The sequence below is a fragment of the Pituophis catenifer genome, unplaced genomic scaffold (assembly GCF_029215685.1).
Source record: "Pituophis catenifer annectens isolate HBS135680 unplaced genomic scaffold, rPitCat1.0.hap2 SCAF_5, whole genome shotgun sequence".
Lineage (NCBI taxonomy): Eukaryota > Metazoa > Chordata > Lepidosauria > Squamata > Colubridae > Pituophis > Pituophis catenifer.
Window position 1 is genome coordinate 63,352,770 of NW_027256885.1, and position 288,358 is coordinate 63,641,127.

Consider the following 288,358-nt stretch of genomic DNA (forward strand, 5'->3'; position numbering starts at 1 on the left):
CGATTAGCCTCCCCCCAACAGGCAGTCCATGGGCAGGCAATCCATATCTTTCACGGGCTCTTTGACTCTCTCAAGCCTCTCTCAGTAGTTGTAAAGCCTGGGTCAGCAGGAGGTCTTCTTTTGCTCTTCCTGCCAGGCAGCATCTCCGTGTTGGCGTCTGTTAGTTGTTACTCCTGGGGGGGTTCTCCTCCAGCTCTGGCAACCTCCCCATGCCCAGCGACCATTTGGCTCTCACCGGCTTTTCCTCGAGCTGTAAATCAGCCATCCACTCCGAAGCTTCCCAGCTGGGGCTTGACTGGGACGTAGTGGATCCAGCAGCCCCCATGTCCACCTGGTCGCTGTCTTGGTCAGACATTCTTTGCTCAGGCCCCACAGTAGTTTTCCAGGATGGCTGTTAATTTGAGACCTTGCTTAATGTCAGGTATGCCTCCTTTCAGTACTCAAGAAAGAAAAACCCCGGTGGGGGAGGAGCTGACATCGTGACGGTACGATGGACGATCTTGAAGCTCCAAGATCTCCGTCGATATCTCCGCAGCTGGACGGTTCTTTTTGGACCTAACTGTCCCGTAGAGATGGTGATAGTGGAGGGCACATCCTGTTGATCCCAGGGACATCACAAAGTCCCTGGTTGATCCAGGAGAAGCCCTTTTTTCCGGCGGTGAAGAGGCAGCCATTAAGCTGCTGAAGTTGGGACAGCTCCGGAACGGAAGAGATTATGATAAAGTGTGTCGGCTTGGTGAGACACTCTTTAAATAGATTATTTGAAAGAACGCCCTGAGGTGAAAAGATAATTAAAATTGAAGACATGAGAAGTTAAGCGGTGGAATTAAGCCTGAGTCTAAGGTAGTTTTTCCTATTTTCCAATTTACTTCTACTTGTGGATGTTTATGGACGATTTTATTCTTTAACCTGGACTGGACTGGATTGGACTGGAGATTTCCGTTTTATTTATTTAATTGCTAAATTTTTAGTGCCTTTTTAGCACAAATTCTTATTGGTTTTACTTTTTTATTTTTATTTTCTCTCCATTATTATTTTATCGTGTATTGGATATAGAGGGAAGGGGAAGTGGAGAAAATAAGTAACACTGCCATCTAGTGGATTGGATATATTGTATCTTTTTTTTTTTTTGAAAAAGAAAGTAACATTTGTGCTACATTTCAAGGACTCTGAGCCTATTCATAGATAAGATAGTGGGAAGAGCATCAGAGACTGTTTATAGGTTTGTTTACTCAGGTGCTCTTCTGGGAAACTATTAAAGGCAGGAGTCTGAGATTGAAAGAAACAAGATTGCAGTGACTCTGGAAAAAGAGCTGTAAATATTATTTATTTTATTTATTTATTTATTTTTAAATTTATATACCGCCCTTCTCCCTGAGGACTCAGGGCGATGTACAGCCAGAATTAAAAAACATGAAATACAAATATTAAAAACAATTAAAATATATATAAATTTGGCCCAAAATTAAAAATACAAACCAATTAAAACATTTAAAATTTCTTCTTAAACCAGCCCGGCTTGCTGGAAAAAGTGGGTTTTAAGGGCACGGCGGAAGGCACTAAGGTCTTGGATTCTCCTTATCTCTGGGGGCAACTGATTCCAGAGGGTAGGTGCCCCCACAGAGAAGGCCCTCCCCCTGGGAGTCACCAGCCTACATTGATTGGCTGATGGCACCCTGAGGAGGCCCTCTCTGTGGGAGCGCACAGGACGATGGGAGGTCGTCGGTAGCAGCAGGCGGTCTCGAAGATAGCTAGGCCCTATGCCATGGAGCGCTTTAAAGGTGATAACCAACACCTTGAAGCGCACCCGGAAGACCGCTGGGAGCCAGTGCAGCTCGCGCAGGAGTAGTGTTACATGGGAGCGCCATGCTGTTCCCATCACTACCCGCGCTGCTGCATTCTGGACCAGTTGGAGCCTCCGGGCGCTCTTCAAGGGGAGCCCCATGTAGAGAGCGTTGCAGTAGTCAAGGTGAGAGGTGACGAGGGCATGAGTGACTGTGCACAGGGAATCCCGATCAAGAAAGGGCCGCAACTGGCGAATCAGGCGAACCTGACAAAAGGTCCCCCTAGTTACAGCTGTCAGATGTTCCTCCAAGGACAGCTGCATATCCAGGAGGACTCCCAGATTGCGAGCCTTTTCTGTGGGGGCCAAAGACTCGCCCCCAATAGTCAGTGATGGAGTCAACTGATTATATCGGGATGCCGGGAGCCACAGCCACTCAGTCTTGGAAGGGTTGAGCTTGAGCCTGTTCCTCCCCATCCAGATCCGCACAGCCTCCAGGCACTGGGACATCACTTCAAGGGCATCGTTGGGGTGGCCTGGGGTGGAGATGTACAGCTGGGTGTCATCAGCATACTGGTGGTATCTCACCCCGAAGCCAAGGATGATCTTGCCCAGCGGCTTTACATAAATGTTGAACAGAAGGGGCGAGAGGACCGATCCCTGCGGCACTCCACAGATGAGAGGCCTCGAGGTCGACCTCTGCCCCCCTGCCAACACAAACTGCGACCGGTTGGAGAGAAAGGAGGAGAACCACTGCAACACGGTGCCTCCCACCCCCAACTCTTCCAGCCGGTGCAGCATGATACCATGGTCGATGGTATCAAAAGCCGCTGAGAGATCTAACAGGACTAGAACAGAGGAGCAGCCCCTGTCCCGAGCCCTCCAGAGATCATCAACCAACGCGACCAATGCCGTTTCCGTGCTGTGCCCAGACCTGAAACCCGACTGGAATGGATCTAGATAAGATGTTTCCTCCAGGAATTGTGGGAACTGTCACACGACCACACTCTCAACAACCTTCGCCATGAAGCAAAGGTTGGAGACAGGACGGTAGTTGGCCAATATTGCCGGATCCAGGGAAGGCTTCTTGAGGAGAGGCCTCACCACCACCTCTTTCAAGGCAGCGGGGAAGTGGCCCTCACTCAGCGAAGCGTTGATAACACCCTGGAGCCAGCCTCGTGTAACCTCCTGGGAAGCCAGTAACAACCAGGAGGGACACGGATCCAGTAAACATGTGGCCACACTAAGTCTCCCCAAAATCCTGTCCACATCATCGGGAGTCACAGCGTCAAACTCCTCCCAGATAACATTCTCAAGACTATTCCTCGTCACTCTGCCCTGATCTACCTAGTCAGAGTCCAAATCCCCCCGGATCTGAGCGATTTTTGTCATACAGGTATTGTCCAAAATCCTCCGCCCTGCCTTCCAAGGGATCCTCCCGCACTCCCGGATGGAGCAGGGAGCGGGTCACCCTAAACAGGGCGGCCGGACGATTCCCTGATGACACAATAGAGGCGGAAAAGTAATTAAACTTTGCCGTCTTTATCGCCACTAGGTAGGCCTTAATATGCAACCTTACCAGTGTTCGATCAGGTTCAGCGAGACTGGCCCTCCAACCGTTCTCCAGTCATCTTTTCCGGCGCTTCATTTCCCTCAGCTCCTCAGTGAACCAAGGAGCCGCACGGGATCGGCACTGGGTCAGAGGCCGCAAAGGCACGACTCGGTCCAAGGCCCCACCAGCCACCCGATCCCAGGCGGCTACCAGGTCCTCGGCCGAGTCATGTGCTAGAACCTCAGGAAATGGCCCAAGCTCCATCTGGAACCTCTCAGGATCCATCAGGCGCCTGGGGCGGATCCATCTAATTGGATCCGCCTCCCTGCGGTGGGAGGCAGCGGTTCGAAGATCCAGGCGAAGGAGTGAGTGGTCTGTCCATGACAAGGGTTCCATGTCTATATCCCCAATAACAAGACCACTCAACCACTGGCCAGAGATAAAAATCAGGTCCAGAGTGTGACCTCCCCTGTGAGTAGGGCCATGAACTAACTGGGTCAGGTCCATGGCCGTCATGGAAGCCATGAACTCCCAAGCCACCTCAGACGTTTCACCAGCGGATGGCGTGGTGTGAGACTTAACAAAAGAACTTTTGGGTATTATACTGTCATGGATTTTCTTTTCAGACAGAAAGTTTATTTTTTCTTCTTTCTTTCTTTCTTTTTTTTGGTGTCACTTCTCCACTTTTCCTCTATTTAATTATTTTTAGCTGGACTGTGATTTTTTGAAAGACTTTTAAGTTTTTACATACACATTGATTTTTTATTAGTGTTTATTTTTTCTTCTTTTCTTTTTTGATTTTTCTTTTTCTCATTCCTTGATGGGAGACTGTTAATGTGTTCAATATCCCTTTGTTTAATTAGAATAAGGCATACAAGTGCATGAAGATTTTTTTCTTGCCTTTTTTTTGTGGTTTTTTTTTCTTTTCCTTTTCTTATTGCTACTTGGGATAATATTTGTCCTACATATAAATGGATTAAGGTATAGAAGAACCTGAAGATTTTTTATTTGTTTGGAATTTTTGTAACCATTTCAAATGAGCAGAAAGGCAACAACTATTGGTTCTTCTACATCAACTCCTTCCTCTTCACCATCTGGAGGACAATGATCAATACAGACGATGTTGCAACAGGAAAAGGAGAGGGAACGAGAGAAGGATAAGGAAGCGACGCTGCAGATGATTTGGCAAGGAATTCAAAACATACAATCAAGAGTAGAGAATATTGAGCAGAGAGCAGAAAAAATTGAACAAACAACAGAAAAAAACAGATGAAAAAGTGGAGAACGTCCATCAAATGATGAAGAAATACGAGGATAGACTCCAAAAAATTGAAGAAAAGGAAGAACAAAGGGATAAAAAAATCAGAGATATTGACAGTAGATTGGATGAGGTTGAACGAGATAAGAGTGGAATAGGATGGGAGATGGACAAATCAGAATTTTACCTCAGATTTCAAAATATAGAAGAAGAAAAAGGAGAAAACTTGGCAGAAATAATGATAGAAATCTTAGCAGAAGCATTAGAAATTACCAAAGAAAAGATGATGGATGGTATAGACGAGATATTTTGAGTCTATACAAGATATGCAATGAAGAATAAGCTACCAAGAGAAGTCCATATAAGATTCACTAAGAAATCGATTAAAATGCAAATACTGCAGATTACTAGAGAGAAAACATTGAAATATAAGGATAAGGAGATTGTGGTTCTGAAGCAAATACCAAGAAGAGTGAGGGAGATGAGAAGAGAATATCATTTTTTGACCAAAATATTACTTCAGAAAGGTGTGAACTACAGATGGTTGATACCAGAAGGCCTGGTGTTTACATGGCAACAACAAAAATACAGAATAGATTCAATTGATAAAGCAAAAGCTTTTTACGTAGAATACTTTAGAGAGAAAGAAGGGGAGATAAGAAGAGAAGAATCACTGATCAAATTACAAGAGGAATGCTTAGCAATGATTGAAAAAGAAGAAGGTGCAGTGGGTGGCAAGGTGGAATACAAAGAGCAACATGAACCGAGATCTACTAGAGCAATAAACCCTTCTTATAAAATATAAACATGGAAGAGAAAAAACTGATTACAATAAACATAAATGGACTCAATTTAGCTATTAAAAGAAGAAAGATATTTCATAAATTAGAGAAATTAAAGTTTGATATAATTTGTTTACAAGAAGTGCATATTAAAAAGCAACATGAACAAATATTGGTACAGCCAAAATTAGGGAAAATATTCACTTCATTGCCACAATGTAAGAAAAGAGGAGTTGTTTTATATATTAAAGACACAATCCCAGCGGAGCAAATTTATACAGATGAAGATGGAAGAATTTTGATGGTGGAAATAACAGACAACAATATGAAAATACTTTTAATAGCAATATATGCACCTAATAATAATCAAGATTTTTATAGAAAAAAACTATATATTTTTTTATAGAGGACTTCCGGTGGCTCCGCGAAATGCCAACGGAGCTCCTTTTAGGAGCTCCAGCCCCGTGACTCCGTATAGCCGCTAGAACAGCGAAAATCAGCTGTCTAGCGGCTTTAAAACTCTCCCCCAGGGAAAAGGGGGAGAGAAGAGCAGAAGGGTCTGGGTAGAGCTCCCCTAGACCCCCAGGCTTTTTTTCTTTTAAGCCTGGGGTTTGCAGGGTGAGAGCTCCCTGAAAGCCCTTCAAAGCTCCGGAGCCGGGACGAGTCTGCTTAAAAATAAGCAGACCGAAGCGTCGCGACCACACCAGCAAAGCAACTAGAAAGATTATAAAGAATTTGGATTTTGGATTTTGAATGCTGGCAGAGTTAATCCAGGAGACTAAAAATGCAAGTATTGTATGTTAACTCCATTTAAAAAGGGAAAGATGGCACCTTCACTTATAAGTGAAAGTCCTTGTTAACAACAGTAACATTGTTAAAGCTATCGGGTTACTTAAGAAAAAGATTTAAAGTGGAAGTGGAATGGAAAAGACTGTGGTATTGATTTCAACTAACTTACATCCCTAACTTGCTTGGAAATAATTTGAGTTAATGACCTGATAGCCGAAATAATACAAATATAAAGAGACAATTGAAAAATGGCTGAAATTAAAGATGGATTATATGAGTCAGCAAACTTACAAGTAGTGACTGCGAAGGACTTAAAAGACTTTTTAAAATCTTTTACTGCTGAGATAAGACAGATAATTAAAAGAACTATTCAAGATTTTAAATTGGGGAATAATAATGACTTGCTGGCTGGAAAAGAGGAAGAAATTAATCAGGACAATGTGCCTTTGGAGGACAAAAGAGACATTGTTGGGGCTAAAATGGAGGTTATTATACCGAAATCACAGGTTCTGGAGGAGGCTTCCATTCAATTAACTGAGAAACAGCAAGAAGACTCTACTGCAGGTTGATAAATATTTTTTTTTATTTATTTCTTTACAACAAAATATTTATTCACGCACAGATCACGACGGGAGCTTTACACAATATATTAACTTCAGTCAAGATATACAAATAAAAAATAAAATCTACACTAACCTTATCCTTTTTTTATTCTATTATTCAACCAAGTATACCATTGGTCCCAACATTGAAAATATACGGAGTCCTTTTGATCTCTCAAAATTTTTGTTAACCTGTCAGCTTCCGCATATTCGATAATTTTTCCCAGAATCAAATCTTCAGCCGGTAGGTCTTTCCCCTTCCAATGTTGAGCAAAACATATTCTTGCTGCGGTTGTGTTATATGTAATTAGACACCATATATTCATGCCTATCTTATCTGGCCTAATATTTAATAGATAGTATTCTGGTTTCAATTGTAATTTATATCCCGTGATTTCTAATATCCACCTCTGTATAAATCTCCAAAATTCGATTGCCTTAGGGCAGGTCCACCATACATGATAATAAGTACCTATTTCCCCACACTTCCAACAATTTGGGGACAGTCCTGGAAACATTTTGGCTAATCGAGCAGGAGGGAGATGCCATCTATACACCATCTTATACAAGTTTTCTTTGTAAGTGGTTGCCATCAGAAATTTCAATTGTTTCGTCCAAATTTCTTCCCATTTTATCAATTCAATTGAGTAACCAATATTTCTCCCCCAGGCAATCATTGAGTCTTTAACAATCTCATCCCCTATCCAATAAGTTATTAAGAATTTATAGATCTTAGATAATATTCTTTCCTCCTTTCCCAATATAATACTATCTATTTCTTGCTGGGTCATATCTATACCACTTTTTTCTTTGTCTTTCTTATATTTAGAGCTGATCTGGGCATAGGACCACCAATCCAATTTTATTCCTTGAAGCTCTAACTCAGTTCTTGTTTTTAAGCAGCCTTGGGCATCCAACAATTCCCGATAGGATAGGTGTTTTTCTCTATTATAAAGTGAACTATATGTTGTAGCTTCTAGCGGGACCAACCAAGAAGGAGTCGAAAAGTAGAGTTTACCCTTAACTTTCCTCCATGTATCAATTAGGATATTCCTTACATAATGTCCTGCAAAACTCATATGTTTTTTAACCTTATCTTGCCAAAGAAAATAGTGCCAACCCTGTTGTAACCCCGAACCTCCCAGAATCAACAACCGTCTTCTTCTCAGCAAGATCCATTCCCTTACCCAAACTAAATTTGCAGCCTGATAATAATATTCCCATTTTGGTAAACCAAATCCCCCTCTTTCTTTCACCTCTTGAAGCATTTTAAGTTTAATTCTGGGCTTTTTATTTTGCCAGATAAATTTAAGAACACATTGATTTAACTTTTTGAAAAAAGTATTGTCTAGTCTAGCTGGTGCTGTATAAAATAAATATGTCCATTTTCGGAGGATATAGGATTTTATAATCGCGATCCTACCTAATAAAGGCGTCTGAAGGTTCTTCCATTTCTCTAAATCCTGTTCTGTTCGTTGGAGTAATTTCAAATAATTATCTTAATTGTTGTGCATTTAGCTGATAATATAATACCTAGATATCGTAATTTATTGACAATTTGGAATCTCAAATTCGCTTCTAATTCCTTCCCCTGCTTTGTTGTCAAATTTTTAATAATAACCTTAGTTTTTTCCTTATTTACTTTTAAGCCTGCTACATTTCCATATTTTCCTAATTCATTAATCAAATTCGGACCTGATAAAATTGGGTCTTCCAATATAAATACTAGGTCATCAGCGTATGCTTGTACCTTATATTGTTGGTTTTTAATATGCAATCCTTTTATCCCCGAATTGCGCCTAATTTCCCTCAATAAAGGTTCTAATGTTAAAATAAATAGCAACAGAGAGAGCGGGCACCCCTGTCTAGTTCCTTTCTCAATGCAGATTTGTTCAGAAACATCTCCATTAATTAGAATTTTAGCAGACTGCTTCGAATAAATTGAACAAATTGCCTGAATAAACCTTTCCCCAAATTGCATATGTTGTAATAAACCCACTAAAAAACTCCAACTCACTTGATCAAAGGCCTTTTGCGCATCCACAAAGACCAAAGCCAATTGCTTATCAATATGGGTTTCATAATGTTCCAAGACGTTCATAATTATTCCCACGTTATCTCTAATCTGCCTACAGGGTAGGAAACCGTTTTGATCTTCATGTATAAATTGACTTAGGAAACCTTTTAGCCTTTCTGCTAGCACTGCCGCAAATAATTTGTAATCTGCATTAAGAAGCGAAATAGGTCTATAATTCTGGATCAGGGATAAGTCACTGCTTTCCTTCGGCAAGAGGGTTATTAATGCTTCTGACCAGGAATTCGGAATCTGTCCCTCCTGGATTACCCCATTAAATAGTTCTGTCATATAAGGGCTTAAGACTTCCCAAAGTGCCTTATAATATTCTATCGGGAGGCCATCTGTACCGGGAGTCTTTCCTGTTTTTTGTTTTCCCATAATCCTTTCAATTTCCCCTTCAGTTATCTCCCTGTCCAGTATTTCCCTAGACATGTCCGATATTTTGGGTAGATCAGATTCTTCTAGATATTTCTTTATTTCCTGCTCAGACTTGTCCTCTTTTCTATATAGATCGGAATAAAATTCCTGCGCTATTCTTTTCTTCCCTTCTTCCCCTGTAATCCATTCACCATTCCCATCTCTCAAGTTATAAATTCTGCTCCTTTCCTTTTCTTTTTTTAATCGGTATGTAAGCCATCTTCCCTGTTGATTTGCGTTTTCAAATTGTCGTCGTTTCATCCACCTAATTTTTTTTTCTAAGTCCTCTTGGTCTAATAAGTTAATTTGATGTCGTACTAATTTCAAATTCATATTGAGTTCTCTATTGTTTGGGTCCTGTTGCAACATAGCCTCACTTTTGGTCAAGTCTTCTAATAATTTATCTCATTTAGCCCTCTCTTTCTTCCGTTTCCCCGCTATATAGTTTATCACTAAACCCCAAAACACTGCTTTAGCTGTTTCCCAAACATTTAAAAAGTTCGCATCTTCCTTATTATTTTCCTGAAAGAAAAAACCCATCTCCTTCTTTAAATAACTTAAGAATTGTTCATCTTTGAGGACCCTTACATCCATTCTCCACCTGGGCCTTGTTTTCAAGCCTCCCCATGTTATCCATAATGGATTATGGTCTGCCCACTCATTGATACCTATTTCTACTTTCTGTGTTCCCTGCCTCAGTTCCCCCGACATCCAAACCGCATCTATCCGCGACCAAGATGAGTGCCTGGCAGAGAAGTATGTGTACTGTCTATCTTCTGGATGTTTTTCCCTCCAAATGTCTCTAAGTCGAAATTCCTCTTGTATTTGATGGCAAATAGTAGGCAATCTTTTCTTTGCTGATCTCTTTTTTCCCTCCTGATTCTTATTTCCGGATATATAATCTTTATCCTTATCATCTATGGCATTGAAATCCCCCACTACACAAATATGTGAGTAATCAAATTCTACCAATTTACTATAAAGATTCTGAAAAAAAACTTTTTGATTCCCATTAGGTGCATAAATACAAACCAATATACATTTTTTACCACAAATTTCTACTTCGATCATCAAAAGTCTCCCTTCATCTGCAAAAATTAGTCTCGAGTTTATATGCTTTTGAACATAAATTGCTACTCCTCTTTTTTTAGTTTCCGCTAGAGATGCATATAATTGACCCAATTTAGTATAATTCAGTAAATAAAGATGATCTCTTTTCACATGTACTTCTTGAAGGCATATAATATTCAAACGTGCTTTTATTAATTTATTAAAGATCTTTTTTCTCTTATTCAGGCTATTCAGCCCATTGATGTTAACTGACAATAGTCGAATTTCCTCCCCCATCCCTTCTCCCTTCTGTTGCCCTTACTTGCCTTCTACTTGAAGTTTCTTTTTTGTTTGTCTTGTTTCTCTCTGATTTAGTCCCTCGGCTCCTATTTCTGCCTGTATCTGCGTCTGTCCTCTTCCTTTCTTTCTCCCACCTAGCTGTTCTGGTTCCTCTCTCTCTTCCTCCTCTAATAATTCTTCCCCACCTCTTCCCCTCTGACTCTTCTCCCACATCCGCTTCTAAAGGGTTCAGATGTCTTATAAAAAAGTCTCTGGCATCTCTAAGGTTATCAATTCTCACTTTTTTGTCAGCCCAAGTAAATTGTAACCCTTCCGGTAATAACCACCTGTATAGTACTTTGTGTTTTCTTAATTGAGTGGTTAAGAAATGATGGTTTCGTCGTATTTCCCATACCCGTCTGGGGAGTTGCTTCAGTATTATCAATTGTTTGTCCTTATATGTCACCGTTTTGTCTCTGGACTTCAGAATCACTTCTTCCCTAAGAGCTTTTTTTGATAGTCTAACATGAACCTCTGTTGGAAGTCTCTGCCTCCTAGCATAACTTGTAAATACACGGAAAACATCATCTATATCTCTCAGGACATCTTTCTTAGTTATCTCCAGAATCCCAGCCAAAATATCCGCCACAATATCTCTTAAAGGCTCCCCCCGTTCTTCCACCACATTTTGTATCCTCAAGTAAAAGGCTGACCTTTCCATTTCAAGAAATATAATTTCTTCTTCAAGGGCCCTATTGACCGAGAGCTGCTCTCTTTCATTTCCATCCAGTCTCTCCTCACATCGTTCCACTCTCTTCTCTACGTCTTGAACTTTACTCTCCTGTTGTGTCAACACCCCCTGAACACCTTCCAGCCTCTCGTTCAACATTTTGATATCATTTCTAACAGCTCCCAGCTCCCCTTTAAGGTCTGATGTTAAGTCCTCTAAATTTTTGGAGATATCTTCTTGATTTTTTGTCATCACCTCATACATTGCCTGCAGCATATTTTGTAGACTTAATAACGATGAAGGTTTCCCTGCAGCGGCTAAGTCCTCCAGAGATTTAGATGATGATGAAGATGATGATGTAGGTGTGGCTGGAGTAGCAACCGTTGGGAGTGTCAAAACTTTTTTCCCCGATTTTGTGGTCGTTACAATTGTTGCACTTGACATCTTGTTTGTAGGGGTATTCCTGATCACTTTCAAAATATCTTAATCAGCTTTTAAGTTAGTTAATTCAACAAATATATTATATTCCAAGTCCTTCAGGTCAAGTCTAGTCAATAAAGATAATAATCAATGGGGGTAATTCATTCAAACACGTACAATAAAGTACAAAACAGATTCAAATTTCTTCTCTCCTAAGAGCACAGTATATAGTGTAATTATACAGTTCGCCACTAGAGGGGGGTAAAGTACTGTTCCACACACACATCTTCTAATGATAGAAAAGAAGGAAGAAGAGTATTTCTCTACCAAGGGATATATCTGTCCGTTCGACCACCGTTCTTAATTTAATTCTTAATTTATCAGCGGGGAGGGAGGAAATAAACCATCCAGCAATACTTCCCACCAATCGAATACAAATCCAATATTTCTTTCAGTCAGCACAATTCAATAACGGCTCGAAGTTCATGGTGTAATAAACTAGCAGCCGCTTTCCCCGTCTTAGCTCCAATCGTAAAAGGGCACTCAGAACATTCCTCCACCACCACAGCACTCACAATAGGGAGATCAAAAGGATCAAAGGTCCATCACAATGTAGACTAATTATCATTAGAAGAGGGCTCCTTGCCCATCTGCGATTGGGTTTCCCTTCCAATATAGGTAGTCATCGCTTTGGGGCCGCCATTACTGGCGCCGTCTTCCCAGCCTGTGACAGGAGAGATTCGCCTTCACGCGTCGGATTGCCACTCCACACGCGCTCACTGCTCCTCTCCGTTTACATCTGCCTCTCCGGGGCCGCCGCTGGCAAAGAAAAGCCACCCAGACTGGAAAGTTTACAAGAAAGGGACCGGAGCAATCTCCATACCCGTCTTGCTTGACACGATGACGTAACCGGAAACCCCAGGCTGATAAATATTTTGATAAGTTTTGGCTCTACAGACAGAATCAATATATAAGGAACAAACTGATGGATTACAAATGGAGGAAGAGTCGAAATGGGGGCTTCAAACTAAAGGAAACAACCCCAAGAAGAGAACGAATTCCTAAGACATACCAACTACAATCTCAAACCCAAAAATTTTTGAAAATAAAAGCAGGGGGAGGAGTAATGCTGAAGAAGAAAGTATTATTGAAGAAGGACTGGAAAAAATATAGAAAGAAAGAAAGACTGGTCATATTTTGGAGATTGTCTCATGATGTTAAAAGATTTAATTAAAGTTAGATAACTTCTGAATTTTATGGTAGCTTTAAAGTATTGAAGTCTAAAGGTGGATAACTTAAAATTTAATGGATAATTTTTTGAAAGTTTTGAAACTTATATTTTGGAGAATGTTCTATATTAAGAGATTTTAAAATGTTTAAAATAAGATGGCCCCCACGGATAGGGCTCGCAACTTGGGCGTCCTCCTGGATGCACGGCTGTCTTTAGAAGAGCATATGACGGCCGTGGCCAGGGGGGCTTTTTATCAGGTCCGCCTGATTCGCCAGTTGCGTCCCTTTCTGGATCGGGATTCCTTACGCACAGTCACTCAGGCACTTGTCACTTCCCGCCTGGACTATTGCAATGCTCTCTACATGGGGCTCCCCTTGAGGAGCACCCGGAGGCTCCAACTGGTGCAGAATGCGGCCGCGCGGGGGATTATGGGAGCGAGGGGTCGCTCCCATGTGACACCTCTCCTGCGTGAGCTGCATTGGCTTCCAGTGGTCTTCCGGGTGCGATTCAAGGTGTTGGTTACCAACTTTAAAGCGCTCCATGGCATAGGACCTGGGTATTTGCGGGACCGCCTTCTGCCGATGACAGAGAGGGACTTCTTCTGCCCTCCCACAGAGAGGGACTTCTCAGGGTGCCGTCAGCCAGGCAATGTCGGCTGGCGACCCCCAGGGGGAGGGCCTTCTCTGTGGCAGCTCCCGCCCTCTGGAACGATTTGCCCCCAGAGATAAGAAGGATATCGGATCTCCGGGTCTTTCGCCGTGCCCTGAAAACTTTTCTTTTCCATCAAGCAGGGCTGGCGTGAACCCCCCCCCTTTTTTTAGTTTTTTAGTTGTTTAGCTTTTAATCTGTCAATAGGTTTTAATTCGAATTGTTTTATAATTGGGCCAAAGTATATAATTCTTTTAATAATTTTAAATTTTGTATTGTTATGTGTTTTAGTTTTGGCTGTGCACCGCCCTGAGTCCACTAGGAGAAGGGCGGTATACAAATTGAATAAAATAAATAAATAAATAAATAAATAAATAAAATCATGTTGTTTTTTTTTACAAATGTGAAATGTGATAAGAGAATTTATAAAAGGAAGGTTGAAGTATAATTTTTAAAAGGGGAGTTAACAAGTGTGAGAGAGTTTTGAATTCTGTAATAGCTAGCATATTTTAGCTTATGTTTGTTAAATGCTATATCCTGTTTTTGCTCTGGGAAGTCGGGGGGGAATTGGGGAGGGGGGGGTTGGGGGGATAAAATGATGCATGATAATTGATTGTGTAATGTTTGGTTGTTTGAATATAAAAAAAATAAAAAAAGAAGATTTTTATAGAAAATTACATGAAAATAATTGAATTGGACTATGATAATATTTGCTTGATGGGAGACTTCAATGGTATAGTGGATGAGAAATTAGATTACAACACACAGAAGATGACAAAGCAAAGTAGAAAGACACTCCCGAAATCCATTTTTAAAATGATAGAGGAAATAAACTTAAAAGATGTATGGAGAGAAAGAAATGCAAAAAATAGACAATATACTTTTTATTCAAATAGTCATTCATCATGGTCCAGAATAGACATGATATGGATGACAAGGGAATTGACTTTTAATATAGAAGAAATTGACATAGAAGCAAATACCTGGGCAGACCATAATCCAATGACAATGAAATGGAAAGGACAAAGGAGAAGATCTAGATGGACTTTAAATAACACAGTAGTAAAAGAAAAGGATTTTGCACAGAAAATGGAGAAAGAATTGGCCTTCTTCTTTAAAGAAAATAGAAAAAAAGATACGTCAATTATTATTATTATTATTATTATTATTATTATTATTATTATTATTATTATTATTTATTCAATTTATATACTGCCCTTCTCCTATTGGACTCAGGGCGGTGCACAGCCAAGGATAAAAAACATACCAATACAAAATTTAAAATCAATTAAAAGAATTATACAGCTTTGGCCCACAATTTAAAACAATCCAATTAAAACCCAATTTACACTTAAAAAGCTAAAAAGCTAAAAAGAGCTAAAAAAGGGGGGGGGGTGTTCACGCCAGCCCTGCTTGATGGAAAAGAAAAGTTTTTAGGGCACGGTGAAAGGCCCGGAGATCTGATATCCTTCGTATCTCCGGGGGCAAATCATTCCAGAGGGCAGGTGCTGCCACAGAGAAGGCCCTCCCCCTGGGGGTCGCCAGCCGACATTGCCTGGCTGACGGCACCCTGAGAAGTCCCTCTCTGTGGGAGCGTACTGGTCGGTGGGAGGCTATCGGCGGCAGAAGGCGGTCTCGCAAATACCCAGGTCCGATGCCATGGAGCGCTTTAAAGGTGGTAACCAACACCTTGAAGCGCACCTGGAAGACCACTGGAAGCCAATGCAGCTCGCGCAGGAGAGGCATCACATGGGAGCGCCCTCTTGCTCCCATAATCCCCCGCGCAGCCACATTCTGCACCAGTTGGAGCCTCCGGGTGCTCCTCAAGGGGAGCCCCATGTAGAGAGCATTGCCGTAGTCCAGGCGGGAAGTGACGAGCGCCTGAGTGACTGTGCGTAAGGAGTCCCGATCCAGAAAGGGACGCAACTGGCAAATCAGGCGGACCTGATGAAAAGCCCCCCTGGCCACGGCCGTCATATGCTCTTCCAAAGACAGCCAAAGACGCCCAAGTTGCGAGCCCTCTACGTGGGGGCCAATGATTCGCCTCCAATAGCCAGCGTTGGCACCAGCGGCTATATCGGGATGCCGGAAGCCACAGCCACTCGGTCTTGGAAGGGTTGAGTCAAAGCCTGTTATTCCCCATCCAGATCCGCACGGCCTCCAGGCACTGGGACATCACTTCAAGGGCATCATTGGGATGGCCTGGGGTGGAGATGTACAGCTGCGTATCATCAGCGTACTGATGGAACTCCACCCCAAAGCCACGGATGATCTCACCCAGCGGCTTCACATAAATGTTGAACAGAAGGGGCAAGAGGACCGACCCTTGCGGCACCCCACAAACGAGGCACCTCGCGGTCGACCTCTGCCCCCCTGCCAACACCGACTGCAACCGGTCAGAGAGATAGGAGGAGAACCACCGCAAAACGGTGCCCCCCACTCCCAACCCCTCCAACCGGTGCAGCAAGACACCATGGTCGATGGTATCAAAAGCCGCTGAGAGATCTAACAGGACCAGGATAGAGGAGCAACCCCTATCCCAAGCCCTCCAGAGATCATCCACCAACGCGACTGTCAGATGTAAATGCCTTATTCTCTAATGTGTAAATAGTATATGAATGGGGTATCAGGGGTTAACTTATTCTTCACTTCTTAATGTATTCATAATTCACCACTCCCACTTATAGCTCCACCCATTGTATATATAAGGAGCCACCTACACCCTTTTCCTTGCTTCTATCTGTGAATATTCAGTGAATATAGAATGCCTATTGTAAATAAAAGGAAGTATATTTAAACCTTTAACTCTCACTAATTTTATTGAGTCTGATCCTGAAAATATTGCAACAAGCTGGTAGCAGAGGATGGTTAATTGACTCAATAAAAAACTTAAAAATGTCTAAGAAAGATAGGCCCAACACCAGGGCCTACAGCAAAGAAATGGAAACAGAACAAGAAATAATCAACGAATACACAAACGCAATTTCGAGAGAATCCGAAGAATACACCACTGAAGACGAAGAAATAATAGACGAAAATGATGACCAGGAGGAAATCGAAATAGAGAATAACGAACTCAGGTCAGAGATATTAAAACTATTAAAAAGCCAGAAGAATGATGAAAGCCTCATCGCGAACCTCCAAGAAATGCTGAAGAACAGCGGAGCAGCGAGAGAGAAAAACATCACTAATGAGAAGTCTAAAGACCCAAAAATAGTGAGTGATATGACTGCAGAGAAAGTCATTACGAAGAAGAAAAACAGTGATCCCGCGCGAAATTTTGAATGGCAGCCATCTTGGTTTCAACAGGCCTCCAAGGTGAGCGAAGCAGAGCCAATCAAAATGCTCAATTCAAAATTTCTGGCGCGAAAAACGTTATCAGACAACGAAAATGAAAAAGAAGATTCGAACTCCTCAGAAGAATCAGAATCAGAAAGTGAAGATGACTCAACAAAATCCCAAATAAAATCAGCAATGAAAACACTTTTTGCTGCATTTGGGCCAAAACTAAAAATTACCAAAGAGCCACCGAAGAAGCGAGCGAGCAAGCCAATACCTCAAGACCTGCCCGCTCCCATCCTGACTTCGAAAGCGACGACGCCCGAACCCAGAGAGCCTTGTCGATTCCGCCCTACACCACAGACCGAAGCAAGTGCCAACGCCCCCAAAAGAAAAAGAAGAGCAGCCGCCGTCGTCAGAACTCCCAAGGTCGAACCAGAGACCGACTCGTCTGAAGCAGAGCAGAGCGAGCGAGCCGCAATGGAGAGAACCTTCCACGACGACTCCAAAGAAGAAATGAACAACGCGCATGCGCGAAACTACGCAGACGATCCGGGAAGACATGAACTGGCGAGAGAACCACGCAGACTCGTTGCGAGCATCCCCATGCCGTTTTGCAATTTTCTACACTTGCGAGACCACGGACTACCTCAGGTCGTAAGTAATGGACAAAATAATGTCGGAAATTTACCCAGTGACTTCCCAAAACTAAGGGTTGATGGCATTAATTTGCAAGAATGGTATCAACAGCTCCAGGTTGTCTTTATGAAGGAAAATTTACTATTTTTTATCACTAGTCCCCCAAAAAGACCTTGGACTTTAAAAATAGATTGTTTACACCATAGAGCATTTTTCTTAATAATATCTAGTGTGTCTCCTGCAATGTATCATAGCATCAAACCTAATCTGACTGTTTCAGAAATTATTCAATGCATGTTTAATTTGTTTCACAGCGATAGTGTGGCTACCACCACAAGAATGTCTAAGGATTTCTTTTCATCTAGAGTGAAACCAGGGGTTTCCATAAGTGAGCATTTAATATCTTTAAACAAAATAAGAGCTGAGCTGCATTTGAGGGGGGAGGTGATTTCAGACCAAACAATGAAAAGTGTTATTATCAACTCACTTGATTTGTCATGGGACAGTTTTATGTCACATTTAGACACTATCAATCTAGGATATTTATCCATAGAAAGTCTATCCAATAAATTGATAGCAGAAGACAATTCAAGAAGAAATCGTTCTAGCAATCACACAGAACACAAACCTTATAGGAAAGTAGCTTTCCAAGAAAAATATAATGAAACATTCAAATGTCACAATTGTGAATCCAGGGAACACAATAGAAGAGATTGTCCCAAAATTTCAAAGGAAACACATAGGTCAGAATATAGGAACAAATACAATTATAGACAGTCTTCCATAGATAGACATAGATATAGAAGCCCACCAAATTACAAAGAGAATAGAGGGGGCAGAGATAATTCAAAGGATAGAAAATCTGGTTCACTGAATGGATTAAATAAACAAGACAACACTAAAATACAGCAAAATGAGAACAATAATTGGCTTATTGATTCTGGAGCAACTAATCACACCACTAATAACAAAAATATATTGTCTTCATTTACAGAAGATAAATTTGTAATAAAGGTAGCTAACCAAGAAAAGGTTCAAGTATTAGGCAGAGGAAATGTAACCTTGCCTGGTCTAGGAAAAATAGAGGGGGTATTGTTAATACCTGAAATACCTCATAACATACTAAGTGCCATAAAACTAAGTAGAGATTCTGACATTAATATAGTTTTCTCAAAGGGAAAAGCGACTTTGGAGAAGAATAAAATAAATATAGGCACTGTGATGATTAAAGGAGGCCTACCTTATCTGATAACGAAGGAAAAATGGTTGCATAACATTGATTCAAATATGGAAGATTGTATTGAAGCAGATGATGAAAATATTAGTAACAGTGACAATGATGAATGTAAAATATCTCATGATCACGCAGATGCACACAATGAAAAAAAACCAAAAATAGGTAAACCAATTCATGATGAGTGTGCTCACATCTTACATAGGAAGTTAGGACATGCCAGTTTTCCTGTAGTACAAAAAATGACTGAACACGCAGAAGGTGTCAAAATAAAAAATTGTGAAAACTATTTGGAATGCTCAGTATGTAAATCTACAAAACTAAAAACTAGTCCCAGGCCAAGAAAATCTACTAGATCAACTAACAAAATTTTTGACTTAGTACACATGGACTTAGTTGGCCCATTAACTCCATCAATCACCTATAGAAAACGTTACTTCCTGACAATAGTAGACGATTATAGCCGTTATGGGTTTGTTTATACATTAAAACAGTGGTCCCCAACCCCCGGTCCGCGGACCGGTGCCGGGCCGTGGAGTACCTGGCACCGGTCCGCGGACCGGCCGGGGGACATGAACGCTGCAGCGCAAAGGCTCCTGGGCCGTGCGCAATGGGCCATGCGCAAAAGCTTCTGGGCCGTGCCCCCACCCCTGCGTGCGCTCAGCGGGCCGCGGCGATAAAAAGGTTGGGGACCACTGCATTAAAACACAAAGATGAAACCTTTCAAAAATTTAAGGAATTTTACAAACGCATAGAAACACAACACAATATCAGAATAAAACAAATTATGACAGATAGGGGATGTGAATTCATGTCTAAAGAATTCTCCCAATGGTTAAAGGATAGAGGAATGCTACATTACACGTCTAGTCCATTTTCTGCGTTTCAGAACGGGATTGTAGAGAGAAAGAATTCCACATTACAAACCATGATTAGATGCACATTGGAGGATGCTGGCTTAAGCAAACAATTTTGGTCAGAAGCCTTACATTATTCAAATTACACACAAAATAGAACCTGGTCCAGTATTGTAAATAAGACACCATATGAAGTAATGTATAATAGGAAACCAAAATTAGCACACATGCACATATTTGGAGTCACTGCAGACGTACACATACCTAAGCAGTTGAGAAGAAAGGGAGAAAACGTATCCAGAAGACTCAGATTTATGGGATATGAAACTGGCACCAAAGGGTACAGATTCATTGATAATAATAACAAATTTATAGTTTCCAGAACAGCTGTGTTCCATGAACAGGCCAACTGGTCTAAATTACATCTTAATGAAATATTTCCAAATAAATGTAAAGATACAAAATCTCATGAGAAAGGGACCATAGAAAAACAGGATATCAACAAATATAAAAGCAAAACCAAAACTTGGACAAATAGCCAACACAAAATAAAGACAGACACACTAACAAAAAAAGAAGCAAGATATTTGCATGATAACAATAGCAAACCTGAAAGAGTCATTAGAAACAACAGAAATCAAATGCCAAATAAATACAGAGATTACATAATGCATATGGATGGTGAGCCAATAACACCTAATACTTATGAGGAAGTGTTAAAACTCCCTCGTGAAGAAAAAGAAAAATGGGAATTAGCTATGAAAAAAGAGATGGAAAGTTTACAAGGATTAAATGTATTTACACCTGCAATTGCACCTAAAGATAAAACAATTATTGGTACCAGGTGGATATATAAAATTAAGAACTTAGAAGGAGGCAATACTCTATATAAAGCTAGATTAGTTGCACAAGGTTATGCACAGAAATATCCGGAGGACTATACTGACACGTATTCCCCCATTGTAAGAACAGAGAGTGTCAAAACAGCTCTAGTGGTAGCATCAGCACTCAATCTTGATGTATTTCAATATGACATACAGACTGCGTATCTACACGCAAAACTAGATAAGGAAATATACGTAAGAGCACCTCACAGTCAATACACCAACAAAAATGAAATTTGGCTGTTGAACAAGAGTTTATACGGATTAAAACAATCTGGTAAAAGATGGTATGATTGTTTAGTAAAAGTACTTAAGACCATGGATTTCAACGCTACCACTGCTGATAACTGTTTCTTTGTCAAAAAGGGTGATGATCACATTGAATTTGTGTTGATTTATGTAGATGACATTTTATATATAGGAAAACACAAAGAGAGAAGAGAAACTTTTGTAAATAAGTTAAATGAACATTTCTCGTTGAAATCTCTAGGTAAAGTGAACAAATATCTTGGTGTTCAAATTAATAAGACTAGAAGGGGATTCAAACTTACTCAGAGAGATAAGATTATAGAACTTTTAAATAAATGCAATTTAAACAATGCCAAACCCTGTGATACTCCTATGCAAACTGATTTTCTTAGAAATACTGATGAATCTTCCCCTGAATTCAAGGATAACACGTTTTATAGATCAATCATAGGTTCACTTCTTTATATATCTAATTGGACTAGACCAGATATCGCCTTACCACTCAATTTATTATCCAGACACGTCAGCAAACCAACAATGTATCACTGGGAAGCTGTTAAAAGAATTTTAAGATATCTGAAAAGTACACTAGATTTTTGCTTAGTATTAGAACCTAGTGATAATAAAGAACCAAAGCTTGCATGTTATGCAGATGCGGACTGGGCTGGAGACACATCATGCAGAAAAAGTACATCTGGTTATATTTTTCTCTTAAATGACTGTCCAGTTTACTGGTATACTGGTAAACAAGAACTAGTAGCCACTTCAACGACAGAAGCGGAATATGTTTGTTTATCCAAAGCTGCAAATAACCTTGTATGGTTTAATGATTTAATTTCAGATGTTTGGAAAAAACCTGCTTTGCCTTTTGTTATGCATGAAGACAATAAAGCGGCCATTGAAATATCTAGATCTGATGCCATTGGACAAAGGTCCAGGCATATAGATATAAAATTTAAACATGTGAGGCAATTATCTCAGGATGGATTTATTAAAGCAGTGCATTGTGATACTTCAGAACAATTAGCTGACATATTGACAAAGCCTTTACCTTCTAAGCAACACAAATATTTAACATCTAAATTGTATGTCTTGTATTGTCCTGAATCAGAATGTAATTGGTGTTGTATAACGAATCGGCATTTAGAGGGGGATTTGTCAGATGTAAATGCCTTATTCTCTAATGTGTAAATAGTATATGAATGGGGTATCAGGGGTTAACTTATTCTTCACTTCTTAATGTATTCATAATTCACCACTCCCACTTATAGCTCCACCCATTGTATATATAAGGAGCCACCTACACCCTTTTCCTTGCTTCTATCTGTGAATATTCAGTGAATATAGAATGCCTATTGTAAATAAAAGGAAGTATATTTAAACCTTTAACTCTCACTAATTTTATTGAGTCTGATCCTGAAAATATTGCAACAGCGACCAATGCCGTTTCTGTGCTGTACCCAGGCCGGAAGCCGGACTGGAGCGGATCCAGATAGACAGCTTCATCCAGGTACCCAGGAAGCTGTTGCGCCACCACACTCTCAACAACCTTCGCCAAGAAGGGAAGGTTGGAGACTGGACGATAGTTAGCAAAAACAGCCGGGTCCAGAGCAGGCTTCTTGAAGAGGGGCCTCACCACCGCCTCTTTCAAGGCAGATGGCAAGACACCCTCCCTCAACGAAGCGTTGATAATCCCCTGGAGCCAGCCTCGCGTAACCTCCCGGGAGGCCAGCACCAACCAGGAGGGACACGAGTCCAGTAAACATGTGGTCGCGTTCAGCCGCCCCAGTATCCTGTCCACGTCCTCGGGAGCAACAGGATCGAACTCATCCCAAATGACATTCTCAAGACCGGCACCCATCATCCCGCCTGTACCTACCCAGTCAGAGACCAGGCCTTCCCGAATCTCAGTGATTTTATCATGCAGATACTGAACAAAATCCTCAGCACGACCCTGCAAGGGATCCTCCCACGCTCCCAGGTGGAGGAGGGAGCGGGTCACCCTAAACAGGGCGGCCGGGCGGTTATCTGCCGATGCGATAAGAGTGGCAAAATAATCGCATTTTGCCGCTTTTATCACCACTAGGTAGGTCTTAATATAAGATCTTACCAGTGTTCGGTCGGATTCGGAGCGACTAGATCTCCAACTGCTCTCTAGGCGTCTTTTCTGGCGCTTCATCCCCCTCATCTCCTCGGAGAACCAAGGGGCCAGGTAGACTCAGCGACAGGTCAGAGGCCGCAAAGGCATGACTCGGTCCAAAGCATCAGCGGCTGCCCTATCCCAGGCGGCCACCAGCTCCTCAGCCGAGCCATGAGTCAGCACCTCAGGAAGTGGCCCAAGCTCCATCTGGAACCTATCAGGATCCATCAGGTGCCTGGGGCGGAACCATCTGGTCTGTTCCGCCTCCCTGTGGCGGGGTGTAGCGGTTAGAAAGTCCAGCCTAAGAAGGGAATGATCCGACCATGACAAGGGCTCAATCACTATCTCCCCTATCTCAAGATCATTCGTCCACTGCCCAGAGACAAAAATCAAGTCCAGAGTGTGTCCTCCCGTGTGCGTGGGTCCATGAATTAGTTGGGTCAGGTCTATGGCCGTCATGGAAGCCATGAACTCCCGGGCCACCTCAGACATCACGCCGACGGACGGCAGATTAAAATCCCCCATGACCATAAACCTGGGGGTCTCCACCGCCACCTCGGCAATCACGTTGAGTAGGTCGGGCAGGGCAGCCAATACATGGCAGGGAGCCAGGTACGTAATCAGCAAGCCCATCTGTCCCCCATGTCCCCACTTCACAAGGAGGGACTCACATCCGGCTATCTGAGGTACAGTGGCCTCCCTAGGAACGAGACCTTCCTTTACAAGAACCACCACCACCCCTGGGCCCTCAGCTGATGGAATGCACAGAAACCCGGAGGGCATATCTCAATGAGGGGGACCCCCCCTCCTGGCCCAACCAGGTCTCCGTAATACCTACCAAGTCCGCACCCCCGTCCTGAACCAGATCACAAACGAGGGGGGCTTTATTTACCACAGACCTGGCATTGCACAACATCAACCAAAGGCCCAGGGCCTGAGGATCTGAACAACCCAGGGTGCGAGACAAGCATTGAGGGCCGGAGCACACAAACGCTCGCATATAGCGAGTGCGTCCTCCCCTAACACGATATGGCCCCCTGCTCCCGCCATATCTGCCCCCCCCCACCCACAATGTCGATGGCAATGCCCTCCCCACTATAGGAACTAGCCCCCTAGCCCCCCCGACCCCTGTGGGTTACCCCCCAAACCCACCCTAGTCGCCCGCCCGGGTCCCCTTAAAATTTTCGCTAAAAATTTTGTTAAAAAACCTCTCAATCTATGTCCCTTAAAACCCTTAAAATCCTTGTGCCACCTCTCGGGGTCCCAAGACCCGTCCTTAAGGTAAGTCTTTGCAAGGCCCACTGGCCACACCCAAGAATGGGGGGAATTTCTCAAGGCGACCAAGTCCGCGGTTGTATAAGTTCGTACAGTCATACTCAAACATAGAGATGGGAATGTCCATGGTAGCGGGGGCTATCAAGATCACAGGTCAGTAGTTCAAGGTCTAAAATCCAAAATCCACCCTAGCAATAGGCAATAAAGCCTGCATTTCCAAATGCCCTCTCACGACAATAGGAAAAAGACAGACGATGGTAATCCTCACTGCCCTCTCACTGCAGCGAGGTTCCTAGGCCAGGTGGACAATCATCCGGGTGGGATCCACAGGTCGTTGATGCTCTCCCATTGCAACATGACTTGGTCACGCAATAGGTCCACAGCTGCCCTCTCACGGCGGCGGGCAACCACACCCAGAGAGACGACCATTATAGGGCTGGAAAAGAAGGGGGCAAGGGCTCTAGATGCCATCACCAGCCCAGGTGGTTGCAGCAGAAACAGTCCGGGGGTCAAAGCAGCAGAAATGGAACATCCAGGCAAGGCCTTCAACCACCTGCGACCCCCTGCTCGGCCCAACCCGCTTGGACGGTGCAGACAGGCCTCCAAGACACCTTCCCTCCACAGGGGAGCCAGTAATTCCGGATTCGTGCCTCCACCGGCCCCAAAAACGCTGCGGTCCCATGGCGAGGGGGGGAAGGGGGGGAGAAGGACCCCCCCTAGCTGCAGGCAGGTGGAGCCTGATCTCGGTGCGCAGCCTTCCTCGTCTCCCTCGGCTCGGCCTCTCCTCCACCAAGCCGCGTCTGGGACGGGGTGCTCCGCCGTCGACCAGCCCTCCACGCCACCGACAAGCCCTCCACGCACACCGCCGACAACTCCTTCACCTTCGGCGGGTGCCAGCTGACTCCAGGGAGGCTGTCGCCGAACGGTCTTCCAGCCATCGCTAGACTCCGATGGAATTGGAGTCCATGGGGGGGCTCTACCCCACCGCACCCCACCGCCGCCATGCCACAGCGCCGCCCAGCTGACTCGGGCGAAGACCGCAGCGAGGAAACCGCCGTCTGGGTCCGATGGAATTGGGGTCCATGGGGGGGGCTCTGCCCAGCCGCGCCCCACTGCCGCCACGCCACAGCGCTGCCCAGCTGACTCGGGCGAAGACCGCGGCGAAGAAACCGCCATCTGGGTCACCTCATGGGGAGGCAGCTCCGGCTCGCCTGGCATCCCCTGGGGACCTAGGTAGGTAAAAAGTGGACCTGCCGAGCCCCAAATGTTCCCCTTACCAGTCCATAACGGGGGACATAGTCAAAGTCCACCCTAAAGCCTCCACATCTCACCAAGAAGCCCCATCCCCAGCAGAGCTCAAAAAACCGCGGCGGCCATTTTAGGCACAGGATATGGTAGTCAAAGGTCAATGCAAAACCTTTGGGATACAATGAAAGCCTATGCTAGAGGCCTGATTATAGACTATACAAGGAAAAGAAATATTAAGAGAAGACAAGCTTATAAAACATTAGAGGATGAATATAAGAAACTTGAAAAAGAATTCCAGAAATCTCCACAAAAAAAGGATATTAAAATAAAAATGGACACAACTAAACATAAAATGGGATTAATAGAAAAAGAGGATTTAGCACAAAAAATCAGAAGTGCCAAACAGAACTATTTTGAAGATGCAAATAAACCAGATAGATGGTTAGCATACACACTGAAAAAAGAGAGAGAATCAAGAAAAATAATACAACTAATGGATGACCAAGGACAAATTAGATATGGAAACAAAGAGAAGAAAAAAAATTATACAAGACTATTATAGAAAACTGTATGAGCAAGAGAATATAGAGGAGGAAAGTGTTAAACAATACCTGCAAAAGGCGAAACTACCCCAGATTTCCAAAGACACTGAAGTGATGTTAGAAGGAAATATAACGATGATGGAATTAACTGAAGCACTTAAAAAACAAAAGAATGGGAAGGCACCAGGCCCGGACGGCAGAATATTACAAGACATTACAGGAATTGCTGAATCTTCCATTGTTAGAAGTCATGAAAGAAGTCATGTCAAAGATGAAATTACCCAAGTCATGGTCAGAAGCATATATTACACTTGTTCCAAAGGAGGATACTGATCCACAACAAATTAAGAATTATAGGCCTATTTCCCTGCTAAATGCAGACTATAAAATCTTCGCTTCAATATTGGCAGAAAGACTTAAAAGATATTTAAATAATTTCATACACTCCGATCAAAATGGGTTTCTGCCAAAAAGACAGATTAAAGACAATATGAGAATATTTTATTTATTTATTTATTTATTATTTTTATTTCTATACCACCCTTCTCCCGAAGGACTCAGGGTGGTGTACAGCCTGATTAAAAGCACAAAGACAGACAAAATTTTAAAATAATTAAAATTATTAAATAATTGGCTCAATTATAAAACCCCCAAATTTAAACTCCCATATTTAAAACCAATTAAAATCTTTACATTGATAGCCCGGCCTGGCGGAACAACAAGGTTTTGAGGGCACAGCGAAATACATGGAGGTCGGAGATCTTACGCATTTCTGGGGGTAGTTCATTCCAAAGGGCAGGGGCTCCCACAGAGAAGGCCCTCCCCCTGGGTGTTGCCAGCCGACATAATTTGGCCGATGGCACCCTGAGGAGATCCTCTCTGTGGGAGCGGACTGGCCAGTGGGAGGCTACTGGTGGCAGAAGATGGTAATAATCCTGGATACATTGGAATATTATGAGGCACATCCTGAAAAGCAAATGGCTTTGATATTTTTAGATGCTCAAAGCCTTTGATAATATGAACTGGCGATTTATGTTATTACAGCTGGAACAGATGGGCTTTGGTAGAAAATTTATTCAAGACATAGAAGCCATATACTACAAACAAACAGCAAAAGTAATAATAAATGGAGAATTCACAGTGTCTATTGAAATAAAAAAGATATGAGACAAGCTTGTCCACTGTCACCTTTATTGTTTGTATTAACATTAGAAGTGCTAAATAGAAATATTAGAGAAGATAAAGATATAAAGGGAATGAAGATTCAAAAGGAAGAATACAAAGGGTGAACTTAAATCTTTGCAAGAATTAGAAGTACAAGGTATAAAGATGAATTGGTTTTCTTATTTGCAAATACAGTCTAGACATGATAATGAGCCGAGGTGGCGCAGTGGTTAGGGTGCAGTACTGCAGCTACTTCAGCTGACTGCTAGTTCAGTGGATCAAATCTCACCGGCTCAAGGTTGACTCAGCCTTCCATCCTTCCGAGGTGGGTAAAATGAGGACCCAGATTGTTGGGGGCAATATGCTATTTAGTATACTGTCTTTGATGTAAGCCGCCCAGAGTCCTCGGAGAGTGGGCGGCATAGAAATATGAATAATAAAAAATAAATAATAATAATAAAGATTATAAGACGGAAGGTTTTTATAACAATTTGACTAGTTTAGATAAAATCTTAACAGGTACTGATGAAAACATAATTTAAAAATTGTATGGATATCTATTAGAGGTTAAATTGGAGGATGAACAAGTTAAAGAAACAATGATTGCTTGGGGGAAAAAATTTGGACATGGAATTGACTTAGAGAAATGGCAAAAACTGTGGTCGCAAAATTATAAAATGACAATGTCAAATGCATATAAAGAAAATTTGTATAAAATGTTTTACCGGTGGCACTTACCCCCGACGAGAATTGCTAGAATGTTCAAGAATAAATCGGAAAAATGTTGGAAATGTCATCAGATACCGGGCTCATATTACCATATGTGGTGGACGTGTACAGAAGCTAAAAGATACTGGACTAAAATCCACACATGGGTGGAAAAAATGACACAAAAACACATAGACTTTAAATCAGAGATTTTTTTATTGGGGATTGTACCTGAAATATACAATAGAGAATTGAGATATTTGATTGTGAATGTATTAACAGCGGCTAGAGTTGTGTTTGCTAAAAATTGGAAAAATGAGAAAATGCCAACGCAAGACGAAGTTATTAAGAAAATAATGGAATGTGCAGAAATGAGTAAATTGACATTTGAAATTAGAGAACAAGAAGTTAAACAATATTATAAGATATGGGATCTATTTTACCAATGGTTAGATAAAAAGACATGGAAATGAAATATGGTAGAGATTTTTCCAATGCAAGAAATGTAGAATTATATAAAATACAATATAAAGATGTACTGTTATTGGAATGACTTAGGAGAATGAAGGGCATAATACAAATTAACTTAAATCTTAGATTATTTTGTATGAAATGAGGGAAGAAACAGCCATAGTTAAACATATGATTAATGAGGATAACAATACATGGATATATATGAATAGAGTGAAGATGCACAAAAGACTTGTAACCAGCCGACACACTGTTTGTATTTACATTGAAGATGGTTTTTTATTTGTTTTTTAATATATTTGTTTAAAAATAATTTTTTTGTCAAAAAAAAAAAAAGAAAGAAAAACCCCGACTCCATTTTTGTAGAGAAAGGTACTTTTACTGAGTATGAACTGAATGCAACCAAAGAAAAGCAAGGTCTGAGGCAATAGGCGCGAAAATCACATATAGAAACATCCCTAAAACCCTCCCCCCAAGGGTCCAGTCAGGATTATCCAATCCACATCCCCCCAAGCGGTCATGTGGGGTGCAGCTTCTGATGGTTCCATCCTTCTGGTATGCTAGGACAGTTGACCTTGACTGGTTATCAGCACGCCTCCCAGCTGCAGAGAAAGCGCTGAGGAAAACTTTCTCCAATTCACTCCCTGTTACAAGACATCTCCACCAGCTCACTTCCCCCCTCCCAACTACCCAGACAGCTCCCCCCTCCCCCGTTACAATGGCAGCCATAGCAAGCAAGCAATATAAAAGCGGAGGCTGACAGAGGCAGAGATGGGGCCAGGGCCATTGGGGAGTGATGCACGGACTTTGGAGCCTCCAGAGGCTGACAGTAGAGAGGCAGAGGAACAGGAGGAGCCTGTTCCTAGTGCACATATGAGAAGAGCTGCCAGAAGGCAGGAGCAGCTAAAGCAGAGAGGATGACTCGGGAGTAGGGCCAAGAGATGATTGGCCCATCCCATAAGGCTTAAAAGACCATCAATGGCTCTTGGCCTCTTTGCCGGAAAACAACTGTTGAGAGAATTGCTTCTTGTTTGGCTGTAGTTATTTCTTCTGTTCCTGAACTGTTGCCAAGAAAAGCCTTTGGCAGTTTGCCTAATTATCCCAAGGTCAGAGATAAACTGAAGACTGGTGTTTTAAGGACTTTGCTTTCATTTAATTTCAAATTAACTCATTCTCAGCTGTTTTAATAAAATATGTTTGTTTTTTGGAACTGTTTTGCATTTAATATCAACTACGTGGGCCTGGGTCACAACACCTTGTTGAGAAAACCACAGTTTGACAGCCACCAGTAGGAAGTAGTCCACGCCATCATTCCTCCCGCACAACCAGCAGCGCAACTCACCACCAGAAGCCAGACCAGGCGGCCACCCGACCCCAGACGGGACAAACTGACAGCCACACTGAAAGCCGCGCTACCAGCAGATCCCTGGCTCATGGACAATAAAGATGTCTTAACTATGCGGGATGGACTAGCATGGAAAGGGTCCAAGCTATATGTCCCTGTGACCTTAAGACTGGAAGTATTACAGTGCAGTCACAACTCGAAGCTGGCCGGTCACTTTGGGTTTTTGAAAACCTTGCACCTCGCTAGAAGGCAATTCTGGTGGCCAAAAATAAAAGCAGATGTGGAAGATTACGTAAAGAGCTGTGCCACCTCTGCAGCCATGAAAACGAGGCCAGGAAAGCCCCCTGGACTCCTTCAACAAGTGGCAAGCCCCAGCAAACCTTGGGAGGAAATTGCAATGGATTTTATAGTCAAACTCCCAGAGAGTGGGGGGGAACACCATAATCAGGACAGTTATTGACTTATTTTCCAAGCAAGCGTACTTTACTGCTTTCTCTGGATTGCCTTCCGTGAAAAAACTGGCTAAACTGTTCACCAAACACATCTACCACCTACACGGAATACCCTGCCGAATCATCTCAGATTGAGGAGTCCAGTTTACAACCAAGTTCTGGAGGGAGTTCCTGAGATCCGTTGGGTCCACACAGGGGCTTAGCTCGGCTTTCCATACGAGTACAAACGGCGCAGCGGAACAAGCGAATGCAATGGAGGAACAGTATATTTATTTATTGGTTCGATTTAGATGCCGCCCTTCTCCGGAGACTCAGGGCGGGTTACAATGCATTAAGCAATAGCCTTCATACTTTTGTATATACCTGCTTAGTAGGGCTTCCCCCCCCTCCAAGCAGTGTTCTTTTTTATACAAAGTCAGCTTATTGCCCCCACAAACCGGGTCCTCATTTTACCTACCTCGAAAGGATGGAAGGCTGAGTCAACCTTGAGCCTGGTGAGATTTGAACTTGCAGTAATTGCAGGCAGCTGGTGTTACTTAACAGTACTTTAGTCTGCTGGCCACCAAAGCAGGCTAGGGCTTGGTAACTGCTTGGAGCATAAATCAGTAATGATGATGATGATGATGATGTTATCCATTCAGTTGTGTCCAATTCTTGGTGAGTCTATGGGTCTGGTCTCTCCATGTCTTCCAATCTTGCACTACTTCTTTGAGTTATTCTGTGCTCTGGCTGTTGTCATTTTGATGGTGTCCAGCCACTATGTTCTTTAGTGGCCTGGTTTCCTTTTACTGCTAACTCTTCCAAACATAATTGCAAAATCCATTAGGAAGCACTAAATTGCACTATACTTGTGTGCAACATCATGATACAAGAACAGGTAGTCCTCAACTTGCAATCATCATTGGGACCTACACTTGTCACTAAGCAAAGCAGTAATTGAGTTACACCTGATTTTATGACTTTTATTTTGCTGTGGTCATTAAGCAAATCACCATGGTTGTTAAGTGAATCTGGCTTCCCCCAGTGATTTTGTTTGTTGGAAGCTGACTGGAAAGGCAACAAATGGCAGTCACATGTCCCCTGGGATGCTACAACCATCATAAATACATGCTGCTTGCCAAGCACCCAAATGTGGAACACATGACCATGGAAACACTGTGATGGTCATAAATATGAGAAATGACCGTAAGTCATTTATTCAGTGCTGTCATAACTTTGAACAGTCACTAAATGAATGATCATAAATTGAGGACTACTTGTATGAAAGGATAGAGATTAGACTGTGACATCAAATTGCAGATTTAATCCTTTATCATTGCTGTTAGGGTTAGGATTCCTGTGTAACTGGTGCCTGGAAAACTGCCTGAATATATTCACGTAGTGGACAAGCTCATCTTAAAGGTATCTTTTCCTTTTTAACCAACAGCATCTCAACCTGAATCTCTAACTGTATTTCTTTAAAACTGCAATGCCTCTCTTTATTTTTGTTTTTCCCCCCTAATAGGAAATATACAGAGGTCAGAATTAAGTTTGAAATAGACTTTATTTCCCCCAGACAAATCAGTGACCAGGGATGTCCATAGAAAACTTCATTGATGCTACTTATAGGTATCGTATTTGTTTTGTTTCCTTGTAAACCAGTTTGGCTTATTTTATTTATTTTCTAAAGAAATGGTTGGGTGATTGCCTCACATTCCATAAACAGATTTGGAGAAAAACATCTATGGCAGTAACTTGTTTCTGCTCATCTCTGATCAAAGGAAGAATGATAGATGGTTGGGGTACAACCTTCCTTTATTTTCAGATATCATAGCTTCAACTCACTAGGACCATGATGGCGAACCTATGGCATGCGTGCCAGAGGTGGCACACAGGGCCCTCTCTGTGGGCACGCACGCCATCGCCAGCTGCTCTTCTGGTTTCCGGCACATGCATGCGCACCGGCCAGATGGTCTTTGGTTTCTGGCGCTCAGTCATGCGTGAGCACATGCGCATGCAAACATACTTTCCGGTTTGGGCTCTCAGTGCCAAAAAGGGTTGCCATTACTGCACTAGGATAATAATCAGGCACCCCTGGTTTATTTTTAATTTTAATTATGGCTTTTTGGTGTTAAAATCATGTCTAATTCTATTTTGGCATTCTTTTAAATTCCTTCACATTCTCTCACAACCCTTTCTTTCCCCAGTTATGACAGGTGTTCCTCTGTGTCAGCCTTGGAAGCCATATTAGGCCGGAAGCTTCAATGCTGCCACCTCCTCATGTGTGGGAAAGTAGGAGGGGGGATTTAGGAGAGGGGAATTAGTAGACATAATAGCATTCTTCCTATCGGTCAGGGGCTGGGTCGAGGTGGAACGGACGTTGATTGGAGCATGTGATCGACTGGGGAGAAGGGGGGTGGTTTTGGGAGCTTTGAATTACTGAAGGAAAGCCCGGGCTTTTCAGATTCGGGATTTCCCAGATGTGCCAGTTTACCTATTCTAGTAAAGAGAACTTTGGAAAATGCCTGCTTCCGCGTCTTTACTGGGAGCTGGGGGTTTTCTGGAATGCTGACACTCTGTTTTATTTGCCTCATTCTGCACTGAGCTAAGTCACTTGAGAGCCTCCACTGTAAATGGAAAATAGTTCCAATTAGTATGTACTTAGCCCTATTAGTCAGCTTCTGCAACCTCCAGGCCTGTCATAGATGAAGTCAGGATGTTGTATCTTAAATAGTTTCCTCTTTGCAGGACATAGAATAATTACAGTATAGACAAATTGTTTTACGCATGTATTTTCTAAGTTAATTTTTTGGGATAAGAATCATACAAGCAATGATATTCCCTGTGGCATTCTGTGGAAGTGAAAGTTGGATTTGAACAAGGAAGATGAAAATATGATGAAAATATGACTAACACTTTTGAATGTTGGTGTTGGAGAAAATTCCTGAGAATACCATAAAGAGCCAAGGAAACAAACAAATGGATCATTGATCAAATCAATCCAGAGGTCTCACCTGAGGTACAGATGACCAGACTCCAATTATTCTACTTCAGACACGTGATGCAAAGACCTAGCTCTCCGGATGTGAGAAACTGACTACCATCTGGGCTAATGGTTCCCTGCCTCTTTAAAACCTCTTCCCAGTCAGCTCAACTGCCCAGCAACCAGCAGCTATAAAAGCAGCTGGGTGTGGTGGGTGTTGTTGTGCTGGAGTAATTGTGGGAGGGGTGGGTAGTGGTTTTTGTTACTCTGTGGAAATAGACCCACTGGAAACAACCTAGGGCTAAGCGACAGAAGTACTATTTTTTGGCAGTAGGGCTCACAAATTGCAGTAGTCTAGTATTAGTAATAGGTAATAGAAATGGTAGTAAACCAGTGAGAAGAAACTGGGAGTAGTGTGCTTGCTTGTGGATTGCCTAAAGGGTCTTTAAGCAACTGACTTTGAATACCAATAAAAGAACCTGTGACACTGGAGAAGTCCCCATCATTGGGAAAAGTGGAAAAAAACAAGAGGACAATCGGTAGCAAGGAGGGAGGACTCGGTTATAGTGCTGATGGGTGCCCGCTTGGAAGACTTGAAAGACCAGATTAGGAATAGATTATCCTGGACCAAATCTATGTGGTCAGTGATAGTCAACAAGATGATGGCATATAATCATTATGGTTAGGCAATAAGGTAGTAGAAGGAAATGTGATTTGATTTGCATAAAAAAGTTCTACAACTTTTTAAAATCATTACTATTCACTGTGAATCCCAACCATTGGGTTCAGTTCCATCTTATTAGGCATTGTCCTTTTATTCATCTTATTTTCATTTTATTTATTGTATCCTGCCTCTATTTTACAAATAACTCAAGGTGAGAAACATCTAACACACCTTTTTCCCCCAGAACAGCCCTGTGAGGTGGGTTGGGCTGAGAGAGGGTGACTGGCCAAAAGTCACCCAGCTGACTTTCATGGCTAAGGTGGGACCTTTCTTGCTACACTTGTTAAGTGAGTCACTGTAGTTTTTAAGTTAGTAACACAGTTAACTGAATCTGGCTCCCCCATTGTCTTTGCTTGTCAGAAGGTCACAAAAGGTGATTACATGACCCTGGGACACTGCAATCTTCATAAATACATGCCAGTTGCCAAGCATCCAAATTTTGTTCACATGACCATGGGGAGCTGCAAAAGTCATAAGTATGAAAAATGGTTGGAAGACACTTTTTTCAGTGCTGTTATAACTTTGGTCACTAAATGAATGGTGGTAAGTTGAGGACTAACTGTATAGACAAACAGACCGGACCCTTGATACTTAGCCAAGACATCTTGCAAATGAACCTGTTACTGAAATCAAGGAAGGTGACATGTTTAGCTTAAGCAGTAGTTAGAGGCATCTGGACAAGGCTCCAGAGGTGAGCAAAGTTTATCATTAGCATAGCAAAAATCATACCCAAGATAGTCGATTTATATGATAATGAAGTAAGATTTACTACTAATCAATTATGGGTTTCATGTGATGGCTTTGCTTTGTGGGAATATATGACTGCCATGTAAGTTTGTAACCAATCAGCAATTCTCTCTGTGGTAAATTGTATAAAAATAACTCAGCCTGATTTCTGGTACACTACTTGGGTGTGTAACCCAGAGGGTTTTTTTTTTTTTTGCTTCTGTTCAGAAATAGAAGTTTTGCCTTTCCTTGATCCTGTGAGGAAATAGGCATCTTCACACTGGGTTCCATACTTAGCCAGCCTTCTGGCCTACCCTGCCTGTCTTGATTTCTGACAAGCTGGATGTTTAAGTGGCTTCTGCGGAAAATACAGTGCTGAGGGTGAGAAGATCTACATTCTTAATGGCTGAGAGTCACTTGTGGAGGGACCTGAACCGGGTGCTGGATCTTTGCCTCCGCCGTGGAGATGCCTGGGTTTTTCGCTTAGGTTTTACACACAATTCCCCCCCCCCAACTTTCCCAGCTTAAGGGCGTTTTGCTCCTCCTCGGCTCTGCCTCTTCATGCCGCACTTTACAGGAGCGCCCCAGCGACGCTCGCCTACCCGAAGCTCTGGCTTGGGATGCTCCGCTATGGATGCGGCCACCCGGGTGAGGAAGGTAAAAAGTTCAAGCAGCGGTGGTGGGGCTGCAGGTCGGCCCGTCGCCAAATCGGTTTCCCTCGACATTTTCCCGCATCATCTCCACTTCCAAGAAGCGGTGCGGGCATCCCTCGAGATCATCCCAACCTGTCGCGCTCCGAGCGCCTGGGCGCACCAGCGGGGGCGCGTGGAGGTCCTTTGGCATCTCCAAAGTCCTGGCTCAGCTTCAGCCCCGAGATTTGGAGGAGGGGGGGGTTGAGAAAAGAAGGGAGGGCTTTTTCATCGCAGGGCAACAGCCGGGGCCGTTTTGGAGTAGTGATGATGGTTGTTTTATGTTTTGTTATGTTTAAAATAAAAAATGTTTTCAAAAAAAAAAAAAAGAATAAAGGTGAATCTGGATGCAGCAGCCTTCCCCAACCTAGTGTCCTCCAGATATGCTGAAGGACAACTCCCTGACTTGACATAATAGGCACATATCCAGCACATTTTAAAGGCATCTGGCTAAGGAAGGCTGAAATATAGTGCTGAGACTGACTAAAATAAATCCAAGCCAGGTTTAGATTAGGTGGGACGAGAGGAGGGAGATATAAGAATGGAAGCATAGGTAGTGTTTTTTTAATGACTGATTCATTTAGTGACTGTTCACAATTACACCCGTGATGAAAAATGAACTTTAAGATCCAGTATCTGTATGACAAATTCACTCAGATTCGGGAAGATTTGGACTCCGACTGGGTAGTCTCAGGGGCAGAGACAGGGGCAGGTCTTGAGAATGTTATCTGGGATGAATTTGATCCTGTGACCCCTGAGGACGTGGACAGGATTCTGGGTAGACTGAACGTGACCACTTGTTTATTGGACCCATGTCCTTCCTGGTTAGTACTGGCTTCCCGGGAAGTGACACGAGGCTGGCTCCAGGGGATTATAAATGCTTCGTTGGGTGAGGGTGACTTTCCCGCCGCCTTGAAAGAGGCGGTGGTGAGGCCTCTCCTCAAGAAGCCTTCCCTGGACCCGGCAATGTTGGTAAACTATCGTCCAGTCTCCAACCTTCGCTTCGTGGCGAAGGTTGTTGAGAGTGTGGTTGCGCAACAACTCCCCCAGCACCTGGATGAAACGACGTATCTGGATCCATTCCAGTCGGGCTTCAGGCCTGGGTACAGCACGGAAACGGCATTGGTCGCGTTGGTAGATGATCTCTGGAGAGCTCGGGACAGGGGATGCTCCTCTGTCCTGGTCCTATTAGATCTCTCAGCGGCTTTTGATACCATCGACCATGGTATCATGCTGCACCGGTTGGAAGAGTTAGGGGTGGGAGGCACTGTGATGCAGTGGTTCTCCTCCTTTCTCTCTGACCGGTCGCAGTCTGTGTTGACAGGGGGGCAGAGGTCAACCCCGAGGCCCCTCATATGCGGGGTGCCGCAAGGGTCGGTCCTCTCGCCCCTCCTGTTCAACATTTATGTGAAGCCGCTGGGCGAGATCATCCGTGGTTTTGGGGTGAAGTACCACCAGTACGCTGATGACACGAAGCTGTACATCTCCACCCCGGACCACCCCAACGATGCCCTTGAAGTGATGTCCCGGTGCCTGGAGGCCGTGCGGATCTGGATGGGGAGGAATAGGCTCAGACTCAACCCATCCAAGACCGAGTGGCTGTGGTTTCCGATGTCCCGATATAGTCAGTTGGTGCCGTCACTGACTATTGGGGGTGAATCATTGGCCCCCACGGAGAGGGCGTGCAACTTGGGAGTCCTCCTGGATTCACGGCTGTCTTTAGAAGAGCACTTGACGGCCGTGACCGGGAGGATTTTTCATCAGGTTCGCCTGATCCTCCAGTTGTGTCCCTTTCTGGATCGGGACTCTCTACATACAGTCACTCATGCCCTCGTCACCTCCCGCCTGGACTATTGTAATGCTCTCTACATGGGGCTTCCCTTGAGGAGCACGCGGAGGCTCCAACTGGCGCAGAGTGCGGCCGTGCGGGTGGTTATGGGAGCAACATGGCGCTCCCGTGTAACACCTCTCCTGCGCGAGCTGCACTGGCTCCCGGTGGTCTTCCGTGTGTGCTTCAAGGTTTTGGTTACCACCTTTAAAGTGCTCCATGGCTTAGGACCTGGTTATTTATGGGACCGCCTACTACCACAAATAGCCTCCCACCGGCCGGTACGCTCTCATAGAGAGGGGCTCCTCCGGGTGCCATCAGCCAAGCAGTGTCGACTGGCGGCCCCCAGGGGGAGGGCCTTCTCTGTGGGAGCACCCACTATCTGGAACGAGCTCCCCCCAGAGATACGGACGATCCCAGATCTGCGCACCTTCCGCCGTGCTCTTAAGACCCTCTTATTCCAGCAAGCCGGCCTGGCCTAATTTTTCTCCCCTTTCTTTTAAATTTTAAACTGAAATTTTAATTTGTTTTAAATTTATTGGGATTTTAATTGTCGTGGGCCAAATTATTTAATTTGGTTTTAAATAGTTTTTAACTTTTGTATTTCTGTATTTTATCCTGTGCCTGTTCACCGCCCTGAGTCCTTCGGGAGTAGGGCGGTATACAAATTTAATAAAACCTAAACCTAAACCTAATCACAAACAAAAACAGGATTTAAACACCATAAAACAATCACACACACAAATCAAAGAATTCTCACGCCAAATCAAGAGACTTTGGAGGGTCACATAGAAAATCAAAAGATGTTTTAGGATATAAAAAAAAGGGTTACTCTTACAGTTAAGACAGGCTAGCCTCGGAACGATGTGCTTGTATTTGTTTCTTGCCCGCCTTCCTAGAAACAATAAACTGATTCTACTCTCAAGCAGCTGACCTCCAATCATTTCGAAGTAATCTCCCAGCCGGGAGTTTTGAATTCAGGAAGGGGAAGCTCTGCCTTTCAACAATCCTTAAAGGAAAAGGCTTCTTTTTTTCCTTCCAACAGGAATAGGAAAATCACTCCTGATAGAATAGAAGGGGTGGCGTCTCAGCCTCTATCTATAAACAAGCAAGAATTAAGGTAATTCTATGCAAAATTAATTGAATCTGGACCTTGGAGTTTGAAATGGGAGGGACACGAAAGAGGAAGCCTTGAAAATTTGAAACAAGCTTTAACCAAGGCTCCTGTATTAAGTTTACCAAATTTGGAAAAGCCATTCAATCTCTTTGTAAACACAGAAAATTGAATTGCACAAGGGGTGTTGGCTCAGAAAGTAGGAAATTGACCTTTGGGGGGAGCCCTTATTGTAAGCACCCCACATCAAGTCAGAACCATCCTTCAGTAAAGCGGGGCGGTGATTAACTGATTCCAGAATTCTAAACAAAAATGAAACAATTTTAATGCAGCAGACAGACTTCATTTTAACTACAGATCACAATTTGAATCAAGCACAGTTCTTAGCCAACACCAGATCAATGGATCAGTTTGGATTAGAACATTATTGTGCTGAAGTAATTGATTTACAAACAAAAATAAGACCTGATTTGGAGGAACACCCCTGGAGAAAGGAGAAGCAATTTTTACGGATATGCTACTATAAAAGGAAACACTAAAGAGATCCTGGAAGCAAGGGGTTTGCCTCGAAATTGGTCTGCTCAAACCTTTGAAATGTATTCATTAAATTAAGCTCTATGGATAGGGAGCCTGGATAGCTCAGTAGACAAATGCATTGTAATTTAACTCCAGCTGTCTGTAATTAGTAAGTTCGAATCTCACCAGGCTCAGGGTTGACTCAGCCTTCCATCCTTTCTGGGGTAGGTAAATTGAGGACCCAGTTTGTGGGGGCAATAAGCTGACTTTGTACAATATACAACAGTATGAAGGCTATTGCTTAGCACATTGTAACCCTGAGTCTCTGGAGAAGGGCGGCACATAAATAAAAAAAAAAAGGGGGGTGTGCTAATAGGCAGATTCCACATATGCATTTGGGATAGTGCATTCATTTGGCAAAATATGGGTGGAGTCATTGGGGAATTCAAGCTATTGTAGATGAACTTTTAAAAAGCTATGGTTGTATTGGGATATATCCTTTAGTAACATCAATTATAAACAAATGTTTGATTTGTAAAAAGGTGAATGAACAAGCTGTCAGGAAACAACAGATGGGTGGGAGACCACCAGCTTTAAGACCATTTCAATGTATTCATGTGGATTTTACAGAATTACCAAAAGTGGGGAGAGTAAAATATTTATTGGTCATAGTGGACCACCTCACAGGGTGGGTTGAAGCTTTTCTCTGCAGTAATGCTACAGCAACAGTGGTGTCAAGAGTTTTATTATACCCAACCTAGAAAGATTATCATCATATGAACTGTTGTTTGGAGTAGTTTTCACTACAGGAAGCATATGCATTAATTCCCTGGAAACCAGAGACAAAGTATTGAAACAATATGTGTATAAACTGTCCAGATATTTTAAAGTTTTTAGAAAACAAGGATTATTAGCCCAAACACCACCTTTGAAGTTTCCAGTCCACAAATTCCACCACGATGATTGGATGTTGATCCGGAGCTGGAAGGAAGTTAAACCCCAAGTGAAAGGGCCCGTGCCAGCCCCAAAGGAGTGGAAGGTGGAATCTCACCAATGGACTGGTGGGCAGTAACCAGTGGGAATAGCATTCATCATCATCTGGACTATTTTTGTATTTTTTTCTTTCTTAGGATTGAGTGGTTGCCTATGCTGTTTCCCAACTGAAGAGGACTACAACTGATCAGATTCCTTTGCGCACTCTCCCAGATGTATTGGTTTTGTAATTGTGCTTTTAAGACCTTAGAAGGAAGATCCTGGATCCACTGGACGAGACTGAAGCCTGCAGACCAGAGTGATCCGGTCACATACCAGGTAACAAAAACTGACAGGCCATTGGTGCTGAAGTTCAAGAAGAATACACCCTGCTGAGTCCTACCAGCAACGGACTCTCAACGTACGGTGGTGATCGTCAGCCTTGCTGAACCACCCCGGAAGCTGGTTCCCAGCGCACGGCCGAAGCTTGGAACGGAGGAAGACAATATTCCATGACTGTAGTTTGTAATGTAAAATCCATCAACTGTAATAGAATCCAGTGTGCACTACTTAAAGACACTCATGCTAGAGAAAGATTGGGTGTGGGGACTCTGGGCAACAGCTACTTTAGCCCTTCTGTTGGTATTGTTTTAATACGATTGATATTGCCCTACCCCCAAGTTACACATATCCCTAACCCTCTTCCTGACATGGTGAATTTGTAAACTATGGGTCTTGCATTCTTAAGGCCTTGTGGGTGTTCAAGAAATCCCCCTTGTCTCTGTGGAAGGATTTGAAGATGTCAAGAATCCCAGGGGACCTAGCAGCATCAGGACACTGAATGGGGACACTTTGGGTCAAGTCCACTCCCGCCAACAACGTGGCATCAGAAGGTGGAGTGGGTACCTTATTCCTAAACCAACCCCTAGACCTAAGGTTAAGAGTTTAACAATCCCGGTACAGGGGGGGAATACAAAAGGAGAATGGGCCCCTACAACAATTGAAAAGAGGAGATTGCATATCAGATTGCATATCAGGGATACTGGAATTGGGTCGAAACCTTGTTAAATCATAGGGTCACCTTCCCTGTGTGTAAAGAGACATCAGAAACCTGGTAGACCTATAGGATCCCTGACAAAAGAACAATGTCCATCAGAAGTGTACCTTGGTCCTAGAATGAACCTTAGGGATGTAAAACTAACCAAAGATCTTTTTCCTTCTGCACACCACTCACTTTCTCATCACCACCAACTGCCATCATCACAAGATGGGGAGGATGGAAGAGGTCCTGGAAGGTATCCAAGGAAAGGAGCCCCAGTCTGTTCCAGCCCCCTCGCTTCACTATCTGGCTCTCCATTAGGTCCAACACAGGTTTATGTGTCTTCTTTCCCCCTGGAATACTACCTCCCGGTATCTTTCTGAAGATCCAATCCTCAGAGATAAGCAAAAGGACCCTTCACTAGAAGTCCCATTACAGCCGCTTGCTGGAATGTTTGTGGCGGGGACTTTGAGGGTCTGGACTAATGAAAAGAACCATCGGACCCATGCTTTCTCCATGAACATTGGCATATGTGTAAGGGAAAAAGGAGTTTTCTTCTTCTGAGGGAAGGATGTGTATTTATGTTTGCCAACAAATTGGACCGGAACATGCACACTAGTACACCTTTTTCCTAAAATAGATGTTGTCAGTGGAGAACATACCATCCCTGTTCCTCTCATGGGGCATGTTCAGAAACGGGCACCAATCCTAGTCCCACTATTAGTAATCATGGGGATAGGAACTGCAGTGGAACAGGTGTAGGTAGAGTGACACACTCAGTAATACAATTTCAGCAATTATCAGAGGAACTCCAAGAAAGAGCCTTGGTGGTACAGGGGTTTAAAGCACCCTGTTATTAAGCTTATTAAGACCAGCTGCCTGCAATTACTGCAGGGTTCGAATCTCGCCAAGGCTCAAGGTTGACTCAGCCTTCCATCCTTTCTAAGGTAGGTGAAATGAGGACCCAGTTGTGGGGGCAATAAGCTGACTTTGTATAAATATACAAAAGGATGAAGGCTATTGCTGAGCACATTGTAAGCCGCCCTGAGTCTTCGGAGAAGGGCGGCATATAAATCAAATTAAAAAAAAAAAAAAAAAAAAAAAAGCCTGAGCCAAATTGCTGGAACCCTGGTAGAAGTCCAAGACCAGATAGATTCATTGGCAGCAGTGGTCCTACAAAATCAACGTGCCTTAGACCTCCTAACCGCAGAGAGAGGAGGTATGTGAAGACTGTTGTTTCTATATGAATAAATCAGGTGTGGTCAGAGAAATTGCCAAGGAATTGCAGGATAGGGCATCCAAGATAAGTCAGAGGTTACAAACAACTGACAGGTGGTTTTCTTGGTTGCCTGGATCCGGCTGGATTAAACAAATGTACATAGGGAAATCAGGAATGCCAAAAATCACAGAACAAAGAATAACTCTCAACAGGCCAATAACCAAATTAGAATTAGATGAAGTACTGAAAAAGCAAAAAAACAATAAAACACCGGGACCCAACGGGCTACCGGTAGAAATATACAAAACAATGCAAGAAGTATTGGGAGAGAATATGTTGCGATTATATAATGAAGCTATGGAGAAAGCCAAAATACCAAATTCATGGACAGAAGCCATAATAACAATCATTCCAAAAGAAGATACAGATCTCCAGTTAATACAAAACTATAGACCTATTTCATTATTGAATGCCGATTACAAAATATTTGCAGCAATCTTGGCTGAAAGGATTAAATCAGTATTAAATACATATATACACCCAGACCAAAATGGATTTCTGCCGGGACACCAAATAAAGAACAACATGAGAATAGTACTTAATGCTCTAGAATATTATGAATCACACCCGGAGAAGCAGGCAGCGTTGGTTTTTCTTGACGCCCAAAAGGCCTTCGATAATCAAAATTGGAAATTTATGATTGAACAACTACAAAATATGCAAATTGGGGAAAAATTTGGGAAAATTATAGCAGAAATCTATACCAAGCAATCAGCAAGGATAATAATGAATGATGACATAACAGACAAATTTAATATAACAAAAGGAGTCAGACAAGGCTGTCCACTTTCCCCCTTACTATATATTCTATCATTGGAAATCCTGTTGAAAAAAATTAGAGAAGACCAAGGAATTGAAGGTTTAAGGATCAATAGAGAAGAATACAAAGCTCAAGCCTTTGCTGATGACCTGGTGTTTTTGACAGAAAATCCTATGGAATCTATACCTAATTTGTTCCAAAAAATAGAAGAATTTGAAGAACTGGCCGGACTAAAAGTCAATAAAAGTAAATCGAAGCTAATTGTAAAAAACCTTACGGAAATCCAAACAAAAGAATTGATAGATAATATACAAATCCAAACAACAAAAAAAATAAAATATCTAGGAATCTGGTTATCTACAAGAACATCAGCAATTAAAGAAAACAATTATGATAAATTACTAGAACAAACAAAGAAAGACTTAGAAAAATGGGAAAATTTACACATTTCATTCCTAGGAAGAATTTTGGCCATCAAAATGACTATATTACCTAAATTTTTATATTTGTTTCAGGTCACCCCAATTAAAATAAATAAACCGTTTTTTGAAAAGCTGAATAAAATAACATCTAAATTTATATGGCAAGGGAAAAGGCCACGAATAAAATTTAAGCTGCTTCAGGATACAAAAGATAGAGGAGGAGCTGCACTCCCTGATTGGGAGGTATATTACCAAGCAGCAGTACTATCGTGGGTCAAAGATTGGATAGAATTAAAGGATTCTAGAATTTTAACAATTGAGGGACACGAACTCCAAACTGGCTGGCACTCCTTTATGTGGGATGAGAAATACAAAACACATTCATATTTTAAAAGACACACAATAAGAAACTCATTATTACAAATTTGGCTTAAAATTAAAAAACAACATTATATGAAGATACCAAATTGGCTAGCACCGGCAGAATCAATTAGGCACCCAAATTTAACAGATAAGACAAAAATAATTAGATATAAAGATATAATTGACTATCAAGGCAAATTAAAGACAAAACAACAATTGGAGACAGATTTACACAGAGAAATAGACTGGTGGACTTATACTCAAATACAATCCAAATACAGAGAATATATAAAAACATATGAAATTTATAATCAAAAACAAGAAATAGATAAAATTATATTAGATTCAGAAAATAAATTAATTAGTAGAATTTATAAATTTCTTCTACGCTATAAATTGGAAGAAGAGACAGTCAAAGAAACAATGATTAAGTGGGCTCAAAACATCAAACACACAATACCTTTGGAAAAATGGGAAAAGTTTTGGCAGGTAAACCTAAATTTAACGAAAGCAATGGCGTACAAGGAAAACCAACTGAAAATGTTTTATCGGTGCCATATGTCTCCAACCAGATTGGCAAAAATACAACCTAAAAATAGCCCGATTTGTTGGAAGTGCAAAAAGGCACAAGGGACTTTCTATCATTTATGGTGGACGTGCTCGGCAGCAAAGAAATTTTGGTCTAACATCAAAAAATGGTTGGAACAAATAACAAAAACACAGATTGAAAAAGAACCAGAAACATTTTTATTAGGAATATTTAACAAATCATACCCTAAGGATATCAAATATCTCACAATTCACATATTAACTGCTGCAAGAATAATCTACGCAAAAAATTGGAAGCAAGAAAAAATACCAAGTGAAACAGAAGTAATAGGGAAAATTTTAGAATGCGCTGAAATGGATAGGTTAACCAAAGAATTACAAGAAAGAGAAGAATCAGACTATTATAAAATATGGAATAATTGGTATAATTGGTTAAAAATCAGAAATATACAAAAAATATAGGGGAAATATTACCGATTTAAATATATATATATATATAATAAAAAATGTTATTAGATTAAGGAGAGGTGAAGGAATATATCATAAGTAGAATTGTAGAATGTCACTCTGAAAAAATGCTTAAGAAGAAATTACACTCTTTTTGTGTATATGTTGTATAAATGTTTGTTGTGTATATGTTACGTATGTCTTTTTTAATATTTATATTCAATAAAAACTACTTTTTTAAAAAAAAAAGAAGTCCAAGACCAGATAGATTCATTGGCAGCAGTGGTCCTACAAAATCAACGTGCCTTAGACCTCCTAACTGCAGAGATTGTTGTCAATAGTAGGCAAAGAATCCTTCTTCCAATATTGCGCTACCAACAGCCTGGCTGCTGATATTGTCCTGGAAAAATAAAGAGATGAATTTTCGAAATCAGAAAAAGCTTTATTTTGGCCAAAAGGTTCAGATAGCATAATATAAATCCTAACATCTGAACAAGGATTCTGTTTAAGATACTGTTAGAAGGGAGGAGAGGTTTCCCCCCCCCGAGGATTTGAATTTCCCGGCTGGGAGAGTGTTCCGGCGCCGCGCAAAACCGCGAGAAAAACAGGTTTTACTCTGATCGTAACTGGTGTGGCTCCTTTAAGGAGTCCTACCTCTGTCGCATCCCATCCCCATAAAGAGGAAGGTAGGGTTGCCAAATCTGCATGTAATAGTGTGCTTTGAGTGGCTAGTAGAAAGGTTTTCCTTCCTGGTATGTCTAAGGCAAGGCCCCCTTTCCCACACCTGATGGTTGCTCCTAATTTACATAGGAGGTCCCTTCCAAGGAGAGAGACTGGAGATTGGGGGCATATGGTGAAAGAATGTTTCAATGAAAAGGGACCTACTTCAACTGTTACATCGTTTGTGTATTCTACCGGGATAGCTGTTCCTCCCACTCCCATTATTTTATCATGAGCTCCAGGTTTTACTGAGTTTCTGTGTGGTGGTTTGACAATTAAAGAGGCAGTGGCCCCAGTGTCTACCAAACAGTCATATTCTTTTCCCCCTATGAGGAGGGAAATCATGGGCTCTCCCTCCGGACCATTCCTTAGGGGAATCGCAAGCCCTTGGAGGGTAGCTGAGAATTCACCCTCGTCTGTTCCTAGTCATAAAGCTTGAGGGTTGTTTTCCCTTTCTATCTCCCAATGATTATTGTTTGGATTAGTTCGTTCGTTGTGATAAAATGAGGTGTTTGGAGGTAGGGGTGCCGTTGGTGGTTCCCTGTGGTAATGGTTTCTCTGGCTGTCTTGATTAAATGGGTTGTCCCTATGTCTAAAGTCTCGGAGGGGTCGTGTTTGTCGGCGGGGAGGGGGCTGGTTACAGTCCCGGCTTGAATGTCCTAATTCCCCGCATCGGAAACAGTGGCGGCATTTATACGCTGGGCATCCCGTCTTCTCGCACCTAATACATCGTTGCCAATTACTGGGAAACCGCCCTTGGGTTTGCCTGTTGTTACTGTGTATGGCAGCGAATATCTGCATTTCTTCCTGTCTTTCTGTCCTTTTCCTTCTTTCTTTCTCTAATTCTTTCCTTTCCCTTTCTTCCTCCTTGAGTCTGTCTCTCTGGTCATAAACGAAATTCGCAATTCTGCGCAATTCCGAGATATCTAAGGTGGACCAGTTAGAAACTATTCTGTGAAAGTGTTCTTTAATATCTCGGGCAGATTGGTCAATGAAGGCCGAGGCTAAAATCCTCTGGTCCTTCTGGCAGTTCACATCCAGGTGGGCATAAGTTGTGGCTGCCTCTATAAGCCTGACCCAGAAGGCATCGGGGTTCTCTTGGTCCCTCTGGGTAACTCGCTGGAATTCTGACCAATTCAGGGGTTTTTTCCCGATCTCTTCCAGGGCTTCCAGTAGGTTTTGTTTTGCCCTGGTATAAGTGCCCCAGTGGGTGTCATCGTTATAGTCCCATTCTGGGTTCTCAAGGGGCCAGGCGACCCTGGGGCGGGTAGCCTGACCCGGGACCCTTATGACCGGTTGTTTAGCAATTTGATCCGTTTTTTCAAAAAGTTTTAACAACTCATCTTTTGTCAAAAAAACATGCAGTAGTTGGTTCATGTCTCCCCATGATGGATTGTGGCTATCTATAATGGTTTTTAGGGTCCTGATCACTGTTTGGGGGTCTGCTCTGAAGGTTGGGGCATCTTTCTTCCAGATTACTAAATCTGAGGCCGAAAAGGGTGTGTGTGTTAGAATGTAGTCAGTTTCGCCCCTCTGTCTCCCTGGTACGGGTCTGCTTATTAAGGGGGCCCTTATCTTCACTTCTCTATCTGTTTCTATCTTAGGTGTGTTATTTTCTATGAAGGATTCCTTATTCCTAGCTAGTTCGGCCCAGCAATACCAATAGGGTATGTGGCTGGGCTTTAGTCTGGGTCTAAGTGCTTTTAGGATTTTTATATCGAAGGTACCGCTATCAGGCCAAATTTGTTTCCCGTTTTCGTCTCTAAGCAAAGCCCACTTTTGACACAATTTTTCCGCTCGTTTTCGATCCATGCCATTTAAAATGGGCATCCGCCTGGCGTCCCAGGCCTCGAGCAACTCTCCAATCGGGGTTCCTGCCACCCGCGAACTACCGCTACCCATGACCCTGTCTTTTCACCTGAAGGATCACTTCAACTTAGCCGGGTGGCCCGCCTCAAGTTTGCAGAGAAAAAGCTCTGGGAAGGACTTCGATTCCCTTACGAAGTACGGGCCCCTTCCGTAGGGAACTCGCCACAGTTTTCAGATCCAAAAAGGGGATCTGGGAGGACCTGCTGACCCCAGCAGTGAGTACTGGCCCCTCCTCACACTATCTCCGTGTCTGGGCTTTGCACCTTCTGAGACGTACACTGGGATTCCCTCTCGCAATTTATTTCCTCCTTCCACGCTTCTATTCGCTCGGCTTTCATTCCCTGTTAGGCAGAAAGTCCTACATTTGGCGATCCCCCCTTGCTTTCTCTGTCCTATCGGTCACGGCTCGGTGGAGCTAGCAGTAGGCAGAGGTGCGGCTAGGGATCGTTCAAAGGGGTAGGATCAGGCTGCTGTCCAGGTGAAATCCCACATGCACACACTCACTCACACACTCTCATACGCCCCGTATTCTAGGGATTTTATTGTAATTTAAAGCGGTACTTACCTGCTTTCAAGCAGATGTTGAGGCAAAGGCTCAAAACTCCCTTTACTACCCGACACCTCTGGGCAGGGTCCGTGGATTTTTCCCCGGACAAAGTGGTCCGTGCCGGCTGGGATGAATCTCCAGGCCCCGTCCGGTGGCTGGGTTGGCTGGGAATTCTTCGTGGTCGCCAATTGTTAGAAGGGAGGAGAGGTTCCCCCCCCCTGAGGATTTGAATTTCCCGGCTGGGAGAGCGTTCCGGCACCGCGCAAAACTGCGAGAGAAGCAAGCTGCGTGAAAGCAAGTTTTCTTTATTTTTCAGGAAGTCAGATCGAGCGATGTCGCAGACCAGCGTTCCTGGGTGAGCTGACATCTTTACCAGGTAAGCATACATTCTTATACCCTTTTGATCAAAGGGAATCCTTTGTTTTCTATTGTTACTTTTGTCTATGTTTCCTTTGTGTGTGTGCTCTGTTTTTCTTATTCTGATCGTTTCCTACTTCAGACTAGGTGGTGTTTGTGTTATCTGATTTGGTATTCTTTTGTTTTCTCCTGATTCATTATTTGCTTCCTCCCTTAAGATGATCATGTTATTATTTGGTAAGCCCTTACCCCCCGGTTTGACTCTTATCATATTGCTTTGGGTTATTGATTAAATCTTTTCCTTGGTTAATCCCCTGCCATACCTTTTGTTTTATTCTGCTGTTAATAGTTTCTTTCCTGATCTTGTCTAGAGTCTTTGTGTATCGTTTCCTGGGATTTCCTTTTTAATTCTATCTGACTCTGATATCTATGTGTTCTATTTTGGGAAGGTCATTTCCTTATGTCTGGGTTTTCCCCTTCATGAGTTGATGAGGTTTTGACACTGTCTTGGTGGTGTTCCCTTCCTACAATACGTATCTATATACTAACAAAAAACAGGAAGTATCTTAGATCTGCCTCTTTAGCTAGCCCCCCTCCCCTATTGCTTTAGGCAGGAAGCTCCATGTGGGTTAGTTCTGCATTTTAACATAGTACCTCTGCAGTTTGACTTCTTGAACTCTCCAACTGTAGAAAGTGTGTTAATTCTGTGGTTTAACTTTTTGAACTCTGCAACTTTCTCAAGTCACAGGGGTCCTTCAGAGATCCTCTAGGCTGACCCCCTATTATTTCACTCTTATAACCAAATTTCACTTTACGTCCTACCTTAATATTAAGTTCAAAATCACTTTAGTCTCTAATGCTGTACAATCCATCGTTATGCCCAATAAAAACAATTGAGGAGTAAATTTCAACCTTTTTTTCAAAATGTTCTGCATCACCCACCAAATTTTTATCCAAAATGCCTTAATTTTCTTACAAGTCCACCATATATGATAATAAGTTGCATCATCACATTCACATCTCCAACATTTAGCTTGCAAATTTGGATACATACATGATAATTTTTTAGGATCTAAATGCCATCTATAAAACATTTTATAAAAATTTTCTCTTAAGTTTTGTGCTTGCGTAAATTTAACATTTCTAACCCAAATCTTTTCCCATGTTTCTATCACTGGTTCCTGAAAGTTTTGTGCCCATTTTATCATACAGTCCTTAACCAATTCCGTTTCTGGATCTATTTCCAATAATGCATTATACAACCTTTTAATATGCATTTGACTTTGATCTCTAATCTGTTTTACCAAGTTTTCTTCATTTTGCATAACACCAATTTTTTGGTCTTCCCTCCATCTAGCTTGAAGCTGACCATACTGAAACCAAGTGTAAATTATCCCTTCTTCTTTTAATACATTTAAGGGTTTCAATTGCAGTTTACCCCTTTCCATAAAAAGAAGCTCTTTATAAGTAATCACCTCCTGTTTTTGTTCTATACTTATGTTTTCTATTGCATGTCTAGGATTTGCCCATATAGGTATCTTGTAGTTTAACTTATATTGATACTTTTTCCAAACCCTCAGCAAGACATTTCTAAGTATGTGACCCTTAAACACCTTATCCACTTTTTTTTCGTATAACAAGTAAGCATGCCATCCATATAACAGATCATAACCTTCTATATTCAACATTCTCTCTTCAGTTAAATTAAACCAGTCACTAATTTGTGATAAAACAGCTGCTTCATAGTACAATCTTAAGTTAGGCATTTTAAAACCTCCTCTCTCACGTACATCCTGTATAATTTTCAGTTTCACTCTTGGTTTCTTCCCACCCCAAATAAAAGTATTAATCCCTTTCTGCCACTCCATCAAGTTTCCATCTTTCTTAAGCACTGATATCATTTGAAACAAAAATAGGAACTTAGGTAATACATTCATTTTTATTACTGCTATCCTTCCCAGTAGAGATAGTTGTAACTTTTTCCAATTTTCCATTTCTTTCTGCACTTTTTGCCAGAGAACTTCATAATTGTTTTTAAATAATTTCGTATTTGAGGCTAAGTCCCCGGGGTTTTATGCTCTCCCTGGCTTTGAACTTCCTGGGGCCCCGAAAGAGTATCCTGATTGGTTGTCAGACTCCCAGGGGGTGGGGGTCTTAGCTAGCCTTGCTGGCTGATGTAATCTTCCCAGGTGCCATGTGGTGAGTTTCTGTTGCTATTGTGTTGCAGATGGGTCCTATTGTCAAAGATTGAGTTTCTGCCTCTGGCTCATTAACAAAGGGGGGGAGGCAGGAAGGTGGGAGTTGCTTTGTCTTTAAAACATGTTTCTCCATTTCTCAACCAGGGAAACATAATATTCTGCCTTTTTAATATTTCCTAAAATATTTCATTCTTCTAGGAAAGAGGTGGGTGCTAACTTCCTACACTACCACACATAACAGCATAAACTAACCATATCTTCTTTGGTCAGCCACAACATCTGAATCATCTTACTGTATGGAGGGGCTTCCCAACTTCTAAGTATTTTTACCTAAAGGACTAGTTGGGTCTATTTACAATTTGGGATTCTTCCTAATTGTTTTAGAGAACTTCTCACTCTTACTCGAAGTTACACCCATTGTTCTATCTCCTTAAGCACTGGATTGTTACTAACAGCCCTGGGGATGTTCTGTCTCCTTCTCTTTCTAGCTTGAATCTCCCAGCAGACGCTGGCTTATTTTTAAAGATCCAGACTCTTCTCTATCTGAGGAGCCTGAGTGGCGTAGCAAATTAATGCTACTGTTAAAGGTAGTATTTAGCTTCCAGCTGCCTGCAATTACTGAGAGTTCAATTCTCACCAGCCTCAAGGTTGACTCAGCCTTCCATCCTTTCTAAGGGAGGTAAAATGAGGACTCGGTTTGTGGGGGCAATAAGCTGACTTTGTATAAAATATACAAAAGTATGAAGGCTATTGCTTAATGCCTTGTAAGCCACCCTGAGTCTCCGGAGAAGGGCGGCATATAAATCAAAATAAAAATAAAATAAAATAAATAAATAAATATCTTGCACATCTCCCTTAGCAGCTGTCCTAAAGGACTATCGGAAGGGATTTCTACCTCCCTATTTGTTAGTTTTACAGTTACTTTCTTATTTTTTGCTTTACAACAACAACAACTGCTACAATTATTACCCATCCTCTTGAGAGTTGTCCTGACTATGGTTTCCTGAGGTTCTTGATCTTACGGTCACTCAAAATCCACGACACCAGTCTGCTTCCCTTCAGGCTGGCCTTCCCCCTCGCAGAGGTAAGGAACCGCAGCCTTTCAGGTGCGCACGTGCTTTGGACTCACTAGTGTTCCTGGAACACAGTCCAACACACACACACACTGCCATTATCACAGAACCTCCCACAATCGCTCTCCTGACCACCCAGGTACAATTGCATGTTTCCCTCCTTCGGGGCAAAAGTTTCTTACCTGGGCCAGTGGACTGGGTTACCTGGTCCTGGGCCTTCAGTTGTTGACTCTCTCTCCCTCCTCCTCCTTTGATTTTGTGGACCAGAGTTGTCAATTTAGTTTGGCTCGAAGCCCGCAGTTGGAAGCCAAGTCTCAGATAACTCTAGGCAGTTGAAATCAACAGGCACGGCCCCAGAATCACTGAGAAAAGCCCCCCCCCTTGAGGCCCTCGAGCCCCACGTTGGGCACCAAGATTGTGAGATATAAAACCCCCAAATGGTATACTCACAATGCGAAGACAAGTCTGGTTCACAATTCAAAGGTTTATTTCAAAAAGCATTTGGAAAGGCGGCCTCCAAGTCTCTTCCCAAGTGGATTGAGTACAAGGAGAGCAAAGCACAATGTTCAATCCATACATTTTATACCCTCTCCACAATGCACACCATGCCTAAGAAACTCCCCCCAACCCCCTTATTCTACTAAGTCATTTCTTTAAGTCATTCCATCTTCTGAAGGGTCATCATGACAATTTCTCTGGCGGAACAGATATCTTATCTTGTTTACTAGTAGCTTCGTCCTGGGCGGATGTTCCTATCTAACTGAATTGTGGCTTTGCCTTGGGTGTATGTTCCTGTTTTCCAAGAAACATTTTTAGCAAGTCATCACGTACTGTTTTACTGAGTACTGTCTGTAGTAAGTTTTGCAACAATAAGAACATCATAGTTTTTTATACATTACACGCTTTATAAAAGAGTAACTTATTATTAATTTCCTTCAGAGGTCTCTATCTAGTTTTAGGACATGTGTGGAGAACAGACCACATTTTTGCTCACAATTTATGCGGAAATATTGAACATTCAACAGGGTTCACAAACTTTAAGCACCTGTGATGACCCAGGGCGTGACACAAAGGCAACACAGCCAGAGAACCGATATGAGTCCCTTTATTATCACCAACTGTGCCCCCAATGTCCCTTTCAACTCTCTGGCTTGGAGAGAGCTCTTCCACCAACCTGTAATAGTCTTTGGCTGGCAATACTTCAGTCCCAAACGTTGTAAGCAGAAAACTTCTAACAAAAAATCCAAAGGCAAGACAAGGTAATTAATCCGGCAGGACAAGCAAAATAAGGAATTCCACAAGTAAAGTAGTACAGCAATAAATCAAACCAGTTGGGAGGATGCCAGGATTCCAAGAAACACCAGATAAACTCAGTGTTTGTTCCTGACAAACGCCCCCCCCCCTTTGCCTCTACTTTTAAACTCCATCAGCACCTGTGCCTTGTAAAGAGGATCGGGTCCCTTTCCTCCCTCATAAGTCACGCAACCCATGTTGCTCTCTTCTCCGTTCTTCCCTGCGCTGCCTAGGATGAGGAGGGGGTGGGCCTTGGTCTTCATCTGAACCCCCTCTCCCTTGTTCTACCTCTCCCCTGCTCTGCCCAGCCTGACTTTGCTCTTCCCCAGTTTTTTCCACAGCCAATGGATCCACTCTCTCACTGTCAGCTGTTCCTCTTCCCCTTCGGATTCAGACTCCGACAAGGGCATGACAGCACCCCTGTACTGTACTATATACCCAAACAAATCAGCCACATCATGGCTAAACCTGGTGGCCTGATTCACAGTGCATTCTAAGAGAATGATTGGATATCCCCACAATATGCTGAACTAGGAACTGCCAAACTGTTTCTGCCTAACCTAGAACTTTGCACAAACCCAGTTCAGCATGTTGTATGAATGTGTTATGCCTCTTGTTGTGTCTTGGATGTTTCAGAGAGGCCAATTCCTTCATTGACTCTGGTGCCCAATATGAAGACCCAGTTACATATGTCACTGGAAAGGAACTCTTGGCTGCAGAAGCAAATTGAGGATCTGGAAGAAGAATGAGATTTCTTGCACTGCCAGCTAGACAAATTCATCTCTTCAGCCCGCCTGGATGCTGGTAAATGTTCTGGAGGCTAGTGGAGTGGTTTCACTAGATTTGTGGAAAAGACTTTATTGGAAAGAAGAATAATCTAGAAATAAAGTGAGGGGTGGAGAATGGTGCCAAGACACTTTGGCTCTTAAGAGAAAAGGGGGAACAATTTAGGATAGGGATAGATCATTGAAGTAGACATGAGACTGGCTGGGGAATTCTAGATGTTGAGGTCCACACATCTTCAAGCCACCAAGGTTGAAAAACACTGCTCTAGATAATGGGGATCATGTGCATTGTAGTCCAATCAGGAGCCATTCTGATTGGAGTTGATAGACGTTGAATTTAGCTGCACATGAAGAACCATAGGCTGATTATCCCTATTAAAATAACAGTGGGATATGTGGTATCACACTTTTGTGATTTGGAGGAAATTGAGCCGGGTAACCCAGGTGAGTGCTCTTGAGTTTCCCATCTCCCTTGCTATGTGTGATTCACTTAGCCTTTCTCTCTTCCAACCTAGATGATCACTGCTGCAACAAACAACTGTCCCGAAGATCCGAAGTATTGAAGAACCGAAATGGGGACGTGACAGACGATGACAGCATGGGCTCCTGGATGACCACCAGCCCTGAAGAAGGTGGTTCTGTGGAACACAAGAAACTCAAAGCAGGGTTGAACTGGCGACGCTTTGCCAAGCCTAAAATCCGGGAGAGGCAGAGAGGTAAGTACTGAGGCTTGAAAGGTTTGGCATCAAAAGTTATAGCATTGTCTCAACCGTATCAATTTTAAGATGCATGTATGTGAACTCACAGAATCCCCCAGCCAGCATACAAAGACTGAGCAACACTGAGTTATAGTATTGCTGTTAATGTTATTCTACTGTACAAATAGTCCTCGACTTATGACCATTCAGACATCTTTTGAAGTGATGACATACAACCGGTCCTCAGACTTATAACCATCATAGCATGTAGCACAGGTGTGGTATCAGCTACCTTCACTACTGGTTCACAAATGTGAGCGCTCGTGCACGCCTCCTCCACACATGTGCAGAGCCTTCTGCACATGCACAGAGGGTAAAAAACAGGACGTGATGACATCTGGGCGGGTGGGCGGAGCCTCCCGCCGCTGCCGCTACCAGATCACGCGATCCGGATAGAGACGGCTGAATTACACCACTGATGTAGCATCCACATTGTCACATGATCAAAATTCAGGCACTTGGCGACTGGCATGTATTTATAACAGTTATAACCTGGGGTCATGTCACCACCATTTGCAACCTTCCCAGCCAGCTTCTGACAAGCAAAGTCAATGGGGGAAGCTGGATTTGCTTAACGACTGTGCAAGTCACTTAACAACCACAGTGATTCGCTTAGCAACCATGGCAAAAAAGGTAATAAAATCAGGTGTGACACACTTAACAATCACCTTTCTTAGCAACAGAAACTCTGGTCCCAATTGTGGTGGTAACTTGAGAATTACCCGAATAATAAAATAATAATTTGCAAGCTATGTAGCAGTTCCAATTTAATCTCAAAAAACTACTTGGAACTAGAAGAGCAAGAAAACTCTTTCATTTGCCCATTTGGGTTGGATTTTTTAATTTTTTTAATGTATTTGTTTTAGTATATCCTACAATCAAAATAAATGGATTATTCTCCTCCTTGGTGGAAACGGCAGTCAGGCATGGGTAGACTCTGTCTGTTAGCCAATCAGGACTGAATCTGCAAATGTATTAGACCCCGCCCTTCCTTCTGCTCTCCAGTTTGTCGACTTGGTCTGCTTGGACAGTCGTGTCTCCTTTCTCTTAGCCAGATTAGGCCTTGTTTTGCAAATTTGCCATTCTCAGTTTTGCAGAAGATCGGAACTGAATAATCCAGTGAGAAGGACTTTTGTCCGATTCCGCTGAAGGCCGCGTGGCAGCTTGGAACTGCCGGCTGGCAGTACACCGGGCAGTGCTCACGAGTCCGCTCCGCGGCGCTGACCCACACCGGCCCCGCTTCTCCCTGGTCATCGGAGGTTTGTGATTGTGGGTGTTTCAGCTGCGTTTACAGCTCTTGCTCAGCAGCAATTTGGTGTGAGGAGCGATTTACTGCGCTGGAGTGATCACGTTTTCGCCTGAGGGCGAGTGATCTGGATTATCCCCACGGTTCATCTGCCGGTTTTTCTGGACGGACCAGGGTGCACCTAGACGGTGCAGTAAGTAGCGGTTGGGGCTCCAACCGCGTGGATCTGTAATTTGTGGGTGCGGAGGTATTCAAAATGGTGGATGCCAGATCTGCACGGTCAGGCCGCATGGCGCCTACTCAGGGGAGGAGAAGACGCCATGACAGTGATCCGGGAGAGGGGACCTCTGGGACCCAGCATCAATCTAAACAGGCCAAAGGGGAGGTTTCCCTCGATCTTGCTAAATCCTCCCAAGTCCATAAGGACAAACAGCAGCGTCATAAAGCTCTTGAGCGTGCTATTCAGAAAGCCAAACAGGAGGCATTAAAGCAGGCTAGGTCTCTTGCCATAGCAGAGCCACCTCCTACACAGGATACCATTTCTCTACCCACGGATCGCCAGGCGACGCCTCAGTCCCTTCACAGGGCCTCCTTATCACCCAATCGTTTAAACCAGGGAGCTTCTCCCTCCTCAGCAGAGGTGGCCATTTTGTTTGCCACTTTACCTCCTGAAGGCCTTCCACAGGCTTCTTCCATGCCAGAGGCCAGTCAGATTGATACTCTGCCATCTGCAGTCCCTTTGTCTAATTCTCCTCAGCCATCTGCTCCACAGCCTCCTGTAATCACTCCTGCCTTAGCCTCCTTGATATCAGAGGCCATTCACCAAGGAATAGCCCAAGGTCTGCAACAAAGATCTGGGTCAGATGTTTCTGACTATGTGAGTCAGGTCAGTCGTTCACATCATGTAGATGAATCTGGAGGGCATCAAGAGAGACCTGAGTCCCCTGCTTCAGCAAGTCAGATTTCAGTGTCTGGTGAGGACATGCACTTGGATCAGGAATGGTCTGATGATGAAGGCCTTGAGCCAGACCAACCCTCTTTTATAGGTCTTTTTAGGCCTCAACTGTTTCGATCATTGTTGTTTAAAGCTCTATCTTCAACTAAGATGATGCCTCCTTCTTCCGGACAGGAGTTAGCCTCGGCTGAGGTTGATCCATCTTCTTCTCTTTTCTCAGAACAGACTGTTCGTATTGAAACCTTACCTGCTCCAAAATTGTTTTCAGACGTGGTGCGACGTCAATGGGCATCTCCTGGCTTGGGTCCTCTTCCCAATACCCAGGATAAACGTTTTTATAATTTGGCTGCAGAATTCTCTGACTTGCTACAGGTTCCCACAGTGGATGCTCCCGTAGTCACGCTATCTTCGACCACTCACCTGGCGGGACCTCCAGACGAGTTGTTACGACCTGAGGACAAGAGAGCTGAAAGGACCCTGATCAAAGGTCATCAGGCCGCCGCCTGGTTGGTAAGAGCTGCTTCGGCAGCCTCGTTTTTTAACAGAGCTTCTATATTGTGGTTGAAACAACTGCAGGAGAGGATTCCTGCTTCTGACTCACGGTCTCACCAAGACATTAATAAAATTTTAGCAGCTGTTGAATTTTCAGTGGATGCCACTCTCAATGCCACCAGATTTGCAGCCAAATCTATAGGTTCCTCAGTTACCTCAAGGAGACTCCTTTGGCTTCGGCATTGGCAAGCCGACGCCAGAAATAAGTGGCGTTTGGCTTCCTCTCCTTACTCAGGGGATAAGCTCTTTGGTTCTTCTCTCAACCCCATTCTAGTTGAAACCAGGAATCGCAGGAAAGTCTTTCCTTCTGTGTCCCGAAGATCTGAATTTCGGCAACAACCTTATTTTCACGCCCAGTCCTTTCGTCCCTCGGACAGCGGATTCTCTCAACAACGATCTTCTCGTGCATTCCCAACCAGAGGAGCTCAGCACCAGGACAACCAGGTCAGACAAGGTTCCCGCTACTTTCCCAAGAAGGTTTTCTGGGGAGGTAGGGGTTGCCCCTTCGGTAGGTCTAGATAGGATGCCACCGGATTCCCATGTTGGAGGACGCCTGTTGTTTTACTCCACTCGCTGGGACTCCACTACTTCCGATGTATAGGTAAGGAATACCATCGGAGCCAGTCTAGCTCTAGAATTCCGATCCAATCCCCTGAGGGTTTTCGTTCCATGTTCCTTGTCTCGTGATTTGTCATCCCGCAGACACATGGCCGTGGCTATCAGCCATTTATTGGAGATCAAGGCCATTGAACCGGTGCCTCCTGATCAGCACAGCATGGGGTTCTATTCTCGCCTGTTTTTGGTGCCTAAATCCTCGGGGGGCTGGAGGGCAATCCTGGATCTTAAGGCCTTGAACCAGTATATTATTTATTGCTGGTTCAAGATGCACTCCCTTCAGACAATTTTAGAATCCATCCGGGAGGGGGATTTTCTTTTGTCAGTTGACCTGACGGAGGCTTATCTCCACATCCCCATCCTTCCCGCACACCGTAAATTTCTCCGTTTGTATTATGCGGGACACCTGTCAGGTTTCGGTTCTGTCTTAATTGAGTTCCATTATCAAGCGCAGAGTCTCTAATAAATCACTTTTTATTAAGAACAGAAATAGCCGACATTCCTAACTCTAATTGCTGCCAAACTGGCTCCTCCGACCAACCCCCTCCTCTTCCGCTCTCCAGCCCGATATCCCATTGGCCATCATGCAAATCCATCTCTACGTCCCGGCACGTACTTCTCACAGGAATGTGGCCCCCACCCTCGTTCCCCAGGAAACCCTATCAGTTGCAAGCAGAGAACTAGGTAAAAGTTCATCTCAGCAATAAATCAGCACTTCGGGTCTTTGCTTCATGTCTTCATGTCAGCACTGGAAGAGAGCCTAATTTGGAATGCTGACATCCGGCCCCTCTCCCTTCACTTCTGCGACATCACCTATCCCATAGGGAAAACACAAAAAGATTAGTCCCATCAGCCCGTCCCTGGCTGTGCACCCCCCCCTCCCGGCTTTCCCGTCTGTTGAATGGCCCTTGGTCTGACCGACCTCTCTCCTTTCCCTCGGGTGGTTTCGGCGTGTCGCTCGCCCGCAACCCTCTGTCGACTTTTATCGCTACCCGGAACCATTCAGAGAGTCGGTTTGGGATGTCACGATAAGCAGTCACTTGGGAAATTCTCTTATCTAGGCTTGTCCTAAAAAAGTACACCAGCAATCGCTCAGGTAGGGGAGGTAGTGTCCCAACGACTCTCCTGAATTCACGGATGTGCTCTTTGATGGGCTTCCCCTTCTGCATTAGGTTTCTGAGCTCATCTTCCACATAGGGGTCATCCTCCTCCTCCTCATAACGGTTTCTCAATAGTTGCAAGAACCCATCCGCATCTTGCAGCTGGGGGGCCCTGTTTTTATAGAGGGATGCTGACCACCTCTTTGCTTCTCCCTCCAGCCCTTCCGAAATGGCATTCACTAGGGCTCTAGGGAAAGGGAAAAGGTGTCCATAACGCTCTATGTATATCTCAGCTGAATCGAGAAATTGGGCGAGGTTGTCTGGGTCACCGTCGAACTTCCCTCTGAACTGGGGTGGCTCCTCCCTGTCTACCCTCTCCTCTCTGTGCTGAGCTGTGTAGGGCCCCCCCGGTGTTGAAAGACTTCTGCCTCGCCTCTCATCCTGGGGTAGGGAGGTGCTGCCTCATCTAGGCTTTGCTGCTTTCTGGGAGGGGGGGGGGACCCATGGATGCATCGTTGGGCTCCTTCTCCTCCTGCTGTGAAGGGGGGAAGGGCTGCGCCTTGGCCTACGTCCTCTCGGGTCCACAGCCCAGACTGGTTCTCTCTTTTCTTTGGGTCTGCAGGATGGTTCCTCCCCCTGAAAGGTGGCACGGTCAAATTTTTCTTTCAACTCATCTATGGGGCTTTCGAGTGGCTTCCTTAGAATTTCTTGGCGCTTACTTTGTTTTCTGGCTTGTTCCCACTCCCATAGCCAGGAAGCTCTGCCCAATTCACTTAGGGGTTTTCCCTTATCTCTCACGTTGGGAAAGGGGAATTCCGCCTCTGAAGCTTTTGGCACAGTCCCCGGGTACTTATCTGATTCAGGCTTCTTTGTTTGGGGTTTTTCCGAGAAGGAAGGCGGGGAGAGTTGAGCCTTCGCAGTTTCCCAACTGGCTGGAGTCACGTCCGCTTCTCCTCCACTCGTTGCTTGAAGCAGGCTTTCCTCCGAGAGCTTCGCTTCAGCCATAGTGTCGGGGGATAACCTCCAATCCGACCATACGTCTGGGAGGGAACGGGATGATTTAAACTCAGCCAGCCTGGCTTTGGCAGTTTGGCAGTCTGTCAGGTTTCGGTTCTGTCTTAATTGAGTTCCATTATCAAGCGCAGAGTCTCTAATAAATCACTTTTTATTAAGAACAGAAATAGCCGACATTCCTAACTCTAATTGCTGCCAAACTGGCTCCTCCGACCAACCCCCTCCTCTTCCGCTCTCCAGCCCGATATCCCATTGGCCATCATGCAAATCCATCTCTACGTCCCGGCACGTACTTCTCACAGGAATGTGGCCCCCACCCTCGTTCCCCAGGAAACCCTATCAGTTGCAAGCAGAGAACTAGGTAAAAGTTCATCTCAGCAATAAATCAGCACTTCGGGTCTTTGCTTCATGTCTTCATGTCAGCACTGGAAGAGAGCCTAATTTGGAATGCTGACAACACCATTATCAGTACAGAGCCCTACCGTTCGGGCTCTCCTCGGCTCCCAGGGTATTCACTAAACTGATGGCGGCTCTCATTGCCCATACTTGAGCCTTGCCCGTTCGAATCCTTTTTTATTTGGATGACATTCTCATCCTTTCTAAATCTGAATCCCAAGCTCATCAGGATATCCGCACCACCCTTCAGGAGCTGCAGGCTCACGGGTTCCCCATAAACTGGTCCAAGAGTTTTTTGACTCCTTCCACCTGTATCCAGCACTTGGGGGCTCTAATAGATACCACTTCATCTAAAGTTTCACTGTCACTAGACCACCAATCCAGTTTAGCTGATCTGGCCTTCCATTGCTCCAGGGACTGTTTAGTCCCTCTACTCACCCTCTCCCGCCTTTTGGACAAAATGGTGTCTTCATTTGGCATCATCCCTTGGTCCTGTCTTCATAGCAGACAGTTGCAGTGGTTCCTTCTTCCCTTCCAAAGGGCCCTAAAGAGCACCTCCCTAGTAAAGGTTACTCTCCCCACGGAGGTCCTAGATTCCCTGAGGTGGTGGACTTCATCTGCAATTTCCAAAGGCAGTCGGTTCCAAGAACCTTACCGCTTAGTTCTCACCACAGATGCCAGCCTCTTGGGTTGGGGGGCACATCTGGATTCCCATATGGCCCAGGGCCTCTGGTCGGAGCAGGAAAGGTTATTCAACATCAATTGGCTTGAACTACGGGCGATTTATTTAGCCTTGCTTCAGTTCCACCACCTTATCAGTGGTCAGCATGTACTCGTGCTGACAGACAATGTTTCTGCCAAAGCTCATGTCAACAGGCAGGGAGGCACTCGCTCGAGACCCCTTGGACTTTGGGCGGAGAAACATCTCGCCTCCTTGAGAGCATCTCACATCTTAGGGAAGTCGAATATTCAAGCCGATTCCCTCAGTCGCCACCTGGTGGATCAAGCAGAATGGAGCCTTCATCCTCGGCTCTTCACGGAACTTACTTCCCGGTTCGGCCTTCCAGAGGTGGACCTCTTTGCCTCTCACACCAATCACCAGGTACCACGCTTTTTTTCCAGGTTCCTGACTCCCGGAGCGGAGGCGGTGGATGCCCTGCTCGCCCCTTGGCCTCAGGGCCTTCTTCTGTACGCCTCCCCTCCCCTCCCGCTCATTGCCAAAGTAATCAGGAAACTTCTGGAGGAGAGGGCGGAATTGATCCTTCTCGACCCGCATTGACCTCGTCGGCCTTGGTTTGCGGATTTGGTCTCCCTCTCAGTGGCACGTCCTTGGCGAATTCCCAATGACTGGATTTCTCTCCTTCAAGGAACTCTAGTTCATCCAGAGCCCGAGTGGTTACAGTTAACCGTCTGGAGACTGAGTGGGGACTCCTAGCCAGGGCCAATATTCCTCCTAGAGCCATACGGACCATCCAGGCCGCTAGGCGCACCTCGACTATTCGCATTTACAAGGCCACATGGCACACTTTTTCTATCTGGTGCAGAAAACGGAACTTAGTTCCCACTTCGGCTTCTGTCGCTCACATTATTGTTTTTTTGCAGAAAGGGTTTGATGCGGGTCTTTCCCCTTCCACCCTAAGACGGCAGACTGCTGCCATACCCTCAGTATTGGCATGTGATTCGTTGACAGCTGTCACCAAGGATCCCTTAATACGCAAGTTTCTTAGAGGAGCCACCAACCTACGCCCACCAGTTATTGACCGGTTCCCTACTTGGGACCTCAACAGGGTGCTAACTGCACTGACCAGAGCTCCCTTTGAGCTTCTCTGTGACGTGACTCTTAAGTTTCTTTCCTTCAAAGTGGTATTTCTTGTTGCAATCATGTCTGCCCAATGCATTTCTGAACTGGCAGCCCTTTCCATTCATCAAGACTTGTGTGTTTTTCACCAGGACAAGGTCGTCCTTCGACTTGATCCCACCTTCGTTCCCAAAGTTAACACCGTTTTTCATCGGGCTCAAGAACTTGTTTTGCCCAACTTCTGCCCATCTCCTATCCATCGTTTAGAAAAGGTATGGCATACCCTGGACATGCGAAGGGCCTCGAAGATTTACATCTCTCGCACCTCCTCCTTTCGCAGGTCAGAAGCCTTATTCATTTCTTTCCAACCCAACTCCATGAGTTCTAAGGTTACAGCTACGGCCTTGGGGTGCTGGATTAGGGCCACAATTTCCACAGCCTACGAGTCACAGTCATTACCGGTCCCTCGTCGTATTACGTCCCACTCCACCCAGAGTGCAGCTACATCAGCAGCGTGGGCAACTCAGGCTTCCTTAGAGGAGGTTTGCAAAGCAGCAACCTGGTCGACCCCGAAACATTTCATTTGCCATTATCGCTTGGATTCCTACACGTCAGCTGATGCTGCCTTCGGCAGACAAGTGCTACAGGGGGTCCATGCATCTTGAGATCGGCTCGGCCATTGGTCTTCCCTCCCATACTGGACAACACGCTTTGGTATGTCCCATGCTTGACTGCCGTTTCCACCAAGGAGGAGAATGGACATTGGTCTTACCTGTTACGCCCTTTCTCTCATGGGAGGAAATGGCAGTCAGCCCCTCCCTGACTGGGGCCGACCTGTGGGGTGTCGGGGTGGGTGGGCTTCACTAATTCTTTCTATTTCCAGCTGGAGACACGTCAGTCTGCATTGAGGTCCTCGCCGACAAACTGGAGAGCAGAAGGAAGGGCGGGGCCTAATACATTTGCAGACTCGGTCCTGATTGGCTAACAGACAGAGTCTACCCATGCCTGACTGCCGTTTCCTCCCATGAGAGAAAGGGCGTAACAGGTAAGACCAACGCCCATTTTCTCCACTGCTAACCCCTTAGCATTCTCCCTGTACAATCTATTTTTAAAAAGAGGATATTTAACCAGTCTCACTAAATAAAATTACTTTCATTTTCAGTTCCATCAAAAGTGGGTCTTTTTCCTAATGGAAAGTTAATTCCTTAAACAGTTTTCACTCATTATTCTCATTATTTAAGTAAGAAGTAAATGGTCAAAAGAGCATCCAGAGTTTATATAAAGGCAATAGAAGATAAAATAGTTATCGCCATCACAATCTAAAAAAATCTAGCACAAAAGGGATAGAAAGAGGGAAGAAGAAAATTAAAAAAAAATGAAATTAGGTTTAAATGTACTGTATAATCGTTTTTGCAATCAGTATGAATTAAAAGCAAAGACACTAAATGGAACTAACTACTGTATTTTTCAGAGTATAAGACACACTTCCCCCCCCCCCAAAAGAGGCTGAAAATTTAGGTGCGTCTTATACTCCGAATGTAGCTTTTTCGAAGCTTTTTTTCAGCCCTAATGAGGCGCTAGCTTGCGAGTGAAGCAATCTTCCCTGCTTTGCCTGGTCCCTCCGACTTTCAGCTGTGCTTTAGAAGCTTTTCTCAGCCCTAACGAGGCGCTAGCGAGTGAAGCGATCTTTTGAGCTTCGCCTGCTTTTCTCATTGCTTCTCTCTCCAAAGATCAGCTGTGCTTTAGAAGCTGTTTTTTATCCCCAAGCAGGGGATAAAAAGCACACACACGTGCTCAAAACCACGAAACTAATGTGATGAAGCTGACCAGACTAAGGACACTAGCCAGATGAATACCTGGTAGGCAGATTTTTTTCCCCTATTTTCCTCCCCGAAAACTAAGCTGCGTCTTATACTCCGGTGCGTCTTATACTCCAAAAAATACGGTACTCGGTATTTCAGGCAAGGTTCTGCTGCCATCTCTTTGCTACAATAAAGTGAAGTTCTTTTAATTTAAATGCTTTAAATTTCTTCGAGAATTTTTTTCTTGCTGGATTTAAGAACAAATGTTGTCCCCAAAACTGGGCTTTGGTTTGGTGTCAAAGCCGAAGAGTTACCAAACACAAGGTGTGATACCAAATTATACTTTTATTTTGGTACCAAGATATAAGGACCCTGGTTTTGAAAGTTACCAAGGCACTGATTACAATCTTACAGCAATTCTTATAGTCAAAGGGTGGTCCAATCCAACCCTTTGCCCTTCCCCTAATAATGCATGCATAACAGATAATATTGATTGGTTATTTGAATTACAGCCCCCTAAAACCTTTATGCTTGCTATGCTAAATAGCTAAATGTCATGTCACCTGCTTTTCACCCCAGGTCACGGGTATCTTGCAAAGTGTCCTAGTTTCATGTGCCAGCTATGTGGTTTTTGGGGTTTTTCTTATAAGCGAGCTATTCTTATTTCTAATATCCTGGCTAGTGGTTTTCTAACAGGGTGCTAGCTATGACTGTGCAGCCCCGCCCCCTTCATACTTTTGAGAGAAGAATAAAAGCAGTTTTAATTCTTTGTCAAAAGCAGCACCCCCACTCCCCCGCAACCCCCCTTTCTGCAGAAAGAAATAAAAGAACAGTTTTGTCTCAATGCAGCCCCCCCCCGTCAACCCCCCTCCTTCTAGAGAGAGAGAGAGAGAGAGATAAAGAAAAGAGCAAAGCTGCTTGTTTGTTTTAAGGCAAAGAAATGAAGACAAGAGAAAATGTTTTTATCAGAATTCATATTCCTCACTTAAGGCAGAATGTAAAATGAAATTAAATATAAGAGTGAAAATAATACGGGGTCAGCCTAAATGATCTCTAAGGGTCCTTTAACTAATAAATATAAGAGACAAATACTGGGTTCAAAAAGTCAAACTGCAAGGTTACTCAAACCGCAGGTTAGCTCACCATTCTACCGTTGCAGAGTTCAAAATGTCAAACCACAGGCAATAGGGGAGGGGGGAGCTAGCTAAAGAGGCAGATCTAAGATACTTCCTGTTTTTTGTTCTATAAAGATACATGTCTTAAAGAAGGACTTTTGTTCAGGATGTAAAACAGAATGCATGTCTGAACCTTTTGGCCAAAATAAAAAAGCTATTTCTGATCTCGAAATTCATCTCTGTTGTTTTTCTGCAACATTTATGGTGACCGCGTCAGGACTGAAGCGAGATTTCGCTGCGGGCGGAAAAGACCAGCTAGTGCCCAGGCGAGGCCATCCTGCCCAACCTTCAAGGCGCTTCTGAGAGTTTTTCTCTGGAAGGAAGCAGATGGCCCCTTTGGGTACTCGATGGCTCTGACCGACCCAAGAACTAAAACGAGATCAGAGATAAGCTAATAGATAAACGCCAGCTGAGAAAAAAAAAAGAAGAAGACGGCTGCAGGCAAGTATTGTGGGAATTGTAAGCCCACTCCTTGAGAGTGGAAGAGGGAGCATGATCACCTCCCTGGGTCCAGGAACGTCCCTTCCTAACGGAACCGGCGTGTCCTAATGAGACTCTAGAACTGTGTGGGTGGTTAAGCCATTGCAGTTCCTGTTGGTGACTGTTGGAAAAGTCCAGCACCGCAGGTCAATGGCAGTGTCTTAGAAAATGGGTGGCAAATAGTAGTGAAACAGAACGCTGACTGACTTCACAAATGCCAAGTAGAAGTCATGCAAGTCTGTGTGGCTCGAGTGAGAGGAATTCCCAAATGTCAGGTCAGAAAGAGTCACCCTGAAAAGAAACCTATCTTAAAGACTGCAATCTATGAAGAAGAGAGACCACCCTGAAATGCCAGCTTGTGCAGCATTGCAAATGCCAAAGGGACTGAGCCCCAGATACTCTAAAGCAGAAGCACTTCAGTGCATAGCTTACATCAATAGCCTCCACTCACTATGTGCCCATGCAAGTGAAAAAAAGAACAGAAAATTTGTTGTTCCTTTTTTCCTGTGAAAATCCCAAAAGCAAACCCCAGGATTTTAGGAAATTGTGAAGCTGTGAAGTGTAGAAGGTGTCCGTAGTCTGTGTTGGGGGGCAGCAGGTCCTCCCAGATTCCCATTTATAAGAGGGGTCTGAGAATCAGTGGCAGAACTGATGTTGTGTAGCCCGGCTGAACCAAAGTGTAAAACCCCACATAGAAAGGGGAAACATAGGAAGTTGCAGCTCATGGGTGGTAGATACCCCTTCAGGAAATTTGTTTGGGCCAGGGACAAGAGGCAGATGCCTGTCCTGGCCAGCCTAAAGAAGAGAGAAGAAACAGATGAAGGAAAGGGGCCTTGCTGAGGGATGACACAGGAAAACCAATTTGGCAAAAGAAAGGTCCTTAAAAAAAAAGTGAAAAGTTCACAAAAACAATTAGAAGGAATCCCAAACTGCAAATAGATCTGACTAGTCCTTAAAGGAAAAATAATTAGAAGTTGAGAAGCCCCACCATACAGTAAGATGATTCAGACGTTGGGGCTGACCAAAAAAAGATTTATGCTGTTATGTGTGGTAGGAGAAAAGAACTACTGCAGTGTTATAAAGATTCTGATAAATTACCATTCTTAAAAAGAACCAGAGAACTCTGAAAGAACTAAGAATAGAGAAGAAAGTTGTTATTGTTCTTCCCACCCGGGGTTTAGCAGGTAATAAAAAGAAAAGCCTGTCTAAATGGGAAGACTCAGATAATTGAATTGATTAATTTGATATGATTCTGTTAAAAAATTAATTGTTAAGATCTGTGCATTCCCTAATTCAACTAAAATTTAAGGCGGGAATGACTAGTGTGTATGTCTAAAGTTTTATGTACCTTCAAGGTAACTGCAACTGCCTGATCTCTAGAGATATGAATTTTAAATTGTTAGAAAAGAATTGGAGGTATTGAGAGGAAAGAAAATATCTCATCCAGTTTGGTCTGACCACCCAGACAGGGTGAAGAACAGAAATTAACTTTTCTTCCTTCTCTATGCTTCTAGATAAACTCGAGTTTATAAGTAAAAGTTTATAAGTAAAAGTTTTAAGTGCACTAGCTACAATACTGATGTGTAGTTGCTATCCTTCAAACTCCCTTTCTTCTACTTCTGCAATGCCTTTCCTCACCCACAAAGGGGGGAGGGGACCTCGTTCTCATGTCTTTTAGCCCTGCAAGGTTGACTTAGATCTGTAAAAGCAGAACTAGAGAGATTGAGGACTCAACTTTTATTCAGGCATGAAGAATTATCAAAAGTGAAAGATGATTTACAAATAGGACACAAAATAAATATTGAAAATCTTAAAGATAATATGATTATGCAAGCTAAACAGCAATTAGATGATTTGCAAAATGAAATGAACAAGAAAAAATAGAAGCTATGCAATTTGAAAATGATAGCGTAATTAAAAATAATAATAATAATAATAAAATCAGAATCAACCTACATTAGAAATAGCAAGACTAAAAGATTTACCTACAGTAATTACTATCTCTGAAGAAATGATGCTTCTGGTAAATAACCTCAAGGAAGAGATAGAAGTTCTTAAACAAATTAATAGCTGAAAAATGAAAAAACTTGTACAACAAGACATCAGACAAACAGAAGAGAAAACAAAAAACTCCTTTTCACGTGCTGAATTAAATTTTAATCATAATTACCAAGAACTCCAAGAAAATTAAAAGTAAAAATTGGATTAGAAGAAAGCAAGGGCAAGAATAAAACTAAACTCCAGACTAGCCTCGGAACGCTGTGCTTGTATTGTTCTTGCCTGCCTTTCCTATAAACAATAAACTAATTTTGCTCTCAAGCAAGAAAAAAAGAAGTGCTGCCTTCCAACAATCCTTAAAGGGAAAGGCTTCTTTTTTTTTCCTTCCAACAAGTCATTATAAAGACCCACAATCCTACCTGGCAGAACTTGGAACAATTGATGACCACTCTCCTTAATGGTGAAGAGAGAGAGAGATTAAGTAGTGCCATTGGTAAGATTTTAAAACCCACAGACAAGGGAAACCTCCAGGCTATAATAGACCAACAGTTTCCAAGAAGGGACCCTCCCTTTCTTTCTCTTGGAGCATTGATGGACATTCTGTTTGAGTGAAAATGCATTTCTTCTCTGCACACAACTTATAAAAAAGACTTTGTTTGCATCTAATTGAGACCTTTGCTTAGCCACAAAAGTGACAAAGCTTGCTTTCCTTCTCTTTGCATCCCAAATTCCATTGGATTTAATTGAGTGAAAGTATTCTGCTCAGCAGTAGAAGGACAGAAAGAGGAAAGACAGTTCTTGTGTTGGCTAAGAAGATTGCCCTGTAATAAAAGGTCCCAGGGCAGCATGTTTGTGTTAGATCAGGCGCAGGAAATGAAGACGTGACCAGCTCGATACATTTAGTAACTTTATTAGCTACAAAAGTAACAAGACAAGACTGCTGGCGCGCTGCCGGAGCTCTCCTTATATTCGCTCCCGGCAGACGCACCGCCCCTTGACAGGGATTCAAATCTCCCGCCCGATGGCTAGCAGCCAATCAGGGCGGATGTCCTTATAAGGACATAACACTCCTCCCCCCTTAGTCCGGACTGTCAAATCTCGTCCACAAAAGTCACGTAATTGTGCAGGTACGTAGGACGCCTCGGCACCCTAGCTGACCTGCGCAGTCTCACTTCTTCTCTGTCTCCAGCCTGGATGGACGGGGCTCCTTCGTCTCCTGGTTCCCTCTCCGGAACCGGGCTCGGTTCGGCTGTCGAGTGAGCGGGGTTACCCCCAGCGCCTCCGGCTGGACCGCAGACCTTGGATGGCTGGTTCTGTTGGTCTTCCTCCTGGCCTGTGGATCTATCGCCTCGTCTCGGTTGCTCGGTTCCGACCCAGGAAGAGCGTCTGAGTCTCGGTAGGTCTGTCGCTTGCTCCTCCCTGGTCTCCCGGCCGCTGCGGTTCGGTCGCGGTCCGGCCTGCTGCCGGTTGGGTGGTGGTTCCGCTCGGTGCCCTCGGTTCCGGTCCCCCGGCTGCGGGTGGTGCTGGCTTGCGTTGTGCTGTCCGACCTCGCAGGGGTGGCGTTGGTCCCCTCGGTTGGGCTGGCATTGGTCTACCCCGTCTGGTTGGTGGTGGTCGACCTAGTCGGGATGTTGTTGCGGGACTACCTCTGTGGGGCGGCGGAGGTCTCCCCTGCCGGGGTGGTGTAGGTCTCCCTGGCCGGGTTGTTGTCGGCTTTCCCTTCCCCCTAGTCCCTGGTCTACCGTCGGGTGGTGCCTGGGGTCATCCGGGTTGGGTTGTTGTTCCCTGGCTGTCTTCTGAGATGGGCGGGGGTCCCTCTCGCCGGGGAGTCGTGTGCCACCCTCGCCCATGGGTAGTGGGGTGCCCGTCTTGGCTGGGTCCCGGTCTACTCACCTGGAACTGCAGTCTCCCTGGCTGGGCTGGCGTAGGCTGCCGTCACTGGTGGGGTGCGCTGCTCCTCCTCTGGGCAGGTCCCGGTCTACTTGCGGGCTGGGTTGGTGGTCCCTGGCCCTGTTGTGCCGGGTGCCCACCTGGCTGGGTTGGTGTTGCCATCCCCCGTGCGGCTGGCCCCGGTCTACCTCGCTGGACTGCCGATGTGACAGTACCTGGTAGTGTGCCAGGCCGACCTCGTCGGGATGGCGTTGCTCTGCCTCGCAGGGGTGTGGTAGGCCTACCTCGTCGGGGTGTTGTAGGCCTACCTCGCCGGGGTGTTGTAGGCCTACCTCGTCTGGGTGTGGTAGGTCTACCTCGCCGGGGTGTTGGAGGCCTACCTCGTCTCGGTGTTGTAGGCCTCCCTCGTCAGGCTGGTTTTCGTGTGCTCCCCCCCACCTTTTCTGGAGTTGGTCGATGTGACGTCTACAGACCTGTCCATCTTCCAACTCGACGGTGTAGGATTTGGGGCCGGTTGTGCTGGCAATCTTCCCCTTCAGCCACTTAGGAGAGCCGTTGAAATTCAGCGCGAAAACTGAATCTCCCTTGCTGAAGGCGCGAAGCGGGCGGCTGGCGGTTGCGGTCACTTCCGGGCTGTATTGGGGGTGCAGCCGGTCCAAGGGTGACCTCAACCTTCTGCCCATTAGCAGTTCGGCCGGGTTCTTGTGGGTGGTGGCATGTGGCGTGATGTGCTGGGTGAGGAGGAAGTTATCTATGCGTTCTTGCCAGTCTCCCGGGCCCATCTTGGTGAGGGCTTCTTTGGTGAGTCTGACCATGCGTTCAACTTGTCCGTTTCCGGCCAGCCTGTACGGGGTGGACAGGGCGTGGCGGATGCCCAGTCCTGCCAGGAAGGACTCCATGGCCAGGGATGTGAGCTGGGGGCCGTTGTCCGAGACCAGCACGTCCGGTAGTCCATGTGTGGCGAACAGGCGGCGCAGGGCTCGGATCGTCGCTTCTGTTGTGGTAGATGCCATGGGTACCACCTCGAGCCACTTGGAGAAGGCATCTACCACGATGAGGAGGTGTCGCCCCTGCATCGGACCCGCGAAGTCAATGTGGATCCTCGACCAGGGGTTGCTGGGGGTCTCCCACTTCGCGACTTCGGATTGCGGCGGCGCTGGGCGAACTTCTTGGCACGGGTCACATCTGGAGACCCATTGCTCAATGTCTCTGTCCATGGAGGGCCACCAGACGTAACTCCGTGCCAGGGCCTTCATGCGGACGATGCCCGGATGCCCTTTGTGCAGAGTCTCTAATGTTCGCCGTTGCAGAGTGCTTGGAATCAGCACCCTGTCTCCCCATAGCAGACAGCCCTTTATGGTGGACAGCTCCTTCTGTTTCCTGGCGAACGGGCTGAACCTCTCCTCTGTCTTTTCCGATGGCCACCCTCTGAGGATCCAGGACTTCACTTGGCGGAGTGTGGGGTCCTTTTGGGTGTGGACGGCCACATCTGCGGATGACACTGGACAGCTGGCGTCGTCATCTATATGGAATAGGTGGAGTGTGGGGGCTGGGTCTTCGACTGGGTTCTTCGACGGGCATCTGCTAAGCGCGTCGGCGTTTCCTATGGCTGTGCCTGGCTGGTGCACGAGCCTATAGGAGTAGCCGGCTAGGAAGATGGCCCATCTCGTCATCCGTGGGGACATGAAGGTCGGGGTGGGTTGGTCGCCTGCGAGGAGTCCCAGGAGTGGCTTGTGGTCGGTGACTATGGTGAAGCGTCTTCCGTAGAGGTATTCGTGGAAGCGCTTCACTCCAGCCACGATGGCCAGGGCTTCTTTGTCCAGCTGACTGTAGTTCCGTTCCGCGCCAGACATCGTCTTTGAGAAGTAGGCGATCGGGGCTTCCGTGCCGTTGGGCAGTTCGTGGCTGAGGACTGCCCCCACCCCGTATGGCGACGCATCACAAGTCAGCTTGATGGGAAGCGTCTCGCTGTATTGGATGAGGACGCTTTTGGACGTCAATAGTCCTTTGATGGCCCGGAATGCTGCTTCCTCTTCCTGGCCCCACTTCCAGGACGCCGATTTCCCCAGCAGGCGGTGGAGTGGCTCAGCAACTGTGGCTTTCTGTTTCAAGAAAATGGCGTAGAAGTTGAGCAACCCAAGGAAAGCCTGAAGCTCCGTTTTGTTTTTTGGGCTTGGAGCTTCATGGATTGCTTCCACTTTTGATTTGGTGGGGTGGATGCCAGTGCTATCAATGAGGTAGCCCAGGAACTCGACTTCCTGTACTCCTATGATGCACTTGTCCCGCCTGACCCTCAAGCCCTTGGCCTTGAACCGCTGCAGGACAAGCCTGAGCCTTTCAAGGAGTTGAGCTCTTGAGTCACCGGAGATGAGCACATCGTCGAAGTAAGGCACCACCCCTGGAACGCCTTGGAGGAGGTGTTCCATCATAGATTGGAAAATGCCGGGGGCAGCGCTGACTCCAAATTGGAGGCGGTTACATTTGAATGCCCCCCTGTGCGTGACAATTGTTTGTGCCTCCGCCGTTTTTTCATCCACTGGCAGTTGCTGGTAAGCCTGGGCCAGGTCCAGTTTCGCGAAAATTGAGCCAGATCCCAGGGAATGCAGCAGGTGTTGCACTACTGGGACTGGGTATGCGCTCTGTGCCAACGCCTTGTTGATGGTACAACGGTAGTCGGCGCAGATGCGCACAGACCCATCATGCTTCAGTGGGGTCACAATGGGGGTCTCCCATGAGGCATGATCGATCGGTTCCAGGACGCCCTGGGCGATCAGCTTATCCAGCTGTTCGTCTACTTTAGGCCGCAGGGCAAACGGAACTCGGCGGGGCTTAAGCCTAATTGGGGTGATTCCCTTATCCAGATTAAAAGAGATTGGCCTCCCCACAAATTTCCCCAGCTTACCATCGAAGACTTCCTTGAACTCTTCGATGATGGTGTCGAGTTCGTCCCTGTGGATTTCGTGGATGCCCTCGATGGAAAGTCCCAGCGGCTTAAACCACTCCACACCTAACAGGTTCGGTCGGCTGTGCTCCACGATGGTGATGGGCAGCTCTCCGTTGAAATTGTTGTATTTTACGTGGATGGTGGCTCTGCCCAGGATTCCAATGGGGTTTCTGTTGAAGTCCACAAGCCTCGACTTTGGGGTTTTCAGCTGGGCCTTTTTGTAGGATGGCTTCAGCTGCTGTAGGTGCTGCCAGTCCATGATGGAGTAGGCGGATCCGGAGTCTACCTCCATCTTGCACGGTGACCCCTCTGCCAGCAGCGTCACGTGGAACTTGGTGGTCCCCTCGTCGCTTGTGTGAGCGATGGTGGTCTGGTGCACCGTTCTATTTCGGGGATATTCCTCCTCCCCGCGCCGGGACTGGTTTGAGGACCGTTTGGATGTCCTCTGATTGTCTTTGCGATTCTCCCGGAATCGTGGTCTGGGCGGTTCCGGGGCTGGATCTGTGGCTCTGCAGGCCTCGGCGATGTGCCCTCTCTTCAGGCATCGGCGGCAGGTCGCGTCCCTCCATCTGCAGGTTGCCCTGGGGTGGTCACCTCTGCAGCTGCCGCATCGTTCTCCCCGGTCGCCATGCTGTGGGTTTTCCCGCCTGGGGGGGCGGGAAACCTTGTGGACGGCCATTTCCTCATCTGACTCGGATTGCGTGGTTGCCTCGTCTGATGAGGTCAGGCCCGACTTGTGGATCTTATGGATCCCTCTTGCCTTTACCATCGCGGCGGCTGCTTGCTCAGATGTTTCAGCCGCTGTTGCCTCGTCGAGGACGTCTTTGAGCGGGATCCTCTTTCGGCTGAGGAACTTCCTCTGCAGACCCACATCTCGCATTCCAAAAACAACGCGGTCTCAGATGGCATTATCCACGTTGTCGAACTCGCAGTTGGCAGCGATTTGGCGAAGCGCTGCCACGAATTCTTTGATGGATTCACCTTCCCGCTGGTTTCTCTGCTGGAATGTGAATCTGTTTGCAATTGGGGTGCCTGTGGGTGCGTAATGCTCCTGCAGGACTTCTTGCAGGTCGTTCCAGGACATCTCCTCAATGTCCCTGGGTGCCACGAGGTCAATCGCCATCTCCAGGACGTCCGATCCGCAATGAGCCATGAAGAGGGCTCTTTTCCGCTCATCGTCGAGGTTCTGGTAGCCATTACCTCGCAGGAACTGTCGAAAACGGACCATGTACGACCTCCACTTCTCCCGGGATGGGTCGAATGGGTTCAGCGCGGTCATCGGGGCTTGCGGGGTTGCCATTCTGGGAGTTGCTGTGATGTAGTGACTTCAGCTCGGTGGGCGATCGTGCCACGAGTCTTGCTCAGGTTCTCTTCTCTAGTCCTTCGTCGCCAGTGTTAGATCAGGCGCAGGAAATGAAGACGTGACCAGCTCGATACATTTAGTAACTTTATTAGCTACAAAAGTAACAAGACAAGACTGCTGGCGCGCTGCCGGAGCTCTCCTTATATTCGCTCCCGGCAGACGCACCGCCCCTTGACAGGGATTCAAATCTCCCGCCCGATGGCTAGCAGCCAATCAGGGCGGATGTCCTTATAAGGACATAACAGTTTGAATCATCTTTGCAAGGTTTGTGTGTATGTTGTTTTAGACAAGTTGCTTCTCAGCCTAGTGAGCTCAATCTGCATTTGAAGAAAAGTTGCAAAAGCATTCTGTGAAGAAAGGAAGCCATAGGCCTGGGTGCAATAGTTAGTTAGTTTAGTTAGTTTATTTGATTTGTATACCGCCCTACTCCCGAAGGACTCAGGGCGGTGAACAGCCAAACAATAAAATACATAGATACAAAAAATTTAAAAACCAGATAAAATCAAATTAAATCATTTAGGCCCAGACAGATTAAAACACCCCAATAATTTAAAAACAGATTAAAATTTACATATTTAAAAAAGGGAAGAGATTAGGCCAAGCCCGCCTGATGGAATAAAAAGGTCTTCACAGCGCGGCGGAAGGTGCGCAGATCCGGGATCATCCATATCTCCGGGGGGAGCTCATTCCAGATGGTAGGTGCCCCCACAGAGAAGGCTCTCCCCCTAGGGGCCGCCAGTCGACACTGTTTGGCTGACGGCACCCAGAGGAGTCCCTCTCTATGAGAGCGTACTGGCCGGTGAGGGGTTATTGGTGGTAGTAGGCGGTCCCGTAACCAGGTCCTAAACCATGGAGCGCTTTAAAGGTGGTAACCAAAACCTTGAAGCACACACGGAAGACCACCGGGAGCCAGTGCAGCTCGCGCAGGAGAGGTGTTACATGGGAGCGCCATGTCGCTCCCATTACCACCCGCGCGGCCGCACTCTGCGCCAGTTGGAGCCTCCGGGTGCTCCTCAAGGGGAGCCCCATGTAGAGAGCATTGCAATAGTCCAGGCGGGAGGTGACGAGGGCATGAGTGACCTTGCATAACAAGTCCCGATCCAGAAAGGGACGCAACTGGCGAATCAGGCGAACCTGATGAAAAATCCTCCCGGTCACGGCCGTCAAGTGCTCTTCTAAAGACAGCCGTGAATCCAGGAGGACGCCCAAGTTGCGAGCCCTGTCCGTGGGGGCCAATGATTCGCCCCCAATAGTCAGTGATGGCATCAACTGACTATATCGGGACGTCGGAAACCACAGCCACTCGGTCTTGGATGGGTTGAGCCTGAGCCTGTTCCTCCCCATCCAGATCCGTACGGCCTCCAGGCACCGGGACATCACTTCAAGGGCATCGTTGGGGTGATCTGGGGTGGAGATGTACAGCTGGGTGTCGTCAGCGTACTGATGGTACTCCACCCCGAAACCACGGATGATCTCGCCCAGCGGCTTCACATAAATGTTGAACAGGAGAGGCGAGAGGACCGACCCTTGTGGCACCCCACATATGAGGGGCCTCGGGGTCGACCTCTGTCCCCCTGTCAACACAGACTGTGACCGGTCAGAGAGAAAGGAGGAGAACCACCGCAACACAGTGCCTCCCACCCCTAACTCTTCCAACCGGTGCAGCATGATACCATGGTCGATGGTATCAAAAGCCGCTGAGAGATCTAACAGGACCAGGACAGAGGAGCACCCCCTGTCCCGAGCCCTCCAGAGATCATCAACCAACGCGACCAATGCCGTTTCCATGCTGTACCCAGGCCTGAAGCCCGACTGGAACGGATCCAGATACATCGTTTCATCCAGGTGCTGGGGGAGCTGTTGCGCAACCACACTCTCAACAACCTTCGCCACAAAAGGAAGGTTGGAGACCGGACGATAATTTACCAACATTGCCGGGTCCAGGGAAGGCTTCTTGAGGAGAGGCCTCACCACCGCCTCTTTCAAGGCGGCAGGAAAGACACCCTCACTCAACGAAGCATTTATAATCCCCTGGAACCAGCCTTGTGTCACCTCCCGAGAAGCCAGCACTAACCAAGAGGGACACGGGTCCAATAAACAAGTGGTCGCGTTCAGTCTACCCAGAATCCTGTCCACGTCCTCAGGGGTCACAGGATCAAACTCATCCCAGATAACATTCTCAAGACCTGCCCCAGTCCCTCCCCCTGAGACTACCCAGTCGGAGTCCAGATCTTCCCGAATCTGAGTGATTTTGTCATACAGATATTGAACAAAATCCTCGGCTCTACCCTCCAAGGGGTCCTCCCGCGCTTCCTGGTGGAGCAGGGAGCGGGTCACCCTAAACAGGGCGGCCGGGCAATTATCTGATGATGCAATAAGAGCAGCAAAATAGCTACATTTCGCTGCTTTTATCGCCACTAGGTAATTCCTAATATGAGATCTTACCAGTGTCCAGTCAGATTCAGAAAGACTGGCCCTCCAACTACTCTCTAGGCGTCTTTTCTGGTGCTTCAACTCCCTCAGCTCCTCAGTGAACCAAGGAGCTAAATGAGATCGGCGCCGGGTCAGAGGCCGCAAAGGCACGACCCGGTCCAGAGCTCCAGCGGCCGCCCTATCCCAGGCGGCCACTAGGTCTCCAGTCGAGGCGTGTGCCAGAGCCTCAGGGAATGGCCCAAGCTCCATCTGGAACCTGTCAGGTTCCATCAGGCGCCTGGGGCGGAACCATCTTACCGGCTCCGCCTCCCTGTGGCGGGGTGTAGCGGTTCGAAGGTTGAGACGAAGGAGAGAGTGATCAGACCATGACAAGGGCTCGGTGACTATATCCCCTATCTCGAGATCACTCAACCACTGTCCAGAGACAAAAACCAGATCCAGCGTGTTTCCCCCTGTGTGGGTAGGGCCATGAATTAACTGGGTCAGGTCCATGGCTGTCATGGAAGCCATGAACTCCTGAGCCACCTCCGACGCCTCACCCACGGATGGCAGGTTGAAATCCCCCATGACCATAAGCCTAGGGGTATCAACCGCCACCGCGGCGATGACGCTGAGTAGCTCGGGCAGGGCTGCTGCCATGTGGCAGGGAGCCAGGTACATGATCAGCAAACCCCTCTGAACCCCGTGACCCCATTTCACAAGGAGGGATTCACAGCCGGCCGTCTGAGGAACAGTGGCCTCCCTCGGTCTCAGACCATCTTTAATGATAACCGCTACCTCCCCGCCCCTCCCCTGTGACCTTGGCTGATGGAATGCATGGAAACCTGGTGGGCACATTTCAATGAGGGGAACCCCCCCTCCTGGCCCAACCAGGTCTCCGTAATACCTGCCAGGTCCGCACCCCCCTCCTGAATAAGATCACAAATGAGGGGGGCTTTATTTACTACGGACCTGGCATTGCATAGCATCAGCCGAAGGCCTGGGCCCTGAGGGTCTATGCAACCTGGAGAATGGGTGGAGCCTTGGGGGCCAGAGCACGCCATCGCTCGTAAACAGCGGGTGTGCGCTCCCCTAACACGATGTGGCCCCCTGCTCCCGCCATATCTACCCCTCCCACCCACAGTATTGATGTTTGAAACACTATCTGGATGAGCTCTGACACCCCCCTCGACCCCAGGTCCCCCACCCCCCTCGCCGCACTTCGAGGCCAGACCCAACCCTCCCCCTTGTGGGTTTTCCCCCAAACCCACAACCCGAGTTCTAATTCGACCCTCCCCCTCCCTGGGACCCCTTAAAAGTTTAATTAAAAAATTTGATAAAAAACCCCTCAACCCCCTGGTTTTCACATGCCACCTCTCTGGGTCCCAAAACCCATCCTTGAGGTAGGCCCTCGATAATGTGGAGGGCCAGATCTGCGAGAGGGGGGAATCTCGCAGCGCAAGAAGATCACAGGTAGTATACATCTTAGGTTACAACGAGGGAGGCGGAGATCGTAATCAGGGGTCCATTTGGTAATCCCGAAATCAGATGTAACACACAGCCATGAGGCTCCACTGGTAAATACACTGTCCTCTCACGACAGTTTGAGGGGTCTTTCACAGTTTCAGACAAACGGAGAATGACATCCAGCCCGCCTTCTCATGGCGGGAGGCCCTTAAATAGCCCTAAAGATAGAAATGCTCCATCCATCCGGTGGTGAATTCATGATGTAAGAGAAATGACCCCCTCAGTGGTTGCCACAATGGTTGTCCCAAGGTTGGAGAGAGTGATTTATAGTTCAGTCAGTCAGTTCATCCGGGGGTTAAAGATGACAGTCCCTGCTCTTCATAGTCGCATCAATATGATAGTTCCAGTAGGAGACACAAAACAGACGAGGGAAGGGGAGGGAAGGGGGGGGAGAAACCCCTTTACCTGGGGCCAGATGGTAGCCCATTTCACGGCCTAAACAAGGTCCGGGAGGGAGGGGGGGTGGGGGGAGAGAAGGGCTGGCATCAATGCAACAGGAAGAGAAACCCCTCCGCCGGCCACCAGCCCTTTCTCCCCCAGTTCTTCCAGGTAAAAACCCCCAGTTCTTCCTGGTAGCATAACCCAATGCCATGTCCCAGCCTCCAGTACTTTCCTCGGAGGCCTCCAGGTCCTCTGCAGCCGCCAGGATCTTCCTGAAGGGGTCTCTCACTCACTACCCAAAGCCAGAAACAGGCTGCTGGAATCCCCTCCGTCACTAGCCCCGCCATCAAGGCCACCATTGCCTTCGTCTCTCGCAACGCCTCTAGCAACGCTGCTAGCAACGCTGCCGCTGCCGCTGCCGTTGTTCTCTCACAGCCGGTAAGCCACCTTTCTCCCTTCTCAGTTGGGACGCGGCAGCAGCGCGGTTGCAGCACGGCTGCAGTTCTCCATTCGGTCGACTCCGGGTGAATCCTGAGGGGTGAGAAAGGTCTCAAAACGCTCACCCCAGTCTCATCCAGCCAAACGGGGGGTCGTTGATGGTCAAGACCCCCCTCGACACCCCGAAACGTCCAAAAACAACCCCATCTGACCGCAGCACTCAGGGAGCGGCCGCCATCTTGCACATGCTCAAAGGAGAAGCAATAGATGAGAGGCCTGAAGACTGAAGGGGACCAGGGTTCAGTCAAGCCCCTCCTGAATCCTTGGTCCGAATGAAAATAGGGGGAATAATGTAACCTTCTTAGTAGACACAGGGGCATCTAAACAAAGCTGCTAGCTCCCTTTTCTAAAATATCCAAGGGGTTAATGGCTTCATAAATCGTTGCTCCATGCTGAAAACCCTGAAATGTTCCTTAGATGGAAGAAATATAGATATGCCTGCATGTCCAGTTTCCTCCTGGGTCGTGACAACCTATATAAGATGGGAGCTATTCTGTCCTTTGATGAAGACAAGATGTCATTAACAATGAGGCACCCCCCAGATGAAATATGGTGAGAAATATGGCTCAAGAGGGTCAAATCTCCAATACCTGGCAGGAGTTTGAAGTACAGGCAGAAAAGCTGTCCCCGCTGCATTACAATAAGCCAAAGGCAGAGAGAGATGGAAGGAAGCTGTCTGTCGAATTGCGGAACTAACTAGTGGGAAATTAACCCTTAGGCAGCCAACTACCATTTACACCAGCCATGCGATTCAAGGAGTTTTAGAGACAAAGGGCCATTTGTGGCTGACAAACCCCAGAAATTACAAGCATCAAGCTCTCCTCACTCAGAAACCACGAGTGATCCTGAAACAAACAAATGCTTTAACCCAGCTACTCTTTTGCAAGCATTGGGTCCTAAAATTGAAACAACATATGCAGGTCAGCACAGCAACCAGAGTGGAGCAGACCTTCCCAAGCCTGACTGACCAGCCTTACCAGGACTATAAGAGAAAAAGCAGACAAAGGTGTGCCTTGAAAATCACCTTAAGTGAGTAAATGCATTACCACTATTACTTTGATCTGTGTGATGTTCTCCACGTAAAGGAATTAGATTATCTCCTTTTGAAATACTTCAAAATCATATAGGAGACCTAAGCCAGATAGGAACTAAGTGGGTGAATCAGATGGTGGGAGAATTAAATAAGCAAATACAAGAAATCCAACAATATTGTGTGTCCCTTAGCCCACCATTTTTGACCACCTCTAGTTATAATATTCAAATAGTAGTAAGAAATAAATGGGAAAACATGATTGTAAAAATGAAATGAATAATAACTGGAGTAATTGTCTTTTTATTTTTGAAATCTAGACAATGATAAGTTTTTTTTCTTTTTTAATCTTTTTCTAGAAATATGAATAAGTATAAACTGTAACAATTGAAATACTTTAATGGTATATGATGGTGAAAGTAAAAAGGATTAAGTTGTAACTTGGATACCAGCTAGAACAATTCTAAAATTAATTAGGGAGATTGTAACGATTGAAATATTTTAACATTTATATTGTGATGAAGGTAGAAATGATTAAATTGTGATTTGGAGGATTGTATGGGTAAAACTGTCATGGGTAAATGCCTCATTCTTGAATGAAAGAAATATATGTTCATGAAGTACCAAGGGTTAACTTATTCTTCCTTTCCTAATGTATTCCTCACTAAACACTCCCCCTTCCTAATCCCGCCTCCCTGGTATAAAAGAAGATGTACACTCATTCTCCTTGCTTCTATCTGCAATCACTCTGTGAATATAGAATGCCTTCTGTAAATAAACGATCTTCTGTTTGAATACAAAACCTCTGAATTCTTTATTGAGTCCGATCCTCGAATTATGGCAACAATCTGGTAGCAGAGGATGGTTGGCTGACTCAATAAGAAACAGACATGCCAAAGAAAGAAAACTCCAGAAACAAAAAAGAAAGACCCAACACCAGGGCACACAACAAAGAAATGGAAACAGATCAAGAAATGATCGATGAATCTACAATAAAAACAACAAAAGAATCTGAAAACTTCACTACAGATGACGAAGAGGTGATCGATGAACCCATCGACCAAGAAGTGAGCGAGACAGAAAACAATACGCTCAGATTAGAAATACTAAGACTGCTGAAAAGCCAAAAAGACGACAAAAATCTCATCGCGAACCTCCAAGACATCATAAAAGATAGCGGAGCAGCGAGAGAAAACCACATCAGCACATCTGAACCAAAAGACCACAAAATGGTAAGCGAATTACCTATAGATGAAAGTATAACCAAAAAAAAGACTAACGGTCCCGCGCAAAAGTTTGAATGGCAGCCATCTTGGTTTTGTCAGCCCGCCAAAATGGCCAACTCAGAACCAATCAGAAAGCAGAGTTCAAAATGGCTGGCGCGAAAGGCTATGCACAACATAAGAAATAAAAAAGAAAAATTCTACTCATCAGAAGAATCTGACACAGACACCGAAGAAACACCAACCGAACTACAAATCGAAACAGCTATGAAAACACTTTTTGCAACCTTCGGTCCGAATCTAAAAATATCAAAGAAATCGACGAAAGTACCAAAGCCAGTCGATCAAATAACAAAGAAAAGACAAACAGCACAATCCAAAAGCAAAGATACAGAAGCAAGCGAGCAAGCGTTTCAGCATCTATCCACTCCAACTCAAACAACAAGAACACTAACGCCCAAACCCAGAGAGCCTTGCAAGTACTCGCCCACACCGCAAACGCTTCCGGGAGCCAGAGGCCTCAACCGAGACGACTACGATGGAAAGAAGCAAGCCCCGATCTCCACCTGGACACCTAAAGTCGAGCCAGAGAGCGAGTCATCAGAGGAAGAGCACTGCGAGGGAGCTACAGCAACGAGAACCTCCCCCGACAGCTTCAGGAACGAAATGATCTATGCGCATGCGCAAATACGCCCAGATGAATATAGAGACAATAAAGAACAGAGAGAGCCATTCAGACTAATCGCGAGTATACCTACACCATTCTGCAATTATCAGCATATACAGGACCATGGACAGCCTCCAGTTGTAAGTAATGCAACAAATAACATTGGAAATTTGCCTAATGATTTTCCAAAATTGAGAATAGACGGTGTTAATTTACAGGAATGGAGTCAGCAACTCCAGGTTGTTTTCTTAAAAGAAAACTTATTGTTTTTCATAACTAATCCTCCTAAAAAACCATGGACACTAAAATTGGACTGCCTACATCACAGAGCATTTTATTTACTAATCTCTAGTATATCACCTGCTATCTATCATAGTATTAAGCATAATCTAACTGTCTCAGAAATAATTCATTGTATGTTTAAACTGTTTCATAGTGAGAGTGTGGCAACCACAACTAGAATGTCTAAAAAATTTTCTCAGCCAGGATAAAACCTGGAACTACCATAAGTGAACATTTACTATTACTAAACACAACTAGAGCAGAACTTCATTTAAGGGGAGAAATAATATCTGACCAGACAATGAAAAGCATTATTATTAATTCATTAGACCCATCATGGGACAACTACATATCACATTTAGATACAATTAATCTAGGATACCTATCTATAGAGAGTTTATCAAATAGGTTAATTGCTGAAGATAATTTGAGAAGAAGCCGCTACAGTACACACAAAGAACATAGACAGATCAAAAGGGTAGTATTCCAAGACAGGCATCAAGATGCAATTGAGTGTTATAACTGTGGGTCTAAAGAACATTATAGGAGAGACTGTCCAAAACCTCCTAGGGAGAGACAAAGACATGACACAAGAAACAGATATCACGATAGACAATCATCTATTGACAGATACAGACATAGAAACTCACCAAGCTTTAGAGAACATAGAGGGGGCAGAGACAACTCAAGGGACAGGAAGCCTGGATCATTGTACGGATTAGATAAACACACAATAATCAAAAACCAAGACTCAAAGGATAATGCCTGGCTCATTGATTCCGGGGCAACAAATCACACAACACACGATAAGAAAATATTATCTTCCTTCATAGAAGACAAATTTGTAATTAAAGTAGCGAACCAAGAGGAAGTCCAAGTCATTGGAAGAGGAAATGTAGAATTACCCGGTCTAGGGAAAATAGAGGGGGTTCTATTAATACCCAAGATACCTCACAACATTCTCAGTGCAATAAAGCTAAGCAGGGACTCTAACATAAATATAATATTCTCAAAGGGAAAAGTAACTCTAGAAAAAAACAAGGTAAACATAGGTAATATAATTATCAAAGGAGACTTGCCATATTTGATCACAGAGGAAAGATGGCTACACAACATTAATTCAAACGTAGAAAATAACACTAGCATAGAAAATGAAAATGATATAGATAGTGACAATGAAGAACATGAATCAGAACATAATGATAAAACTACATCTGACAACAATAGACACACTAACAAAAGACCAATAATTGGAAAACCAATTCATGATGAATGTGCACATATATTACATAGAAAATTAGGACATGCCAGTTTTCCTGTAATACAAAAAATGATTGAACATGCTGAAGGTGTTAAAATAAAAGACTGTAAAAATTACTTGGAATGTTCAGTATGTAAGTCTTCAAAACTGAGAATCAAGCCCAGACCCAAAAAGGCAACAAGATCATCAAATCATATTTTTAATCTAATACATATGGATCTAGTTGGCCCATTAACTCCATCAATTACATACAAAAAACAATATTTTCTTACTATTGTAGACGACTACAGTCGTTATGGTTTTGTCTACACCTTAAGACACAAAGATGAAACATTTCAAAAGTTTAAAGAATTTTATAAACGTGTAGAAACACAACACCACATACAAATAAAACAAATCATGACAGACAGAGGGTCTGAATTCATGTCAAGGGAATTCTCCCAGTGGTTAAAAACAAAGGGAATGTTACATTTCACCTCTAGTCCTTTCTCTGCTTTTCAAAATGGAGTAGCGGAACAAAGAAACTCGACACTACAAACCATGATTAGATGTACATTAGAGGATGCTAGGTTAGGTAAGCACTTCTGGTCAGAAGCACTGTTATATTCCAATTATATGCTTAACCGACTTTGGTCTAGTGTCATAAACAAAACACCATACGAATTGATGTATAGTAAAAAACCTAAGATAGCCCACATGCATGTGTTTGGAGTTACAGCGGATGTACATATACCGAAACAATTAAGACGTAAGGGAGATAATGTATCTAGAAGGCTCAGGTTCATGGGTTATGAAACAGGTACAAAAGGATATAGATTTATTGACAATAATAACAAATTCATAATCTCTAGGACCGCTGTATTTCACGAACAGGCCAATTGGTCTAAAATACATCTCAATGAAATACTTCCAATAACAAGACCAAATATTGAAACACAAGATAAAACAAAAAAGGAAAGACAAACTGTAACACACAAAAGAGCAGTACCAAAACATGGATGGGAAATTGCCCCAAAATCAAAACAGATTCATTAACACAGAAGGAAGCAAGATATTTACATGATAACAACAGTAGACCAGAGAGAACAATTAGATGCAACAGGAATCAAGTACCAGAAAGATTTAAGGATTACATAATGCACATAAATAATGAAACACCAACACCAAATACATATGATGAAGTATTAAAACTCCCCACAGAAGAAAGAAAGAAATGGGAATTAGCCATGGCCAAAGAAATGGACAGTTTACGAGAACTTAATGTATTCACTCCAGCACCAGTCCCAAAGGATAAGACAATTATAGGCACTAGGTGGATATTTAAAATTAAAAATCTAGAAGAGGATAACACATTATATAAAGCAAGATTGGTAGCACAGGGCTTTGCCCAAAAATACCCTGAGGATTATACCGACACATATTCTCCCACAGTGAGAACTGAAAGTGTTAAGACAGCTTTAGTGATAGCCTCAGCTCTTAATCTTGAAGTTTTTCAATATGATATATAAACTGCATATCTACATGCAAAACTTGATAAGGAAATATATGTAAGAGCTCCTCATAGTCAAAACACAAATAGGAATGAAACATGGTTACTAAACAAAAGTTTGTATGGATTGAAGCAATCCGGCAAACGTTGGTATGAATGCTTGGTCAACGTACTCAAAACTATGAACTTCAATGCCACAACAGCAGACAATTGTTTTTTTGTTAGGAGAGAAGGTGAATCATTAGAATTTGTGTTAATTTATGTGGATGACATTTTATATATTGGCAAACATAAAGACAAGAGAGATACATTTGTAACAAAACTAGGGGAACATTTCTCATTAAAATCATTGGGGAAAGTAAATAAATATCTTGGAGTACAGATTAATAAAACTAAAAAGGGATTTAGATTGTCTCAAAAGGATAAAATTATTGAACTCTTGAACAGATGTAATATGAATGATGCAAAACCTTGTGATACCCCAATGCAGGCTGATTTCATAAAAAAATATGAATGAATCATCTCCTGAGTTTAATGATAATATGCTCTATAGATCAGTTATCGGTTCTCTTTTGTATATTGCTAATTGGACCAGACCTGATATTGCTCTACCCCTTAATTTATTGTCCAGATATGTCAGTAAGCCTCTAATTTACCATTGGGAAGCAATTAAGAGAGTGTTGAGATATTTGAAACACAGTTTAGACTTCTGCCTATTGTTAGAGCCCAACAATGTTGAAGAGCTTGTTCTCACATGTTACGCTGATGCTGACTGGGCAGGCGATACTAAGAGCAGGAAGAGCACTTCCGGTTATGTATTCTTTCTTAACAACTGCCCAGTCTACTGGTATACTGGAAAACAGGATTTAGTAGCTACTTCGACCACTGAAGCAGAGTATATTTGCCTGTCGAAAGCTTCTAATAATCTCATCTGGTTTAATGATTTATTGACTAATGTTTGGAAGAGTCCATCACAGCCATTCACTATATATGAGGATAACAAAGCCGCAATAGAGATATCTAGAGCAGATGCTATTGGTCAAAGATCTAGGCATATAGATATCAAATACAAACATGTAAGACAATTGTCTCAAAATGGATTCATCAAAGCTATTCATTGTGACACTACAGAACAAATAGCTGATATATTGACTAAACCTTTACAATCCAAACAACATAAATATTTAACCTCAAGATTGTATGTTCTATATTATTCTGACTCTGAATGTAATTACTGTTGTGTGTCAAATCGGCATTTAGAGGGGGATTTGTCATGGGTAAATGCCTCATTCTTGAATGAAAGAAATATATGTTCATGAAGTACCAAGGGTTAACTTATTCTCCCTTTCCTAATGTATTCCTCACTAAACACTCCCCCTTCCTAATCCCGCCTCCCTGGTATAAAAGAAGATGTACACTCATTCTCCTTGCTTCTATCTGCAATCACTCTGTGAATATAGAATGCCTTCTGTAAATAAATGATCTTCTGTTTGAATACAAAACCTCTGAATTCTTTATTGAGTCCGATCCTCGAATTACGGCAACAAAAACACTGGAAAGAAAAAAGTTTAATGCCTAGGTGGAAGGGCCCGTATACTGTGGTCAGGTGTTCCCACTTGCAGTAAAAATGTTGGAATCTAAGTCTTGGATTCACTGGACTCGAGTTAAGTCCTCAGTTTAGGAATATTGAGAGGCAGACCAGACCCAGGCCCGACCCCTAGTAGTACGCTTGAAGAAGCACCCCCTATAACTGTCCTACTGGCAACGGGCAGGCAACATACGGGGCAGAAGAGGCCTTACTGGTGTCACACCGGAAGCTGACCCTCTACGTACGGCTGAAGATTTGGAATGGGAAGTCAAACATATATAGCCATAGGTACACTATCTCTTATTTTAATAAGCGTACTTGCTGTTATTGTGATTAGTTGTGATTTGCTGTATATAGTATGCTGGAATCACCTCTTCCCCAAAAAGACAGGTGCTAAATCTAAAATCATTGACTGTGACAAAGAGCAGTACGAAACTCCTGTAGATATTTAAGCCAGGGAGTGAGCTCTCTGTGGGGCTGCTCTAGCTCTAGGAATGTGGATATTGTATTAACAAATAAGGGGTGGTTCTGTGAGATACCTAAGACTAATATTGCCTTTTCCCAAGTCACATATAACCCTAACCTTCTTCCTGATGTGGTGATTTTGTAGATTAAGAGAATTGTGATTGGATAGGTTCTGTGTAGAGGACAATTATGAGTTTTCTGTGGCTTTGGCTATTATTGGCAAAGGGCCTAATGAGTAATAACACCCTGAACAGTAGTTCCCAATGTTGTGAGAATGCCCAAGTGACCCCCCTTGCTCTTAAGGAGCTGGGGAAGTTGAAAACCCCAAAGAACAGGGCAGGAACAGATCACAAGGTGTGAACACTCTGGAACAGGCCAACTCCCGCCAACGACGTATCATCAATAGGTGGGGTCGGTACCCTGGACCTAAGCCAACCCCAAGACCTAAAGACAAGCATCTGACAATCCCAGAACAGAGTGGGGTAGAACAAAGGGAGAATGGGCCCCTGTAACAATTGAGAAAAGGGAACTACATGTTAAGAATACTGTAATTGAGTTAAAGCCTAGTTAATTAGTCTGACCCTACCCTAAACCAAAAATGCTGGTTCTGTTTGTCTGCTGATCCTTCATCTAATAATGCTGTTCCAGTTGAGCCAGATCTTTGGGTCAGGACCAGGGCCACAATAGTCCTTGAGAAAAATATTAAATGGAGAACCAAAGTAGCAGTAGCCAAATTGCAAGGAGACTTTTATAACGCCATCAAAAGGCTGGGGATGAACCGTTCCCCATTGTTAGCCCTATAGCTGTTGGTGTGGAAATCCTAGGGTCACCCTCCTTGTGTGTAAAGTGACATCAGGAACCAGATATTCTTGTAGGATCCCTGATGGGAGATTAATGTCCATCAGAAATACACTTGACCCTAGAATGACACTTATGGATGTAAACATAACTAGTGGCATTTCTCCTTATGCCCACTATTTATTTCAACAGAAGGTCACTTCTCAATACCACCACATGTCTCCATTAGATCCAACACAGGCTTATGTGTCCTATTTCCCCTTGGAAGTGCAAGCTCCTGTTATCTTTTTGAAGGCACAATTCTCAGAGATAAGCAAAAGGACCCTACACTAGAAGTCCCAATGCAGTCACTGGTGGCATGCTAGTGGCAAGGACTTTAGGGGTCTGGACTAATGAGAAAAACCAATGAGCCCATGCATTTTCCATGAACATAGGTGTGTGTGTATGTAAGAAAAAATAGGTGCTTTTTATGTGGGAAAAATGTGTAATTGTGTTTACCTACAAACTGGATTGGAACATGTACATTTTCCCCAAAATAGGTGTTGTCAGTGGAGAGCACACTATCCCTGTTCCCCTCATGGGGCATGTTCAAAAAAAGGGTCCCACTCTTGGTCCCACTATTAGCAATCCTGAGGATAGGGACTGCTGTTGGAACAGGTATAGGTGGAATGGCACACTCCATAACACAGTTCAAGCAATTGTCAGAGGAGTTCCAAGAAAGCCTGAACCAAATTGCAGGGACCTTGGTCAAGGCCCAAGAAGGTGGTTTGTGTGTATTCTTGGGAGAAGACTGTTGTTTTTACATGAAAAGTCAGGAGTGGACAGAGAAATTGCCAAAGATTTGCAGGACCGGACATTCAAAATGGGTCAGAAGTTACAAACAACTTTTGTAACTGTGGTTACAAAATGTGTGAAATGTGGTTCTCTTAGTTGTCTGGGCCTGGCTGGATTAGACAGATGTTATTCCTGTTGTGACAGGCCTGGCTTTTATTCTTTGTTCAGACAACTAGTTATGAGAGCAGTGAAAGAGATAAGAGTTGAAAAATGAATTGATTTGATGGAAAGCCTTATAGACTGTAAAATGGACCCTGATCTCTTTGATGAAAATGAAGTTTCTGATGCAGGAACATATGTACAACTCTCAACTGGGTAATTAGAAAAAGTGCTTCAGAGAATAAGATTGGAATTCATATGCATTACTTGTCTTTCCTTTGCATTACTATATATTTAATCCTGCATTGATTATGTTATGCCAAATATATGCTTGCCTTGCTGATTAAGCTTTGTAATAGATAAGACTCAATTGTAATCAAGTAAAATAGAGTCTTAAAGGGGGGATAAGGCAGAATGTAAAATGAAATTAAATATAAGAGTGAAAATAATACGGGGTCAGCCTAAATGATCTCTAAGGGTCCTTTAATAAATATAAGAGACAAATACTGGGTTCAAAAAGTCAAACCGCAAGGTTACTCAAACCGCAGGTTAGCTCACCATTCTACCGTTGCAGAGTTCAAAATGTCAAACCACAGGCAATAGGGGAGGGGGGAGCTAGCTAAAGTGATGTCAATGAAGTAGGAATTATAGCAAATAAGAAATAATGTGAATAAAATAGGAATCATACAGAGTCAGATATATGGGCTCTGGGGGACCCTCTCTATTCACATTATTATAAGGGGAAGACGTGCTTAGATACATGAACTCTGAGAGAACCTCTCTATTCACATTATTATAAGAGAGGAAAGTGCTTGTTGGAGATTACATTAACAAACCGTTAAACCCCATTAAGTGGTAATATATCTTCTGAGACCTAGATGTCACGAAAGGACCGCCATATGGAAAACATCTGAGTGACCTCACTGTGAATGACACAAAGACCTATATGTTACAAAGAGTTACTTAATCCAATAAATTTACCCAAGGACAGTAGTAACTCTCCCATTAGCAACTCCGAGCACTTAAGAAAAGTTGTGTGGCTAAAATAATTTTATAAACTAAGATTAATGCTTTAAGTAATTAGATGAACATATTATCCAATGTATGTAACCATATAGGGAAAGTCGGATGTATGATCTCATGTTAACCATATATGGAAAATGTATGATCTCACTGAATCCTTTGTCTTAGAAATGTATAAAACCGTTGTATCAGAGTTCTCTCCTTGTTCAAAGCTTCATGTACAAAACTGGCTCTGAACCTTGCGCAATAAAACTGTCTCTGGCTGACCTAGGAATGTTGCTTGGTCCTCATCATTCCACAACAAAAGAGGCAGATCTAAGATACTTCCTGTTTTTTGTTCTATAAAGATACGTGTCTTAAAGAAGGACTTTTGTTCAGGATGTAAAACAGAATGCATGTCTGAACCTTTTGGCCAAAATAAAAAAGCTATTTCTGATCTCGAAATTCATCTCTGTTGTTTTTCTGCAACACACTCATGTCCATTATATCCACACCTGGGTCCTATCTCCACATATGACCCTTCCTTTTGCTTTGACGGTTAGCCTGTCTATCTACTTCCCCCCTCCCTTCCCCCTCTCAGGGTTCGTAGTAACTATGAGGCAGCAAAAGATGGTTTCAACCAGGTTCACTTCAGAATTGACAATAACTACTTTGGGTAAGGTGACCAGATTTTAACATTGGTAAAGAGGGACACCATTGACCGGGGGGGGGGGGGGGGGGGGGGGGCGCTAGTCAAAAATAACTTTTTCAGCCCTCTGAGTAGTCCATGTGCACAAAAGGACTACCCAGAGGGCTGAAAAAAGTGATTTCTGACAGGTCCTCGCACTTTTGACCGGTCTTCACACTTATTTATTTTTCTTTTTATTTTATTTTAAATTTATATACCGCCCTTCTCCCTGAGGACTCAGGGCGGTGTACAGCCAGAATTAAAAAACATGGAATACAAATATTAAAAACAATTAAAATATATATAAATTTGGCCCAAAATTAAAAATACAAACCAATTAAAACATTTAAAATTTCTTCTTAAGCCAGCCCGGCTTGCTGGAAAAAGTGGGTTTTAAGGGCACGGCGGAAGGCGCTAAGGTCTTGGATTCTCCTTATCTCTGGGGGCAACTGATTCCAGAGGGTAGGTGCCCCCACAGAGAAGGCCCTCCCCCTGGGGGTCACCAGCCTGCATTGATTGGCTGATGGCACCCTGAGGAGGCCCTCTCTGTGGGAGCGCACGGGACGATGGGAGGTCGTTGGTAGCAGCAGGCGGTCTCGAAGATAGCTAGGCCCGATGCCATGGAGTGCTTTAAAGGTGATAACCAGCACCTTGAAGCGCACCCGGAAGACCACTGGGAGCCAGTGCAGCTCGCGCAGGAGCAGTGTTACATGGGAGCGCCATGCTGTTCCCATCACTACCCGCGCTGCTGCATTCTGGACCAGTTGGAGCCTCTGGGTGCTCTTCAAGGGGAGCCCCATGTAGAGAGCGTTGCAGTAGTCAAGGCGAGAGGTGACGAGGGCATGAGTGACTGTGCACAGGGAATCCCGATCAAGAAAGGGCCGCAACTGGCGAATCAGGCGAACCTGACAAAAGGTCCCCCTGGTTACAGCTGTCAGATGTTCCTCCAAGGACAGCTGCCTATCCAGGAGGACTCCCAGATTGCGAGCCCCTTCTGTGGGGGCCAAGGACTCGCCCCCAATAGTCAGTGATGGAGTCAACTGACTATATCGGGATGCCGGGAGCCACAGCCACTCAGTCTTGGAAGGGTTGAGCTTGAGCCTGTTCCTCCCCATCCAGATCCGCACAGCCTCCAGGCACTGGGACATCACTTCAAGGGCATCATTGGGGTGGCCTGGGGTGGAGATGTACAGCTGGGTGTCATCAGAGTACTGGTGGTATCTCACCCCAAAGCCACGGATGATCTCGGCCAGCGGCTTTACATAAATGTTGAACAGAAGGGGCGAGAGGACCGATCCCTGCGGCACTCCACAGATAAGAGGCCTCGAGGTCGACCTCTGCCCCCCTGCCAACACAAACTGCGACCGGTCGGAGAGAAAGGAAGAGAACCACCGCAACACGGTGCCTCCCACCCCCAACTCTTCCAGCCGGTGCAGCATGATACCATGGTCGATGGTATCAAAAGCCGCTGAGAGATCTAACAGGACCAGAACAGAGGAGCAACCCCTGTCCCGAGCCCTCCAGAGATCATCAACCAATGCGACCAACGCCGTTTCCGTGCTGTGCCCAGACCTGAAACCTGACTGGAACGGATCTAGATAAGATGTTTCCTCCAGGAATTGTGGGAACTGTCGCGCGACCACACTCTCAACAACCTTCGCCATAAAGCGAAGGTTGGAGACAGGACGATAGTTGGCCAATATTGCCGGATCCAGGGACAGCTTCTTGAGGAGAGGCCTCACCACTGCCTCTTTCAAGGCAGCGGGAAAGTGGCCCTCACTCAGCGAAGCGTTGATAACACCCTGGAGCCAGCCTCGTGTAACCTCCCGGGAAGCCAGTACCACCCAGGAGGGACACGGGTCCAGTAAACATGTGGCCGCACTAAGTCTCCCCAAAATCCTGTCCACATCATCGGGAGTCACAGCGTCAAACCCCTCCCAGATAACATTCTCAAGACTATTCCTCATCACTCTGCCCTGATCTACCCAGTCAGAGTCCAAATCCCACCGGATCTGAGCGATTTTGTCATACAGGTATTGTCCAAAATCCTCCGCCCTGCCTTCCAAGGGATCCTCCCGCACTCCCGGATGGAGCAGGGAGCGGGTCACCCTAAACAGGGCGGCCGGACGATTCCCTGATGATGCAATAGAGGCAGAAAAGTAATTAAACTTTGCCGTCTTTATCGCCACTAGGTAGGTCTTAATATGCGACCTTACCAGTGTTCGATCAGACTCAGCGAGACTGGCCCTCCAACCGCTCTCCAGGTGTCTTTTCCGGCGCTTCATTTCCCTCAGCTCCTCGGTGAACTTATGACTGGTCATCATTTATGCCCATTGTAGCATTCTTAACAACCGTGTCACTCATTTCACAACTGCTTCTCTTCACCATGGTGACAAGATAGGGCAAAAACGTAAAATGTGAGGACAGTCGTAAGTTCGAGGAGTGGTCAAAAGTGCGAGGACCAGTCAAAAATAACTTTTTCAGCCCTCTGAGTAGTCCATATGCATCAAAGGATACAGCAATAGAGAGGGATGAAGGAAGGGAAGGGAAATTAGAGTAGGAGTAAGGGTAAGAGAGGGAGGAAGAGAGGAGGAGAAGGAGAAAGGAAGAGGAAGTAGGGAGAAGAAGAGGGGGGGAAGAGAAAGTAAGAAGGAAAGAAAAGAGAGAGGTGGTAGGTTTGAGGAGAAAGATTGCTGTACAATAAAAAAGATGAAAGGGAAGAAAACCAACCCCAAACAAATATAAAGATATTAAGATAAAGAATGAATTGTTAAACTTTAAAGAATAAAAGAGAACAAATATGAATAAATAGCAATAATTAGAAACACACATACAAACATACAATGTATTTTCTTTGAACAGAGTATTTGGCCGGTTCACAAATTTAAACAGTGTTTAGTCATTTCAATTAAATTTACAATTTCTATATTTCCTTTTTGCCATATTTATTCCTCATCTATTTTTTAAAAAAACCAATATTACCCTTCATCCTCATCTGTAATCTTAATCAAATTCAATTTTTCCCTTCTATTCTATATTATACCCCTTCCCATTGTCATCTATTTTTATATCCATCCTCACATTGGTTAATTATGTAATTATGTAATACAGTTGTTTAATACAAATTCAACATTTTAATATAAATCAATTAGTTATATAACTATCTTTTTTGTATATTAATCAATATGAACATGAATATTCCAATTATTTCCATGCAATCCAATTTCTTACAAATTAATTAATTATATTTACCAATAATAATAAACCAAATAATTTCCCCCATATATTCCTCCAAACCACAACTTAACCATTTCTGCTTTCAACACAATATACAATTAATAGTATCTCAATTATTACAATTCCCTAGTTAAATAGAGCTTTTTTCCTTTTGTGTTTTAAAATCTTGAACCTCCTCTTTTGCCCTAAATTTCCCATTGTTTGCAGTTTTGCATCTACCTTTTTTGGTGAGGAAAAAGAAAAAGAAATCTCTCTCTGCCTCATTTTGTCACGTTGCAGCAAAGACCCTGCTTTACTTTCAGTTTCGCTTTTTCAGCATAGCTAGGGGAAAAAAACATTTGCTCCAGCAATTTACCTCTTTGCAGCTAGCTAGCAACAGAGCCCTCCGCAAAACAGCTGAGAGCAAATCAGCTGAGAGTCGGGAGGCTGATCAAATCAATTTATGGTAATTAACCTATGCTGAAGCTGAAAGGGGCTGTTTTTTCTATTTTTGCAGGCACCAGTCTACTCATTTGTTTCCTTTTAACACTTATCAGCTGTAGGGCAGCCCTTTGAAGCCCCGCGGCAAGAATTTAAACAGTTTTTTTCCCTCTAGCCATCAGCTGGGACTGAGCAATAGATTGGGAGTGGGCGGGGTAAGCGAACGGGGACCAGCGATCCAACAGAGGCAGAGGGTGAGGGTGAGTGAAAACCGTATATTCCCTTCCCGTTCTCCCGCCGTTCCCTAGCTTGTCATGCATTCTTTCCAAAAATCGGGACTTTTTTAAAACGCCGCGGGACGCGGGACAAATTGTTAAAAATCAGGACTGTCCCGCCAAAAGCCGGACGTCTGGTCACCTTAACTTTGGGAGATGCTTTTCTAGTACAGTGGCAGTGAGATACTGGAAAAGAAAACATATACAAGAGAAATGCAACCAAGCACCTGACTATCAGTTGCTAGGTAACATGTATGTATAGGTGTGAGGCTTAGCGTTCTCCTATTTTTGGCTTTTTGTAAGCATCTCATTAGCTACTATGGGAACAAAATCCTGAAATAGACAATTTTGATTTGATCCAGCCTTACAATATTATAACAGAGATTTTATGATATTATAGTATGATATTATAGTATAGGGTTTTTTTTTATTATGAGGAAAGAAAGGAAGAAGTAGGAAGGAGAATCTAGAGTTTGAAAAACAAGGATCTCTACAGTATTGCAAGGATAGACAACCGAGCATCTCAGACATTTTACATTCTTCACAGCCTCAACCAGTATGGGCAGTGCATGATATTGTCGGAGCTTTCATTAAAATGTTTGTAAGAGATACAGTATCTTGTTAAGATGTATAGAAACAAGGAATTTTGATTTAGTTTATTCAAATTTTCTCACATCAAAGCCTCAAGTCTTGGTAAACAGATATAACCTGTTCTCCTCTCCCTCCCCTTGCCCTTCCCTTCCCTCTTTTTTTATCCATCCCTAAACTACTCACCATCTTATTTCCTACTAAATCTGATCTTGACAATTGTGATATATGCCTCCTGCTTGATTTTTCTTTCCTTCTTTTTGCAACCTATCTTCTGTCAGTCTTCATCTTTTCATATCTATTGATGTTCTCAACTACAAATGTATATATTTTATAACCTGATCCCTGATTTATTTTCTACCCCTTGCCTTTCCTGTCCTGCTGATGTATATGACCTATTATAACCTTTCCACATCATGTCCTTATCCGCTTCTCCATCCTAACTTGTTGCTTTCTTGCCTTAATGGCAATTTTTCATTTCTTTCATCTTGGCTTTCATGATGTCTGGTGGTTTTTTGTTTTTGTTTTTGTTTTTGTTTTATTGAAAAGTTTTACAGAAAAGAAAAAGATTTCCCCCCCCACCCTTTCCCTCCCCTCATCCCACCCTCCTCCCCGACTTCCCAGAGCAAAATACAAGGTATTTCAATTAACAATCATAAGCTAAATTAACCTATCTATCCTTAGACTACTAAATCCCCCCCTGAAACCTTAACTCCACTATAGATAACATAATACTTCTAATACTTAACATTCATTCATAAGCTATTTGATATTTTCTTGTCTGATACTTATTTTGAATGTAATCAATCCATCTTCTCCATTCCGATACGTATCTTTCTTGTGTATAGTCCTTCAAATACGCTGAGATTTTCGCCATTTCTGCTAAATTCGTTACTTTCAATATCCACTCTTCAATAGTAGGCAAAGAATCCTTCTTCCAATATTGCGCTACCAACAGCCTGGCTGCTGATATTAAGTTCAAGATCAATTTAGTCTCTAATACTGTACAATCCGTCGTTATACCCAGTAGAAACAATTGAGGAGTAAATTTCAACCTTTTTTTCAGAATGTTCTGCATCACCCACCAAATTTTTATCCAAAATGCCTTGATTTTCTTACAAGTCCACCATATATGATAATAAGTTGCATCATCACATTCACATCTCCAACATTTAGCTTGCAAATTCGGGTACATACATGATAATTTTTTAGGATCTAAATGCCATCTATAAAACATTTTATAAAAATTCTCTCTCAAATTTTGTGCTTGCGTAAATTTAACATTTCTAACCCAAATCTTTTCCCATGTGTCCATCATCACTGGTTCCTGAAAGTTTTGTGCCCATTTTATCATACAATCCTTAACCAATTCCGTTTCTGAATCTATTTCCAATAATGCATCCATGTCTGGTGTTCATGAGGTGCTGTTCTTCTCTTTCTGCATTTTGCTGTTCAATTACACTGCTGTTTGTCTCTATCCTCCATGGTATTGTCCACCTGAACCCAAACTCACCATACAGTCAAGGATGTGGATGGAGTCCTCTGCCGGTATAAGAAGATCCTGTACGCTTTTCAGAAAATGCAAAGCATGAGTTGGGCCTTTGAACATCATCGGGTGGACCGTAACACTGTGGCCTTGACCACCCCCATAGCAGAGCTCCTTATTGTTGAAGTGGGTGAGTTTGACCCATCTAAGGAGTGTCTGCTTGAATATTCCCAATGATGTTTCATGGCGCTAGACAATGAGACACTTAAGAAAGTCCAGGCCCTCAAGAAAAGCAAGCTTCTACTGCCCATCACTTACCGCTTCAAGACGAAAACAGACTCTCCTGGCTCAGCTGCTGTCAACTCTGTCCCCTCTCCTGCTGTGCCACCCAAGCAACTTCTGCCAATCGCTGAATGCTACAAGCGATGAATCCTCTCCTGGAGCTACTGCTAGAACCTATGTTGCCAGTCCTTTGAGCTCTATTTTTCTGTATCTCCTGCCCCCCCCCACCCCATTACTCACCAAACTCTCACAGTGTTCCCTTGAATTTTCTACCATGATGCACAACAACCTCCCACCTTTTCCTAGGTTTAAATACTAAATGAACCCGCCGTTTCACAGGAAGGGCCAGTGTATCTTTACACAAATGGCCTGGGTGTGGCTTCCTAGGATTATTACTTTACTATAGATCTGCCCATCTATGCTTCCATCTTTAAAGGCTTCCCCACAGCTACCGGATTGTTTTCATTCTCCTTCCTTCCACCTGAGAGTTTGGCCAGAGGAGAAACAATGGCAAAGGAGGAGTTGGCAGCCATAATATGTCCTATCCCACAATCAATAACATCATGGATAGATTGGTTGTAATTGTTGCACAGGTAACTTGAAACAGCTAACCTTGTTAATTAACTTATGGTAATTATAGCCTTGCACATAAAATATAAAGCCACACATTTTTTAAAAAATAAACTCCTGTCATTTGGGGTACATGAAACAAATGATACAACAAGAAGATGGTAAAAGTTTGCAAAAATATTTCTGTCAGCAGCAGTATGTTCCCAACTTTGCTGGTTAGGCTGATTTGGTTTTACCTTAAGGGCAACCACCTAATAGTTAATAGGTTAAATAACAGTAACCTGAGGGAGAGGACTTGCCTCAGTGAGCGTCAAATTACTCTAACCAACAGAAGTTATCCATTTCTAAACTGGAAGTAATGTGGATAAAAGAGGGAATCATACAGAGTCGGATGGATGGGCTCTGGGAGACCCTCTCTATTCACATTATTATAAGGGAAAAAAAGTGCTTAGATACATGAACTCTGAGAGACCCTCTCTATTCACATTATTATAAGAGAGAAACGTGCTTGTTGGAGATTACATTAAAAAACAGTTAAACCCCATTAGTGGTAATAAATCTTCTGATGAGGCTTAGCTGTCACAGAAGGACAGCCAGATGGAATACATCTGAATGGCCCCACTGTCAGATACACAACAACAGACACAAGAAACAAAGAGTCACTTATTACCTCTTATTACCCAAGGACAGCAGTAAATTTCCCATTAGCAACTACAAGCACTTAAGAAAAAGTTGTGTAGCAAAGATAATTTTATAAACTAAAAGTAATGCTTTAGTAATTAGATGAACATATTATCAAATGTATGTAACCATATAGGGAAAATCGGATGTATGTAACCATATATGGGAAATGCATGATCTCACCGAATCCTTTGTCTTAGAAATGTATACAAACAGAGGTATCACAGTTCTTTCCTTGTTCAAAGCTTCAGGTACAAATCTGGCTCTGAACCTTGCGCAATAAAACTGTCTCTGGCTGACCCAGGAATGTTGTTTGGTCCCTTCATTCCACAACAGAAGAGGGAAGATAAAGTTGCATGATGCACTTCTGTAGTCTTACCTCTCCTTGTTTGAAAACCTTTTCTGCATTTTCTGAGCTGTTAGCAGGTGCTACTGGTACTGTATCAATTCCCTTTTTTGCTGTTGTTGTGGTTACCTTTATTCCATTTTCTCTACAGTGTTGCTATGATTGAAAGAATTGCAGAATTGAGCTGCCTCTGCTTTCCTATTGTCTCCCAAAGGTATTCTCACACCCTGAGCTCCTACCATATTTTTTACCTCATAGTTTTGGAAGGTATTGCTTAAACCAGGGGTGTCAAACTCACGGCGTCACACCGGTGTCACGTGACATATCAGGACTTTTTTCCCCTTCACTAAACCGGGTGAGGGCAGGGCCAGCACGTGACACATACGGCCCACGAGTTTGACAGCCCTGGCCTAAACCTTTTTCCTAGTTATTGTCCTACTCCAAGCCCTCAACTGGATTTTTCTGCTGGCAATTTTATACTTTTCCCCCCTCTCTCAGTATGTTAGTGAGGAAGTGTGTTTGAATGCAAGGACTTGAATTATATGTTGCATTTTTTTTTTAAAATTTGATTTATATGCCGCCCTTCTCCGGAGACTCAGGGCGGCTTACAATGTGCTCAACAATAGCCTTCATCCTTTTGTATATTTATACAAAGTCATATTTTTAAGGGCGCTTCCTTTTTATTCAGTGTAATTAGAAAACTGTTCCCACTGTGCCTGTAATTTCTTTCTCTCCAATGCTTTTTCTGTGTTAAAAAAGGAAATTAAAAAGAAAATATTAAAAAATTTATTTTATTTATTTATTTTATTTTATTATTAGACTTCTATACCGCCCTTCTCCCGAAGGAAGAATCGTGAAATCATAGCTCGTCTTTGTTCAGATTTGCAAGAACCAAACACTGCGCTGAACCTTTGCGCAAATAAATGCATCTGTCTGACCCAGGGATGTTTTCCAGCCTTTAATTTCTATAACAAATATGCCCTGCAAATGTAACTGCATCCATGCAACATGTTAAGTATGTTCATCTTTTTCAACGCCACAGTATGCTATGTAAGCCCAGCATGTGAAATTAGTTTAGTATATTTCACAAATGAAAACAAAAATATGACTACTGTCTCTCTTCCGCTATTTTGTACATTGACATCGAAAACTCAGCCACCGCACAGGGACTCTGTAAAAAATCCCCAGGAAGCACTCGAGCAACATCCGGCGGAAATACCCAAGAGACCTTTATTTTTAAGAAGCCATGGCGCTTTATTTTTTGGTTTTAAGCGGGCATACAAAGGCATGCTTCAGGCGTTCGAAAGGTTTTAAGACGAAGGAAATGACGTTACAAAGAGTATCCGAGTCTCTCCGTAAAAATCCGAAACTTTCCTAGAGAAGCAGCCTTTCCCGAGGGCTTCTGAGACGATTGGGGGTGGGGACTAGTTAGCGGGGAAAGCCAGCCGCTTCTCGAAAGGCATTCCGGAGATAGCCGAGAATTTCCGTTCACATCCGAAGAGTCACCGGAAGTTGCCGAACTCCCAGAGAAGGTGCTGTTGCGGCCTACTGCATGAGGAGGACCTGGGCTGGCAGCCGCCACCACCGTGCTAGGCATCAAGGGACGTCCTCCTCCCTTCTTCGCAGCCATGTCGGACTTCGATGAGTTCGAGCGGCAGCTAAATGAAAACAAACAGGGTAAGCAAGCGTGGTTGGGGGCAAGGAAGTCGGCCGGGTTCAACACCAGAGGGAGAAAAAGAACTACGAGGTGGCGGCGGCGGCGGCGGCGCTCCCCTTTAACCGCTGGCCGTTCCGTTCGTCACACCGCTGGTTTTCGACGCGGCCCATCGGCTGGCCCGTTTAAGAGAAGGGTTGGAAATCCTCGTGCGCCCGGCCGCCTCCTCTTCTTTACCATCCCCCTCCCTCCGCCTAATTTGGCGCGAGTCTGAAGTGGATCGTGGGGGGCGGGGGGGTTAGGAGGCGAGGACCGACGGTTGGCGGCCGAGTGCGCGGCGTACGTATAAAAAGGAGGGGGAGGGGGCAAGGAAAGGGGGGTGGGGAACGTCGAGGGGGGGCAAGGAAAGGGGGGGGATGAAAGCCCTTAGTTTTTCGGGGGGGGGTTCCAGAGTTAGAGAACGCACGTGGTGCGCCCTCTCCCCTTCCTGGAACCGAGCGAGTAGGCGAGACCGGCACTTGGGAAGGACATCCCTGCCAGGGCGGAAGAAAGGCGAACCGCGGAGCGTGCTTGGTTAGCTGCAAGTTGGGCGAAATCTGCTCGGCCTCTTTCCTCGGGCGCCATGGTGGAAGGGAAGCGAGTGGTGGCCTGGCTTCCTAGGCTCGCGGGAGGCTGTTTCTCAGCGTTACTAAGGCCATGTGGCCTGACGGCTCAACTGTAACAGGATCCCAGAGTTGGAAGGGACCTTGGAGGTCTTCTAGTCCAACCCCCTGCTCAAGCAGGAGAAGCTATACCATTTCAGACAAAGGGTCTTAATCTAATCTAATCTAATCTAATCTTTTCTTCAAATTCTCCAGTTTTATACGAAGAATATGACATTAAAACAAAAATGGATCCTATTGTGGGAAGCCACCCCCCCTCCTAGAAGAATGAAATACTTTGAGGAATATTAAAAAAGGCAGATTATATTTCCCAAAGGGAGAAATGTGGTTTTTTAGAGACAGAAAGCAACCCCCACTTTCCTTAATCCACAGCAGATGTCAGCATTTATATACTGCCCTTCTCCCAAAGGGACTCGGGGCAGTGTACAGCCAACATAAAACACACAAATATAAAATTTAAAAACAATTTAAAAATATTAAATAGTTTGGCCCATATCTAATTAAAAAAAAGCTACCCAATTTAGACATTTAAAATTAAGAATTAGCAATTAAAAAATTAAAATTAGGCCAGCCCGGCTTGTTGAAATAAAAGCGTCTTGAGGGCCCGGCGGAAGGTACGTAAGTCGGGAATCCTCCGCATCTCGGCAGGCAATTCATTCCAGAGGGCAAGAGCCCCCACAGAGAAGGCTCTCCCCCTGGGGGTCGCCAGCTGACATTGCTTGGCCGATGGCACCCAGAGGAGCCCCTCTCTGTGGGAGCGAATTAACCGGTGGGAGGCTATTGGTAGCAGCAGATGGTCTTTTAAATATCCAGGTCCTAAGCCATGGAGCGCTCTGAAGGTAGTAACCAATACCTTGAATCGCAACCGGAGGACCACCGGGAGCCAGTGCAGCTCGCGCAGGAGAGGTGTTACATGGGAGCGCCATGACGCTCCCATAACCACCCGCGCGGCCGCATTTTGGACCAGTTGGAGCCTCCGGGTGCTCCTAAGGGGAGCCCCATGTAGAGAGCATTACAGTAGTCCAGGTGGGAAGTGACGAGGGCATGAGTGACCGTGCGTAGGGAGTCCCGATCCAGAAAGGGACGCAACTGGCAGATCAGGCGAACCTGATAAGCCCCCCTGGCCACGGCCGTCCTATGTTCTTCCAAGGACAGCCGTGCATCCAGGAGGACACCTAAGTTGCGAGCCCTCTCCGTGGGGGCCAGCGACTCGCCCCCAATAGTCAGAGATGGCACCAACTGACTATATCGGGACGCCGGAAGCCACAGCCACTCAGTCTTGGACAGGTTGAGCTTGAGCCTGTTTCTCCCCATCCAGATCCGCACGGCCTCCAGACACCGGGACATCACATCAAGGGCATCATTGGGGTGGAGATGTACAGCTGGGTGTCATCAGCGTACTGGTGGAACTGCACCCCGAAACCACGGATGATCTCACCCAGCGGCTTCACATAAATGTTGAACAGAAGGGGCGAGAGGACCGACCCTTGCGGCACTCCACACATGAGGCGCCTCGAGGTTGAACTCTGGCCCCCTGTCAACACAAACTGCGACCAGTCAGAGAAAGGCGGAGAACCACCGCATCACGGTGCCTCCCACTCCTAACCCCTCTAACCGGCGCAGCATGATACCATGGTTGATGGTATCGAAAGCCGCTGAGAGATCTAATAGGACCAGGACAGAGGAACAACCCCTGTCCCGAGTCCTCCAGAGATCATCAACCAATGTGACCAATGCCGTTTCCGTGCTGTATCCAGGTCTGAAACCCGACTGGAATGGATCAAGATAGACCGCTTCATCCGGGTACTGGGGGAACTGTTGCGCCGCCACATTCTCAACAACCTTCGCCACAAAGCGGAGGTTGGAGACTGAACGATAATTCGCTAAAACAGCCGGGTCCAGGGAGGGCTTCTTGAGGAGCGGCCTCACCACCGCCTCTTTCTTTTTTTTTTATTGAAAAGTTTTACAGAAAAAAAGAATTCCCCCCCCATATTCCCCCCACCCTTTCCCTCCCCTCATCCCACCCTCCCCCCCAGACTTCCCAGAGCAAAATACAAGGTATTTCAGTTAACAATCATAAGCTAAATTAACCTACCTATCCTCAGACTACTAACTCCCCCCCTGAAACCTTAACTCCACTATAGATAACATAATACTTCTAATACTTAACGTTCATTCATAAGCTATTTGATATTTTCTTGTCTGATACTTATTTTGAATATAATCAATCCATCTTCATTGCGATACGTATCTTTCTTGTGTATAGTCCTTCAGGTATGCTGAGATTTTCGCCATTTCTGCTAAGTTCGTTACTTTCAGTATCCACTCTTCAATAGTAGGCAAAGAGTCCTTCTTCCAGTATTGCGCTACCAACAGCCTAGCTGCTGATATTAAGTTCAAGATCAATTTAGTCTCTAATACTGTACAATCCGTCGTTATACCCAGTAGAAACAATTGAGGAGTAAATTTCAACCTTCTTTTCAAAATGTTCTGCATCACCCACCAAATTTTTATCCAAAATGCCTTGATTTTCTTACAGGTCCACCATATATGATAATAGGTTGCATCATCACATTCACATCTCCAACATTTAGCTTGCAAATTCGAGTACATACATGATAATTTTTTAGGATCTAAGTGCCATCTATAAAACATTTTATAAAAATTCTCTCCCAAATTTTGTACTTCCGTAAATTTAACATTTCTGACCCAAATCTTTTCCCACGTTTCCATCATCACTGGTTCCTGAAAGTTTTGTGCCCATTTTATCATACAATCCTTAACCAATTCCGTTTCTGAATCTATTTCCAATAAAGCATTATACAACCTTTTAATATGCATCTGACTTTGATCTCTAATCTGTTTCACCAGATTTTCCTCATTTTGCATAACACCAATTTTTTGATCTTCCCTCCATCTAGCTTGAAGCTGACCGTACTGAAACCAAGTATAAATTATCCCTTCTTTTAATACATCTAAAGATTTCAGTTGCAGCTTACCCCTTTCCAAAAGAAGAAGTTCTTTATAAGTAATCACCTCTGTTTTTCGCTCTATACTTATATTTTCTATTGCATGTCTGGGATTTGCCCATATGGGTATCGTATAATTTAGCTTATATTGATACTTTTTCCAAACCCTCAACAACGCATTTCTAAGTATATGACCCTTAAACACTTTATCCACTTTTTTTTCATATAACAGATAAGCATGCCATCCATAGAACAAATCATAACCTTCTATGTTTAACATTCTTCCTTCAGTTAAGTTAAACCAGTCGCTAATTTGTGATAAAGCAGCTGCTTCATAGTACAATCTTAAATTAGGCATTTTAAGACCTCCTCTCTCACGTATATCCTGTATAATTTTCAGTTTCACTCTTGGTTTCTTCCCACCCCAGATGAAAGTATTAACCCCTTTCTGCCATTCCATCAAATTTCCATCTTTCTTAAGCACTGGTATCATTTGAAACAAAAATAAAAACCTAGGTAATCCATTTCTTTCTGTACTTTTTGCCAAAGAACTTCATAATTGTTTTTAAACAATTTCGTGTTTGAGGCTGCAATATATACTCCTAGATACTTAACCTTTTTAACTATTTCAAACCCCGTTATTCTCCCTAAATCTTCTCTTTGAGTTATGGACATATTTTTAATTATCATCTTTGTCTTATGTAGATTTACTTTAAATCCAGATACTTTACCATATTGACCTATTATGTCCAACATATAGGGAGCCACTTCTATAGGTTGAGATAAGGTAACAACCAGGTCATCTGCAAACGCTCTTAATCTATAATCCTGCTGTCTAATTACAATTCCTTTTATTTTATCAGAGTCACGTAACTTATTCAACAAAACTTCTAAAGTTAAAATAAACAACAATGGTGACAAAGGACAACCCTGCCTAGTACCTTTCTCAATTTTAAAAACATCTGTTAAACCTCCATTAACTATTATTTGTGCTGTTTGTTCCTGATATATTGCTCTAATTGAGTGTATAAAATACTCCCCAAAATGCATTTTTTCTATTATCTTGTGGTCGACAGGTAAACCCCATTACCGTTTTAAAGAAGAGACAGAGACTAAAATGATCCTGGGACAGAGTTTTTATTTACTTTGCAAAGGGCCTTTCTCTCTGAAGTAGAGAAAGACGGAAATAAAACAATTTACACGAGTTTTTATAGTCTTCAGGAACATCAGAATACACGTCAATAAAGTACCTTGGGAATCAGTTTCAGATCTTACATAACATCTTATATAACATATATAGTACATAATCCACCCTGGAAATTCCCCAATTCTCAACAGAAATACCCCTCAAAAACATCAATTGCGTACTTCCTTTAATTAATGAGGGCAAGTTGACCCAAGAGCATATTTCCTGCAAGATAAACATCCTCTAAAAAACACAGGAATTACACACTTCCTTTCTCAGGTTCTTAAATGTCAGCTAAATTATATAATCAGGTTATACAAGGTAAAACAAAGCCTTAACATGATTTTAAAATGGCGTAACTCAGGTTATGCTTTTACAGGAATAATTCTTATTTTTCTCACAATCCCCAATTCTTCTCTTTATCAGTTTATTCCTGTAAATTATGAACATCCTGTAACAGTATAGAAACTCCTCTCCATACAATAGGTAATTTGGTCAATGCCATGTTACCACATAAAAACATTAATTTTTATAACATAGATTTACTTATCTGATTAGCACATTCACAACACCCTGTAGAACTTGGCGTAAACAATAAATGTAGTTGCCAATCAATTCCTAATTGTTCCATAACCTTCATCACCTTGGACAATGAAATGTATACCCCTATCACTATCAATAAGATCAACCAATGCATATTTGGGTATTATTCACTCCAATATGATTTAACAATCTTCTGAGCACCTGTCTTTACACAAAGAAAGGCTTCAACCTATCCAGTAAAATAATCCACTATTATTATTACATATATCAATGGTCACACCACCAGCATTTCAATGTAATCTACTTAGATTCATTGAAAAGGCCAAATGGTCAAATCTCTACATGTTTTTTACATACACAATGTATTCATTTCCGTACCATTTGTATAACTATTGTATACACACCCCTAGACACATATATGCATATACATTTAATAAAATCAATAAGTGCTTGCGTTCCCCAATAGGTTCCCTCATGCACTCATTCAATCACATTCCACATCACAGCTTTAGTAAAAATTTGCACCCCATCTTTAGGTATCCATTTCCCATTCACTTACACACCCCTTCATCCACTATTTATATAATATCAAGTTTAGAAGGATCCTCAACTGTCTTTAAAACAGCTGTGATAAGTTCCACCTATCGCAATTCCTTTTACTAAATATCAACCCCCTTTCAATCCAGATTATCCCAAAAGTATGTAAGATACCATAAGCATAGTTTAAATCAGCATGAATATTCCCTACCTCATTAATTAATATGTGCAATGCTTACAATAAAGCAAAAACCTCACATGTCTGCACTGACCATTCAAACGGTAACTTTCCAGCTTCCAATATCTCAATAGTGTCTCCATTCACAACTGCATAACCATCCAGTCTCATCCCATTCTCAACCCATTTATTCATAACCACACAATTTCGTTCCACATCGTCCCATCTCTCTCTCCTGACAGGAATTCAACTAAATTTAAATTCCTATTGGTCAAGAGAACCAAACTCTCTTGAGACAATTTTAAAAACCTAGCATTTGTGCACCACCTTTTAGTTCCCAGTCCACATGCGAACCAACACTCCTTTGGCTATACCATCTTCCACTACTACAGACAAGTGGAAAAATTTTTCCTTAAACCAGGCAAACATAACACTGGAGCAACACTACATTATTACTTTCTTCAACTCTTCAACCTTTCTTCCAAACAACTTAGTTTAGAAATTAACTATTTTTTTTTTTTATTTGATTTATATGCCGCCCTTCTCCGGAGACTCAGGGCGGCTTACAATGCGTTAAGCAATAGCCTTCATCCTTTTGTATATTTATACAAAGTCAGCTTATTGCCCCCACAAACTGGGTCCTCATTTCACCTACCTTAGAAAGGATGGAAGGCTGAGTCAACCTTGAGCCTGGTAAGATTCGAACCAGCAGTAAATTGCAGGCAGCTGTGTTAATAACAGGGTGCGTAGACCACTGTACTATCAAGACTATCAATAAAGTCTCAACAAATACTCAACTCTCCCCACTTCAGAGGAATCACACCACACCTCTATCAAATTTAGCTAAACTATTTCCACAAGCTTCAAAGAAATGCAAAGCTTAATCTTAATTCACAAGTCTATACAGACTAATTTACAAGTAACTTCCTAGCTAACCAGACCAAAAGTTCATCTTTACCTTCTACCAGTAATTCTTCCCTCAAGGGAACATCCTTTATCTGGACAACACTAAGCTAAAATAACATAGTCAACTATTCCCCAGACTATCCAGTATCTAGAAATCTCCTTCTCAGCATTCAAAATCATTCAAAATACACAGACATAAAAACATAAAAGAGGGTAATAAAAAAAACTTCAAAAAGCAAAAGAAAATCACCTAATAGAGGTACTCCGGGTCTCTACTCCCAAAAATAATTGTTTCAAACTTTCAATATCACTTCTCTAGAGCAGGACAGGAAATACATCTACATAGCTGCCAATGCAGTCAGAAACAATGCAGGATCAAATCACCCATTCGCCCCTCCTTTCTCTCAGACAAACTCAGCAAAGGAAAAAAAAATGTGTAAAAGGGAAAACAAACCGCACCTTCCCCCCCCTCCTTTTCTTACTTCTCTTGTTCAGAACAAAAAGACGGGGGAGAAGGTTAGTATAAAATCAATCCTGGAGAAGGATTGATGTCTATCAGAAAAAAAAGTAAAGTCTCTTTCCTCCATGTTACGTTCTCTCCAAATATCTCTCAGTTCTATATCTTCCATCATATCAAAAAAAGATTTAGGTAATTTTGCACGTATTGAAATCTTTGATAAACTTTTTTTTATCTTTCTGTGTGTCTATTACTCCATTCCAGTCACCCATTAATATAAAAGGTTTATAATCCCATTGTATTATTTTAGTATGTAAAAATTTATAAAACTTGTCTTGTTGCTGATTATTTATTTTATTTTTATTTTATTTTGAATTTGTATACCGCCCTTCTCCCTGAGGACTCAGGGCGGTGAACAGCCAAGTAAAAACATCAAGTACAAATATTAAAATACAGTTAAAATATACATATATAAATTTGGCCCCATTAATTAAAAACAATAAAACACTTAAAAACACTTAAAAAATTAGGCCAGCCCGGCTTGCTGGAAAAGGAAGGTTTTAAGGGCACGGCGGAAGGCACCGAGGTCTTGGATTCTCCTTATCTCTGGAGGCAATTGATTCCAGAGGGTAGGTGCCCCCACAGAGAAGGCCCTCCCCCTGGGGGTCACCAGCCTGCACTGTTTGGCTGATGGCACCCCGAGGAGGCCCTCTCTGTGGGAGCGCACAGGTCGATGGGAGATCGTCGGTGGCAGCAGGCGGTCTCGAAGATAGCTAGGCCCTATGCCATGGAGCGCTTTAAAGGTGATAACCAACACCTTGAAGCGCACCCGGAAGACCACTGGGAGCCAGTGCAGCTCGCGCAGGAGCGGTGTTACATGGGAGCGCCAGGCTGCTCCCGTCACTACCCGCGCTGCTGCATTCTGGACCAGTTGGAGCCTCCGGGTGCTCCTCAAGGGGAGCCCCATGTAGAGAGCGTTGCAGTAGTCAAGGCGAGAGGTGACGAGGGCATGAGTGACTGTGCACAGGGAATCCCGATCAAGAAAGGGCCGCAACTGGCGGATCAGGCGAACCTGACAAAAGGTCCCCCTGGTTACAGCCGTCAGATGTTCCTCCAAGGACAGCTGCCTATCCAGGAGGACTCCCAGATTGCGAGCCCTCTCTGTGGGGGCCAACGACTCACCCCCAATAGTCAGTGATGGAGTCAACTGACTATATCGGGATGCCGGGAGCCACAGCCACTCAGTCTTGGAAGGGTTGAGCCTGAGCCTGTTCCTCCCCATCCAGATCCGCACAGCCTCCAGGCACTGGGACATCACTTCAAGGGCATCGTTGCGGTGGCCTGGGGTGGAGATGTACAGCTGGGTGTCATCAGCGTACTGGTGGTATCTCACCCCAAAGCCACGGATGATCTCGCCCAGCGGCTTCACATAAATGTTGAACAGGAGGGGCGAGAGGACCGACCCCTGAGGCACTCCACATATAAGAGGCCTTGAGGTCGACCTCTGCCCCCCTGCCAACACAAACTGCGACCGGTCGGAGAGAAAGGAGGAGAACCACCGTAATACGGTGCCCCCCATCCCCAACTCTTCCAACCGGTGCAGCATGATACCATGGTCGATGGTATCAAAAGCCGCTGAGAGGTCTAACAGGACCAGAACAGAGGAACAACCCCTGTCCCGAGCCCTCCAGAGATCATCAACCAACGCGACCAATGCCGTTTCCGTGCTGTGTCCAGGCCTGAAACCCGACTGGAACGGATCTAGATAGGATTAGGGGCATATATTCCAATTAAAAGCATTTTTTCAGTCTGTGTTAGTAATTCAATTGCAATATATCTTCCTTGATCATCTGCCTCAATTAAATTAGCTGATAATCCTTTCCTTACATATATGACTAGCCCATTTTTCTTCTCTGGCGCTGATGCCACAAAGTGTGTACCTAATCTTGAATTTATCAAATATTTTTGGTCTAATAATCTAATATGTGTTTCTTGCAGACAAATAACATCATTGTTAAATTGTTTCAAGTAGTGAAATACTTTCTTTCTTTTTTGTGGTGAATTTAGGCCATTAACATTCCAAGATAGGAATTTAGTTGCCATCTTTAGCCTTTCGAAGCCGCATGAGCATCAGCTGAAGATCCTCCTCCACCTTACTCTTCGGCCTAGCCCCCCCCCCCCCCCCGCTTCTGTTTTCTGGACTTCTTGAGATAAATCTTGAGATCGTTGCATTTTTGATTGTTGTTCTTGAAGTTTATAAGTTGATCGGGTCAGTCGTTGTGCTTTCGGCTCTCCCTTCTTAGATGGTTCCAAAGTTGGGGGTAAGCCCCCAAGATAGACCAGTTGGAACATCCCATCTGTATGCCACTTGTTGATTTCTCAGCTCATTTACCAAAAAGCCAAAGTCTTTTCTACTTCTCAACATCTTTGGAGGGATCTCTTTCAAAACCACCAATTCTTGCCCAGCCACCTGAACTTTATTCTTGTAGGAAGCTTGTAAAATATCATTTCTGATCCTCCTGGTTGTAAAATAAATCAACACACCTCTTGGCAGCTGTCTTTGTCTTGCCAGCCAGGAGTTAACCCTGTAGATTTTATCAATTCGGCTTGCCACATCTTCTGGTCTTTCTTTAATTATCTCTGCAATAGCATCAGCACAAATATCTTTTAAATTTTCTTTACTATTTTCTTTCAGGCCTCTCAATCTCAAAGCAAACTCCATGGACCTGTATTGTAACATTACCAATTCATCATCCACTTTCTCTGTTTTGGTTATCTCTTATTTCATCGTGCTTTATTGCAACCACTTCTTTAATTGACTTTATATCCTCCTCAACTTTCTTTAATTTCCATTCCACAAGTACTGTTAAGTTATTCATTGCTGTTGCTTGATTATTCATGGCTTCTTTCATAAATTCTTTGAAGTCATTAAGAGCAGCCTCCTGACTCTGTGAATCAGCCGGAAGTTGTGCTTTCTGTGTCACCACTGACACAACTGGAGAACCTCCCCCTCCTTTAACAACTCCTGGCTTAACTTGTTTAGAAGCCATCTTTTTTTTTTCTTTTAAAAAGATCTTTTTTTCAAAGCCACAAAGTCCCTTGAACAACTTTAAAATGCTTGTAAGTTATAGTCTCTAATTTATCAGGCAAAATAGTCTTTTCTCCACAAGCTCTCACTTCCCAGCAGCTTTAATCCACTCTCCCAGTACAAAATTCTCAATAAGCACTTTCGTTTCTGACTTTCACTTTCAAAACCATAACAAAGACGTCATCTTCAGCCTCCAGCTCAAAGAAATTCAGTTTGAAACAGAGTAAATCCGGAGTTAAGCTCTGTTACTTTTAAGGCTTGTTCTCCTGTTTCTGCTCTGCCTGCGCTTGTAATCAATCAGACTCACTTTTTGACAGCAGGATCGGATTGCGGCTTCTAGCTCTGCTTACACAGAGTCGTCCCGGATTCGGAGCTTCTTGGTGGGCTGACTGGGGAGCTCTCACCCTCCAAGCCTCTGGAATTATTCCAGAGGACTTTCGGGGAGCTCTACTCTCACCCACTGGCTCTCCTCTCCTTCTTTTCCCGAAGGGGAGGTTTTTCAGCTGCCAGACAGACGATTTGCGCTGTCAAAGCGGCTTTTACGAAGTCACGGGGCTGGCGGTCTAAGGAGACCGTCCACGAAGCCTGCAGTGCCAACCGGAAGTCCACCACCGCCTCTTTCAAGGTGGCGGGGAAGCAGCCCTCACTCAAGGAAGCGTTGATAATCCTCTGGAACCAGCCTCGTGTAACCTCCTGGGAAGCCAGCACCAACCAGGAGGGACACAGGTCCAATAAACGTGGCTGCGCTAAGTCTGCCCAGAATCCTGTCCACGTCTTTTGGAGTCACCGGGTCAAACTCTTCCCAGATAACACACTCAAGACCTTCCTCCATCACCCCGTCTGAACCTATCCCGTCAGAGTCCAAGCCTTCCCGAAATTGAGCGGTTTTGTCATGCAGATACTGTACAAAATCCTCAGCTCTACCCTCCAATTTAAGAGATAAATAAGCTCTATTTAAGAGATAAAGAGCTTATTGAAAGAATACAAGTATCTAGATAGCTCTATTCATAAGCAAATAGCCATCACCCAAGATCCAACACAGGATGAAAGCCATTAAGCCACAATAGGAATTACCCAACACCCTTTCAGAACACAAGGCCCTTCATTGCATCACCCTCAGAAACTTCAACCAAACTTAGACAAACACCTAGGACTTGTACTTTGCCTATAGAGCAGGGGTGCCAAACTCAAGGCCTGTGGGCCGCCCCTGGGGTGTTTAAATCTGGCCCGCGGGGCTGGCCTGGAAACATCAACCTGTGGTGTCTCTGCTGGCCAAAAACAGGCCATGTGGAGGCCTCGTGAGGCCCATTTTTGGCCGGCCGAGTGCTGCTGGAGGCAGTGAAGGCCAAAAATGGGCCGTGCGGGGGCCACCTGAGATATTCTTGCAGAACAATTTTTCAACACATCCCTAAAACAGCACAAAATGTTCAGGATCATTGATCTTGGGTTGTACAACTGATCAGATCTTTATCACCTGGAAACCAATGATACAAACCCTACTCTTGAGTAACCTTTATGAAAGATTACAAGGGAGAGGCTCCAAGAAATTTATTTTCCAACCATTTTTTAATTAAATGGCCACTATTTGGACAGTACTTTCAACAAAGAAAATTTGCTCAGAACAGAAACATTTGGGAGAAGTGAAGCAAAGGTGTTTACTTACAAAAGTGTAAAAACACACAGCTAGAAGCCAAGTTATCAATAGTTACATGCCTGCAGATTTCTGGATAGGGTAGAAAGAACAACTGAAAAACCCCCCACTATATCCAATTAGCACCTTGAAGAACAAATGAGTTGCACTGACCTCAAAAATTTGGGGAATTCTGAAAAGTGGAATCAGAGTCATATTTAAGATTTAGGGCATTTTTATTGTTAAGGCACATAGGACCCTAACACTAAGAATACTTGGCAGTTATATATCAAATTATTATTTACTATTAAACAATGGGGTATAAATTTAGAAATAAAATGTTTAGTGGAGTATGAAGAATAAGTAATGTTTGCCCGTAATATCTGGTAGAAGAGATAGGAAAATGGTTATAGTGAAGAACTGTGGAAAGAAGGGAAAAAGGGCATCTTGAGCCTGTGTCAAACGCCCACCATGACCACGCCCACCCCTGGCCACCCCCCCGCCCTCCGAGGTCAAACACAACCCTGCTATGACCCCTGCTACATAACCCCTGCATGGCCCCATGGGAGTCTTGACAACAGCCAATAGAATACATGTTCTTGCACAGGAACAGGAAGCTCAAGTGCAAAGCCCAAGAGAAGGTATAAAACCCTCCCACTCTCAACTCCATGTAGTCAGCTGCCCAGAACCCATGTGGTTCTGCTTCATCATTAAATCATCTTTCCAATCACCCTCCATGTTTCCAGTGTCTTTCTCCCGGCTTGGAACTGAACCAGATGGATATTTCTTCCCATACTACCTTTGGATTGTAAATTGAGGACTAGCAGCATGACTATGCCCACATTCGCCCAGCAGGGGGTTGAGTGTGTGGGACTGCATCTACCATGGCACAACTATTATTTTGCACCAGGGTTAAACTGGATAGTTCATGTCCAACCTCACCTTGTGACTGACTTACCACAATTTGAATAACTATGGTTTCCTTAGCCACAGCTTATCGTATCAACTCCAAACTGACTTGATTTACACAACATGCCATAAATGCTGTTCCGAGGAGATTTCAGATGGGGGGGCTTGCCTTCCCTGAGTTGGAGGTGCAAGAGGTTTAAATTTAAGAAAAATTGTACAATACAGGCAATACAATACAAATTGTACAATACAGGCAGTTCTCGACTAACGACCACAGTTGAGCCCAAATTTCCATTGTTAAGGTAGAGAAGCCTTCTCTGGATCCGGCTGTTATGGCTAACTACCATCCTGTCTCCAACCTTCGCTTTATTGCGAAGGTTGTTGAGAGTGTGGTTGCGCAACAGCTCCCGCAGTACCTGGATGAAAACGTCTATCTAGACCCGTGCCAGTCCAGCTTCAGGCCTGGGTACAGCACGGAAACGGCATTGGTCGCGTTGGTTGATGATCTCTGGAGGGCTCGGGACAGGGTTTGCTCCTCTGTTCTGGTCCTATTAGATCTCTCAGCGGCTTTTGATACCATCGACCATGGTATCATGCTGCACCGGCTGGAGGGATTGGGGGTGGGAGGCACCGTGTTACGGTGGTTCTCCTCCTATCTCTCCAACCGGTCGCAGTCTGTGTTGGCAGGGGGGCAGAGGTCGTCCTCGAGGTGCCTTGTTTGTGGGGTACCACAAGGGTCGGTCCTCTCGCCACTCCTGTTCAACATTTATGTGAAGCCGCTGGGTGAGGTCATCCGTGGATTTGGGGTGCGATGCCATCTGTACGCTGATGACACTCAGCTGTACATCTCCACTCCAATGATGCCCTTGAAGTGATGTCCCAGTGTCTGGAGGCCGTGCGGGTCTGGATGGGGAGGAACAGGCTTCGACTCAACCCTTCCAAGACCGAGTGGCTGTGGATGCCGGCATCCCGATATAGCCAGCTGGCGCCATCGCTGGCTATTGGGGGCGTGTCATTGACCCCCACAGAGGGGGCTCGCAACTTGGGCGTCCTCCTGGACACACGGCTGTCTTTAGAAGAGCATATGACGGCCGTGGCCAGGGGGGCTTTTTATCAGGTTCGCCTGATACGCCAGTTGCGCCCCTTTCTGAGTCGGGATTCCTTATGCACAGTCACTCATGCTCTCGTCACTTCTCGCCTGGACTACGCTAACACTCTCTACATGGGGCTCCCCTTGAGGAGCACCCGGAGGCTCCAACTGGTCCAGAATGCGGCCGCGCGGGTGATCACGGGAGTGACATGGCGCTCCCATATAACACCTCTCCTGCGCGAGCTGCACTGGCTCCCGGTGGTCTTCCGGGTGCGCTTCAAGGTGTTGGTTCTCACCTTTAAAGCATTCCATGGCTTAGGGCCAGGTTATTTACGAGACTGCCTGCTGCTACCGATAACCTCCCACCGGCCAATACGCTCTGACAGAGAGGGCCTCCTCAGGGTGCCGTCGGTCAAGCAATGTCGGCTGGCGGCCCCCAGGTGGAGGGCCTTCTCTGTGGGAGCACCCGCCCTCTGGAACGAGCTACCTCCCGGAATACGGCTGATTCCGGATCTCCGCACTTTCCGTAAGGCCCTGAAGACGTTTTTATTTCAGCAAGCCGGCCTGGCCTGAATAGGTTTTAGGGGTTTTTTAATTGTATTGCTAGGGGTTTTAAATTGGGGCGGCCGTTTAATTTAATTTATTTTTAATTATTTTAACTTTTATATTGCATGTTATTTTAATTCTCGGCTGTTCACTGCCCTGAGTCCCTTCGGGGAGAAGGGCGGGATATAAATTTAATAAACAAACAAACAAACAAACAAACATAAATAAATAAATGAGTTTTGCCTCGTTTTATGACCTTTTTTGCCACAGTTAAGTGTATCATGAAGCGATTCTGGCTTCCCCGGTTGACTTTGCTTGTCAGAAGATGGCTGGGAAGGTTACAAATGGTGTTCACATGACCCCAGGACAATGCAAAGGTCATTGACTAGCCTAATCCAAATATTTTGATTGATACAAGGAAACCCCTACTGCTAAGATATTATTGTACAGTGTTTTCTGGAAGAAGCATACACACATTGTATACAAGTAGCCTTCGACTTACAACCATTCATTTAGTGATCATTCTAAGCTTCAGTGCCATTGAAAATTGGTCATATGTCATTTTTTTCAGTGGCACTGAAACTTGGAATGGTCACTAAGTGAATGGTTGTAAGTCGAAGACTACTTGTATGCAACGTATGTATGCTTCTTCCAGAAAACACTGTACAATAATATCTTAGCAGTAGGGGTTTCCTTGTATCAATCAAAATATTTGGATTAGGCTACAGTACTGTGTTCCTGATTTTACTCCCTACTGACAATACCTATTTTTCTGTTCAGTGGGAATCACAATAATTCAGACTCCTAAGCCAAATTTGTTATCATCCACTGCCTGTTTGCTAGTATTAAAGCAAAAGATATGTCGAGCCTGAATTTGACATGTGTAGCCATTTTATTAAGCTCTCTAGTACAGTGGTCCCCAACCCCCGGTCCGCGGCCCGGTGCCGGGCCGTGGAGTACCTGGCACCGGGCCGCGCAGCGGCCGGGGGACATGAACGCTGCAGCGCAAAGGCTCCTGGGCCGTGCGCAAAAGCTCCTGGGCCGTGCGCAAAGGCTCCAGGGAAGAGAGCCCCGCGCAGGTACGCACGTGTGGCCCAAAGCCCCCATCCCTGCGCGCGCTCAGCGGGCCACGGTAAAATTATCAAAGGCTGATTGGTCCGCGGCGATAAAAAGGTTGGGGACCACTGCGTTACAGCATTGAAATCCCCCACTAGACAGACATGTTCATATTCCAGTTCCCCCAATTTAACATATAAGTTTTGATAAAAAGTCCTCTGATTGTCATTAGGGGCATAAATACAAACCAATAAAGACTTCCACTGGGCAATTTCTATTTCGAGCATGAGAACCCGGCCTTCCTGGTCAGCAAAAACCTGTTGGGATTTCAAATGATGTTGTACATATACCACTATCCCTCTTTTTTTTTGATCTGCTAATGAGGTATAAGTTTTACCCAACGCCCGGCATTCTAACAAATGGTTTTGATCTTTTTTTATATGAGTCTCCTGCATGCAGACAATATCATACTTAGCCTTTCTTAATTTATTCAAAATCCTACTACGTTTATTAGGAGCATTTAAACCGTTAATATTTACAGATATCAAACACACTAATTCCCCCATTTCCTTTTCTCAGCTAAGTTTTTACTTTCCCGCTGTTATAGCCTTCTTAACTGTTTGTCTTGTCTCCCTCTGAGGTGCTGTTAATTCCTCGACTTTTCGTATTCCCCCACCCTTCTTTCCCGCCTTACCTTCTCTCCTCTCCTCTACCTCTTCTTCCTCTTGCGATTCCTCCAAACTTCTACTTTCCCCTTCTCCTTCAACATCTAATTCTGACAAATTAAGTTGTTGTTCCATGAATTCTCTTGCTTCTTGAAGACTCCGAATCCTCACCTTCTTATCCCTCCATGTCATCAATAAACCTTCAGGCAATAACCAACGATACGAAATTACATTTTTCCTCAGGAAAGTCGTCAAAAATTGATATCTGCGTCTCTGTTCCCTTACCCGACGTGGGATTTGTTTCAAAACTATCATCGGTTGGCCTTTATATGTAATAGTTTGATCCCTTGTTCGTTTATAAAATTCTTCACACAAAGCTTTCTTGTTAAAACGAACATGAATTTCCCGAGGAAGATTGTTCCTTTTTGCGTAGCTAGTGAATACTCTAAAGGCCTCATCAATATCCCGTTGGATCATGAGTCTATCTGCCTCCAAAGTTTCTGCAACTATTTCTCCTACAATGTCATCCAGTTTTTCCCCTTTCTCTTCCGCCACATTCTGTATTCTAAGGAAAAAAGAAGATCTCTCCATTTCCAGAAAAAATATTTCTTCTTCTAAGTCTCTATTTATGGTTATTTGTCTCTTCTCCGAACTGTCCATCCGTCCTTCGCATTTCTCCGTCTTCTTCTCTATCTCCTTCATTTTTTCCTCTTGTTGTATTAATGTCTGTCGTATATCTCCCAGTTCACTTCGCATCTGTTTAATTTCTTCTTTAACCCCTCTCATTTCCGCTTTCACATCTGCTCCCAAGTCCTCAAAGTTCTTAGATGTCGACTCCTGGTTTTTAGCCATTGATTCCTGGATGGCTTGTAACATATTTTGAAGAGCCTGCATAGAGGGCGTCTTTCCCGTCGCCGACATATCTTCCGATGTTCTTCTAGAAGCTAAATACGTCGAATTTGGGGTTACAGCGGTAGGCAGAGAGATAATTTTCTTATTTGTTGTGGTAATAGTTGAAGATGTAGACATAACTGAAAACAACCACTGTTTCTCTACTCTTTGTTGAATAAATATATCAATCAAGTCTTTTAAATCAAATAAATTAATCCATCAGCTCTTGATATATCCAAATTAGTCTATTTTCAATGTTTACTATGAGGCAGTGTATATATATCTTTTTCCTGCCTCCTTTCCTTTCCTTTCTTTTCCTTTCCTTTCGTTGTAATATCCCAATCCACCACTAGGTGGCAGTACAAGACCAACCAAGGGCAGTCTCCGTCTTCAGCAGTGAGGAAAGAAGAAAAAAATATCAAGTCAAGATGTGGCAAAAAGCTCGCCTCTTCTGATAATGTGACAAAGAGAGAAGTAAAAGAGAAAATCTCACTACGTCTTCAACAAGATCAGTCAATTATTCCTCATGCAACAGACAATATATTCAAATAAAAAAAGGGAGAAGATGAAGTTTTGATAATATCAAAGTTCAAAGGGAGATCAATAACTGCTTCTGAGGGGGAAATAACAGCTAGCAGCAAGAAGTTTACAAGACAGCCGTTTCTCCGTTTCAGCCGCTCCCCCAGTAAATGGCAAATCTTATATGTTTCTTAGGCAGGAGGTTCAGTCAGCTCTGAGCTAACTTAGTAAAGTAGAATTCTTACACCACGCTGGCGGGCTCCCCTCTCCAGTTGGTATAGTCACGATTTCGGGGCGATCCCACGCCGCCCTCTTTCTGCGCTGGTATCCTGAGAAGAAATCTGCCGGCATGCGGGAAAGCCACCTCCTCGCATGCCCCGATGCCTCCCCTTCTTCGCAAGCCTCTCCACGGCTCACGATGGCGCAGGAACAACCGCCAGACACAGAAAAGGGAGAACTAGGATAAGCAGCTACACAATTCCTAGTCCTCCATTTAGCATGACGCAACCGGAAGCCTGGGCTCGCCACATTCTTAAGGTGGGGGGAAGGAGCGAGTAGATAGGATTGTTTTAGCTAGGTGACTTTCTTTCCCGTGGGATTCCCATGGGATCAGAGGCTGCTCCTGGTGAGAATGGAAGGTGGAGTTTGAAGACACCAGGAAATGTGGATTGAGTGTTTATTGGAGAATGTAACTTTTGAGGGATGTTTCTAACTTGCAATATTATGTGGTGTAATTCCGGTTTGTGTCAGATCCGGAATTACAACTGACTTCGCCAATTTGATGACTGACTAAATAAAAAGAATTTGTTTTGGAAGTTGGACTTTGCCTATTTCTTTTTTGAATGGGTTTCATCACTTGGAAACCTGACAAGTTAGGCTATAGCTCTAAGTGCAAATTATTCATGTTCTACTTTTCCACAGTATAATTCAGAGGCTGCCTCTCTTCTCTCCAGAATGGATTTCCTTTGAAATAAATCAGTTTCACCCTTTCTGAAAATACAAACATCCATGGGTTTTTTAGAATTCAGTCCATTTTTTTTTTAAAATGGGGGGCTATATTGGATATCTTGGGTATACCAAATGGAATAAATCTGGGTCCTTTTTTAAGCTTTCTTGATGGTGAAACCGAGGCATAAGAATGTTTAGCACTGCTGGTCTAATGATAACACTGGACCTACCAGTAGTTTGGATTATATGGCTAATATATAGAAATAGAAGAGAAGGCATACTGTTCTTTAAAAACGATTGTCAGGGTTCCAAGTAACACCACCAACAAAATCAAAACTCTGAGGCATGCATTTTCCTCAAAGCTTGAATTTATTAGAGATGTCATGTATTGGCACATCTGAGAAAAGCCGAATCTGAAGCCCCTGGGTTTTCCCTACCCAAAGTAAAGTCAAAGTTCCTTCCCCTGCATCCACATAGGCATCACATGGTCCAGTCAGGTCACTGTCCCAACTGTACTTGACTCCCAGTCATGCCTCCCCAGGTGCAGGCTGAACGTCCTTGACTCCCAAGGGATAAAATGTTGTTATGGCTATACGCCCCACACTGTCTCCACCCCCCACCCCACCCCACCCTCCCGTTCCCACAGCTTGTCATCCACCGCTGTGGCAGCCCTGAAGATTCCAAGTTAAAGATGGCTGACAATGATGTTGTTTTATAGATCCTTAGTTAAAAATGAAGCGTCCGTTTTCATTTCCATTAGGTCTTTCTCCTTTGCATGAATGTTTTCAACATAGAAATTTCTGTACTGTATGCCTGTTACCAATGAATCTTAAAACAGTCTCATTGGCCACACAAATAACATTTTCTTGTCCTAAAACATTGTGTGCAGCACAGCTGCATCAGTCTTCTCCAGTCTCCAAAACAGTTTTTTGTTTAAGATCTATTGTTTTGTATCTAATTCTGTTCCATATCACTCCTATAGTAGGTCTACTACTTAAAAAAAAAACTATTAGAATGTAGTGTTAGTTTTGTTGAAATAACATCCTGCATTCTTGCAAATATAGCTATTGATATATTTTAGTAGCAGATGGCATATCTTTTGATATTTATTTATTTATTTATTTATTTATTTATTTATTTATTAATTATTGCGATTTATATGCCGCCTTTCTCCCTGGGGACTCAAGGCGGCTTACAAAATGACAATTTCCAATACAAATCACAATGAAATAAAAATTAAAATCAGCAACCCTATTAAAACAATTTAAAATTATAACAGTGTACCCCCAAACGGATCAGTTAAGTTGACAGAAGAGCCACGTCTTCAGCTTGCGATGGAAGGAAAGAAGGGGGCTGTCCTGAGCTCGGTGGGCAATCCATTCCAGAGGGTCGGGGCTCCCACAGAGAACACTCTCCTCCTGGGGGCCGTTGGCTGACATTGTTTGGCCGACGGTACCCTGAGGAGGCCCACTCTGTGAGAGCGCACAGGACGATGGGAGAATGGCTGGAGATGGTCCTGCAAGTACCCCGGGCCTAAGCCATGAAGGGCTTTATAGGTAAGCACCAGCACCTTGAAATGAATCCGGAACGCCACCGGCAGCCAGTGCAGCTCACGCAGGAGAGGTGTTACACGGGAGTATCTAGACGCCCCCGTAACTACCCACGCGGCTGCATTCTGGACTAGCTGGAGCCTCCAGGCGCATCCCAAGGGCAGCCCCATGTAGAGGGTGTTATAGTAGTCCAACCTAGAGGTAACGAGGGTGTGAGTGACCGTGGCGAGGGCATCCCGGTCTAGAAAAGGGTGCAACTGGCGCACAAGGTGTACCTGTGCGAAGGCCCCCCTGGTTACGGCCGTCAGATGGTCATCCAAGGACAGCCGAGAATCCAGGAGGACACCCAAGTTGCGGACCCTATCGGAGGGAGCAAGAGTCTCTCCCCCGATCACTAAAGATGGAACCTCCAGATCCCGGGAAGCCGGCATCCACAGCCACTCAGTCTTGGAAGGGTTGAGTCTAAGTCTGTTCCTCCCCATCCAAACCCGCACCGCTTCCAGGCAGTGGGACATCACGGAAAGGGCATCCCTAGGGTGGTCAGGGGTGGAGATGTAAAGCTGGGTATCATCAGCATATTGATGATACCTCGCCCCAAAACCACGAATGATCTCACCCAGCGGTTTCATGTAGATGAAGAGCAGAGGGGAGAGAACCGATCCCTGAGGCACCCCACAAGTGAGAGGCCTCTGGGAGGATCCCTGACCCCCCGCCCAAACAGACTGCAGACGACCAGAGAGATAGGAGGAGAACCACTGTAAAACAGTGCCTCCTAACCCCATCCCCCTGAGCCGCTGCAGCAGGATACCATGGTCGATGGTATCGAAAGCCACTGAGAGGTCAAGAAGGACCAGGATGGAGGAACAACCCCCATCCCTGGCCCGCCAGAGATCATTTACTAGGGCGACCAATGCCGTTTAAGTGCTGTGACCACGCCTGAAACCAGATTGGTAAGGATCGAGGTAGTCTGTTTCCTCCAGGAATTGAGGGAATTGCTGCGCCACCACGGATTCAACAACCTTCGCTAAAAAGCGAAGGTTGGAGACTGGACGGTAGTTGTTAAGAACGTCAGGATCCAGGCTAGGCTTCTTAAGGAGGGGTCGAACCACTGCCTCTTTGAGTGCAGCGGGGAAGACCCCTTCCTTTAATGAAGTGTTGACAACAGCCTGGATCGTCTCTAGTCACCACTCTGGCTGCCGAAACTAGCCAGGAGGGACAAGGGTCCAGTAAACACGTGGAGGACCCCAGCCTACCCATAATCCTGTCCACGTCATCCAACGAAACAGGCTCAAACTCAACCCAGATGTCTCCATCAAGACTAGCCCCTGTCACCTCAACGGACTCTGTCCAGTCGGAGTCCAACCCGGTCCGAATCTGAGTGATTTTATCTTGCAGAAACTGTGCAAAATCCTCAGCACGGCCCTGCGAGGGGTCCTCCCTTACTCCCTGATTAAGGAGGGAGCGGGTCACTCTAAACAGGGCTGCTGGGCGGTTTTCTGCAGATGCAATGAGAGTGGCGAAATAGTTACGTTTCGCCACTTCCATCGCCACAAGATAAGACCTAATATGGGTTCTTAGTTGTGTTCGGTCGGACTCGGATCGGGAGGATCTCCAACCGCCCTCCAGGCATCTTTTCCGACGCTTCATTTCCCTGAGCGCCGCGGTGAACCAAGGAGCTGCCCGGGATCTGCGTCGGATCAGAGGCCGCAAAGGCGCAATTCGATCCAAGGCCCCCACTGCAGCCTGTTCCCAGGCTGCAACAAGGGCCTCGGATGAATCGTGGGCTAAGGAGGCGGGAAATGACCCAAGCTCCCTCAGGAACCTTTCGGGTTCCATCAGGCGCCTGGGGCGGAACCATCTTACCGGTTCCGCACCCCTGCGATGGGGGATGGCGGTAGGAAAGTCACACTTCCTTGTGTTTTACTTTGTTTTTGTTATGTAGTATTCGTAACTAGAAGTCTCAAAAATCTGGGCAGAAATTATGCCCAGGTTTTCCTCAGTGTTTTTCAAAATAGAAAACAAAGACTACTTGGTTTTGACTTTTAAAGAAATTAATTAAATTGTTGACACCATATTTAGATTATCTCATTTTTTGCTTCTTGGGAATATGTTGCAAAAGTCTCATGGAAAATAATTTTGTATGTCTCAAGGTATGCATCAAGGCTTTCCAAATTGGGCTATACAAACATTCTGCTTGCTAGATTTGGAGATAAAGTTTGAGATAGTTTTGTGCCATATTAATGTTGACAAATTTTAAAACAATTATCTTGTCTCTATTTCTCCCTTTTGATCCATTTGTTGTTGCCATTTTCCAGGGGCAATTAAGATAATTCCAGATGGTTATACAACAAACATGACCCAATCATGGTATCAGTTTCTTCTTGGCAATGTTTATTTTCTTCAATGTTCTCTTTTGAAAGCCAAAAAAACACCAGCTCAGTGTTTTAGGGAAATGAAATGGTTTGTGGCAACCAGAGATATGTTCTCTGTTCTGAAGCAACAGCTGGATGGCCCACTGTGTTCTATCCTGTTGCCTTTAGAACGTGATAAAGAGAATCGTCATCGTAAACGCAGCCACAGTCGTTCACGGAGTCGTGACAGGAAACGTCGCAGTCGTAGCCGTGACAGGCGCAACAGGGATCAGCGCAGTGTTTCACGAGATCGCAGGAGGCGCAGGTATGGATCCTCAACAAGATATTTTTATACTGAGTAGAGAATCTTAGGCAAAACCTCAGAAACATGGATCCTTTTGCCATTCAGAATTATGCAGAATAGCAATTTTTCTGAAAACTAAATTTAGAGAAACAGATTTTTTTACATTGTTTGAGACTAGAATAATAATATTGTCTAATAATCCAGATTACTAGAGACCAAAAGTCAATAATTTTTGTAATATTGGCAAGTGGAGCTAATTAATTATCATTGGAAATGAATGGTTATTCAGTTATTCTGCTGAAACTAAATTTGTTAGGAAAGTGTGTTCAAGGATCGCCAAAATGAAAGTAGTTATGTCAGAGCTATATGAGAACATGCTGAAATTGCATGTAGGCAGTATGTCCTGTCAGTTATGTCCTGTATCCTTTCTAGTGTTGCCAACTGTTTTGCCTCTGCATATTGGGTGAGTTGAGAAATGAAGATTTTTTTGTAAAATGTGGGGTTGAAAGCCTAACAAACTGCTTTACAATTACATTCCTAGTTTTCTCCTCCTTGTTTTTAAACTTCTGTTTCCTTGGCCAGCAGGACTATTGCAGTCTTTTGCTGTATCTTTACCTTATATATGATGTACAAGATGACCTACAAGGTCCCTTCCAATTCTGTTATACTATGTTCTATGTCAGGGGTCTCAAACTCGCGGCATCACGGCATCGTCATGTGACGTATTGTGACTTTCCCCCCCTTCGCTAAACCAGGCATGGGCATGGTGTGACGCATCCGGCCTCCGGGCCGCAAGTTTGACACCCCTATTCTATGTGATTGAAACAGCTTTATTAATTCGTTTTAAAACCCTGGAAGCTTATTATTAGCAATAGCACTTAGACTTATATACCGCTTCACAGTGCTTTTACAACTCTCTAAGCGGTTTACAGAGTCAACATATTGACCCCAACAATTTGGGTCCCCATTTTACCCACCTTGGGAGGATGGAAGGCTGAGTCAACCTTGAGCCTGAGATCTGCCAAATTGCAGGCAGCCGGCAGTCAGCAGAAGTAGCCTGCAGTACTGCATTCTAACCACTGTGCCACTGTGGTTTGATTATTTTATTTATTTATTTTATTTTATTAGATTTATATACCGCCCTACTCCCGAAGGACTACGTAAGTCGGGAATCCTCCGCATCTCGGGGGGCAATTCATTCCAGAGGGCAGGAGCCCCCACAGAGAAGGCTCTCCCCCTGGGGGTCGCCAGCTGACATTGCTTGGCCGACGGCACCCGGAGGAGCCCCTCTCTGTGGGAGCGAATTGACCGGTGGGAGGCTATTGGTAGCAGCAGATGGTCTTGTAAATATCCAGGTCCTAAGCCATGGAGCGCTCTGAAGGTGGTAACCAATACCTTGAAGCGCACCCGGAAGACCACCGGGAGCCAGTGCAGCTCGCACAGGAGAGGTGTTACATGGGAACGCCACGTCGCTCCCATAACCACCTGCGCGGCCGCACTCTGCACCCGTTGGAGCCTCCGGGTGCTCCTCAAGGGGAGCCCCATGTAGAGAGCATTACAGTAGTCCAGGCGGGAAGTGACGAGAGCATGAGTGACCGTGCGTAAGGAGTCCCGATCCAGAAAGGGACGCAACTGGCAGATCAGGCGAACCTGATAAAAAGTCCTCCCGGCCACAGCCGTCAAATGCTCTTCTAAAGACAGCCGTGAATCCAGGAGGACACCCAAGTTGCGAGCCCTCTCCATGGGGGCCAACGACTTGCCCCCAATAGTCAGTGATGGCACCAGCTGACTATCGGGACGCCGGAAACCACAGCCACTCGGTCTTGGATGGGTTGAGCCTGAGTCTGTTTCTCCCCATCCAGACCCGCACGGCCTCCAGGCACCGGGACACCACTTCCAGGGCATCATTGGGGTGGTCCGGGGTGAAGATGTACAGCTGAGTGTCATCAGCGTACTGATGGTACTTCACCCCGAAACCACGGATGATCTCACCCAGTGGCTTCACATAAATGTTGCACAGAAGGGGCGAGAGGACCGACCCCTGTGGCACCCCACATATAAGGTGCCTCGAGGTCGACCTCTGCCCCCCTGCCAACACAGACTGCGACCGGTCGGAGAGACAGGAGGAGAACCACCGTAACACAGTGCCCCCCACCCCCAACTCTTCCAACCGGTGCAGCATGATACCATGGTCGATGGTATCAAAAGCCACTGAGAGATCTAATAGGATCAGGACAGAGGAAAAACCCCTGTCCCGAGCCCTCCAGAGATCATCAACCAACGCGACCAATGCCGTTTCCGTGCTGTACCCAGGCCTGAAGCCCGACTGGAACGGATCCAGATAAACTGTTTCATCCAGGTACTGGGGAAGCTGTCGCGCAACCACACTCTCAACAACCTTTGCCACAAAGCGAAGGTTGGAGACTGGACGATAGTTTGCTAACACTGCCGGGTCCAGGGAAGGCTTCTTGAGGAGAGGCCTCACCACCACCTCTTTCAAGGCGGCGGGAAAGTCACCCTCACTCAGTGAAGCATTTATAATCCCCTGGAGCCAGCCTCATGTCACCTCCCGAGAAGCCAGCACTAACCAGGAGGGACACGGGTCCAATAAATCTGTGGCTGCGTTCAGTCTACCCAGAATCCTGTCCACGTCTTCGGGAGTCACAGGGTCAAACTCTTCCCAGATAACATTCTCAAGACCTGCCTCTGCCATCCCTCCTGAATCTACCCAGTCAGAGTCCAAGTCTTCCCGAATCTGAGCGATTTTGTCATAGAGATACTGCACAGTCCTCGGCCCTACCCTCCAAGGGGTCCTCCCGCGCTCCCTGGTGGAGCAGGGAGCGGGTCACCCTAAACAGGGCGGCTGGGCGATTATCTGATGATGCAATAAGAGCGGCAAAATAGTTACATTTTGCTGCTTTTATCGCCACTAGGTAAGTCTTAATATGAGACCTTACCAGTGTTCGGTTGGATTCAGAAAGGCTGGCCCTCCAACTGCTCTCCAGGTGTCTTTTCTGGTGCTTCATCTCCCTCAGCTCCTCAGTAAACCCAGGAGCCAGGTGAGACCGGCGTCGGGTCAGAGGCCGCAAAGGCACGACCCGATCCAAGGCTCCAGCAGCCGCCCTATCCCAGGCGGCCACTAGGTCCTCAGTCGAGGCATGAGCCAGAGCCTCAGGGAATGGCCCAAGCTCTGTCTGGAACCTATCAGGCTCCATCAGGCGCCTGGGGCGGAACCACCTCATCGGTTCCGCCTCCCTGCGGCGGGGTGTGACGGTTCAAAGGTCAAAGCGAAGAAGGGAGTGGTCCGACCATGACAAGGGCTCAATCGCTATATCCCCTATCTCAAGATCACTCAACCACTGACCAGAGACAAAAACCAGGTCCAGCGTGTTCCCCCTCGTGTGAGTAGGGCCATGAACTAACTGGGTCAGGTCCATAGCCGTCATGGAAGCCATGAACTCGCGAGCCGCCTCAGATGCCTCACCGACGGATGGCAAGTTGAAATCCCCCATGACCATAAGCCTGGGGGTATCAACCGCCACCGCGGCTATAACGTTGAGCAGCTCGGGCAGGGCTGCCGCCACGGGGCAGGAAGCCAGGTACGTGATCAGCAAGCCCATCTGGACCCCATGACCCCACTTCACAAGGAGGGACTCACATCCGGCCATCTGAGGAACAGTGGCCTCCCTCGGCCCAAGACCTTCTTTAATGACAACCACCCCCCCCCCTCCCCTCCCCTGTGACCTCGGCTGATGAAATGCGTGAAAACCGGGTGGGCACATTTCAACGAGGGGGACCCCCCCTCCTGGCCCAACCAGGTCTCCGTAATACCTGCCAGGTCCGCTCCCCCCTCCTGAACAAGATCGCAAATGAGGGGGGCTTTATTTACCATGGACCTGGTGTTGCATAACATCAGCCGAAGGCCTGGGCCCTGAGGATCTGTGCAGCCCAGGAAACAAGTAGAACATTGGGGGCCGGAACGCGCCACCGCTCGAAGACAGCGAGCGCGCGCTCCCACAACACGATATGGACCCCTGTTCCCGCCATATCTGCCCCTCCCACCCACAGTACTGATGGAAAGTCCATCATCGGAACAAGTTCTAACCCCCTCCTTGACCCTGAGTCCCACACCCCCCATGCCGCGCCCCTCAGCCGGACCAGGCCCCCTCCTCAGTGGGTTATCCCCCACACCCACAACCCTAGTTCTAAACCAACCCCCCCCCCCCGGAACACCTTAAAAATTTCGCTAAAAATTTACATAAAAAACCCCTCAACCCTCTCTTCGCCGCATGCCACCTCTTGGGGTTCCAAAACCCGTCATCAAGGTTGGCCCTCAATAGCATGGGGGGTCAGGCCTGCGAGAGGGGGGAGTCTCGCAGCACAAGGAGCTCGGCCGCTGAATACATTTGATGACCAGGGGTGATGATATGGCCATAGGGTCAATGATAGTAATCCATAATCGGTCTAAAAGTCTGAAAATCCTGGAGAAGAAGAAAATGCAGGTTCAGGTGCAGGTAGAGTAAATGCCACTGTCCTCTCACGACAGTGGAGGAGTCTAATGCTATTTACGAACACCGGGGAATAACATCCAAAGCCACCCTCTCACGGTGGCTGGCCAGAGTGAAAATGGCCATTTTGGAGTCTGATGAACCGTCCCCTCCAGTGGTGCAATAGAGCGATGAACCAGTTCCTACAATACCCGCATCCTAACTGCCAACTCTCCGACCGACTGAAAGAAGCTGATAGAATGTAGAGCCGGTTATTGATAATCAAATACTCTTCTTTTTACTGATTAATATCTGGCATCCAATGTCCTTAGTGATGAATACACATGACCTAGGTATTTGTGCCTGGGCACTTTTTAAACCCAGTTAGAAATGTCATATGCCACAATAATAAATGAATAAAGTTCTTTCTGGAACTTTTTTTCTTAGACTGCTCATTTGTCTACCTTGGTTGCACCTCTGCTCATGGATGCAAGATTGACAAAGTTATTAAATTAATTGTTATTAAATCTCTCTGAATGTTTTTATGGGGTTGCTTTAAACACAAACCCATTTCATTTTTGTTTTTCAGATCTCCTCTAAGCCTGTCAGGACCTCTAAGGTGAGCATTGCCAGTTCTTCCTGGTGCTGTCAGGGGCAACGAAAAGCCATAGGAGGCTTCACTAAAAAACAACAACAACAACGTAAAATTAAGGGAAACAATGCAGGAATCAGGATTCATTGTAGGGGTTGTTGCATTAAAAATATTGGCCCTGGATATTATGGAATATCCCAACTGGAATAAGCATAAATTTAAGTAGGAATTCATTTTAATTTTAAGACTACAGGAAATTAAATATGTTTTTTTTCTTTCTTCCTACTAACCTTTTATTTTTGCTCCCTACTACAGCCGTTCTCCTCGGCATGAGAAGAAGAAGAAAATCCGCAAGTATTGGGATGTCCCTCCTCCAGGTTTTGAGCACATTACACCCATGCAGTATAAAGCCATGCAGGGTAGGCTCCTCTTTGCTTAAGTCACCTTGATTCGCTCAGTTTTACAACAGGGATAGGCAACTTGCATAATTTTAAAAATATTCTAAAGCAAGCAGTTTTGAACTTTCTGGTAACAGATTTTTGTCCCTTCCATGGCAGTTTGAACCATGGGCAGGTCAGTAATAGCATAAGTGGCCCTACTCACTAGTTGGTTCATTGCACATTCACCTTGAGTGGCCTCCCATCTCATCTATGTCTTCTTAAAACATGTCTCACCAGTCTCTGTAAGGCTTGCTGTTGAGTTAACATCCATTAATTTGACTATCAATATATTGTAATTTTCATTCGTGGGTACAGATTTTCCATCTCACATTCTTTTTGCTAGTCTTTGGATTTTTGTGTCTTCAGTTACAATAATTATAGTTGTGGCCCTTCCATCATACTACAGACCATACATAAAAATACCATAATGAGAGTTTAAAATGGGGGTAATAATTTCTTACATTGATAAGCTGCCTGGCTATCAGCAACTCTGGACTCACCGGGCGGCTGCTCTCCTGGTTTCCGGTATGTGCGCACACCCTCCCGTTTTGCGAAAAGGTTCGCCAACACTGCTCTATGTCACTACCCAACATATTTCCAACTCAAATCCTCTTGTCAATTTAGATACCTTTTTGTTAATTGAAGTGAAACAGCCGTTTTCCATTTTTAAAGGAACTATAAAGCTCTATAAACTTGTTAAGATAAAATTTCTCAATTCTGCATTTTCTCACTGTTCTTATTTAGTATAAACATTTTAAAAACGTCCATGGTGGATTCTCAACTATTTTCCACATGAATTGCAAAATGACACTGGGCAGTCACTACTATTCCACCAGTCTCATGATGTGAAATATATCCAGAAATCCCATTTCAATCTGTACCCTCAAATTTTTCTGCAACACTTCATCTCATTATTAATTTACAAGAATAGATGAGCATGCATAAATGTTTCTAAACACGTTCTTTGGAATAAGAATCTGATTTGTCTAATTTAAGAATAAGGTGATGTAAAATAAATTTATTCTCTATGGCCGTGATGGCGAACCTATGGCACGCGTGCTGGAAGTGGCAAGCAGAGCCATCTCTGGGCATGCGAGCTGTTGCACGTTGCTCTTCCGGGCTCCAGCGTGCTGGCCAGCTGGTCTTCACATGCACAGGAGCGCCGGAAACCGGAAGAGCAGCCACCCCGGCGCGCATGCGCACAGGGCACCTGGTCGTCTGGTTTCTTTTTTTTTTTAATAAAGTTTATTTTCATTTTTAAAAATACAATACTTTACATATATACATACAAGGTTATTGCAACTAATGTACACAAATCTGCGCCTATACCACTAATACAATCCATTTCATTTCCCTCTCTTTCACCCAATTATACCATAAATTCCAACATTTGTAATAATCAGAATCTTTGTGGTTCCTAAGTAATTTCGTTAACCAGTCTGCCTCTGCGCATTCTGTAATTTTCCAAATCAATTTATTTTCTGTGGGTATTAATTCGTTTTTCCATTCTTGCGCATATAGTATCCTAGCTGCAGTAGTGATGTGGAGGATCAAATACCATTTTTCCTTAGTTATTTTGTCTGGTTTCATTCCTAATAAAAGAATCTCTGGTTTCAGCTCTATATTATATCCTGTAATTTCCACCATCCAGTTCTGAACCTTGGACCAATATTTGCCTGCTTTGGGGCACGTCCACCATTGGTGGTAGTACATCCCACAACCATTCCCACACTTCCAGCATGCCGGAGAAACTCCCAGGAACATTCTTGCCGGGGGGATATGCCAACGATAGACCATTTTATAAATATTTTCCTTGTAGGGGGTTGACAAAGTAAGTTTCATATTCCTATTCCATATCTCATCCCATTTATCCAGATTTGGAGAAAATCCGAGGTTCTTCCCCCAGGCAATCATAGTGTCCTTAATCACCTCCTCACCAATCCATCGTGATACTAAAAACTGGTAGCACCTTGAAAGTAATTTCTTTTCAATTCCCAATAAGATTTTATCTAACTCCTGTAGTGACCTATATATTCCCTCCTTTGTTTGGTCCCTTCTGACTCTCGATTGTATTTGGGCATACGCCCACCAGTCTACCTTTTTGCCCTGTTTTGTAAGCTCCTCTCGGGTCTTCAATTCCCCTTGAGGGTCAAGCAAATCCTGATAAGTCGATGGTATTTCCTTATTATATAGTGTCGCATGTGTTACTGCCTCTAATGGGGCAAACCAAATCAGAATCATTGAATAATGCCTGTTCCTAACTCTTTCCCAAAATTCTAATAATATTCTCGGAAGGTAGTGTCTCTTAAACTGTCCACATTTCTTGCCCCTCTCCCTCCATAGAAAATGGTGCCATGCGCACAGGGCACCTGGTCTTCTGGTTTCTGGCGCGCATGTTTACACACAGACCAGCTGGGTGGTGCGCATGCGTGCGCCGGAAACTGGAAGATTATCTTTACGGTGCATGCATGCGCACCGGCCACCTGGTCTTCGTGTGCGCGGGAGCGCCAGAAACTGGAAGAGCAGCCGCCCGGCACGCACATACGCACCGGGTGGCTGCTCTTCTGGTTTCCGGCACGTGCGCACGCCCTCCTGTTTTGGCACTCAGTGCCGAAAAGGTTCGCCAACACTGCTTTATGGTGTCTATAAAGCTCCTCCCACCTGCAGAAGAGGTTTTGAGCAAATAAAAGGATGCTCTGATTTGCTGGAGAAAACAAGCCAAATCTCGAACAATAAAAGCCCTTTCTCTCTGCAATAGAGAACGAGATATTTGTACCAGAATCACCTTGATCTGGTTGAGTAAATGCAGCTTCCTTTTGTCTTTTACACAGGATAGCAATGATTCAAAAGTGTCTGCCATTGTTTGCTTTACTTTTTTTTCTTTGTTTCATTAGTTTGAGAATTATAAACCTAGTTATTCTGCGCTAATTCTAACAGTATACTCACATGGTTTGAAGGAATGTCCTCTTACATCAGCTTGTAACACAACCCGGCTTAGCACAAACAATATCTAAATTCTTTTTTTTAATGTTTGTTTAGTCTGTACATTGTAAATCAGACACTTTTAAAATGATTGCTTGGCTTAAAACACAAAACACACTCCCATTCCCCCACCCCTGACTGAGAAACACGCTGTACAGTTCCCAAGGGGTACAATGAGGGAAGAAGGGACAGGTTATCATTTTAGGTCCATCAGCCGTGTGGACAAAAATGGGGTCCTGTACATATTTTAGTACACATTATCATAGGGACATAAACCTTGGCATTAAAAGAACTGCACTCTGGCCAATGGGAAAAGGAGGGGAGGTTATTAAAAAAAGTATTTATATAGAAATGTATGTATTTATATATCTGTATTAATATAAAAAGTCATTAGCTAATATGATTGCAATGGGTTGGGTCCTATCAGTGGCATACTCTTCATTCTGAGTTTGCAATTGTCATTAGTTTGGGGATGTTCAAGTTCTGTCTTAAAGACATCCATCTCCCTGTATGGGATGAGAAAGGAGAGTACAGGACAACAGTACCAGTCAGAGAACTATAGAATCCATGTTCCTCAAAGAACAGGAGGGTTGAAGAAGTTCTGAGGAGATGGCTGTGTATCAGGTGGCATCTCAAAAAGCAAAATCAGGTCTGATGCCAGCAAAAGATGGAATATCTTCCCTGCCCTCTGCTTCATAGTTCCGGGACAAAGCAAACAAAGCCAAGTGGACAGTGGGCATCTAGGATATCCAGCATCTTAGTGATGTACATTCAGGATTAACAATCCATCCAAGAACATTCGTAAGGCAGAAGAGTACAGTAGAAAAGATGGTTGATCATTCTTGATTACATACTCCAAACCCAACTGGTTCTTCAAAAGAATTTATGATGACCCGGGGCGTGGCACAAAAGCAACACAACCAGAAAACAGGTCTAATTCCCCTTTATTGCTCCAACCGTGTCCCCCAAACGTTCCTACATTCACTACAAGTCCTGGAGCAAAGCTTTCACACGCACCTTCAGAAGCCTCTGGCTGCAAGTAGTCCAGTAAGCCAGGTTAACCAAACAGCAACCAGGGCCAGCAGTCCAATAAGCCAGGTAGCTAAACAGTAACCAGAGCAAGAAGTTCAGCAAAGCAGGCAAACTGGCAAGACCCACAAGACAGAGTACAGCATTCTCCCTTGCGCTGTTTAGAGAGTCCATCGAGTGGGTTATTCCTCATCCGATAGGCCAGAGACTGAGTAAGCAATTTGACTAAACACACCTCTTCCGGTTTAGCCCCAGTTCCTTACTCAGTCCGAGCCTTCAAGACTTGTTCTTCTGGAGCTCCACTCTTTGGACTCTCAAATCAGGAATTTCCATATTTGTTACTTCTTTATTGTTGGTGGGAGAGTGAGACCATTCAGAAGGAGGATTTCGCCCGCACCGCCGATCAGCTGTAGGGCGGTTTTGCCGGCGGCAGCTGGAATCGCTTTAACTGTGAGTCAATGGAGGGCGTGGGAGAGGCTGTGTTTTCGGCCTTGTGCCGTTTGTTTTTGTTGTTTGATGGGCAGCAGCTATCAGAGGGCAAGCAGGAGACTGTGCCACGGCTCCATGCCGTGGCTTTACTATAATTTGAAGTGAAGTGAGTGGAGAGCGCGTGGGAGGCTGTGTTGCTCAGTCTTGCGCCGGGGGAATGGAAAATAGCCTCGTGGTGTCGGGGCTCAGCTCTTCCCTGGATATTCTTGCCTGCATGTTATGGAACGATTTGGGAGCGATGGGACTGTGATGTCTGTTCCAAGCCATTTGAGCTTTTTAAATGTGCTGAGGCTTTAATTTTAGAAGCTATGTTGCTGAGTTCTTAATCACTTGCTGCTTAGGTCTGTGTTTCAAGCGGAACTGTGTTGTCGGTTCCCTTTAATGGCCGCCATGTTTTTCCACCCTCGCACAGCAGTTTGAACAACGGCCGCCATTTTGAATTTGGCCTCAGTGACTCAGCAGGGGTTTTTTTCTTTGCTTGCCAGTCATTGTATTGGGTTTCTTTCTCACATTCAGGATTTTGAATTATTTTATTCAGTCTTTCCTTTGTCTATTGCAGGTAGATCTGTCCCAACAAGAGAAGGTTCCCACCTAACCCCCTTTGCTCCTTCAATTTGAATTGCTCCCTGCTCTATTCAATTTCCTCCATGGCAGACCACAGCCGGTCCACTAGGATTGCCAAGTCATGCACCCAGCCTAAGGGAAGGCCTAAGGACTCTCATCCTTCCAGGCATTCTGCTTCCTCTACCACCCCTGCTTCCACTTCTGCTGCTGCAGAGAAAGATGCCCAGAGAAGGCACATGGCTTTGAATAAACAGTTTGATAAAGCTAAAAAGCAAGCAGAGGCCATTGTCCACTCTCTACCCACGGTCATGCCAGTTCCACTTGACCTTCTTCCAGATCAAGCCCCTGAGGCTCCACCCCACCAGGACACCACTTATTGGTCTCCAAACATCGCAAGCACCATTCAGGAAGATCAATCCATGGTGAGAGAAATCTTTACACAAGGGACGGATGTCTCCCCATCTGATGTGGTTCAACCTTCTGCCACCTTCACTCCTACGGCAGCGGGTCTCTGTCCTGTAGAGGGCCAGTCGTCTTCTCTTCCACAGGAGATGTGTGATCTAATTGCTCAGACTGTGGCTAGAAGCATAGATTCTGCCCTTTCGCAAAGGGGTATCTTGGCTCCCTCTTCTGCTCTGGCTCAAGTGTTGCATTCTTCCAGATCTTCTTCGCATTTGTCTCACGAAGCAACTGCAGCTGCTCGCTCTCCTTCACATTCTCATCATAGTGATCAGTCATTTCTTGACGAGGAGGAGGCCTTTGACTACTGCCTGTCAGGTGATGATGAGGACCCTTCTCCTGGCGCTTCCCACTCTATGAGACTCTTTCACCATGAAATGTTCAAAACCTTGTTACACAAAGCCAAGGTTACTGCCAACATGGGCCTAGTCCAGTCAACTCCATCGGGGACTTTGGAACAACGTGATTCCAACACTTGTCTTTTTACTGAATGGGTCGCCCAGCAGGAGACTGTTCCATCTCCAAAGCTTTTTCTGGATACTGTTCAGCATCAATGGTCACAGCCAGGCTCCATAGCCAATCCAAGTGGCCTCGACAAAAAGTTGTACACAGTTGAACAGGAATTTTATTTTTTATTAAAAAGTTTTATCAATTATTACAACAATTTTTCCCATCCCTCCTCCCCCTACCCCCCATCCCTCCTCCACCCACCCCCCATCCCTCATCCCCCCTCTCCCTCCAACCCTCCTCCCCCCACCCTGGACTTCCCAGAGCAAATACAGGGTATAATATTTAACAAACATAAACTAAAATATGCTAACTTTCTGTAATGTCCAAACTCCCTCTTGCTCTTTAACTCCCCTTTCTTCTAACAAAACATAATTCAAAAAGAAAATTTTGGTTTCATTCATAGGCTATTTGAAACTTTTTAGTCCGATATTTATTTTGAATATAGTCAATCCATCTTCTCTATTCCGATATATATCTTTCATTTGAATGGTCCTTCAAGTATGCTGAAATTTTTGCCATCTCTGCTAAATTCACTATTTTTAACGTCCATTCTTCAATAGTAGGTAAGTCTTCCTTCTTCCAATACTGCGCCACCAGAAGTCTGGCTGCTGTTATTAAATTTAAAATCAATTTAGTCTCTATATCCGTACAATCTGTAATTATACCCAACAAAAAGAACTGTGGAGTAAATTTTATCTTCTTGAGAATGTTTTGGATAATCCACCATATTTACCCTAGAAAAGAGATCATTAGTAATTAATATAAAATCAATCCTAGAGAAAGATTGATGTCTATCAGAAAAGAAAGTAAAATCTTTTGCTTCAGAATTCCTCTCTCGCCAAATATCTCTCAACTCCATATCATCCATCATCTCAAAAAATGATTTTGGCAATCTGGCACGCGTTGAGATATTTTGCAGAAGGCCCTTCTTATCTTTTTTAGTGTCCAAAACTCCATTCCAATCACCCAATAAAATGCATGATTTATAATCCCATTGTAGTAACTTGGAATGTAAAAGCTTGTAAAATTTTTCCTGTTGTTGGCTCGGTGCATATACTCCAATTAAAAGTATTTTTTCCCCTTTTATTAAAAGTTCAATTGCTATAAATCTTTCTTGATCATCTGCTTCAATTAGTTTAGCAATTAAATCTTTTTTTAGGTATATTACTATACCATTCTTCTTCTCAGGAGCAGATGCAACAAAATGTGTACCTAGCCTTCAATTTATTAAATATTTTTGATCTTTCCTTATATGAGTCTCTTGTAGACAGATTACTTCATTTTTAAACTGTTTCAGATAATGAAATATTTTTCTCCTCTTCTGTGGTGAATTTAAGCCATTAACATTCCAAGTCAGAAATCTAGTTGCCATTCTTGGCACCCTGAAGCTTGCGGAGCATTTGCTGGAAATCTCCATGCATTTTGCTTTTGGGCCTTGCTCCTCCCACTGCTTCTGTTTTTGTAGTTTCTTGAGTTGTCATCTGAAGTTGCTGCAGTCTTAATTCTTCTTGACACTTGGCTGCCGCTCGGGTCTGTCTTTGATCCTTAGGTTCTTCTATTTTTTCGACTACCTCCAAGGCTTGAACAGTAGTCGAAAGTTGTATTAAATCTTCTTGAGTAATCAAAGCTCCCCTTTGGGCCTGTGCCAACAATTCTTCCTTCTCCCCCTTTCTTGCCCCCTCTGCTTCCGTCTTCCTTCTGGCTTCTGGGGACTGTGGGCATCCAGCCTTTAGTACATTGGTGTAAAAATCTCTTGCCTTCCACACTGAATTAAGACGATATCTTTCTCCTGAATAATTCACCACTAGTCCAGCTGGAACCTCCCATCTGTACTGTATCTGACGGTTTCTCAGTTCTTCCACCAAGAAGGTATAATCCCTTCTGGCTCTCAACATTTTAGGGGGGATTTCTTTCAGTATTAAAACCTCCTGCCCCTCCACTTGAGGTTTATTTTTAAAAGTGGCTTGTAAAATTTCATTGCGTATTCTCCTCGTAGTAAAGTAAACTACAATGTCTCTTGGTAAATGTTTCTGTCTGGCGGCCCATGAATTGACACGGTAAATTTTGTCAATTTGCCACTCAAGATTTGCTTTTTGTTTTCCCATTATCTGTGCAAATGCTTCTGAAAAAATCTCTCTCAGTTTCTCTTGCTTATTTTCCTTCAGGCCTCTTATTCTCAAAGCAAATTCCATGTCTCTATATTGTATCATTGTTACATCGGCCTCTGCTCTTTCCATCTTATTCTGAACCTCTTCCATTTTATTTTCCAAATTCACATTAAACTGCTTAATTTCTTCCACTCTTTCATCTAGTGTTTCAATGTGGCTTGCCAGACCTTGGACTGCCATGACAATATCTTCTCTAATTTCCTGATTTCGATTTTGAATAAACTGTTTAATTTCAGCCATCTCATCAGCAACATCTCGCATTTTATCCTCAAACACCGCAGTTATTTTTTTTCTGTAACAGAGGCTTGTGTTTTAAGGGCTTCCTGCAACATTTCAAGTGTTAATATTGGTGGTTCCGTTGGAGCAGTGAGGGGTTGCAATTTGGACGTTTGAGCTGGCGAGCTCCCAGCACTTTTAACAACAGTCTTTATTTCTTTTGAAGCCATTTTTAATTTCCAATTTAAATTCAGCAACCAGAACAACAAATCCACCAAATCCAAAAGTTTCCAATCTTTAAATAATGTCAATCATTTTTTTAAGAACACTACTATAGTCTTTTTGACCTTCAATCTTCTTTCAAAGCAGGGATCTCTAGTTTTAAACAGGGGCTACCAGCACTAAACGGAACTTTCCTTTTAACTTTCACTTTCACGCACCATTAGAGCTCAATCGCCATCTTGGTTTCACTTTCTTCCCTTAATAGCTCAGAAGGAAGTAATACACATTTAGAGTTAAAGTTTAGTACTTGCAAATCTGATGTCTCCTGGCTTTGCTCAGCCTGCTTCCAAATCCACTGTTTAATTCCAAGTGTTGTTTGCAGGGGTGGTCGCAGCGTCTTGTTCTGCTTAAAGCAGAATCATCCCGGATCCGGAGCTCTGTCGGGCTTCCAGGGAGCTCTCACCCTTCGAGCCCCAGAATTGTTCTTGGGGCTTCTTGGGGAGCTCTACCTACGCCTGTCTTCTCTCTTCCTCCCCTTTTCCCGGGGAGAAAGTTTCCAAGCCGCTAGACAGCTGATTTGCGCTGTTCTAGCGGCTTTACGCGATCGCGGGGCTGGCGCTCACAAAAGGAGCGTCTTCAGCGCCTACGGTGACACCGGAAGTCAGTTGAACAGGAATTTGAGGATCTGAAGCTTCCTGTCATTGATCCTCCCATGGCCAGCCTGACTTCTCCTAGCATCCTGCCATCCGATGCGGCAGAGGGGCTTTGCACGGAGGGCAAACGTGCTGAGATATCCACACGTAAGACACATCTGGCCTCTGCATGGGCTATTAAATCAGCCACGGCCGCTTCCTTTTTTGCCAGGATATCCCTCATCTGGCTCCGACAAATGCAGGCCAGAGCGTCTCCCGAGGATGCTCGCCAGCACCAGGTTATTAACAAGATAATTGCTGCCACCGAATACATGGCAGACGCGACACTCAATTCAGCCAAGTTCGCCTCCCGCGCCATGGCTTCCAATATTGCGTCACGTCATCTACTCTGGCTCCGTCACTGGCAAGCGGACATGAAGTTCAAGTGGCGCCTTGCAGCAACCCCCTTCAAAGGGGGGTCCCTGTTCGGAGAGGCCTTGGATCCTGTGTTAGTGGAAGGTAGGGACAAACGGAAGGTCCACCCCTTCTCATCCAGGCGTTACAACAGACGATCTAGCTTTCCCTATCGCAGGCAGTCCTTTTGTTCCACCGAGCACGGGTTTCAGACCCCGCCGCCTGCACGACAGTTCGGTCATACCTCCAACAGACCTCAAGAGCGACAGTCCTTCAGAGACCGCACACGCCAGTCTCAGGGCAGATGTCCTTTCCGGGGATCCGGATTTTGTCCCTATCGCAGGAAATAATACCGCTCCCCTTTCAGCTTCCATTGGTGGTTGGCTTGCTTACTTCACAGACATCTGGCGTTCCACGACCACAGATGCATGGGCCATTCAGACGATGTCCCTTGGGGTCACCTTGGAATTCATTTCTTCACCCCCACGTCGTTTTACCCAATGTTCTATCTCCTCTGACCCTGCCAAGAGGCCCTTGATGGAAGCTGAGATTCAACATCTTCTGTCCATTTGGGCTGTTGAACCAGTTCCTCCAGAACACCAGGGCTCTGGGTTCTATTCTATTTTGTTTTTAGTTCAGAAGAAGTCGGGGGGTTTACAGGGCCATTCTGGATTTGAAGCGCCTGAATGTCCACATTCATTACAGGTGCTTTAAAATGCACTCCCTGCATTCCATCCTGAGTGGCATCAGATTGGGAGATTTTTTGTCATCTATTGATCTCCGGGAGGTCTATTTATATGTCCCCATTAGGCTCTCCCACAGGAGGTTTCTTAGATTTTGTTACGGGCAGGCCCATTATCAATACAGGGCCATGCCCTTTGGCCTTTCCTCTGCCCCCTGTATTTTCATTAAACTTCTAGACGTGGCAGCTCATTTACGGTCCTTCCTGATCAGATTGCAATGCTATCTGGACGACATTCTTATTCAGTCTTCCTCGCCCCAACAGGCCCGCAAGGATCTTCAACTGACCATCACGGCTCTGCAACAACACGGTTTCACGGTAAATTGGGAAAAGAGCCAGTTGATCCCGTCCACCGATTTGGTCCACCTGGGTGCCCGCATCAATATGACATCAGGTCAGGTCTTCCTTTCACAGGAGCATCTTCACAACAACGCGGCTACGGTGCAGCAGGTCAGAGCACTCTGCAGGGCTCCGCTTCTCCTGCTCTCCCAGTTGCTAGGGCAGATGATTTCATGCCTGTCAATCGTTCCCTGGGCAAGGTTACACTGAAGGCCCCTGCAATGACGGCTTCTTCCAAGCCAGAAGGCGGGCACCAGCAATTCCACCCTTCGGATCAAGGTGCCTCCGAAAGTCCTCAAGTCATTCCTCTGGTGGACTTCCACTGCCTTGAGAAAAGGGTCCCCCTTTCTCGAACCGCACCGTCTTGTCATCACGGACGCCAGCCTGGTCGGTTGGGGGGCACACTTCAACTCCCAGTTCACTCAGGGGCGCTGGACAGCCAAGGATCTCCTCAACGACATCAACTGGCTGGAGCTGCGGGCTGCCCACCTTGCTCCGTTAATTCCAGAATCAACTGTCGGGGCATCATGTTCTTCTGTGGATGGACAATGTCACGGCAAAGGCCCATGTAAATCGTCAGGGCGGTACTCGTTCCAGACTCCTCATGGACGAAGCCGCTCAGTTGGGTCTTTGGGCAGAGAGGCACCTGCTCTCCTTACAAGCAGAGCACATAGCGGGAATCTTCAACACTCACGCAGATTGGCTGAGCTGTACCGACATCGATCCGGCGGAGTGGCAGCTTCATCCCTCTTCCGTCAGATAGTTCAGCTTTTTGGCCAACCATTGGTGGATCTGTTTGCCACTCCGACCAATGCCCAAGTGACCGGATTCTTCTCCAGGTACTGGACGCCAGAGGCAGATGGCACCAACGCTCTGCACTGCCAGTGGCCTCCAGGTCGGCTCTACGCCTTTCCTTCCATTCCATTGATCCCAAGGGTCGTACGGAAGATCCTGGAGGAGAAGGCGGAGGTTATTCTGATCACTCCCTTCTGGCCCCGACGAGCCTGGTTCGCAGACCTCAAGGAGCTTTTGATTGCTCCTCCCTGGAGGATCCCGCCGGACCAAGTTTCACTTCTTCAGGGAGCAGTGACCCATCCAGACCCTCAGTGGCTTCAGCTAGCCGTTTGGCTATTGAAAGGGAGCTTCTGAAACAAGATCAATTCTCAGAAGAAGTGATAAGCACTCTCCTTGCGTCACGCAGAAGTTCCACCACTCGCATTTACGAGGCCACTTGGTCCGTATTTCGTCGCTGGTGTGTCTCATCGCACATTGATCCCACACGAGCTACCATTCCACAGGTCCTGGAGTTTCTTCAGGCGGGCCTCAAAGCAGGACTGGCAGTCAATACCCTTAGACGGCAGGTCGCGGCCCTGGCAACAGTTCTCCTGTAAAGGTCACAGGTCTCTGTCCCTTCATCCCCATGTCCATTGTTTCTTACGGGGACCGGCCAATCTGCGTCCACCTGTTGTTCACAGATATCCTTCCTGGGACCTGTGCCTAGTCTTGCAGGTTCTTGTGGAGGCACCTTTCGAGCCACTGTCCTCTGTCAATCTCAAGTTCCTGTCCTTCAAATCTGCCTTCTTAGTGGCTATCACTTCGGCTCGTCGAGTATCCAAACTGGCAGCCCTCTCCGTCCGCAAGGATCTGTGTATTTTCCATTTGGATCGTGTCGTCTTACGATTGGACCCCACCTTTCTCCCGAAAATCAATACCTGCTTCCACAGATCTCAGGAGGTTGTTCTTCCGGACTTCTGTCCCCGTCCTGTTCACCACAACGAGCATCGCTGGCATACATTGGATGTTCGTTGAGCGCTCAAGAAGTACATCTCCCGGACTGCTTTTGGCCGCAAATCAGAATCGTCGTTTGTTTCCTTTCAACCTATCTCACTTGGCTCCAAGGTTTCTTCGTCCACCATCGCCAGATGGATCAAAGCCTGCATCACCCTGTCTTACGAGCGTCGGAACAAACAACTTCCTTGTTGTGTTACGGCTCATTCGACCCGTAGTGCCGCCACCACCGCGGCCTGAACTCCTCGAGTTCTGCCGGGCGGCTACCTGGGTGTCACCAACTTCCTTTATTCGTCATTACAAGTTGGACAAATTTGCATCAGCCGAGGCGGCTTTTGGCCGTAGAGTTCTACAGCGTGTCCTCCCTATGGAGGGCAGATCCACCTCCTCTGTTTCTTCCCGCCCTGGGGATATTTAGCTTGGGTATATCCCACTTGATGGAGTCTCTAAACAGCACAAGGGAGAATGAACATTGGACTTACCTGAAGGTTCTTTCTCCTTGTGCTGTGTGAGAGTCCATACCCCCCCTTGTTTTTTTCTTGGAACCTTTCTTTGTGTTCTGTTTCGCTCAGGGAGTCAGTTTCTTCAGATTCGGACTTCGTGCTGAACTGGGGCTAAACCAGAAGAGGAGGTGTGTTTAGTCAAATTGCTTACTCAGTCTCTGGCCTATCGGATGAGGAATAACCCACTCGATGGACTCTCACACAGCGCAAGGAGAAAGAACCTTCAGGTAAGTCCAATGTTCAATCTGCAGGCTTTGGCAAGTGCACACGAGGCTCCAGAGATTCAACGCTTGTTCCTGACAAATGCCCCTCCCACCAGCACCTTCTTACATCTCAGTCCCCAGGTGTACCTTGTGAAAGGGGGCGGGGCACTCTCCTCCCTCATAGCCAGTTCAATCTGCATTGATCTCGCTGTCTCTCTTCCCTCCTTGCTCTCGGACCAGGAGGGGGTAGTCCTTGCTCTTCTGAGCTCTCCCTGTCTGCAGGCCTTACTAATTCAGAAAAGCTTGGACTGACTCTGCCCTTTCCCAGTTTCCTCCAAGGCCAATGAAGCCGGCCTCTCCATCTCTGTCAGTTCTTGTTCCAGCTCATCTTCCCCCCGCAGATTCAGGGGGCATGACAACTCAATTTCCCAACCACAATTAAAAGCCAGACTACTTCATCTCAACAACCCACCATTCCCTTAAAAACTCTTCCCGCACAACTCTGTCCATGGAATATTGCCTTCTAGCCCCTTACTCTGAACTTGACTAGAGTTCTCATACCTTCTAGATCAGTGATTCTCAACCTTTTCTTCACCATGGACCTCCTTTAAATACCTTTTGTGGCCATGAACCACAGACCACAGACTACAGGTGCGGCTGCTCTTCCGGTTTCTGGTGTGCACACCGGGCCTTCTGGCTGGAAACCAGAAGATTATCTTCCCGGTGCACACATGTGCACTGGCCAGCTGGTCTTTGCGTGCAAATGTGCACCAGAAACTGGAAGACCAGGTGGCCAGTGCGCATGTGCGCACCGGAAACTGGAAGAGCAGCCGCCCGGCACGCGCATACACACTGGGCGGCTGCTTTTCTGGTTTCTAGCACATGTGCGCGCCCTCCCGTTTCGGCACTCAGTGCCAAAAAGGTTCGCCAACACTGATCTAGGTTTTACTAATCATAGACCAAATCCATATTTATTTTTGGTTGGTGTTTTTAATCTTAAACCACAGGCTGGCAGTTCTGTGGCTGTGCTGCTTAGAAGGGAGAGGCAGTGAGCATGAGTGAACTAGTTTGATATAATGGTTAAGGTGCTGGGCTGGAAACCAAGAAACTCTTGAGGTCTTGTCCCACCTTAGGCATGAAAGGTGGCTGGGTGATTTTGAGTCATTCATTTTCAACCCAACCCACCTCGCAGGGTTGTTGGAAAAATAGGAAGGAGTATTAAGTATGTTGGCTGCCTTCAGTTTCTTATAAAGTAAGAAAGTTGGCATAAAAATCTACTAAATAAATACATGAACACATGATTTTAAAGGCAGAAATGGTACTAAAAAGGCTCAGCCTAGGAGTTCCCCAGTTTGACCTTATAACAGCTGTATAACATCCATGTTGTGGTCAGAATGTTCTATTTCAACTGAGGAACATTTCCTGTATCTGGTGTATTCTGATCCCTGCCGCCCGAAACGGGCGGAAAATGGGGCACGCGGAGGCTGAAAACAGGAAGCAGAGGTCAAAAATGGGGCCCGCGGAGGCTGCAATAGGCTATGGCAATCCCTGCAGCCTGAAACAGCTGATCGTCGGGAGGCCAATCCAACCGACAATCAGCTGCTTGTGCTAATCAGGTTGTGCTGAAGCTGAAACGGGCTGTTTGCTGCAAGGAGGCAAATTGCTGGGAGGCAGAGGTAGATTTTTTTTTCTTGTGCTAATCAGGCTGTGCTGAAACTGAAACTGAAAAAGGCTGTTTGCTGCAAGGAGGCAGATTTTTTTTTCTTGTTTTCCTTCCCAAAAAAGGTAGGTGCGTTTTATAGTCCGGAGCGTTTTATACTCCAAAAAATACGGTATGCTTTAATAACACCTTAATTCCCACTGTTGCCACAGATTGTTTAGGGCCCTTCAAAATGTTCTGACTTCTGAATGTTTTGGAAGTGCTCTATCTTCAAAACAGACCTATTTTAAGCCACTTCTGTAACACACAAAAGGGGACTGTTTGGGGTTGGCATGTTTCACAATGGAACATTTTGCACATCCTTAATCCTGTATTTATATAATAAAGACTTTCCCAATATATAATGTTTTTATCAGGAGAATCAGAGCTGGTAACTTTCAGTATACTTTTTTTTTCATTTCTAGCTGCGGGACAAATTCCAGCTACAGCCCTACTACCAACCATGACTCCAGATGGGCTGGCAGTAACACCTACACCTGTGCCTGTAGTCGGCAGCCAAATGACGCGACAAGCTCGACGTCTCTATGTTGGCAATATCCCTTTTGGAATCACTGAGGTACTTGTTAGCTTACTCTGTTATCTCTGCTCAGCCTTGAAACTTTTGGCTGCAACAAGTGCTCAATTTCAATGACACCACCAGAAAAAGCAGCCTGGTTTAGTATTTGTTTCTTCTTTTTTATTTTTAAAGAGATGGGGGTAAGAATGGAAATGGGAGTGCCTCACTACCCAGAGGAATTCCACCACTTCCAGTCTTATTTTGCCTTTTTGGGATCAAAAACTACATATTTGACATTTTGCCATTGAATTTGAGGGGTTGCAAAGGGAATACTGGAAGTTTAAGTTGGGAGAGCCAACTGAACCTTGTTAAATGCAGCCATGCTCAAACTGTCATTATGACTTGGCATTTAATGACTCATATTTGATTGATACAAACTTTTGGAGTACTTTCTGTGGTGTTTTTCATCGATGAATCGCATGAAATGAATTTCTGTTTTCTCTGAACTGGTACCTTCCAGATATACTGATGGGAATTGTAGCCAGACTGAAAGGATATTCTAAATATTCCTTCTTACCAGATCATGTCTTCTCCCCACACATGTTAGTGTTTGTCTTTAAAAAGAAAAATGCTTGATTTGGGGTTACTGCTATCCACACTTCTGAGTTAGGTGCAATATAGACATATCCATCCTTAGTGCTAGGGCCAAAATTGGTTAAATGATGGCTTGAAATGCAGAAAAAGCAGCTCAACTTTTTTCTCTACGTGATACAGATAAGAGGATGCTGTTTTCAAAGGACGTTTCTGGCTTTTCATTAATTATGAGCCAAAGTGACTACATTGAGTCAGTGAGTTGCTCAGTTTAATATAGTATCTTTTCTAGGGACATCTAAATTTGTCTTGTACAGTTGATATTTACATTCAAGCGGACCCTGCACTTGCGGGAATACGCTAGGAAGAAGAAGAAGAGTTGATATTTACATTTGATCAACATTGTTGGTTTGAAGCGGTGAATTCTGATTTAGACATTCAGATATGGGAATGGGACATTAGTTCATCTCATTAAATTTGTTATGGCTGCTACTCCACTAGACCCTGGGCAAGTATTATATTTTATTTGCAGTCCTGACTGTAGCTCAGGGTGCTTATATCTAGTAGAGGGAGATTTATTAAAACCTAAATGACCAGAGAAATAAATATGGTTGCTTGTTATTTAATTATCCCTACCAAAAAGAAAAAAAAGCCCAAAGAGTTTTCCATTTCTCTTTAAGTGAATAGTGTATGGGAGTGCAATCCTCATAGCTTTACAGTTTGCTACCATCATAGCAGGCAAGTAGGAAATGTTGTTTTGTAACCTATTTGTGGTCCAGGTTGCCATTCCAGCTTGTATCATACATCTACTCTTTGCCTCTCTTTCCATGATTCCAATAGGAAGCAATGATGGATTTCTTCAATGCCCAGATGCGCCTTGGTGGCCTTACTCAGGCTCCTGGTAATCCTGTCTTGGCTGTGCAAATTAACCAGGACAAGAACTTCGCTTTTCTGGAGGTGAGTTTATAGTGACTCAGGACAGGTTTAAAACACCACTGTGTCAGTTTTGGAAGACAATTTTCTTTTTGCTTCTAAACTGCCACATATTTTAGATGGGGAAGTTGGGAGGGGGTTGTTGTTGGAGTGGTAGATAGTCATAACATTCCGTATTCAAGGACTTTTGCCTGCGTCTGATGGAGACCGCCTGAAGATTGTATCCGGTGGAGTGTGAAGAGTTGATTGGACAATGTGATGAACTTGTAGGTGTGGGGCAGGGCTGTGAACTCTTAGCTGGGTGGGGAAAACCTGGAAGCTTTCAGATTCGGGTTTCCCCAGATGTGCCAACATGACATCTCTAATAAATTGGAACTTTGAGGAACCTCAGGCCTCAGAGCTTTATTTTGTTGGGGGTGTTCCTTGGAACCTTGACACACTGATTTACTCACACGATTATGATTCTGGAGAAATCAAAGGAAATGCATAAAATAGTTTCATGTAGACTTATTGAATGTTCAAAATATAACATAGTCCGTGTTTGTGAGTTCTAAAGCTGGGCTATGTATGAGGCTCTATAAGAGCTCTTTTTGTATGTTTTACCGTGATCTTAGGCCACAACTGTGGAGGTTGATGGTGTAAAGTTAATCCAGCCTGCTGCAAATTAAATTTAATTCAAAGGCTAACTTTAGTTTTTAGAAAAGATTTCCATAGAATAATGTGATAGCAGGAGAGGAAACATTTACAATAGTAATTTATGCAAATGCTGAAAAACCAGATGGAAAGATATCCATTCTTTTCCAATATATGAAATAAAAAAGCCAGGAGACAGTGGGATTGACTTAGGACCCGGTTACTTACGAGACCACCTTCTGCCTCCGATAACCTCCCACCGGCCAACACGCTCCCACAGAGAGGGCCTCCTCAGGGTGCCGTCTGTCAGGCAATGTCGGCTGGCGACCCCCTGGGGAAGAGCCTTCTCTGTGGGGGCACCCGCCCTCTGGAATGAGCTACCCCCAGGGATACGACTGATCCCGGACCTCCGTACCTTCCGCCAGGCCCTGAAGACTTTTTTATTTCAGGAAGCCGGGCTGGGTTAAAAATCTTTTAATTGGGGAATTTTATGGGCAAGGGGTTTCAAATTGGAGAAGCCAAAGATAATTTAATTTCGTTTTAATCTATTTTAATATTTGTATTGTGTGTTTTTAATTTTGGCTGTTCACCGCCCTGAGTCCTTCGGGAGAGGGGGCGGTATAAAAATTTAATAAATAAATAAATAAATAATAAATAAATAAATATTGGATGCAGGACATTTTAGAAATAGTAGTGCCTTGCTTATTTGTTCAGTTGACAAATTCTTTCAATAGCATTGTTTTCTAGAATTTGGGACTAATTAGATCACTCCAATTGTGCTGCAAACTTGTTTCATTAATTATTCTAATTAAAGGCATCTCTTGCTGATGCTACCCTTTGCTGAATGTCTGCATTTAATTGAACAGCAAAACATGGAATTTGTACAAACAGAGGAAGAAAGCTAATATGAAATAGATTGTATGTCATGCATTAATGGATAGGAGATAGAAGTAAAATGAACGTTGGGCTTACCTTGAACGTTCCATCTAGGTGCACTGCTGGAGTGTCCAAGCCTGGGCTCTTGTCAGTCAGATATGATGTCACTGGGTTGGAATTTCTTTGGCCACGCCCTCCATCTTCTGGCCGAGCCTTCAGTTTTTTCAACGAAACCGGAACCATGGAAGACGCCATCTGATCAAAACCGACCACTCCTGGACCCCGGACCAGCACAAGCCAGGGTGGGATTTGGACACTCCAGCAGTGCACCTAGATGGAACGTTCAAGGTAAGCCCAACGTTCAATCTCCTGTGCACTGCTTGGAGTGTCCAAGCCTGGGATATACCCAAGCTAAGTCGAAGAAGGGAGGGAAGCAGATCGGTCCAGGGTCCCCTTGGCCGGTAGGACTCTCTGTAAGACACGCCTCCCAAACGCTGCTTCGGCTGATGCGAACTGGTCCAACTTGTAGTGCCTCACGAACGGCGAGGGAGAGGTCCAAGTAGCGGCTCTGCAGATCTCCAAGATGGAGGCTTGAGTAGCCCAAGCAGCTGAAGTGGCCGCACTACGAGTAGAGTGTGCCGTAATGCGACGCGGCACTGGACGAGCTTGATGTTCATAGGCCAATGCGATGCAAGCCTTGAGCCAGCGACCAACTGTAGATGGTGAAACCTTCTTCCCCATTGACCTGGGCTGAAACGAAACAAACAGGGCCTCCGTCCGTCGAAACGAAGCCGTCCTTTTGACATAGCATCGCAAGGCTCTCCGCACATCAAGCGCTTCTCAGTCTGATTCCTAGGATTAGGGCAAAAATCTGGTAAAATAGGTTCCTGTGCCGTATGGAACCAAGAATTAACTTTCGGAACAAACGTAGGGTCCAGTGTTAAAATGACCCGGTCCGGATGAAAAATGCACAAATCCTGGCGGACCGAAAGCGCCGCCAACTCGGAAACTCTGCGTGCAGAAGTAATAGCCACTAAAAAGGCAACTTTAAATGTGCATAACCGAAGAGTGGAAGATCTTAAAGGTTCAAAAGGAGGCCAGGTGAGCGCCTGCAAAACTAGAGGAAGGTGCCAACTTGGGTAACGTTGGACCACGGGCGGCAACAAGTTGGCAGCACCTTTCAAGAAACTGCGAACCTTGGGATGGTGTGAAAGGGGAATAGGACCCTCACCTGGTAAAACAGTTGCCAAGGCAGCAACCTGACGACGCAGCGTATTAGTGGACAGCTTCTTCTTCAAGCCGTGCTGCAAAAAGGCGAGAACCTGCGGGACCGTCGCAGCTGTTGGTATGAAGGAATTCGTTGCGCACCAGCGACAAAACACCACCCAGGTGGCCTGGTAGATGCGAAGCGTTGACTGCTTCCGAGAAGCTAAAATAGTGGAAATTACCTCGGAGGGGTAGAGTTCCCTCTGGAGAGCTTCCCGCTCAATCGCCAGGCGGTTAACTGGAGCCATTGAGGGTCTGGATGTTGAAGAGTGCCCTGACTGAGGGAGACCCGGTGCGGTGGCAACCTCCAGGGGCGCTCCGTTGAAAGGGACATGAGGTCTGCGAACCATGGACGTCTCGGCCAGTACGGCGCCACTAGTAACACCTCCGCCTGTTCCACCAGAATCTTCCCAATCACCTTCTGGAGCAGGGGAATCGGGGGAAATGCGTACAGCAATCCGGTTGGCCACAGGCAGCGAAGGGCATTGACCCCTTCGGCCGCTGGAGTCCAAAATCTGGTGAAAAACCTCGGAAGATGAGCATTCTGAGGGGTAGCAAACAAGTCCAGGATCGGGTCCCCGAAACGAACAGTGATGAGATGAAACAGGTCCGGGTGAAGACGCCATTCGGCCTGGTCTATCGTAGTCCAGCTCAACCAATCCGCCGTGGAGTTGGACGTCCCGGCGATGTGTTCTGCTTTCAAGGACCGAAGATGTCGTTCCGCCCAGAGACACAACCGCCTCGCCTCGCACATGAGGACCTTCGAACGGGTGCCGCCCTGACGGTTGACATGCGCCTTGGCCGTGACATTGTCTGTGAGAAGTAGAACATGTTGATCCGACAGCTCGGCCCGAAAGTGTCGAAGCGCCAGGTGCGCTGCCCTCAGCTCCAGCCAGTTGATGTCATTCTGGAGATCTTCCTGAGACCAACGCCCTTGCGTCACGGAGGCTCCCAGATGCGCTCCCCAACCGAAGAGACTGGCGTCCGATGTCAAAACCAGTCTGGGAGGGTCCCGAAACAGACATCCTTTCTCCAAGGCTACCGACAGCCACCAGTCCAAGGAGCGAAGCACCTGTGGAGGAACCCTGACCTTGCCTAGAGAATTGCTGCTCCCTGATTTCTGACTGGGAAGTAGGAACCATTGTAAGGCTCTGGTATGAAACCGAGCCCAGGGAACTATGGCAAGGCAAGATATCATCTTTCCCAATAGTTGAGACAGGAGAAGAAGGGGCACAGTGCCAGACGCCTGAATCTGCCCTATCAACTGTCTGATGCTGTCCTTGCGTTCCTGCGACAGAAACACCTGAGATAACTGGGTGTCTATTACCGCCCCCAAATGCACCAGTCTGGTGGATGGAGTCAGATGGCTTTTCTCCCAGTTTACTGAGAAGCCATGATCCTGCAGGGTCTGGATGGTAAGATGAAGGTTTTGCTGTGCCTGACTGGGAGACGATGACTGGATCAGCACATCGTCCAGGTAACACTGCAGGCGGACTGGATGGGCCCGCAAACGAGCTGCCACCACGTCTAGTAATTTGGTGAAGGTGCGGGGTGCTGATGATAGGCCGAAGGGAAGGGCCCGGTATTGCCAATGACGGCCCGCAAAGGCAAACCTGAGAAACCTCCTGTGGGATAACCTTATGGGCACATGAAGGTAAGCCTCCTTGAGGTCTATTGATGTTAAGAGATCCCCATGTCTGAGGCCTCCCAGGATCGAATGCAGAGAATGCATCTTGAGCCTCTTGTATTGAATGTGAACGTTGAGGTCTTTCAGGTTCAAAATAGCCCTTTGGCCCCCCGAACTCTTTGGCACCAGAAAGAGTATGGAGTAGAATCCGAAACCCCTTTGACCAATCGGTACCCAGGGGGCGAGCCTTCTCTGTGGGGGCACCCGCCCTGTGGAATGAGCTGCCTCCTGGAATACGATTGATCCCGGACCTCCGGACCTTCCGTAAAGCCCTGAAGACGTTTTTATTTCATCAAGCCGGCCTAGCCTAAATGGTTTTTTAATTGGGATTTTAAATTTTTTGGATTTGGGGTTTTAAATTTGGGTAGCCAATGATTTAATTCTTTTAATTATCTTAACTTTTGCATTTGTATGTTTTTTAATTTTGGCTGTTCACCGCCCTGAGTCCCTTCTGGGAGAAGGGCGGTATACAAATTAAATTAATAAATAAAATAAATAAATCTGTCATGAGGTCTATCTCCTCCCTGGAAATATGGTCGCTGAGATTGGGAGGCGGAGAACCCCGCCTCCGCACTCCGAAAGGACTGCCTACGATAGTAAGGAGCCTGTCTCCTATCATATCTCCTATTCAGCTGGGGCAACACCTTCCTCTTGTCCTTCCCTTCTACTAGGATGGGATCTAACACATCACCAAACAGCTGTTGTCCTTTAAAAGGTGCAGCTGCCAGCCGGCCCTTAGACCTAACATCTGCTTGCCATTGGCGTAGCCATAACAAGCGTCTAGACGCCACATTGGAAGCTAAAGCCCTGGATGCGAATTTTGCCGCAGTAATGGAGGCATCAGCTGTGTATTCAGTAGCGGCAATCAACTTACTAAGGTCCTGTTGCAGGCAGGTATCCTCAGGGGAAACCCTGGTCTGAAGCTGTTTGAACCAGAGGAGTGAAGTTCTGGCCATGAAGGAAGCCGCAGTAGCAGATCTAATCGCCCAAGCCGCGGCCTGATGAGTTTTGCGCGCGGCCAAATCTGCCTTCCTATCCTCAGATTTCAATCCTTCTGCGTTATCAGAGGGAAGAATAGAGGCCGAAGCCAAATTAGTCAAGGGGGAATCCACAGTAGGAATCTGGAGAAGATCCTCAAGTTCCTTCTCTACAGAAAACAACTTCTTATCCATGCCACTAGGAGGAGAAACAGAAATAGGGTGTTCCCATTGCCTCTTAATTGTATCCACAAAGAACTGTGGAGATGGGATAACCTCCTGAGTAGTGACCTGTTCTGAAAACAGGCTGGCACACAAATCCTGAGAATCCCTGGGGGCAGAAGTAGATTTATCCACCTGGCCCATATTAGCAGTCATTTTAGCCTTCATTAATGTTCTGAAAAGATGAGGTTTGAATAAACCAGAATAAGTAGGCTTATCCTGAGAAAGGCTTTCATCCCCAGACATCTCAAATTCACCTAATTCCTCCTCACCTACCAGGGAATCTTCACTGTGAATAGATTGAGTATCCTGATAGGATTCCTCCCTGTAATCCCTATGTCTAGCTGGATGAGTCATAGGGTCTGCCCTGGAAGGCCTTGGGTGAGCAGGAGCTGGAAAACCCCTCTGGGCTAATGCCTCATCAATGCCCTGAGTAATGGTTTGCACAATGGCAAAATGTAAGTCTGAGGACAAAACCTGCTTTGTAGACTCCTGTGGGCGGAGCCCTGCTGCCGTGGGCGTAAAAGTAGCTGAAGGAGCAGGGCCCTGAGCATCTGGGGCCTGGGAAGGCACAGGAGTGGGCTGAATAGTAGGCAAGACATGACCTTCCTGAAAAGGAACAGCATGAAACTCCTGTTGTTCCTGAACAATAGTGGGAGACCAGTTAGGTTGCTCCTCTTGAGGCCCTTGATTTATAATAACAGTGGGAAAAATATGGGGAGCCCCACCTTGATCCCCTGACACCACAGGGGATTTAGAAACAACCTGCAGTTGGGCTTTTGCAAAATGTTTTTCTAAAGCTTTTTGTCTTCTCAAGGCATCTTTATCAGCAGCTGCAGATGATTTAGATTGTTTAGCCTGGGTGTGAGCAGAAGGCTTACTGGATCTCAATCTTCTCGAGCCTTTAGGCTGAGGTTGAGGAGCATAAGTTTCCTCAGAATCACTACTATTGGCCATAATGGACACAATATAACAATCAAAATAAGGCAAATGAAAAGGATTACTCATTGCGCAACTCAGGGCTTATAATGAATTGCTAAACCGGCAACACGGTTTTTTTACAATAATCAGGCAGCAGCGGCAGCAGCAGCAAGAAAGAGCAGCCCAAGTAAATACTGGAACACGTTTACTTGCATGAGCAGAAGCAGATCCGGCTCTCCAAAGCTGCAATCCTCGCAGTTTTCGCCCAGCTGCCTTCCACAATAGTTTGCTGTGCCTTTAAGCCCAAACAAAATGGCCGCCACCAGCGAAATGGTGACTGTTGGCCATGCGGTCAGCACGCTCTCTCTCCTGCAGCAATCCGCGGCGAAATCTGAAGCCTCGGACTCCCCCATGCTTTAAAAGGCTTCCCCAAGCCTTTCCTGTGATCCTGGCTGCACTTAGAGAAAACGGCCGGCTGGGAGCGATCAATTAGCCTCCTCTGCAGAGCGCTCAGGTGCTGACTCACACTCACTCACTCACTCACCCAAGCCGAATTCAAAAGGCTCGCTTTTTTTTTTTTTTTTGAAGAATTAAAGAAATTGGCCAAATTAACTAAGAAAAATACCTTTAAATTTAAATAAATTTAAGAGCTAACTCTAACAAGACTTTCCTCTGACTGAGTTGGAAAAACTGAAGGCTCGGCCAGAAGATGGAGGGCATGGCCAAAGAAATTCCAACCCAGTGACATCATATCTGACTGACAAGAGCCCAGGCTTGGACACTCCAAGCAGTGCACAGGAGATAGTGGAATGGATGGCTTGTAGAAACAAACTCAGCGCTCCTGCCCTCCCCAAAAATAAATAATTTTGTGGACCTTAAAGGTGAAGAAGTTGAATTGTTTGGAACCTTAATCATGATAAACATGAATATGCATTTAAATATGAGTTATCGACCCCAAGAGTATTGTGAAAAATTTGCAATCTTCTAAACTGTTAGAATAAAAATGCTATATATGAGGTAGTGGTTATGTGAGGCTTAGATTTCATCTGACTGAGTTTCTTGAGCTTCTTTGACTTCTAACTTCATATTTTTTTTGTATTTTATCTACTCTAAATGCTTTGTGGATAAATGCATAAATCCCCACTTCAGTTTAGGGCATGTCTCCTTAGGTGTATAAAATAATAGCTTCATGTTCTAAGTATTCTACAATCTGGAAGATTATTGGTGAGAATTTCATTCCTTGTAAATTTTGCAAGACTTGTACATTGAACTGTAACGACTCTACTGCTTTCATAATCTGGCACTGATCATCTAACCTCATACAAGTCTAGAATTTACTTAGAGATGTCTATTTTGCTTCTTGGTCCTGAGTAGTAGCCATACATTCTATAAGAGACAATGACACTGATTTTGCCCACTTCTCTCCCCACCTTTTCTCTGCTCCAGTTCCGTTCTGTGGATGAAACTACACAGGCCATGGCTTTTGATGGGATCATTTTCCAGGGACAGTCACTGAAGATCAGACGCCCCCATGATTATCAACCACTTCCTGGCATGTCTGAAAACCCATCAGTTTATGTGCCAGGTGGGTTTATCAGACTTCTGGTGAATAAAAAAGTGAAGATTATATAATATACGAGGGGAAAATTTAGCAATGTTGTATGCAGCGTATGGATAATTTCATATATTTTCCTGCCATGTCGACCTGCTTCCTCCTTATAGGTGTCGTTTCCACAGTGGTCCCAGATTCTGCTCATAAACTGTTCATTGGGGGTCTGCCAAACTATCTTAATGATGATCAGGTCAGTCTGGGAATATGACACAATTCAGGATAACGTGGGCAAGTGTTTCATTCTCCAGTCTCCTTAATTTTTAACCAGCTGGGACATGTTTCGTACTCAGTGTAATTCTTTGTTAATGCCAGTTTAAGCCAGTTAATAGCCAGTTTGATCTAGCATTTTATGGGAAATCCTTCTGAAGTATTTACTAATTTTAATAACCTTCTTACAAAAGCCAGATAAGTCTTTAAAGACTAGTTTAATTCTTCACAATACCATGCTACTATGAAGATTTGGCTAATATTTGGTATGATGACAATTGTTGACATTGTTTCTTCCTTCTCCATCAGGTCAAGGAGTTGCTGACTTCCTTTGGGCCCCTGAAGGCTTTCAACCTGGTGAAGGACAGTGCCACTGGCCTGTCGAAAGGTTATGCCTTCTGTGAATATGTGGACATCAATGTCACAGACCAGGTAGGGCCAGCCTCCCTTGTTCATCCTCCTTTCATTTTTGCTCTGCAGTGGCCCGCCGATCTTCCCATGGGATGAGGGGGGTTCTTTGTCCTTTGAGCAGGTGGGGTGTTTTTTTCTCTCCTCCTCCCCTCTAGGGGGTGCCAGCTTTTCTCTCCTTTACAGCACAGCTGCTGACTTAGCGGCAGACACCATCGAGTTAGTGTTCTGATCACTTCTACTTTTTGTTCCCCCCAAAAAAACAACAACTCTCCCCGAATGTTAGTCGGAGAAGGCTTCGGCCTTTTTGCGAAGACCCTGGCCGCCGTGCCCGACCGAGAGCCGGTAAGAAGCCCTCCCCTCACCAGTCAGGGAAGAGCCGGGTCCGTAGTGCATTTCACCCATTTCCCTACCGCCAGTAAATTCTCTGTTCTGCACCCCTAATAACTATGTTTCCTTTCTCCCGCTGTGCTTTGTGTTACAGCGGGGGGGACGGGACTGGCCCATAACCAGCAGTCATGCTTGCTAACTCCAGTGGGAGTTGTAAAATGCAAGTATTGACATTTATAGTTTAACAATAACACAAAGGAAAAGCACCCCAGATTCCCCTTGCCCCGTTGGAGAGGGGGGACCTGTGGTGGAGAGGAAACACCCCACAATTCCCAATAAGGTTTAGAACGTGTTGGTGGTAACTGCATGCAGAGCATAAGCTCTTGTTTTCGGGTTGATCTCCATCAGGGTTATGCATGTATTTCTTTGTAATTGAGTGCCATTGTTAGTATGTATGGATATATGTTTTTTTTAATATATTCTCCCCCGCACCTGCTTCCTGTCCCATACAGTTTTTCTTCCCCAATGCTACTTGGGAAGTGTATGTTTTCCCATGCTCTTCCTTCCCCTTCTTTGGTCTCTCTGCATCAAGGAGAAAGATATGAGTTTTTAGCAAAAGTTAAACTTTTGGATGAGATCCAAAATCAAATTATAAATCTGAGAGGAATGGATATTTACCTCTCTAACTTCCTAGGCCACCAACCTCCAAAATGGTTACATAGATTAAGAAGACAATATTACAAAAAGAGTAACAGTAGCCCCAAGAAAGCATACAAAAGACATTTTCTGTGTTATTCCCAGGCCAAAGGGGCCTGTCGAACACCCTAACCTGGGAAAAGAGCCAAGGTTTTAGAGTTCACTTGAGTCAGGTGAAAGCTGTATGAATTTTGGGGGAATCCTGTTCTAAAGGGTAGGTTCAGTAACTGAAAGTTCATTTCCTGCAAGATAACATTGCTTGATCAGTGGAACCCAAAGCAAGCCAAATCTGATTATAGAGAACAAGTAGACGCTATAAGAGTTGGATGGCCCCTCGGATACAACCTATGCCATGTGGGGCTTTATGGTAATAACTAGCATCTTGAATTACACTATGGAGTTTATTGATAATCAGTCCAGCTCATAAAGCAAAGGGATTTGTTACAGGGGCATAATGTCTGCCCGTTGTGGTTTATGACATTGCAAAGTGGACCAATTGTAGCTTCTGATTAATCATTAAGAGCAGCCTTGTATAGTGCAAATTGTTGCCCACGCCCATAATTCTATGCACCCCCCCCACACATGCGTGAGTCGTTCCCCCCCCCCCCCACTCCTGGCACGTGATGGCCCGGTAGGCCCGTTTTTCTCTCACCTGGCTCCAGAGCCTCTCTAGGAGTCTGGGGAGGCCGAAAACGGCCTTCCCCACCCCCCCTGGAGGTCCTCCGGAGGCCGAAAACGGCCCGTTTGCCAACTTCTGGTCCCATATTATTGATTACATGGAGAACATTTTCTAATGTAATTTCAGTTACATTTACATTAAATCAAATGCTACCAATAATCCCAATTTGACTCTTGCTTCAAGAAATCCTCTGAAGGAGCAAGTATCTCAAAAACTCCATTAAATAAAGTTTATTTTTAGCGAAACTTATTTTTTACCAATGATAGAGAAATACTTGATTCTTAAGGGGACTTTAGACTTTTTTATATACTCCACAGATTCTTAAATATATAGTTCAAAAGTTATAACTTTCATTTTGCCCATATAGTTTTAAGAAGTGTTTATTGAGTTGTCTCCTTGGATGGGATTTTATCTTCTACATCTAATTGAAAACTGCCGCATCAAGGCATTCCTTTCTGCTGTTTATATAGCTTGTAATTTATATATGCTTTACAAATGAGATGCTGACAGTAGATGTTATGTGCTCTAAGAAGACCTAAAATTTTAAACTGCAGATAGTTAAAATGTTGAGACAATTCTGCTTTCTATACTTAGCTTTTTTTGGGGGGGGGTACACGATTCTGGCCAAGTGCCATTAAGGGAAAGAAGAGTAGGATTATGTCATCTGAATAAATGAAAATTACTTTCTGACTAGACAAGTGTATATTGTATATTGTATGTACATACCAAACATTGATATAATAACCATTTTCAAAACTGTCCTTTTTTTCCTCTTGATTCTTTGTCTTATACTCTTACTTTCTCTAAAAACAAGTTTCTAGAAAATTGTCTCTGAGAAAATTAGATGCTGGAAATTTGTGCCCACATGTATATTTTGAAGTTATATGGTCATGAATACAAGTTCTAGATCATAACTTGAATTATTTTGGCCAACTTGTAGTTTGATATGTATTTTGCTCCATCCCTGGCTGAACCAGCCCTTCATCTATTGGATTCTTCTGCGTGGAAAAGGATTAGTAAATTTGTTTGCCAGCTTTTTACTTAATTGATAACTGTGAAATGTGCATTGTTTCATAAACCTCAGTTTCTATATTGTAGCTGGGAAATTATTTGGCCTCATAATCTTGCTTCTGAAATTGGTCTGTGTGGAAAACGAATTCTCAATATTGTAAAACTTGATATTAAATTCTTTATTGAGGCTGGACTGGTAAGATGTAAACTCCCAAAGCATGACAACCTCAAATCAGTGGAGTTCTCATTCTGAGAATTATGTGGTCTCATCTGCATCCTTTAGAATTTTCTGTCTTTGTTGGCAACATTTGGCTGAGGCTGAAATCTCACATTTGCTCTTCTCCTTCATGCAGACAGTCTTGTTGACTCATCTTAATCCCTTCCAACAAGATCTATTTTTTAAAAACATGCTGATTTTGAGGCCCGGCAGGTAAATAACCTAAATGTGGTATTAAATCCAAGAGCAGTGCAGTTCAGGTAGGAATCTGGCGGGGAGGGGGCATAAAAGAAACTACTTTTTGTGTATGAATGTGTGGATGTTTTAGAGCCTGGGGCAGAGGGGTGTGTGGTTGGTGGCCTCAGAGGCTTAAGTTTTGAAGTGTCTGGATTCACTTTTGTTTTGCCCTCGCAGGCCATCGCTGGGTTGAACGGCATGCAGTTGGGTGACAAGAAGCTTTTGGTACAGAGAGCCAGTGTGGGAGCCAAGAATGCTACTCTGGTGAGGAAGGAAAGGGATTGGGATTGGGATGAGGGAGAAATGGTACAAAAAAACAACCTTTCCAGGATGTATTTGCAGGTTCTGTTTCTGAAAGTTAGAAGATTGGTCTTATCAATACTATCAAAAGCCAGTGGTTGCATGCATAGGGGAACTACTTGTGTCTTGCCTTGCTTAACGAGAGAGAAGCAATTTCAGGCCGAACAAGGTTCCCAAGCCGTTTAGGTTATCCTGGAAATAAGTGTGCATGAAGTAGGGAAAATTCTTCAAATTTGGAACAGCTGTGACTATTTCATGTCACCCTTGGCTTGGCAATATCAAAACTCCTTTAGTGTGGCTCTGGGTTTGAGACGAAACAGAATCCAAATGAGATAGACAAGGCTGGTGTGTGTTGCCTTCTTTCTCTCCTCTACCCAGAAGCCCCCAGTGCAGCTGTCCTGCTGGCTTGACTGTCCCCATTGTCTTTCCAGTACTTTCACTCCCTCCCTTCAGCTGCTGCCACCAATTTCTGATTGAGTATTCCAGGAAACTTCATGATATTCGCCCTAGAGCTGTATGACAGCATCCAGGAATGGGTAGTAGCTCTATCTTCTGCATGTAGACTGAGCACGTGATCTTATTTGCATCTCTGGTCACTCCCTCCTTGTCTGGTGATTCCCAGTTCGGCTCAGTCTTCACGCAGAAGAGACGTATTGGAGAGAGCTGCACCTTTGGGCCTGGATTCTCCAAATCGTGAGCACAACTGAATTTAATTTGCTTCTGTGGATCGCTACAGCGATTGAGCAGCTCTTTGGTCTGCCGAACAGCTGTTTTTTATTGCCGGCTTCAACAAGCCGAGGTCCCAGCCAGCTGCAGTTAGCGGTAAGAGCCAGTAGGCATTATTTGGCTCCTTGGTGAGTGGAGGCCTGGGCATTCCCGCCAGGAAGGCGAAAGGGGGACTCAGTCACTGTCCAGCGGTGTCGGGGGCATACTGGTCAGTGGCAGTAGCACGGAGAGCGCAAATTGGGCCGTGGCAGCTGTTAACCATTGCGGGTCTGCCTGCCTTTATTCAGGGTGGAAGATGGCGTCTCGTGCGCGCTCCACCAGCCAGCAGCCCACTGCGGGCAGAAAGAGAGCTGCTCCTGGGGCATTTCCGGCTCTAAGCCTGAGCCCATCTGCACAGAGAGCTGCAGCAAAAGGTGCTACAACTAGAAGCCAGGCAACTACTTCTAGGACTGGCAGGGGCTCTAAGATGGCAGAGAAAGATGCAGAACGACGCCTAAAGTCTTTGGAGAAGGAGCTGGGTAAGAAAAGGCCCAAAAAAGCCTGGATCAAGAAGGTTCTCTTCTGGGAGGGGCTGAGGCTTCCCGCCTTCAGGAAGAAAGGCCATTGGCTCCTGCTAATGATCCAGGGCCTCAGCAAACTGCTTCTTGCAGGCAATGGTCACCAGATGGCGCTGGTGAGGCGTGCTATCCAAATTTAGGAGAGGTTTTAGATAGGGCTGAAACATTTTCTCTTGCAAGCCCTGTTTTGCCTGCAGCAGGATCAGAGGAGCTTATTCAACCTCCAAGAGCCAGGCCAGAAGCCTCGTTCACACCCACTGCAGTGGGGCTCCGCCCAGTGGACGAAGCTATTTCAGAGTTTCCTGAACAGTTGCAACAGATAATTCCCCAAGCTATTATGCAGGGAATTGCTGCATGCTTGCAGCAGAGGAATCTCCCTACTCAAGGGGTTTCTTCTTACCATCATCAACAGGATCCACCTACTATTCTTCAGCAGGAATGGCTGGATCCTCATGAGATTACTTCTCTAGCTTCTATGAGGAGTGGGGAATCCTCGGCTGAGGAGGAGGAATTCCAGACCCTTTCAGGAGATGAAGGGGTATTTCCGGATCCATCACCCTTGGCAGGCCTTTTTAAGCCAGAGTTATTTAAGTCATTGCTGCGTAAGGCCAAGGCTATTACTAACTTGGATCCTGACCAGGTGTCTGCACCTGCCCAGAGCCTGGAGGATTCTGGTCATTTGCTCTTTTCTGAACCTACGGTGGAAACTGAGGTGATTCCTTCACCCAAATTACACTGCTCAAAAAAATAAAGGGAACACAAAAATAAGACATCCTAGATCTGAATGAATGAAATATTCGTAGTAAATACTTTGTTCATTACATAGTTGAATGTGCTGACAACAAAATCACACAACAATTATCAATGGAAATCAAATTTATCAACCCATGGAGGTCTGGATTTGGAGTTACACTCAAAATTAAAGTGGAAAAAAACACTACAGGCTGATCCAACTTTGATGTAATGTCCTTAAAACAAGTCAAAATGAGGCTCAGTAGTGTGTGTGGCCTCCACGTGCCTGTATGACCTCCCTACAATGCCTGGGCATGCTCCTGATGAGGTGGCGGATGGTCTCCTGAGGGATCTCCTCCCACACTTGGACTAAAGCATCCCCCAACTCCTGGACAGTCTGTGGTGTAACGTGGCGTTGGTGGATGGAGCGAGACATGATGTCCCAGATGTGCTCAATTGGATACAGGTCTAGGGAACGGGCGGGCCAGTCCATAGCATCAATGCCTTCGTCTTGCAGGAACTGCTGACACACTCCAGCCACATGAGGTCTAGCATTGTCATGCATTAGGAGGAACCCAGGGCCAACCGCACCAGCATATGGTCTCACAAGGGGTCTGAGGATCTCATCTCGGTACCTAATGGCAGTCAGGCTACCTCTGGCGAGCACATGGAGGGCTGTGCGGCCCCCCCAAAGAAATGCCACCCCACACCATTACTGACCCACTGCCAAATCGGTCATGCTGGAGGATGTTGCAGGCAGCAGAACGTTCTCCACGGCGTCTCCAGACCCTGTCACGTCTGTCACGTGCTCAGTGTGAACCTGCTTTCATCTGTGAAGAGTACAGAGCGCCAGTGGCGAAGTTGCCAATCTTGGTGTTCTCTGGCAAATGCCAAACGTCCTGCATGGTGTTGGGCTGTAAGCACAACCCCCACCTGTGGACGTCGGGCCCTCATACCACCCTCATGGAGTCTGTTTCTGACCGTTTGAGCAGCCACATGCACATTTGTGGCCCGCTGGAGGTCATTTTGCAGGGCTCTGGCAGTGCTCCTCCTGTCCCTCCTTGCACAACGGCGGAGGTAGCAGTCCTGATGCTGGGTTGTTGCCCTCCTACAGCTTCCTCCATGTCTCCTGATGTACTGGCCTGTGTCCTGGTAGCGCCTCCATGCTCTGGACACTACGCTGACAGACACAGCAAACCTTCTTGCCACAGCTCTCATTGATGTGCCATCCTGGATGAGCTGCACTACCTGAGCCACTTGTGTGGGTTGTAGACTCCGTCTCATGATACCACTAGAGTGACAGCACCGCCAGCATTCAAAAGTGACCAAACCATCAGCCAGAAAGCATAGGAACTGAGAAGTGGTCTGTGATCACCACCTGCAGAACCACTCCTTTATTGGGGATGTCTTGCTAACTGCCTATGCTTTCCACCTGTTGTCTATTCCATTTGCACAACAGCATGTGAAATTGTCAATCAGTGTTGCTACCTAAGTGAACAGTTTGATTTCACAGAAGTGTGATTGACTTGGAGTTACATTGTGTTGTTTAAGTGTTCCCTTTATTTTTTTGAGCAGTGTATTTTTGGATGTGGTTCAAAGGCAGTGGACCAATCCTGGAGCGGGCATGCCCCCATCTAGAGCTGAAAGGCGGCTTTACAATGTAGCTGCAGATTTTTCAGCAGCTTTGAAGGTTCCCACTGTGGACAAACCAGTGGCTGCCATGACTTCAGTAGCACTCTTGCCTACAGAGGCAATGGATTGTCTGAAGGCGGAGGACAAAAAGGCTGAGGGATCCTTAAGGAAGGCCACCAGGCAGTAGCCTGGTCTATTAAAGCTGCCACATCAGCTTCATTCTTTAATAGGGCTTCCTTGCTCTGGCTTCGCCAGTTACAGGACATGATTCCCCCAGAGGATGTGAGAATTCATCAGGATATAAATAGGTTGGTGGCGGCAGCTGAGTTTTCAGCAGATGCTACCTTGAATGCAGCAAAGTTCGCATCCAGGTCACTGGCCTCTCCTTAACAGCCCGTCGTTTGCTATGGCTTAAACATTGGCAGGCTGACAATAAAAACAAGTGGAAGTTGGCTTCTGCCCCCTTCACAGGCAATAATTTGTTCGGAGAGGCCCTGGACTCCATTTTGGTGGAGACCAAGGGCAGGGGCAAAGACCATGCCTTCCCTTTTCCGGAGGGGGGACAGGAGGTTCTCGCCATATTCTAGGCGGCAGTCCTTTCGTGCTCCAGAGTCAGGAACCGAGTTCCAACATTTCCAGAGACCTTATTCTGGCAGACAGGAAAGGCAGACAGAGAGGTCTGAGTTCCGGGGGCGCCAGCAGTTTCAGGGCAAGCGGCCCTTTTGTGGAGCAGAAAGTTGCCCATATCGTCGTTCAAAATGACTGCAGGGCCGTCACGCATTTGGGTGGTCGGCTCAGCCTCCATTACCATCAGTGGGAGGCCACCACTTCAGAGAGATGGGTACTCAGCATGGTTTGCTGGGGTTTGGCTCTGGAATTTCTCTGCAACCCCCCAAGGTTTTTTATCAGCTGCCCTGTCTCCAGGAATGCAGCCAAACAAAGCCTGATGAACTCAGCGATTCAACACCTGCTGGAGATCCAGGCAATTCAGCCTGTTCCGCAGGAGGAATGGGGACAGGATTTCTACTCGATCCTCTTCTTGGTCCAAAAGAACTCGGGGTGGGGTGGGGTGCAGAGCTATTTTGGATCTCAAACGTCTCAACACGTGTCTGGAGTACAAACAATTCAAAATGCAGTCCCTCCAATCAATTCTGGGAGGTATACAACAGGGTGACTTCCTTACCTCAATAGACCTCACAGAGGCATATCTCTATATACCCATCAGACCTGCTCACAGACAGTTCCTCCATTTCTGATATTCTCAGCACCACAAGCCTTTACAAAGGTATTGGTGGCCTTAGCAGCCCACCTTCGATCCGTGCCAATCAGGGTCCAGTGTTACCTGGACAACATTCTGGTTCAGTCCTCATCAGCGGTTCAGGCAGAGACAGACCTTTGGATCACAATCCAGGTTCTGCAAAAACATGGCTTTTCGATAAACAACAAGAAGAGTCATTTTCATCCGACCACCAGATTGCTCCATTTGGGAGCCATTATAGATATATAACTATGCGTGGTCTCTCTATCCCCAGAGAGATGGGACAACTTGCAACAGTTAGCAAGCCGCATCACGGCCATGGACACAGTACCACTTGTACTCCTGTCGCAGCTCCTGGGGAAGATGATGATGTGCATCGCCATCGTTCCGTGGGCACGACTACATGCCAGGGCGCTGCAGTGGTTTCTCTTGCCTTACCAACGATCCAGCAGGAGCAATACCTAGGACAGGGTAAGAGTTTCTCTACAGGTACTGCAGTCACTTCGGTGGTGGAGGTCACAGGCCCTTTCCAAAGGGTGCCTCTTCAAAGAACCAGACCATCTGACCATCATGACGGACACCAGCCTTTATGGCTGGGGGGCGCACTGCCAGTCACAGAGGGCACAGGGTCGGTGGACAAGGGCGGATCTGGCGCACAGGATCAATTTGCTGGAGCTCAGGGTGGTTTACCTGGTGCTCAAGAGCTTCAAGGAGGCCATAGTGGGACAGCACATGTTGGTCTTAACAGACAACGTGACAGCCAAGGCCCACATCAATCACCAAGGGGGGACACATTCCAGGTCCCTTATAGCATTGGCAGATTGTCTGAGGCGCTGGGCAGAGTCATCTTCAGTCCATAAGGGCAGAGCACATATCCGGGACCCTGAATGTGCAAGCAGATTGCCTCAGCAGGGTGACACTGGACCACTCAGAGTGGCGTCTGCATCCCTCCCTGTTCCAGGAGCTGACGGTCCGTTACGGGAAACTGGTTATGGATCTGTTTGCTACTCTGGAAAACACACACCTGCCAAGGTTTTTCAGCAGATTCAGATCATGGGGGGTGGAAGGAACAGATGCCCTGAGATGCCAGTGGCCTCGGGGTCTTTTATACGCCTTTCCCCCTCCTGCCTTGATCCCGGCAGTCATCAGGAAGGTTCTGGTGAAGGCGGAGGTGATCTTGTTAGCCCCCTATTGGCCCAGGAGTCCGTGGTTTGCAGACCTGCTCCACCTGTCCGTGAGCCCTCCCTGGAGAATACCTCAGGAGAGATTACACCTCAGCCAAGGGGACCTGGTTCATCCGGAGCCTCAGTGGCTTCAGCTGACCGCCTGGTGGTTGAGTGACGGTTCCTGAGGAGGGAGAATTTCTCACCCGGAGTCATTCAAACCATCCAGGGTTCTAGACAACAGTCCACGGATAGGATATATAATTCAACCTGGAGGGCATTTTGTGCCTGGTGCTCTAGAGCTGGGGCGGATCCCTCGGGGGTTTCAATGGCACGGGTCCTGGAGTTCCTCCAGGAGGGACTTGACAAAGGATTAGCACCCAACACCATCTGAAGACAGGTAGCTGCACTGTCTTCAGTCCTTTCATGCGGGAGTTTGGAGTCACTTGCCAAACATCCCACGGTGCGCAGGTTCCTCAGGGGCACTTCCAATTTACGTCCGCCTGTGGTTCACAGATATCCCACTTGGGATCTGACTAAGGTTTTGCAGGCACTTACAGAGAGTCCCTTTGAGCCCTTAAGGTCAGTCAATCTACAGTTCCTTTCCCTTAAAGTGGCCTTTTTAGTCGCAATTACATCAGCCTGAAGGATTTTGGAGCTGGTGGCTCTCTCTGTAAGACAGGACCTTTGTATATTCCACCCGGACAGGGTAGTCTTATGTTTGGACCCTTCCTTCATTCCTAAAGTCAATTCATGGTTCCATAGGGCTCAGGAGTTGGTATTACCCAACTTCTGCCCTGACCCAAGACATGCCCTTGAGCAGAGATGGCATACGTTGGATATGAGAAGGGCCCTTTGTATCTACATCAAACGCACGTCTTCTTTCCAGAAGACGGAGTCTTTATTCATTTCAACCATCTACACTGGGACACAGGGTCACTCCTTCGATGGTGGGTCGTTGGATTAGAGCTTGCATTGCATACGAGGTTCAACAACTGCCAACCCCTAGACATATAACCGCATTCTACCAGGAGCGCGGCAATGACTGTGGCGTGGGCAACACAGGCCTCTATTGAGGAGGTGTGTCGGGCAGCTACCTGGTCCTCCCCATCTCCATTTATTTGGCACTATAAGTTAGACTCTTTTGCCTCGGCGGAGGCAGTGTTTGTGAGGCGTGTCCTCCAGAGAGTTCATAGTGTCGGGGGGGGGGGACTTGGGACCAGACTGCTCCCACCCGTAGGGGACAGGCAGGCTTTGGTATGTCCCATTCCTGGATGCTCTCGTACAGCTCTAGGGAGAATGGGCGTTGGTCCTACCTGAATGCCATTTCTAGTAGAGCTGGAAGAGAGCATCCAGCCCCACCCTTATTAATGTCTGGTCCGCAGTCCGGGAGGGGCTTCTGTTTTACAGGTCACAAGTCTTTCATTGCTTGCCTTCGCCGAACTAGGAATCACCAGACGAGGGAGTGACCAGAGATGCAAATAAGATCACGTGCTCAGTCTACATGCAGCAGATAGAGCTACTACCCATTCCTGGATGCACTCTTCCAGCTCTACTAGAAATGGAGTTCAAGTAGGACCAACACCCATTCTAAAAGACTTGTTCAGATGGTGAAGGCCCTTTTTAGTTTTCATAAAGGTCTCTTTACTGCATAGACTTTATTTTCTGTACATGGGAGCTGTAATAATAAAATGTTTGCATCACATTTATTTCTGAATCCAATTCTTATTTTTATATTAAACCTATCTAGCCAGATATGCACATGGACCCAGGATAATTTGAAACCTAAAATGAAATAGTAATACCTGCAGAAATAGTGTCTTTATAAAGACATAGGCGCTGGCATGATCAGCTGATGCATTGAAGCCATATATTAGAAGAATAGGGCATCATGCTGATTTCTGGTGATTAAAAAAAAAACAGTTTCCAAAGTAACCAGTACCAGTACCCAAAGAATAATAGTATATCCGAAAGTTATTACATTTTTGAGAATCAGAAATTATTATTTCTGCTTTGCTTATTTCTGCCAGTCATAAGAAACATAAACTGGCTATTTCGTTGACAGAGAAGTAACACTTTCGAGAGTTTCAGATTTTGGGACTTGATTTTAAAATAGTATTAATAGGAGCTGTTTGGTATATTTGAGATTGAAGAAACAGATACTTTGAATTCTTCCAGAAAATAAAATCAAAGCTTGTAAAGAAAAAAATACCTAATTTTGGTGTGTGTTTGGAAATGATAGTTTAAATGGTTGTGTCACTGAATTCCTTTGTCTGTGGCTTTCTCTCTCCTCTCTTGCTGACCCTCCAGAGTACAATAAACCAGACCCCAGTGACCCTACAGGTACCGGGTCTAATGAGTTCACAAGTACAGATGGGCGGTCATCCAACTGAGGTGCTGTGCCTCATGAATATGGTGTTACCTGAGGAGCTCCTGGATGATGAGGAATATGAAGAGATTGTTGAGGATGTCCGTGATGAGTGTAGCAAGTATGGTGTTGTCAAATCCATTGAAATCCCCCGGCCTGTTGATGGAGTTGAGGTGCCTGGCTGTGGAAAGGTACTTAATGGTTGTAGGGGTGGCGGGATGGGGATGGTGTTTTAGAAGGAAATGAAGAAGCTATTGCTCGATTAATATAGAATGCTTCTGTTCTTATTTGGCTCCATGAGCTCTAAGGTATACATGGGACATAGAAGGGCTCAATCAGATGGCTCTGCTCTAAAACACAAACCTAACTAGGGAATGAAGAGGTTGAATCATAAGAATCCAAATCAGGATTTCATTAAAAGTGTGGCTTAGTGTCCAAGAATGGCTTTATGTTTTTTGCCTTTGCAGAAATTTCTGGTATCCCATCTCTATAAAGTAAATTGAAAAAGCAGTGGGGTTTTTGTTAAGTAAGCCATTTGGTTGCAGACTGGGTATCAAAAATTGTTTTTATTTTGAAAAAAAAACCTGGACTGATTTTTTGAGGAAAAACAAGATGTTTCACTTTCTATCCTGGAAGCTTCATCAGTTGTATTTGATCTTCACAAACATTTGCACACTGGGTATTCCCTGGTGAACTTACATGCATGTACTAAGCACATTGGAACCTGCTTAGTTGTTAAGGATTGGCTAGGTGCTGTCTGTTTTAAATCAGCCAGTGTAAAACTGGGTAGCTTTAAGAATAGTAAGTGGTGATCAGTTCTTAAAGGTAGCTATCTACAAATTTAGTATGGTAAGTAAATTAGACTAGATGCATGGAAGAAACATTTCATGAGAATCAAATTACAATAGAAGTACAATTGCTTTAGTTTATTTTCCTTTTTTAAAAAAGTCAAGTTTTTAAAATTTATATATAAGTATTTTGAATACAGTGTATTGTCCGGGCATACCATTTTACAAAAGAAAAAAAAGAAAAAGTAACATATATACTGATAGTAATAGTGATAATACAACAGAATAATTCTAACCATATTTATAATTATATTAGCTTATTTATAATCCTATTGATTATATTAGCATACTTATAGACAACATTCATATTTTACTTGAACATAACAATGCTCTTTCTTCATCTAATTTCTACCTCTTATCTCTAACCATTGATAGAACCTATTCCATATTAAATAATACTCCTTAAATAATCTCCTTTATCTTTTATTTTCAATGTCAATCTATCCATCTCTGCACAATCCAATATTTTCCGAATTATATTTTCATCTGATGGGGTGTTCTCGTTTTTCCAATATTGTGCAAATACAATTCTCGCTGCTGTCAATACATGTAGCATTAAATATATAATCCCTTTATCATAGTTTTCTGGTATTATACCTAACAAAAATATTTCTGGTTTTAACTCTGTATGCTGCTTAATCATCTTTTCCAACCGTGTATGTATTTTCGTCCAATAGTTTCTTGCTTTCATACATGTCCACCGCATATGATAATAAGTACCTGGAGTCTAATTGCATTTCCAACATTTGGCAGACATGTTGTTAAACATTTTTGCTAGTCTTGCCGGAGGCAAATGCCACCTATAAAACATTTTATAAAGATTTTCCTTATATGCAGTAGCCATTGTCAGTTTATAATTCCTATCCCAAAGTTTTTGCCATTTATCTAATTCTATAGTATATCCAAAGTTTTTTGCCCATACTATCATTGTTTCTTTTACTTGTTCATCTTCCATTTTAAAGCTGAATAGATAATTATATATTTTTCTTACCAGTTTTTCATCTGTCCCTAATAACATCAAGTTTTGTTGGTTCTTTATAAAAACCCCATGTTTTTGCATCTTTCTTGTATCTCGATTGTATTTGCAAGTGTGGCCACCAAGCTAAATCCACCCCTTGGTTTTGTAATTCCTGTCTGGTTTTAAGTTCCCCATTCTCATTTAAAATGTCTTTATAGAATACAATTTTTTCCAAGTTAACATTTGGATGTATCAATGCTTCCATTGTAGAAAGCCAGAATGGTATTTTTCTATAGTTTTGTGATTTAATTTTTTCCCATACTAAAAGTAAAGCATTCCTCACATAGTGTCTTTGAAAGTATCTGTGTGACGTACTCCTTCCATACCATAGAAAAGCATGCCACCCTAATTTGAAGATCATGTCCCTCCAATAATAGTAATCTTCTATGCCTCAAATTTATCCATTCTTTTACCCATGTAAGTACAGTTGCCTGGTAATATAGCTCCCAATCCGGTAGCCCAAAACCCCCATTGTCTTTGGACTCCTGTAACATTTTCAATTTTATTCTAGCTTTTTTCCCTTGCCAAATATATTTCAAAATTGTTTTATTTAATTCTTCAAAATATTTTGCTCTAATTTTATTGGTATTGTTTGAAATAAGAAAAGTAACTTCGGTAGTATGTTCATTTTTATAGTAGCTATTCTCCCTATCATTGAGAGTTGTAGGTTCTTCCATTTCTCCAAGCCCAACTTAATTTGTTGCATTAACTTTGTGTAGTTATCATCTTTGATTGTTGCACATCTTGCTGTTAAATAGATTCCTAACTATTTCACTTTCATTACTATCTGAAGGTCTACTTTCTTTGTCAATTCGTTTCTCTGTTTGTAAGGTTTTTTTTACTATTATTTTAGTTTTTTCTTTGTTTATTTTCAATCCTGCAACTTCTCCATACTCCTCAATTTTCCCTATCAAACTGGGGCCGGTTTCTAATGGTTCTTCTAGTATAAAAACTAGGTCATCTGCAAATGCTTGTAGTTTATACTTTTCTTTTTTTTATTTCCATTTTATTTCTGGATCCTGTCTAATATTTCTAGTTAACACTTCCAATGTTAATATAAATAACAGTGGGGTTAGTGGACATCCTTGTCCTGTGCCTTTTTTTATGTAAAAAGTTTCTGTCACGTCTCCATTCACAATTACTTTTGCTCTCTGGTTTGTGTAGATTGCCTTAATCATGTTTATATTTTTTTTGCCAAAGTCCATACATTTTAATTGTTGCACCATAAATTGCCAATTTACATTGTCAAATGCTTTCTGAGCATCTAGGAAGATCAATGCTAGTTGTTTTTCACATTGTACTTCATAGTACTCCAGTGTATCTAAAATGATTCTCACATTGTTTCTAATTTGCCTTTTAGGTAGAAACACATTTTGGTCAGAGTGTATAAACTCATTCAGAAATCTTTTTAAGTCTTTCAGCTATTATTGAAGCAAATATTTTATAGTCTGCATTTAATAAGGATATTGGCCTATAGTTCTTTATTTGTGTAAGGTCTGAATCTTCTTTTAGAATTAAAGTGATATTGGCTTCCGTCCATGTGTGTGGTATCTTGGTTTCTAATAAAGCTTCATTACCTCTAATGTTGACCGGCTCAATGTATCTTGTAGATCAGGGGTGTCAAACGCAATTTCTTTTTTTTTATTAGTTTTTTATTTTTTCTCTTCATAACAAACATTACATCATTAATCAGTGTGTCATCTGGGTACAAATGTTTTGTGTCATCATATTTAACGCTTACCACCATTTTCTTAATATGTATATATCTTTACTTTTACATTTCAATTTAATATATCTCCTATTAAAACATTTTCCTTCCAAATTTATTTAGTTTTATACCACTTTTTATCCATATTCATTTTCTATCCAATGATAAAATTGCCCCCATATGTTATAATACTCCAATTCTTCCTTCCCTTTCATTGCCAGTGTTAATCTATTCATTTCTGCACCTTCTAATATTTTCTTATTTACCTCTCCCTCTGTAGTACAATCCCGGTGTCTGGTGTCATTTCCAACATTTAGTTGATTTATCTTTAAACATTTTTGCCAGTCTTTCCGGTGACATATGCCATCTATAAAACTTTTTATACAAATTCTCTTTATATGCTGTTGCCATTGTTAATTTATAATTTCTTTCCCATAATTGCTGCCATTTATCTAGCTCTATTGTATATCCAAAGTTTTTTGCCCATGCTATCATTGTTTCTTTTACTTGTTTTTCTTTTAATTTAATACGAAGTAAGTAACTATGCAATTTTTTAATCATTCTCTTTTCTGTCCCTGTATCTCATCCAATTCTGTCATCTCCAAGTAAAAACCATATAACTTAGCATCTTTTTCATATCTTGATTGTATTTGCAATTGTGTGTACCAAACCATATCAATCCCTTGTTCTTCTACTTCTTGTTTTTTTCAATTCCCCCCTTTTTGATAAAATATCTTTATATCTAATAATATTTCCCATATTGATATTTGGATGTATTAACGCTTCCATTGTCAAAAGCCACATTAGTATTTTCAAGTAATGTTTTTCTCTAATTTTCTCCCATACTAATAATAAAGCATTTCTTACATAATGTCTTTGAAAATAACTATGTATCTTATTCTTCCCATACCATAAGAAAGCATGCCAACCCAGTTGTAAATCATGTCCCTCCAATGTCAATAACCTTGTATTTTTTAGTACAATCAATTCTTTCATCCATGAAAATGTTGCTGCCTGATAATATAATTCCCAGTTTGGTAATCCAAACCCTCCTCTAATGCTTGCATCTTGTAACATTATGTTAATTCTCATTTTTTTTCCTTGCCATATAAATTTCATTATTATTTTATTAAGATTTTCAAAGTATTTTTTTTCTAATTGTATCGGTATTGTTTGGAATAAAAACAATCTTGGTAATATATTCATCTTAATTGTTGCTGTTCTTCCCATTAAAGATAATTGTAAATTCTTCCATCTCTCCAAGTCTGTCTCAATTTGTCTTTTCAATTTGTAGTAATTATCTTCCTTAATCGCTATACATCTTGCTGTTAATTGAATTCCTAAATATCTTGCCGTTTTAGTAATCTGAATATCTAATTTTTCCATTAACTCCCTTTTCTGTTTCTCTGAGATGTTTTTTACCAGTATTTTCATTTTATCTTTATTAATTTTCAACCCTGTCACTTCTCCATATTCTTCTATTTGTTCTATTAGTTTAGGCCCTACTACTTGCGGCTCCTCTAAAATAAACACTAAATCGTCTGCAAATGCCTGTAGTTTATATTCTTCTTTCTTAATTCCAATACCTCTTTTCTCCTGAGAGGAGGGAAACGGCAGTCAGGCTCGGAGAAGACGCTCCGTCTATTGCATAGGAATGAGTCTGCTATTCAAATTGGCTCCGCCCTCCTGGCCGCCTCCAGTTGTTCGACTCGGTCTATGCTGGAAGGTCGTGTCTTCCAGCCTCTCTGAGTTTCCTCTTCTCATCAGGATTCTTCACTGAAACCTACCAACAATTGTCTCGTATCTGCCGACTGGCAGATATATTTAACAGGCTCGCCTGTTATTTGCTGCTCCCCAGAAGATCGGGGGAGTTCTTTTGCTGCGTTTTAAAGGCCTTTGCCCAGCAGCCTGCCTTGACTCGAGCGGAGCCTCGCCGAACGCCATCAGTCGCGTTAATAGCCAGAGGGCTAGCGACTTTCCGGACCCACGCCTCATTTCAACAGCGTGGATTGGGTCCGGCATCGATCCAGGGAGCCGCCGTGAGTTGCCTTTCTTATTTACTACGATCACCGCGTGGTGCTTTCGGATGGTTTCAAAATGGCGGCCGCCATGTGCTCGGCTGGTTTAGCGGGTCAGAAGGCCTCAGGGAGACGTCGGCATCACAGTGACCCGCTTGAGGGGGCTTCTACCGCAGGGGCTCCTGCCTTGCCCCCTCCTCCTCCTCCTAAACGGACCAGGGGGAAGAAAACCACCCCTGCTGTCTCCATTGCCTCGTCCTCTAAGGAGGAACAGAGAAGACATAAGGCCATTGAGAAAGCCTTCCTTAAGGCTCAGGCCCAGGCAGCTCCCAGTGATCCCGGTTGTAGCACCAGGCCCCCTTCTGCCGCCAGTAATCCGGCCTCAGGTGCCTCCAGGTCACTTAGGGAATTATCCCCTGATATTTCCACAGCTGCTTTTATTGCTCCAGCCACAGACAGCCAGCTTATGTTCCAGACTATGCCTGAGGAGGCTTCCTCAGTGTGGGAACAGGCTTCTGCAGGGGCTCCTGCCTCAGTTTCTCCTTCTCCCCAAGCTCTTCCTCCTCCAGGCTTGGCAGACTCATTGGAGGACATAATATCCAGAGTAATCAGGCAGAGCCTAGCTCAGTGTTTGCAACAGGCCTCGGTTCCTGTTCCTTTAGCCATCCCTCATCAGGCCCAGCCCAGAGATGCAGAGGATTCTTTATCAGAGCAGGAGCGTCCCGACTCCCACTATTCAGCGGACCAGGCTTTGGTCTCTGACGTCGAGGATTTCCAGGAGCAGGCCTTGTCTGATGATGAAGGCCTCAGACCAGACCAGCCTTCATTCATCGGTCTCTTCCGTCCTCAGGTTTTCCGCTCCTTTTCAAAGCCATCGCCACTACTCGATTGGGAGACCCCCCCCTCTGCACTTTCGGCTTCAGTGTCCACTGATCCCGTGGCTGCCATGTTTGCGGAGCCCACCGTCGATCCAGAGACTATCCCAGCTCCTAAGCTGTTCACTGATGTGATCCAGTGTCAATGGTCCCTTCCTGGGGCAGGGCCAAGTCCCAACGGTTTGGACAAATGCCTTTACAACGCCGCCACTCCCTTGACAGATCTTCTCCAGCCTCCCGCGGTGGACTCCCCCGTTGTTGCTCTCACCAATGTCACACATCCCATGGGTCCTACTGAAGATTTGCTCCACCCAGAGGATAAGCGAGCCGAGAAAACTCTACTTAAGGGACAATTGGCTACTGCCTGGTCCATCAAAGCACCCACCTCGGCTTCGTTCTTCAACAGGGTGGCCCTGCTCTGGCTGAAGCAACTCCAGAGTTGCATTCCCTTATCCGACGCCAGGTCCCATCAAGACCTAAATAAGATCTCGGCCGCCCTGGAGTATTCAGCCGACGCCACGCTCAACGCAACCAGATTTTTGGCCAAGTCTCTCGGTTCCACCGTCACATCCCGTCGCCTCTTGTGGCTTCATAACTGGCAGGTGGATATGCGGAGTAAATGGCAACTCCCTTCTGCACCATATTCTGCGGACACCCTCTTCGGTCCGTGTTTGGAGCCCCTCCTCGTCGAAACGAGGGATAGATGCAGGATTCTGCCTCCAGTCTCCAGGCGTGGCGACTCCCGTTATTCAACTTCGGCCCGATACGAGTCCTTTCGGTCCTCTGATTCATCATCCTTCCAGCCTCGCTTTCAGCGCTCCTTTACACCCAGATCTCAGCAGGAATTCCAGGTCAGACAGGGGGCTAGGTTTCCTCCCAAGCGTCCCTCTCGTGGGGGGCGGGGCCGTTTTTCCAGAAGACCCAGATAAGGGCTCCCCCTCTCCTCCCATTGGGGGCCATCTGGCTCTATTCTCCAAGCAATGGGAGTCCACCACCACTGATTCCTGGGTGCTCCGCACCTTATCCTTGGGTCTCTTCTTAGAATTTATTTCCCTCCCCCCCTCCCCGGTTTCTCCCCTGTCCAAGTTTGCAGGATAGATCCAAGCGGGACTTGCTTTCCGCGGCCATTGCCCACCTGCTTCTCATCGAGGCTATCCAGGAGGTTCCCCAGTCCCAACGCGGTCAGGTTTTTTACTCCCACCTTTTCCTCGTACAGAAGTCTTCAGGTGGGTGGAGAGCCATATTAGATCTCAAATCTTTGAACTGGTACATAATTTATCGCCGGTTCAAGATGCAATTGCTCTTTTCTATCCTTGAATCTGTCCGGCCGGGGGATTTTCTGGCCTCCATAGACTTGACGGAGGCTTATCTCCATGTACCTATCCTGCCCGCCCACCGCCAATTTCTTCGTTTTTGTTTTCTCTGACACCACTACCAGTATAAGGCCCTTCCCTTTGGCCTCTCCTCGGCCCCTAGGGTGTTTACGAAGATTATGGCTGCCCTTATTGGCCACGTTCGTTCTCACCGTATCCAGGTCCAATTCTATTTGGATGATATTCTTATTCTTTCTCCGTCCCTCTCTAGGGCACAGAGTGACCTTTCCATTGTTCTCTCCACTCTACAAAACCACGGTTTTTCTATCAATTGGGTCAAAAGCCACCTCTCCCCTTCCACCCGCATACGCCATCTGGGGGCAATCATCGACACTGAGTTGTCTCGTGTTTCTCTCTCCCCCGACCGGCAGGATAGTCTTAGGTCCTTGGCGCGCAAATGCATGACCTCCAGTTCGGTCACGGTACTGGAGCTGTCTCGCCTATTAGGCAAAATGGTGTCTATATTTGGGATTACCCTGTGGTCTTGCTTACACAGCAGGGAACTTCAGTGGCTCCTGCTTCCATACCAGAAGGCCCAACACGACACTTCACTCGCACGCCTGCAGCTGCCGGATCCAGTCCTCCGATCCTTACAGTGGTGGACCTCCAACGCCATCTCTCAGGGCACCTTTTACAGGGAACCGCATCGCGTTCAGCTTACCACCGATGTAAGTCTTAACGGGATGGGGTGCCCATCTCCTTCATCTCATGGTGCAAGGTCAGTGGTCCGCGAGAGAAAGCCTCCTCAATATCAATTTGCTGGAGTTGAGGGCTGTTCGTCTAGCCCTAATCCACTTTCATGACCAACTAGTGGGCAGGGACGTCCTGGTCCTCACAGACAACACCACTGCCAAGGCCCACATGAACAAGTTGGGGGGCACTCAGGGACCTCCTGTGCTCCGTGAATGCCGATGGACGCTCCTTCGAGAGCTCCAGCCCCGTGATTCTGTTAGCTGCTAGAACAGCGAAAATCTGCTGTCTAGCGGCTTAAAACTCTCCCCCGACCCCCGAGCAGGGGAAGAAGGGGGAGAAAAGAGCAGAAGGGTCTGGGTAGAGCTCCCCTAGACCCCCAGGTTTTTCTTTTTAAGCCTGGGGTTTGCAGGGTGAGAGCTCCCTGAAAGCCCTTCAGTTGCTCCGGATCCGGGATGAGTCTGCTTTATGCAGACCAAGACGTTCGTGACCACACCAGCAAGCAATTTTAAGGATTACAAAAATTTTGACCATGGATGCTGGCAGAGCAAACTCAGGAGAACAAAAAAATGCAAGTATTTTGAAACTCCATTTAAAAGGAGAAGAAATGGCGCCTGAGGGTATGGAGACGAGGGCTGGAAGATTACTGCTGGGTGAGTCAGCAAACTCACAAGCTGTGACTGTAAAGGGCTTTCAAGAACTTTTAAACTTCTTTACTTCTGCTCTTTTGGAATCAATTGATAGAACCTTTCAAAAATATAATTTGCAGCACAATAGGGATTTGCTGGTCGGGAAAGAGGCAGAAATTATCCAGCCTAACGTGATTTTGGAAGACGAAGTCGTTTGGAAGACAAAGATGGAGGTTGACACAGGCGAAACAAACTTGGCAGAGGTTTCCATACAACTAATTGAAAAGCAACAAGTAGACTCTTTACTGCAAACTGATAAATCTTATCGTGACAATTTTTGGTTCTACAGACAAAGGAATGGATTGATCGACTATACAAGCAAGAAGAGTCGATATGGGGGTTTCAAATCAGAGGAACGAGTTTTAAAGACACATCAACCTCAAATTAAAATTCAAAAACTCTCCAAAATAAAAGCAGAGAGGAAAAAGAAGGACTGGAAAAAATATAGAAAGAAAGGAATGAAGAATGTTTTATTGATGTATTAAGATTTTTAAATGTTTGAATCTTGAGAATATGAGAGATTTTTAGAACGTTTAATATGAGATTTTAGCATTTTAAATGTTGAAAAAGAATGGTGTTTGAGGGTTTGAATGAAATTTATCAGTGTTAATGTTTCTAAAACTCTAAAAGTTATTGGATTACATGTTAAGAAAAAGGCTTTTATACTTAGGAAGAAAGAATTAAATTTAATTGATTTTCAGAATTTATAAAAGGAAGGTTGATGAATAATTTGTAAAAAGGGAGTTAAAGTGTGTGAGGGAGTTTTGAATCTTGCAGTAAATTAGAATATTTTAGCATATGTCTGTTAAATGTTATACCCTGTTTTTGCTCTGGGAAGTCGGGGGTGGGGGGTGGGGAGGGGGGGTTGAAGGTTGGGTTAGGATATAAAACGGAGAGACAGATAAATGTATTAACAGATAAGTAAATGTGAGGGAAATGTTACATTAAATGAAATGAAAAGATGTACTTAGACGATACAATGAATGATTGATTATATATTGTATATTTGTTTGTTCATAAAATAAAAAAAAAATTTTCTTGAAAAAAAAAACAAGTTGGGGGGCACCCGCTCACAGTCTCTCGTGGCGGAGGCTCTTCAACTGGGCCTGTGGGCCGAGGAACACCTGAATTCCATCAAGGCGGATCACATTTCGGGGTCAGCAAACATACAAGCGGACGCACTCAGCCGGAACCTCGTGGATCACGGGGAGTGGAGCATTCCGCTGGATCTCTTCCTTGAAATAACGGCCAGGTTTGGGACCCCCCTGGTGGACCTCTTCGCCTCGTCGACCAACCACCAGGTTCCCTGATACTTCTTCAGGTACCCGGAGGCCGGGGCCGAATCCACGAATGCTCTTCGCAGCCCGTGGCCAGCAGGGCTGCTATACGCATTCCCACCCATCCCGGTGATTCCCAGAGTGATCTGGAAGCTCCTGGAGGCAAAGGCAGAGTTGATCCTCCTGGCCCCTCTCTGGCCCAGGCGGCCTTGGTACGCGGACTTAATGTCCCTGTCTGTTGCACCTCCTTGGCGCATACCGGACTCCAGGGTGGCCCTGAGTCAGGGGTCCCTTCATCATCTGGATCCAACTTGGCTTTGCTTGACCGCCTGGCGGTTGAGCGGCCCATCTTGACGGCGGCCAACCTCCCTCCGGATGTCATCGCCACCATCCAGGCTGCCCGCCGTTCCTCCACAACTCGTATATATGAGGCCACTTGGCGTTCCTTTTCCAATTGCTGCTCCAGAGCTTCTCTGTCTCTTACAGCAGCCACCATCACTCATGTGTTATCCTTCCTCCAGGACGGTCTCAAGAGGGGTCTGGCACCTAACACCCTTCGGCGACAGGTGGCAGCTCTAGCGTCGGTCCTGGCGTTTGGTTCCACCGAATCACTTTCTCAACATCCCATTATCTGGAATTTCCTTCGTGGGGCTGCTAATCTGTGCCCTCCGGTTGTCCATTGCTTTCCCACCTGGAACCTCAACAAGGTCCTCAACGCCTTGACGGCCCCACCGTTCAAGCCCCTTCATGAGGTTTCACTTCGTTTCCTTTCCTTTAAGGTGTTGTTTCTGGTGGCGATCACATCAGCTCACCGCATCTCCAAGCTGGCGGCCCTTTCCATCCGGGGGGACCTTTGTATATTCCACAAGGACAGGGTCGTTCTTCGCCTCGACCCCACCTTTCTCACGAAAGTGAATTCTACCTTCCACCGCTCCCAGGAGCTTGTTCTTCCAAATTTCTGCCCATGTCCATCACATCGGCTCGAATGCACATGGCATACTTTGGACGTCCGCTGGGCTCTGGAGGTCTACGTCTCCCAGACTGCTTCCATCCGCAAGACGGAGGCTCTCTTCGTGGCTTTCCAGCCTGCAACTATCGGGTCTCGGGTCCCGCCTTGGGCCGGTGGCTCAGAGCCACAATCGCCATGGCCTACCGCCATTTGGGCATTCCTGTGCCAGGACGCATCACGGCGCACTCAACCAGCAGCGCCGCCACCTCCACAGCTTGGTCGACCCAGGCATCCCTGGAGGAGGTATGCAGGGCTGCCACATGGACCAGCATCAGCCCCTTCATTCGCCACTACAAGGTGGACTCCTTCGCTTCGGCGATCCTCGGCGATCCTTCGGTCAACGGGTTCTCCAGGCGGTTCACCGTTTGTAACATTGGCCGGATCCGGAGTTCTCCCTCCCTGGATGACATGGTGCTTTGGTATGTCCCCAGCCTGACTGCCGTTTCCCTCCTCTCAGGAGAATGGACGTTGGTCTTACCTGATACGTCCTTTCTCTGTTGAGAGGAAACGGCAGTCAGCCCCACCTGTCTTACTCCGGATCGGGAGGTTCAAGGGGCAGGTGGTTCGCTAATTCTCTATCATTTCAGGAAGACACGTCCCGGTAGTCTGCATTTCGCCCTCACCGAACAACTGGAGAAGGCCAGGAGGGCGGAGCCAATTTGAATAGCAGACTCGGTCCTATGCAATAGACAGAGCGTCTTCTCCGAGCCTGACTGCCGTTTCCTCTCAACAGAGAAAGGACGTATCAGGTAAGACCAACGTCCAATCTCTTCATTTTGTCTTATATTTCTATTTAATACCTCTAATGTCAACACAAATAATGGGGATAAAGGACAACCCTGCCTTGTGCCTTTCATAATATTAACCTTCTCTATCATATCTCCATTTACCATCACCGATTGTTTGTAATAAATTGTTTTAATCATATTTATAAATCTCCCCCCAAAGTCCATAGTCTGTAATTGCATTGTCATAAATTGCCAATTCACGTTGTCAAACGCCTTCTGTGCATCAAAAAACATCAACGCCATTTGTTTTTCTGGATGCGCTTCATAGTATTCCAAAGTGTTCAAAATTATTCTCATATTGTCTCTAATCTGCCTTTTAGGTAAAAAACCATTTTGATCTGTATGTATAAATTCATTTAACAGTCTCTTTAGTCTTTCAGCCATTATTGATGCAAATATTTTATAATCTGCATTTAACAGGGAAATCGGTCTGTAATTTTTTATTTGCTGCAGGTCTGTATCTTCTTTCAGTATAAGGGTAATATATGCCTCCATCCATGAGTTTCGTATCTTCGCTTCTACCAGGAGTTCATAAAATACTTCCAGCATTGTATTGCTTATAACATCCTGTAATGTTATATATAACTCTGCTGGTAATCCATCTGGGCCTGGTGTTTTGCCATTCTTCTGTTTTTTAATTCCCTCTGTTAGTTCCATCATCGTTATCCTTTTTCTTTTATCCTTTCTCCTGAGACTGTCTCTTGTTTATAGAATTTCTCATAATAGTTCTGTACTATTTTTTTCTTTTCCTCATTCCGATAACATACAGTTCCTTCCTCATCCATTAGTTGATTGATTAACTTTTTTTTCCCCTGACTTCCGGTATGACGTCACAGCAATGGGAAGCGGGTAAGGAGCTCTCCTGATGCCCATTGCCGTTCGTGTTTAGATCGGCAAAAGAAGAGGGGATTGCAGGGCGATCACGGGGTGGTGCGGATCCCTCAGGAAACCCTGAAATTCCCCCTGAGGTGCCGACGCTGAAAGAAGGCTTCCTGTTAAGGATATTGTTGTGTTACCAACCAGCAGAGTAAGTGCACAGAGAAACGGTACTGAGAGCAATGAATACAATACATACAAACTGGTTTAACAAAGCTTTTACTTTGTAGTGAAAAACAATTGCATAGTCTTTTAGTCAATCCAAGTCTTTAGCCATTCAAATCAGTCCGAAATTACAGATATCTTCTTACCAGACAAACAGCAGTAATTCACGCTGGTAACAAATCACGCTGGTAGCATATCAATCCACGTCTTCACACACGACAGTAACAGTTCCAATCAACAGTTCCAGTCAAGCAGCAAGTCAAGCAGTGATGAGAGCAGGTCCAACAATGATTATAGCTCGACTTCCTCCTTATATACAGTTTACACTAGTAATTATCCACTTAAGTGAAGTCAGCAGTGCAATGACTCAACAGTACGATTATAATTGCAGTCAGCAGTTAATCAGCAGTCATTAGTCATTACAATGACTCAGCAGTACAATTACTCAGCATTACATCTTAGAGTTACAGAATACATTTAAAGTGATAGAACACATATATTGCCTGGACAACTTGTTAGATTTATACCATATCCTAACACTTCCAATATGGTGCCCCTAAGCTGTGGGTCTGCCGCTATCTGAAGTCTACTATCATCATACTATAACTAATAAGCGGCTGGTGGCTGATATTGAAGATCGGACTTTACTGCATTACTATTTTTTTTTAAAAAAAAAGTTTTATCAAATATTACAACAATTTTTCCCATCCCTCGCCCCCATCCCTCCTCCACCCACCCCCCATCCCTCCTCCATCCTCTCCCCCAACCCCCCTCCCCCACCCCGGACTTCCCAGAGCAAATACAGGGTATAACATTTAACAAACATAAACTAAAATATGCTAACTTTCTATAGACTCCAAACTCCCTCTTGCTCTTTAACTCCCCTTTCAACTAACAAAACATAATTCAAAAAGAAAAAATAATTCTGTTTTTCTTTCTTTTTTTTTTCATTCATAAGCTATTTGAAACTTTTTAGTCCGATATTTGTTTTGAATATAGTCAATCCTTCTTCTTCATTCCCATATATATCTTTCATTTGAATGGCCCTTCAAGTATGCTGAAATTTTTGCCATCTCTGCTAAATTCACTACTTTTAATGTCCATTCTTCAATAGTAGGTAAGTCTTCCTTCTTCCAATACTGCGCCACCAAAAGTCTGGCTGCTGTTATTAAATTTAAAATCAATTTGGTCTCTATAACCGTACAATCTGTAATTATACCCAACAAAAAGAACTGTGGAGTAAATTTTATCATCTTGAGAATATTTTGGAAAATCCACCATATTTTTATCCAAAATGCCTTAATTTTTTTACATGTCCACCATATATGATAATACGTGGCATCATCACATTCGCATTTCCAACACTTAGGTTGCAAACTTGGATACATACAGGCTAGCTTTTTAGGATCTAGATGCCATCTATAAAACATTTTATAAAAGTTCTCTCTTAAATTTTGGGCTTGCGTAAACTTTACATTTCTAACCCATATTTTTTCCCACATTTCCATCATTATTGGTTCTTCAATATTTTGTGCCCATTTTATCATACAGTCCTTAACTAGCTCCGTTTCTGAATCTATTTCTACCAATGCATTATACAACCTTTTTATATGCATTTGGCTTTGGTCTCTAATTTGTTTTACCAAGTTCTCCTCATTCTGCAAGATACCAATTTTCTGATCTCTCCATCTAGCTTGCAGCTGTCCATACTGAAACCATGTTTGAATTATCTTTTCTTCTCTTAATTGATTCAAAGATTTTAATTGTAATATACCTCTTTCCTTATTAAGAAGCTCTTTATAAGGACTTCCGGTTTCCTTCTCTTCGGCGATGGCGGTGCCTTTTGAAGCTCCGCCAGCCCCGCCGCCTGTAGAGCCGCTTCGAGACGAAGAAGCGGCTCGAAAACTTCTGAATCCACAGGATTGAAGAAGGAGAGATCGCAGGGCACAGGTCGAGCCCCTGTAACCCCCCAGGGAAGTTTCTGGGGAGAGAACAGGCGTGGCTCCCTTCCAACCTGCTGAAACTCCGGGCGACATGGGACGACTCTGCCTTTGCAGAACAAGCCGGCTGCAGGAAACTTAAAGCGAAAGAACCAGCTTTAATTAACAGCGAAACTACCTGAATCTTGAATCTTGGAAACGCAAGTATTAGCGCTTTGTTGACTTTTCAATTTGAGAAAACGTGAATGAGTGAAAGTGCTTTGAAAAAACATGGCGCTTAGCCTCAGAGATAACGAGCCAGCGAGTGTGGATTGGTGAAGTTATTTCGCTTTGTTACAAAGTTTCCAAGTTGCTACAAAGTTGCCTTGCTTGTTATAAGAGAAACAATTGGAAAATTTCTCCCTTTCAATATTTGACTTTGACTTTGCTTTACTTCAACCTTTATTTGATTAAATCTGGGGGACTTTTTTAGAAGTCTTTGTGCAGGAGGGAAAGGAAAAGGAACTTCCCTCTTTAGAAAAACTAGATCACGTGGCAGGATGGCTTCAAAGAAGCAGGAAGGGAAGGCAACAGGGGGGGGATCCCCCACACATAAACATGAAACGCAACTTCCCCCTGCTCAACAGTTACAGACTCAGAAAAAAGAATTTGATGTGGGAGATTTAAAAGAATTTATTTCTAAAACTTTGGATGATAAATTTCAAAAATCTCAACAGGAGATAGATGATAAACTTCAAAAATCACATCAGGGGATAGATGATAAACTTCAAAAATCACACCAGGAATTTATGCAGGAAATTAATGAAGTCAAAGATATGGTGAAACAGAATCAAAATAAGGTGACCAAAAAAATATCAGAAGTGGCATCTGGCCTGGCAGAATTTATTGGGAAAGTTGATTTTAAAGTTGAAGAACTTAAATCAGAAGTTAATGTTAAGATGAAAGACAATGATTATAAAATTGCTGATGTTGATAATAAAATGCAGAGAGTTGAAGACGAGATTGTTATGATACAATTCAGGGCAATGGAGTTCGCTATACGGCTTCGGGGAATTCGAGAGGAGGAAAGACAGGATTTGAGACAAGTTTGTTCTGAGGCCTTGGCCAAGATTCTACAAGTTAATCCTGATGTGGTTTTTCATAAAACAGACAAAATTTACAGAGTGAACTCTTGGGTGGCCAGACAAAGACAATTACCTAGAGATGTGGTCATATATTTTACAGATAGAGAAATAAGAAATGATATCCTGCAAAAATCCTTCTATACTTCTGTACAAGTGGGGGGCTCACGAATTGGAATTTACAAAGAATTGCCTCCTAAAATGTTGAAAGCTAGAAAAGAATTTGGCTTTCTTGTCAAGGAATTGCAAAATTTACAGATACCTTTCCGGTGGGACGCACCAGCTGGGATAATTTTCAGATATAAGGGAGAAAGATGCCGTTTGAATACTGTGGAGAAGGCACAACATTTTTATACTACTATTCTTAAGGAAAGAACACCATCTCCACGTACATCTACAGTTTTGGAGATTAAAGAGAGTGAAGAGAAGCAATCTCAACGAGAATTGCAAGAACAGTCCAAGCAGGAATTAAAAGAAGTGCAAGGTGCAGAAGGAGGTTTTCTGGAAGAGCCCTTGCTGGAATCTTCTCCAATTTTGGACTCGGTTCGGATGATTGAAATTAAGGATCAACGTATAACTAGAGCTCAATCTAAGTTACTTAAACAAAAGCAACAACAACAACAGGAAAGACAAGACAAGGAGGCAGTTAAGAGTACTGCACAAGAGATTGGAGCTATGGGAGGAGCGAGATCGAAGCTTTCGGATGAACTTCAAGTATTTTGCTCTGTGCTCCAGAAAGAGGCTGATGACCTTTAAGTGTTTATCTTGGAATGTTAATGGGTTGAATTCAGCACAGAAAAGGAAGAAATTATTTACATATTTGAAACAATTTAATAATGATATAATTTGCTTACAAGAAACGCATATCACAACTCAAGATCAAAAATATTTGATAAACTCCAAACTAGGAACACATTTTATATCTTCAACTTCGCAAAAAAAGAAAGTTATTTATGTAAATAAAAAGTTAACAGCTAAAGTTATAGAAGCAGATGAAGATGGTAGGTTTGTAGCAATTGAATTGCTTACAGCAAATGGCCAAATTCTTCTGATTGGAATTTATGCTCCCAATCAACAACAGGACCATTTCTATAAGATGTTACATACTAAAATACTGCAATGGGATTACAGATCTATTTTAATTATGGGAGACTGGAATGGAGTAATTGATTCTAAATTAGATAAAAAGAGTTTGGCAAAGTCTAGAATCAGACTACCACAGACTTTTTTTGACATGAAAGAAGATATGGAACTAAAAGATGTTTGGAGAATACATAATCCAAAAGAACTGGACTACACTTTCTTTTCTGATAGACACAGATCCTTCTCTAGGATTGACTTTATCTTGTTGTCAGATGATCTACTTGTCAAGACAAAAAGAACAAAGATTTTTCCAAGAACTTTGACTGACCATAGCCCAGTATGGATAGAAATTGAGATGGATAAGGTTGAGAGACGTTCTTGGAGATTAAATGAGAACTTGTTTAGATATGAAAAAAATACAACAGAACTTAAAAAGCACTTGAAAGAATTTTTTGAAATAAATTCGAATAAAGGTACCCCAATTGAAATTGTCTGGGACGCAAGTAAAGCTTATATGAGAGGGGTACTTATTTACATGAACTTTAAACATAGACTGTTTCGACAAAAGAAAAGATCTGAATTGGAAATAGAAATAAAGAATAAAGAACAGTTACTTATTAAAAATCCAACAGATGAAAGAATAAGCAGTGCTATAAAACTTTTGAAAGACCAATTTCAAATGCTTATGGCGGAACAAGTTGCAACAAACTTACAATATGCGAAGCATAATACATTTTGTAATGCTAATAAACCGGGCAGATGGTTGGCTTACACATTGAGGAAAAAACAAAGTATACGGACTATAGATAGTATTGATATTGGAGGGAAAGAAATTTTTCAACAAAAATTAATTAAAGAAGCTTTTGTGGATTATTATACTAAACTATATGCCAAAGAGGAGGTGCAGAATGGACTTATAGAAAAATACTTAAACGATAAAAGAGTTACAAAAATTACTGATCAACAAAAGGAAAGAATGAATTATCCTATAACAGAGGAGGAGATAATAGTAGCAATTAAACAGTTAAAAACAGCCAAAGCTCCTGGTACGGATGGTTTGACCGCAGTGTATTACAAAACTTTGCAAGCTGAAATGGTGGAACAACTTAGAGATTTATTTTGTAATATTCAACAAGGGGGTAAAATACCCCCATCATGGACAACAGCTTACATATCTTTGATACCAAAAGAACAAGTTGGTCCTAAAAAACCAGAGAATTATAGACCAATATCTCTTTTGAATACAGATTATAAAATCTATGCGAAAGTATTAGCCAACAGGTTGATGCCAGTAATCCAAAAGGTGATTCATGAGGATCAAGCGGGATTCATCGAGGGTAAACACATGAAGGACAATGTAAGGCAAGTAATAGATTTATTGGAATATCTTGAGAAGAATAAACAGATTCCTGCAGTGCTGGTCTTTTTGGATGCAGAGAAGGCCTTTGATAGAGTGGATTGGAATTTTCTACTAAAGACTTTAAAAAAGATGGATTTTGGGGATCAATTTATACAGGCGATTTCAGCAATTTATCAAGAGCAAAAGGCACAGATCATTATTAATGGAAGCCTGACAACAGAGTTTAAAATTGAAAAAGGAACAAGACAGGGATGTCCGTTGTCCCCACTTTTATTTATTTTAACACTAGAAGTCTTGTTAAATACAATAAGGGACTCTAATATCTTGAAAGGTATAAAGATTAGGCAAGAGGATTACAGAATAAAGGCATTTGCAGATGATCTGGTTGTTACCCTATCACAACCAATGGAATCAATAATCCTGATGAAGGACATTATACAAGACTATGGTAAAGTTTCAGGTTTTAGACTGAATCCAAAAAAGACTAAAATGATAGTTAAAAACATGACACAAGATCGTAAACATGAGCTTGAAAGGAGGGCAGGTTTTGAGACTGTACCTAAGGTAAAATATCTAGGAGTTCAGGTTGCAGAATCAAACATGAAATTGTTTCAAAATAACTATGAGGTGTTGTGGCGAGAGGTGCAGAAAGACATGGAGACCTGGAAAAAACTGCAGCTGTCTTTACTTGGAAGAATAGCAGCAGTTAAGATGAACATTTTGCCAAGATTTCTTTTTTTGTTTCAAATGATTCTGGTGCTTAAAAGTGATAAACAATTGAAAGTTTGGCAATCTGGAGTGAATAAGTTTGTCTGGAACGAGAAGAAGCCGAGAGTGAAATTGAAAATTATGCAAGATGTTCCAGAAAGAGGAGGTCTTAAACTTCCAAACCTACAGCTTTATTATGATGCAGCAGCTTTAACTTTAACAAGTGATTGGTTTGGAAGGAAAAAGACTGGAATATTGAATGCAGAAAGTTTTGATCTCGAATTTGGATGGCATGCTTACTTATTTTACGACGACAAAGTAGATAAAGTATTTAAAAGTCATATACTTAGAGATTCTTTGATGAGAGTTTGGAAGAAGCACCGACTCAAATGGGATTATAAAATACCGTTATGGCTGGATCTTGGTCATACTTTGTGGAATACAAATATAATGTCACTCGGGGGGTTTTTATATAAAGAGGTTCTTTTTACAGATGCGGGCAGATGGCAGCTGAAGACATTGCAGACACTGTTGGATGAAGGGATTAATTTAACTTGGTTACAATATAATCAATTACAACTGAGATGGAAAGAGGACCAAAAAACTGGTATTATGTTGCATGAGGAAGAATTGGTTAGACATATAAGAGAGAAAGGTCCAATGCATATCAAAAGGCTTTATAATGTTTTGCTAGAAAGAGATTCAGAAACTGAATTAGTTAAAGACTGTATGATTAAGTGGGCACAGAATTTTGAAGAACCAGTGATGCTGGAAACATGGGAAAAAATTTGGGTTCAGAATGTTAAATTTACACAGTCGCAGAACCTGAGGGAAAATTTCTACAAAATGTTTTATAGATGGCATTTAGATCCCAAAAAATTGTCATGTATGTACCCTAATGTTCAGCCAAAATGTTGGAGATGTGAATGTTTGGATGCTACGTATTATCATGTTTGGTGGACCTGTAGGAAAGTTAAGGCTTTTTGGATAAAAATTTGGTGGGTCATGCAGAATGTTTTGAAGAAAAAAATTCAATTTTCTCCACAACTGTTTTTATTGGGTATAGTTAAGGGTTTTACATCGGGTGAAACAAAATTGATATTGTATATGATAATAGCAGCAAGATTGTTGATAGGTAAATATTGGAAGAATGAAGCTTTGCCCACTATTGAGGAATGGACTTTGAAGATGGCCAGTTTTGCAGAGATGGCGAAGATTTCAGCATATTTAAAAGACTGTTCATAAGAGACTTATGAGTGGGAATGGAAAAGGTGGATAGAATATGTTCAGAACAAATATCAAACTAGAAAGTATCAAATAGCTTTTATTTGAAAATAATGTACTAGAAATTTTTTAATGTAATGAGATAAAGAGAAACATTATACAGGGGAGGGAGGGGTTCAAGTCTATATATAAGTGTTATATTAGGGTTCTTTATGAGTATGAGTATATTAGGGAAGTCTGGGGGGAGGGGAGGGTTAGGGAGGGTTAGGGAGGTTGGGAAGTTTGGGGGGGGAGGTGGGGGGGGAAAGGGGTGAAAATGTAAATTGTAAAACTTTTGCAATAAAAAAAAAAAAGAAGCTCTTTATAAGTAGTCACATCTTGTTTTTGCTCTACACTTATATTCTCTATTGTGTGTCTGGGAAATTGCCCACATTGGTAACTTCTCGTTTAATTTATACTGATACTTTTTCAAGACACGCAATAAAGCATTCCTTAATATGTGACTTTTAAAAGTCTTATCCACTTTCTTGTCATATAATAAATAAGCATGCCAACCGTAAACCAAATCATATCCCTCAATATTCAATATTCTTTCTTCTGTTGAATTCATCCAGTCACTTAATTGCTGATAGGGCAGCTGCCTCATAATATAATCTTAAATTGGGCATTTTGAGACCACCTCTTTCACGTATATCCTGCATTATTTTTTGCTTTATTCTCTGTCTCTTTCCTGCCCAGACAAAATTATTAATACCCTTCTGCCATATCTTCAAATTTTCATCTTTTTTAAGTATTGGCATCGTTTGAAAAAGAAATAAAAATTTAGGCAAAACATTCATTTTTACTGCTGCTATTCTTCCCAACAAAGATAATTGTAATTTTTTCCAATTTTCCATCTCTCTCTGTATTTTTTGCCACAACGGATCATAATTATGCTTAAATAATTTTGCATTTGATGTCGTAATATAACCCCCTGCATTACTTCTATCTACATCGGAATGGACATTTGATTACTAAGCCAGAGATCGGGGAGCGGCAGGGAGGAGGAGGCTGAAGACAATGCAGAAAACTAAACTAACCGATGATCGCCGAGGGCTGTTGGTTCGGATGAAGACAGTCTGAAGGTGATCGTGGAACTGCTGTTGGATTTATTGGATTTTTTACTTGCTACTCGCCTGTTTGAATTGTTTCAGACCAAGTTGAGTCGAGTGGTGGAAGAGGAGTACGGTGACTCAGCCATATGATCTAAGTCTCCATTAGAGCGATTGGGAGAAGAAAGGAAAGTGGAAGTGGAAGTTTATAGACTGAGCATTCCTAGTGATATAAAAGACCTGAACACCATCTTGTGGCCGATACTGGAATTGCACATTGAATGGGGTTAATTTGACTCTCTCCCTCCCAACTTTTTCCTTTTCTCAAGCCTTAAAGATTGAAGTTGAATAAGTTTCATGATTATTAGCTATACATTACTTAAATTGGTGTTTTTTTTAATAAATAGCCTAACTGATATCGGGGGGGGGGGGGGGGAAGAAGCTTCTAGACTCAGCAAGTGTTCTAAATTAATTAGTTGATGGTTGGTTGATTGATATATATATATATATATACACAATTAAGATTGAATAGACTATCTGTTTATCTTGTTGAACTTTTTAAATTGAGATATTTATGAATTTGTATTTGTGAATGTTTATGAATTGATAATTGACGATTAGAACTAAAATAACTAGTTCAGAGTATTGCAAATAAGTAAAGTAATATACAGGATAAAGAGAATAAGACTAGAGTAAAGATATACGCTGTATGCTAGAGTGGAGCAACCTTTTCTGTCTAACAAAGATGGCCACAAGCACATTTACTACCAAAAAGAAGATACCTACAGTACCATCAATCTCATCTCCAGTTACGACCTCCCCAATGGTACATAAATCATTGGAAGATATGACATCAATGACATCAATAGGGAAAGCCTCAAGTGCAACTGGAATACCCTCAAATCTACATGATATCCTTAAAACACTACAAGATACAATGACAACAATGGTAAAGAACCAAGAAACACCATCTAAAGGAATAGATGAATTAAAATTAGATGTAACAGTGGTGAGGGATGAGCTACGGCAAATGAATGTCAAAATGGAAGAGATGAACTTGACAATGGTGTCACATGGGGAGCGGATTGTGGAAATGGAGAGTAAAGTGGGGAAAGTGGAGGAGAAGGTGATGCGACTGGAAACGAGACAATCTAGGGAAAATAGGAAGCTGGAAGATGAATTAATATTTATGGAGATGGATAGGGCAGCCTTCTTCATACGGTTTCAGAATATCGCGGAGGACAAAGATGAGAACTTGGATCAAATTATGACCTATATAGTGGCAGAGATTACAGGAAAAGACAGAGAAGAAGTTTATCGATATATAGATGAAACTTTCCGAGTATATACCAGTTATGCTAGACGTCATAACCTACCAAGAGAAGTCCATGTATGCTGCACCAAGAAGACATTATGTGATGAGTTACTACAAAAAGCGAGAGATCAAAAAATAAGTTATAAAGGACGAGAAATAATTATACTACGTCAACTACCAAAATGGGTAAGAGAAATAAGAAAAAACTATGAATTTCTTACGAGGAGGCTTCAGAAGATGGGGATTCGTTATAGATGGCTATTACCGGATGGGCTTATTATAAGCTGGCAAGATAAGCGGATACGTATAGAAGACCTAAGAGAGGCACAGGAATTTTTTGATGTGCACGTTAAAGCTGATAAGAGAGTGAGGAAGAGGTAGAAAGTGAAAGTCAAGAAGAGTTGCTTGAAATGGAAATGATAAAAGAGCAGAAGGCTTTAAGAGAAAAAGGAGAAGACCAGAACACTGGGGGCTTGGGATCCCAGATAGTGACGAGACAGAAAAAGAAATGGATTGAAAGAACTAAATAAACAAACTGGCAGGAGACGGACCTCGGTTAATATCAATCAATATTAATGGATTAAATCTGCCGAATATAAGGAAGAAAATACAAATGAAGTTACAGCGGGGGAAATATCAAATAATAGGCTTGCAGGAAGTACATATTAAAAAAGGTTACCAGAATTTACTCTTATGTCCCAAATTAGGTGATCTATTTGTGTCCTTGGCTGACCAAAAAAAAGAGGAGTTGCGAAATATATACAGAAACATTTGGAACCCAAAAAATTTTTTGCTGATGAAGAGGGAAGATTCTTGTTGGTGGAAATTAAAATATGCCAAAGGAAGGTTTTATTAGGAAATATATATGCCCCTAATTGTAACCAGAAAATTTTTTATAATATGATTTATAACAAATTAAACGAATTGGAGTATGAACATGTTTGCTTAAAGGGCGACTTTAATGCGGTTATAGATGCCACTAAAGATTATGCCAGGGGGGTGGATATGGGAAATAGGAAAGGGGTAAGGAAGACACTGCCGTTGATATGTGATCAAATCCGGGATGAATTAGGATTGGAAGATGTTTGGAGAGTTGCACATCCAGGTGAGGTCCAATTTACGTATTTCTCCCCTAGGCATAGGACATGGTCCAGGATAGATAAGATTTGGGCTACTCCAGAAATATCAAGATTGGCTGTAGAAACAGAAATTGGACCAAACGAATGGGCGGATCGCAATCCGGTGATAGTAAGTTGGAAAGAAAGAAGGTATAGGGGAAGGTGGACAATGAGGACAGATTTGGTAAGGGAGGAGGAATTTGTCACGGGATTGAAAAAAGAACTAAAGCTTTTCTACGAGGAAAATAGATGAGAGGATACCTCGCTACAAAATATCTGGGATACTATGAAAGCGATTATAAGAGGATATTTGATAAAAATTTCGGTGCATAAATGGAAATTAGAGAAAAGGGGGGCAAAATTCTAGAAGAACTAGAAAAGGAAGAGAGGGCATTACAAGTAGACCCAAGAAATGGGAAGATAAAAAAGAGAAAAGAGTTTCTTAAGCATAAATTATCATTATTAGACCAAGAGGAATTGGCAAAAAAAATTAAGAGGGTGAGGCAACATTTTTTTGAATACGCTAATAAAGCAGGTAAATGGCTCTCATATAGGTTAAGAAAAGAAACAGAAACAAAGAGAATTGAGGCCTTACAAGATGGAGAGGGAACCCTCGTGGGAAATGTGGAAGGGAAAAAGAGGGTGATTACAAAATTTTTTGAGAAATATCAAAAAGAGGGAATACAGGAGACGCAAGAGCATACCTTGAAAACTTGAAATTAGCTAAAATCCCACAAAACATGAAGGATATCCTTAATTCAGAGATTAGGAAAGGAGAAATTGAAAATACTATTAAGAAGCAGAAATGTGGCAAATCACCGGGACCGGATGGACTGCCAGCCGAACTATATAAAGAGATATATGATATATTATTGTTAAATATGAAAGACTTATTTAATGAGTTACTAACTAAAGGTATAGTTCCTAGGTCATGGATGGAAGCTTACATTACGTTGCTTCCCAAACCTGACTCTGATCGAACACAGATTAAAAATTATAGACCTATCTCCTTGCTCAATTCGGATTACAAAATATTTGCATCAATATTAGCGGAAAGACTAAAGATTTTTTTAAATGAATACATCCGCCAAGATCAAAATGGCTTTTTGCCATATAGACATTTACGAGATAATGTTAGAATCATCATGGATATATTGGAATATTATGAAACGCATATAGACAAAGAAATGGTTCTAATGTTTCTTGACGCGCAAAAGGCGTTTGATAAGGTTAATTGGGACTTCATTTTATCACAAATTGAGGAGATGGATTTTGGATTTAGTTTTACGCAAGCTATACGGGCACTGTATACGGCGCAATATGCAAGAGTGTTAATTGAAGGTGAAACAACAGAGGAGATACAAATAAGTAGGGGAACTAGGCAAGGTTGCCCGCTATCCCCGCTGTTATTTATTTTGACTCTGGAACCTTTACTAAATCAAATCAGACAAAACAGAAATAAAAGGAACCAATGTTAGGAAAGAAGAGTTTATAATACAAGCGTTTGCAGACGATCTCGTTTTTATATTGGAGGAGCCAATGACTTCGGGGCCAAATTTGTTAAAAAGTATTGAGGAATTCGGCATAATAGCGGGTCTACAAATTAATAGAGATAAAACCAAATTACTTGTTAAAAATCTTAAGGGGACACGGAAAATGGAGATAGAGAATGTGATGGGAATACAAATAGTTAAAAAGGTAAAATACTTGGGTATATGGTTGACCCCAAAATGCTCCTCGATAAAGAAGAACAACTATGATAAACTCATTTTGCAAATGGAACAGGATCTAGATAGGTGGAGGAAAATACAGCTATCTCTGCTAGGAAGAGTGGCAGTGATAAAGGCACACGTGTTACCAAAATGGATATATCTTTTCCAAACGGCTCCTGCAAGATTAGAGAAAAGGTTTTTTAGTAAACCGGATCAGATAACTGGAAAATTCATATGGCAAGGGAAAAAGCCATGTATTAAAAGGAAAATGATGCAGGAACATAAAACAAGGGGAGGTTTGGGGCTTCCCAATTGGGACTGTTATTACCAAGCTGCTTGCCTGGTTTGGGTAAAAGATTGGATAACACTGAAGAGGAACCGTATATTAAAACTTGAAGGATATAATTTGCAGCAGGGGTGGCATTATTTTCTTTGGCCAATCAAGACAGGACAGCATAAATATTTTACGATTTACTATGTAAGGGGATGTTTGATTAAGGTATGGGATAAGATTAAGGGAATGATGTACAGTAAGGTCCCATATTGGTTTGTGACCCTTGAAGCGACTACATATCCACCTCTATATAATTTGGATAAACCTGTGATGTACAAGGAATTGTTGGATGGTGGGGGTAACCTTAGATCTAGAGTGGACCTACAATTACGGGGAATTAATCTGGACTGGTGGGCATACATACAAGTTCAAGCAAGGTACCAAAAAGATAAAGTTAATGGGGGGGATCTTTATTTCACCACAAGAGTTCGATAAGGCCCTCCTGGAAGGTGATAAGAAATGTATCACTAAGGTATATAATCTCCTCCTGTCCCGATTTATAGCTGATGAAGTAGTTAAAGACTCGATGATAGCCTGGGGGAGGAATTTCGGATATACATTAGATCTGGAAAAATGGCAACAAATATGGAATAGAAATGCAAAAATGACGATGGCAGTGTCTTTCAAAGAAAATATATTAAAAATGTTATATAGATGGCATATACCACCAGCAAGAATCGCAAATATGTTCCCTGGAACTTCAGCAGATTGTTGGAAATGTGGGGCAGCCAGGGGTACATTTTACCACCAATGGTGGACATGTTTACAAGCCCAAAGCTATTGGAGTAAAATAAAGGATTGGCTCATGGAGATTACAGGTGTTAGCTTTCAACTGAGACCAGAGGTCTATTTATTAGGAATAAATCCTAGGGGCATAAGGAAAATAGACTGGTACCTTTTTATACATATTACCACTGCGGCTAGAATTGCATATGCGCAATTTTGGAAAGGGAAAGACGTACCATCGGATCAGATGATTATTAATAAAATTTTATGGTGTGCAGAATGTGATAAACATATATTAAAGACAGACAAGAATCAATTTTCAATCAAAGCTGGGGTAAATGGTACAGATGGATAGAAGTTAAAATGTCATGAGGTAGATGTTAGGGAAGCATATAGCATAGATTTGTTGATACTAAGCTAAATATATATAAGGTAATACTAGATGTAAGAAGATTAACAAGTGTAAGATGCAATGTGGAAATTCAATCGAAGATGTAGTATGATGGTATGTAATGTTATTTAGGAATTGTATGTATATGGGGGTTGAATTGACCCCAGTTGTATGTATGTGGTTTTGTTTTGTTATCGTCTTCTTTTTGTTTGTTTTTTGTTTTTAATTCATAATAAAAATTTATATATAATAAAAAAAAATAACTTTTTTTCTTTCTCCTTTTTCATTTTATATGCCAGCCATCTTCCTGGTTTATTTGCATTTTCAAAGAAATTTTGTTTGGAAGTCTTTATTTTAAGTGCCAAGTCTTTTTCAATTAAATTCAATTAATGTTTTTTCAAATCCATTTGGTTTTTAATCCTCTTATTTCGTGTATCTTTCTGTAGTTCCATCTCTAATTTCTTATACTCCTCTTCCAATTTTTTTTGAGTTTGTCTTTTCTTTTTGTTCCTTTTTCCTAAATAAGTCATTGCCAATCCTCGGTGGCGCAGCGGACTAAAGTGCTGTTAAGTAGCACTTGGCTGCCAGCTGCCTGCAATTTCTGCTGGTTCGAATCTCTCCAAGGCTCAAGGTTGACTCAGCCTTCCATCCTTCCGAGGTAGGTAAAATGAGGACCCAGATTGTGGGGGCAATAAGCTGACTTTGTATAAAAAGAACACCGCTTGGGGGGGGGGCTGAAAGCCCTACTAAGCAGGTATATACAAAAGTATGAAGGCTATTGCTTAACACATTGTAAGCCGCCCTGAGTCTCTGGAGAAGGGCGGCATATACAGTCAGGTCCAGAAATATTGGGACATCGACACAATTCTAACATCTTTGGCTCTATACACCACCACAATGGAGTTGGAATGAAACAAACACTATGTGCTTTAACTGCAGACTGTCAGCTTTAATTTGAGGGTATGTACATCCAACTCAGGTGAACGGTGTAGGATTTACAGCAGTTTGCATATGTGCCTCCCACTTGTTAAGGGACCAAAGGTAATGGGACAGAATAATAATCAAAAATCAAACTTTCCCTTCTTAATACTTGGTTGCAAATCCTTTGCAGTCAATCACAGCCTGAAGTCTGGAACGCATAGACATCACCAGACGCTGGGTTTCATCCCTGGTGATGCTCTGCCAGGCCTCTACTGCAACTGTCTTCAGTTCCTGCTTGTTCTTGGGGCATTTTCCCTTCAGTTTTGTCTTCAACAAGTGAAATGCATGCTCAATGGGATTCAGGTCAGGTGATTGACTTGGTCATTGCCTAACATTCCACTTCTGTCCCTTCAAAAACTCTTTGGTTGCTTTTGCAGTATGCTTTGGGTCAGTGTCCATCTGCACTGTGAAGCGCCATCCAATGAGTTCTGCAGCATTTGGCTGAATGTGAGCAGATAATATTGCCCGAAACACTTCAGAATTCATCCTGCTGCTTTTGTCAGCAGTCACATCATTAATAAATACAAGAGAACCAGTTCCATTGGCAGCCATACATGCCCACGCCATGACACTACCACCACCATGCTTCACTGATGAGGTGGTATGCTTAGGATCATGAACAACTCCTTTCCTTCTCCATACTCTTCTCTTCCCATCACTCTGGTACAAGTTGATCTTGGTCTCATCTGTCCATAGGATCTTGTTCCAGAACTGTGAAGGCTTTGTTAGATGTTGTTTGGCAAACTCTAATCTGGTGAACCCTCTGTATTCACTCTGGTAAAGTCTTCTCTTGATTGTTGACTTTGACACACATACACCTACCTCCTGGAGAGTGTTCTTGATCTGGCCAACTGTTGTGAAGGGTGTTTTCTTCACCAGGGAAAGAATTCTTCGGTCATCCACCACAGTTGTTTTCCGTGGTCTCCCGGGTCTTTTGGTGTTGCTGAGCTCACCGGTGCATTCCTTCTTTTTGAGAATGTTCCAAACAGTTGTTTTGGCCACGCCTAATGTTCTTGCTATCTCTCTGATGGGTTTGTTTTGTTTCTTCAGCCTAATGATGGCTTGCTTCACTGATAGTGACAGCTCTTTGGATCTCATCTTGAGAGTTGACAGCAACAGATTCCAAATGCAAATAGCACACTTGAAATGAACTCTGGGCCTTTTATCTGCACATTGTAATTGGGGTAATGAGGGAATATCACACACCTGGCCATGGAACAGCTGAGAAGCCAATTGTCCCATTACCTTTGGTCCCTTAACAAGTGGGAGGCACATATGCAAACTGCTGTAAGTCCTACACTGTTCACCTGAGTTGGATGTACATACCCTCAAATTAAAGCTGACAGTCTGCAGTTAAAGCACATGTGTTTGTTTCATTCCAACTCCATTGTGGTGGTGTATAGAGCCAAAGATGTTAGAATTGTGTCGATGTCCCAATATTTCTGGACCTGACTGTAAATCGAACCAATAAATAAATAAATAAATAAATATACTTTCACTGTATCGCACACATTTTGTAATGAGGTGTCTTCTTTTTTATTTTCCCTAAAAAAGAAAACCAGTTCTTTCTCCATAAATTGTTGAAACTCTTTTTCATTTAATATTGTTTAATGTTCATTTTGACCTCTTTTTTTTGTCCCTTCCATGTAATTGTGATTGGATTATGATCTGCCCATATGCTTGCTTCAATGTTTATGTCTTGTATATTAACTAGTAAGTCAATTGACATCCACATATCTATTCTAGACCATGACATGTGTCTTTTTGAGTAAAATGTGTATTGCTTTCACTTCGGATATCTTCCTCTCCAAGCATCTTGAATGCTTAATTCCTCCATCATTGTAAAGAAAGCTTTTGGAAGAGTTTTCCTAGGCTTCTTATTTCTCTTTGTAGTTTTGTAGTCCAGATCAGCTTCTATTGCATTGAAATCACCTATCATGCAAATATTTTCATACTCAAATTCTATTATTTTCCTGTGTAGTTTTCCATAAAAGTCTTCTTGATTGTCATTTGGGGCATATATTGCCACTAAAAGTATTAGTTTATAGTTTATTGTTACTTCCACCATTAAAATCCTCCCTTCTTCGTCGGCAAATATTTGTTTAGATTCTAATGTCTTTTTAATGTATAGGTGAAACTCGAAAAATTAGAATATCGTGCAAAAGTTCATTTATTTCAGTAATGCAACTTAAAAGGTGAAACTAATATATGAGATAGACTCATTACATGCAAAGCGAGATAGTTCAAGCCTTGATTTATCATAATTTTGATGATTATGGCTTACAGCTCATGAAAACCCCAAATTCACAATCTCAGAAAATTAGAATATTACATGAAATCAATAAAACAAGGATTGTCCATAGAACAATATCGGACCTCTGAAAAGTATAAGCATGCATATGTACTCAGTACTTGGTTTGGGCCCCTTTTGCATCAATTACTGCCTCAATGCGGCGTGGCATGGATGCTATCAGCCTGTGGCACTGCTGAGGTGTTATGGAAGACCAGGATGCTTCAATAGCGGCCTTCAGCTCTTCCGCATTGTTCGGTCTCATGTCTCTCATCTTTCTCTTGGCAATGCCCCATAGATTCTCTATGGGGTTCAGGTCAGGGGAGTTTGCTGGCCAATCAAGCACAGTAATCCCATGGTCATTGAACCAGGTTTTGGTACTTTTGGCAGTGTGGGCAGGTGCCAAGTCCTGCTGGAAAATGAAGTCAGCATCCCCATAAAGCTCGTCTGCGGAAGGAAGCATGAAGTGTTCCAAAATCTCTTGGTAGACGGTTGCGTTGACCCTGGACTTAATGAAGCACAGTGGACCAACACCAGCAGATGACATGGCTCCCCAAATCAACACAGACTGTGGAAACGTCACACTGGACTTCAAGCATTTTGCAGTGTGTGCCTCTCCATTCTTCCTCCAGACTCTGGGTCCTTGGTTTCCAAATGAGATGCAAAAGTTGCTCTCATCAGAAAAGAGGACTTTGGACCACTGAGCAACAGACCAGTTCTTTTTTTCTTTAGCCCAGGTAAGACGCTTCTGACGTTTGTTGTTCAGGAGCGGCTTGACAAGAGGAATACGACATTTGAAGCCCATGTCCAGGATCCATCTGTGTGTGGTGACTCTTGATGCACTGACTCCAGCCTCAGTCCACTCCTTGTGAAAGTCCCCAACACTTTTGAATGGCCTTTTCCTGACAATCCTCTCCAGGCTGTGGTCATCCCTGCTGCTTGTGCACCTTTTTCTTCCACACTTATCCCTTCCACATACAGTGGGGCAAAAAAGTATTTAGTCAGCCACCAATTGTGCAAGTTCTCCCACTTAAAAAGATGAGAGAGGCCTGTAATTGTCATCATAGGTAGACCTCAACTATGAGAGACAAAATGAGAAAACAAATCCAGACAATCACATTGTCTGATTTGGAAAGAATTTATTTGCAAATTATGGTGGAAAGTAAGTATTTGGTCAATATCAAAAGTTCATCTCAATACTTTGTTATATATCCTTTGTTGGCAATGACAGAGGTCAAATGTTTTCTGTAAGTCTTCACAAGGTTGGCACACACTGTTGCTGGTATGTTGGCCCATTCCTCCATGCAGATCTCCTCTACAGCAGTGATGTTTTGGGGCTGTCGCTGGGCAACACGGACTTTCAACTCCCTCCAAAGGTTTTCTATGGGGTTGAGATCTGTAGACTGGCTAGGCCACTCCAGGACCTTGAAATGCTTCTTACGAAGCCACTCCTTCATTGCCCGGGCGGTGTGTTTGGGATCATTGTCATGATCCAGCCCCAGCCACGTTTCATCTTCAATGCCCTTGCTGATGGAAGGAGGTTTGCACTCAAAATCTCACGATACATGGCCCCATTCATTCTTTCCTGTACACGGATCAGTCGTCCTGGTCCCTTTGCACAGAAACAGCCCCAAAGCATGATGTTGCCACCCCCATGCTTCACAGTAGGTATGGTGTTCTTTGGATGCAACGCAGCATTCTCTCTCCTCCAAACACGATGAGTTGTGTTTCTACCACACAGTTCTACTTTGGTTTCATCTGACCATATGACATTCTCCCAGTCCTCTTCTGGATCATCCAAATGCTCTCTAGCAAACTTCAAACGGGCCCGGACATGTACTGACTTAAGCAGGGGGACATGTCTGGCACTGCAGGATCTGAGTCCCTGGCGGCATAGTGTGTTACTGATGGTAGCCTTTGTTACGTTGGTCCCAGCTCTCTGCAGGTCATTCACTAGGTCCCCCCGTGTGGTTCTGGGATTTTTGCTCACCGTTCTTGTGATCATTTTGACCCCACGGGGTGAGATCTTGCGTGGAGCCCCAGATGGAGGGAGATTATCAGTGGTCTTGTATGTCTTCCATTTTCTAATTATTGCTCCCACAGTTGATTTCTTCACACCAAGCTGCTTGCCTATTGCAGATTCAGTCTTCCCAGCCTGGTGCAGGTCTACAATTTTGTTTCTGGTGTCCTTCGACAGCTCTTTGGTTTTCACCATAGTGGAGTTTGGAGTGTGACTGTTTGAGGTTGTGGACAGGTGTCTTTTATACTGATAAGTTCAAACAGGTGCCATTAATACAGGTAATGAGTGGAGGACAGAGGAGCCTCTTTAAAGAAGAAGTTACAGGTCTGTGAGAGCCAGAAATCTTGCTTGTTTGTAGGTGACCAAATACTTATTTTCCACCATAATTTGCAAATAAATTCTTTCCAAATCAGACAATGTGATTGTCTGGATTTGTTTTCTCTTTTTTTTTTTTAATTTTAAAATTAAACTTTATTATTAAAAAAGAAAAAAACATTTAAAAAACATACACGTTTCTCTCAATTGAGAAACAAATTTACATATACAGTACATAAACTTCACCTATTGACTAATTTCCATTATTCTATATAAATATATTATGTGTATTATATGTACATATATACAAACATACAATAAAATGTTCCATATTCTATACCTCTGTCAGTGCTGTTTTTTGTTATATTAATTTCTTCTAAATTTCATCTCTACCCATTTCCTTTCCTCTGGTTTATCCATTGGTACCATCTATTCCATGTTTCATAATATTTAGAGTCCTCCTTATCCTGTAACTCTAAAGTTAGTCTGTCCATCTGCGCATGTATATATTTTTTGTATTAATTCCTGGTCCGTTTTTCCAAAATTGATCGCTTTTCCAAAATTGTGCTAACGCTATTCTTGCCGCTGTAATTATATGAAGTATTAAGTATTTTATGTCATTTCGGATGTTCTTTTTGATCATGCCCAATAAAAAAATCTCAGGTTCTAAATCAATTTCACAATCTGTAATTTCTCTTATCCATATTCTTACCTTGTTCCAGTATTTCTTAATGATCGGGCACAGCCACCAAGCATGGTAAAAAGTTCCCTGTGTTTTTCTACACTTCCAACAGGCCGGATCTACATTTGGGTACATTTTCGCTAGTCTCGCGGGGGCCATTTGGATTTGTTTTCTCATTTTGTCTCTCATAGTTGAGGTCTACCTATGATGACAATTAAAGGCCTCTCTCATCTTTTTAAGTGGGAGAACTTGCACAATTGGTGGCTGACTAAATACTTTTTTACCCCACTGTATTAGTTTCACCTTTTAAGTTGCATTACTGAAATAAATGAACTTTTGCACGATATTCTAATTTTTCGAGTTTCACCTGTATAGTCCTACACCTCTCTTACTTTGATGTGTCAGTGCGGTGTATAATTCTCCCAACTTTGAGTGTTCCAAAAGTTTTTTGTGGGTGTCAAACTCAATTTCATTGAGTGCCACATCAGGGTTGTGTTTGACCTTTGGGGCCGGGGTGAGCGTGGCCAGCTTGATATCACTTGTGTTGGGGGCGCCTGTGGCCAGAGTACTGTGCCAGAGAAAACGGTCTCCCAAGCTCCGTTTTCGGCTGGGATGCCTCCTGCAACCCTCTGCCAGCAAAAAACTGAGCTTGGGAGAGCTGCGTTTTTAATGGCAGAGGCATCGCTGGGCCGGTCCTTCACTATTTCCAGGGCTCCCCTGCGGGCCGGATCTAAGCACCATGGGCCAGATCTGGCCCCCAGGCCTTGAGTTTGACATCCCTGTTGCAGATCTTTATAAATTTCTGCTGGTAGACCATCTGGACCTCAGTGTTTTGTTATTCTTTTGTCTTTTGATTGCCTTTACTAATTCTACCATTGTTGCTATTTCATTCAACATATTCTTCACCATTTCTGACACTTTTGGTAAATTGGCTTTTTCCAAATATTGTGTTATTTTTTCCTCTTGGATTTTTTCATGGTCATATAACTTCTTATAGGACTCCTGAATTATATATTTTTTTCTTTTCCATTTGATATTGTAATGTACCTTCCTCATCCTGCAGCTTACTTATCCATTTCTCTTTCTCCTTCAATTTATAGGCTAGCTATCTTCTAGGTTTGTTAGTGTTTTCAAAGTTTTTTTGTTTTGCTCTTTTTATTTGTTCTGCCAATTCTTCTTTGTCTATTATATTTAACTTGTGTTTAATCATCTCCATTTGGTTTTTTAGATTCACCTTTTGTGGTTCTTTTTGTAACTCTGCTTCAAGTCTTTTATATTCTTCTTCTAGAATGTTTTGGTATTGTTTCTTTCTCTTACTTTTCTTCGCTATATAAATTATAGCTAATCCCCTAATATATACTTTCACTGTATCCCACACGTTTTGCAATGAAGTCTCCCCTCACCTGTTCTCCATCAAGGAGGAAACAGCAGTCAGGAATGGGTTAACTCCGTCGGTTAACTGCTTGGACTGAGTCTGTGAATTGTTAAGCCACACCTCTTCCTGTTGCTTGCTAGCTTTTTAGACTCAGTCTAACTAGACAGACGTGTTTTCTCTGAACTGTCCATTCACTGACTGTTTTTTCCTTGGAAAAAAGTTTTTATTTGTATTTTCTACTTGCTGAAGTTTGACTTCCTATCAGGTAAACCTTTAGTTTCTTTCCAGCGTGAAGGGCAATTCAGCCTGAGCCCGCTGAGGGCCGCGGGGGTGGCAAGAGGTCGCTCGGCTGAGGACCTCTGGGCAGCACTCACAGGCTTTCCTCGCAGTAGTTGACCCGCAGGGGACTCAAGGACTTGGTCCCTCTGCAAATTAAAAGGCAGCACCCACGAGCAGAGCTCCATAGCGCTTGCCTGGAGGGTGCACAGGATCGGCACCATTGGAAGCTGCTACAGGCAGCAACCACGAGCCTGGCTCTGTAGCGCTGACCTGTATTCCAAGGAGCAGCGGCGAGGAGCCTTCAAGAGTAGCTGTGGCCATTTTTTGTAGTTGATCGATGTTGCCGTGGCCATTTTGAAACCGGGTGAAGGTGCGGTGGCCATTTTGAAACCGGGTGAAGGTGCGGCAGCCATTTTGAAACCGCAGTGAGGAGGTTCGGCGGCCATTTTAGGCACCTCAGAGGGAGGTTCGAGCAGAGGAACTTCATCTGCAGATTTCAATCCGGGTAAGACCGATCCTGGCAGAAGCCTTCGGGGGCACCCTCTTGTTACCGGGCTGGCGTTCATGAGCATGTCTCCATGACACTGGGCCCATTGTGCAGAGGCCCAATGTGACCTGGTGTGGAGAGTCGCACTTGGGGTTGGGATCCCAAACATGCCAGTGTTCAGGCTTTCCCAATTTACTTCCATTGTGGGCCCTGTGAGTAAGGGGTAGCTTTATTGCCTTAATTCATCATGACCATATTCTCCTTGCAGGAGTTGTCACAATGGCTTCCACAGCTTCAGGACGTTCCAGATCCAGGTCAGGATCAGGCCATCCTGAACAAGACAGTGATCCAGGGAAGGCCCTTCTGGCTCTCAATCCCTTGGGGCGGGGCAAGGCTCGTTCTCGACCTCAGAAGCCTTATTCCCAGCCTTCAAAGCATTCTAAACGGGGGTCCAAGCAAAAGGATGAAGCCTCTGCAAAGGCACCTCAGAAGATTCAAGAGGAGGCTGTAACGAAAGGGAAGAGTTCCCAGGACAAGGATCTCCCTAGGGCCCAGGTTGCCTCTGAGGGGATACAGGAGCTGTCTGCTATTCCGGAGGAAGCTCCTTCATCTGCCGGGTCTCCAGATGGGGACTCAGCACAGGCTCCTGCCTTGCCTAGTGGCAGTGACTTGCTTTTTGGAGCAATGCCTGCTCTTGAACCATCGGTGATTCCTTTGGAGCAACAAGTGGAACACAGGTCTCCTTCACCTGGGGCTTCATCCACGCCCATTTCTGCAGTTGTACAGCCTGGTCAGCTGGGTGACACTCAATATCCGGATCATTTGTCCACCTTGATTACTAATGCCATAAGTCAGGGCATTGAAACAGGGTTACAACGAATATCTGCTGCTATGATTTCTGATTTTTCTAGAGCTCAATCTTTCCATCATAGGCAACAAGGGTTGGGATCTTCCCTTCCCTTTAAGGATCCGGAGTGTTCCGAGGCATCATCCAGCCAGGCCTCCCTTTCAGGGGAGGAGATGCAGTGTGATATTGAGTTATCTGATGATGAGGATCTTTTACCTGACCAACCATCATTCGTTGGACTCTTTAGGCCTCATCTCTTCCGGTCATTGCTGCACAAGGCCAAGGTAATCACTCGACAGGGCTCGGTCCAGTCAACTCCTGGTACTGTTTTGGAGCCCACTGACCTAGCTGATCCCTTGTTTATAGAACCCACCATTGAGTCTGAGGAGGTTCCGGGCCCCAGACTTTTTCTTGACATGGTGCATCGACAGTGGGTCTCTCCAGGCTCGGGCCCTATTCCCAGCGGTTTGGACAGACGCCTCTACAACATTGGTTCCGATATGACCAAGTCGCTACAGGTTCCAGTGCTTGACCCTCCAGTGGTGGCTCTGTCATCACAATCCAACCTACCAGGTCCTCCGGAGGAACACCTCCATCTGGAGGATAAGAGATCGGAGCAATCTCTGGTCAAGACCCATCAGGCTGCAGCTGGGGCTGTTAAGGAGGCCTCAGCTGCATCATTTTTTAACAGGGCTTCTTTGCTCTGGTTAAGGCAATTACAGGACCGCCTCCCAGTCACAGATATCAGGTCCCACCAAGATCTCAACAAGATCATGGCAGCGGTGGAATTTTCCGCCGACACGACGCTAAATGCATCTCGATTTGCGTCTAAGGCTATTGGACCTTCCATCACTTCTCGTCGCCTCCTGTGGCTTTGCCAGTGTTGTGGCCCATTCGCGGCCTGTGCAGCTAGTAGCTGATTCAGACAGTGAGGAGGCTGGTGTGGTGCTGCGCCAGCAGCCTGTGCAGCTGGCACTCGAGTCGGACAATGAGGCTGGAGAAGATGTGGTGCCAGAGGCGGTGATTCAGCCAGGGCCTTCAGAACCTCCAGAAACTCCCTTAAGTGAAGAGGACGAAGAGGAGGAGCCTCTTCTCGATGCACGGGTGCGCAGAGCTGCCAAAAGGCAGGAGTGGCTCCTTACGAGGAGGTCTCCTCGAGAGTAAGGCTTGGGGCTAATTGGCCACTCCCTTAGCCTATTTAAGGAGGAACGCCGACTGAAGCAATTTGCAGGGAACAACTTAGTTCACATACCTTCGTGTCTTGTCTTGCTTATCTTATCAGCTTTCTGCAAATAGCTTCTGGGCATTCTGTCTGTCAGGGCATTTATTAATCCCATGTTTGGCTCTGGGACTAATCACCCTGGTTTAGAGTAGATGAATCGAGGCTTATCCAAGTTGCAATAATCTGAAAAGAAACGCGAGAAAGGTTTCTAATAAAACTCATTTATTTGTTATAAAGAAAATAAAACACCTCACTAACTAAGAAAAGTTAATTGTTACATTTTGGCAAACGAGGTCTCCTGCCGGTCCAAAGCCGGACCTTGCTGGCAGGAGAACAAAGGAAAGGAGTGTGTGTGAGAAGCAAGTGAAGGAATGTGGGTGGATGCGGAAACACGTAGCTTACTGATAAGAAGTTGGCAAAGCTACGGAGAGTCTGACAGTCCAGAAATAATGAGCTCAGCTGGTAAATAAAATAACGCAGTGACATTGTCAACCATAGTAAGTTTTCAGTTATTATTCTTCGAATTCTTGGCAGCTGTTAATGCATTTAATTAACAGCCATTGTTGTAAAAGACTGGTTTATTCAGTAAACTAAGGTTTGAAAGGACTGTGTGTGCTGCGTTCTTTGGGGTCCGTAGCTGGGGCAGAACAGCCAGTGGCAGGCTGACGCTAGGAACAAGTGTAGACTAGCTTCTTCCCCTTATAAGGGAGATAAATTATTTGGCGAATCCCTAGACCCTATTCTGGTGGAGTCTCGGGACAAACACAAGATTATGCCTAATTTGACCAAATGGGCGGAGGTCCGCCCGAGTCCGTATTTTCGTCCCTCTTTCGGGGAGCAGGCAGTGGTTTTGGGGGGCAATGATCGCAGAGACAATTTGCCTTCAGACAGGGTCAGGACAGGCAGGGAAGACAGGGGCACTGTTATCCACCCAAACGTTACTTTCAGGGCAGGAGGGGTCGCCCCTATCGACGGTCCAAATTACTGCTCTTCCGAGCCTCCCATAGGGGGCCAGCTGGTTCTCTTTGCCGACCAGTGTGAGGCTTCCACTTCGGACACTTGGGTCAGGGAGATGGTAAGGTAGGGCCTCTCCCTGAAATTCCTGTCCAACCCTCCCGAGGTTCTTAGTCCGCTGTCCCGTGTTGCAGGATCGGGTGAAGCAGCATCCCATGGATTCGGCCATAACACACTTATTGGCCATTCAAGCCATTCAGCCGGTTTTGGAGGCACACCACGGTCAGGGATTTTATTCCAGACTGTTCCTGGTTCCTAAGTCCTCGGTGGGTTGGAGGGCAATTCTCGATCTCAAGACCTTGAACCATTATATAGTGTATTGCAGGTTCAAGATGCAGTCTCTCCATTCCATTCTGGAGGGCGTCAGGAAGGGCGATCTCATGTCGGTGGATCTCACGGAGGCCTACCTGCATGTCCCCATTCATCCAGATTACAGACAATTTCACCGTTTTCAATATGCAGGGAAACATTATCAGTACCAGGCGTTGCCTTTCGGCCTGTCCTCCGCCCCAAGGGTGTTTACCAAGTTGATGGCCCCCTTGGTGGCCCATCTCCGGACTCTACCTGTCCATATACAGTTCTACCTGGACGACATCCTCATCCAGTCCAGTTCAGTATCCCGAGCCAAACAGGACCTAGATACCACCATACAGGTCCTCCAGTGTCATGGCTTCTCAGTGAACCATTCCAAAAGTCATCTGATCCCTACAATGCGTTTGCTCCATCTAGGGGCAATAATAGACACAGTGGAGTCAAGGCTGTATCTTTCACTGGACCGTCAATCCAGCCTGAAGGACCTGGCAGTCAGAGTCCGGTCAGTTCGTGCCTCTTCCCTGCTGCTTTTCTCTCAGCTGCTGGGAAAGATGGTGTCGTGTTTTGTCATCACGCCTTGGGCTCGTCTCCACAGCAGGGCCCTGCAGTAGTTTCTCCTTCCATTTCAACGAGCTCGGCGCAGCACGTCTCCAGTATGAGTGGAGGTTCCACCAGCGGTCCGGTCTTCCCTCACATGGTGGTCTTCCGACACCATTGCCCAGGGTTGTAGGTTCCGGGAGCCTCATCGTCTCACCCTGACGACCGACGCCGGCCTCTTTGGCTGGGGTGCTCATCTTGGATCCCACATGGCTCAAGGTCAGTGGTCCCCAGAGGATCTTTCACACAACATCAACTGGCTGGAACTGCAGGCCGTCCACCTGGCTCTCAAGAGTTTCTAGTCCCTTGTGTCGGGGTCAGACATATTAGTGCTGACGGACAATGTGGCTGCCAAGGCCCACATAAATCGTCAAGGGGGACCCGATCCTTAGTTCTGATGCAAGAGTCAGAGCAGCTGATTCTCTGGGCGGAGTCTCATCTGTCTTCCATCCAAGCAGACCACATATCAGGAGTAGCGAATGTCCAGGCGGATTGGCTCAGTCGGACTTTGGTCGACCAGGCAGAGTGGCGTTTGGATCCGTCTCTATTCATGGCTCTGACAGATCACTTTGGACTCACAATGGTGGATCTGTTCACCACACGGGACAACCGTCAAGTACCAAGGTTCTTCTCCCGGTTCCCTTCTCCGGAGGCGGAAGCAGTGGATACCTTGCGGAGCCCGTGGCCGTCAGGGCTCCTGTATGCCTTCCCTCCTCTTCTTCCAATTCCCAGAGTCATCCGGAAGCTCTTGGAGGAGAAGGCGGAACTTTTACTTCTGGCTCCTCATTGGCCTAGGAGACCTTGGTTTGCAGATCTAGTGGCTCTCTCAGTGGTCCGACCCTGGAGGTTGCCTTGGGACAGGATCTCCCTCAGCCAGGGGGTGTTAGTACACCCAGACCCGCAGTGGTTGCAACTAACCGCTTGGCGCTTGATCGGGGCCTACTGAGGGAGGACAAATTCTCTTCAAAGGTTATCGCCACTATCCAGGCATCCTGCAGGGATTCCACCGACCATATCTATAATGCTACATGGTGGTTGTTTTGTACCTGGTGCAAGAAAGGGAATCTAGTTCCCACTGAAGTTTCTGTGGCTCAGGTTTTGGACTTTCTTCAAGTGGGTTTGGATGCTGGGTTGTCCCCTAATACTCTTCGGAGACAGGGGGCAGCCCTTTCTTTCATTCTTACTTGTGGAACCAGGGATTCCCTGTCGAGTCATCCAGTAGTTCGACAGTTCCTCAGGGGGGCCTCCAACCTTCGACCACCCGTGGTTCACCGCTTTCCCACGTGGGACTTAAACAAAGTCTTAACTGCCCTTACCCGGGGTCCCTTTGATCCCCTATGGGAGGTTAGTTTGAAATTTCTTTCCTATAAGGTGGCATTTTTGGCGGCTATCACCTCTGCTAGGCGCATATCTGAGCTGGCGGCTCTGTCCACCAGGGGGGATCTCTGTGTTTTCCACGCTGACAGAGTAGTTTTACGCCTCGACCCTACGTTCCTTCCAAAGGTCAACACTTTGTTTTATAGGGCTCAGGAGTTGATTCTGCTCAATTTTTGCCTTGAGCCTTCACACCGTTTGGAACGTATTTGGCATACATTGGACGTACAGAGGGCTCTCCGCATATATGTTAAACAGACCTCTTCTCTGCGGAGGACAGAGTCCCTTTTTGTTTCTTTTCAGCCTGCCACCCTTGGCGGCAGGGTCACTTCCTCCACCTTGGGTTGTTGGATCAGGGCTTGTATATCTATGGCATATGAAAGCCAGGCCTTACCTGTGCCCAGGCATATCACAGCTCATTCGACACAAAGTGCTGCGACTTCTGCAGCTTGGGTTACCCAGGCCTCTCTAGAGGAGATCTGCAGAGCAGCTACTTTGTCTTCCCCTTCACCTTTTGTACGTCATTACAAGCTTGACTCTTACGCCTCGGCTGAGGCTGCTTTTGGCAGACGGGTTCTCCAGCGGGTTCATTCAGACCTAGGACCACAGGCCTGGACGTCTCCCTCCCAATAGGACACTGCTTTAGTATGTCCCATTCCTGACTGCTGTTTCCTCCTTGATGGAGAATGGGCGTTGGTTATTACCTGATATGCCCTTTCTCAGCTTAGAGGAAACAGCAGTCAGCCCCACCCAGTTAACAATTCACAGACTCAGTCCAAGCAGTTAACAGACTGAGTTAACCCATTCCTGACTGCTGTTTCCTCTAAGCTGAGAAAGGGCGTATCAGGTAATAACCAACGCCCATTCTCTTTTTAAAAAATCCCATTACTTTTTACATCATCTGTAAAAATTCTTTATCGTTTAGTATAGATTGATTCAAAGTCCATCTTACTCATCTCTTTTGTCCCTTCCAACTAATTTTTATTGGATTATGATCAGCCCATAGATTTGTTTCTATTTGTATGTCTTGCACACTTGTGCTTAATTCCGATGACATCCAGATCATATCTATTCTAGACCAAGATTGATGTCTGTTAGAGTAAAATGTGTATTGGTTTTTCCCTGGGTTCATTTCTCTCCACGTATCTTGTATACATAGTTCTTCTGTCATTTTAAAAAAGATTCTGGGTAGAGTCTTATTTTTTTGTTTGTTTTGCTACTTTTATAATCTGGTTTTATGTCAACTGAGCGCTCCATGGCTCAGGACCTGGGTACTTGCGGGACCGCCTACTACCACCAATAGCCTCCCACCGGCCGGTACGCTCTCACAGAGAGGGGCTCCTCCGGGTGCCGTCGGCCAAACAATGTTGACTGGCGGCCCCCAGGGGGAGGGCCTTCTCTGTGGGGGCACCCACTATCTGGAACGAGCTCCCCCCGGAGATACGGAGGATCCCGGATCTGCGCACCTTCTGCCGCGCTCTAAAGATCTTTTTATTTCACCAGGCGGGCCTGGCCTAACTTTCTCCCTCTTTTTAAACAATTTTAATAGTTTAATATTTTTAATATTTTTAATACTCAAAGTTCAAATTTGTTTTAAATTGATTGGGGTTTTAATCTGTCTGGGCCAAACTATTTAATTCGATTTTATTTCTGCTTTTTAAATTTTTTAAATTTTGTATGTATGTATTTTATTGTTGGCTGTTCACCACCAACAATAGGGCGGTATATAAATCAAATAAAAGTAAAGTAAACTATTGCAATAAAATCTCCTAAGAGACAAATATTTTCATATTCTGTTTCAAGTATCTTCTTATGGAGTTTTTTATAAAATTCTTCTTGTCCATTATTCGGCACATAGATAGCAACTAACAGTATCTGTTTTTGATTTATGGTCACTTCCACCATCAAGATTCTCCCTTCTTCATCTTTAAAAATTTGATTAGCACTTGTTTCTTTAATATATAACGCCACCCCTCTTCTCCTTTATTGCGATAGCGAGGAGAATAATTCCCCTAGTTTAGGATACTCCAATAATTTATTATGGTGTTTTTTAATATGTACTTCTTGTAGTGATATTATGTCTAATCTTTGTAGTTTTGGAAATATTTTTTTTCTTTACATGGGGGAATTTAGTCCATTTGTGTTGACTGACAACATCTTTATTTCTTCTTGCATTGCTTCACTTGTATATAGGTCTTATGCTCCTGGTTGCTCTTATTTCTCTGGTCCTTTGCTCTTGTTCCTTCTCACTCTGCTTGTTCTTCTTTTCTCAGCTTCACTTTCATCTTGTTGTGTACACTTTTCTTCTGTAGTTGACACTTCTTGTCCTTTATATTCTATTTCTCCCCTCGCTTCCTGTCCCTCTTCCATGTTAAAATGATGGTCATAAAATTCCGTTTGTTGTGGTCCGCCATATCACAAATCCAATTCCCTCAAATTCAATCAATCTTCAGTATCTCAGTCAGTTAAGCTTACAATCCACAAGGCCGACTGTATCCCCAGTCTTTAGTATTTCAATATTCCAATAGTCCACAAGGTCAATCCACACAGGCCATTCTTTATAAAGAGGATCCAAGAATAAAAAGGGAAAGAAGAAAAATATTTATCCTTAGGAATATCTTTTATACTGTCTTCCATCAATTAGTATTTGTAATCCACAAGGCCCGCGTGTCTCCAGTCTTTAATACTCCAATGTTCCAAAATGTCAGGCTAAACCCAAAATCATCTTCCCACGTTCTATAAATTCCACTTTTTCCATCAGTCAAAAGTATTTATAATCCACAAAGATTCAGAAGGAGTTCTTCTCTATAGCTGCCACCTATCTCTCTTTTCCCACATTGGTTTCCAAAACAGTCTTCAATCTATTTCTAAACACCAGGTGCAGCAGTTCTCAAAACAAAATATTTTCAGTCTCTTATCTAGCTTAGTCACTTCCAAAATATTTTTTATATACTGTCTTTGGCCAGGAGGTGTCACCCTTACTCTCTTCCCTTTCCACTGTGAGTTTAAGAGTCAAGACAGAGAGGAAAAACTTGATTATACCCAAAAGCATAGGGAAAATAACTTAGTAAAAATGCATATTATCCAGTGGTAGGATTCAAATAATTTAACAACGGGTTCTGTGGGTGTGGCTAGGTGGCCATGTGACTGAGTGGCCATGTGACTGGGTGGGCGTGGCCAACTCAATGTCACGTCAAGGGGCGCCTCGCCTGGCCCCTCCCCTCACAGCCATTCCTTGTCACACCCAGCCTCAAGGTATCTATAGTTCTGTAAAAATGTTGTTCACCTTTCTTCAACTTTATTATCTACATACTATAGACGTACTTTCATGGACCACTGAAAGGAGGAAATGGCTCACATGCTTTCCCCAAGAGTGTGATAGGCAACAGGCTTTTAAGGGGCTGTCACAAAGAAGGGGAGGAGGCAATGTATTTTCCAAAGCACCAGAAGGCAAAGCAAGAAGCAATGGATGGAAACTGAACAAAGAGAGAAGCAACCTAAAACTAAGGAGAAACTTCTTGACAGTGAGAACAATTAACCAGTGGAACTGCTTGTCTCCAGAAGTTCTGGGTGCTCGATCACTGGAAGTTTTTAAGAAAAGACTGGATTTCTCTGAAATGGTATAGGGTGCCCCCCGCCCACCGGTCCCTTCTGAGTGTTATTCTGACACCTTTCCCAGGCCCTCTACTCAGATTTTGGCATCCTCAGTTTTCCTGACTGAGCAGGGGGTTGGACTAGAAGACCTCCAAAGTCCCTTTCAACTCTGTCATTCTGTTATTCCTGAGCTAAATAGCTAAGACCCTCATTGGGACCCTATCTCTTTTGCTCCCTCTGGACTAATGAGTTAAAGAGCTGCCTCTAGACAGTCATTTTAATAAGATTTTTAGAAACCTGCAGTTGAAAGTTCTTCATGTCTCCTTACCCTGAAGACTCAATTTCATTTAGAGTTTAATCCCAAAAGGTGAACGAGCCTCACCGTGTCCCCCCGAGACAGCTCTTCGGCCGAGTGCAGTGGGTCTCCCTCCCCCGCCACCAAGGTCGGCCTTACCTTCTAGATCTTCCACGTGCCTCCGCCGGCCTGAATACCATACCCTTCAGATCCCAATGGGGCCAGCGCACAGCTGCCCATTAAGGTAAGGCTGACGGCAGCCGGCCCTTGGAGACACCAGCCTGGGGCCGAGGCTGCTGCTCCGCTGCGGTGCATGCGTGCAGACCCGGGACATCTGGCTGCTCTCCCGGAGCGCCACCGCCACCAGGCGCTGGCCCCATTGGGATCTGAAGGGCAGGGCACTCGGGCCGGCAGAGACACGTGGAAGATCTAGAAGGAAAGTCTGCAGCTCCTCGTGGCCTTCGGGACAGATCTGATTGTCCAAGGCTTTGGTCCCCAGGAAGGACTCCATCATGGAGGGCTGTTCTCAAGGCTTCTCGGGCCTCGAGAAGTGGTAGGAGGCTGAGGGAGAGGAACGGATTGAGGCTGAGAGAAGCGGTAGGAGGTGGAGGGCGAGAGAAACGGGAGGCTTTGGAGACGAGCACCCTTCCCAGCCCCACTTCCCTGAGGGGGCGCCCGGCTGTGCTTACTTCTGCCTCAAGGCTTCTGCTGCTGGAGCAGGTGGGAGAAGGCCAAGGCAGCTGGGCGAGTCTAGTCTATAGGTGAGCAAGGAGGAGTGGAGATCAGCGAAGGAAGGCAGAAGCAGAGAGCTGGGCTATGGCCGCCACGTGGTAGGCCACGGTGGAAGGCAGGCAAGCTGGCTGGGCCATGTGGGAGGCAGCTAGGCTGGGATTCGGGGCTTGCTTGCAGGCAGATCAGGGCCACTCAGCTGGGCTGCAGGGAGATTACTGTGTGGTATGCAGCTGCAAAGGCAGACTACCTGGCTGGCCCGCAGAGACCGTGTGGTCAAGGCAATAGAGGGAGCCAGACAGAGAACAGCAGCAGCTATGTCTGGCAAGTGGGCAACATGAGTGATTGGGCGGGGGGGGGGGGGTTGCAGAATTTTAACCAGTTCTCCCAAACTGGCCCAAAAGAGCTGAATCCCACCACTGATATTATCCATATCCGTCTCTTAGGTAGTACTAATCTTGTTAAAATACTCAGTCCAGTCTTTCTCTTCCCATTTTTCCTTTGCTTCTCTTTCTATTGCAGCGGATGTGTAATCAGCTCAAAACTTTCACTCGTCGCTTTCCTTTGGAGGGGGAAAAACAATTCCCTCCCTCCTCTCTGGAGTCCCCCTTCTCAAAAGTACTTTTTTTTAATTATTATTATTTATTTGATTTATATACCGCCCTACTCCCGAAGGACTCAGGGCGGTGAACAGCCAAACAGTAAAAATACATAGATACAAAATTAAAAAAAACAAAGTAAAATCAAATTAAACAATTTGAGCCAGACAAATTAAAACACCCCAATCATTTAAAAACCGATTAAAATTTGCATAATTAAAAAGGGAAAAGATTAGGTCAGGCCCGCCTGGTGGAATAAAAAGGTCTTAAGAGCGCGGCGGAAGGTGCGCAGATCCGGGATCCTCCGTATCTCCGGGGGGAGCTCGTTCCAGATAGTAGGTGCCCCCACAGAGAAGGCCCTCCCCCTAGGGGCCGCCAGTCAACATTGTTTGGCCAACGGCACCCGGAGGAGCCCCTCTCTGTGAGAGCGTACCGGCCGGTGGGAGGCTATTGGTGGTAGTAGGCGGTCCCGTAAATAACCAGGTCCTAAGCCATGGAGCGCTATAAAGGTGGTAACCAAAACCTTGAAGCGCACCCGGAAGCGCACCGGGACCCAGTGCAGCTCGCGCAGGAGAGGTGTTACATGGGAACGCCATGTCGCTCCCATTACCACCCACGCGGCCGCACTCTGCGCCAGTTGGAGCCTCCGGGTGCTCCTCAAGGGGAGCCCCATGTAGAGAGTGTTACAATAGTCCAGGCGGGAGGTGATGAGGGCATGAGTGACCGTGCGTAGGGAGTCCCAATCCAGACAGGGACGCAACTGGCAGATCAGGCGAACCTGATAAAAAATCCTCCCGGTCACAGCCGTCAAATGCTCTTCTAAAGACAGCCGTGAATCCAGGAGGACGCCCAAATTGCGAACCCTCTCCGTGGGGGCCAATGATTCGCCCCCAATAGTCAGTGATGGCGCCAACTGACTATATCGGGACGTCGGAAACCACAGCCACTCGGTCTTGGATGGGTTGAGCCTGAGCCTATTTCTCCCCATCCAGATCCGCACGGCCTCCAGGCACCGGGACATCACTTCAAGGGCATCGTTGGGGTGGTCCGGGGTGGAGAGGTACAGCTGGGTGTCATCAGCGTACTGGTGGTACTTCACCCCGAAACCACGGATGATCTCGCCCAGCGGCTTCACATAAATGTTGAACAGGAGAGGCGAGAGGACCGACCCTTGCGGCATCCCACATAGGGGCCTCGGTGTCGATTAGGTGTCCATTAGGAAACGGAGATAGAGCCGCCTGGGGTGGGTAGAGTCCTCTGCCTAATCCCAAAAGTTTTTTATTTACTTTTGGGAGGGAGCGGAAGAGACTCCCCGTATCCCCAGCCGATGCTCCGGGCTCTGGGAAATCTCTGCTACACGCAGAGCTAGGGGGCAAAAGCAAGCCTGTAAATCTGTCAAATAAATTAATTAAAGAAGATATGAGCTGGACCTCTGATCCTGAAGCGCAAGTATTCTTTTTATTTTATTTTGCCTAAGAAGTGAAGTGAAGGGAAAAAAGTTTTTTAAAATGGCGATTGCTGCTGCGGCTTGAAGAGAGGCTGAAAGGGAAACTCCTTCCGTTTTCAATTACAAAGTAGCGGAATGAATACTTTTGGCTGTAACTGAAGGCAAAACCTCACTCTCACTTCTGTTGTTTTTTTTTTTCCTTTTTTTTTTTCCTTGGGGATCTGATATTGATCTTGGTTGGAAAAAAGTTTTGTTTTTTTTTTCTCTTTTCCAGTAAATTTTGTCTGCGTGGAAAAATGGCACTGAGACTTATAAAGCTAGACAAACAGGCAGTGGGGGGGGATTCCCCCATTAATAAATTACATCAACAAGTTTTAACTCTCCAGTCTCAGAAACCTGACTTTAATATAATAGAATTTCTTCTTGATGAGATTGTAAGAAGGGATGAGATTGTGAATCAGCAAGTTGAAAAATTTAAGTTGGAAATCAAAGAAATTGGTGAATTGGTGAAATCTAAGATTGGCTTTTTGGATCGAAAGATTTTAAAAACAGCTAATGGCTTAGCAGACTTTGTGATTCAGTTGGAAGCAAATACTAAATTATCAGAGTCTAAAATGAAAGAAACTGAGGAGAATTTGGATGACAAGATCCAAAAAATTAAAAAGGATTTGGCAAACATTCAGGATAATAGTTCAGAAGACAAACTTAAAATGGAGGCTGATCAAAAGACTGGTAATGAAGAAATTGTACAACAGAGGATTGAAAGAGAAGTTTTAATGATCCAACACAATTTTACAGAATATGCAATTAGACTGAGAGGTCTGCAGGAAAATGACAGAGATGATTTAAGGAAGATATCTTCTGAAATTCTGGCTGGGATTTTAAAGGTTCAACCTGATGAAGTGTTTTGCAGGATTGACAGAATTTATAGAATAAACTCCTGGTTGGCAAAACAAAGGCAATTGCCTAGAGATGTGGTGATTTATTTTACAGACAAAGAAATTAGAAATAATATTGTGCAGAATTCTTATAATTCTACTTTGCAACTTCGTGGAAGAAAGATTTGGATTTTTAAGGAACTCCCGCCCAAGATGTTAATGGAGAGGAAGAAATTTGGTTTTCTAGTGAATGAGTTAAAAAAAAGGAATATTCTATTTAGGTGGGACGTCCCAGTTGGTTTAATATTGAGATACCAAGGAGTAAGATACCAACTGAATACTGTCGAAAAAGCGGAAGAATTTTATCAAAAAATTTTAAAAATAAATTTAACATCTTTAGGCATAACACAGGACAAGCAAAAGGAGCTGGAAATAAAGGGAAAACATCAAATTACAGAGGCTGTGGTAGATAAACTGTCTTCGGACTCCTTGGATACCCCAGCTGGACTGTCTACAAATTTGAGAGCAGTGTCATCTGATTCTAATGTGATGAATTATCAAGTTACAGACAAGTGCGTAAATCAACTAGTTGATATACAAGTGATGGAAAAGACATATGAGATAATAAAACAAAACCAACAAGATCAATTTATAAAGCAGAATGACAACCGATCAGCTGATATACAACTTGTAGGAAGGAAATCTGGATGGAAATGCAACCCGCAAAAGAAAAAGAAAAGAAACAGATCTCGTAGAAATAGTAGTTTCTAAACCAAGCAACAGTGAAGCCAGGGATTTTAAAAAATAAATGAATATGTGAAAAGATATTGGAGGCGAATTATCGTTTAATACTATCTTGAGGAAAGTGGCAGATCTCTGCAATGCCGTGATTTTGGGATGTGGAAAGAGCCTTACATTGTTGGATTTGAACTATCTATTTTGGATTTCTTTTACCGATAAATATAACTATTTTGAGTTACAAGGCAAGAGAGTTATGCTGGGGCATGCAGAAGATCTGGTTGTTACCCACTAAGATGATGGGAATTTATAATCCTGATGAAAACCACAATTACAACTATATGGAATATAATTATAATGTCACTCGGGTGGTTGTTTTTACTTTTATATATACATGAGGATATTCATTATTGATGGGGGCAGAAGATGACTGAAGATTTTGAATAAACTGTTGCACCAGGATGCTATGTTACCCTATTATGGATGATGGATTTAACAATCTAGTGGAAAGACATCAAAGAAGATACTAAATGGATTTATAAATTTATGAATTATAAATTTAAAGTTATTGTCTTTTCTCTTTTTATAAAATGGAATGTATATATAGACATATGTATATTTTAGCAGAGTGGGCAGTGGATTATATTTAGAATTGTAGTGTATGGTAATCTTGCAGGAAACTGGGTTGAAATAGGCTAGTTTAGTGATTGATTAGTTTAAGAAAAAGGATTTTTAAGTCATATATTTTGGGGAGTGGAAGAATTGGATAGAACTGAATAAATGTTAAATTTGGAGAAGGCTGCTTTGAAATGTTATATTAATATATATAAAAGATTAAAGGTTATGTTGTTGTAATAATAATAATATTTTATAAGTTTGGGGGAGGAGAAAAAGGGTAGATTATTGCGAAAAGCGGAGAAAAGCGGAGTTATAAGAATATTATGCTAAGGGTCAGTACTTTGAGGAGTGAGTAAGGGCATGGTAAAATATTATGTAATTAATTATGAATTAGCTTATTGTTGTGAAGAAGAAGTCACAGGGGGGGATGGGTGGTGAGGGGGGGTTAGGGAAGAGGGGGGGAAAGGGGGAAAAACTTGTATTTGAAAACTTTTTCAATAAAAAAAAAAAATTAACCAACATTGCCGGGTCCAGGGAAGGCTTCTTGAGGAGGGGCCTCACCACCGCCTCTTTAAAGGCGGCGGGAAAGTCACCCTCACCCAACGAAGCATTTGTAATCCCCTGGAGCCAGCCTCGTGTCACCTCCCGGGAAGCCAGCACTAACCAGGAGGGACATGGGTCCAATAAACAAGTGGTCGCGTTCAGTCTGCCCAGAATCCTGTCCACGTCCTCAGGGGTCACAGGATCAAACTCATCCTAGATAACATTCTCAAGACCTGCCTCAGTCCCTCCCCCTGAGACTACCCAGTCGGAGTCCAAATCTTCCCGAATCTGAGTGATTTTGTCATACAGATACTGAACAAAATCCTCGGCTCTACCCTCCAAGGGGTCCTCCCACGCTTCCTGGTGGAGCAGGGAGCGGGTCACCCTAAACTTTTGGGGAACTTATCTTAATTCTGGGTAGAAATTAGGCAATCCTTACCCAGATCCAATACGCTGTTTCCCTTTCCGCTTCTCTGTGCTTTCTTCGTTCTGGCTGTCACAGCTCTGGTTCAGCCATTAATGGCCGTCGTCTTCTCTGCCTGTCAGGAAGATTTCTCTGAATCGAGCAAAATGGACCACCATTCACTTGCAATCTATGGAGGGCCCTTCCTATTTTTGTCACCCCTACAAGGTGACTTTGGCTCCAAAGAGCCTCCAGGCAGGCAGAACTCGGTTGGGCTCCACAGAGCTCTGCTCGCCACAACTGTCTCGCTGTGATGTCAGCGTGGATCTTCCTCGCTTCAGTTTATTTTCCTAGTCACACACTTATATGTATGATCTGGGCCAGATTTGAATCCTTGTAATTGTCAATTTTTAAAAATGTACCACTAATTATTTTCTCTTTTGTTCCTTTACTCTTCTTGTAGATATTTGTGGAGTTCACATCTGTCTTTGACTGTCAGAAGGCCATGCAAGGCCTCACTGGACGCAAGTTTGCAAACCGGGTCGTCGTGACCAAGTACTGCGATCCTGACTCCTATCATCGCCGAGACTTCTGGTAGCCCAGCCCTTGAACCAGCCTTGAGGGGTTTTTGTGGAGGCAGGGGCAACTCGCTGGCCAGAGGCTCCTTTAGCAGCATAGCCTGTTTATATTTTATGGCCAAAATCTGTATCCCCCCCCCCCTTTCCATTTATCCCAGTTCCTTCCTTTTCTAAACCTACCATCAGCCCACCCACCCGTGCCCCTACTGGTTTCCCAATGATGGTTACTCTAGTAGAAATGTTGTCTTATCCCATATTTCCCTTCCCTCCTTTCTCTGTGATGCTTCAGATTTTTTGCTAAAAGGTGTTTTGCTGTCAAAACAGTGGGCCTGTTTTTGTTATATTTTTCCTTCTACGCTGTGTGTATGGACAACTATTTCTCTAGTGTTGTCTCTCATAATTAAACTTTTTTTTCCTTCCCTGGTGTCATTGGGGCAACTTCAATTTTCAATCCCTGATTGTAAACTAAGATGGTTTAACATGCTTTTCAAAAGGAAATTTATCAACACAGACAGTATCAAAACCTATCAGTAACATACGGGTAATCTGTAAACAAAAGGGACGACTCAGGAGTAGGGCTTGGAGATGATTGGCTCCCTCCCATAGGATTTAAAAGGAGCAAAGGCACGTGGGCCTTTGCAGGAAGCAACGTTGTTAATTATGTTCAGTTTAAAGTCTGAAGCTGTTTGATTCTGGACTCCATGTGGCTTTGCCAATTAGGTCTTTGGCAACGTGTCAAGGGAAATAAAGGTGGGTGATTATCAGCCTTATCCTGAAGGACTTTTTACAACTTTTTGGGACTCATCTGTGAATGAACAGAATTCACAGCTGTTGCAATAAAAGAGGTTTTTGGGACTACTCGTGTGTTTTACTGACTCAGGAAGCCTAGGTCAGAACAGTTTGCTTCCTGCCCAAACTAATTACAAACAAACCTTTATTAAGATGGAAGAGCTTCGTGCCGAGAACGCGGAGCTTAAGCAGCAAGTAGCTCTGTTGGCAGCCCAGGTGGCTCAGCTCCAAGCTCATGCTGCGCCACCTTCCCCGAGAAAATGCCTGGTTGCTGTGCCAGATAAGTTTGATGGCAACCAGGCCATGTTTCCTGCTTTTTTGGGACAATGGCAGCTTTTTATCAGCCTGAGAGCTGAAGACTTCCCCACTGACCGGGATAAAGTGGGATTTATGATTAGCCTGCTCTCCGGCTCTGCGGCTCGCTGGGCCATGCCCCTGCTGGTCCAGGCTAGTCCTCTGTTGGATGATTTCAGGGGTTTTGTGATCATCTCAGACTTATGTATGATGACCCCATGTTGTGACTCCGGCCCCGGAGGCTGATTTATCTTTGCATGCTGAGTCGGAGTATGATATGGAGGAAGCTGGCATGAGCTATGTGCTGGAGGGGCCGTCTTCACTGGTGAGTCAGCAAGAACTGACAGTTGCTGACGTGCCTCTGGACCCCAGCCAAATTGAAGAGGAAACAGAGTCCGGTAACGAGGAGAGGGAGCCCCTATTGGATGCAAGAGAGAGACGTAGGAGACGTCGTAGAGAACAGCTATTGCCACGTCCCAAGAGGTGTGGTCAGGAGATGTAGGGCCACACCCTACAAAGTATAAAAGGGGTGTGGCTGGGCCGGAAAGGCGTGGTGAACAATTTGTTGGCGTTTTGGATGCAGTGGAGTTTAGAACTTCTAGTTTTGAGTTTTGAAAAGGAGTCTGCATTCCTGCATTAGCCTGCTGGCCGTCTGCCAAGACCTCTGGAACATTGCCCGGTAATTACTGAACTGATATGCCTTTGGAACATTGCCGGTAACTACTAAACTGATATACTTTTGAAAGAGAACTGTTTATTAAAGGGCCAGCTTCAATCTCTCTAGCCTGCGTTTGTTACTGCCGGGCTATTTGAGCTTCTGCAAGGCCATTAGTGGAAGGGGACAGAAAACCCCATCAAAGCACAGACTGCTACCCGACGTCTGAAGACCCTGAAGCAGGGCCGGCAACCGCTGCAGGAATATATCAGTTTCGGCTGCTTAGCCAGGATTCAGCCTGGAACGAGGCTGCCCTCATGGACGTGTTCCAGTTTGGGTTGTCGGAGGAGTTGCAGGATGAGCTGGTCTGGGTTGATATTCCTCCAACCCTCAACACGCTGGTCCATCTGTGCCTTAGGATCGACGCCCGGTTGCAGAGACGGACTAGTCGCCGTGCCTCCCAGGAGACCCGTGTGGTACCAGTCATGCGTGAGACCTCGACTCCATGGGAGGAGCCCATGGAAATAGGCGCAGCCAGACCCCGCCTGTTGGTGACTGAGAAAAACAGACGGCGCTCAGGGGGGTTGTGTTTCTATTGTGGAAAACCTGGGCACATGGCCGCTTCTTGCCCCAAGAAGCGACGAGGGGTGTCAACTCCTGGGCCTGCCCCACAGCCACAGAAAACCCTGTCGGGAAACGCCCCGAGCCTGATCTAGGGGAGACCCTGGGTTGGGCACGTACCAACACCAAGTCACACCTAGCAGACGTGGAGCCTGGACACACACACACCCCGGCACTTGATCCTGGCGGCACGTGTATTCCTTTCCAGTAGTCCCCAGGGGATTCTGGCTCATGCCTTGGTGGACTCTGGACCTACAACTAACTTTATGGATGCAGCGTTTGCAGCGAAATATGCAGTCCCTCAGTGTCCAGTGGATCCTCCTATGCTTGTGGAGACCATTGATGGCCAGGTGCTTCTGTCTGGGCTTATTAAGGCCACCACGCAACCCTTGCGCCTGATCATCGGTTCTCATGAGGCCATCCAGTTCTATGTTACCTCCGGCTTGCATTTTCCCGTGGTCTTGGGCTTGGCTTGGCTTAGCTCCGGACGCACGATCTGCAAATCTGCTGGTCCCAGAATTTCGTCTCTTTTCCGAGCCTGCAGTGTGTGTACAACACCCGCCAAGTCTGTGCAGGCCAGTTGCTGAGTCTGCTTGGGGTGACCTTGCCTTCCAATCTTGCGGACTTCACGGATGTCTTCAGCAAGCAGGAGGCGGACAAATTGCCCTCGCACTGGCCATATGACTGCCCCATTGATTTGATTCCAGACGCGCTGCTCCCAGTGGGGTGTTTGTATTTGATGTCGGACCCTGAGTTGGCCACATTGCGGGACTTTTTCTGGACAAAATCTGGCTCGGGGTTTTATCTGGCCCTTGTCAGCACTGTCCACCCCGGTCCTGTTCATGAAAAAGAAGACCAGAGACTTGCGGCTTTGTTGTGACTACCGTAAATTAAATGCCATAACAGTGCGCAACTGTTATCCTCTGCCCCTTATTCCTTTTTTTTTGTTTCAATTTTTTTTTATTTTTATTTCTCATAAACATATTTGAGTGTACAATCTTTTTATCCATCATTTTCCATTCATCTTATCTTTTTCATTTTTAGTTGTTCGGGGCTGCTCTTTTACCATTTACCCTCCTTTATTTTACCACAACCTTTCCTCTTCTCCTCCTCTTCTCTTTCTTTCTCCATCTCTTCCTCCTTTCTTCGTTCTTCCTCTCCTTCTTTCTTACTTTCCACTCCTCTCTTCTTCCCTTTCTAACCCTCTCTCCTACTCCTCTTTCTCCTCCCTTACTTCGTCTCCTTTTCCCTCTTCTATCTCTCCCTCTCCTTTCCTCTCTTCTTCCTTCCTCTCTCTACTCCTTTCCCTCTCATTGTTTCCCTTTTCAATTCAATCTAGAATGGTATTCGAGCAGCCCTGATGATCTATTTGCATCCATCTTCATTTCAGTTTATTTGTTTAGTAATTACATCTGTTTCATCATTTGTGTACACTTTTATAATAATCTCACTTTTTCCCTTTCCCGTTTTTCCTTTACCTAGGCATTGTCTGGTTTTCTATTCTTCTAATTATTTTTTCTATTTTTCATCTTTTCCCTATCTATTTTATCTCCATACCTTTATTCACATTTCTTTTCTAACCAATCATAAAATTTTCCCCATGTCTTGAAATACATCGACTCCTCTTTATCTTTTATTCTCAGTGTTAGTCTGTTCATTTCTGCACATTCTTAAATTTTCTTTATAATTTCTCCTTCCAACGGGATTTTATCTGCTTTCCAATTCTGTACAAATACAATTCTGGCTGCTGTTATTATATGAATAATCATTCATATAATTATATATAATCATTCATATATTATATACCCTTGAAAAGTGTTCGGAGACTACAGTTGGTCCAGAATGCAGCCGCGCGAGTTATAGTGGGTGCACCTAGATACACCCACATTACACCCAATTCTCCGCGAGCTGCACTGGCTCCCTATCTGTCTCCGGGCGCAATTCAAGGTGTTGGTTATTACCTTTAAAGCCCTACATGGCTCAGGACCAGGCTATTTTCGAGACCGCCTTCTACCACATAGCTCCCAGCGACCGGTAAGATCCCACAGAGTCGGTCTCCTCCGGGTCCCGTCAGCTAAACAATGTCGGCTGGCGGGCCCGCGGGGGAGGGCCTTCTCTGTGGCTGTCCCGGCTCTCTGGAACCAATTACCTCCTGAAGTCCGGACCGCCCCCCCCCCCCATTGGCCTTCCGGAAAGCGGTGAACACATGGCTCTTCCAGCAGGACTGGGGCTGTTGATCTCGTTATAGTGATCTTGCGAGACTCGGCCACAAATTGGAGTGTATGTGTTTTAACGTTTTAATGTCTTCTTTTAACTTTTGTATGGGATATTGTTGCATTGTTTTATTCTCTGTTGTAAGCCACCCAGAGTCCCTCGGGAGTTGGGCGGCATAGAAATGCGACAAAATAAATAAATAAATAATAATAAATAAATATATAAAATCTTCTTTACTATATTTCTCCGATAATATTCCCAATAGAAATATCTCTGGTCTTAACTCTATATGTTGCTGCAGCATTCTTTCTAACCATGTCTGTATTTTAACCCAATAGTACTTTGCTTCTTTGCACGACCACCACATGATTCCGGCAATTGGTGACATTTCCAACATTTGGCTGATTTATCTTTAAACATCTTAGCTAATCTTTCTGCTGGCATATGCCATCTATAAAACATCTTATACAGGTTTTCTTTCTAAGCTGTTGCCATTGTTAATTTATAATTTCTTTCCCATAGCTGTTGCCATTTCTCCAGTTCAATAGTATATCCAAAAATTTTTGCACATGCTATCATTGTTTCTTTTACTTCATTTTCTAATCTAATCCACAATAAATAATTATATAATTTCTTAATCATCTTTTCATCTGTTCCAGTCAATATCTCATCCAATTCTGATTTCCCCAAGTTAAAACCATACTGTCTACGATCTGCTTTAAACCTTGATTGTATTTGCAATCTTGTATACCATTTTGTCTCAATCCCTTGACTCTCTAATTCTTGCCTTTGTTTCAGTTCTCCCCGTTCTGTTAAAATATCCTTATATCTAACAGTATTCCCCATATTAACAATATTTGGATATGTCAAAGCTTCTATTGTGGAAAGCCACATTGGTATTTTCAAATAATGTTTTTCTTTCATTCTTTCCCACACTGATAACAAACCATTTCTCACATAACGTCTCTGGAAATATCTGTGTATCCTGTGTTTCCCATACCATAGAAAAGCATGCCAACCTAGTTGTAAATCATGTCCCTCCAGCGTCAATAGTTTTATATTCCTCAGTAGAATCCATTCTTTAATCCATGTCAATGCTGCCGCTTGGTAATACAATTCCCAATTCGGTAGTCCAAACCCACCTCTAGATCTTGCATCTTGCAGCATCTTTATGTTGATTCTTGCTCTTTTTCCTTGCCACACATATTTCCATATTATTCTCTTCAAATCATCAAAGTACATTTTCTCCAATTTTATTGGTATAGTTTGAAATAGAAATAACAGTTTTGATAATATGTTCATCTTTATTAATCTAATCTTCCCATTAGTGATAGTTGCAGTTTCTCCAAATTTATAAATAAAACAAATTTATCTCAATTTGTTTTTTCAGTTTATAATAATTATCTTGAGAGTTCCACATCTTGACGTCAGATGAATGCCCAGGTATTTCACTTTCTTCACAATTTGAATATCCAGTTTCTCCATTATCTCCCTTTTTTGATTTTCTCTCATATTTTTAACTAATATTTTTGTCTTATCCTTATTGATTTTCAATCCTGCTACTTTTCCATATTCTTCTATTTGTTCCAGCAGTTTTGGCGCTGTCTCTATTGGATCCTCCATAATAAACACCAAATCATCCGCAAATGCTTGCAATTTATATTCTTTTTTAATTTTCATTCCTTTTATATCCTTTTCCTGTCTCACTTTTCTATTTAAAGCCTCTAATGTCAATATAAATAATAATGGAGATAGAGGGCATCCTTCCTTGTTCCTTTTCTAATATCTACTTTTCCTGTCATTTCACCATTAACCATCACCTTTGCCGATTGATCTTTATATATAGTTTTAATCATACTTATACATCTATCCCCAAAGTCCATCATTTTTAACTGTTATCATAAATTGCCAATTCAGATTGTCAAACGCCTTCTGTGCATCTAAAAACAGCAACGCTATTTGCTTCTCTGAATGTGTTTCATAATATTCTAATGTATTTAATATAATTCACATATTATTGCTAATTTGTCTTTTTGGTAAAAAACCATTTTGGTCCAAATGTATAAACTCATTTAAAAGTTTCTTTAATCTTTTTTTTTTAATTGAAAAGTTTTACAAAAAAAAACAAAAATTTTCTTCCCCCCCATGTTCCCCCCACCCTTTCCCTCCCCTCATCCCACCCTCCCCCCCAGACTTCCCAGAGCAAAATACAAGGTGTTTCATTTAACAATCATAAAATAGATTAACCTACTTATCCTCAAACTACTAACTCCCCCCCTGAAACCTTAACTCCACTATAGATAACATAATACTTCTAATACTTAACGTTCATTCATAAGCTATTTGATATTTTCTTGTCTGATACTTATTTTGAATATAATCAATCCATCTTCTCCATTCCGATACGTATCTTTCTTGTGTATAGTCCTTCAAGTACGCTGAGATTTTCGCCATTTCTGCTAGGTTCGTTACTTTCAATATCCACTCTTCAATAGTAGGCAAAGAGTCCTTCTTCTCCAATATTGCGCTACCAACAGCCTAGTTGCTGATATTAAATTCAAAATCAATTTAGTCTCTGATACTGTACAGTCCGTCGTTATACCCAATAGAAACAATTGAGGAGTAAATTTCAACCTTCTTTTCAGAATATTCTGCATCACCCACCAAATTTTTATCCAAAATGCCTTGATTTTCTTACAGGTCCACCATATATGATAATAGGTTGCATCATTACATTCACATCTCCAACATTTAGCTTGCAAATTCGAGTACATACATGATAATTTTTTAGGATCTAAATGCCATCTATAAAACATTTTATAAAAATTCTCTCCCAAATTTTGTACTTCCGTAAATTTAACATTTCTGACCCAAATCTTTTCCCACGTTTCCATCATCACTGGTTCCTGAAAGTTTTCTGCCCATTTTATCATACAATCCTTAACCAATTCCGTTTCTGAATCTGTTTCCAATAATGCATTATACAACCTTTTAATATGCATCTGACTTTGATCTCTAATCTGTTTCACCAGATTTTCCTCATTTTGCATAACACCAAATTTTTGATCTTCCCTACATCTACCTTGAAGCTGACCATACTGAAACCAAGTATAAATTATCTCTTCTTCTTTTAATTCATCGAAAGATTTCAGTTGCAACTTACCCCTTTCCAAAAAAAGAAGCTCTTTATAAGTAATCACCTGTTTTTTGCTCTATACTTATATTTTCTTTCTATTGCATGTCTGGGATTTGCCCATATGGGTATTTTATAATTTAGCTTATATTGGTACTTTTTCCAAACCCTCAACAACGCATTTCTAAGTATATGACCCTTAAAACACTTTATCCACTTTTTTTTCATATAACAAATAAGCATGCCATCCATATAACAAATCATAACCTTCTATGTTTAACATTCTTTCTTCAGTTAGATTAAACCAATCACTAATTTGTGATAAAGCAGCTGCTTCATAATACAATCTTAAATTAGGCATTTTAAGACCTCCTCTCTCACGTATATCCTGTATAATTTTCAGTTTCACTCTTGGTTTCTTCCCAGCCCAAATGAAAGTATTAACCCCTTTCTGCCATTCCATCAAATTTCCATCTTTCTTAAGCACTGGTATCATTTGAAACAAAAATAAAAACCTAGGTAGTACATTCATTTTTATTGCTATCCTTCCCAGTAATGATAGTTGTAACTTTTTCCAATTTTCCATTTCTTTCTGTACTTTTTGCCAAAGAATTTCATAATTATTTTTAAACAATTTCGTGTTTGAGGCTGCAATATATACTCCTAGATACTTAACCTTTTTAACTATTTCAAACCCCGTTATTCTCCCTAAATCTTCTCTTTGAGTTATGGACATGTTTTTAGTTATCATATTTGTCTTATGTAGATTTACTTTAAATCCAGATACTTCGCCATATTGAGCTACTATGTCCAACATATAGGGAGCCGCTTCTATAGGTTGAGATAAAGTAACAACCAGGTCATCTGCAAACGCTCTTAATCTATAATCCTGCTGTCTAATTACAATTCCTTTTATTTTATCAGAGTCACGTAACTTATTCAACAAAACTTCTAAAGTTAAAATAAACAACAATGGCGACAAGGGACAACCCTGCCTAGTACCTTTCTCAATTTTAAACACATCTGTTAAACCTCCATTAACTATTATTTGTGCTGTTTGTTCCTGATATATTGCTCTAATTGAATGTATAAAATACTCCCCAAAATGCATTTTTTCTATTATCTTAAACAGAAATTGCCAATTCAGTTGATCAAATGCTTTCTCTGCATCCAAAAATATGAACGCTGCAGGGACCTGGTTGTTTTTTCCAGATATTCCAATAGGTTTATAATTTGTCTAACATTATATTTCATTTGCCTCCCTTTTATAAAGCCTGATTGATCATTATGAATTGTTTGTTGCATAACTGGCATTAGTCTATTCGCTAATATCTTAGCAAAAATTTTGTAATCCGTGTTCAAAAGTGAAAATGGCCTAAAATTTTCAGGTTTAGTGCAATTTTGATCTTCCTTCAGGATCAGTGAAACAAAAGCTGTTCTCCAAGAGGGTGGAACTCCTCCCCCTAATTGAATTTTACAAAATAGAACTCTAAGCGGTTCTACCATTTCAAGCTGTAAATTCTTGTAATAAACAGCTGTTAATCCATCTGTTCCCGGAGCTTTCCCTATTTTTAATTGCTTAATTGCATCAATAATCTCAGAAGTTATTGGTTGATTCAATCCTTCCCTCTGTTCCAACGTTAATTCAGGAATATTTCCTTCCTTTAAATATCTATCTATATCTATACCTTGTATTGAGTCACTAGCATATAACTTTGTATAAAATTCTAAAAAAGCCTTTTTGATCATATTCTGTTGGTAAACTTGCTTACCTCTAAATTCTATCTTACCAATGACTCGTGATTTCTGTTTTTTCCTCAACATGTAGGCCAACCACCTACCTGGTTTGTTGGCATTACAAAATGTATTATGTTTAGCATATTGTAAGCTAGTTGCCACCTGATCAGCCATTAACATATTAAATTGCCCTCGTAGTATATTTATTGTTTCTTTTACTTTCTTGTCTCCTGGATTAAATATAAGTAATTGTTCTTTCTTTTTTATTTCTTCCTCTATCTCTTTCCGCTTCTTTTGTTGTTTTAGTCTATATTTATTATTCATATGTATTAACATACCCCTCATATTTTTAAATGTGGAAATTTTAAATTTTTAAATTTTAAATTCGTCTTTTTATAGGGGTATGGGTAAGGCATTTTAAATTGGGGAGCCATTTTAGATTTAATTCTGTTTTAAACGTATTTTAATAGTTTATATTGTATGTTTTTAACTTTGGCTGTGCACCGCCCCGAGTCCTTCGGGAGAGGGGGCGGTATAAAAATCTAATAAATAAATAAATAAATAAATAAATATAAGCCTTACTAGCATCCCAGACCATTTCCATAGAAGTACCCTTATTCATATTAATAACAAAATATTCTTTCATTTGTTTTTTAAGCTCTTTCACATTTTCTTCATATCTAAATAAATTTTCATTTAACCTCCAAGACCTCCTTTCTCCCCTCTCCTGCTTCTGTTTTTTGAACTTCTTGAGATAAATCTTGAGATTGTTGCCTTTTTGATTGTTGTTCTTGAAGTTTATAAGTTGATCGGGTCAGTCGTTGTACTTTCGGCTCTCCCTTCTTAGGTGGTTCCAAAGTTGGAGGTAAGCCTCCAAGATCCAAATCTTCTTCCCTGATAATTCCTCCAGCTGCAACTTCAGCATAAGTTTGTATCTGTTTTCCATCTTTTTCTTGTTGTAACATCTCCATTTTCTTCCTTCCCCCCCCCCCCCCCTGGTGAGGGTGGGTATCCAGCCTTTAAAACATTTACATAGAAGTCTTTTGCCTTCCAGACTGTGTTTAACCGGTATCTTTCTCCATTATAAGTCACTATTAGACCAATTGGAACGTCCCATCTGTACGCCACTTGTTGATTTCTCAGCTCATTTACCAAAAAGCCAAAGTCTTTTCTACTTCTCAGCATCTTTGGAGGAATCTCTTTCAAAACCACCACCTCTTGCCCAGCCACCTGAACTTTATTCTTGTAGGAAGCTTGTAAAATATCGTTTCTGATCCTCCTGGTTGTAAAATAGATCACCACATCTCTTGGCAGCTGTCTTTGTTTTGCCAGCCAGGAATTAACCCTGTAAATTTTATCAATTTGGCTTGCCACATCTTCTGGTCTTTCTTTAATTATCTCTGCAATAGCATCAGCACAAATATCTTTTAAATTTTCTTTACTATTTTCTTTCAGGCCTCTCAATCTCAAAGCAAACTCCATGGACCTGTATTGTAACATTACCAATTCATCATCCACTTTCTCGGTTCTGGTCATAACATCTCCCATTTTGCTTTCCAAATTTAAATTGGCTTGATTAATTTCTTCAACTTTCCCATCAAGCTGGATAACAAGGTTTGACAATCCTGATACAGCATAAACAATATCTTCTCTTATTTCATCGTGTTTCTCTGCAACCACTTCCTTAATTGAACTGATATCCTCAACTTTCTTTAATTTCCCTTCCACAAGTAATGTTAAATTATTCATAGCTTCTTTCATTGCTGTTGCTTGATTATTCATGGCTTCTTTCATAAATTCTTTAAAATCATTAAGCGCTGCCTCCTGACTCTGACTCTGACTTTGTGAATCAGCCGGAAGTTGTGCTTTCTGTGTCACCACTGACACAACTGGAGAACCTCCCCCTCCTTTAACAACTCCTGGTTTCACTTGTTTAGAAGCCATTTTTCCCCCCTTCTAAAGAGATCTTTTTTTTTTTCCAAAGCCACAAAGTCCCTTAAACAACTTTAAAATGTTTGTAATTTATAGTCTCTAATTTATCAGGCAGGATAGTTTTTTTTTTCTCCACAAGCTCTCACTTCCCAGCAGTTAATAAGCAGCTAATCCACTCTCCCAGCGCAAGGTTCTCAATAAGCACTTTCGTTTCTGGCTTTCACTTTCAAAACCATAACAAAGACGCCATCTTCAGCCTCGAGCTCAATGAAATTCAGTTTGAAACAAAGTAAGTTCGGAGTTAAGCTCTGTACTTTTAAAGCTTGTTCTCCTGTTTCCACTCTGCCTGTGCTTGTAATCAGTCAAACTCACTTTTGAAAGCAGGATCGGATCGCGGCTTCTCGCTCTGCTTTCGCAGAGTCGTCCTGGCTTCGGAGCTTCTTGGCGGGCTGGCTGGGGAGCTCTCACCCTCCAAGCCTCTGGAAATATTCCAGAGGGCTTTCGGGGAGCTCTACTCTCGCCCACTGTCTCTCCTCTCCTTCTTTTCCCGAAGGGGAGGTTTTTCAGCCGCCAGATAGCCGGTTTGCACTGTCAAAGCGGCTTTTACGAAGACACAGGGCTGGCGGTCTTAAAAGACCGTCCACAGAGCCTGCGGTGCCGACCGGAAGTCTGAAAAGTTTCTTTAATCTTTCAGCCATAATTGATGCAAAATTTTTATAATCCGCATTTAATAGGGATATCGGTCTATAATTCTTTACTTGTTGCAGATCTGCCTGTTTTGGTATCAAGATTATGTATGCCGCTGGCTTCCGGCGCCGCCAGACAGTCCTTCGTGACCGTCGCCCCGTTGCCTGTAAAAGAGCCGCCTTTACATCTGAAAGGCGGCTCGAAAAACTCCAGTTCCTGATGGAAATGTGAGTCTGAGCGGGCGGGGGTGGGTAGAGCCCTCTGCTCGTCCCCAGAGTCTTTTTTTAACTCTTGGGGACGAGCAGGTTGGAGCTCCCTATTGTCCCTTGCCGCTGCTCCGGGCATCGAGTGCACTCTGCTTTTCTGCAGAGCTAGGCGCTGGAACCGGATTAACTAACGAAACTAACAGATGGACTTATTAAAAAAGATGAGACTTGGATTTTGGACCCTAAATCGCAAGTATCCTTAATGAATTTACAAGCATTTTAAAGTGAAAGAGAAAAAAAAGTTTTAAAATGGCCGCTGAGGCTTGGGAAGTAGAAGAAAGCTGAAAGTAAGAGTCCTTCCATAACAGATACAAAGTAGCGGAATATATAGTGCTGGCTACAATTTGAAAGAAAAAGAGTTATTTTAAGTTCCTCCCTTCTTGGAGATTTGTACTTGATCTTGTTTGGGGGGTAAAAAAGAACAGTTTGCTGGAAGGATGGCGTTACTAATAAAATCTGATAGACAAGAAGGGGGGGTGCTCCCCCACTCACAACTGTTTGAACAAGCTCTGAGCCTACAGACTCTGCAGAATGGTTTTAATTTAAAAGAATTTATTCAGGAGGAAATGGCAAAATATTATGAGACTGTGAACCAGAAATTGGAAAATTTAAGGCAGGAAATTAAAGAAATGATACAACAAAAGTATGACAATTTGCAACAAAAGATTGTAACAGTGACTAATGGTTTTTCAGAAGTTGTTATAAAGTTGGATACAAATATTAAATTGCTAGAGTCTAAAATGGAGAAAATTGATAATTTGGATAATAAAATATTAAGAGTTGAAAAGGACTTAATAAATATTCGAGATAATAGCTCAGAACTAAAGTCTAAAGAGGAAGCTGGTCACGAGACTTATAATGCAGAAGATATAAAGCAAGGAATTGAAAGAGAGGTTGTAATGCTGCAATACAGGATTACAGAATTTGCGATCAGAATCAGAGGCTTACAGGAAAATAACAGTGATGACTTAAGAAAAACATCTGCTCAAGTTTTGGCTGGGATCTTAAAGGTTCATCCTGAGGAGGTATTCAGTAAAATTAATAAGGCTTATAGAGTGAATTCCTGGATTGCAAAACAAAGGCAACTGCCTAGAGATGTGGTGATTTACTTTACAGATAAAGAGATAAGAAATGATATTGTGCAAAAATCTTTTAATTCTACTTTACAACTGAATGGGAGAAAAATTTGGATATATAAGGAATTGCCGCCTAAGATGGTAAGAGATAGAAAGAAATTTGGACTCTTGGTGACTGAGTTAAGAAGACAAAATATTCTATTCAGGTGGGATGTCCCAGTGGGTATAATACTGAGATATCAAGGAATAAGATATCAGTTAAATACTGTTGAAAAAGCGGAAGAATTTTATTATAAGGTACTTAAAAAGCAAAATCAACAAGAGACAGAAATTCAAGAAAAGCAGAAGGAGATGGAGACAATGAAGAAACAACAAGTTAAAGAGGTCTCCACAGATGAGCCGCTTTTGGATTCTCTTTCAGAGGTCTCAGATGGATTATTTAATATAAGAGAGGCGGTTCCGGATCCTATTGTAATGATTTGTCAAGCCACAAACCAGCATGGAAGTCAATCAGTTGATATACAATTTACAGAACCAGAAAGATCTCAGCCACAAAAGCAAACCCAACAGGATCAAGTTATACATCAGCAAAACCAAATAGTTGACACACAATCTACAGAAAGGAATTTAGGATGGAGATCCAACCCACAAAAAGTCAAGAAAAGAAGAAGTAGGTCTCACAAACATAAAAACTTTTAAACTAAACAACAGTGTAATGCCAGTTACTTATGAGAGGACTGAATATATGAAAAGATAATTGGCAAAGTATTGGTTTATTTTATCCTGAGGATAGGGCAGATCTCTGCAGTGCTGAATTATTTTGGGATGTGAAAAAGGCCTTAAATCGAATGGTTGGAAACATCTTGTTTGTTTTTTGGATTTCCGGATAAATATATTACGTGTATGTTGAGTTATATGGCAAGAGGTTTACTGGATTGGGGCACGCAGAAGATCTGGTTGTTACCCTATTATGATGGTTGGAATTAATAATCTGGATAAAAGACACCTCCATAAACATTATACGGAATATAATTATAAAGTCACTCGGGTGGTTGTCGGGGTTTTTTTTTTCTTTCTTCCAATATGAAGATATTTGTTACTGATGGGGGCAGATGGTAATTGAAGATACTGAAAATACTGCTGGAATAAGGATGCGATGTTACCCTAACATGGGTGATGGAGTTTATCATCCAGTTGAAGGATATTACAGAAGATGCTATATGGATTACAAGCTTAAAGTTTTTTTCTTTTAGGATTTTATTTACATAAGGGAATATTCTTCTAGGGGAGTGGGCAGAAGAATAAAGATATTAAGAATAATTATGGTAATTTTGTAGGAAAGTGGGTGTAGATAGGTTAGATTATGGATTGTTTAGTTTAAAGAAAAGGGATATTATGTTTAGATGTGAATATATGTAATGAAGGGGGGAAGGAAATGGGTAGTTGAATTGAATAAGTGTTAAATTAGGATTTATTGAATAGTTTTAGAGTGGAAGTATGCTTTGAAATGTTATATCGTATGGGGGGTAGTAAAAGGGTAGATCACGAGCGGAAATTGTTAAATTGGGAGATATAATAATATTATTATGTTAAATCAGGAGTTATTAGACATTGTTATAATAGAATGTCACTTTGAAATGCATATTATAGCATAGTATAAGGGGGGTATGATAATTTTATTAGAAAGAAAGGGTCAGTATATGGAGATGGAGTAAGTGGATAGTAAAGCATGATATAATCTGTTATGAATTTGGGTTTTATTATGAAGAAGTCAAAGGGGAAGGGGGGGTGAGGGGGGTTAGGGAGGAGGGGGGGGAAAGGGGGAAAATTTGTATTTGAAAAACTTTTTCAATAAAAAAAAAAAAAGATTATGTATGCCTCCATCCATGAGTCCGGAATCTTAGCTTTAAGTAATAGTTCATTGAATACTTGCAGCATCACTTCGCTTAATACATCTTGTAATGTTTTGTATACCTCTGCTGGTAATCCATCCGGACCCGGTGTCTTCCCATTCTTTTGTCTTTTGATTCCCTCCATTAATTCCATCATTAATATTCTTTCTTCTAACATTTTTAAAAACTTTTCCAGAATTCTGGGTATTTCCACTTTTTCTAAACATTGTTCTATCTTTTCCTCTGCCACTGTCTCTTGATGATACAGTCCATTATACTATTTCTCAATTATTCTCTTCTTTTCCTCACTTTTATAACATACGTTTCCATCTTGGTCTTATATTCCTCCTGTAGTTTCTTTTGCATTTGCCTGTTTTATTTCGTTTTCCTAAATATATCATTGTCAACCCTCTGATATATGCTTTGCTAGTGTCCCACACATTTTGTAATGATGTATCTTCTTATTCTCTTTAAAGAAAAAAGTCAATTCTTTTTCTATATATTGTTGAAAATTCTTTTCATTTAGTAATTTTTGATTTAATGTCCATCTCATTTTTTTTTCTTTCCCTTCCACGTCATTGTTATTGGATTGTGGTCTGCCCATACATTTGTTTCAATATCAATCTTTTGTATTTTAGCTATTAATTCTGTTGACATCCACATCATGTCTATTCTTGACCACGACAAATGTCTATTTGAATAATATGTGTATTGCTTTTCTTTTGGGTAACTTTGTCTCATCTGTAACATCATTTGTAACATCTTGTAGACATAATTCGTCTCATTGTGAAAAAGTTTTTGGGAGTGTCTTTCTTCTTATTCAGTTTTGTAGATTTATAGTCCAGCTCATTATCTACTATCACATTAAAGTCCCCTAATATACATATCTATTCATATTCATATTCTATTATTTTTTTATGCAAGTTCACATAGTATTCTTCTTGATTGTCATTCGGGGCATATATTGCCACTAACAATATTTTTTTTATTCTTATTTATTTCAACCATTAATATCCTTCCTTCCTTATCTTCAAAAATTTGCTTAGATTGGATTGTTTTTTTAATGTATAGTGCTGCCCCTCTTTTACTTTGACTAGCAAGTGTTGTTTATAATGTTTCCAATTTGGTTTGCTCCAATAAATATTTCTGCTGTTTCCTAATATGAACTTCTTATAGGCATATAATCTCTAATTTTAGAGCCTTGATAGTACAGTGGTTTAGTGCACCCTGTTATTAACACAGCTGCCTGCAATTTCTGCTGGTTCGAATCTCTCCAAGGCTCAAGGTTGACTCAGCCTTCCATCCTTTCTAAGGTAGGTGAAATGAGGACCCAGTTTGTGGGGGCAATAAGCTGACTTTGTATAAAATATACAAAAGAATGAAGGCTATTGCTTAACTCATTGTAAGCCGCCCTGAGTCTCCGGAGAAGGGCGGCATATAAATCAAATTTAAAAAAAAAAATTAATTTTTCTAGTTTATTAAATATTCTTTTTATTGCTGAGTTTAGTCCATTTATATTTACTGATATTAGTTTTACTTCTTCCATTTTTACTTGTTTGTTTGTTAGATCTAGTCGTTCTTATTTCTCTTTGTTCTCTTGCCTCTTTCGCGCTTGCTCCCTCTCTTAATGCTCTTTCCTCTTGTTCCTTGGTTGTCTCTTTTAATTGTTCTTTTTTCTCTTGGCAGCTTGCCCCTCCTTCTTCTCTCAATCTCTCTTCTTCTTGTTCTATGTATTGCTGATAAAATAGTTCTGCCTTTTCTACTGTATCCAATCTGTGTCTTTGTTCTTGTAGGTTCACCAAAATTCCTTCTGGTACCAACCATCTAAAACCCACTCCTTTTTTAATCAAATGTTTCATCAAGAATTGGTATTCTTTTATTAAGTCACTCACCCATCTTGGAACTTGTTTCAACGCCGCTATCTCTCTACCTTTATATTTTATTGTCGTGTTCCTCATAAGATGCAAAATCTCTGTTCTCAACCTTTTTTGGTAAATCTGACATGTATTTCTCTGGGTAAATTATTTCTCATTGCATATCTTGTATGCACTCTGTAGATTTCATCTATCCCATTTATTATCTTTTCTGCACTCTCTTTCATGACTTCCACTAGTATTTCAGCAATTTTTTTCTGGTAGATCCTCTCCTTTTTCTTCCTCTATATTTTGGAATCTTAGATAATAATCAGCCTTATCCATTTTCAACTGTATAATTGTCTTTTCCTGATTTTTGTCTGTAATTGTAAGTCTATAATCCATCTCCTCCACCTTTTTCTCTGTTGATTCAGCTTTCTCTTCCACTGCTGTCAACCGTTGTGTCGAGTGTCAAGTCAACTCGACATAAAATAGGGAGAGGGAGTCTTTGCAGATCCTACAATGAAGGACGGGATCCTACCAGACAACAACGTTCACGATGACTGTACCATGGTGGTGGTGGGGTGTCTACGCTGTCCGCAGCTTTGCACATTGGTGATGGGGAGGGGTTAGGTCCGGAATCAGAGGCGGTCGGTCACCCCGCGGCCGGGATAGGGCAAGACGACTGGAGAGGGAGGCGTTCCCAGCCGCTGCAAAAAGAAGGGCTGAACCAGGAAGTAACGCCAATTGGCTATGGCCACTCCCGGGCTAATTGAAACAGGGATAAAGGGGCGCGGGGAGGAACCCAACCCCAACGCCGACTTTGTGTTTTCTTTAACGTTCGTGTGTGACTGCACCAAGAAATGAGAATTAAACCTGCTTACAACCTCGTGCTTTGCCTGCGAGTCGTGTTTTCAGCAGTTCAAGCCAACTTGGTGAGCAGCATACGACACCGTTGTTCATTTTTTCCAATCATTTTTTTCACCTCTTTTAATTCTTCCACTTTGTTTATTCGTTCCTTAAGGTCTTCATGCATTGCCTGCAATATATTTTTTAATTCCATATTAGTTTTCTCTTGCTGTGTTGCAATATCTCTTTTGTTTTTTTTTTGCGCTGCGGCACTCGCTGTTGTTATTGACGGTGATGATAGATGTGATGTTAATTTCTTCATCTTGGTCTTTACTTTCAAACCACACAATTTATAATCCAATTTGTAATCCAAATATCGCAATTAATTATAATCCACGTTTGTTGTCTTGACCACCACAAATCTTCAGGTTCTTGTTACCTTAATCCATATACTTAGAAAACAATAGTTGAAGAAACCAAACAAACGTATTCCACATGAAAGGAAAAAAAAACCACGATAAGAAAGAAACCTCCCCCACAAAACACCAAAAATGAAAACATTTTTTACGAAGCCCCAAAAAACGAAAGGCATCAAAAACCAACCCCAAAAAAATCTAATTGGAAAGAGACAAAAAATAAAAATGCCATAAAAGCAGAAGAAAAAAATAGGCACCAAAAATACAGTCATACAAAAAGAGAGAGAAAAAAAGAATAACAACAAAAAGACCCCCAACAATATCCAGATTCTTGGCTTCCAACGTTTCCAATGTTAGAAGAAAGAAAAATCCAAAACTCTTAGATCCACATAGCAGGAAAAAATAATAAGACAATAGGCAGTGTATAGAAAAAGGAAAAAAAATAGTCAAACAGGACAGTCTTTAATCTGTTATTCGGCTGATAGCCTTCCCCCACCCTTCTTTTCCCCTTCTCTTCTTTTACAAATCACAAGACAGTTTATCTTCAACGTTCTATTTCAACATTTATAAACATTACTCAAGGTCATTCTTTGTTTTTTAAGTCATTTGTCCATACAAAGAGAGAAAAAAGAAAAAAAACATTTTACACCACTAGATGGCACTGTATAGCTCCACAATTCACTTCCACTGATCTTAATTCTATCTGATCCAACTTATTTATTTTATTTATTTATTTATTTTATTAAATTTCTATACCGCCCTTCTCCCGAAGGACTCAGGGCGGTGAACAGCCACGAGATAAAACACATAAATACATAAATTTAAAATGAATTAAAAACGAATTAAATAATTTGGCTGAATTTAAAATACCCCATAATTTAAAACAAATTAAAATTTACATTTAAAAAGGGGAGAAGATTTAGGCCAGGCCAGCTTGATGGAATAGGAAAGTCTTAAGCGCGCGACAGAAGCTGCGCAGATCCGGGATCCTCCGTATTTCTGGGGGGAGCTCGTTCCAGATCGTAGGTGCCCCCACAGAGAAGGCTCTCCCCCTAGGGGCCGCCAGTCGACATTGTTTGGCCGACGGCACCCGGAGGAGCCCCTCTCTATGGGAGCGTACTGGCCGGTGGGAGGCTATTGGTGGTAGCAGGCGGTCCCGTAGATAACCAGGTCCTAAGCCATGGAGCGCTTTAAAGGTGATAACCAGAACCTTGAAGCGCACTCGGAAGACCACCGGGAGCCAGTGCAGCTTGCGCAGGAGAGGTGTTACATGGGAACTCCATGTTGCTCCCATAACCACCCGCGCGGCCGCACTTTGTGCCAGTTGGAGCCTCCGAGTGCACCTCAAGGGGAACCCCATGTAGAGGGCGTTACAATAGTCCAGACGAGAGGTGACGAGGGCGTGAGTGATTGTGTGTAGAGAGTCCCGATCTAAAAAGGGACGCAACTGGCGGATCAGGCGAACCTGATGAAAAATCCTCCCGGTCACGGCCGTCAAGTGCTCTTCTAAGGACAGCCGTGAATCCAGGAGGATGCCCAAGTTGCAAGCCCTTCCCGTGGGGGCCAATGACTCATCCCCAATAGTCAGCGATGGCACCAGCTGACTATATCGGGACGTCGGAAACCACAGCCACTCGGTCTTGGATGGGTTGAGCCTGAGCCTGTTTCTCCCCATCCAGATCCGTACGGCTTCCAGGCACCGGGATATCATTTCAAGGGCATCGTTGGGGTGATCTGGGGTGGAGATGTACAGCTGGGTGTCGTCAGCGTACTGATGGTACTTCACCCCGAAACCACGGATGATCTTGCCCAGCGGCTTTACATAAATGTTGAGCAAAGGGGGTGAGAGGACCGATCCCTGCTGCACCCCACATATGAGGGGCCTCGGGGTCGACCTCTGCCCCCCTGTCAACACAGACTGCGACCGGTCGGAGAGAAAGGAGGAGAACCACTGTAGTACGGTGCCTCCCACCCCCAACTCTTCCAACCAGTGCAGCATGATACCATGGTCGATGGTATCAAAAGCCGCTGAGAGATCTAACAGGACCAGGACAGAGGAGCAACCCCTGTCCCGAGCCCTCCAGAGATCATCAACCAACGCGACCAATGCCGTTTCCGTGCTGTACCCAGGCTTGAAGCCCGACTGGAACGGATCTAGATACGACGTTTCATCCAGGTAGTGGGGAAGCTGTCGCGCAACCACACTCTCAACAACCTTCGCGACAAAGTGAAGGTTGGAGACTGGACGATAATTAGCCAATACTGCCGGGTCCAGGGAGGGCTTCTTGAGGAGAGGCCACACCACCACCTCCTTCAAGGCGGCGGGGAAGGCACCCTCACCCAATGAAGCATTTATAATCCTCTGGAGCCAGCCTCGCGTCACCTCCCGGGAAGCCAGCACTAACCAGGAGGGACACGGGTCCAACAAACGTGGTCGCGTTCAATCTGCCCAGAATCCTGCCCACGTCATCTGGGGTCACAGGATCAAACTCATCCCAGATAACATTCTCAAGACCTGCCTCCGTCACCCTCGCTGGACCTACCCAGTCGGAGTCCAGACCTTCCCGAATCTGAGTGATTTTGTCATGCAGATATTGAACAAAATCCTCGGCTCTTCCCTCCAAGGGGTCCTTCCGCGCTTCCTGGTGGAGCAGGGAGCGGGTCACCCTAAACAGGGCGGCCGGGCGATTATCTGATGACGCAATAAGAGCAGCAAAATGGGTACATTTTGCTGCTTTTATCGCCACTAGGTAATTCTTAATATGAGATCTTACCAGTGTCCAGTCCGATTCAGAAAGACTAGCCCTCCAACTACTCTCTAGGCGTCTTTTCCAGTGCTTCATCTCCCTCAGCTCCTCGGTGAACCAAGGAGCCAGGTGAGATCAGCGCCGGGTCAGAGGCCGCAAAGGCACAACTCGGTCCAGAGCTCCAGCGGCCGCCCTATCCCAGGCGGCCACTAGGTCTCCAGTCGAGGCGTGAGCAAGATCCTCAGGGATTGGCCCAAGCTTCATCTGGAACCTATCAGGTTCCATCAGGCGCCTGGGGCGGTACCATCTTACTGGTTCCGCCTCCCTGCGGCGGGGTACCGCGGTTCGAAGGTCAAGGCGAAGGAGAGAGTGATCCGACCATGACAAGGGCTCGGTGACTATGTCCCCTATCTCAAGATCACTCAACCACTGTCCAGAGACAAAAACTAAGTCCAGTGTGTTTCCCCCCATGTGCATAGGGCCATGAATTAGCTGGGTCAGGTCCATGGCCATCATGGAAGCCATGAACTCCCGAGCCACCTCAGACGCCTCACCCACGGACGGCAGGTTAAAATCCCCCATGACCATAAGTCTGGGAGTATCGACCGCCACCGCGGCGATAACGTTGAGTAGCTCGGGCAGGGCTGCAGCCACGTGGCAGGGAGCCAGGTACGTGATCAGCAAACCCATCTGAACCCCATGGCCCCACTTCACAAGGAGGGACTCACAACCGGCCGTCTGAAGAACAGTGGTCTCCCTCGGCCTAAGGCCTTCTCTGATAATAACCGCTACTCCCCCTCCCCTCCCCTGGGCCTCGGCTGATGGAATGCGTGGAAGCCTGGTGGGCACATTTCTACCAGAGGGACCCCTCCCTCCAGGCCCAACCAGGTCTCCGTAATACCCGCCAGGTCCGCTCCCCCCTCCTGAACAAGATCACAAATGAGGGGGGCTTTATTTACTACAGACCTGGCGTTGCACAACATCAGTCGAAGGCCCAGGCCCTGAGGGTCTGTGCAACCTGGAAAACGAGTAGAGCTTTGCGGGCCGGAGCGCCCTACTGCTTGAAGACAGCGGGTGCGTGCTCCCTTAACATGATATGGCCCCCTGCTCCCGCCATATCTACCCCTCCCACTCACAGTACCGATGGTGGAAACACAGTCTGGACAAGCTTGACCCCCCCAATACCCCCGGATCCCTCCCACCCCCCGCCGCACGTCATGGCCCGCCCCGCCCCTCCCCTTGGTGGGTTATCCCCCAAACCCACAACCCTAGTTCCTAACCCTAGTTCCTAACTTAGATCTTTCCACTGTAACTTTGAATTTTAAAAGTCCCAAATTTCTTGGTATTTCAACCAAAAATCACTCTACCCAATCTGCTTTCCATTACTTTCCGAATCATTTCATACTTCTTAAAAAACTGTCTTATTTTATGGCCACCACCTTTTCGCCACTAGCCTCGAAATGGGGAGGTAGCTACTTTCTCCTCTTTCTGCCATTTTTCTTCAATTATACCTCTTTTTAAAACTCAGGGAGTATGCTAAAAATAGGAGTCTTGTTTCCAAGATGAAACTTTCACTCTCACCCATACAATGTGCCTTGCTTTCTTCTTTCCTCCTCTTCACGCGTGGCCGCCACAGCTTTGCGACAGCTCTCAATGGCTGTCTTCCCAGCTGTAGAGTTGTGAGCTCTCTGCTGGTGCTACAGGGAATTTGCGACTTCCCTGTCCACACCAGCCTGTACCCCTTTCTTCCCCATCCCTACGGGATGGCTATGGTCCACTGTGGACCCCCAAAACAGCTGAAACGTCAAGGTCGTCAACAGCAAGGTTGAGTCTTTGCGTAGTTGGCAACCTCGGCAAGTGAAGGATGTCCAGCGCCTCCTCGGGTTCGCCAACTACTATCGGACCTTTATCCCCAGCTTCGTTTCCTTGACTGCGTCCCTCACTCGGCTCCTTCAGAAAAAGGTCCCGTTCCGGTGGGATACCCCCGAGCAACAGGTGTTCCAGGCCTTGAAGCAGGCATTCATGAAGGAGCCCATCTTGAAACATCCTGACCCCCACCGTCCATTTGTGGTGGAAGGAGATGCGTCGGATGTTGCTGTGTGAGCGGTGTTACTCCAGCCTCACGCGTCTGGCGGTACCCTCTTCCCTTGCGCGTATTCGCAGAAGCTCAACCCTTCCAAGCGCAATTACACCATCTGGGAGGAGTTACTGGCCATTAAGATAGCGTTTGAGGTCTGGAGACATCTTCTGGAGGGGGCCCGACATCAAATTGAGGTCCGGATGCACCACAAAAACCTGGAGTTCCTGCAGAATGCCTGGAAACTGAACCAACGCCAGATTCGGTGGTCCCTCTTCTTTGCCCGGTTCAATTTCCACGTCACCTACACCCCCAGTGGTTGCAACCAAAGGGCGGATGCGCTCTTGCAGAAACTGGAGTATTCCCACATCGAAGACCCTCTTCCGCTCCAGACAGTTTTGCATGTCGTGTCTTTCTCCGCCGTTCAGGAACCAGTGGACATATGGGCTTAGATACGGGAAGCGCAGCGACACTATGCTTACATGGAGCAATGGAAGGAGGAAGTGGGGCCCGCCTCTCCATGGATATTTTCCGAGGACCTCTTGCGGTACTGAGACAGGCTATATGTGTCTGTGGGGCCGCTCTGGGGACTTATCCCGTTGCAGTGCCATGATAATCCTGCGGTGGGGCACTTCGGCCTCTTTAAGACATTGAACCTAGTTTCTTGCACCTTTTGGTGGCCCCGATTGTGACAATATGTCCAGGCGTACGTCACGTCCTGTGTTCGATGCTGACAGGCCAAGTCGGCAACTGAAACCCCCCCAGGGCTGCTCCACCCATTGCCGACACCAGAGACCCTGGGGCTCCATTTCCATGGACTTCTTGACCGATTTGCCTCCGTCTTCTGGATTCACGACCATGTTCGTGGTGGTAGACATGCTGACGAAGATGGCGCATTTAATTCCATGTCGTGGGTTACCGACGGCTCACGCCACCGCCCACGTTTATCCAACATGTCGTCAGGCTGCACAGCCTACCTGATAGGGTCGTTTCGGACAGAGGGGCTCAATTTACAGCCCAGTTTTGGAAAGGGCTGATGACGGCCTTAGATGTGAAAATCTGCCTGTCGTCGGAGCATCATACAAAAAACAACGGCGGGAGTGAGAAAGTCATCGGCATTCTGGAGCAATACCTGCACTGTTTTGTGAACCAGCAACAAGACAATTGGTCAGATTATTTGGCAGTAGCAGAGTTCGCGTTCAACAACTCGCAGCACACCTCCACGCAAACGACCCCTTTCCTGGCCAATGTGGGATATCATCCTTGGTTCTTTCCCCTCACGCAACTCGACTCACCGGTTCCGGTGGCTACTGACTATCTGTCCGAGTTGCAGGCCGTCCATCAATTGGTGCGACAGTATCTGGAGAAAGCCAAGGAGGAATATAAAAGAGATGTGGACCGATCTTGGCGGGCGACACCGCCGTTGGCTGTGGGGGATGAGGTCTGGTTGTCCACCAGGCACCTTCCGTCAGACCGGCCAGTCAGGAAGCTAGACCACTGGTACCTTGGCCTGTTCCCTGTTGAAGCGGTCATCAACCCAGTCGCCTACTGTCTGACATTGCCTCGATCGATGCGAATCCATCCGGTCTTCCATAGATCCCTCCTTGTTCCAGAACGGCCGGCCTGTCCGCTCCACCAACCTGACCGTCTCCAGCCAGCGCCACGTGACAGAGATGGACTGCCCGAGTATGAGGTGGCTGAAAGGACATTTCCAGTATCTCATTGAGTAGAATGGATATGGGCCGGAGGATTTCACTTGGGAGGATGCAACCTCCATGCATGCAGCTGCTTTGGTGAAAGCATTCCATGACCAATTCCTGTCACGGCCGCATCCGGATCGCCAGACCCAGGGGGAGGGCCCTGCGGTGAGGGATCGTGTTGTGGTCCGCCATCAGCCTGCGGAGCTGGCAGCAGAGTCGGACAGTGAGGAGGCTGGGGAGGAACATGGGCCAGTCCTGGAGTCTGGGGAAGGCTCAGACGAGGGCTCTGCATTGGAGGCAGATAAAGGGCCATATGGGAGGTACGTGCTGCCTCCGGAGCCTCCAGAGTCAGACCTCAGCAAGGCAGAGGAACGGGGCAGCCTGTTCCCAGTGCGCGCATGCACAGAGCTGCCAGAAAGCAAGAAGAGTTAAAAGGGGCGACTTGGGAGTAGGATTTGGAGATGATTGGCCCCTCCCATAAGACTTAAGAGGATCAAAGGCACGTGGGCCTTTGCAGGAAGCAACGTTGTTAATTCTGTTCAGTTTAAAGTCTGAAGTTCTGTTTGATTCTGGACTCCGTGTGGCTTTGCCAATTAGGTCTTTGGCAGCATGTCAAGGGAGATAAAGGTGGGTGATTATCAGCCTTATCCCGAAGGACTCTTTACAACTATTTGGGACTCATTTGTGAATGAACCGAATTCACAGCTGTTGAAATAAAAGGTTTTTGGCACTACTCGTGTGTTTTACTGACTCAGGAAGCCTAGGTCAAAATATAATCCTTAATTATGGTAATTTGGATCAGAATTTGTTGCTAAATGACGTAAAATGCAATGTCACATGACTGCCACTTAGTTCTGGCACTTCTGTTAGCTGGCATTAAGTGCAACATCAGGTGATCACCATTTGCAACTTCCTGCTGGGTTCCCCATTGACTTTGTCAGAAGCTGGCAGTGAAGATTGCAAATGGCAATCATGTTACCATAGGATGTTGCAATGTCATAATTGCAAGCCAGGCACCAAGCACCTGGATCATGATCACATGATCACTTGGATGCTCTGAGGGCTGCAATTATGAGAACCAGTTGTAAGTAATGTGCAACTTTGGTTGCTGAATAAATTATCATTAAAGGAGAACTACCTGTACAAGTGTAATGCTGGTTGAATCTTAAGTACAGAAGATGGAAGTTAATATTTTTAACTAGGCTATCTACCATCTTTGAGTGCTGCCTGAAGAATTCTGCACACTTTCTGTAATGTAGAAATTGGCAAATCTGTGACTACAGATTTCTCAGATGGTGTTTTTGTGGGACTATGTTTGGGTGCAAATAGCTTGTATACCTTAGGTCAATGCAGTGTTGTATTTGTAGATGATGTTGTGCAGGCATCAGTTCCATTGGTTTAAAGTGCAGGAGGCTGAGCTTTTGGTAACCTTGAGCTGAATGAAATGCCAGTACGTGGTACTCTGGATCTATGAACTTTCCAAACATCTTCATTTTCATTCAACTCCTTTCCACAAAACTTTTTCTTCCCTTTAAGAGGTACAGGTGCATATTTAAGACTGGTCAATTCATGCTGAGAACTTTATCCTGAGGAATTGATGAATAAGCCTTCCAACATTTCTATGGCAATACTTCACTGCCTAATATAACGGTGGCCCATATCAATGACTAGCAATAGAAACAATGAAATTAGCATGATCTCTTACATAATCTGTTTAGGTTGCAAGGATTAAACTATATTTGCTGCAGAATTTGTGGTTACTTTATTATTTAGCAATACACCACTATAGTTTATGTAAGGCTTTTCTAAAACTTACCTCAGCTAAAAAAAATTGAGCTTAAAGCTTGTTCACAAAACTTAAATAGGATAGTAAATTAAAGTTTATAATGCTCAGTGGAGCTTAGTAATGTGTTGGAATGTGTACAACTGCAGCATGACTCTTGAAAATTCTCAACAGGGACTGATCCAAACATTTGCAATTACTCTGCTTCCAAAATACCAAAGTTTACATATGAAGTAACTAGAAACTAATATTAGTAACTAATTAAAAACCCAGTTGACCTTTCTCAGTATTTGCAATTTTTTAAATTAATGAACTGCTGAATTTAGTCAGCCTGTGTTGTGGCCCCGCCCTCTGAGCCTGTCCCATCGGAGGAAGAAAGCTCCGAGCATGAGGAAGAGGAGTCAGCCAGGCCTCCCTCTCCAGGCCCCTCCCCTCTGGCATTGTTTCAAGTGCCGGCCGAGGGAGAGGAAACAGCTGCTTCGGATCAGAGTGATAATGACACATCATTCCTGGACGCACGCCTCCGAAGGCATGATAAACGTTTGCAGCAGCTTGGGAGGCGTGCTAGGGATTAGAACTGAGGCACTGGACCACACCCCAGAGACCACACCCCAGAGACTATATAATAGAGAGTGGTGGTCAAGGATCTTTTGTGACGAACAAAGCAAAACCTTGGACAGTCACTAAAGCCTCGTCCGGAACTGCTGGGAGGAATATTATTTCTGTTTGGACTTTCTTGAACGTTCGTATCTTATCTGTCTGTTTGTGAAAATAAAGTAACTTGGCAGACGGTGTGTCTATCGCTGCCAAGTCGGAGATAAGAACTGGGTGCGTTCCAAAGTGTTTCCTTAACCCTCGACTGGCTGTGTGTGTGTGTGTGGGGACGGGGACAGATCATCTTGTTCGTCACCCCATACTCCATCGTTAACCCACGATGGACCAACAGCTGCAGCAGCAGATACAGCAGATGCTGGAGGCCAATCAGCTTCTGCAACAGCAAGTAGCACAGCTAACTGCCCAACTTGCTTTGGGAAATGCTCCTGCAGCTCCACCTCCTCCCCCTCCCCGTCCGAGATGCCCAGTGAACGTGCCAGATAGGTTTTCTGGGCAGCAGGAGATGTTTCCGGCCTTCTTGGGACAATGCCAACTGTTTATGGCAATGAGGCCGGAGGATTTTCCGGATGACCGGGCTCGGGTGGCATTTGTTATCAGCTCCCTCTCGGGCACTGCCGCTCGATGGGCCACGCCCCTGTTGTTGCAAGATAGCCCCTTGCTCCTGGACTTTCAGGGTTTTTTACAACACCTGCGCACCATGTTTGAGGACCCCCTCCGGGTGCAGACGGCAGCGAGGCGCATCAAGGACCTCCGCCAAGGCAAGCGCCCCCTGCAGGACTATATTGCAGAGTTCCGACTGCTAGGCCAGGATTCGGCTTGGAATGAGGTGGCGCTGATGGACGCCTTCCAGGACGGCCTTTCCGACGAGATGCAGGACGAGCTGGTTCGTGTGGAGGCGCCACCGACCCTCGACGCGCTGGTGACACAATGCCTGCGTATCGACGCCCGCTTGCAACGGCGACGGCCCCGTCGGGCTCTTCCGGAACCATCGACAGCGTCGGCACCCCCGCGTTTCGCACCGATAGCGCTCCGGACCGCACAGTGTTTTGTGGCGACGGCTGAGGAGCCTATGGAGCTCGGAGCAGCCAGACCTCAACTGACGGCCCAGGAGCGGATGCGGAGACGTCAAGGGGGGTTGTGCCTCTATTGCGGCGAGGCGGGACATTTTGCCGCCTCGTGTCCCCGGAAGCGGAGTGGACCGCTCAGGCCTGTTCCGGAGTCTCGGCGTGACCTGCCGGGAAACGGGCCAGGCCTGGCCTAGGGGAAACTCTGGGTCAGGCACGTGACCATGCCCCGCCGGAGTTGGCGGCTGTGGACTGTGAGCCCCCTCGGCACCTGATTTTGAACACCCGGGTGTTGTTGGCTAACCGGTCGGAGGGGCTCCAAGCGCACGCGCTGGTGGACTCGGGGGCCACCACGAACTTTATGGACCAGGCCTTTGTGGCCCATTACAAAGTCCCCTTGGTTCCAGTGGACCCTCCGTTGAGGGTTGAAACTATAGATGGGCGGGAACTCATGGCGGGGCCCATCAAAACCGCTACCCAGCCCTTGCGCCTCGCCATTGGAAACCACGAGGAGGCGATCCAGTTTTACGTAACGGCGGATCTGCACTTTCCCTTGGTCCTGGGGACGGCCTGGCTTCGGGCGCACGACCCTCAGGTGGCGTGGTCGAGAAACGCCATCTCGTTCCCGAGCCTGCAGTGTGTCGACCACCTTCGCCACACCTGCGCCGGCCAGGACGTCTCTGCCCCAAACGTCTCCTTGCCTCCGGAGCTGACGCCCTTCGCTGACGTGTTCAGCGAGAAGGAGGCGGACCGCTTGCCCCCGCACCGACCCTACGACTGTGCGGTGGACCTAATGCCCAACGCGCCCCTGCCATCGGGACGCCTGTACTCCATGTCGGAGCCCGAGCTGGCCGCCTTACGGGACTTTCTGGAAAAGAACCTGGCCCGTGGGTTCATCCGGCCTTCGACCTCCCCGCTCTCGGCCCCGGTCCTCTTCGTTAAAATGACGGGGGACTTGCGCCTGTGTTGCGACTACCGGCGCTTGAATGCCATCACAGTGCGAAATCGCTACCCCCTGCCGCTGATCCCGGAGCTGATGGAGAGGTTACGGGAGGCCTCGATCTTCACTAAGCTCGATCTCCGAGGGGCTTACAACCTGGTGCGCGTGAGAGAGGGGGACGAGTGGAAGACGGCGTTCGGCACGCGGTACGGACACTTCGAGTATACCGTCATGCCGTTCGGGTTGACCAACGCCCCCGCGGTCTTCCAGCACTTGATGAATGATGTGTTCCGGGACATGCTGGATCGGTTCGTGGTGATCTACTTGGATGACATTTTGATCTATTCCCGGACCCCGGAAAGTCACCTCCAGCATGTCCGCCAGGTCCTGCAGCGCCTGCGGGAGCACCAACTCTATGCGAAGTTGGAGAAATGCTACTTCTTCCAGACTTCCATAGAGTTCCTCGGGCACATCATCACCCCCGAGGGCATCGCGATGGACCCGCACAAGGTGGAGGCCTTGCGCAGTTGGGAACCCCCGCGTCGGGTGAAGGACGTCCAGCGTCTGTTGGGATTCGCCAACTACTATCGGACCTTCATCCCGGGCTTCGCCACCCTGACCTTGCCGTTGACCCAGCTCCTTCGGAAGAAGGTCCCGTTCCAGTGGGGGCCCCCGCAGCAGCAGGCCTTCGAGGTCCTCAAGCAGGCCTTCCTCACGGAGCCAGTCCTGAGGCACCCCAATCCACACCGTCCGTTCGTGGTGGAGACGGACGCGTCCAACGTGGCGATTGGGGCGGTGCTGCTACAGGCTCCGGTGGATGGCGGCACTCTTTTTCCCTGCGCATACTACTCCCGGAAACTCAACCCTTCCGAGCGCAACTACACCATCTGGGAAAAGGAGTTGCTGGCCATCAAGGCCGCGTTCGAGGCTTGGCGACATCACCTCGAGGGGGCCCAACACCAGGTGGAGGTGCGGACGGACCATCGGAACCTGGAGCACCTCACCACGGCACGGAAGTTGAACCAGCGGCAGATCCGGTGGTCGTTGTTTTTCGCCCGGTTCAACTTCCACGTCACCTACATTCCGAGCAACCTCAACCAGAGGGCGGACGCGCTATCCCGTAAGCCGGAATACTTTTGCCCCGAGGACTCCCTTCCCCCCCGGACGGTGCTGCCAGCGGACTCCTTGGCCGCGGTCCAGGAACCGGTGGACCTGCGGGCTCAGGTGCTGGAAGCGCAGCGACAGGACGACTGGTCGCAGCAGCGGAGAGCGGACGTCGGCCCCGCGTCCCCATGGACCGTGGAGGAGGGCTTGCTCAGACATCGGGGTCGGCTGTACGTGCCCACGAGTCCGCTCCGAGCCCTCGTCATGAACCAGTGTCATGACAACCCCGCGGCGGGGCACTTCGGCTTCTTTAAGACTTTGAACCTGGTGACGCGGACTTTTTGGTGGCCTCGGGTACGGCACGACGTGCACGCCTACGTGACGTCCTGTGTGACGTGCCGACAGGCCAAAGCCGCGTCCGGCCCCCCTCCCGGACTCCTCCAGCCGCTACCGACACCGGAGAGACCGTGGGGAGCCATCTCCATGGACTTCCTGACAGACCTGCCCCTGTCCGCTACGTACACGACCGTCCTCGTGGTGGTGGATGCGCTCACGAAGATGGCACATTTCATCCCGTGCCGCGGCCTGCCCTCGGCCCGCACCACGGCTCGCCTGTTCCTGCAACATATCTTCCGCCTCCACGGCCTGCCGGACCGGGTGGTTTCGGACCGCGGGGCCCAGTTCACGGCTCGCTTCTGGAAAAGCCTGATGGCCGCGCTGGAGGTGCAGGTGTGCCTGTCATCATCGCACCATCCGGAGACTGACGGGGGCACGGAGAAGGTCATCGGCATACTGGAGCAGTACCTCCGCTGTTTTGTCAACCAGCAGCAGGACAACTGGGCCGAGTACCTTCCCCTGGCGGAGTTCGCTTTTAATAACTCCCAACACACCTCCACCCAGATGACCCCGTTCCATGCCAACGTCGGATACCATCCACGGCTTTTCCCGTTGACCATCATGGACTCCCCTGTTCCCGAGACCCGGGACTTCCTCTCGGAGCTGCAGGCAGTGCAGCAACTGGTGCGGCGGCAGCTGATCCGGGCGAAAGAGGATTATAAACGGTTCGCCGATCGCGCCCGCCGGGCGACGCCACCGCTGGAAGTAGGAGATCGGGTGTGGTTGTCCACGAAACACCTCCCCACGGACCGGCCGGTGAGGAAACTGGCCCAACGCTTTATCGGTCCCTTCCCTATCGAGGCGGTCATCAATCCGGTGGCCTACCGGTTGACTCTACCCCGCTCCATGCGGCTCCACCCTGTTTTTCATCGGTCCCTCCTGGTCCCTGAGGCCCCCGCGAGCCATCTCCGCCGCCCGCCGACGCCTGCCCCCCCAGCTGCAGCCGACGAGGATGCCTCGACGTACGAGGTGGACAGTATCCGGGACTCCCGTTGGCTGAAGGGGCGCTTCCAATACCTCATTGCCTGGAAGGGGTACGGGCCCGAGGATTTCACCTGGGTGGACGCGTCTGCCGTTCAGGCCCCTGACCTGGTGCGGGCTTTCCACGAACAGTTCCCGTCCCGACCCAATCCCGACCGTCAGACCCGGGGGAAGGGCCCTGCGGTGGGGGATAGTGTTGTGGCCCCGCCCTCTGAGCCTGTCCCATCGGAGGAAGAAAGCTCCGAGCATGAGGAAGAGGAGTCAGCCAGGCCTCCCTCTCCAGGCCCCTCCCCTCTGGCATTGTTTCAAGTGCCGGCCGAGGGAGAGGAAACAGCTGCTTCGGATCAGAGTGATAATGACACATCATTCCTGGACGCACACCTCCGAAGGCGTGATAAACGTTTGCAGCAGCTTGGGAGGCGTGCTAGGGATTAGAACTGAGGCACTGGACCACACCCCAGAGACCACACCCCAGAGACTATATAATAGAGAGTGGTGGTCAAGGATCTTTTGTGACGAACAAAGCAAAACCTTGGACAGTCACTAAAGCCTCGTCCGGAACTGCTGGGAGGAATATTATTTCTGTTTGGACTTTCTTGAACGTTCGTATCTTATCTGTCTGTTTGTGAAAATAAAGTAACTTGGCAGACGGTGTGTCTATCGCTGCCAAGTCGGAGATAAGAACTGGGTGCGTTCCAAAGTGTTTCCTTAACCCTCGACTGGCTGTGTGTGTGTGTGTGGGGACGGGGACAGATCAGCCTGATGAAATGTGTGCTCATATTGATATTAGGAAAGTTATTTTAAATTCACCTTAATGGGGAATTTCATGTTGCTATAAAGTGCCTTTACTGAGTTTGGCTTTACGTCTGTGAACATAGAAATGGGAAAACAGCAAAATAGCTTCCATAGCTTCTTGATTTTATACTCTAACATCTGGTATTGCTATAAGGCAAGCTACTTAGATCTGTTATTGTATAGACTTTATATAGTATATTGTATAACAGAGTAAATGTGCTGTCTCCTCGAAATAACGCAACACACAGCCATTAATGTCTAGACTGGTGGCAACAAAAGTGAGTACACCCCTAAGTGATAATGTCCAAATGGGGCCCAAGTAGCCGTTTTCCTTCCCTGGTGTCATGTGGCTTGTTAGTGGTACAAGGTCTCAGGTGTGAAGGGGGAGCAGGTGTGTCAAATTTGGTGTTATTGCTCACTCTCATACTGGTCACTGGAAGTTCAGCATGGCACCTCATGGCAATGAACTCTCTTGAAGATCTGAAAAAACAAATTGTTACTCTGCATAAAGATGGCCTAGGCCCGTGATGGCGAACCTATGGCACACGTGCCACAGGTGGCACGCGTAGCCATATCTGCGGGCATGCGAGCCGTTGCCCTAGATAAGCTGCAATGTGCATGTGCTTGGCGGCCAGCTGATTTTAGGCTGGCCCTGCCCACGCCACCCCTTCCCTCCCAGGAGTCTCCATGCGGCTCGTTTTGGATGCCAGGTAAGTACAGGGCTCATGCAGAGACTCTGGGAGGACATTTTCAGCCTCCAGAGGGCCTCTGGAGGGGGTGTGTGGCTCCAAGAAAGCCTCTGGAGCTTGGGGAGGGCGAAAAAACGGGCCTACCGAGTCTACCGGAAGTCTGGAAATGGGCCACTTCTGGCTTCCGGAGGCTTAAGGGCGGCCTGGTAGGCCCAAAACGGCACAGGGGGGTCATGCATGCATGCACGGGGCGGGGCACGGGGCAGCATTGAATTATGGCTGTGGGCATGCGTGTGCACGACCCCCTGCACTCCTCCCGCTTTTGGCACACGACAGCAAAAAGGTTAGCCATCACAGGCCTAGGCTATAAGAAGATTGCCAAGACCCTGAAACTGAGGTGCAGCACGGTGGCCAAGACCATACAGCGGTTTAACAGGACAGGTTCCACTCAGAACAGGCCTTGCCATGGTCGACCAAAGAAGTTGACTGCCCATGCTCAGCGTCATATCCAGAGGTTGGCTTTGGGAAATAGACGTATGAGTGCTGCCAGCCTAGAGGGCCGTTGGAGAGCCAGTCGTTCCAAATCTGACCGGTCCCAGCTAAGGTCGGCCACAAAGGCCTACCTGGTGGAGTTGGCGACGGCAAAGCATCTCTACTTCGCCGATGTCATTGTGTCCGCAGAGAATCACCCAGCTGCCCTGTTCAGGGTGTCCTGCTCCCTCTTGAATCAGAGGGTGAGGGAAGACCCTCTGCGAGGGTGAGCCGAGGAATTTAGCCAGCACCTGTTGGACAAGATCGCTCAGATTCGGGACAGCTTGGACTCTGACTGGACAGAGTCAGACGGTGAGGAGGCAGCGGGTCCTGTGCTTTGGGAAGAGTTTGATCCTGTTATCCCAGAGGAAGTGGACAGGATCATGGGGAAGCTGAGTGCGGCCACTTGTGTGCTGGACCTGTGCCCCTCCTGGCTGGTTTACTCAGCTCGGGAGGTGACACGCGGCTGGATCCAGGCGGTGATAACAGCTTCCTTGGGGGAGGGAAGCTTTCCTCCTCCTTGAAGGAGGCGGTGGTGAGGCCCCTCCTCAAGAAGCCGGCCTTGGATCCAGCTGTCTTGAGTCATTTTCGTCCGGTCTCCAACCTCCGCTTTCTAGCAAAGGTTGTCGAGAGTGTGGTGGCACGTCAGCTCCCACTGGCCCTGGATGAAGCGGATTACCTCGACCCGTACCAATCGGGTTTCAGGCCCGGGTACAGCACGGAGACGGCATTGGTCGTGCTGGTGGATGATCTCTGGAGGGCTCAGGACAGAGGTTATTCCTCTGTTCTGGTCCTATTAGATCTTTTGGCGGCTTTCGATACCGTCGACCACGGAATCTTGCTGCGGCGCCTCGAGGGGCTGGGAGTGGGAGGCACCATTTTATGGTGGTTCTTCTCCTACCTCTCAGGTCAAATGCAAGCGGTGTTGGCAGGGGGGCAGAGATCGACCTTGAGGCCCCTCACTTGTGGGATGCCCCAGGGGTCGGTTCTCTCGCCCCTTCTGTTCAACATCTATATGAAACCGCTGGGGGAGATCATCCGTGGTTTCGGGGTGAGGTACCACCAGTACGCTGACGATACTAAGCTCTTTATATCCACCCCGAACCAACCCAGTGATGCCCTCGACGTGATGGCCCGATGCCTGGAAGCGGTACGGGTCTGGATGGGAAGGAACAGGCTTCGGCTCAACCCTGCCAAGACCGAGTGGCTGTGGGTACCGGCATCTCGGTCCGAAGGAGGTTCCATCGTTGGCTATAGGGGGTGAAGTTTTACCCCCTGTAGACAGGGCACGCAACTTGGGTGTCCTCCTGGACTCACGGTTGAGTTTAGAAGACCATATAGCGACCATGACCAGGGGGGCATACGCCCAGATCCGTCTGGTGTGCCAGTTGCACCCCTACTTGGACCGAGATGCCCTACGCACAGTTACTCATGCGCTAGTCACCTCCCGCATTGACTACTGTAACGCTCTCTACATGGGGCTGCCCTTGAGGACCACTCGGAGGCTTCAGCTGGTACAAAATGCAGCCACGCGGGTTGTGATGGGAGAATCCCGATACTCCCATGTAACACCTCTCCTGTGCGACTTGCATTGGTTGCCGGTTGCCCTCCGGGTGAGATTCAAGGTGCTGGTGATGACCTATAAAGCCCTACATGGCTTGGGCCCAGGATATTTGGCAGACCACCTGCAGCCAGCAACAACTTCCCATCGCCCGGTTCGCGCCCATAGGGAGGCCTGCTCAGGGTGCCGTCGGCTAGACAATGTTGGCTGGAGGCCCCCAGGGGTAGAGCCTTCTCTGTGGGTGCACCCACCCTCTGGAATCAACTCCCCTTGGGGCTCCGGCTGGCCCCTGACCATCACACTTTCCGCCGCAAATTAAAAACTTGGTTATTCAAGTCCCCTGGCCTGGACTGATGGGGTTTTATATGGGTTTTTAACTTTTATCTGGTTTAATTAGGTATTTTAACTTTGGACTGTGGTTATTGTGGATTTTATTGTTGTGAACCGCCCTGAGTCCGTTGGAGATAGGGTGGCATATAAGTTAAATAAAATAAATAAAAATAAAAATAAATTGCTGCAGAGGTTGAAGGGGGGGGGTCAACCTGTCAGTGCTCAGACCATACACCGCATGCTGCATCAAATTGGTCCGCAGGGCTTTCGTCCCAGAAGGAACGACGATGATGCACAAGAAAGCCCCCAGTTTGCTGCAGACAAGCAGACTAAGGATATGGATATCTGGAACCATGTCCTGTGGTCCAATGAAACCAAGATAAACTTATTTGGTTCAGATGGTGTCAAGCGTGTGTGGCGGCAACCAGGTGAGTACAAAGACAAGTGTGTCTTGCTTACAGTCAAGCATGGTGGTGGGAATGTCATGGTCTGGTGCTGCATGAGTGCTGCTGGCACTGGGGAGCTACAGTTCATTGAGGGAACCATGAATGCCAACATGTACTGTGACATACTGAAGCAGAGCATGATCCCCTCCCTTCGGAGACTGGGCCACAGGGCAGTATTCCAACATAACAACCCCAAACACACCTCCAAAACGACCACTGCCTTGCTAAAGAAGCTGAGGATAAAGGTGATGGACTGGCCAAGCATGTCTCCAGACCTAAATCCTATTGAGTATCTGTGGGGCATCCTGAAACGGAAGGTGGAGGTGTGCAAGGTCTCTAACATCCACTATCTCCGTGACGTCATGGAGGAGTGGAAAAGTGGCAACCTGTGAATCTCTGGTGAACTCTATGCCCAAGAGGGTTACGGCAGTGCTGGAAAATAATGGTAACCACACAAAATATTGACACTTTGGGCCCCATTTGGACATTATCATTTAGGGGTGTACTCACTTTTGTTGCCACCAGTTTAGACATTAATGGCTGTGTGTTGTGTTATTTTGAGGGGACAGCACATTTACAGTTATACAAGCTGTATACTCACTACTTTACATTGTAGCAAAGTGTCATTTCTTCAGTGTTGTCACATGAAAAGATATACATAAATATTTATGAAATGTGAGGGGGTGTACTCACTTCTGTGATATACTGTATATGCTTACAAGATCCTTTATAATCTCTCTATACCAGGGCTATCAAACTCACGGGCCGGATGCGTCACGTGCTAGCCACGCCCCCGCCCAGTTTAGTGAAGGGGAGAAAAGTCCTGATACGTCACGTGACACCGCCATGGGTTTGACACCCCTGCTCTATAGCATTCTTTTCTATGCCTAGTTTGTAGAATTTCATACACAACAGGAAAACTTTCCTATTCAACCAGTGGTCTCCAGCTCCAATAAACATTTTTGTAGTCAATCAGACTACTGGATTTTCAAGGGGGGGCGGGTTGTATGCTACCACTTAACATGCTAAATGGGGTGACTTTTATGGGTTGGGTACAAACTACTTTAATGTTAACAAACTGAGTTTTCTTTACATTTAATGGAAAATTTGCTGAATCTGTAAGATAAAAATAAAAGATTCAGAGTTATGATTTGGAGTAGTCTCTTGTGATGGGACTCGAGATTGTTATTCTTTTCCTCCCTCTTGGATCTAGTCCCAAATTTACCTTTATATCAATATCATCAGTAGTGGGTTCCACTTACCTTCGCTACCGGTTCGGAACTGTGAGCTCACGCGCGGCACTTCTGCGTATGTCCATGATGACGTCCGGGCGGAGCCGCCTCCTGCCGCTGCCACCATTACCAGTTCGCCTGAATGGGGGCGAACCGGTAGAAACCCACCACTGAATATCATGCAGGAAAATGCTAGTGCTGTTCCTTTAAAATTTAGAAGGTGAGTTGGGATTGGCTACTGTTCATCGCAGGCCACATTTCTGATTGTTCCCCTGGGGTGGGGCTCGCCATTTGAGCAAGCAGGTACCACTGTTAATCGGAGGTTGGGAAGAAGTGCAGTACAACCACAGGAACAGCTACGACTCTTATTGGAGGGTCGTCCCCCCCCCATTACAAGTAGCTATGCTTTCCAACTTCTTAGAAATCCACACAATGCCATTTCGTTTATTAAACATTTGGCAAGGTTTGCCGTGGAGGAAACTACTGAAATTAATGTTTTAGTGTTGGATTATTGTTTCGATTGTAGTGAAGTAAAAGTTTTGCTATTTCTGAGATTTTTGGGGGGGCGGTGTTAAAAATAAAATCCCCCCCCTAACCAGAATGCTTACATATGAAGAAATGAAAAAAACTTATGCGCAATTAAACGCCATGTGAAACGTTTAATTTTTTTAAAATCTATATTACCGGATTCGACCGTTTGCATTTTCTTCCCTCCGTTTGTGGGGTTTTGGTGTTTTTTTGGTCCCGGCTCATTTTCGCTTGGCACGATTCTCTCTGATGCGGGAAATACCGGCGCCTCAACATGGAGAAGGATGAGGGCGGAAATGGGCATCAACGAGGCGGAAGTAGAGACTAAATCGGCTTCCGCTTCCGATTTGCCGCTAGTGCCCGCATCTACCCCGCGTGTTGAGGGGCCGAAAGCCTTCGGAAGGGCCATAGAGTCTTGGTGCAGTACAGCGGCCCTCCCTTGGCCCAGATTTCTCTGCATTGCCTGGGAGACGGGAGAGAGCCCAGGGCGTGGGGGGTGTCTTCAGACTGGGGTCTGGCCGAGGTTTTCCACGGGGACGAAGCTTGAACTGTCTGCTCTTCCCCGCCGCCGCCTCCTCCATCCTGCCCCCCGGAGTCCAGCCTGTGACTTCTGACCCTGCGAAGCCTTTTCCCTGGAGAACTGGCTTCCCTGACTTCTTCGCCTTTGTGACCTTTGAACCCAGTCCGTGCTAGCTTCTCTCCCAAAGACTCCCATTCTTTTCGGTTTCTCCTTCCCTCCAAGGAGCAGGTCTCTTGCTCAGCTCCGCTCTCGACTTTCACCTGACGTTTCTGCTTTTCTGTGTCCGATTTCCTCTCGCGGGAGGCTATTTGAAAACGAAGCTTGCTTACTCTACTGGTCTGCCAAGATTCCCCCGGTTTTTAAAGGAGGACACCGGCTATGCCCCCTGGCTGGGGGAAGTGGGGAGGCTGAAACGCTTACTAGGGACCCGGGGGGAGGGAGGGAGGGAGTGGGGCTTCAGTGGTGGTGTGGCTGTTCACAGATCTGTTGGTGTGAGCACCAACCTTTCTGCGGCCTGGAATATCGAAATTTCCCTTACACTATCCAGGTAAGTAACTGCCATTGGCAGGTTAAGGTATGAACAAGCGAAGGGTGGAGGCTAGGAAAAGGAATTGTCTTTATATAATGTGTGGACAATGTGTCTCAACTCCATTTCCTGTTGGCTGGAGGTTCGTTCAGTTCTGAGAGCTGAGTCTGATCTCAGAAATTAACTCACAAAGACAGGTGTGTATCCAGCAGGAGAAGGAACATGCTCAGATAAGGATGAATTTAGGCCAATATTTGGTATGTGAGACAAGTTAGATTAGTGCCAAATAATTGGGAAGAAACGAGGGTTTTATTTTTGATTGAAATGAAAGGATTTATATCAGTGAACCTCCAGCAAATTTGATAGTGCAGGTTACATTTTAAATAAAGATTTATGAGAATGGAGCACATTAGAATGTGTAATAGAAATGGAAAATAAAATGAAATGGATTGATAGACTATTCAGAGGTGCAAAGAAATGCTGCTTCATGCTATAAATCCATTACAATGTGTTTTGATAGTAACTGCTACCTTTTGATAGCTTTGAATATAGATTAGAACAGCCTGTCAGGACTTATTAATCAATACAGTTCTTAGTTGAATGTCTGTATTCAGAGATGATATATCATTGATAAAACATGCTCTTCAAAAACCCCAGGCTTCTGTATTGCCTTCATATCAGTTCTCCAGAGCTACATGGCTGTCCACTGTTGAAGAATGATAAGCACGGATGCATTACTGGTTCAATTTAACTTAAAAAGTTAAGTAACTATTATTGCATTTGCTATTTTTCTTTCAGAACCACAAGGTTGAAATACATGTTCTCTCACTCTCCATGTTTTCATAACAACCTTGTAATTTTGATGAAGATATGAGGTTTAAAATAATGCACAACCTTTATGGCTAAGTGAAAATTTGAACCTGAGTTTTTCTCAGGTTTCCACATTTTTATTCATCTGTCAAAAATATCTTCCAGCTACAGTATATATGAACATTATTCCTCCTTTGCCTCCTTTACTTTTAGCCTGGCCTGATTTGGAAATACAGTAGGTAAAAGAGAAGTATGGCTAGTCCTTGACTTACAACTGTTCATTTAGTGACCATTCAAAGTTAAAACAGCACTGAAAAAAGTGACTTATGACCATTTCTCACACACAACTGTTGCAGCATCCCCATGGTCACATGATTTACATTCGGATGCTTGACAACTGACTCACATTTATGACTGTTGCAGTGTCCTGGGGTCATGTGATCATCTTTTGCGACCTTTTGACCAGAAAAGTCAGTGAGGAAACCAGATTCTCTTAACCATGTTACTAATTTAACACCTGATTCACTTAACAACTGTGGCAAGAAAGGTCATAAAATGGGGCAAAACTCACTTAACAAATGTCTCATTTAGCAACAGAAATTTGGGGCTCAATTGTGGTTATAACTCAAGGACTACCTGTACAGTACCAGCCTAAAATGCCTTTGCTTCCTAAATTCCTTCTTGCAATTTGTTTCAAGAAAAGAGAGGAAGTTAGAGTCAGAGAGTTTGCTTTCTCCTTGTGTTCAGGTTGTTTGAGAGATTATACATTCTCTCAGTGGCTATCTTACCTAGAGTTAGTTTTTTTTTTTTTTATTGCAAAAGTTTTACAATTACATTTTCACCCCTTTTTCCCCCCCCAACCTTCCCAACCTCCCTAACCCTCCCTAACCCTCCCCTCCCCCAGACTTCCACACAGTGTACTCATATCAAGTAAAAAAAAAAACCCTTTATATAAAACTTATATAAAACTTGAACCCCTCCCTCCCCCTTATAATTTTCTTTTTTATCTTCATTACATTAACATATTTCTATCTTAATATATCATTTTCAAATGAAAGCTATTTGATACTTCCTAGTTTGGTATTTGTTCTGAACATAATCTATCCACTTTTTCCATTCCCATTCATAAGTCTCTTGTGAACAGTCTTTTAGATATGCTGAAATCTTCGCCATCTCTGCAAAACTGGCCATCTTCAAAGTCCATTCCTCGATAGTGGGCAAAGCTTCATTCTTCCAGTATTTACCTATCAACAATCTTGCTGCTGTTATCATATACAATATCAATTTTGTTTCACCCAATGTAAAACCCTTAACTATACCCAATAAAAACAGTTGTGGAGAAAATTGAATTTTTTTTCTTCAAAACATTCTGCATGACCCACCAAATTTTTATCCAAAAAGCCTTAACTTTCCTACAAGTCCACCAAACATGATAATATGTAGCATCCACACCGGAATCATTTGAAACAGAAAAAGAAATCTTGGCAAAATGTTCATCTTAACTGCTGCTATTCTTCCAAGTAGAGACAGCTGCAGTTTTTTCCAAGTCTCCATATCTTTCTGCACCTCTCGCCACAACACCTCATAATTATTTTGAAACAATTTCATGTTTGATTCTGCAACCTGAACTCCTAGATATTTTACCTTTGGTACAATCTCAAAACCTGCCCTCCTTTCAAGCTCGTGTTTACGATCTTGTGTCATATTTTTAACAATCATCTTAGTTTTTTTCTGATTCAGTCTAAATCCTGAAACTTTACCATAGTCTTGTATAATGTCCTTCATCTGGATTATTGATTCCATTGGCTGTGCTAGGGTAACGACCAGATCATCTGCAAATGCCTTTATTCTGTAATCCTCTTGCCTTATCATTATACCTTTCAAGACATTAGAATCCCGTATTGTATTTAACAAGACTTCTAGTGTTAAAATAAATAGAAGTGGGGACAGCGGACATCCCTGTCTAGTTCCTTTTTCAATTTTAAACTCTGTTGTCAAACTTCCATTAATAATAATCTGTGCCTTTTGCTCTTGGTAAATTGCTGAGATCGCCTGTATAAATTGATCCCCAAAGTCCATCTTTTTTAAAGTCTTTAGTAGAAAATTCCAGTCCACTCTATCAAAGGCCTTCTCTGCATCCAAGAAGACCAGCACTGCAGGGATCTGTTTATTCTTCTCAAGATATTCCAATAAGTCTATTACTTGCCTTACATTGTCCTTCATGTATCTACCCTCGATAAATCCCGCTTGATCATCATGAATCACCTTTTGGATTACTGGCATCAACCTGTTGGCTAGTACTTTTGCATACATTTTATAATCAGTATTCAGAAGAGATATTGGTCTATAATTCTCCGGTTTTTTAGGACCTGCTTGCTCTTTTGGTATCAAAGAAATATACGCTGTTGTCCATGATGGGGGTATTTTACCCCCTTGTTGGATATTACAAAATAGATCTCTGAGTTGTTCCACCATTTCTGCTTGCAAAGTTTTATAATACACTGCAGTCAAACCATCCGTTCCAGGAGCTTTGGCTGTTTTTAATTGTTTAATTGCTACTATTATCTCCTCCTCTGTTATAGGATGATTCATTCTTTCCTTTTGTTGGTCAGTAATTTTTGTAACTCTTTTATTATCTAAGTATTTTTCTATAAGTCCATTCTGCACATCCTCTTTAGCATATAATTTAGTGTAATAGTCCACAAAAGCTTCTTTAATTAATTTTTGTTGAAAGATTTCTTTCCCTCCAATATCAATACTATCAATAGTCCGTATACTCTGTTTTTTCCTCAATGTGTAGGCCAACCATCTGCCCGGTTTATTGGCATTACAAAATGTGTTATGCTTCGCATATTGTAGGTTTGTTGCAACTTGTTCCGCCATAAGCATTTGAAATTGGTCTTTCAAAAGTTTTATAACACTACGTATTCTTTCATCTGTTGGGTTTTTAATAAGTAACTGTTCTTTATTCTTTATTTCTGCTTCCAATTCAGATCTTTTCTTTTGTCGAATCAATCTATGTTTAGAATTCATATAAATAAGCACCCCTCTCATATAAGCTTTGCTTGCATCCCACACAATTTCAATTGGGGTACCTTTATTCAAATTTATTTTGAAAAATTCTTTCAAATGCTTTTTAAATTCTATTATTTTTTTTCATATCTGAACAAGTTCTCATTTAATCTCCACGAGCGTCTCTCAGTCTTGCCTATCTCCATTTCTATCTATACTGGGCTATGGTCGGTCAAAGTTCTTGGAAAAATCTTTGTTCTTTTTGTCTTGACAAGTAAATCATCTGACAACAAAATAAAGTCAATCCTAGAGAAGGATCTGTGTCTGTCGGAAAAAAAAAGTATAGTCCAATTCTTTCGGATTATGTATTCTCCAAATATCTTTTAGTTCCAAATCTTCTTTCATATCAAAAAAAGTCTGTGGTAATCTGATCCTAGACTTCGCCAAACTCTTTTTATCTAATTTAGAATCAATTACTCCATTCCAATCTCCCATAATTAAAATAGATCTATAGTCCCATTGCAGTATTTTAGTATGTAACATTTTATAGAAGTGGTCCTGTTGTTGATTGGGAGCATAAATTCCAATCAGAAGAATTTGGCCATTTACTGTAAGCAATTCAATTGCTATAAATCTACCATCTTCATCTGCTTCTATAACTTTAGCTGTTAATTTTTTATTTACATAAATAACCACACCATTCTTTTTTTGCGAAGTTGAAGATATAAAATGTGTTCCTAATTTAGAATTTATCAAATATTTTTGATCTTGAGTTGTGATATGCGTTTCTTGTAAACAAATTATATCATTATTAAATTGTCTCAAATATGCAAATAATTTCTTCCTTTTCTGTGCTAAATTCAACCCATTCACATTCCAAGATAAACACTTAATCGTCATCTTTATCTTTCTGGAGCAAAGAGCAGAATAACCGAATGTCATCCGAAATCTTCGGTCTTGCTCCCCCCATGGCTCCAGTCTCTTGTGTAGTACTCTTAGCTCCCTTTTTATCTTGTCTTTCCTGTTGTTGCTTTTCTTTAAGTTGCTTAGATTTTGCTCGAGTTATACGCTGATCCTTGACTTCAGCCATCCGAACCAGGTCCAAGATTGGAGAAGATTCCAACAAAGGCTCATCCAGAAAACCTCCTTCAGCACCCTGCGTTTCCTCTGGCTCCTGCTTAGACTGTTCTTGCGATTCTTGTTGAAGTTGCTTCTTATCACTCTCCTTAATCTCCAGAACTGTAGATGTACGTGGAGATGGTGTTCTTTCTTTGAAAATAGTAGTGTAAAAATGCTCCGCCTTCTCCACAGTGTTCAAACGATGTCTTTCTCCCTTGTATTTCAAAATTATGCCAGTTGGGGCATCCCACCGAAATGGTATCTGTTGATTTTGCAATTCTTTAACAAGAAAGCCAAAATCTTTTCTGGCTTTCAACATTTTAGGTGGTAATTCTTTGTAAACTCCAATTTGTGAGCCCCCCACTTGCACAGAAGTATGAAAAGATTTTTGCAGGATATCATTTCTTATTGCTCTGTCCGTAAAATATATGACCACATCTCTAGGCAGTTGTCTTTGTCTGGCCACCCAAGAATTCACTCTGTAAATTTTATCTATTTTGTAAAAAACCACATCAGGATTAATTTTTAAAATCACTGCCAGAGCCTCAGCACAGGTCTGTCTCAAATCCTGTCTGTCATCTTCTCTGATTCCTCGAAGCCTTATGGCAAATTCCATTGCCCTGAATTGCATCATAACAATTTCATTTTCAACTCTCTGCATTTTATCATCAACATCAGAAATTTTATAGTCATTGTCCTTCATCTTAACATTGACTTCTGATTTAAATTCTTCCACTTTAGAATCAACTTTAATAATAAATTCTGCAAGGCCAGACACCACATCTGATATTTTTTTAGTCACCTTGCTATGATTCTGTTTCACCATATCTTTAATTTCATTAATTTCCTGCATAATTTCCTGTTGAGACTTTTGAAGTTTATCATCTATTTCCTGTTGGGATTTTTGAAATTTATCATCCAAAACTTTAGAAATAAATTCTTTTAAATCTCCAACATCAAAATCTTTTTTCTGAGTCTGTAACTGTTGAGCAGGGGGAAGCTGCATTTCACGTTTGTGTGTGGGGGATCCCCCCCCTGCTGCCTTCCCTTCCTGCTTCTTTGAGGCCATCCTGCCACGTAAACTAGTTTTTCTGAAGAGGGAAGTCCCTTTTCCTTTCCCACCTCCACAGAGACTTCTAAAAAAGTCCCCCAGATTTAATCAAATAGGAACTGGAGTAAAGCAAAGTCAAATATTAGAAAAGAGGAATTTTTCTCTTGTTTCTCTTATTACAAGCGAAGCAACTTTGTAGCAGCTTGGTAACTTTGTAACAAAGCAAGATGACTTCACCAATCCACACTCGCTGGCTCGTTAACTCTAATGCTGAGCGCCATATTTTTTCAAGTCACTTTCACTCATTCGCATTTTTTCTTAAATTGAAAAGTCAACAAAGCGCTAATACTTGCGATTCCAAGTTTCAGGGTTCAAGTGTATATCCGCTGCTTGTTAAGGTTGGTTCCTTTCGCTTTAAATGTTTACTGCAGCCGGCTTGTTCTGCAAAGGCAGAATCGTCCCACGCCGCCCGGAGTCTCAGCAGGTTGGAAGGGAGCCGCGCCTGTTTCCTCCCCAGAAACAGTTCCCTGGGGGGTTACAGGGGCTCGACCTGTGCCCTGCTATCTCTCCTCCAACAATCCTCAGGATTTTGAAGTTTTCGAGCCGCTTCTCGATCGCGAAGCGGCTCTACAGGCGGCGGGGCTGGCGGTCCTTAAAAAGGCACCGTCGTCGCCGAAGGCTAGCAAACCGGAAGTCACCTAGAGTTAGTTTTGTCAGTGACCTTCAGGGTCCTGTGGTCTGTAGGTCACTTAGAGTACATGGCTTAGCTTTGTTTCAAGCAAATTTGGGACATAATGGAATGAGGTAACAGCTGTGACATTTAGGTAATGAACAGTGAAAAATGTAAAAAAAAAAACCTGCTAGAAGAACATCAGAAATTATTTTCATTAAATCTTCAAATTTGAAATGTTTTAGAATCCTTAATCATTTCTAGTATGACAGCTGGGAATCACTACTGCAACACTGACTTTGAAGTGTAATTGTCTGACTGAATTATTAGTCTGCTTTGTTTTTTGTGGACTTAGTTGTGTTTCATGTGTGCTCAACCTTCACTGAGTCAAGTAAAACTAATTTACTATATAGTCATGACTAGCTGACGGATGATAAAGAAGAGTTGGGGGTGGGGCAGGCTGAATTTTGAAAGGTTTTTTTGAAATTGTTTTAAGGAAGAGTTAAAATATTCAATTTTTAGGAGTATAATTAATGAATTTGGTTTTTTTTTTATTGAAAAGTTTTATAAGAAATACAAACATTTTCCCCCCCACCCTTTCCCCCTCCCCCTCCCCCCCCACCCCCCCTCCCTAGACTTCCCAGAACAGGCACAGGGTATAGCATTCACAAACATAAAGCTAAAATATGCTAACTAATTATTGCATTCATATTCTCCCTAGGTCTTTAACTCCTTATAGCTCAAAAACTATAAACATAAACTACTTAAAAATATTTCATTCATAAGCTATATGAATCTTCTTGTTCGGGTACTTTTTTTGCATATAGTCAATCCATCTTCTCCATTCTGATATGTATCTTTCATTTGAATGATCTTTAAGATATGATGAAATTTTTGCCATCTCAGCCAGATGCACAACTTTTAATGTCCATTCCTCAATGGTAGGTGGATCTTCCTTCTTCCAGTACTGTGCCACCAGTAACCTGGCAGCTGTTATTAAATTCAAAACCAACTTAGTCTCTATTACAGTACAATCCGTGACTATTCCCAACAAAAAAAACTGTGGCGTAAATTTAATTTTTTTCCTTAAAATATTTTGAATAATCCACCATATTTTAATCCAAAAAGCCTTAATTTTTTTACATGTCCACCATATATGAAAATATGTAGCATCTTCACACTCACATCGCCAACACTTGGGTTGTAAATTTGGATACATGCAAGCTAGTTTTTTTGGGTCTAAATGCCATCTATAAAACATTTTGTAAAAGTTCTTAAATTTTGAGCTTGTGTGAATCTTACATTTCTAACCCATATCTTTTCCCATGTATCCAACATTATTGGTTCACCTATATTTTGTGCCCATTTTATCATACAATCCTTGACTAGCTCTGTTTCCAAATCTATTTCCACTAATACATTATACAACCTTTTAATATGCATTTGACCTTTATCTCTTATTTGCTTTATCAAATTCTCATCCTGCTGCATAATACCAGTTTTTTGATCCTCTCTCCATCTGGCCTGCAGCTGACCGTATTGAAACCAAGTCTTTTTTTTTTTTTTTTTTTTTTTTAATTTGATTTATATGCCGCCCTTCTCCGGAGACTCAGGGCGGCTTACAATGCTTTAAGCAATAGCCTTCATTCTTTTGTATATTTTATACAAAGTCAGCTTATTGCCCCCACAAACTGGGTCCTCATTTCACCTACCTTAGAAAGGATGGAAGGCTGAGTCAACCTTGAGCCTTGGAGAGATTCGAACCAGCAGAAATTGCAGGCAGCTGTGTTAATAACAGGGTGCACTAAACCCTTGTACTATCAAGGCTCTTAATAATTCCTTCTTCTCTTAATTGCTCCATAGATTTTAATTGTAATCTAACTCCTTCCTTATGAAGGAGTTCCTTATATGTAAACTTATCTTGCTTTTGCTCCAAATTTATATTCTCTATCGCGTGTCTGGGTACTGTCCATATTGGTAACTTATCCTTTAGTTTATATTTATACTTTTTCCAGACACGCAGTAGAGCATTTCTTAATATATGACTTTTAAAAGTCTTATTTACTTTCTTGTCATACAATAGATAAGCATGCCAGCCGTAGACCAGACCGTATCCTTCAATATTCAGTATCTCTTCCTCCGTTAAATTTATCCAATCTGTAATTGCTGAGAGGGTAGCAGCTTCATAATACAGTCTTAAATTGGGCATTTTAAGACCACCTCTTTCTCGGGTATCTTGCATTATCTTTTGATTAACTCGTGGTTTCTTCCCTGCCCACACAAACTTGTTTATACCCTTCTGCCATTCCTTCAAATTTTCATCTTTTTTAAGTATAGGTATCATTTGAAAAAGAAATAAGAATCTTGGTAAGATATTCATTTTTACAGCGGCTATCCAATTTTCCATCTCTTTCTGTATTTTTTGCCATAACGGTTCATAATTATGTTGATATAATTTCATATTTGCAGTCATAATATAAACCCCTAAATATTTAACCACCTTAACTATTTCAAATCCTGTTAGCCCTTCTATCTCTTCTTTCTGGCTTCTGTCCATGTTTTTAGCTATTATCTTTGTTTTAGCTGTATTTATTTTAAAACCAGATACTTGTCCATATGAGCAGATTATATCCATCAAGGCTGTAATCGATTGTACCGGTTGGGCTAAGGTAACCACCAGGTCATCCGCAAATGCTCGTAACTTATATTCATGCCGTCTAATTCTGATTCCCTTTATTATATCAGTCCCACGTATTTTATTTAATAAAATTTCCAGCGTCAAAATAAACAATAACGGAGACAAGGGACAGCCTTGCCTTGTTCCTTTTTCTATATTAAAATTATCTGTTAAACCACCATTGATTATTATTTGCGCTGTTTGTTTTTGATATATTGCCTTAATAGATTGTATAAAATATTCTCCAAATTGCATCCTTTCTATTAGTTTTAATAAGAATTGCCAGTTCAATCTGTCAAAAGCTTTTTCAGCATCCAGAAAAACTAGCACTGCGGGGACCTGGTTGTTCCTTCCCAAATACTCTAATAAGTTAACAATTTGCCTTACATTACTTTTCATTTGTCTTCCATTTATAAAACCAGTTTGATCATGATGAATCATTTGCTGCATAACTGTCATTAATCTGTTTGCTAAAATTTTAGCAAAAATCTTATAGTCTATATTTAAAAGTGAAATCGGCCTATAGTTTTTAGGGTCTGTATAGTCTTGCCCATCTTTTGGGATCAGCGATATAAATGCTGTCTTCCAAGTTGGAGGTACCTCTCCTCCCTGTTGTATATCATTAAATAATTCCTTCAGTGGTTCCACCATTTCCTCCTGTAAACTTTTATAATAAATAGCTGTCAAACCATCCGTTCCAGGAGTTTTACCCACTTTCAACTGCTTAATTGCAAACATAATTTCCTCGGAAGTTATCAATTGATTTAAGCTATCCCTTTGCTCTTTTGAAGTTATATAAATATTCTCTTTTTGCAGATATCTATCTATATATCTTGAATTTTATCACCAGTATACAGCCGTGAATAAAACTCTAAAAAGGCTTTTTTAATCAATTCTTGCTCATAAACCTCCTTACCCTTGTATTTTATTTTCTCTATTGTCCTTGCTTTCTGCTTTTTCCTTAACAAATATGCCAACCACCTACCTGGTTTATTGCCGTTACAAAAAGTATTATGTTTTGCATATTGTAAGTTGGTTGCCACTTGATCTGCTTTTAACATATTAAACTGACCCTTCAGTAAATTAATTGCCTCTTTAATTTTCTTATCTGTTGGGTTGGCTATTAAAGCCCGTTCCTGTTTATTAATCTCCTCTTCTAGTTCTTTTCTTTTTGCCCCGTTTCTTTCTATGTTTATTATTCAAATATATCAAAATTCCTCGCATGTAGGCTTTACTTGCGTCCCATACCATTTCCATAGATGTACCCTTTTGCATATTCATAACAAAAAACTCTCTCATAATTTTTTTACACTCTTTTACATTTTCTTCATATCTAAACAGATTATCATTTAACCTCCAGGACCTCCTAGGCCCTTTCCCATACTCCAATTCCATCCAGACTGGACTATGGTCTGTCAATGTTGTTGAACAGATCTTCGTGTTCTTCACCCTAGATAATAAATCATTAGTAATTAATATAAAATCAATCCTTGAAAAAGATTGATGTCTATCCGAAAAAAAAGTAAAATCTTTTTCTTCTAGGTTTCTTTCGCGCCAAATGTCCCTCAACTCCCAGTCGTCCATCATCTCCCAGAACGATTTGGGCAATTTTGCTCTTGGTTAAAACATTTTGTTTAGATCCCTTCTTATCTTTTTTTACGTCCAAAACACCATTCCAATCTCCCAATAGGATACAAGTTTTTTATCTCCATTGTGTCAACTTTGAGTGTAGTAAATTATAAAATTTTTCTTGTTGTTGGTTCGGGGCATATACTCCAATTACAAGCGTTTTTTCTCCTTTTATTAAAAGTTCAATCACTAAAAATCTTCCTTGATCATCCGCTTCAACTAATTTTGCAATTAAGTCTCTTTTCACATATATAACTATACCATTTTTCTTCTCTGATGCTGCTGCAACATAATGTATACCTAATCTTGCATTTGCAAGAATGCATTAATTATATGCATTCTTGCATATAATTAATGAATTTGGAAGGCAACAAATTAAGCCTACACTAACAATATTTTCACAGAATAGTATTGTACCAAACATTGTACAAGTTCATGCTAGTTTTGACTAGTTTTTCCCAATACAATATTTTCCAACCCTCTTAAGGAAAGTAAGAGATGGAATCTTTTTGGCATCTGAAGGATCCCCAGCTGGGAAATAATGGGATTAGGAGATCATCAAAACTTGTGGATACTTTAAAATTCAAATGGTTGAACTGCCTGGATTTTGTAACTTAGTGAATATTTACTGGCTCTCTCATTCTTCCTCCCCCCCACAAAAAAAATTTAAATATATGTTATTAACAGTAATTGTTCTTTCCAGTAATCAATTTTCATTTCCTTATTTTGGAATTCCTTGAGATTTCTAGAAAAAACGGCACACTTTTTCTGCATTTTTTGGATTGTCAGCAGTTTCCAGGATGTAGAAATTATTCCATCAAGGCAGAAGAGTGAGCCACAATGTATGAGATGTGAAAAGAAAAGCAGCAAATAGGGGGCTGCCTTATTTTAATTTTTCCTACTGTGGTGCCTTCAAAATATGGTAGACTACAGCTCCCCTAGTGCCCAGTTCACATTGTCTTTCTCAACAGTTTACCTGTGAACATGGCTATTTCATGTGGCTGTCATGAGTTATAGCTATGGTATTTATTGCATCTGGATCTTTGTCTAACTCCCTTTTGAAGTTAAGCGAGCAAATTTCATGTTAGTACAAATCATTCTGTTCTGAATCTGATTCCCGTTAACTGCATTTACATTTTCTCCAGTATGGGAGGTAGGTAAAGATTTCCTTCTCCATACTATAGGCATGTATGCATACTATAGGCATACTATAAACCCTTTTTTTCTATCGTCAATCCAATTATACCATTTCTCCCATATTACGTAAAAGTCCGAATCCGTCAGTCCTTTCAGTTCCAATGTCATTTTATCCATCTTTGCGCAATCTAATATCTAATTATTAAATCTTTGGAGGGTGTGTTTGAACTTCTCCAACATTGCGCAAATGCCAATCTTGCCGCCGTTGTCATATGTAGAATAATATGTTATTGTTTTTTTCATATTTCTTTTTCATTATTCCTAGAAGAAACAATTCTGGTGTATATTCTATCTGGAAGCCTGTTACTTCCTGTATCCAACTATGTATTTTCATCCAATATTTTTTTGTTTCGGAGCATAACCACCATGTATGAAAGAAGGTACCTTGTTTTTGTCCACATTTTCAACAATTGGGGTTTAAATTTGGATATATTTTTGCCAGTCTATAGGGTGCCAAGTACCAATGGTAAAACATTTTATATTGATTATCTTTATATTTTGCCGATCTGGTTAATTTATAATTTTTGTTCCAAATTATTTCCCAATCCTCTAGTTCATTATTATGTCCAATATTCCTAGCCCAGGCTATCATAGTTCTTTTTACTATGTCTTCAGCTCTGTCAAATTCTAGTAAATAATTATAAATTTTGGTTATTAATTTTTCATCTGGGCCAATCAATATTTTATCTAATTGTTTTGGTAGAATTTCAATGCCATATTCATCTTTATCTTTTATATATCTTGATTTTAATTGTAAGGCCACCAATCTATATTTATTCCCTGTTCTTCCAATTCTTACCTACTTTTTAGATTCCCCTGGTTATCTAAAATTTCGCTGTATTTTACCATTTTACTTAAATTCAATGTATTAGGATGGATCATTGCTTACATAGTTGAAACCCAATTTGGGATTTTCATGTAATGTTTTTTGTTAATTTAATGCCATGTCTCAGTACCGCAAGAGTTCCTCGTGAAACGTCCAAGGAGAGTTGGGCCCTACCTCTTCCTTCTGTTGCTCCATATAAGCATCGTGCCGCTGCGCTTCCCGTATCTGAGCCTGTAAATCCACTGGTTCCTGAACTGCTGAGAAAGACTCTACAGGCAACACTGTCCAGAGCAGAAGCGGGTCTTCGATGTGGGAATACTCCGGTTTCTGCGAAAGCGCATCCGCCCTTTGGTTGTGACCACTGGGGATGTATGTAACTCAGAAATTGAACCGGGCAAAGAAGAGCCTTGGTGGCGCAGCAGACTAAAGCACTGTTAAGTAACACCAGCTGCCTGCAATTACTGCAAGTTCAAATCTCACCAGGCTCAAGGTTGACTCAGCCTTCCATCCTTTCGAGGTAGGTAAAATGAGGACCCAGTTTGTGTGGGCAATAAGCTGACTTTGTATAAAAAAGAACACTGCTTGGGGGGGGGGCGAAAGTCCTACTAAGCAGGTACATACAAAAGTATGAAGGCTACTGCTTAACGCATTGTAAGCAGCGCTGAGTCTCCGGAAAAGGGCGGCATATAAATCGAACCAATAAATAAATAAAATAAATAAAGAGGGACCACCAAATCTGCTGTTGGTTCAGTTTCCGGGCAGTCTGTAGGAACTCCAAGTTTTTGTGGTCTGTCCCGACTTCAATTTGATGCCTGGCCCCCTCCAGAAGATGTCTCCAGGCCTCAAACGCTGTCTTAATGGCCAGTAACACCTCCCAGATGGTGTAATTGTGCTTGGAAGGGTTGAGCTTCCGCGAATAATATGCGCAAGGGAAGAGGGTACCGCCGGACGCGCGAGCCTGGAGCAACACTGCACCAACAGCAACATCCGATGCATCTGCTTCCACCACAAATGGATGGTGGGGGTCAAGATGCTTCAAGATAGGCTCCTTCATAAAGGCCTGTTTCAAGGCCTGGAATGCCTGCTGCTCAGGGGTACCCCACCGGAACAGGACTTTTTTCTGCAGAAGCCGAGTGAGGGGTGCAGTCAAGGCAGCAAAGCTGGGGATAAAAGTCCGATAGTAGTTGGCGAACCCGAGGAGGCGCTGGACATCCTTCACTCGTCAAGGAGGTTGCCAACTATGCAAAGACTCTACCTTGCTCGGCTCCATGGCAATGCCCTCGGGAGAGATGCAATGCCCCAGGAACTCGATGGTGGACTGGAAAAACTGGCATTTCTCCAGTTTAGCATACAGATGATGCTTCCAAAGACGTTGCAGGACCAGGCGGAGGTGCTGTTGGTGACACTCCCGGGAAGGAGAGTATATTAGAATGTCGTCCAAGTAAATGACGACAAACTTGTCCAAGAGGTCCCTAAAAATGTCATTCATGAAATGTTGGAAGACGGCAGGAGCATTGGTCAGCCCAAATGGCATGGCTGTATACTCAAAATGTCTGTAACGGATGCCGAACACCGTCTTCCATCCATCCCCGGGACGGATCCGAACAAGATTATAAGCCCCTTGCAAGTCCAATTTAGTGAACACAGTAGCCTCTCGAAGCCATTCCAAAAGTTCGGGAATAACGGGCAGAGGATACCGGTTGCGCACTGTGATGGCGTTTAACTTGCGGTAGTTGCAACAAAGCCGCAAGTCTCTGGTCTTCTTTTTCACGAACAGGACCAGGGCGGACAATGGCGACGAGGGCCGGATAAAACCCCGAGCCAGGTTCTTATCCACAAAGTCCTGTAACGTGGCCAACTCAGGGTCCGACCTCGAATACAAACGCCCCACTGGGAGTGGTGCATCTGGAATCAAATCAATGGGGCAGTCGTATGGCCGGTGCGGTGGCAATTGGTCCGCCTCTTGCTCGCTGAAAACATCCGCAAAATCCTGGCAGTCAGAAGGCAAGGACACCCCGGTTGGACTCAGCAGCTGGCCTGCGCAGACTTGGCGGGTGTGGTCCACACATTGCAGGCTTAGAAAAGAGATGAAGTTCTGGGACCAGTAGATCTGCGGGTCGTGTGTCTGGAGCCAAGCCAAGCCCAAAACCACAGGAAAATGCAGACCGGAGGTGATATAAAACTGAATGGCCTCCTCGTGAGACTTGATGGTCAGGCGCAAGGGTTGCGTGACGGCCGTAATAGGCCAAGACAGAAGCACCTGGCCATCAATGGTCTCCACGAGCATGGGAGGATCCAATGGACACTGAGGGACTGCATATTTGGCTACAAACACCACATCCATGAAATTGGTTGTAGCTCCGGAGTCCATCAAGGCATGAGCCGGAATCCCCTGCGGACTGTTGGCCAAGAAGACTTTTGCTGCCAAAATCAAATGCCGGGGGGGTCCGGACTCCACGTCCGCTGGGCGTTCCTTGGTATTGGTGTGCACCCGACCCAGGGTCTCCCCTAGATTGGGCTCAGGGCGTTTCCCGACAGGGTTTTCTGTGGCTTTGGGGCAGGCCCAGGAGCCAATTCCCCTCGTTGCTTCTTTGGGCAAGAGGCTGCTATGTGCCTGGGTTCCCTGCAATACAAACACAACCCCCCTGATAGTCATCTAGTTCACGGCACGGAGCTCCTCCATTGTAATACAGGTTTGTGGATACTTATCCTCGTGGGCCGGAAAACAAACTGTTGTGACCCAGGCCCAAGTAAGTAGTAGGAAAATCAGTCAGTGAAAAAACAAACTTTATTCAAACAGCTGAGAATTACTTCATTCCCAGTGTCGTTCAACTAAATTAAAGCAAATTCCTCCCAACACAAATTCCTCAGTCCTCTCGCAAACCTTAGTCCAATTAGGCAAACTGCCAAAGGCCTTTCTTGGCAAACATTCAGAAGTCACAGATACAAAAATAAATACAAGGCGTAGACTAAGAAGACGACAAAGCTACCAATGTTGTTTTCCGGCAAAGCCCAAACGCCGTTGCTGGTCTTTTTTTTTTTTTGAAAAAAATTTATTATTATTTTTTTAAAAAACATAAACATAAAATGCATCTTTTAAGAACGAAGCATTGATCCGGTCAAGAATAGGTACAATCGCTTTTTCCTCTTTATCGACCTCTTTCCCAAATTTCCACCATTGCATCTTTCAAAATAAAAACCAAAACAATTTTTTTCCACAATTATAATATCTTAATCTAAACATTTACCACTCTATTATATCACCACAATCTTAATTTCCAAATAACACAACTCAATATTTAATTACAATTATTTACCCTAAATTCTATCTAAATGCCCATCCTGTGACCCATTACATTAAATCTTTAAATCCTAATCTCTCTTAACTAACACCTATATTTCTTAGGCTTATCTCACATTATACTCTTCATTATACACAGAATCATTTCATTATTACAATCTTATCTTCATTTTGTTATTCATATCAACGTAGTCACCTTTATTTTGATGCTAATCCCAACATAATCATTTTATTATTACTATCAATTCCAACTTAAATCATATTTATTTTAACTATCCCTTAGTCATTTTCTTTTGGCTGTTTTCCAGCATATTCAGTTATTATTTGGCTGTTTCCCAGCATAATCCTCTATTTGTTTTGACTGTTTTCCAGCATATTCAGTTATTGTTTGGCTGTTTCCCAGCATATCTATTTGTTTTGACTGTTTTCCAGCATATTCAGTTATTGTTTGGCTGTTTCCCAGCATATCTCTTGTTTTGGCTGTTTCCCAGCATATTCATACTATTTGGCTGTTTCCCAGCATATTCAACTTTATTTTACCTTCATACCCAATATACACATCTCCATCTATTGTTTTGGCTGTTTCCCAGCCTATTCATCTATTATTTGGCTATTTCCAGCATATTCATTAAACATATTCTTAGTTTTTCTGTTTATCTCTGTGTAATCCCCTATTTTATTTTATCTTCAATCTATGTGTTAGTTTTGTATATTTAATCTTATCATTCTCAGCTTTGTTTACAATTTAACATTGAGGCTTAATTCTTACATCAAACATATCCACTTATAAATCAATAAAATTTCTTGGATTCTTCTCATATTCATATACATTCTTATTCATCTATAAGAAACTCCTTTCAGTACTATCCATCTTTACTTCATTTTTCTATTTTAATCACTTTATTTTATTTTCCATCTTTATATATCTCTAAACACCTCCTTTTATAATTAATATTCATCTAAACAATACAGTTTCGTTTTTTTATGCTGACTATTTTTATATTCTTCTTTCCAGCCGTGTATACTTTAATTCTTCATTTCCTTGTCTATTAACTTATAATTTCAAATTCAATGTTCCCAAAATTAATTCTTCATATATCATTTTAGTTCTTTTTGTTACTTCTATTCTCTGCAAAGTACATCAGCTTTCAGACAGTTGCTGGTCTGTTTTAAGCCTTATGGGAGGGGCCAATCATCTCTTGGCCCTACTCCCGAGTTGTCCTCTTTGCTTGAGCTGCTCTTGCCTTCTGGCAGCTCTTCTCATGCGTGCATTAGGAACAAGCTCCTCCTGTTCCTCTGCCTCACTCCTATCAGGCTCTGGAGTCCGCACCTCACTCCCCGATGGCCCTGGCCCCATCTCTGCCTCTGACGCAGAGCCCTCATCCGGGCCTTCCCCAGCCTCCAGGACTGGCCCATGTTCTTCCTCAGCCTCATCTCTGTCCAACTCCGCTGCCAGCTCCTCAGGCTGCTGGCGGACCACAACACTTAATCTCTGGATATGCACTAATTTTCATCAATAGCGATTCTAAAGTCAAAAAGAGGTGACAGTGGGCATCCCTGGCGGACTCCTTTCTTTATTTTGAATGTTTTTGCAATTTCTCCGTTTATTATTATGTTTGCTTTATGAGACTAATAAATTGCTTCAATCATTTGTTCAAATTTGTCGCTGAATTTCATTTCTATAATTTGACTAATCATATATTTCCAATTTAAATTATCAAATGCTTATTGCGCATCCAGAAAAACGGGCAATTTGTTTCTCTGGATGCGCCTCGTAATACTCTAATATGTTCAATACTATTCTAGAGTTATCTCTAATTTGTCTAGAAGGGAGGAAACCATTTTGGTCAGAGTGAATAATCTCATTCAGTATTTTTTTTTCATCCTTCCTGCTATGATAGCCATAAAATCTTGTAGTCTGCATTCAGAAGTGAAATTGGCTTGTAGTTTTGAATTTGATTTGGGTTGGTACCTTCTTTCATAATCACTGTGATATGTGCTTCTCTCCATGAAACAAGGATTTTTGCTTCTAACAGGACCTCGTTATACAGCTCTAAAAGAATGGGTTCTAATAGCTCCCCCATGTTTTTGTAAAATTCTCCTTGTAAACCATCTGGTCCCGGGGTCTTATTATTTTTTTGTTTTTGAATCGCTTCTTTTAGCTCTGTTGATATTATTTCCCTATTTAGCAGCGTTCTCTTATCTTCCTCTATGATGGGCATCTTTTTCTCTTTTAAATAGTCATTTATTTTTTTCTATCTCAGTTTCCTCCTGTATATGTAAGTTCTCAAAATATTTTAATGCAATCCTTTTAATTTCTTCTTCCTTATTTTGTAAATCCCCTACCTTGTCCTGCAGTTGATATATTATTCTACTTTCCTTTTCTTAATTTGTATGATAACCACCTCCCTGGCTTATTTGCATTCTCAAATTGGTATTGTTTCACATATTTAATGTTTTTAACGTGTTCTTCTTGTTCTATTAGGTTTAATTTATGTTTTACTAATGTTAATTCTTCAATTAGTTGTACATCACCTGGCCTTATTTGAATTTTTTTTTCTAACTGTTCTAATTCTTTCAGTAATATATCCTGCTGTTTCCATTTTTCCTTATTTCTTTTTGCCATATATGCTACAGTTATTCCTCTTGTATATGCTTTTATTGTGTCCCATAGGTTCTGCAAAGAAATGTGTTGTTTATTATTTACCTCTAGAAATAAGGTCAATTCCTGATTAATCTTTTGTATGTATTCCTTCTCTTGTAGTATCTCTGGGTTTAATGTCCATCTTCTGATTTCCTTTTTTTGACCTTTCCATATTATTTTCAGGGGGTTATGATCTGCCCAAATGTTTGGGAGAATCTCTACATTTTCTACTTCTTTCTTTCTTTCTTTCTTTCTTTCTTTCTTTCTTTCTTTCTTTCTTTATTATTTATTTATTTATTTATTTATTTATTTATTTATTTATTTATTTATTTATTTATTTATTTTATTTCTATACCGCCCTACTCCCGAAGGACTCAGGGCGGTGCACAGCCAAACAATAAAACACATACATACAAAATTTAAAAGTAGAATAAAATCAAATTAAATAATTTTGGCCCCGACAAATTTAAAACCCCAAACTTTTAAAACCAATTTAAAATTGAATGTATAAAATACTAAAAGATATTTAAAAATTAAAAATCTTTTATAAAAGAGGGAGAAAATTAGGCCAGGCCCGCCTGGTGAAATAGTAAGGTCTTTAAAGCGCGGCGGAAGGTGCGCAAATCCGGGATCCTCCGTATCTCTGGGGGGAGCTCATTCCAGATAGTAGGTGCCCCCACAGAGAAGGCTCTCCCCCTGTGGGCCGCCAGTCGGCATTGTTCGGCTGACGGTACCCGGAGGAGCCCCTCTCTATGGGAGCGTACCGGCCGGTGGGAGGCTATTGGTGGTAGTAGGCGGTCCCGCAACTTAGTTCTTTATTTGTCCATATCATAGCTATTCTTGAGAAGGACTTATGTGGGTTGGAATCAAAAGTAATTTTTTTCTCTTTGGGGTTTAGTGTTCACCATATATCATTCAAGTTTAATTTTTCCGCCATATCGAAAAAGGTTTTCGGTAATACATTCCTTTTTTTCCCCTTTTTCTTCTCACTAATATCCTTTTTTCTATCTATTATCCCATTGTAGTCCCCCACAATACTTATATTTTTATAACCTGTTTCAATGATTTTTCCTTGTATTTTTTTGTAAAATTCCCTCTGGTTTTTATTGGGAGCATATATATTAACTAATAACATTTTAACTTCCCCTATTATTAATCCCAATAATAACATTCTTCCTTTCGGATCTTCATATATTACACTTGTTTTTATTTCTTTTCTGACATATGTCACAACCCGTCTTTTTTTTCTCTGCCAGTGCTGCATATAAATTCCCCAATTTATTATATTCCAAGTATTTCTGATCCTGTTTTTTGATATGTGCCTCTTGGAGTCATATAATATCTACATTCTGTTTTGTTAATTTTGTAAGTATTTTTTCCTTTTCACCTGGTCATTCAATCCATTTACATTTATTGACAGTAATTTAGTTTCTTTCTCTATTTTCTTAATTGTCTGCTGGTCTCTGGTTTTTGTTTGCTCTTGTAATTCTTTGTGGTCTGGTACTCGTACTCCTTTCTTCATTTCGATTCCCCTTCTTTGTTTTGGCTCCTTCTTCCACATCTTCGTCCCCGGATTCTTGTCTTTGTTCTTCTAAGATGGGTGTTTCTCTCTTTACTGCTTGAATCTTCCTCCATTCCCATCAGTTGATCATATAGTTCTTGGGCTTTATCTAGATCATCGATTTTAATTCGTTTGCCCTGCCAAGTTACTGACATTCCCTCTGGAATGATTCACCGAAATAATATTTTTCTTCTGTTTAGTAGAGATGCTATAAGAACTGGTAATCCTTCCTTTGTTCTTGGATCCGCCTGGGGACTTGCTTCAATGTTATTATCTCTCTTTCATGATATATCATTGGTTCATCTCTTGTGATTTTATAGATAAGGAGCCTTGGTGGTGCAGCAGACTAAAGCACTGTTAAGTAACACCAGCTGCCTGCAATTACTGCAAGTTCAAATCTCACCAGGCTCAAGGTTGACTCAGCCTTCCATCCTTTCGAGGTAGGTAAAATGAGGACCCAGTTTGTGTGGGCAATAAGCTGACTTTGTATAAAAAAAACACTGCTGGGGGGGGCGAAAGCCGCCCTAAGCAGGTATATACAAAAGTATGAAGGCTATTGCTTAACACATCGTAAGCCGCCCTGAGTCTCTGGAAAAAGGCGGCATATAAATCGAACCAATAAATAAATAAATAAATAATAACTTGCACATGCTTGCGTGCAAATCTGATATGTACTTCCCTTGGTAAATGGTGGCGCTTTACATAATTGGTTTGAACTCTGTACAGTTCGTCCATCTCGTTTATAATCTCTTTTTTATCTCTCTGGAGGGCTTCTGCAATCAGTCCCGCCATTATCTCTCCTAGGTCATCTTCTTTTGTTTCCACCACATTTTGAAACCTCAGGTAAAAAGAGGCTCGATCAATTTCCAAATGCATTAATGAGCTTTCCAAGTCTTTGTTTACCGGCATCATTTTATGGTCTATCTGCTCTAATTTTTTTTCAGTTTGTTCAGTTTTTATTTGCTCATTCCTTTGTATCGCCTCTTGAATTGAATCCATTTTGTTGTCTAAGTTATGTATGTCAGATTTCAATTCTCCATGATTTTTCATCATCGTCTCCTGAAGTTTCATCATAGTTTCCTGAATCATTACGAGAGTAGTCTGCATTGTTTGGGAAGTCAAATTGGAGCTTGATTTTTCTGTAGGCAGAATTCCTTCTATTGTTCTCTGGGTTGATGGGGAAGCCATCGCCACCGTTGGGTTTGATGCTGCCTTTTTCCCTGTTCTCAGTGATGTAGTGGTGATACTTGTCATTTCTTTTAGAATGTTACTTTGTTCTCCTAAAATTTTATAAATCTTTTCCCAGATTACCATCCACTATTTTTATCATTAATAATAATTTCTTTTATCCCTCTTAAGTTAATTTTCTTATAGTTATGTTCCTTTTCCCTATGTCTATTATTGACTTGGCCACTTTTATATTACTTTTGGCTTTCTCAATATCTTCTCCCTTTACCTATCAATATTTTAGTGTTTGCTTCTTTCACGTTTTGTTTTTTCTAGGCTCTAGATTTCAGTTTCTATTTTCGTTGGTTACTTACCCAAAAACTTATAAAAGTTTACAACTGTAAGTCAGTCATAAAGGCATACAATACAACACGGTATAATCATATATCACTCCAAATAGATCTTAATATTAACTTAAATAGCCTAATTTATAATAAATGTTAATTATAAATAGTTCTATGCTAAATATAATACCTTCAGCACAATCTGACTAATCTTAAATTACTATCTATGTCAATATTTCATTGTGTATTTGTAAATACAGTTTTACCACAAAAATTGCAGGAACATCAGTATTCAGAAAATATCCTATTGCCAAAATGTTAATCGCAGATTATGTAACAATATAACTATCTATTTTCTATTTCACTTGAGATACTTCCTCTGCTTTAACTTTTTTTTTATTCTTTTAGATTAGTTTCCCAATGTTCTATTGTATCTGGATTTCTCAGTTTTTACAGTTTTTTCCCCTTTCTTCTCTTCGCCGCTCTCTCACCATCTTCTCACTGTCTCCTTCAAGCGTTTTTAACTTTGTATCGGCTATTTAAATCCGGATCGTTTCCGCCACTCCGCTTTCACTTTTCGTTATAAATCCCAGTTTTCCTCCACCAGGCACCATTCTCAACTTGTTTATTCACACCTCCGTCTAATATTCTGCTCCTCTCCAAGCTTCCTTCCTTCTATCTCATGCTTTCTCTAATCACCCTATCTCCTTCCGCCTTAATCGTCTTTCGCCAACTCCCTTTTTTTTTTCTTATCAAATTTTGATGTATGGGTTCTCCTTTTTTCTCTTCTCTTACTCTTCCTCCGTTATCTTACACTCGTTCGCTCTCACTCTCCCCTTTACAGTCAGCTTTTGATCTTCCTTTCTGTTTCTCCCAATCCTCTCTCAGCATTTACTTTCACTTAGTCACTGCTCATCTCTTTGAATCTAGTTTCCTACCAGAGCTCTCTGTAATTTGCCAAATACTTTATTTATTATTATTATTTTATTTTTATTATTCATATTTCTATGCCGCCCACTCTCCGAGGACTCTGGGCGGCTTACACCAAAGGCAGTATACTAAATAGCATATTGCCCCCAACAATCCGGGTCCTCATTTTACCCACCTCGGAAGGATGGAAGGCTGAGTCAACCTTTGTTTTGTTCACTTTGACAGTTCCAATTGTTATGCATATGGGAGTCTCTCACCAGTGGAAATGAGCACAGTCTGCTGATTAAGTTTCCTCTTCCAATTCTTTTTTTTTTTAGAAATTTTATTAAATTTATAAACATATATAAAATAACATTTCCATTAATATCGGATGTGCAGTGTTTATACATATGTACAGAATATATATACCTTGTGTCACTTAGGCTACTTTTTGCTTTTATTTAACACACCTTTTTCTCTTTCTTTCACTTTATCATTCATCCATTCATACCACCTTCCCCACACGGTATAGTATTCTAAATTCTCGTCATCGTTTATTTCATGGGTTAGTTTGCTCATCTCTGCGCACTCCAGTATTTTCCTAATTATAAGTTCTTCTGGTGGCTGGGCTTTTTCTTTCCAATATTGTGCGTAGGCCAGTCTGGCAGCTGTGATTATACGCATCATTAAATGATTCTTTTCCTTTCCATTTGTCTTCTTTACTATTCCCAGGAGAAATATTTCCGGTGTCAATTCAATGTCTTCTCCAATTATTTCTTGTAGCCATCCCCTAATCTTACTCCAATATCCTTTCGCTTCAGGGCATGTCCACCACATGTGAAAGAAGGTGCCCTGACCATAGCCACATTTCCAGCAGTTTGGGTGTATGTTAGGATACATCTTTGCTAGCCTAGCCGGGGCTAAATACCACCTGTGGAGCATTTTATAATGGTTTTCCTTATACGTCGCAGCTCTGGTCAATTTAAAATTCTTATTCCATGCCTCTTCCCATTCATTAAAATTTATGCCGTGTCCAATATTTTTCTCCCATGCACTCATTTGGTTTTTTGTTATATCCTCAGCTCTGTCCTCATCTAATAGATAATTGTATAATTTAGCCAAGATCTTTTTACCTGTTCCCATCAGGACTTTATCCAGCCCATTATATCCTAGTTCTAAGCCTCATTGTTCTTTATCTTTCTGGTACCTGGATTTTATTTGCAGATAGGTCCACCAGTCTAGATTTATTCCTTGCTCTCTCAGGGCATCGTTAGATTTAAGATTTCCTCCTTCATCTAAAATGTCTTTATACCTACACATTTTCTCCATTCCCCACCTATTGGGATAGATCAGGGCCTCCATCATGGAGAGCCATCTTGGGACTTTTTAATAATATCTCTGCCTAATTCCGGTCCATGTTTGTATCAACGAGTCTCTAATTTTATGTCTATGAAAATATGTTTTCTTATTCTTCTCTGTGTCCCATAGGTATGCATGCCACCCTCTCTGTAAATCGTGGCCTTCTAAAGTTAAAATCCTCTTATTTTCCAGCGTGGCCCAGTCCCTTATCCAGACTAACTTAGCTGCCCTATAATATGTTTCCCAGTTGGGAAGTCCAAATCCTCCTATATTTCTTTTTCCCTTTAAAATTTTAAGAGAGAACCTCGGCTTTTTCCCCTCCCATACAAATTCCCTAATGATTTTGTTTAATTCTGAAAAAAAAAATTATCTAAATTCACCGGTATATTTTGATATAAAAATAGTACTTTAAGGAGGATGTTCATCTTAATCACAGCTATCTTTCCCAAAAGTGACAATTGTATTTTCTTCCATCTATCCAGGTCTTGTTTCATTTTCCTAATTAAAGGGGAATAATTATCATCTTTTAAGGATGAACACCTTGTGGTTACCCAAATTCCTAGATATTTTATTTTTTTAACAACCTGTAGTCCCAACAATTCTTCTATCTCTTTCTTCCGTACCTCGGTTACATTCTTAGTTAATATTTTGGTTTTAGTTTTATTCAATTTAAAGCTTGCCACCTCTCCATATTTGCCCAATTCCTCTAGCACTTTTTGTCCCGATTCTATTGGGTCCTCTAGGATTAAGGCTACATCGTACGCAAATGCTTGCGTTTTGTAGACCTCTTTCCTGATCTTTAAACCTTTAATTTCCTCGTTATTTCTGATTTTCCGTATCAGGACTTCTAGAGCCAAAATGAATAATAATGGTGACAGGGGGCATCCTTGCCTTACCCCCTTTCTAATCTGGAATGTTTTTGTCCTATCTCAGTTTACTAAAATACTCGCCCTTTGGTTATCATATATAGTTTTTATCATCTTTTCAAAATTTGTTCCGAATCCCATTACCTTAATTTGTTTAATCATAAAATTCCAATTTAGATTATCGAAAGCCTTTTGGGCATCTACAAAAACTAAGGCCATCTGTTTTTCGGGGTGTTATTCATAATATTCTAGGGTATCCAACACAGTTCTCAAATTGTCCCTAATTTGCCTCCCCGGGAGGAATCCATTTTGATCTTTATGTATCCAAGTGTTTAGTATTTTTTTGGTTCTTTCCGCCATTATACTCATAGTTTATAGTCGGTGTTTAGGAGGGAGATTGGTCTATAATTCTGAATTTGTTTTAGGTCGGCACCTTCTTTCGGTAATAGTGTGACATGCGCTTCCCTCCATGATTCTGGAATTTTAGAACCCGTCAATGCATCATTGAAAATTTCCACTAATTTTGGTTGTAGTATTTCTTCTAATTTTTTATATATTTCCCCTGGGAATCCATCCGGGCCTGGCGATTTGTTGTTTTTAAGTTTAGAGAGAGCTGTTTTTAGTTCTTCAGCTGTTATCTTTCCATTAAGCATTTCTCTCTCTTCCTCTGTTATTCGTGGAAGCTCTGCGTTTGCCAAATATTGCTCTATTTTTTCTTCTGGAACCTCCTCTTCTTTATATAGAGTTTCATAAAACTCCCTAGCTCTTTCTAGTTTGTCCTCTTCTTTATTCAACAGATTACCCTTGGAGTCTTCTAATATATGAATTGTCCCTTTTTCAGTTTCCTTTTTTAGTTTATAGGCTAGCCACCTGCCCGACTTGTTGGCATTCTCAAAATAGTATTGTTTCGTTCTTTTTATTTTTTGTGCTAAATCCTCTTGATCTATGATGTTCAGTTTGTGCCTCCACATCAGCCAACTTTCTTTTGCTGTTTTATCTCCCGGGTTTTCTTGGAGTTTTCTTTCCGCTTCTCCTAAGTGGTTTAAATAATCTTCCAGGGACTTTCTTTTTTCTTTACTTTTGTATGCACTGTATGATATCACCACCCCTCTTAGGTAGGCCTTCATTGCGTCCCATACTATTGCACGAGGTGTTCCTTGATTTTCATTTTCTTTGAAAAAGGACTTTACTTCTTCTTTAAGTTTTTTTACACATTCTTTATCACTCAATAGTTTGGCATTAAACCTCCATCTCTGTTGCTTCTTTCTCTTTACACTCTTCCACTTTATTTCTAAGGGGTTATGATCTGCCCAGGTGTTCGGGTTGATTTCTGCCATTCCAATTTCTAGTCTGAGCTTCCTGCTAAGAATAAAACGTATACTGTCTGTCATTTGGGTGTAGAGTTCGCCATATATCAATTAAATTCAGTTCGTCCACTAAATCAAAGAAAGCTCTCGGTAGATTTGCCCTTTTATTTCTCTTAGTTTTATTGCTTTTATAATCTTTATCCAAATCTACAATGCCATTAAAATCACCTATTATGCAAATTTCATTATATTCCATTTTTCCTAGTTGTTCGTGAAGTTTTTTGAAATACTCTCCCTGCTTTTTATTTGGTACGTATATACCCACTAACAATATTTTGGAGTTCCCTCTCCTAACCTCAATCATAAGGGTTCTTCCCTTTGTATCATTAAACTTTAGCTCTGTTTCAATTCCTGTTTTAACGTAAATTACCACCCCCCTCTTTTTTTTTTCTGCTAGTGAAGTGAATGTTTTACCATATTTTTTGTATTCTAAACGTTTACCCTCTTCCTTTTTTATGTGCACCTCCTGTAGACAGATTATGTCTACGCTTTGTTTAGCTAATTTTGTAAGTGTTAGTTTCCTCTTTTTATAATCATTTAGTCCATTGACATTTACTGATATTAATTTCAAATCGTTCATTCCTGTTTTCCTTGTCCGGTTTTTAGTTTTTGTTTGTTCGTACGGCTCTTACTGGTCTTGCTTTTTTCCCTTTGGCTTCTTCTTCTATCTTCTTCTCTTCCGCGGTTCCTTCCTTAATATTTCACTGGTGCGAGGTTTCCTCTTCTACTGCTATTGTCTCTATTTCCTCTTTGCTACTCTGTTCTTCCTCCGCACCTCTCAGCTGATCAAGGAAGTCTTGCGCTGTGCTCAGACTGTCTATTTTTATTTTCCTCCCTTGCCAGGTGATTAACATCCCTTCTGGCAGGAGCCATCTAAATAATATATTCCTTTTGTTTAGCTGCACAGCTAAAAATCTATAATCCTTTCTCACCACCCTCACTCTTCTTGGTACCTGTTTTAGGATTATCACTTCTTTTCCTCTGTATGTTATCGGTTCTTCCCTCGTCATATTATACAAAATGTCTTTCACTTTTTTTCTTGCGAACCTAACATGTACTTCCCTAGGAAGCCTGTTCCTCCTTGTGTAGTTTGTCTGTACTCTGTATACGTCGTCCAATTCTCTAATTATCTCTTGCTTGTCTTGTTGGAGTACGTCCGCAATTAACTCTGCCATCTTCTCTCCCAGGTCCTCCTCTTTGTCTTCGGCAATATTTTGGAAGTGCAAGTAAAAGGACGCCCGGTCCAACTCAATTGGATTATCGAATCCTCTAGCTCCCTATTTTGCATTGTCAATGTCTGGTCCACGGTATCTAATTTCTTCTCATTTTGTTCTATTCTTGATTCTACTTTCTGAATCCTTTGTTCATTGTTGAATATTGAGACTTGAATCTCGTTCATCTTTTGGTCCAGTGCATTAATATCTGTTTTTAATTCAGCATGATTATTTGACATTTTTTCCTGCATGGCCATCATGGTTTCTTGAATTAGGGTCAATGATGATTGCATAGTTTGCATTGTTGGTGTTACTATGAGTTTTTCCGTTTTTGCCAATCCTTCCATTGATTTCTGAGTAGCCGGAGAAGTCATCGTTATAGTGGGATTGGAGGGAGTCTTTTTTCCTGTTTTCACAATCGTTGATGACATGCTTGTCATTTCTTTCAAAATTGTTTTTTGTTCTCTAATTATTCTCTCGATATTTCTCCAAATTCTCATTCACCAGCTGCCGCCTCTTCTTGTTTAATATTTATCTATTATTTTATATTACCAATGCTTCTTCTAGTTCTTCAGGTAGAGGTGGATTCTATTTGTCAGTCAATATCAATTTAACAGTCTATGTCACTTCCCAGCAATGTCTTGGACTAATGTCACTTGGTTTATGATATTAATAATAGAGATTAATTCGTAGTTTATAATTAAATTGTAGTTAGTAAGTTCAGCAGTTGATAATTAGTTAATTGATAAAAATTTGAGTTTGTTTGCAAATAATTAATTCAAATCCTACTAACATACAATGATTGTCTAACCTCTCTTAATAACTTAGATAGTATAGATAATATATGATACAACACTACTATCAAAATAATACACTGTTTATAATCTATAACTTAATTTTCTATATCCCACTTAATTCCTGACTATCTATATATAAGTTAATATGAATAAATACTATAAATAAGAGTAAATACAATTATAAATAAATCTAAAAGCTGTATATGATATAAATATAAATATATATACTATATATGCCAAATCCAAAAATTAATTGATGAAGGAGTTAACAAATCTTATTGATAATTATATATAAACAATCAAGATGTTGAGGAAAAGATTATCAAAGGGTATCAAAGTTGCTTTTTTTTTTCTCCCCTTTTGGAATATAAGCTATTCTTTATTACTCAGCCTCCGATCTTCTCCAAGCTTCTTTTTTCTCCAAGTTAATTAATCAAAGTCAGCACTCTATGGTATTTCTCGCTGCTAAACTGTCTGTGAGTCAGCCGTTTCAATTGTTGCTCAGTCAGGTCTCTATAATGGCTGCACTTCCTGCTCCCTGGTACAATCAGGTACGATCCGTCTAGCTTCAGCCTCCAATAGATCTACTGCTATAGTCAACAAAAGGAAAAAAAATTCTGAATTCTTATTTCTTCTCGCCGATCCTCTCTTTGCGCAGGTAGTTTTGTCTCGTCAGTTCTTTTATTTTCCTCGCCGGCTTGTCGGGCTCTATAGCTTTTCAATCTGCTCTTTGCTTACAGTCGCCGCTCTTTTTCTCTCCGAGCCCTTCACTCCCGACTCCACCGACCCCTCCTTCTGATGTCAAATTTCACATAGGCAGGGAAGGCGTGTTAGTCCGATTTCAACACTGCAGCCTCCGATCTTCCTTGCTTCCTATCTAGTTGCTGGTTACCGCAGCTTCGGGTCCGCCATTAATTGGCTGACTCACGTGTGTTGGTTTGACAGAGCCGCCCGGTCTTGCGATCAGCATTTGCGCTTCGCTTTCTCGCTCACCCGGCTCTCTCTATCGTCCGTGGGGCTCTCCAGGCTCCGCATCCCCGAAAGGTTCCCCAAAACACGGTGACTAGCGGTGTTGAGGAGCAGCAATCACTCACTCAACGCCATGTTGCCGCGGATCACCAACCGGAAGTCTCTTCTTCCAATTATATCATGCGCTGTCACAGCCTCAGGTCTGCCATGTCAAGATGAGATGACAGGACACATTTGCGCTGGGTTAAAGAGGGTTTCCCTCATTCCAGCGGGCGAATGCACACCACCGCGCTGACCCTCGGACTTCCCCTCTGCTTTGTGTAGCTCTCCAAGCCTTCAACACGCCTTTGAAGGGTCCCCCAACACAAAATCGAGTCAAAGAGCGGAGCTCACTCTTTTCCCTCTGCGCTGCCCTGACAGCATCACCGGAAGCATTTTAAAGAACATGCTTCCTCTTCTGGTTGCTTTTGTTTTCTGGATTAATAGAGTGGTTTGCTTTACCCTTTTTTTTTTGTGCACAGGGAAAATGTTCCGGTCTTTAAACTATTGTAAAAAATAACAACCCTTACATGATTTTGTTACTTTCTAAGTAATTGGTTCCATCATCAACTGTTTATCATCAAGGCATCAAAAGAATATTTTCCCTTTATTTTTTGTCAATATTTGTATCCAGAAATGTGGACCAAAACATTTTCCAGGGTAATTTTTTCTATGAAAATGTTTCTCTTCAGGCAGGTTTTGTGAATTCAGAATAGTATATATTCTTAGGTGATTGTTTTTAAAAAATGAGAAGTGGGAATTTCATGGCTCCCTTTCTCTCTCATCAAGTATAATATCTTATTTATAGTAACAAAAACAGTAATTAAGAATGTTGAGATAAAATGCTTATTGAACTCATACTCATTTCCATAGTATAATTTTCCTGAAAACTTACATCTTATGTGTATTAAACACTGTAGTGAATGTGTTTATTGCACAAATAATTATGCATAAATTATTTGCATAATTCTTTCCTAAAAATGTTTAGAAAACATGTACTGTATGTTTTCATTCAAAGGAATGAAAATCAATGTTCCTTAGCCAGCCATGTTGAAGTGGATATGAGTGGATAATTGATTTACTGAAAACTGCCCATCAAGTTTGTAGTTGCATTTGGTTTTACCAGCTAAATTTCATGGACAAATTATGTAATTTGGTCTTTATACTGGATTTATATAATTCTCTTTCAAACCTGCTTTTGTTAGGGTAGGTTGAAAACAAATACGGTGCTAGAGATCCAGATAAACACACACAACTTCAGAGATATTGTGTATTACACATTGTTGTATCTCTTTTCTACGATAAGGATCAAAGTTTAGATAAATGAAAGTAAGATGATGAGAGTATTAGATTCTGTGTCCAATTACTCCAGTTGTGGAGTGGTATATCTCCAGCAAGATATAGTCCATTTGGGCAAGAAAAGCAAATTTCTCCAAAAGAAAAATTTGATTTGTAAGTACAAGAAACAGTGCTAGTGTTCATTCTACAGTACTTTTTATCCTAACCCTGCCTAGGACTATTTCATCTAGCATAAAGCTGTTTCAACTTGCATTTTATCTGCAAATCTGCTATGTATATTCTTCATTTCTGGCAATTTGGTTAAGCTTTGGCAGAAGAAACTCGCTGTCTGCTGTAACACAGATAAAATGCATGGGGCTCCATTCATCCGAAGAGTATTCTGAGGAGATGGTAATACAAGTCTTTGAAGTCTTATATCCCTAACATTTATTGATTCTAGATATATCCCAATTTTCAGCTAAGATTAGCTGCTGAAGCAGTTTTAAAGTTTGCCCAAAGCTACCGAATCATCAAAACATGTTGCAGTATCAGTTACAGTCTCTGTCATTTGGCAAGGCAAGCAAGATACTACTCTAAAGAAGGAAGAGCAAAACTGCAGATGGCAATTGTGTTTGAAGGGGAAGTGGGCTGACTGATGGTTTTTTTTAAAATGCCAGCCACTTCACAGGTCCCCCGCTTGTTCTGCCCCTCAGGCTGATGCCCCCTCCCCTGCCTCACCCGCCGCCAGGGTGGCCAGGCCCGTCATGCTGGTGGCGCCAAAGATGGTGATTTTTTTGCAGGCTGCGGCAGCCAGGCCTCCGGTTGCGCGGCTTCCCTTCGTGCCATCGCCGTTGCCTCCTCACCGCTCCAGCCTAGGGCCAAAGCAAGCCCTTCTGCCTGGAGCTCTGCCCGGGGATGCAGGGCCAGCAGAAGGCGGCGCTAAGGTTCCCCCAGTGGACAGAGTGCCTGTGAGCCGCAGCCAAGGCCAGTCGTTCGGGGTCACAGCAGAATGAGCAACCGAAGCCTGTCTCCTCCGGTGCACCTGCCTCCCCTCCCCCGGTTCTCGGAAGAGCCACTCACCAGCCCTGGGCGCCTGAGGGAAGTACCAGGTGGCCATTTTAAAAGGGGCGGGAGCGGTTTATGCAAGCCGCGGCATACAGCCTGAGCCTCCTCGGTCAGGGCGCCTCCCTGGGAATTGCTGCCCGGCCTGGCCCGGGTGTTTGGAAAAACAGGACACTGCGGGAAGGGGAAGGGGACAGGAGGAGGAGGAGGGACCTTACCCAGAGGCCAGCCGGGAGATAAAAGCTGCAAGGCTCTGCCGTAGTTCTTTTGGGTGAGCCATCCCCACGCGGCTCTCTGGTCCCTGCCCAAACTGGCCCGGAAACGGCACGTCACCTTGCTCCCGTCCTTGGCCTCCTCCCACCCGGCCGCCGGCTTCTTGATGCAAGCAGAGGCTGCTGGTTGAAGTGAGGGG

At 43.8% G+C, this 288,358-nt stretch overlaps 3 protein-coding genes across 4 annotated transcripts; all 3 read left to right on the forward strand.

Moving 5' to 3' along the window:
- The first annotated feature begins 25,257 nt into the window (after positions 1–25,257).
- On the forward strand, positions 25,258–96,102 carry CCDC106 (coiled-coil domain containing 106). Its single transcript, XM_070944773.1, is given in 5 exon segments — positions 25,258–25,408; positions 47,948–48,007; positions 53,189–53,356; positions 53,853–54,053; positions 95,708–96,102. Coding segments are annotated over 5 exon segments (975 nt in total).
- A 2,815-nt stretch (positions 96,103–98,917) lies between these two features.
- On the forward strand, positions 98,918–217,518 carry U2AF2 (U2 small nuclear RNA auxiliary factor 2). Of its 2 annotated transcripts, none has more exons than XM_070944476.1 (12): positions 98,918–99,229; positions 122,077–122,212; positions 127,268–127,297; positions 127,586–127,620; positions 143,095–143,246; positions 144,618–144,734; positions 152,739–152,877; positions 153,015–153,094; positions 153,421–153,543; positions 156,867–156,953; positions 165,368–165,616; positions 216,985–217,518. In XM_070944476.1, the coding sequence occupies exons 1-12, from the start codon at positions 99,181–99,183 to the stop codon at positions 217,117–217,119; spliced, it is 1,332 nt and encodes a 443-aa protein (XP_070800577.1). In that variant the 5' UTR covers positions 98,918–99,180; the 3' UTR covers positions 217,120–217,518. The 2 variants fall into 2 exon arrangements, with proteins under 2 accessions (XP_070800577.1, XP_070800575.1); XM_070944474.1 differs by having other exon boundaries at positions 98,920–99,229; positions 127,586–127,689.
- A 523-nt stretch (positions 217,519–218,041) lies between these two features.
- Positions 218,042–218,428, forward strand: LOC139317695 (protein LDOC1-like). Its single transcript, XM_070944774.1, has one exon. The coding sequence runs from the start codon at positions 218,042–218,044 to the stop codon at positions 218,426–218,428; it is 387 nt and encodes a 128-aa protein (XP_070800875.1).
- The last annotated feature ends 69,930 nt before the right edge of the window (positions 218,429–288,358 follow it).

Coding starts and splice junctions, on each gene's coding strand:
- U2AF2 (XM_070944474.1), top strand. CDS start 99,181: ATGTCGGACTTCGATGAGTTCGAGCGGCAGCTAAATGAAAACAAACAG. Junction 143,247..144,617: donor TCCCTTTTGGAATCACTGAG/GTACTTGTTAGC, acceptor TGATTCCAATAG/GAAGCAATGATGGATTTCTT. Junction 153,544..156,866: donor ACATCAATGTCACAGACCAG/GTAGGGCCAGCC, acceptor TTGCCCTCGCAG/GCCATCGCTGGGTTGAACGG.
- LOC139317695 (XM_070944774.1), top strand. CDS start 218,042: ATGGAAGAGCTTCGTGCCGAGAACGCGGAGCTTAAGCAGCAAGTAGCT.